Genomic DNA, 231685 nt, shown 5'->3' with positions numbered 1-231685 from the left:
GGTCTACTTTAAGCCTAAGTCTGGTTCTATTTACTAGCTATGTGGCTTTGAGAAATTGAATTATCCTTGATGAGCCTCAATCTCCTCATATTTAATTTGAGGATGAGAATATTGACCTAACACAATTATTATGAAGAATAAATGAGATCAGGATGTAATGCTCCAATTGTAGCAATTATAACAGGTACTTAGATACTGCTTTTGCTAAAAACAAACAAACAAACAAACAAACAAAAAAACACCAACTCCTTATTTGGGCACACAAATTAAAAGCCAGAGAAAAGCTTGGCATCTTTGCCTCCATTTTGTATCTGTCTTTGGTCTGAGTCATTCCCTCTGCAACCACCTTGGAATGCAGGAAAGACAAGACAGCACCTTTACAAAGAGAGTCAAACTACCTCCAAGGAAAGGATCAGCAAAACCTAACCAGACAGACCATCCTCACCCCAAATAAGGACAATTACCTGTAATGATGAGGCTGTACCCTGGAGCAGGAGTAATCATCTCAGAAGCCAGATTGTTCCCTGAGTGATAATAATGATACCTTCTCCAGAACCCCTTAGAGAACTACATCTGAGATAATGATCAACCAGGCCACACTTTGCATGGGATTGTTTAATTATGTCCAAATTATGCCCCTGCTCAAATTCTTCCTCTATTGAAACCTAAAGCTCACGTCTGTACCCCAAATATGGGCTTACTTTGCTTTCTTCCCACTGCATGCCTATGCTGCATAATGTCTCCTCTTTCACCTTCTACCATCACTTGTCTCTGTATTTGATATGTTGAGATAAGTGGCCGGATCTGACACATGGAAACTTAAAGAGTTAGGCCTCTGACCTAGAACTCTGGTTACATACTCAATAAATTCATTGATGTAATTAAAGTCCAAATAGTTAGCATTGTCTTATACATCTTTCAAAGTCCAGCAAATAGGTATCACATCCCCTACTTCACAGACCAAAGATAAATTTCTCCTCTCAACTCCTCTCAAGACATCTGTTCCTCTCAAGACACAATACTTACAGGGCTGGAGATATAGCCCAGGGATAGTGCTCGCCTAGCATGCATGAGGCACTGGGTTCAAGTCCCAGCACCACAAAAAACAAAGAGAAAAAAAAAGACATACCATTTTCTACCTTTAAAAAAAAAAAATCTTGTCAGCCAAGGAGAGGGCATGACTCACACCTATAATCCTAGCTATTTGGGAGACTGAGATCTGGAGAATTGCATTTCTAGGCCAGCCAGGACAAATAGTTTGTGAGACCCTATCTTCAAAGAAAATAACCAGAGCAAAATGGATTGGAGGCATGGGAGATGTGGCGAAAGCAGTCTAGCACCTGCTTTGCAAGTTTGAAGCCCTGAGTTCAAATCCCAGTCCCATCAAAAAAAAAAAATCTTTTGGGGCTGGGTGTCAGTTGCTCATGCCTTATAATCCTAGATACTCAGGAGACAGAGATCAGCAGGATCCAGGTAGGAGGCCAGCCAAGGCAAAACAAATGTGAAATCATATCTCAAAAGTACTTAACATGAAAAAGAGCTAGCAGAGTGGCTCAATTGGTACAGTGTCTGCCTAGTAAGTGTGAGGTCCTGAGTTCAAACCCCAATTCCCTATATACAAAAATAGTAATAATCTATTTGGTCATGCTTCAAATTTACCTGCTCTTTTCTGTAATGACATGGTCTTGCAGAACACTGAATACAATTAGAACATAGTGAATATAAATATTTTAACCTTTCTTTACAATGCCCTACCACGTGAAGTTTTCCGTATGTGATTTTTTTCCATTGGGGGCATTTGCTGAGTGTCTTTTGTGACAGTTGATTTTTCTCATGGTAACATTGTAGGTTCTAGATAGGAAATGACTTGAAGAGAACAAAAGTGGAAGCAGAGAGACCAGTTAGGTCCTGCCCAGTTGGAAATTAATTCTTGTAGCCTGTATGCAGTCTCAAGACTGTTCTGTAGAAATAATTAGAATGATCATTCCCATGTGAATAGACTATATATGTTAGAATATAGGTTCAGCTGCTATAATAGAAATCCAAAATAGCAACAGCTAAAATGAAATAGAAACTTGTCTCCCCATTGCAATCATCCATGAATAGGCAGTCTAGAACAAGTATGTGAGTCCCACCATGCCAGGGTTCCCAGGCTTCTTCTGTCTTATCCATGCAATCCAAGATCACTGTCACTACCATGTCCATGGTTACATTTGATAAAAGGGGAAGGCCAAAGGGGAGGATCACCTCTCTGCCCCTTGCTTTTAACAAAGAGAATTTTACTTACAGAATGTTTATAAAACTTCATAAACACAGATCTGTTAATAATAATTAGCAGACTCAAGAGCAGAATAATACATATTGTCACTTGGTATATGATGCATATTAAAATATGGTTTTCATGCTGGGCGCAGAGGCTCACTTCTATAATTCTGACTACTCAGGAAGTAGAGATTAGGGGAATCACCCGTTGAGGCCAGCCCAGGCAAAAAGTTAGTGAGATCCCATCTTAATCAATAAGGCAGGCATGGTAGTACATGCTTGTCATCCCAGCTACTCAGGAGGCTGTAGATAGAAGGATGGAAGTCTGAGGCCAGCCCTGGGCAAAAACGTGAGACCCTACCTAAAAAATAACCTGAAAGCAAAAAGGACTGGGGATGTGGCTCAAGTGGTAGAATGCCTGCTTAGCAAGTTCTAGGCCTTGCGTTCAAATACTGGTATTACAAAAATAAATAAATATGAAACCATTTAATGAATTAGAAAAGGATCATTTAAAAATGTATAGATGGCAGTATGTGTCCTCTAAGGATAAAAGGAAGATAAACTACTGTATGTGGTGGCTCATACCTGTAATCCCAGCACTTGGGAGGCAAGGGCAAGAGGATGGCAAGTTCTAGACCAAACTGGGCTATATAGTGAGACCCTCTAACATTTCATGTAGTGTTTTCAGCTGTGTGATTGATTCTTGAATTTTTTTTCTTTTTCTTTTTGATATTTACACTAGGCAGAGGAAAACAGTCCTCTAGAAACTCACTCAAGGTAATCATGAGTTTCTCCTTAAATTCTTTTACACTAAGCATTTTACTTTTACTCAGTAAAAATTCATGATTCAGAAAATGTCACAACCTGAGTTTTCAATTCACTGTGTAGAACACTAAAAGATTCCATTATTTCACTGGTGGTATGACTCAACTGGTAGAGTGCCTGCCTAGTAAATGCAAGGCCCTGACTTCCAACCCCAGTACCAACCACTGAGAGAGAGAGAGAGAGAGAGAGAGAGAGATTCCATTATTTGTTGTTTGATCCAACCACTATTTCTGCCTTTCTAAGTCTTCCCGTCTTCCTTTAACATCTCATTCTTTGACTGAATAGTAGATAGTACCATTTCAAGGTCTCATCTCAGTTTTTGGAACTCTTCCTAATACTATCAGAATATCTTTGGGCAGGAGAATTGTGCCACTGAGTTCAGCAGTAAACATTTCACTTGCATAATGAATAATGCTAACTGAGCATTTGAATTAATGATCATCTGTTCCGTATCTTTCCACATTTCTTTAGTTTTTTTTTTTTTGCAATTCTAGGGCTTGAACTCAGGACCTTCACCTTGAGCCATTCCACCAGCCCTGTTTTTGTGAAGGGTTTTTCAAGCTAGGGTCTTGCAGAACTGTTTGCCTGGGCTGGCTTCGAACCTCAGTCCTCCTGAGCTCTGCCTCCTGAGTAGTTAGGATTACAGGTGTGAACCACTGGCACCTGGCTACATTCTTTAATAAATTCTTCAATATCTGTCACAACTTCCACATCTGTAGTACTATCTCGATGTACATCTAGCTGATTGACATATCCTTTGTGATTATCTTGGCCTTATAAGAAAAAAAGCTGTGGGCAAGTCACTTAAACTTTCTGTACCTGTCAGTTTTCTTATTGTCACAGAGCCACAAGGTTCAAGTTGTCTCAGTCTTCAGGTCACCACAGTGCTAAATACTCAATGCTTCAGGACCCCAGGATCTGTGCCTCACCCTTCCCTTTAAAGGCATGACCCACTAATTTATATATATATATATATACACATATATATATATATATATATATATGTATAAATACCTTGAGGCACTCCACCAGCCCTCTTTTGTGAGTGTCTTTTGGAGATTAGGATTTATAGACTATTTGCCCAAGCTGGCTTTGTGCTGTGATCCTCCTGATCTCTGCCTCCTGAGTAGCTAGGCTTACAGGTGTGAGCCACCAGTGCCCATCTATAAAAATTTTTCAAATAAATATTTTTTTAAATCAGCAAAAAATAAATAAATAAATAAATAAATAAAGGCATGACCCAGAAGTTGTAAGCTTAGCTCTGTTCCCATGGTCTCTGCCCAAACACAATCACATGGCCAAGAGAGGCTGGGAAAATTTAGTTATTAATATGGACAACTATGTGCCTAGTTAAACACCAGGGATTCTATTATTATGAAAGAGAAATAAAGGAAAGATATTTAGAGGAAGTGGTCAGTTTCTGACATAAGTTTTGAACTTACAAAAGCCATTTCTTATTCGTCATGTAATTTGGTCATCACACTTTGTAAGCTAGATAAACCCTAAGTGTTCATTCAGTTTGAGAGGAAGTTAAACAGAGTGGGTATGAGTATGGGCTTCAGATCTGACCTCTGAGTTTCACATCTCATTTCTACCATTTGCTAGTGTGATATTGAAGGAAAATTATGTAACTTCTCAGAGCTTCAGTCTCTTCGATTACAAAAATGGACATAATGATAGTACCTAGCTCATGGGTTTTATGAGGATGAGATAATGTATATAGTTACACCTATTCTACATTAACTTATACTACGTGTCAAGTATTGTGAACCTATAGATCAGAAGAAAATCAATCCCAGTACACTGAAGATCATAGATAAAAGATCAGAGAATTATAAAATAATATGAAAAATACTGTTATAAAGAAGGTAATCCCAGGAACTAGGAGGGTATAGGGGAAGAGCTCCTAACCCAGGAATCTTTTTTTTTTTTTTTTCAGTGCTTGGAATTTAACTCAGGGCCTGGCTCATACTAATCAGGTGCTCTGCCACTGAGTTACATCCTCAGCTCGACCTAAGAGTCTTCTGTGAAAATAAGGCATTTGTGGCAAAGAAAGGAAAAAGGATATTTCTAGATGAAACTAAGATATCAAGGCAAGAGAAAGACTTGGTGCCTTCAGGAAAATGCAAGTTGTTTGGTATGGAAGGAATATAGGGGCTGGAAGTGTGGTTCAATTGGTAGAGTTCCTACCTAGCTAGCTCAAAGCCCTGAGTTCAAACCCCAGTACTGCTGGAAGGAAGGAAGGAAGGAAAGAAGAATCCCTTGCTTTGTCTTCCTGTCTTAGCTATCTCTAGACCTTTCACTTCCATGTTTTCAGTCATCCCACTTAAGAAAAAGTCACCATGTGACACTACAGACACTTTGATCTGTGTGTAAGCACCCTCTGAATTACCAAATTGAATGAAACAGAATTGAGGCTTTTAAGACTCTCTCCAAGTGGGCCACCTTCTGATATCCTCAAGAATGGAACCAGGGCTATAATCTCAGTACTCATGAGCCCTCATGACTTATGAGTTCAAGGCCAGCCTGGGCTACATAGTGAGACCCTGTCTCAAAAAAAAAGAAAGAAAGAAAAAGAGAATGGAGCAAGAGGCTAGGGGCTTAGCTAGATGATAAAGCACATGCTTAGCATGCATGAGCCCTTGGTTTGATCCCAGTAACCCCCATATCCCTAAAACAAAAAAGAATGTAGCAGTCTACATCCATTTCTTACGAAAGTAAATTCCGTACAGCTGCCTGCCCAGGAGTAGGTGGTATGGGATGGGGCATTTGTAAGTAGTTCTGTGGGGGCCTGGGGAACAGGGATGATTAAGGAGCCTTTTCAAGTGACACATAGTTAAGAAACTCTGAGCCAGCCCTTCCATCTGATGAAGAAGTTTGCAGCTGGGACCTTCCTGGGCAGAAAGGGTGCCTACGAAATGAAACAGTCATAGAAAACTTTGCAAGGAGAGGAAGTGAGTCGGCATTAGCAGAAACTGATGTTGGCTTTTCCCAAGCATCTCCCTGCGTCAATCTGTTTATGAAAAACCCAAATAAAGTTAATATTTCCAATCAACCCTGATGATTTAAACTTGCATAAGAGAAAAAGGTGGAGCCAAGCATCAGTGGCTCATGCCTGTAACCCTAGCTACCCAGGAGGAAGGGATGAGGAGGATCATGGTTCAAAGCCAGCCCAGGCAAATAGTTCACGAGACTCTATCTCGAAAAATCCTTCACATAAAAAGGACTGACAGAATGGCTCAAGGTGAAGGCTCTGAGTTCAAACCCCAGTAGCACAAAGAAAAAAGTTGAAAACAGAGCATAACAAAGCCTGGGTTGTTTATTCCATTGCTCAGCAAGAGTGTGGGGTCTGTTAGAGGTTAGAGCCACGAACATAGAGTGTCCAAGAGTTGTAAAGGAATAAAATCAGGGAAACTAAAAGCATAGTGGAGAATCTATGTCTCTATCACCCCAGCTCACCAAGGAGAAAGTTTATGGTCCTTTAGAACAGGAAGTGGAGTACAATAGGACTGGGTTGAAATCTGGACAAACTTCACATACACTATAAATAGGCACTGAAGATACCATCGCAGAGGAATGTTTTTCCATTCTTGGAATCATGATTAAGGCTTTCCCCAAGGACACACACTTTAGCAGCTTCAAGTTTTTTACTATTGTTGTTCTTTATTTTTTGCAGTGCTGGGGATCAAACCCAGAGCCCTGTGCACACTAAGCAAACTCTCTACAATTGAGCTACATCCCCAGCCCTGGCTCTAAATGTTTAAATAAAGGGTTTTAAAATTGCAATAAGTTAAAAAGGTTAATGTTGTTCCTTTTTTTTTTCCTCTGCAAATTGGAACAGGAGTGACTGTAACACATAGTAAGGACTGGGGCATGGCTAAGTGGTAGTGGGCCTGCCTACCAAGCACGAGGCCCTGAGTTCAAACCCCAGTGCCACACATACCTCACCTTGTAGTATGTAGTAAGCAAGGAACTTACTTAACATAGGAAGTCCCAGATTCATCTACCTTTTTATTAACTGTTATCTGTAACCACTAGCATCTAGGCTTATGTTGAACCAGTTTAGCCTTCGCAGTAGAAAAAGACAATGCCTGTTTCCCTTATGGTTCCAGAAAGAGTCTCAGGATTGGATCTCCTGGACTATCTTGGATCACATACACATAATTGCATCAAACACAATGGCCAGAGGCACAGAATACTCTGATTGACCAGTTACAGGTCAGATAGCCATTCCTAGGAAGGTTAGGGGTGTCATTTCCCACCCAAAAAGCACTTGACTGAGGGTAAAAGAGAGTTGGCTTCTTCCAAAAAGAGTAAAGTAAACCTATCAAAAGAATAGAGCCAGGCACTGGTGGCTCACACCTGTAATCCTAGCTAGTCAGGAGGCAGAGATCAGGAGGACTGCGATTCAAAGCCAGCCCCAAGCAAATAGTTGGCAAGACCCTATCTCAAAAATATGCAGCACAAAAAAGGGCTAACAGAGTGGCTCAAATAGTACAGCACCTGCCTAGCAAGCATGCGGCCCTGAATTCAAACCTTATGAAACCTGGCACTGAAGGAAAAAAAAAAAAAAGGAAAAGGGAATAGGTACTACATGTCACAAAGGAGAAAAAAATATATATCCACGACAAGTTAGCTGCCAAAACATCAACGTTTTTATTGAATAGATCAATTCCATTTCAATATGTTCATAAACTTTATGGTAGCACTTGTTCCCCAGAAAGCAATGGTCAGAGACCCAGGGGAAACAGCCTTGCTTTGCAAAGGAGTCCTTGGATCATTAGACATGACAAGTCCCATTCAAAGGGGTTTAATGTTACTGGCTTTTCTAGCTCAAAGACCCTAAATACTGTCTCTGTGCTTTATTAAAGATAAATGGTAGCAGCCACTGTGGAGGGGAGGTAGAAGTTTCCACTTCCTTTTGTCCCCTCCACTAAAGGGCCTATGCATGCATTTGAGGAAATGACAAACTCGGCTGGCTGTGGGAGAGTACCATCCATGACCTCATAAGACCTGTCTGTCTAACCACAGAGATTAGTAAAGAATGTAAGAGATCAGAGAATCTGAGAGCTGAAGGCTATGTAGAATTGAGGGGCAAATTCTCTATGAGACCCTGTTAGACCATGTATTTACCACATATCCCTATTGTGTCCTGCTGTCTGAAGTATCCAGTCCTGCATAAAATTTCCAGAAAAGAATTCTGGACTCAAAGAACTAGAAGGAATCTTTGTGTTCTTCTAGTCTATCCCATCCCTTTATAGTTGAGGAAAATGAAGCTCATAAAACAGAAGTGGTTTGCCATGATCATAGCAAAGACTAAAACCCAAGAGTCTTAGATTCTCCTCCAGAGTTCCTTCCATTCTACTCTCTCTAGGGCAATGCTGAGTGTCAAACAGGAGAAAAGGTTAGAGTCAGAAGTCTTGTTTTAGAATTATGGGTCTTCTTTTTGTAGCCACTTATCCTTGATTACACTTGAACATGTAGATCTTGAAAAGGGCCTCAAGCTCAGAACACCAAGAGAAGATGAGTTAGATGAAGCTCTGGGGCTCAGCTCCCCAAAAGAAGATAAACTTGCTCTTTCCTCAGAATGGGCCTATACATCAGGAATTCTGGGTATCCACAGATACACCAGGATTTCTAGGATATCCTTGGCAATGTATGTTAAATGTGTGTCTATAGATTTTTTTTTTTTGGTAGTACTGGGGTTTGAACTCAGGATCTACACCTTGAGTCACTCCACCAGCCCTTTGTATTGTGGTAGGTTTTTTTGAGATAGACTCTCATGAACTATTTGTTCAGGCTGGCTTTCAATTGAGATCCTCCTGATCTCTGTCTCCTGAGTAGCTAGGATTACAGGCGTGAGCCATTGGTACCTGGCTCTGCAGGTATTTTTGCTGGAGCTGGATGAGCTCAGCATCTAAAAGGATCCCACAACCTTTGAAAGTTGAAGAACCACCACCCTAAAGTGGTGTTCCCAACATGGCTTGTCAACAAATTACCACAGGAGTTTGAGAACCCAGTTTCTCCTGGAGGGGTACATTGAGTGGATTTGTGTTGGGGCCCAAAAACTTTTGCATTTTTTAAAAAATAAGCTCCATCAGACTTAGAAGCTGCAGCTCTAAAAAAAATAGTAATAGAAGTGCTTTCCTAGAAAGAAGAAGGAAAAATTACCTCAAGGATTGGCACTTTAAAGTCATTCTTACAGGGGCTGGAGGTGTGGCTCAAGTGGTAGAGCACCTGCCCAGCATATGCGAAGTCCTGAGTTCAAACTCCAAATATTGCCAAAAAAAACCCAAAACCCTGTGCTAAAGTCATTCATTCTGATATAAATACTTCAGGTGTTTATGACAAGAAGAAAATGAGAATTCCAGAACTGGTGGAATGACTCAGGTGGAAGAGCACCTGCCTACCAAGTATGAGGCCCTGAGTTCAAACCCCAGTGCCACCAAAAACTGAAACAAACAAAAAAAAGTAAGTATTTTGGACTGGAGGAATGCCTCAAGTTGTAGAGTGCCTGCCTAGCAAACTTGAGGCCTTAAGTTCAAACCCCAGTGCCACCAAAAAAAAAAAGAGAATTCCTGAAAGAGAGAGAAAGCTGAAACCCAACAAAACATAGAGAAAAACAACAGAATTCTAACAGTTCTGTGAACTTGCATTGTGACCACAGCTTACTCCAGGGCAAATCAGCTCTTTCACCTACATGCTTAACCCGCCTTGGTTTCTCTGCCCTCCAGGCAAGGCCGGATTCTGTGAGTCCTCAACCCTCAGGACAGTACAGCATTAGTATAAATCTATTATTTCTTGGTATTTTTTAGTTTCTGAATAGAAAAAAAAAGACACTGAATTTGTTCATTTGCTCATTTATTCATGTAGCAAGAATTTGTGTCTACAAGATGCTAGGTACTGTACCTCTCTAGCAGTGAGCAAAGTAGATTCTCTCTGTGTTATCTTTACAGTCTGTCATAGGTACTAGGTTCACACACAGACTAAGAATTGGGGTAACAGAGATCCTTTCCTTCTTGTAAGTGACTCCATCAGATGTTTTCCCTTAGATTATTAGAAACTCCCAAGCATTCTCTTCCCTCCAGCATTCTGTATGCTGGGTCTTCCTCTAGGACACTCTTCCCTACATGACGCCTGGTCACCTACAACTTAACCCATAGGTCTCAGCTTTAGGGGTTTGTTTTGTTTTTGTTTTCTTTTGTTTTTCTGTTTGTCATTTTTTCCCCCGAATGGCCATTTCATGAAGAGACTCTCAATTCCTCCTGTTATCCTCTCTCAGAACACCTTATACTTCTTAATGACATTTGTCACCATTTTTAATAGTTTATTTGTGGATTATTTTTAAGGCTTGTTTTGGCCTATCCATTATAGGCTTTTTTTTCCCCACCAATTGCACTGTATGATTTATTAACCATTCAAGTATAGTAGCTTCTGATAAGATTGAGACAGAATTGGTATTGAAAAGTGAATAGATATTCAGCATCTAACAGTTTTAAAGAAGTCACTACACCCTATTTTCACAAAGCCTATACTAGCCATTAACCCAGTACACCAAGGGCACTAAAGTAGAGAACATACAACAGGAAAAATAGTTACAGGTCTTAGCCCAGTGTGAGGTAGTTATGTTAACCACAGAGCATCTTCTGAGACAGAGATGACCTCTTTGTTCTAAATTCACCGCAGGTCTGCTTATCCAGCCAGAAACACAAGTTTACCAGGTAGAGCTCATGGGCACAGCCCTGTACTCCAAGAGCTGATCAAGAGACCAAGCAGTTGTACCCAGTGTCTCAGGTTATCTGAATATCTCATGAAAGATTTTGCTTTGCTTCCCAAGAATTCCAGATAACAGCCAGGTGCTGGTGGCTCACACCTATAATCCTAGCTACTCAGGAGGCAGAGATCAGGAGGATAATGGTTTGAAGCCAGTCCCAGCAAATAGTTCGGGAGACTCTATCTTGAAAATAATCAACAAAAAAAGGGATTGGCAGAGTGGTTCAAGTGCTAGAGTGCCTGCCTGGCAAGTTTAAGGAGCTGAGTTCAAGCCCTAGTACTGCAAAAAAAAAGTAAAAAACTTGGTCTCTCCCTTTTAGCACCTTAAACTTTGTTTTCAACTATCCATTACAGTCTTTTTGTAAGAAAAAAAAGGAAAAAAGAAAAGGAAAGGAAGGAAGGAAGAGGAGAGAGGAAAGAAGGAAGGAAGAAAGGAAAGAGGAAGGAAGGAAGGAAAGAAGGAAGGATGGAAGGAAGTTATACAATACCTAAGTATAAATGCAAACAGTAAAATTGGTATGTTAGGAAAAGAAAATTGGCCTCCTATTCTGGGCCTTCAGATTCCTATTTCTACTTTCCAAAAGCAAATGTTATTATCACTCATGTATATTTTTATGGATCTGTGTGATTTTTTTTTTGGCGTTACGAGGGTTTAAACTCAGGGCCTCTATCTTGAGCCACTCCTCCAGCCCATTTTTTGTTTTGTTTTTTTGTGATGGGTTTTTTCAAGGTAAGGTCTTGCGAACTATTTCCCTGGGCTGTTTTCAAACTGTGATCCTCCTGATCTCTGCCTTCCTAGTAGCTAGGATTACAAGCGTGAGCCACCAGCGCCTGGCAAAGGTGATTATTTATTAAGTGACTATCTCCTCCACTAGACTGAGTCTATTTTTTCCTGGTCTTATCCCTAGTACTTGGTACATATTCAGCGACTTATATATAGGTGTTGATGGAATGAATGAAAGAACAAAGAGATCAATCAAGTGAATACCCAGATTGCTAGTTCTTGGGGATCTTGCATGCTGCATGCAGTCAGCTTTACTGATGTTCCTGTGTTCCCCCAAGTCACAGTCCCTACTGCTGTGAGAACTTCTCACCCTGCCATGAAAGTACACTTCTCTCATATGTGTGTCTTCCCCAGGAGACTGTGAACTCCTTAAAGGCAGGGACCATGTTTTGCTCTTCAGGAATGCTGCACCTAGCATCCCAGAAATCCCCAGTGAATACTTCCTGACTGGCTATTCATCTCACCTGATCCATCTGAGTGTTGACTGCAATTTGGTTTCAAGATCCGCCAGTTTGCAGCCTACCAGAACAACTCAGAGTTGTTATTTTTTCATAGAGACTCGCATTTCCCTCAAAACCCCTAGTGTAGAGGGATGCTCTTCACTTGAGCCTCACTGTGGATTCTCATTTCTTTTAGCTCTCAGTTTCTTCATCTATACAATGGGGATAATAGTGCCTATCTTCCAGAGTTGTGGTTAAATTGAGTCAGATGTTTATTTTCCCACCCCGTTCAGCAAGAAGGAGACTTGCTACCTGTTTTGCTAGAGAAAAAGAGGAAGAAAAGAAAAAGAAGTCTCTGCATAGGAAGTACAGTCTGGCAGACAGGACCTTTAATTCTGACTCCAGCTCAAATATTATTGAGACAATGAGATGAGAATCACTAATAAAGTAAAAAATTATCCTCTTTGTATAATAACCATGGCTGCATGTCAAAGAAGCTATTGGGAAATACAGATTTAGGACAAAGTATAGAAGCTTAGGAGGTCAATAAACAAATTAATTAATCCAGGGACCATTGCTGCATTTCCAGAACAGGGCATTGTACCAACACACAGCAGATACTCAATAAATGGTTGCTGAAGAGAAGGAAAGTGAAGTGACAGTGAATTGTAGTTAGTCTCAGGGAAGAGCAGAGGTGACCAGTGTCACAAGCCAACATGACTAATTACTGCGGAATTGTGTCAGGATAGATCAGGAAAAATGAGGCATGGGAGACAGTAGCCAGAAATTCACAGATAAGCATTGTTCTAACGAATAGCTTGGTTAAAAGCATACAAATACTGCTTTCTTTGCTTTGAACTTCACAAGTTGCAACACTTAGTAAAAAGAAAAAAGAAAAGAAAAGAAAAAAGAATTGTTTTCTCCCTCTGATCTCGCCTGCTTGCCCAAATAATTAGTGTGCTCTAGGAACTAAGCAAAGATATCTTGAAGAAAGACACTTACCCTGGGAAAGACCACCTGGGAAAATGATTCCTCTGACCACAAGAAGTATTTACAAAGATGGACATCTGTCTTGAGGGGACCATCCATCAGTCTCTGGGTCCAATTGATAAAACAATGTAACAGGAGGAGAAGCAACATGCTGGTGGTGGGAGCTGGTGACCCTCTCCATGCGAAAAATACCTTGTTTGTTCAGGGCAATGACCCGATGTGGGAGAAACTGACTCCCACGCAACTGCATTTCATGTGGCAGATGCAACTTGCCCAGTGGCAGAAAACACTGCCACAGCAGTGGACTCAGATCATCATGACCATCTTGGACATCGGTGTTAGCTATTTATGGTTACACTTTCTACTCGGTGTCCTAGGAGTGTTTCCTTGATGAGCTGAAAGACAAACCCAAACCCACCAGAGCCTGAGCTCTAGCAAGGGCGTCAGGGACCCTGAACTGGATGGGCATTGAATATCTTCATCCATGGTGGATGATACCCCATGACCCTGTAGAAATTGACGCGTGCTCACAGCATCACTGGCCTACTTACTAACTTTAGACCATAACTGAGCATCAGAAGCCAGACTCTGTATTTGGCCACTGTCCACAGAATATTGCCCATTTCACATGCAGCTTGAGCCCTTCTTGCTTGTTTCCTTGTTTGAGAGGTATGCAACCTTGACTTTTCCCAAACTTTCTTTTTTTCTCCAAGTTGTTATTATTTTAAAAAGTTAGAATATATTCATCATACAGGGGGATTCATAGTGACAATTCCAAATAAGCTTATATTGTACCTTTGTTGCATCACCCCACCTTCTCTCTCTCTCAACCCCCCTCCCCACCCCAAATTTTCTGACTTTGTGATTTACCCCCTTTACTTCCCAGGGGCCCAGCTGTAATAGGGTTGGGAGTGATAGCTCTGTGAAGTGCTGGAACATAAAGTGGGAAAGTTAGGGTCAAGTTAAAAATAATAAACTGAGTCATCTCTCATGAAAAAAAAAAAAGCTTAACAGCGAAAATGATAAACTATACCAAATATCAAAACAAAGGGGAAAACTTATGCTAAGGTAAACTTAAGCCAAACCCCCAACCTACTTTTTCACCATAGACAGACTTGATGTTAAAACACTCATTGCACCTGTTATCAGATGTTCCTTCATCCATGTCTGGGTTGTGTACTTTATTTCTGTCTTTGCTTTGCTTTACTAGTAAAATTTCTAGGTCTCTATCTCAATGTGTTCTAAAATGCTTTTTTGCGACATCATGAACTTGGTACCCAAGGGCCAGGCCAAGGCCTCCTCCCTTTCGGAGATCTCCTCCCTGGAGCCTCACCTATTCCATTAACAGAATCATTTCCCATTGAAGATCTGCTCATTTACAGAAGGCACTAAAATGGGTTGCGGCCTTTACTCTCTTTCTTGGTCTCTAAGAAGGGAGGAGAAGAAGGAAGAGAAAGAAGTGGCTTATCTTTACTTCTGTTTGCCCTGTTTATAGGCATCTAAAAATGGGACTAAATGAATGGGGGCAAGCCCTAGCTCTTATCCACTCCTGTGCCTTCCTGTACCATAGAAAGGCTAGCTCTTTGGCAAACTCATTTCTACTTTCCCATGGCCCCCAACAAGACTACTACATTTTCCTATGCCTCTAGTGCTTAGGTATGACTGCATGATGACATTTTTCAGTGGAATATAGATGAAAGTGACAGAAGCTCCCATATGCATGGATTCTTCATGCTCTTTCCCCATTATGGCAAATTTGCAATCCCTGGATTAAAGATGGCAGAGACACGAGGTGGATAGACAAAAAGTGGTCCCTGAGCCACTTTTTAGAGAAGAACCTCCTACTTACTAGGAACACCCTTTTTGGACATTATGTAAGTGAGAAGTAAACTACTGTAATAGGCCACTAGGGCTGGGAATTTTCTGTGAAAGCAGCAAGGATTAGCTCAACTATTCACTTCCCTACTTCCTAGAAGCCAATGACACCTCTCTAGCCCAGACCACCCCCAACCCCCACTCCGGACTCTCACCTCCCCCTCCCCCGCCAGGCTCCAGACTTAGCTCTCACAATTGTGCACTGGACATCCCTACTGACATGGTGGTCACACTTCAGATTTAATGTGGCCAAAACTTAGTTTGCTATCTTCAGCCCCCTGAAGCTCTGAAGCTTCTCCTTCTCAACTGCGGCCCCTCTCTGTGGGATGTCACCACTCTCCACCCAGGCATACAAGCCTAAAACTCAGGGCTATCCTTGGTGCCTTTCCTCTTTCTCTCATCCTCCACATCTCTCTCTCTCTCTTTTTTTTGTGTATGTATGTGTGGTACTGGGGTTTGTACTCAGGGCCTATACCTTGAGCCATTCCACCAGCCCTTTTTTTTTTGCTTTTCTTTTTGACACCAGCCTTTTTTTGTGGTGGGTGTTTTTGAGATAGGGTCTCATGAACTATTTGCCCAAGCTGGTTTCGAACAGTGATCCTCCTGATCTCTGCCTTCTGAGTAGCTAGGATTACAGGCGTGAGCCACTGGTGCCTGGCTCCACATATTTTCTTGAATTAGTTTCTCTTCTCCCTTGCTGCAGCTACCCCATCAGCCTGAGTCATGAACCCAAAAGTAATGTGCCCATGCCACCCTTCCCCATGCTCACTTTAACACCCTAGGTTGGCTGCCTATCACGCAGATGATCCATCTAAACTCCTTGGCATAGCCATAAAGGCACTGCATGATCTGACCCTGACTCCCTCTCAGTCTCTTCTGCTGATCCCAGCCCAGTCATCTGCACCTGATGCAACCAGAGTCCTTTCGGTTCCTCACTCACATGTCTTTCCTCTGTACTCTGAGGTTCCCTCTGCCTAGGAGACTCTCTTCCTCCCACTTCACTTGGCCCACAGCTGATCATCCTTCAAGTCTCAGCTTGAATTTCACTTCCTCAGAGAAGTGACCTCCCTGACCTCTGGATCTGGCACCTCCTATTGCCCTTCATAACTCTCTTGACACTTAATTGTTGTGACTCGTTTAATTGTCTGTCTTTCCTGTTAGAGGGCAGGACCTGGCTTCTGTTCACGCTTGTGTCCTTAGTCTGTAGAATAAAGCAAGAATCAATGGCTGCCTGTTAAATGACTACATGTGAGCAACAAACAAGTTTGGCAACTGACAGTTTAAAGTTGCAATGTGGCATCTCTTGGAGCCTCTTGTGGATATCAGTGTTCTCAGTGACAGCAAATAGTTAATTCTCAGAGTTTCTCCTCCATCTGAGTCATGCTGATTTCCCCTTACTTATTAATGAAGAAACAGTCCCAAGAGAACAGGTGATCTGCTCCAGGGAGGCAGGAGGTGAGCCAGTCACAGGGCTCTGGCTATGACCTGCCCTCTCCCCCCACACCTCTCTTGTTTCTGAGGACCAGGTGGAAATGTAATAACATGACACACTGGGGGATTTCTTTCTTCCCCTGCATTCTTCTGATGTGACTCCAGCCTGGGGGCTGGGGGAACATAGGCCCTGGGAGAGGGAGGCGGGAAGTGGGGAGGTTAGTTGCCGCATTCCTCAGCAGCCTCCGTTTGCATAGCTCCGAGAGAAAAGAAAGAAGTTAGCAAGCTTTGGCGGATGCACTGGGTATTCTGCTCCTGTTCTGGCAGCTGCAGAGGCCACGCTGAACACACGCTCTGTTCTGCCAAGGCCCGGGAGGCAGGCACTCTCTCCCCGTCCAGGCTGCCAAGATGAGGTAGAAGGGATCAGGGCCTCTGCCTAATATGGGAGAGCACAAAAAGAGGCCCCTTCTTTCTGCCTAGCCTCATAGGCAGTTGGCTGTGAGCCATTCAGTGTGTGTATAACTGAACAGGGGTTGGGGCGATAGTGTCAGGGCCTCAGTGCAAATCCTTCCCAGTTGGAAAGCTAGTGTGAGTCTCAGATAGTTTAGGGGGCTATCTCAGCCCCTCCTCCATCCTGGAAATGTTGGAGGGGACAGCTCCTGGGTAGATGTCCCCACCCGGCTGCTGGGGCCACTGCCATCACATTCCAGGGCAGGCTGAGAGCGACAGAGCATGGCTCGAGAGAGTGAGGCCTTGTTCACCATGGAAACCAAACTTCCTAGGAAAAGGTCACATATTTGATGTGGCTGTCATCCAGGCACCTTAAATGCAGCACTGTTCCTGTTTTCCTGAGGACACTGCCAGCAAAGAAGGCCTGAGACAATGGAGGTGGCAGCTGACCTGTTTGCCTGGCTTTGGGCAGGCTCCTGTCAGTTTCCTTTTTTCAGCAAAGCCCATGCTCTACCCACTTACATAGCCTGACCTCAGTTTGTACCCAGTGGGGCAACCCTGCAGGCCAAATCTTGAGCCTGGAAAAGACTCAGCAGGACCAAGAATGTAGAAAAGGACATGCAAACAAGACCCCATGATGGTAAAAATGGCAGAGGAGAGTAATAGCTATCAGCTATTGAGTACTTGTTCCATCCAGGCACTGTGATAAATGCTTTATATACACTGTAATCCTCACAAAAACCCTAATTTTAAAAACCTGAGAATTGGAGAGATTAAATAACTTGCCATGGTCAGAATTTGAACCCAGGTTTATCTGATCCAGAACCTGAAAAAAAATTTTTTTCAGTACTGGGACTTGAACTCAGTGCCTTCACCTTAAGCCATTCCACCAGCCCTATTTTTGTAAAGGGTTTTTTGAGATAGGGTCTCATGAACTATTTCCACAGGCTGGCTTTGAACCTCGATCCTCCTGATATCTGCCTCCTGAGTAGCTAGGATTACAGGCATGAGCCACTGACGCCTGCCAAGACCTGAACTCTTGTCCTCTACTCTAGTTTCACTCATTTATCTATTCATGCATTCATTCAGTTACTCAATTGTCCCTTCCTTCATGCATGCATCAAACATTTAATGAGAACCTATGATGTGCTATAGACTGCACTGTGTACAGGAATGCATAGCTACATAAGGACATATTCTATGACCTCCAAGAGTTCACAATGGGAGAGTTGGATGAACAAATAGATGATGCACAGTAGGATGAACACCGATGGGAGAGGAACACCAAAGCTGTTGTGGGAAGACGATCATTTTTTCTTACCTTGTCCAAGGCCAGGTGAAGTGGGAGCAAGAGGAGAAGTGACCAATTCAGTTAGGGCTAGAGGTGGGTGGTGGACTTTCTCCAGGTGTCCTAGAGAAAGGATATCTGTGTCTATAGGGTTGAACTTGGGTCAGACTTCTGAGGCCAGGACTTACTCCTAGACAAACTTAATCAGGCCCCCTTACTAAGCAAAGTGTTTCTCGGGGCCTAAGGACCACCAGGAAAATGGAAAGAAGTCAGGTCTTCCTAGAGAGGCTTGGTTGTGTGCCTAGGTTACATGGCCATCCTCAGTTCACTTACTAGAGGCATGAAGGAATAATGAGCTGATAGCTTCTTCCTTCTGTCATATTCCCATTAAAACCTGCCTAATGACAAAGCTGGGAGACAGTAGAAATAAAACCAGTTCCTTATTATGGGGAAAACAACCAAGTGACTTTTAGGTTGGACAAGGAAATAAGGGTTGGGGAAAAGGGTGACTTAATTCCTCCCATCTGTCTGGTTCATACACCCACATCATATGTCTTTGGAAAGCCTCCTACACAGGCTCTGACCCACCAACTATGGCACTGCAGCCCTGAAAGGAGCCCTTTTCCTGAGATGCCCTGCTGGTTAGTAATAGGAAAGATGCTGGGAGGGGGAGAAGACAAGGAAGGAGAGGGGCATGGAGGGAAGGAGAAAGGAAGGGATGTTCTCAGAAGAGTATGAGAGCAGCTGGCTTCCTTCACAGCTGTGTGGGTGGCAATGAGCTAAGAGGTCCATGCTCTCTTCTCCATCAATCAAGGGGGCAATCAAGAAAAAAATGTGCAATTTCAAAACTTTCAAAGAGAGAAACCAAACCACAACAACCTCTAAATTATATTAATTTGGTGGTGGCCTGACACTCCGGAAACCAATCATGGGAAGGGGCAGTTGGACTTCCTTCTCTCTCTTGGATTAGGTTGGCCTCCATGCATTTACACTGTTTGGTGCTCCATTTTCTGAAGGTCTGGCCTGGCCTGGGCACCTTAGCACAGTAAGGAGGAAATTACACAACCTTTTCCTCTCCTCTGGAGAGTGGTGGCCAGGATGAATTCACCGTCATTGAGGAACCTGGGCCTTCCTAGGCAAGGTTGGCATTAAAGCAAAATTATCTGAACAAATAGTAGCCTAGTGCAAGTTACTTCACCCTTCTGAGCCTCAGGGCCCTTAATAATTAATTTGGGACATATAATACCAGCACCTCCTGGGAGGATTAAATAAAATCCCACAAGAGAAATACACTTTAGAACTGTGAAACACAGTTCTAATAATAAGAACAGGTGTCTTTATTTTTTTCCTGTCTTCAGGGGAAAAAAAAAAAAAAGTACCTCTTTTGCCCCCTTTTTCTCCTTCTTGCATCCCTTTCTTTCCACTGCCCTCTCTGTAGTGACGTCCTTCACTCCACATGGATTTAGCATGTGAGCAAAAGAATTCTTGATTTCCATGGCCCCTTCAACTTGCCCCATCTTTCTGTATTGATTAAAAGAACCATCATTTACCCAGTTGCTCAGGCTAAATTCCAAGAAGTCATCCTTGATTATTCTTTTTCCCCCACACACCCAGACCCAGTCTATCAGCATGTCTCAGAAGTGATTCCTCCAAAATAGTTCCTGAATCTGACCATTTCTCACTGTCTGTTCTACAACCCCCTAATCCCAGCCATCATTACCTCTTGTCTAGACCAGTACAGAGGTCTCCTCACTGGTCTTCTTCCAGTTGTGCCCCTAGAGCCACTTCTCTGCACAATAGTCATATTTTTGAAACATAAATCAAATCACATCACTCCCTTTCTCAAAATACTCCATTGGCTTCTAAATTACTTACCATGACCTATGAGACTCCACGTGATCTGACCTTGCCCCCAACTCAGGTTCTGATGCCCATGCTGCAGCTCCTTCCTGTCCCTCATACTTACTAAGGTTATTTTTGTCTTAGGGTCTTCATATGCCTGATCCCTGCTTATCTCAGGTCAGATGTTACCTCTTCAGAAAGACCTTCCTCGAGCCCCCTATGTAAATGAATTTTGTCTCAACTAATGCCAGCATATCGCTTATTCTGAAATTATTTATTTCTGAAATTATTCTATTTCATTATCATGCATGCATTGTTGGTCCACGTTTTAGTGTTGTTCACTGACAAATGACTGATTCTCCAGTGACAAGAATAGTCCTTGGCGGCACTTTTTAAGTACCCAGTCAGTTTTTTGAATGAATAAATGCTCCAAAATGACTTACTGTTGCCCCCCTCCCCCCAATGCTGTATCAAAATGCCTCTCCTCCAGACAGGGATCTCATTTGAAAGGTGATAGGGAGGCTTCCACAAATATTTGCTGAGTGAATGGAGCTAAAATGAATTACACCAGCAAAGAATGCCAGTCTCCTAACGGCATAGCTATTCCCAGGAGTACTAGCGTCCTCTAACAGGAGGCTTGAATTTCAGGCATTGTTGACAAAGGGACGAATTTCAGGCCAGTGGAATCGAAGTGATATATTTGGACAGAGTTGTTGTTCCATGCCTGCTTAAATCCACAAATACTTACTCAGACACTTTAGGGCTCCTTTGAAATCAAAGTGAACATTAAAATGTGAAACAGTGATCAAAAAGCATTGATTGTTTCTAAGGAAAGAACTGTGGCCTAGCAGAGGCCTGGGTTTCAATGCTAGATGTGCCACTAATTCACTCCTTAGAGAGTCATTTAAGATAACTGACATTTACTAAGTATCTAGCCTATGTCTGGTTCTGATCTAGGTACTTTACTCAATGGACAATTTTTGCAACTCTGTGATCTATACGTATACACACACACACACACACACACACATACATATAAAACTTTATTTAAAATTTTTTTGCAGTGCAGGAAATTGGATTCAAGATCTTATGCATGCTACAAAAATGCTCTACCACTGAGATATGTACCAAGATAGATATTTTTAGTGTCTTTATTTTACAGATAGGGAGACAGGCTCAAAGAAGTTAGGTATCACACATGAGGTGGTTTCCTAATAAACAGTGGTGCCTGACTCAAACTCAAGTTTGGGTCAGCCTGAGTTCTTGTTATTTCTACTGCACTCTGATAAGGCAGATTGGACTACTTTTCATGAATCTGTGAACTGGGGCAGAGGAAACTCTTGAGCTCTAAGCAGTGACTCTCACTGCTTAGATTCCTTCACTATGTTATCTCTGGATATGGGAAGAAAAGAAAATGAGTCTTGCTTGGAGAACTCAGGAGTGTAGCTTGGTGGTGAGAGTGTAGGCTTGGGAGTCAGTTTTCCCTAGTTCACATCCTGCCTTTACCACTTAACCATAAACCTATCATCACTTATTATCTCTTGGCCTCAATTTTCTCATCTAAATAAAAGCACTAACCTTCCAGATTGTCATGAGTTATAAATGAGATAATTATAGTGCCTATATAGTGTGAAGCCAGTGCCTGTATATAATGAGGACTCCATGAAGTGTTTATTAACCTATTAATGATTGTTATGACCATCATAAAAGTAGCCCAAAGGAGGCTAAAAGGGAGTTTACCAAGAAAAGGTAGATGTTTCTCAGAGTTCGGGGAGCTAGTTTCTTCTGATGGTCAATCTTGAGAAGTGGTTGCAGGTTCAGAGGCTCCCAGGGCCACTGTATCAACTGAGAAGAAGCCCAGAGGACCTCCAAAGGAAACTACAACAGCAGGAGAGAGCAGCTGAAAGGCAGGAAGCCCTGAGCCTGCAGGAAACGTCAGCTGGAGAAACAAAGTGTGCTCAGAAAAGCCCAGCCCAGCATAAAGGTTCAATCTGGAAGCTTGGAAGCAGGAAAGGGAACCAACTCATGGAGAGTTCAAAGAAATTCATTATACCAATTATTTCTGACACTTTTTGATTATTGAAGTCAGACATTTATCCTTTACAAAACTATGGAACACAATAGCAAAAGAATCCCCCCCAAGTTTTAAACAATCTTTATATTTATGTAAAAAACATACAGAAAAATTTACAAATTATGCTCAGCGAATTTTCTCGTAGCAAATACACCTGAGTATCCAGATTTCTGACCCCAGCCAGGCTCTCTTTCCTGATTTCTTTCACCATAGACTAATTTTGCCTGTGTTTAAGTTTTATAGAAATGGAATCACACAAAATATACTAATTTTTGTTTGGCTTCTTTCACTCAGCAATGTTGTAAGATTCACCTATATGGCTATTTAGTACTTCATTGTCTAGACACACCAGTTGATTTATTCATTTTATCATCATATACAGATAGATATTTGAGTAGTTTCCAGGTTTTGTTTTGTGTGTGTGTGTGTGTGTGTGTGTGTGTGGTACTGGGGATCAAACCCAAGACCTTGTGAGTGGTAAGCAACCACTTAACGTACATCCCCAGCCATTGGTTTTTTGTTTTTTTGGTGTTTTTTTAAAGTTTATTTTTGTTTGTCTTTTTGTTTTTGCTTTTTAAGACAGGATCTTGTTATGTAGGCTAGGCTGGCCTGGAACTTGAGATCCTTCTGCCTTTACCTCCAAGTGCTGCAATTACAGTATGAACAACCACACCTACTAGTTCCCAGTTTTTAGTGATTGTAATGCTAAGATCACTTTTGTACATGCCTTTTGGTGAACATAGGTACTATTTCTCTTGTACATATGCCTGGTAGTGGAATGCCTGCAACTGGAATTTCTGGGTTAAAGAGTATTCTTATAGCTTTAGTAGTTAGTATTATCCAAAGTTTTAAAAGGATATTCAAAGTACATATAAGATCTCCATGTGAAATGGGTGTGGTATTACATGCCTGTAATCTCAGCACTTGGAAAGCTGAGACAGGAGGATCTTGAGTTCAAGGCCAATCTGGGCTATGAAGCAAGACCCTGTCTCAGAAAATCTCTTGTGGGTCCATAGAAAAACTTCAGAATGTCACAACTTTCTAAGAAAAGAAGATGAGGAAGAGGAAGGGGTAATCTAGTTGTACTTATCCAATGGCTTTCCCTGTCTCCAACCCATCTAGGACAACATACCACATGATAGGCCCCAAATTCCACTTTCGTTCTCTTGTCTGACCCTCTTGATCCCATCCATTTTCAGGGCCATATAGGATTACATTCTGCCTAGATGCTGGGCTTAAACTTGATTTTAATTCTTTTTCTTTTTGCTTGGAAATGTATTTTTTTATATTTTATTTTATTATTGTGCTGGGTGGGGGTGGCCTTTGTAAAGGTTCTTACAATATATCAAATATATCATACTTGAATTCAACCCCTCCACCATTCTTTATGTGCCCCATTCCTGGAATAGTTTTAACAGGTATCATTTTTTTCTATTAACATACATGTGGGGCAGGTGGAGTGGCTCAGAGGTGAGAGTACCTGGCTTTTTACACCCATATGTACACCGTATTTGCACTATATTCATCCTCCCATGCCCTTTCCTCACTCCTCCCCCTTTGTTTCTTATATTTATTTATCCGTGTAACCTGTATTGAATGCCTGCAATTCTATTGTATTGTTTTAGAAACTGGGATTGGAACAATGTACACACCCCTACCCTCATGGGGCTAATATTCTAGTAGGAATAGATGCATGATAAACAAATAGAAATATGTTAGTGGTAATTAGAGCTATAGAGAAATATGAAGTGCTGTAAGGAGAATAAGAGTGGGGTGGGATGGAATGTGCTATGTATAATAGGGTGGTAAAAGAAGGCAAACAGAATAGCCAAGAACTGGGTTGTTTTTCTGAGTATTTGTGAAATTCTAGAGATCGAACCCAGGGCCTCTTGTATGCTAAGCATGTACTCTACCAATGAGTTATGCCCCCAGCTCTGAATTGTTTTAAATACTTCTAACTGATGTTGGAAATAGGCTACATGGAAGCAAGGTGGAACTAGAAAGAGAGGAGGCCATCCCAAGAGTCCAGGCAAAAGAAGATGATGCATTGGACTGGATGATGACCATAGCAGTGATAAGAAGTGGTTGCCTATAGCATGTCCTAAAGGTACAGATGACAAGATTTGCTGATGGATTTGGCTGTGGAACATGAAAGAGGAGGCAGTAATGTCTTGCTCATTGCTTGCTTGCATGTACAGCACAAGACTAGGTCCTCAGTCTAGGGCCTGTTGATTGAATGTGTTCATGTCTTTCCTGGTTACAAACAGTCAAACTTCCTATGCCAAAGTCTTTTCCTAATCTGGATATGGTGGTGCATGTCTGTAATTCCAGCACATTGGAAGCAGAGGCAGGTGAATAGGGAGTTTGAAGCCAGCCTGGACTACGTAGGAAGCTGTCTCTCAAAAATAAATAAATAAAAATTAAAAAAAGCAATGCAACTAAAAATAAACAAACAAAAGCTCTATTCTTTCTTGCAGTTAGTACTAAGAAAAAATTATTGGAGTCAGACTACTAGTCCCAGTTCTGTCACTTACTGGGTACCCTCAGGTCAGTTATATAACCTGAGATTCAGTTTCCTCTTTTGGGAAAATAGGAGAGTAATAGCACCTCCATTATGGAGTTGTTGGGGATACTGAGATAATGTTCATAAATATGCCTGGTATAGAACCTAACGCCAGGGCAGGGTTTAGAAAATACCTATGTTGTGCTCAGGGTGTGGCTCAAGTGGTAGAGCACAAGCATAATGCTGCGAGTTCAAACCCCAGTACTGCCAAAAAAAAAGAAAGAAAGAAAATAGCTATGTTAAGCCAATTCCCAGTTAAAACAAACAGACTATGGAGTAAGGGTTATCTTTATTTGGATTGCAAAGTATAAATATGAAGCAGGTTTGGAAATACAGATTGTAACAGTTCAGATATGGCACCAGAAACTTCCAGAAGGGACCATGACAGCATGGATATAGTTTTGGTGAGATAGGTCAGGTTACCCAAAACCTTCCCCATCTCCAACCATCTCTGTAGCAATTGGTAGGTAATCAATTACCTAGAACAGTCAACCCCAATGCTTCCGGTTCCTTCTCAGCCTTTTTCTTTGCTAACATCTCCAGACTGTCCTCTGCTGCACTGACCCCTGCATGGAGTAGCACCAGAAGAATGGCAGGAGTAAGAGAAATGTCTTGACGCAAGGGAGAGTAGGTTCCCACTCTTTGGGCCCAGGGTTATGGGGGTAAAAGCCAGGAAAGCTGTGGGCATGGATGCCCAACCTCTTCTGAGGTTTGGCAGAGACAGGACACGGGGAACAGTGATATCTGTTACACTATGACATCAGCACCTTGAGCTTTCAAAACATAGACAGTAGACAAAATTGCCTAGGCAAGACTGCAGTCCAACTCATAGAGTGGCTCTGACCAAGTTAAACCTTGCATCCCCACCATATACAGCTATCCCCGGGGCACTCTGCTCCTGGGACATCTTCAGAAATGTACACAGACAATAAATTACCACAGACAGATTATAGAGCCATATCAGATTTGGGACAGGGGAGTGTGGTGATGCAAGGAGGAGAGTCAGGACATTGCCAAAGTAACAGTCTAGGCACTTGAAATATTATTGTTAGATTGTTAAAAACTAAATAAATTAAGATACATAGAATAAAATAAATATATAATTTAAAAGGCATTTTACGAACAAATGACAACAACAACAACAAAAAATAGTTGTTATTTTTTCCTCTGGGTAGAAGTCCCAAAATTCAGAGTTCTCAGCTTTGTGCTATTTCACAGTTAGTTCATCAAATCCAGCGCTAGAGGGTCCATATTGCAGATCCCTTGGTGGCTACTTGAGTGCATGGCTTCTCAACTTTGTTGCTCTCTTCCAGTCCACAAATCTTTCTTCTACCTCTCCTTCTTCTCAGTCAAAAATGCTGGAGCACATGGAATCTGGATAGCATTTTAATCCAGAAGATTGAGTACTTAAAAAAACTGATGGGAGAACTGGGTTTGGTGGAGGGGAAGCAGAAGGGACTGAAGGTCCCTTGTTTTTGCTTTCTTCTGATCCAGGTCCATTGGACAGATTCTGTTTGGCACTTGAAGGCTCTGGTATTTTGGCAGCGCAATTATGAGAGGTCCAATGAAGACAGCAACTGGGAACGAAGTCTTTGTGGTGAGTTGTGAAGTCCTTTCCCTCTGCAGAGCTTGCAATCAGCTGGGGTTTTCTCAGAGGTAGCCATCCCCGCAGATTCCTAAAGCACAAGAGGAGGGCATTTAAAGCTGGATTCAGGGCTGGAGTTGTAGTTCAAGTGGTAGAGCCCTAGCCTAGCAAGTGTGAGGCCCTGGGTTCAATTCCCAGTACTGGGAGGAAAAAAAAAAAAAAAAGACAGCTGGGTCCAATCTCAAGAAATGGAAAGAAGCAGCCAGGCACAGTGGCCCATTCTTGTAATCTCAAGTACATGGAGGTGTAAACAGGAGGACTGAGACCTGAGGCAGCCCTGGGCAAAAGCTGGAGAACCTATCTGAAAAGTAACTAAAGTAAAAAGTGGCTGGGGATGTGGCTCAAGTGGGTAGGATGCCTACCTCACAAGTGTGAGGCCCTGAGTTCAAACCACAGGACTGCACCTCCCCTAAAAGAAAAAAAAAAAGGCAAGAGCATCTAGGACAGTTAGGGAGAGACAGACAGAAGGGCTAAGGGACCAAGTAGGGGAGAAGCTAACCTCTCTTTTGGGTATCTCTCATAACTTCCACCCTAACTGGGGATGACTCATTAACAGTCTTTTTAAAAACAATCCTGCAAAGGGATCCTGACTCCACAGTAGCCTCCCTTCTCTCCTCACCCTCCAACCACTGGTCAAGAGAAAAATTCAGCACTCATTGAAATATACCCACGACCCACCGTGTCTTGGCCCCTTGATGCTGCCAGCAGGACAAAGGATTGACCATTACCTTGAGCACAGGTCTCTCTCAGTGGGAATTCGTCATGCCCAACTTCATTTTCTCTTCATTTTCCACATCATAACCTCCTCTCCTATGGTACCTGAGGAAGATAAGGTTTGTTAGCAAGTGCCACCTGCTATGACAAAGTCAGGTTCCAGAGATGGTCCTTCCAAAGAATTCCACCATAATGGCTTTCTCTGTTACTTAGAAAAGTCCAGAAGGTATAGCAGCCCCATTAAGACGAGCTGCCCTAAGGGATGTCAGCTCTACAAGAAGGCTATATTCTATCAAGAGCTTTCACCTCATCAATTTGATCCTCATAATATCCTTATGAGGAAGGTGGACAGATCACTGAAAGATTACAGTTCTCAGAAAGACAGGTAACTTGTTCCAGTTCTCACAATGGATGAGTTGCCTTGCTTAAAAATGCATACAGTATTTAAGGTCTTCCCCATCCTACAATATACCTGTGCTGGAGGATTAGCCCGATTCAGATGTCTCAGAATTGGAAGGATATGTCAATAGCACCACTCAGGCCTTCACTACCAAATCACACACTAATGCCATTGAAGAACAGACCCAAGAGAAAGAAATATGTGAAGAGGTGGCTCCATGGGTGAGTTACTGGCCAGAGAGGTAGAAAACAAACTCTTGTGAGAAATAGAACCTGCTGTGGTCTGGGCTCTAGACACTGGCTTCATGCCATGCCAGACAAACTAGGTTTTTGGAGAATCTGTACCCAGGAACTTGCCCAGAAGTTAGGGGCACTAGAATGGATTCATGTGATCATCAGGTGTTAAGTCCCAGGAGGAGGAAGAAGGAGGGTGACCAGCCTGTTGGGGCCCCCAATACTCACCTAAACATGAGAAGCCCCACAATGACGAGCAAACAGACAGATGACAGCACCACAGCCACCACAGCCAGGATAGTAGTATGGTCATATGTATACAAGCGATTCTCCACTGGGAGGCTCAGCCCATGGCACCTCTCTCCGTGGTAACCTGGATGGCAGCTAGTTTAAGAGTGAACAAGGAGGAGACAGGGTGAGTGGTTTGGCACCTTGGTCTCTCTCTCTCTCTCTTAAATTCTGCGATGGCCTATGTACATGAGCAAAACCCTATTTCTCACACCCTCAGTCTGTGGATCCCTGCCCATAATTTTTACCCTTCCTCTATCCTCCTCCTTTAGCAGGAGACTGTGGAAAAGCCCTCTGGATGCTCTGTAGCACTCCTCTCTCTCGGTACCCATCCCTTCACCATTCCCTCTGGTCCTCTGGCCTGAGTACTGCTCCAGGCAGGGAAAAAGCGAGGGAGGACTTGAAAATCGGTTTAGATCTATTCCACGTGTGGTTGACTTATTACATGTGTGTTAAGACGTTCTGTTTAAGCCACTTAAGAGGACTTGGGCACAGGGCTAGTGGGTTGAGTTGAGGGGATTCAGTATCACTCCCTCAGAGAGGCCCCTCAACATTCTGACCCAGAAATAAACCCAGCCTTGCCTGTCAATGCTTCCAGCATCCAGTCCCTCCCCACCGCTGCTCAGCCTATTAATAGGCCCTGTTCCTTTGCCAGGAGTCCTTTTTCTCAAGTTTCCTTTATTTAACTCCGAGTTCCCCCTGAGTGCAGGGCCTAACCTGGGAGATTCACTACAGCCTTTGGCCTCTGAACACCTCCTTCATCACAGGACAAAGCAACAAGATAACATCTTCCTGCCCAGCTGCCCTGTCAGAGCATAAAAGAATGTCAGAAACAATCCCTTGGCTCTTCTCACTCAAGAAATAAATCATGTGGCAACTGCCTCTTCTAATACAAAGCATTTCCTTAAAGTTCTTTGGAAAACTGCTAAAGAAACACATTCACATCCCTTCCTTTATCTGAGGACCCCAGAGAACCTTTGATGTAGGTGGGAGCCCCATTCTACAGAAAGGTAGAGTGGCTTCCCAAGGTCACACAATAGGGCAACCAAGCCTTGTATGCACATATGAATAATAAAAGAAAAAGGAAAAAAAAAGTACATAAAACATAGTATCTAATAAATTATGATGGAGCTTAAAAAAAAACCAAACAACAGGGCAGAAATATGGGCGTGGATTGTCCAACCCTCAGCATGCTGCCTGCCCTCCACAACTGCTCACTCACTCACCAGGGTGGTCAGTCTGTCAGTCGAGGACGCTAGACCACTAAGCTGCTCAAGGAAGCCCTGAGAGCCTGGTGGCCTTCTATTCTGAGTTGTGCCTTCTCTGGAAAGGAAGTTGTGCACCTTGTGCCTCAGAGCAAGGAATCCCTTCTTCTTGCTGACGGTGTACCAGGGACACTCTAAGGAGCAAACCTGTCCAGACTCCGCAGTGGCAGAGGGGTCAGGCTGGATGGCACTGCCCCCACCTAGCACTACCCTGCACCTCTCCCTGCCCCAGCTTCTTCTGGGTGCTCTGAGGACCCATGTCACTTCAGGATAATTGTAGGTAGGCCCACTGACACATGGTATATAGTTCTTTCCCCAGCCCCTTTCATGCATCTGGCTCATCAGCCCAAGTGGACAAAAAAAAAAAAAAAGACTCCCAACTTGTAAGGACATGGTGGAAGCTCCCAGAAGTGTCTCTGGAAAAATCACCTGTGCACACAGATTAGGGGTCAGAGAGGTTCAGTAACTTGCCAAGTTTTATAACTAGGAAGCAGAAGGACTGAGACCAGAAACCACTCTTAGCAGATTCTAAATTTTCAATTCTGTCCACTCTGCTCTGTATAGGTAACCCTAAGGAAATATATCTGGTGGGTACCTGGGGCTGTCTGACCTTGCTCTCTGACTGTATTGTTATTAGTATTATTTATTATTCATAACCTTAATAATAAGTAATAATAAATAACAAACATTAAAGGCTTATCATGAGCCTAACACTCAGTGTTAGCTACTTTACAAAGACTATTTCATTTAATCTTGTTTAGTGCTAGGGATTGAACCTGGGCGCCTTTTGATTTCATTTAACCTTTAAGGTTAAACAATATCTGTGAAGGACAAGTTACTATCCCCATTTTGAAGATGAAGAAACTGAGGCTTCACTTCCACGAAATAACTTGCCCAGGTTACAAAGCTAGTAAGTGGTAGAGCCAGGAATCAATCCAGCAGTCTGAATGACTTCAGAGACTATGCTGTCCTAGGGGACAGGAGTTGAAGTTGGATCTGTTTAGTACTTCTAGCCCATCATTCAAACCCCACAGGTAGTTACTCAGATGATAGAAATAAAGCTTGCCCTCAGAGTCCCGCAATTCAGTTACATAACGCCTCCACATCCAGCCTGAGTCAAAAGGATAATAATGTAAACATCCTAATATTACCCACCTCTCCCTCCCTTTGCAGCCGACTCCTGGCCTCCCCAGGGAAGGAGGAGGGTTGAGTACATTCTGAGCATCCTGGGGCAAGGGGGGAGTGGAGGGGTGGGGGGGAGCAAGATCATGTGTCTTGCCCAGAGCCAGCACCCATGTCCATCAAACTAGGACATGTTCCTCTTCCACATGTCTGTGACCCATTTCAGAACATGGATTACAACAGAAGCAAGAACTCTCTAGGGTGCAGAGACATCTTCCACACTGGATTTCTTCACCTCTATCCCGGGAGGGGAGGGGCACCATATGATGGAGGATACCCAGAATACATGAGTTCCAGACTGTTTCTACTGCTATTTCTAGCCAGGTGATCTTGTGCAAGTCAATTACCTTTCCAGGCTTTGGTTTCCTTGTGTAAAACACAGAGATAATAAATGCCTACCTCACTGGAGCACCATGAAAAAAATCAAAGGAGATAATATGGATGAAAGCACTTAATAAAAGGCCAGATCCTGCAGAGGGTACTGCTGCTATCTTCAATGGGGCACCCAAGTCAGCTGGATCCAAGAGAAGGAGGCTCACCAATGCTTCTGGGCATCTGGGTAGTGTGGTCAAGTTCAGTCCCCAGGTCTGTTTTTCTTCTAATACTGAGTCCTCCCCAGACCAACTGTTCCCAGCTTTCCTCTAGCCACAGAAAACTTTGCAGCAAATTTCTGGGTCAGCAGCAAGGCAGAAGCCCTAGAAAACTACTCTTTGAGGGCAAATTTTGGCTGGTGAGACAGAGGGTTTTCCTGTTCATGGTGGCTACATTGGGCTGGTTTAGGAAGCCAACTAGCCTCAAGTTTACCACGGCAGCCTGGACACACCCTGGCTGTTGGTTTCTCAGTCTGGAAGCAAGGAGGAACCACAAAGGATGTAGGTGCACAGATGTCACACTGCCCCAACTAGAAGCTTTGTGTCTTTTTGCCGCTTTCTGCCCTGAGTACCAAGGGATGGAGACAGGAGGCAGCCAGAACAGACACAGAATTCACCCCATAAAAAATCTTCCTAGGAATCTGGCATGAATCTTAAAGTCAGATTGCTATGCTCTTAGGCTAGTTAAAGTCTAAGAGTGCTCTAAGACAACAGCTGCCCTCTATAAAATCTTCCTCAAACTCTGTAAGGACAGGGATAGAGAAGAAGGCTGAAAGCCAACACCCAGTATGGCCTGGGGGCATGAAAAGCATGCTGGCCTGGGGGCATGAAAAGCATGCTGGACTGGGAATGAGGCACCTGAGACCTATCCTGTTCCATCCACTTATTTAGCTGTTGATCTAATACAAATGATTTCTTACTTGCTAGCTATAGTTTCCTCATTTTTTAAGTAGCCAGAGCAAGTTCTGCCTACCCAGCAGAGGACTTTTGGAAATCCCAGGAGACTATCTCTCCCCATCCCCCAGAATATTGTCTAACACCAAGTAGATGCTCAACATGCCTATTGGGCTGAATTCACATTAAGCATAGACACTAAGCTCTGGGATAAAGGAGAGATGTTATGGTTATGATTACCATCACTTTCCCTAGGGCCACTGGGAAAGTGACCCTGGGCATACTTAATCAGGTTCTCCGAGCTTAGGTGGTCCGTTGAACCCTGCTCTTCAGGACAATGGCCTTATAAGGCTTCTCAACAGAGTGGTGGAGGCCCATATCCACCACCAAAATGCCCTGGGACAGTATGGCCCAGGCAGATTTCTGGCCTCAGTCCACCCTGACTACCCTCAGAGTCACTTTCTCCACCCTGTGCTAATGATGCCAATTTACAAATTTAAGACAAACATTTCCTGCCTGTCCCAAGACCAAGACGTTGGAAAAGAGACCACCCTATTCTTAAAACAACCCCTCCAACACCAAGCTCCTGACAGGACGTTACAGGAAAGGACACAGTGACTGTGGAGATGGTGGGGAGTGATGGGACTGTCTGCCAACTGACAAATATGGGGCAGCTCTGATACATGTGATCAAACAGGACAAGGAAGCTTTTAAAAGGCAAGGAATCTGCACCAATCAGAGTAGAAGAGATATCATGCAGCCAGCCTTCTTGACAGGATGGGAAGTGGCATGCACACAATAGTGTTTTGGCTTGTCCAGAGTCTTCAGGTCACAAGGCCCCCAGAGTCTGCCTCCATCCACAGGAAAGAGAGTGGATGTTTGTAGCCTGACGTGGGGGTTGGCTTCAGGCACAGTGGCGACATTATGCTTGCCAGAGAGCATGGCAGTTCAGTCATCCCTGAGGGGTTGCCAAGGCAGCCGTTTGCTGGACTTGGCTTAGGAGAGGCTAAGGAACCCATGCCCCTCCGCCTACACTCCTGCCAGGGAAGGAATGATGCTGCTTTCAGGGTTGGGTTCCATTTTCTGTTAATCCTACACAAAGGAAGTTTCTCTCATCTCCTCTAACCCCCACCCCCAGCCAAAGGCCAATGCTCTCCATCCTCCATGTCCCCTAACTCTGGCCCTGCAGGGGCCTACTGGAAGGAGGGCCTTCAACTTGCTCCCATGATGATCTTCACCATTCAGCCCTGCCATGCCTCCGAATCATCCCACATTTGCTTACTCACATGCATATATACCTGAGTACACACATACCTGCACAACATGTGACCAAATGTGCTACATACCTGCCTGTGGAAACTCCACTCCACCCAGGAACCTGCTCTGCCATGTCTCCTACTAGTTTTTCTCTTCCAGAGAAGGGCATGAAGTAGGAATGAAGAGCCTGCCACTAGGTGCCGGCTCTCCTAGCCACATGCTCAATTTTGGGCAAGCAGGAAATGTCCCCAAGGATTAAAGAGCATCACAAACCCACGCCACAGGAAATTGCATCCTTTTTTGGGGGGGAGGGAGAGGGTTTCCGTTGACTAAAAATATTTCCCTTCTTCTGAACTTCCGCCCAGAAGTTGAAAAGAAACTGGGTAAAATTAAGAATTCAAGGAACAGTGACAACGAGGAACAGACATGTGGTTGACAGAGTGTGCTGATAAGATTCCACATGAGGAAGAGGCACTTACTTGCATGATGGAGCCCGCAACTCCTTCAGATATTTGCATTCTCCATGGATACAGAAATCCTTGTATCTACGAAGACATGGGTCTCTCTTCTTCCCTAATCCCTTTCCTTTCTTCTTTCTTTTCCCAGTCTCCTCTTTGCCTGGTGTGGCTAGAGCTTGTGGCTTGGAGGAGAAACCAACTGTAGAAAAAGGGAAGCCTGTTAAGCTTTTGACCCTTTGGGGAGATCAGAAAAGCATGGCTGTTTTGAAAGTTTGCACACACATCCACCCTTTTATCGTGAGTGTCTCTCGATGTAGCCCAGGCTGGCCACAAACTTTTGCTCCTCCCACCTCAGCCTCCTGAGTGCTGGAATACAGGCGTATACCACCACACCTGGCAAGTATATACTCTTTGATCCAATCCAATCTGAAGTCAGAGGCCTGGGAAGGGCTCTTGGTTCAGTGCCACCCAAGGGTTAAAGGAAGACTAGGCAGAACAACTAGAAAGCGGAAACCTCAGGAGGAAGTAGAGGCTAGGATGTGTCCCAAGAAAGGTACTTCACAGTTTAAGACTCCCATTCTGAGAATGTTAGCTAATTCCTGAGTAACTGCAACTCACTGGGCATGCTACTAACCTCACCCTCAGCCCACTGTCCACTTTCCACCCCCATCTCCAACTCCTCCACATCTACTTCATTCTATTTTGGCCTTCAATCAGCCTCATTTCCTGTTACTGAACTCATTGACCCACTTACAGGAAGATAATGTCACAGACAAAAATTGCTTTTGAAGAAGGGACTTGAATGTTTTGGGGTAGAAGGCTTCTAAAATAAGAAGAGTGTCTGTGTCTTCGGGGTACTCCCTCTAGGATTCCCATTCGTATCAGGGAACCACAAGCTCAGGACAGAGCCTGGCTTAGAAACAGCAAGTTGTCAATCTCTGCTTAAAGGGCCTTGTTTTTCCTACTTTAGCAAGATATTAACTTGCACAATGTCCTTTTCAGCTTCCCACTTTCCTAAAGATTCATTTACATTTATACCTACATGTCCTGTTTATAGCCCTTTGGTTTGGTGGGGTTACAATGCATACAAAAGATAGAGGGATGAAAAGTAAGGAACTGTCCGGAAGGAACTGGAACAACTGATGACTCCTCCCCTTCTTTACAGGCTTCAGAGACTGGGGGAAAAACAATCTCACCCAGATATCCAGCTGGGACTGACCATAGTCTACACCCATTGGTCCAAGGGTCTGATGCTAGCCTCTTTCCCACTCCCTCACCAATAGTAAAAGGGTGGCCCTGTCCATAGCTACAGCTTGTGCCTGGAAGGGTGAACATGATTCATTAGACTGGAGACTTAGAATCCTCAAGCTGGAAATGACTTGAATGAATATCATGGCCTTCCATTTTCAAGATGAAAACCTTAACATCTTGAAAGGCAGTGACTTGCCCAAGGTCATGCGGGATTGGGATTAGAAAGGGACAATCCCAGGCCCTTTCAGAGGTCAGAAGGTAAGGCAGGTGGCCAGAGGAACCCAGTGACCAAGACAAGAGGGCAAAGCTAATCATAAAGGGGAGTGAGAGAATGGCAGAGTGACAGCCAGGCTCCTGCCCAGGACAGGGAGCAGTGAGTCAGGTCTGCAGAGGTATGAGGAGCAGCCATGTGGGTGGCTGTGAGTCATAGCCCAGCCCAGCCCTGCCCAGGCTAGAAGGAGGGAGTGAGGAGAATCCAGGCTGTTCAGGGCATGAGTGACCCCAAAGGGCCACTGAAAAAGGATGAAAAGATGAAGTGTGAGAACACAGGCTCAGCTTTGGAGCAGTGTCTTAATTTATGTATAGCAGAGAGAGCTCCAAAGAGAAACTCTGGGTGAGGAAGAAGAAGGGCAACTGAGCAGTAGGAGGGGTGGAACAGGTAGTATCTTTCCATCCAAATACAGTCCTTCTGGGGCCACAGAGCTTAGTCCATCCCTGATCCACCCCTGAGAATCACTGCAGGTGGCCAGAGGCAGGGAGGCCAGCAGTATCTGGTCTCTGCCAATCAATGCCTGTTCTCAGCCACAGACACAGGTTGGAAGGAAGGAACCCACATGGCCCTTTCCACCTGGAGTCTCATTGGGGATTCAAGTGATCTGGAAGTCTCTAAGCTTCAGGTACACTCATAGACATCGGGCATTTCAAAACGGCCCCCTAGGTGGGTTCACCATTCGTAACCTCCCCCAAAGGTGCTGGTCTCACTTAGGGAGACCAAGAGTTCCCCTCTGTTTCCCCAACCTGGAGACAGGTGAGTGGAGGAGACTAACACAGCACACTGGCTATGTGCTTGTATGTGCCACATCTGTTATCTTTCCGCACAATAGTCACTGGTGTAGAAGTAGGACTTGTGCCCATTTTCACATAAGAACTCTACGGAAAGCATCTCAACAGTGGTCCTACCATCCAGCTTACCTCAGAGGACAGCTTACCTGTTTCAGTTTGCTTCAAAGTACCCAGAAGGCAGCACCCACCACTTGAGACCCAAAGACAAGAAAGACCGTGGGACCTACATTCCAGGATCCCCCAGCTACCTATCAGGCCATAAGCTTTTCCTTGAAGTCCTCCATGAATACCCCCCCAGCCCACAGGAGTGACCAACAGCATTAATCTTAAATCTGATTATTCTTCAACTGTCCACCAGAGTCCAAGGTTGGGCGGCCCCCACACCCACCTCTGAAAAGGTCCGTGTCTGCATCTTTGAGGTCCAGGACTTCCCAGGCTCTGCCACCCCCCGTGGGTAGCAACTGGTCCGTAGATCCAGTGGGAGGGTCCGGGTTGCTGGTTCCAGCCGCCAGTCCTCTCCGAAGCCGCTCCAGGCTCTCGCCAGTCACCAGCGTGGAGAACACTGCAAGCAAGGGGCGAGGCTGCATCAGACCTCCAGCCTAGACCCCGCGCCACGAAGCACTGATGTCAACGCCTGCCCGCCAGTGCGCACGGGCCCCACCAAGTGGCCCACGCCGGGGGCGCTGCAGCGACGTTCCCTTGTGCCCCACGCACGGCGCCCCCATCCCCCCCCGACTCGGGGGCGTTAGCAGCCCTCTTACCTGCGGCCAGAAAAAGCTTCAGCACCACCGACGGCAGCAGCCTCATGGTCCCAGACCCGGGGGAGACAGAGAGGCAGCAATCACTTTGGAGGCGGCGGCGGCCACTGAGCGCCCGCACGGGAGTCAGGCTGTGGAGCGGAGGAGATTCCGCTGGCCACGGTTGCTGCCCGCTCCTGGATGCAAGCCTAGCTGGGACCTGCGCGCAGCTCGCTGCCACCGTGCGTCTGTCAGCTCACTGGCGGTCCGCGCGTCCGCCCGAGCCCCTGCACCTCAGTCAGGCCGACTAGCCGCGTGCCGCGTGCCGCGTGCAGCTACACTGGCAGACTGAGCGCTCCCGGCGCGCCGCCGGGAATAAGGCTCCGGGAGGAGCCAGAGCTCCGCCCCGCCCGGCGCCGCCCCCTCCTTCCCCCTCCCCCTCCCGCTCCGGGAAGCGCGCCCGGCTTGCGGCGCCTGCTGCGCAGCCCCGGACCCCGCGGGTGCGGCGGAAGGACCTAGCGGCGCTCACATTTTTTGGGAGCTGGCCCGGGCAGCCGAGGCCTGGCTGTGGGAAAGGCTGCTGACCGGCAGGTGGCGGGGACCAGTTCCTACCTTTCCCAAAACGCCCAGAGTGCTCCAGCCTTGAGACTGCTTAAGCTGAGAGCTCTGTTCAGGGCCTACTTCCTACGAATGTTCCTGCTCCATATCTCTGAGTTTCGGACGCCCACTTTTTTGCTTGCCAACGCAGCAAGTAGTAAATAATAACTCGTTTGTCATTTAAATATTAGACCCGTGAATGCCAGTAGATCTCATGAGCCGGAGATAACCAGCATAGGAGTTGCAGGCTCCTGGTGCCAACAGCAAAAGAAGGCAGGAATAGATTCCCCCAGCTTTAACTCAGGGGACATGGACTACTTCAGGATTTTTGAACTATGGATATAATTCCTAAGCTGCTGTGATCAGAGAGGCACAAATTACAAAACAAACCTTATATTTTTCCTTGCCTTCGCACCCCCCACCCCACAAGGGGGCTCATTTCCTTGCCTTTGAGCACCATCTTCTTCCTCAACATAAAAAGAAAGACACATCCAGCTGGCTAACCTAGACTGCTATGGCCAACAGGTGCCAGGAGATTGATGTGTTTTTCCTCCAACTCTTGTATTTTTACAGGGGTCTTGTGGAGTCAAAGTCCTGACCCAAAGAAATGATTCTCTCAGTAGGTATTTCAGCTCCCAGGGATGTGCTAAGGAGGGAGTTGTTTGACCTAAGGCTGGGTTGGCATTCAGAGCCCTCAACTGTGCTAGATAGAGCACTTGCCTGATTCAGCCATGTGTAGGGATAAAAACAGGCCTGCTATTTATACACAGTCCATCCCACTGTCTCCCCCTCAACCCTATCTTTACCAGGGTCGATCTGGCTCCACTCTCAACCTGCTGGAGCAGCCTGCCCTAGGCCTATGTTTCTATAGTGCACTGAGATCACTAACAGACTTGGGTTTGAATTTGCCTTTTACTATTTACCATGTGACTTGGGACAAAAATACTTAATCTTAATGAGCCTCAATTTCCACATCTCAAATGGGAATAACAGCAGTGCTAAAAATAATACCTGCTTTGTAGAGAACTTTTCAAGGATTGCTCTTAGTAAATATGATGTATTGTTGTTATCACTAAGCATTCAACCTTGACTGCTCTTTTTTCCTTAGAAAGCCCTTTTCTCTTCCTTTCACAGACCCTTTGCCTGCTCCTAGGCAAGGTCCCCATGTTGCAGTCAGGACGGTTTTAGACGGAAGCTCACCTGTCACCTATTTGGCCAAGAGCCACCATGGGATTACTCCTACAGTGAACAATATCGAGCCTAGGACCTCAGAATGTGGTCACCACCCAGACCACACCTTCTTCCTCTCTACCCAAAACCAAAGCCACAGAGGGGTCAGGGTTCTCCCCAGGGGAAGGTGGAGATCCTGACACATGGCCAAATCACCCCCACTTTCCCCCACCCTCTGTTCACACCCTGTGCTCCTGTTCCAGCCTGCCTCTTGCTTCCCATGCTCTTCCTCTGCCTTCTCACTTCACATCAGCCTCAGCCCCCATTCATGGGGCAATTCCAAACTTTCATCACACCTGGGAGCCTCACCCCAGCTAGGTCTGTGTGTCACCAAGGTTTTACAGGAAGGGCCTGGAAAAAAGAAGATGAAAAGACCTGAATCGATTTGGAATAATCATTTTCCTTCTCAGAGCCTTAAATGTCCTCTGACCAAAAGGCCAAACAAAATAAACAAGAAAAAAATGAAATCATAACTCATTTATTCCACAAACATTCTCTGAACACGGTAAAGGTGCTAGGGATAACACAGCTACAAAAAAAAAAAGGAGCCAAGAACCTGTTTCACTGAACTCACAGTCTATGCTAGGGGGTGACAGACACATTAAGAAAGAAAAAACATCCTAGGCTGGGCACTGGTGGCTCACACCTGTAATCCTAGCTGCTCAGGAGGCAGAGATCAGGAGGATTGTGGTTTGAAACCATCCTGGGCAAATAGTTCGTGAGTCCCTATCTCAAAAAAAAACCATCCCACACAAAAAAAGGACTAGTGAAGTGGCACAAGATGTAGGCCCAAAGTTCAAGCCCAGTACCACAAAAAAAAAAAAAAGAAAGAAAGAAAGAAAAAAATAAGTCCTATAGTGATAAGTGCTAAGATGAAAGTTAAAATGATGTGCTAGATGGTAAGGTGTCCCAGTGCCCAGAATGACACTTTAGATATGACAGTGGATTAGTAAAGCCTTCTCTGAGCAGGTGACAGAGAAGCTAACACCTAAGTGAAAAGGACCAGACTTGTGATCATCGTTGGCAAAAGCATTCCAAGTTGTGCAAAGACTCTGAGGCAGACACAAGCTTAGAGCATTCAAGGAAAAGTAGGGTCAGAAAGAGAGGGATATGAGATAACATTGCAACAAAGACTAGGACAGAGAATAGAAGACCTTATATGCCAGGGTGACACTGGATTTTATTCCCCATCATGAGAATCAAATAAGATGTCAATGGGAAAGCAGAGTTATGCAAGATCTTCCCCTCTCCCAGGTCTCCCCACCCACTGTAGCTGTCACAGGGACATAATCCTAAGAAAGCAGAGTTCGAATGGGCAACTCTGCTTTCCTTGACTACCTATTGACCAAGAACAAGCTGAGGCTTGGAGATTGACTGGCCTTTGGCCACCAGTGATTCAAAAGGGGGAGAATCCATAGCAGAGCCCTGAATCCAGTTTCCAACTCATGTTGGGTTCCCAGGCTGTAGAAAGCAGGTTTCGTAGGACTGGGCATGCTGTTGACTCACTGCTGGGCCACAGGGCCCTTGATTTGGGGAGAGCTCTTGCAAGACAGTGCACAGGACCTGGGAGAAAAGGGTGCTGCTGGTGGTGATAAGAAACCAGCCATAGTTCCTTTCCTACTGTGGTTGAGACTTCTAACCTGGTAGATTGCTTTCCCTAAATCTGGCTGTGAATCACAATTACCTGGGAATAGAATAAAGATGAAAAAGGCTAGGTTCTACCCCAGTCCTCCTAAATCAAAATCTCTTAGGTGGGGTCAGAGCACTTACATGTTTAGGCAGGTAATTCTTTTTTTTTTTTTTTTTTTCAGTACTAGGGCTTGAACTCAGTGCCTACACTTTGAGTCATTCCACCAGCCGTTTATTGTTTTGGGCTTTTTTGAGATAGGGTCTCGAAAACTATTTGCCTGAACTGGCTTCGAACCTCAATCCTCCTGATCTCTGCCTTCTGAGTAGCAAGGATTATAGGTGTGGGTGCCCAGCTAATTCTGGTGCCAGCCATGTTCAGAAGCACTGATCTACATCATTAATCAGGATAACATGTCAAACGTCTGGATGAAATCTGAACTTCTGAGGTAGAGGCAGAGGGAGCTCTGAGTAATGACAGCTTCCATATGCTTACTACTTCACATGCATCACCTTGCTTGATCCGCACAACAACCTAAGACTAGACAAGATTATTATTATCACCCCTATTTTAAAGGATTCAAGCTAGAAGAGTTATGTAACAGCCTGGGGTCACTCAGCTAGTGAGTATCTCAGCCTCCATTTGCATCTCTCTTTTTACCTGGGCTTCTGTTTTTCAGTTCAACACTATCTGAGCAAGATGAATAGATGGCAGCCTCCTCTCTGCCTCAGCAGACAGTAACATCATCAACTTTACTGAGGTGCCGCCCTTCATCTGTCCTGGGGCATGATGATAAGAATCTTTGCCACACACTGGAGGAAAGATTGGGTAAGGGCTGCAGGGCAGCTAGTAAAATGGGTACTTTTGGGTTCAATTTTTTTTTACACTGAATTTTTACTAGGTAGCCCAGTTTGGCCTCAAACTTGAGATCCTCCCACCTCAGCCTCCCAAGTGTGCACCACCATGCCCAGACTTCTTTTCTCTTTCTTTCTTTCTTTTTTTAGCTTTCTAACTTTGAACGTGTTATTTAGTTTCTCTTATCTACTGTTTACTCATTTGAAAAATGAGGATAATGATAGTAGTTATTATTTTAGAGCTCTTGTGATGATTAAGTCAATCATGGATGTAAAGTACAATATGATGCCTGACACATAGTAGGCACTTATTCAATGACGACTGTTATTTTTATTTTTTGGTGGCATGGAGTTTTGAACTGAGGACTTTGCCCTTGCAAAGCAGAAACTCTACCTCTTGAGCCACATCTCCATTCCCCACAGCTGTTATTCTGAACAAATTGCTTCCTTCCTTCCTCCCTCCCTCCTCTTTCTCTTTCTCTTTCCTTCCTTCTTTCCTTTTTTCTTTTCAAGTGGTAACTTGAATAAAATGCTTCTTTATCATGGACCAGCCATTCTCAGAGATGAAGTGGTCTCTGCTGGGTGATGGCCATGCTTATCACCTACTAATGAGATGGTAATCGAGAGTTTTGGAAACCTCAACCCAAGAATGCAATCCTGGTTCAGAGCTCAGAGAGAAGCATGTGCCCTGGGGAGAGGATTCAGCTGCCTTCCTCCACTCTGGCCATTTAGCGAGTCTTAAGCAGCCCCAGAGCTGTGCTGGGTTGGGGAGAAGGCTAATGGAGGGATCTTCCACTGGGAGTACATCTAGCATTGGGTAGCCAAACTTGGTAGGTTAGGATGAGCAGGCCTTCCTTCCTGTCCCAAGATGGCTTCTCTCACCCTATCTGAGCTAATCAGGCAGTTTTGGGGTACATCTGGGTTAGAACTCAGGCCTGCTATTTGGAGTCCTCTTGTACCTCCTTAGTTGGCCAGGGGCATCTGAGCATGTGTGGTCCATATGCACCTGGGGACAGACAGGCTCTGATGCCTGATTGTTTGGAGCCAGGATCCATTTGAATAAGATCAAGCATAGGAATGAATGAGATAAGGAGAGGCTGGATTTTTGGGGGAGAGGTGTCCAGAAATCCTCTTTATCCCCAGAATGTTGAGTAAGGGACATCTATAATGTGCTGAATTCCCTACCAAACTTTTCCTATTTTCAGGTCTAGTTCTGTGACTTTGAGTGATTAACATTTCCAGACATAGGACTTTGCCTTTTGGCCATCCCCTAAGAGGACAGGGTGGGTGGGGTGGGGTGGGGGTGGTGGTGGTAGAAGGAGCCATTCCTTCCTCATCACACAGCCCATCTTCTTCAAGTTTAAGATTCCTCACACGAAAACATAAAGGGTTAAAGCAATTGTGGTGTATTCAGGCACTGGCCAGCGATGTCCATCATGAATTTTTTTCTGTTATGCTGCTGTCAAAAGTCTTGCTGGGACAGTTCTGTGACAATATACAGTGCCTGATATACAAGGCTTGATAACCTTTCTTCCTGTGACTCAGCTTCTTCTCCAATAAGTGGGAAGAGTAGCCATCTACTTAGGGGGTTCTTATGACAATTGAAGGAGAACATTCCTGAATACATAAATAGGTCAGTACTCTTTTTAATTTTTCCAGTGCTTAACCTTGGAATGCGATCACACCAGACATACTCTCCCAGGAATGTGTTCTTCATAGAGGTGCAGTCAAAAGAAGAGATACTGCCCCCTGGTGGACATTCTAGGAATTTATAGTACAGTTTTTGATTGTCACTGGGGAGTTCTGAGGCATTTGGGAGAAAAGGGAGTCAGGCCCACATAATTAAGATTCATCCCACATTCCATACTACTTTTGAGTGTCCCGCTGAACACACATCCTAGTGAAAAACTTTGTTTTAATTATTTGAGCCTAGACCCATCTCTAATTTACACACAAAAAAAGAAAAAAGTTTTTGTGCTGACTTTTCTAGGAAGGAAATTAGCATGATTGTTCATTTTAGCAATATCAGACTTGCCAATACACCTATATCAGTCAGTATTTATAGTTGTCACATTCCAGGTAAGTCTATGTAACTGACTGCATTGAGGTTTCTAGAGTACTTATGACCAAGAATTTATGAATTGAAAATAATATGTACATGTACATATATTTTGAAACCGTCTGATTACACAGCCCTGGCTGGTCTCAAACTCATGCTCATCCTGCCTCATCTTCCTAAGTGAGTGTTTTAAAAATCATTTTGTTGATGGGTACAGTGGCTCATGGCTGTAATCCCAGATACACAGGAGGCAGAGATCATGGTTCAAGGTTGGCCCAGACAAAAAGTTAACCAGACCTCATCTTAACAAAAGAAAGCAGGGTGGCATTATGGTGCCTATCAGTCCAGCTACATAGGAGTCATAAGAAGGAGGAATCTCCAAACAGGTCGTCAGCCCACACAAAAGTGTGATCTTATCTGAAAAATAACTAAAGCAAAAAGGGCTGGGGGTTGGCTTAGCAAGTGTGAGGTCCTGACTTCAAATCCTAGTACCACCAAAAAATAATTTCTTTTTCTCTTTCATATTAATTAGGATATTAGTTGTTGTCATTGTTTGAGATGGGGGGGGGTCTTGCTATGTAGCCCAGGCTAGCTTTGAACTCCTGGGCTAAAACAGTCCTTCCACCTCAGCCTCCTGAGTATCTGAGACTGCAGGGCTTCATAGTTCCAGGCTCCAGGGTATTAATTTTTTGAAAAGTAAATGTGAGCCGGCTGCCGGTGGCTCATGCCTGTAATCCCAGCTATTCAGGAGGTAGAGATGAGGAGGATCACGGTTCAAAGCCAGCCTAGGCAAATAGTTTGCAAGACCCTATCTTGAAAAAAAAAATCACAAAAAAATGGAGGAGTGGCTCAAGGTTTAGCCTTGAATTCAAACCCCAGCACCACAAAAGAAAAAAAAAAAAAGTAGATAGACATTATCTTTGAACTTCATTTCAGGGTAGTAAAAGAGTGTTAAGATATTTGCTATAAAAAGGAAATACTGATTTTTAGAGTTGAGAACTATTGACACAAGGGACACACAAGAAAAGCCCTCCTATATAGCCTTTGTAAAAATGCTGTTCTAAATACTACTATGTATAAATTCTCATGCATAAATTCTTCTTGTAGCATATTGTTGGCTGACATGACTATCTGGTATAGGTAATTCCTTTTATTAGATAGTGACAAGTGTGAAATTCATGTGTTCCCTTTTTTCCTCCACAGCCAGGAAGCTCACTAAGACTTGGTGTTCAGTTGCTGTGTTATCCCTAACCCAGCATTTTGAGGACAATTTCTTTTATCCCAGTTTGATTTCATTATAGGGCTCTTTAACCATTCTTTAAACATTTACCTGTGTCTATGTTTTGTTTTTTTGAGATACTGGAATTTGAACTCCAGGCTTCACACTTGCTAGGTAGGCTCTTTACCACTTGAGCCATGCCACCAGTCCTTTTTTGTGTTGGGTATTTTTGAGATAGGGGCTCCCAAACTATTTACCTGGGCTGGCTTTGAACCTCCATCCTCCTGATCTCTGTTTCCTGAGTAGCTAGGATTACAGGCATGAGCCACCAGCACCCAACATATCTATGTTTTTTGTTATAAGCCACCTTTAAACCTTTTCTGGAAGTGGGGAGAGCATAAAAAAATGAATGTGAAATTCAAATATCATGTATCTTCAGTTTACTTTCCAACACTTGAGTCTGTCCAGAGACCAGTGGCTCATATCTACAATCCTAGCTAGTTGGGAGGATTGTGGTTCAAGGCCAGCCTGGGCAAGTAGTTCTTGAGATCCCATCTCCAAAATAACCCAAGAAAAATGGACTGGAGGTGTGACTCAAGTAGTAGAGTGCCTGCTTTGCAATCACAAAGCCCTGAGTTCAAACCCCAGGCCAACCAAACGAACAAACAAAAAATGTTTGCATCTGGAAATCTAAGCCTAGAAAGTCTGAGTTTGCACAGGTTATGGCAGGCCCAGATGATCTTGTCACACACACTCCATCTCTCTGGTACTTCATCCTCTTTCTCTTCAACAGCCTTCAGCTTCACCTTTGTGAGAGACTGTGGATGCTGTGAAGAGGAGAAGCAAGTTCCAGTTGTCAGAGCTTATTCCCTCTTTTTTCTGTGGCACTGGGGTTTGAACTCAGGGCCCCACACTTGCTAGGCAGATGCTCTACCACTTGAGCCATTCTACATTCTACCAGTCTAATGTGTTTCTTTTCTTTTCTTTTCCTTCTGCCATCCAAGTACTAACCAGGCCTGACCCTTCTTAGCTTTAGGGTGTGTTTGGGTGGTATGGCCATAGACTTTCTTTCTTTCTTTCTTCTTTCTTCCTTTCTTTCTTTCTTTTCTTTTTCTTTCTTTCTTTTTCTTTCTTTCTTTCTTTCTTTCTTTCTCTCTCTCTCTTTCTTTCTTTCTTCTTTCCTTCCTTCTTTCATTCTTTCCTTCCTTTCCTTCCTTCCTTCTTTCCTTTCTTTCCTTCTTTCCTTTTCTCTCTCTCTCTCTCTCTCTCTCTCTCTCTCTCTCTCTCTCTCTCTCTCTCTTCTTCTTCTTCTTCTTCTTTTGTTCGTTCTCTGTGGGACTGAGGCATGAATGCAGGGCTTCATGCTTGCAAAGCAGGTGCTCTACTGTTTGAGTCACACCTCCAGTCCTACTTTAGATTTTTGATATGAGACAGGGTTTCAAATTCCCAACCCTCTTGCCCTCCAGAGTGCTGGGGGTCTGGTGTGTATCACCTTGTCTGGCTTCAGTGCTTATTTTTTAGTAAGGACATTATGAAAAAAAATTTATTTTATTTTGTATTATTTTTATCATATGGATTGTTTTTCTGCAAAAATATGAATTACTTATGTATTTTATGTCATTTTCTTTTTTTTATAAAAGCTAAAATTTAGTGCTCACTACATTTCAGGCAGGCAGTGCTCTCAGTTATTTTACATATTATTATTATTATTATTTTGAAATAGCGCTTTGCTTTGTAGCTCAGGCTGGCCTTGAACTCGAGATCCTCCTTCCTCAACTTCCTGATTGCTGGGATTACTGGTCCCCACACCCAGGTTACATACATTCTTTCTAATTCTCACAACAGTCCTATTAGGAAGGTAGTATTATCATCCCCATGATACAGATGAAATGACAAGTAAGATTTAAGGAAATGGAACAATCTGTCTAGCATATTGTAAGTGAATCTTTACATGTGATAAAATTTCATGAAACTAGATATACATAATACACACATTACAACTGGTGAAATCTGAAGAAAGCCTGTGGTCTAGTTTACAGTCTGTTATCTTATGTTGTTTTCTGGCTTTGATACTGTATTTTTTGTTATGAAAGATGTCACCACAGAGGGAAGCTGGATAAAAGGTACAAGATGAAGACGTCTCTGTAAAGTTTTGCAATTGTTCTTGGCCATTTTGGGGTTTGAACTCATGGCCTCATGCTTGCTAGGCAGGCGCTCTACCACTTGAGTCATACCACCGCCCAGGTTCACAAGGGCCTACAGCTTGAGCTGCTCCACCAGATCTTTTTTCTTTTTTCTTTGTAATGGGGTTTTTTGAGATAGGGTCTCATGAACTATTTGCCCAGGCTGGCTTTGAACCGTGATCCTCCTGATCTCTGCCTCTTGAGTAGCTAGGACTATAGGCGTGAGCTACCAGCACCTGGCTGGTTTTGCAATTTGTCAATCTACTGTTAGAGTCACATAAATAATTTTTAAATTAAGTTAAATAAAATCTTAGGGACTGGGGGTATAGCTCAGTGGTAAAGTGCCTGGCTAACACATCTGAGGCCACGGTTTTGATCCCTAGAAATATATGCATCATGAAGTTTTTTTTTGTGATATTGAAGTTTGAACTCAGGGTCTTCTGCTAAGCAGGTGCTCTACCACTTAAGCCACTGCACCAGCTCAAACGTTTTTTAGAAAGTTTCTAAAAAAAAATGCTAAACACTAATTAGAAAGATTAACATGAGTTAATGTGCCTAGGACAGGGGTTGGACACACTTGGCATTTTAATACCTGGGAGTTCTTTTCCAATCCACGCTCTAGTGATTTTTCTCATAGTTACATAATAACAGTCTCCCTTTTGTGTTTAATGAGTCCTAGGCCTATTTTATATGCACTGTTGCATTTAAGAAAGCCTAAAAGTGGGGACTTTATTTTCAGTACTAGGCAAACGCTCTACCACTCTAGCTCACAAGGGTTTTTGTTTGTTTTTTGTGGTACTAGGGGTTGAACTCAGGGCCTTCTGCACTCTACTACTTGAATCACTGCACCAGCCCTTTTAGTGTTAGTTATTTTTGAGATAAGGTCTTGTTTTATGCCCTTGGAGGGCCTTGGGCATGATCTTCCTATTTGTTTTTCCCTATCTAGCTGGGATGACACCACACCCAGCCATTGATTGAGAAAGGGTCTTGGTTTTTGCCTGGGCTTGCCTCAAACCTTGATCCTCCTGATTTCAGTCTCCTGAGTAGCTAGGATTATAATCTTTAGCCACTGTACCTGGCTCCATGAGTGTTTTTACTATTTACTTTTCATTTAATAATAAGAAAGTTCAAATTCAGCAAAGATAAATCTCCACCTGTTAGAAAGTAAACCACCAGGATTCACACAGGGAGCCTGTTGGTGAGTCTGTGCCTACCTCTGCAGGGTCCAGCCCAGGGCACTGCATGAAGGTTTGAAATTGGAAATCATCTACACAACAGCCTCCATTACATGCAGGGAAACTGGGGCTCAGAGAGAAGGCCTTGCTGAGGAGCACTCAATAGGTCTGTGACCCACCCACAGTGAGATTCTGGTCTCTGAACTCTGGTAAAGTACATGTGGGCTGCTCGCCAACTGGTACCACATTCACTGGGCCTTGTCTGGGAAGCCACTGCTGCCCACAGGCACCACCCAAGCTGCCCAGATCAGAGAACGAAGGCTCAGAGGTAAAAGGGAGGTCTGTAGAGGAGGCATGGTGGCCAGGCTACTGCATGCAGCCCTGAGGGGCAAGGACAGACCCTCTGAAGTGGCAGGAATGAGGACCAGAAGAGAGGGGGTGTGTGTTTTGAGTGGGGGTGGGTGTGTGCATGCCAAATACATGAGCCCATCTCCCTCAAGCTTCTTTCATCCCCTGCCTCTCTGAGGGGCACATTCTTAAAGGGAATAGTCACAGGTGTTCCCTAGCCTTTTCAGGCCCTTGGCCAGTTTCTATTCCTCCTGGGACTGAAACCAACTGCCCCTTCAGATTCAGTACCCCTCCTCAATTGTTGAGTTGGGATCTCTAGGACTACACCTGAGTTAGAGGAGAGGGCCAGCTGGGTCCCATTCAGGGAATGGGTTCCCTGTGTGTGTGTGTGTGTGTGTGTGTGTGTGTGTGTGTTCCTGATATGCAGTGTGTGTGTGTATTGTGGGGAGAGGTCTGACCCACATTTAGATGAGCCTGATTTTCTCGATTTTCTCTCCTTTCCCCATCCTGTTGTGCTCCCCCCACCCCTCACATACCCTATCCCTTCAGGGCAACTCGTGGTGGGCCAGGGCAAGGCGGAGGATGTTATCTCGCCATCTCTGTGCCCTGGCAGACAAACAAAAGCAAAGCCACTTGACCTAAGGGAGAGGCTCTAGTGATTTGGGCCATGGGGAGCAGCGCCCTCTTGTGGTCTGAAGGAGAAGCGAGGCTCCTTGCCCAGCCCCTTCCTTTCTATGCGCTCATTAAACAAATATTTATTGAGTCACCGTGTGCTAGGCTGCTTTAGGCGTAGGGGTCAAGGCAAATAAGATACCGGCTCCATGGACGGTACATCTCAGTGTGTGTGTGGACAGGCAGGCAATAAAAGATAAACATATAAATAAATGAGGCAGTTACTAATAGTGATAACTGCTAGGAAGAAAATAAAACAGAAATGTCATGGAGCATGACATTCCCCAAGGGGAAACAGGACAGAATGGAAAAGGAAGGCTTCCTTGAGTAGGTCGTATTTAACATGAGACCTAGGTGACAAGGGTCCAGGCATGTAAATATCTGGGGAAAAATGTTCCTTGCCAAGAACAGCTATAGCAAAGCCTGTCTGGTAGAAACAAGCTTTGCATTACATTCAAGACTAGAAAGAAGGGAGCAAGGGAAGGATGGTGGAGATGTGGTCAGTGATGTGGGGGCTGGGGCCAGACATGGATCTACTAGACAACGAGTCTCATTTCTTTCTTTTGGGAGAAGTGAGCTTGCAGTGGTAGTTTTCAGCAGGAGAGAATGTGGCTGGAATACTTTCTTAGTGGTTTGCCTTTTTTTTTTTTGTGGTACGGGGGTTTGAACTCTGGGCCTCACAATTGCTAGGCAGGCACTCTACCACTTAAGCCACTCCACCAGTCCCTTCTCTGGCTATTTTGGAGATGGGGGTCTCACAAGCTATTACCTGGGCTGGCCTTGAACCTCAATCCTCTCCATCTCAGCCTCTCAAGTAGCTAGGATTATAGGCATGAACCACCAGTGCTCGGTTGGTTTTTCATTTGTTTGTTTTTTGAGGCAAAATCTCGCTATAAAGCCCAAGCTGGCCAAACTCCCAAACTGGGAGTTTCCTGCCTTAAACTCCCAAGTGCTGGGATTACAGGTATGTGCCACCTTATCTATCTGGAAAGCCCTTTAAAGGAATCTTTATCACTGTTGTGTAGAGGATGGACTTTGGGTAAGGGAGGAAGAGCAGAAGAAGGGAAAATATTGCAAAAGGATAGAAGACTATTGAAATAATTCAGGTAAGAAATGGTAACTTAGATTAGGGTAGTAGTGCTGGAGGTGGTATTGGATTCTGGATATATTTGGGAGGTAAAGTCAATAGGACTTGACAAGGGACAACATTCTCCTTTGCTATCTCTCTCTCTCTCTCTCTCTCTCTCTCTCTCTCTCACACACACACACACACACACACACACACACACACTGTAGTTGTCTCAGTGGGAGGCTTAATTAAAGGGGAAGACCCTAGGCACATTGGCATTATTTTCTTCATAACCCACCACCACTTCCCATCATTAGCCCATTTAATAGGCAGGGCTCTGCATGCTGTCTCCCTTACCTTGTCTGGCTACCATAGGCCTAGTTAGGCCTAGTTCCCAGTTTGGCCGAGTGTGTGTGTGTGTGTGTGTGTGTGTGTGTGTGTGTGGTATGTGTGTATCCCAGGTTATGTTGTTGACACCCCAAATAGTCCTGTATGTTTAGTGTTTCAATTTGATACAGGCTAGGGGCAGCGTAATCTGGGGGTGTCAGCATGCAGGCCTAGACCAACCATCTACTCCTGTTTATTTACACAAAACAGTGTGATCAGACCTGATCCCATAGGCAATGCACACATACACTTGGCCCCCAGGTTGGGCATTTCTGGAGAGCCTGAGAAAGGCCAGTCTAGTCTTACAAACACTCTCAGGTCAGCAGGGGTGGGTCAGTAGGGGAGGCAGAACCTGTATACTCTGGAGCCAGCAGGCCTTGCTCTGTTTGTGTTGGGCTGTGGTGACCAGTGCATTATAAATGCAGCCAGTCAGAGGGCCCTAGGACTGCACTGCTCCTGTGATTTTTGTGCAAGCCTCACCAAGATGAAGCTGCCAGGCCAGGAGGAATTTGAAGCCTCCAGTGCTTGTGAAAATATTCCTACAGGGGAGATGGACAGCAGCCTTGTCCCTGACCCCAACCCTGGTGGCCCCTCAGACACAGACAGCACGGAAGTGGGGGTATTCAAGGACCCTATGCTCTTCATTCAGCTGAATGAGCTGCTGGGCTGGCCCCAAGCACTGGAGTGGCGAGAGACAGGCAGGTGAGTGGGATCTGGCTAGTTCTGTGCAGCCCTTCCCACCCCAAATCAGGATTTTCCTCTCTGTGTTCCACTCTCTATGATACTCAGCCTCCTCTGCAATCTAGTTTTGAGTTTTCTGAGAGCCAATCAGGGGTGGCTGCTGGGATGGGGGCATACTCTGCACCAGTGAGCCAGCACCCCCACTGCCCTACCTTTCCTGACTCTCCTATATCCCTGCTCCTGGACATGGGGGAGATTCTCCCCATAACAATGTTCATCCCATCATCACAGGTGGGTGCTGTTTGAGGAGAAGCTGGAAGTGGGTGCAGGCCGGTGGAGTGCCCCCCATGTGCCTACCCTGGCACTGCCCAGTCTCCAGAAGCTCCGCAGTCTGCTGGCTGAGGGCCTTGTACTGCTAGACTGTCCAGCTCAGAGCTTCCTAGAACTTGTGGGTAGGCTGGGAAACTTTGCAGGGATTTTCCCCATTTCCCATTGGATTTTCCCCAAAGTCTTAGAACTTTCCAGAGCCCACCCCATCCCATCCCATCCTAGGGATTGTCCATTTCTGTTGCAGGATAGAGATGGAAAAAGCAGAGTGAAGGAGAAAGTTCATTGCCCCCTGCATTTCCTCAGACTCCCAGAACGGAAAAAGGGATGAGTGGTGGGGCAGGGAGCTCTCAGGATGGAATTTGAGCCCCACATCTGTTCTCCAGAGCAGGTGGTCAGGGTGGAGTCATTGAGCCCAGAGCTGAGAGGGCAACTTCAGGCCTTGCTGCTGCAGAGACCACAGCACAACATCCGGACTACAGGCATCAGGCCCTGCTGGGGTGAGAGTTTCCTCCTAGGGCCCAGGATCAAGACACTGGGGCAGAAGCATCCCAGATGTTCTCTGTACCTTTCTGAGCCAGGAATGGCCTAGGTTTGGCTCAGACCTCAGCCCAGGATTGATGGGCAAGAGGAACCTGGTGGTAATGGTGAGAGAAGAAAAATGGCAGGGTTAAGAGTATAACAGACAGAACCTTGTGAAGGGTGAAGGTATGTATTTGGTGGGCACTGTGTGAGGAGCTTTACATGCAGTATCTCATTTAATCTTCATAGTCACTGTGGAAGATTATACAATTATCTCCAATTTACTGGTGAGGTAATGGAGGCTCAGAGAGGGAGAAAGGGTGCTTCAGTTCTCATAGCTTGTCAGTAGCAAAGCTGGTCTGGGTGGCCCTGCTAGATCTTCCCCCAAAACCTGTGCTTTTTTTTTTTTCCCTGGTGATACTGGAGTTTGAACTCATGCTTGCTAAGCAGATGCTCTGCCACTGAGTCATGCCCCAGCCCTTTTTAAGTTATTTTTCAGATAGGGGTCTCCCATTTTTCCCTGGAGCCAATCTTGAACTGGAATCCTCCTACCTATGCCTACCTAGCTGGAATCACAGGTGTAGGCCAACACCTGGCTTATGGGAGTCTTAACTTTTTACCTGGGCTGGTCTCAAACTTTGCTCCTCCTGATCCCCACTTCCCAAATAGCTAGGATTGTAGATGTGAGCCACAGAGCCTGGCCTTCAAAACCTTGTGCTTTTAACCACTGCACACTTCTGTTTTGCAGGATTCACCGATTTAAGAAAGGCATCTCATGATGAGGACACTCCCCTGAAGGAACAGGTTTGTGGCCCTTCCTTGGGGACAGCTGGGAGAGGGGTTAGGAACTTATAAAGGCCTACCTTACACTGGGCTAATCAGTTGAGATCTTGCCAACGTCACCTTCCCCAAATAATCTCTCACACTCTGGTCACCCAGCATCAGAACGCCCTGAGACTGAAGTTGCCTCCTGGGGTAGAGGCAGCAGCCGTGCTGGCAGGAGAGCTGGGCTTCCTGGCACAGCCTCTGGGGGCTTTTGTGAGACTTCGGAATCCGGTGGTGTTGGGACCCCTTACTGAGGTGCCCCTCCCCAGCAGGTGAAGCTACTGAGTGGGAGTGAGGGCCCTGGCTGAGGAGGGATCTGGGGAGGGGAGAAGGCCCAGTTCCCTGAGCAGGTGTGGGGGATGGTGCCCAGGGGCCTTTGAGGTGGGAGGGGTCAGGTTTGCAGAGAAAGTGTGCACCTGAGTGTATGTACAGGGCAGGTAGAGAGGTCAGAGCTGAGTGTCCGCAGGTCAGAGGCTGCCCATCAGTGGGCAGGGCTACATTATAGGGAGGCAGCTTCTGATCTTCTCTGAGGCCTGGTTCCCTCTTCAGGTTTTTCTGCCTCCTCCTGGGCCCCCCCACTAGGGGAAGGGGCTACCATGAGATGGGTCGAGCAGTAGCTGTCCTCCTCAGTGACCCGGTGAGTTTGGCAGGTGTTTGTGGACATGTGCACAAAGGCTCATGTGAATGTGTGTATGGACTCTGTGTGACCAAGTACAACAAGACAGAGAATAGTTTTGTGTTCATAACATGGGGACTGAAATTTCCATGGCTACCAATGTAACCCCATTAGTGGCCTAGTGCAGGCACACTGTAGGCACTTAATATTCATGGGATGAATGAATACAGGTATGCATGAAAGAATGCATTAAAGCCAGGCGCCGGTGGCTCACGCCTGTAATCCTAGCTACTCAGGAGGCAGAGATCAGGAGGATCTTGATTCGAAGCCAAGCCCGGGCAAAATGTTCTGCAAGACCCTATCTCGAAAAACCCTTCACAATAATAGGGCTGGTGGAGTAGATCAAAGTGAAGCCCTGAGTTTAAGCCCCAGTACCGCAAAAAAAAAAAAAAAAAAAGAATGCATCGACTTGTCTGCCTGTGACCTGTGTGTGTCCAGTTTTGATAAACATACAAATGACAATGAATGTTAGAGTCTAAATTTGCATTTACTGTCCACTTTGTGCCCCTAAACCCAGCAATTCCAGTGGTCAGTTCGACGGGCCAGCAACCTTCATGACCTTCTGGCAGCTCTGGATACCTTCCTAGAGGAGGTGACGGTGCTCCCTCCAGGTCGGTGGGACCCGACAGTCCGGATTCCCCCGCCCAAATGCCTGCCCTCTCAGCACAAAAGGTACCTGGGGGCCATCATCCCATACAGATCTTTCCCCACCGGCAGTGGGTCTGGAGCCACTATTGAGGAGGAACTTGGTTCTATCATCAGCCGGATTTGGAGTTCTACTCTACTGCTCTCACTCTGAGACCTCAATAAGTACCTTCTCTGGCAGAGTCTGGCATTCACAAAGAGCGAATGTGACCCTGGCCTTCTTGCAGCCGCTAGGGGGCAGGGCGCTACGAGCTCTAGGATCACTTAGACTTGTTGAGATCCTCAGCCAACCTGGGATTCCTCTTCTCCTCAGGCTCCCCTCACAAATGCGGGAGATCAAGGGCCTCTCTCGCCCGCGTGGGGCCCCTGCAGAGGATAGGCACGACCATGGGCCACACGCGACCTGCCCGGAGTTGCAGCGGACAGGCAGGTGAGGCGAGCTAGTGGGAACAAAGGTTGGGGTCCTGTGAAGCGTAGGAGTCATAGGGGTTCCGAAGTGGGCGCTCACTGCGGGAGAGGCTGGCCCAGCCACAGGAAGGTAGCTGGGGTGCGGCTTGAGGTATGGGAATCGAGATCACTGACGACCCACGGGTGGGAGGCTGTTTGGAGGCCTTGTCCAGGACGTACGCCGGAAGGCCACGTGGTACCCCAGCGATTTCTTGGACGCCCTGCACCCCCAGTGTCTCTCAGCTGTGCTCTACATTTACCTGGCCACCGTCACGAATGCCATCACCTTTGGGGGTCTGCTGGGAGATGCCACTGATGGGGCCCAGGTGGGTGGGGCCGGGGGAGGTAGGGTTGAGGGAGGTGAGCCATTACAAGTTTGTTATCCTGCCAGCTGTCTCCTTCTCCTGGGAGTATGGGTGGACTGAGGAGGCTTAGGGGAAGCTTGGGCTCCTGTGATGAGGAAGCCAGAGTCCTGTGATGAGCCCTTCTACTTATAGGGAGTGCTGGAAAGTTTCCTGGGCACAGCTGTGGCTGGAGCCATTTTCTGCCTGATGGCAGGCCAGCCCCTCACCATCCTCAGCAGCACAGGGCCAGTGCTAGTCTTTGAGCGCCTGCTTTTCTCTTTCAGCAGGTAGGAGACATCCCCCATCTACCTAGCCCCTGACTAGTCTCATCCTCAGCCTGGTCCTGGCTGGGTGAAGATGAGAGGGTGGGAGCTATCTCTTTGGCTTGAGGGGTACCTGGTGTGGCTTAGAGGGGGAGGAGACAGCTCTGTATGTCTTTCACCCCCACAGAGATCACAACATGGACTACCTGCCCTTCCGTCTGTGGATAGGCATCTGGGTGGCCACATTTTGCCTGGTGCTGGTGGCCACAGAGGCCAGCGTGCTGGTGCGCTACTTCACCCGCTTCACAGAGGAAGGGTTCTGTGCCCTCATCAGCCTCATCTTCATCTATGATGCTCTGTGCAAAATGCTGAACTTAACCCGTGCCTATCCCATCCAAAGGCCAGGGGCCCCTGCCTATGGCTGCTTCTGCCAATACCCAGGCCCAGGAGGTAGGTGAGGGAAACAAGGACCTTGGCCAAGTGAGGAAGGCTGTGGGAGGACGAAAGGACCCCTCGTTTTCAGGAAAATGCTTATCCAATAAACAGCAGAATCTTTTTCTTCTCTGGTTCTGACTTAGTTGAGAAATAAAACAACAGAAAGTCAACTATTGTCTTTATTTCTGACAACCCTGATAGAAGAACACAGTTATACATATGGATGAATGGGCTTCCTAATGATGAAGCCAAATGTAGACTTACCCACCCAGTCATGGCCACACTGGCCAGGTACTATTTTACTTATCCCAGAGGAGCAGAGCTAAATGCATGCACCAAGTAGGTAGCTTGTTCCTTAAGAGGAAAGGGCAGGGCCAGGTATGCCTAGCTTCATCTCCTAAACTTACCAATCAGATAAATCACAGATCTTCCCCTGGGTGAGAGCAACTCTCCAGGTGGGGAGAGGCTTGGGGTGTTCCACTTGCACATATCTCTCCATGCGGAAGGCAGCACCAGTTTATAACCCATGCCAGACTCTGTGCTAGGCCTCTTCTTGCTCTGGTAGAAACAGATCTGTGAGCCTAGGCATTCAGCTAATGTTTGCTGAGCAACTGCTGTGGCCCGTCCTGTGCTCAGCACCAGGGTCACAGACGGGTAGAGGATTTGAGAGGTGAAGGTGTGGGCAGTGTCCTGAGGAGTGCACACTTGGTTGTAATGGAGTTAGCAGACAGAGAAGTCAGCACTAAGAACTCTCTGCTTCAGATGGACCCATCAGATTACAATCTTGTGAAGCTGCAGACAGCTCTCAGGGAGGGGGCATGCACCTGAATTCTTCTTTGCTTCCCAGAAAATGAATCTCAATGGACAAGGACAAACCTAAAAAACAGAGATGACATCTTAATCATGGTGAGAACCTGCTCCTGGGAAGGCTTGGGAAAGAAGGGTGGCAACCCAAACAGTCGGTGGTTCTCAGCTCTTCCTACCCACTGCTAGGGAAACCTTCATAGGTCACTGAGGCTCAGCTATTTCCTATGGTCAAAGATCTCTCATCCTGGGTCCTTGGGACCTCTGAGGGTCTCCTTTCCCTTGAGGTGGGTTCAAGAGAAGAAGGACACTTACTTTGCTATCCATAGCCCCAGTAGCTTGACCACTCCTCCATATAGGACCTAGGTCTGGTCAATGCATCCTTGCTGCCACCATCTGAGTGCACCCGACAGGGAGGTCGCCCTCGTGGTCCTGGCTGTCATACAGTACCAGACATCGCCTTCTTCTCCCTTCTCCTCTTCCTTACTTCCTTCCTCTTTGCCACCGCCCTCAAGCATGTAAAGAATAGCCGCCTCTTCCCCTCCATGGTGAGTGTGGCCTTTCTGTGGGAGAGATCTGCTCTTGGCCTTGAGTCCTGTCTGTGAATTGGAAAGGATGTGGAAGGAGGGGGATGGCAGGTCTAGACCCGACTAAGTGTCCACTGTGTGGCCAGGTGCGAAAGGTGTTCAGCGACTTTTCCTCAGTCCTGGCTATTCTGCTGGGCTGTGGCCTTGATGCCTTCCTGGGTCTAGCTACACCGAAGCTCCTGGTGCCCAGAGAGTTCAAGGTGAGAGCTGGGGGTTGGGAGATGGGGGACAGGGGGAGAAGGTGCATAAATCCTATACTTACCTTTCTCTGAGTTTCTTTCCTCACTCATAAAATAGAAATAATAATAATAATGGCCTCACGGAGTTACTGAGATTAAATGAGGTATTGCAACAGACACAGAAGTGAATACAGAATACTGTACACAGTGACTATTATTATAGGGTAAGGGTTAGGAGAATGTGTTCTGGATAGTCAGCCTTGGGTTGAATTCCAGTCCTGCCACTTCCTACCTGTGCATTAGGCAACTTATCGAATATTTCTGAGCCTCAATTTCTTAATCTATAGTAAATAGCAATAGTTCCTACCATATAGGTTGTTTTGAGGTTTACAGGATATCATAGTGTATAACACTTATCACAGTGCCTGGCACAAACCAAATCCTCAGTAAACGTTAGTCACTGTTGTTATGGGTTTTCCCTACTCGTGCCACAGCTCTGCCCACTTCATTATTCTCCACTCTCTTTTTCCCACTCCTTATTACCTGCTCTGCTCCAGTAAAGCTGGAGCTCCCTCCCAAGGGTGTGACAAGGCTTTGCACTGATTACTAGGTTTATCTGCTAGCTTCCCTCAGGACAGAAGAGGAGGGGTCTCCATCTGGAGTGGCCTCAGGTGCTCAAAATCCTATGCAGCAACCCAGGGGCTCCCCTCCCTCCAACAGACGCTTATAATCAAAGCAGACGCAGACACACCTAGCCCTGCCCCACCCCTGCCCCAGATCAAGGCAGGCCTGAACCTGAGCTGCCCCACCCTGGATGGGGGGTATGCCGAAGTAGGAAGACTTTATAAGCTACCAAGAAGTGTGGGCAGGCCACATCTGCCAGCTCTTCTTCTAGGGAGGTAGGGACCCTGAGAACCACTGTCCAGAACCTTTGGCTCCAGCCAGGCTGGGACACCTCCTTCTGCTCTCTTTTAAGGCACTGGGATGCTTTGTAGCAGTACAACACACACACACACACACACAGAGAAAGAGAGAGAGAGAGAGAGAGAGAGAGAGAGAGAGAGAGAGAGCGCTTCCACCAAGCATTCAGGGCCTTGGGGAGGGAGGTGGGTTGTGGAAGAGTGCCAAGGATGGGGCGTGCAGATGAGGTGCTCTTGCGAGACCCTCTCCAACCTGCCCATGGAATGCCTCCCCAGCCTACACTGCCTGGGCGTGACTGGTTGGTGTCACCTTTTGGAGCTAACCCCTGGTGGTTAAGTGTGGCAGCTGCCCTGCCTGCCCTGCTGCTATCTATTCTCATCTTCATGGACCAGCAGATAACAGCAGTCATCCTCAACCGTGCAGAATATAGACTGCAGGTAAGGTCTTAGACCAAGGGATGGAAACTCTAGGGTGGGGTCTAGGCTGTCCCTTGTCCATCCAAGAGGAGAAGAGGAGAGAGGGCCCAGGCCTGGGATAGCTGCATCTTCAGCCTTCACCCGTTCCCTGCAGAAAGGAGGTGGCTTCCACCTGGACCTGTTCTGTGTGGCTGTGTTGATGCTGCTCACATCAGTACTTGGGCTGCCCTGGTATGTCTCAGCCACTGTCATTTCCCTGGCCCACATGGACAGTCTTCGGAGAGAGAGCAGAGCCTGTGTCCCTGGGGAAGCCCCCAGTTTCCTCGGCATTAGGTAAGGCTGGAGTGAAAAGTGGGCAGCAAGGTGGTTATGGGATATATGACAGAGTTGTTTGGGCACCTTGAATTCAAAGCTTGTGCCTCATAAGCATTGCAGTGGGATACGTGGGTGGGTTCTGAGCTCTGAGGTGGGCAAGTCAGATCTCCTCTCCTCCTTCAGCCATGGGGGCAGGGCGGGGCCTCAAGAGGAGTATCATTGATTCAAGGTGGAGGCAGTTAGGGCTGGAGCTGAGAGTGAGATGCCACCTAATAGTTCCCACTCAGGCTGGGCACTGGTGGCTCATGCCTGTAATCCTAGCTACTCAGAAGGCAAGAGATGAGGAGGATTGCAGTTCAAAGCCAGCCAGGACAAATAGCTCGTGAAAACCTATCTTGAAAAAATCCACTACAAAAAGAAGGGCTGGTGGAGTAGCTCAAGGTGCAGGTCATGAGTTCAAACCCCAGTACTACACATATACACACAAAAGTCCCCATTGCAAAAACAATTCTGTAATGGTTAGAAACATAATCTAAAATATAAGGAATTAAAATGATAAATTGTGAAATGTAAATGCTTATGGCAGCATAAAAAACACTAATTTTCCATCAAAAAACATCAAAGAACAAATATGAACTTAAACCAATGGAGAGGCCTGGGGCCCTCATGTCCAAGGGTTCTGCCCTTACCTTTCCATTAGTTTTTCACACCAAGCTGAGGCCTCCTTCCTATCTTGTAACCTATTGGGGGGATCCATCTGGCTTTCTGATTTTCTCTGACTGCCAGTGTCTGTATTTCTGTACTGGTGCCTGAGTGCCCCAGGAGCTATCCCAGATCCCAGCTAATTCCTCCTTTTCCCCACAGGGAACAGAGGGTGACGGGCCTGATGGTGTTCATCCTTACAGGCATCTCTATATTCTTGGCACCTGTACTCAAGGTACCTCTGTTAGACAGGCTGGGATCAGGATCAGTGCAGTAATAATAATAATACATACAGCAAAAACTGGCACCAGTTTAACCCTTACTGTGTGCCAGACTCTGTATTTTCTTTATACATGGTCTTCTTTAATCCTCATATTAACCCTGAGAGGCATACATACTTTGCAAATGAGAAATCTTAAGTCTAAAGAGGTAAAGTAACTGCAAGAACCCACCAAGGAAGCTAGTTTCTCAGATCTAAAGACCCAAACTTTTATCCAGTAGGCTTTCTGTTCAGTGGAGTAGGGTGTGGGTGTACCACCAATTCCTTAGGCTCCAAGTGCTACCCTTGCTCCAGCCTCCCAACAAGCCTGAGATTGAGAGTATGATAAACATACCACAGAAAAACATTGAGGTGAAAACCCTTTACTTCTCTTTCACTAGAGCTTTATAGACCATCTCTTGTGTATCACACTCTGTGAGGTACCAGGGAGAAGTGGGCACAGTGGAATACTGAAAAGGAACATGAGACCAAGATCCTACCAGCAACACACACACAAGCAAAACTTTAGTAACAAATGATAGCAGAGTCAACAAGCCAAGACAGCAAAGAAGTCAAGGAGGGTGTGGAGAATGTCAGACAAGAGTCACTGGCAGGAGGACAAGAGACATGAGGTTAGGCAAGGGAAAGGTCATGGAGTCTGGGTAAGAGTGATGCCATAGAGAACCAGATGGACTGGATCAGCTACTTACTAATTAGGTGACTCTCATAAACCATATAACGAGCACTGTTCCAGGTACTGGGAATATAATAGTGATCAAAAGAGATCATGTCTCTATCCTTGAGTCTGGTGACAGATTTTTTAAAAAAGCAACAAGGTAACTTCAGATAGTGATAACTTCTATGAAAAATAAAAGAGGATAAGGTGATTAAGAGTGCCAGAGGATACATTAGATTAGGTGGCCACTAAAGGCCCTTCTAGAAAGGGTGTCATGTAGCATGAGTGATTAGAACAAACTAACCATGTGGAAATTTGGGAAAGGGCATTTTAGGTGGGGAGAATAGAAAAATAAAAGGCTCTGCAAAGGGTAGAAACAAACTTGGGCATATTAATGAAGGAAAGGGGGACAGTAAACTAGAAACATACAGAACCAAGGGGAATGTGATAGGCAACATTGGGCATGGTGGATCATGCTTGTAATCCCAGCACTTGAGAGGCTAAGGGAGGAGGATCTTGAGTTTGAGGTCAGCCTGGGCTACATAGTGAGACTGTCTAAAAAAAAAAAAAAATTAGAGAGGTATACCAAGCAACTTAGTCTCTCAATTTTCCATCTGTAAAATGTAGACAATAATAGCTTTTATTTCATTTCATGTGATTGATGGGAGAATTCAATGTGATCAGGCATGCAAAATGGGAAAGGAAAGGCCAGGGCAGGCTCGGACACTAGAGGCTGGGGTTGGAGCCTAAGGTGGTGTATCTGGGCAGCTAAAGATAAGCTCTTTGCTCCTCTCCACTTCTACCAGTTCATCCCAATGCCTGTGCTCTATGGCATCTTCCTGTACATGGGGGTGGCAGCACTTAGCAGCATCCAGGTGAGCCCATTAAAATCACCTAGCCACCTCTTTCTTCCTGCCCATTTGCCAAATCCCCTCCTATCCCATCTTCTTGCCTTTCCTGAGTACAGAGACCCTGCTGCCACACTCTGGACGGGGAGGCCAAGGGAGCCTTCTCTTCCCCCTTCCCATGCTAGGCAGGCATAACTACAGTGACACCCTCTAGACTACCTAAATGCCCTGCCCTGTTTTCCATTTCCTCTCATCCTCCAAGTTCATGAAGAGAGTGCAGCTATTATTGATGCCAGCAAAACACCAGCCAGACTTGCTGCTCTTGCGGCATGTGTCCCTGAACAGAGTCCACATCTTCACAGCCATCCAGCTTGCCTGCCTAGGTCTGCTTTGGATAATCAAGTCTACCCCTGCAGCCATCATCTTTCCTCTCATGGTGACTTGGGGGCAAGGTTGGGTGGTCCTGGGAGGTTCTGGGAGACTCTGAGCCCTCTCTCCTGGGAAGGTGGACACAGCCTCCTCAAGAGTAACTCTTTCCTCTCACTTGCCCTGGCTCTTCCTGGTTAAAAATTCTAACACACAGAAAGATGGCTGAGGAATTCTTACTGATGGGCTAGTCCTGTGATACTTGATTTACCTCCTTGGGCTTATCTATAAACCCAGAAAGAAAACTGAGGTTCTCGGTAGGGCAGTGCTGACACTTCTGTTACTCAGTGAGGGATAACAGAGAGGAGAAAGTTAAGAGCCATTGGCTTTGCAGTAGGACCAATCTGGTTACCACATCCCAGGTGTGACCTTTGGGAAGTTAGTAATCTTTTGGGGCCTCCATATTCTTCCATGTACAATGGGAATAATTATTGTATCCATTTTGTAGGAATGTGTTAGCATTCAGTAATGATTCTCAATGCCTGCCACAAAGGAAGTACTAGATAAAAATTACAATGTTCAGCTGCTGTGGCTGACAGTTCTGGACTTGTTTCTATTTCTGCAGTTGCTGGGCCTGGTGGGGGTCCGAAAGGCACTGGAATGGGTCTTTTCACCACAGGAACTCCTCTGGTTGGATGAGCTCATGCCAGAGGAGGAAAGGAATATCACTGAAAAGGGGCAGGAGCCAGAACACTCGTTCAGTGGAAGTGACAGTGAAGATGTGAGCTCCAGGCTGGGTCCTCCCAGGGGAGTGGGGCAGGAGTTGGGAGAGTGCCTTTGTCCAGGATCTGTCCCTAAAGTCTAATGTCTCCACTAAACCTGAAGATCTGATCACTTCCCTTAGCTCTACATTGACATAGGCAGAATGGAGGGGTAAGGGAGATGTTTGTTCATAGGCAAGGGTCCTGCTTTATGAGCCTATGGTGGTAGAGAAGACTAGGGACACAGCTCTGTCAGATGTCCTTCTCAACCCCGATCTTTGTTTTGTTTTGCTGTGGGTTTATATCCTGTTTCTGGGTCTCTTCCTTTAGACTTCTCAAATCTCTGTGTGCCTATTCCCAACCCATCTTGTGATCTCTTTTCTATAGTCTGAGCTGATGTATCAGCCAAAGGCTCCAGAAATCAACATCTCTGTGAATTAGCTGGAGTAGCAGTGTATGAGTGGAGACCCCAGAAAACAGCATGAGGTGAGGATGTGAGACAAATTAAATGTTCCTGGTGTTGAGGATGGTGAGATGTGGATCAGACTTTGGAAACCTCCCATTTACTGACCAGTCCCTCATCAACCCTAGAGTTGGAGAAGCAAAAAGATTCCCTCCCTCCCCCAAGGCTTACACCTATAATATTAGCTACTTTGGGAGGCTGAGATCGGAAGGATCTCAGTTTGAAGCCACTCCAGGCAAATGATTTGTGAGACCCCCATCTCTAGAATAACCAGAGCAAAATGGACTGGAAGTATAACTCAAGCAGTAGTGCACCTGCTTTTGCAAGCACCAAGTCCTCAGTTCAATCCCCAGTCACACCAAAAAAACAAAAAACAAAAACCAAAAAACCAAAAAAAATCCCGAGGGGTTTTGAAACAGAACAGGGTACCCTGCTTGACTCTCTGCAATTCTGAAGTCTGGCAGTGGAGGGAGCTCAAGTTCACACCAAAAAAGATGGGAGAGGCAGAGAATGGGAGGAAGGGGTGAGATGATGACAAAAGAAGGACAAAAGGGAGGATAAAGCCCATGCTCCTTTTCCTTGCCCAGGTGGCTTCTCCCTTAGGCTGGTACGAACCACACTTCAGACAAGTGGCGGAATTCTCTTATCCCTTGCCCTCTCCTCCTTTCATTTTATTCATCCATCTATATTTTCTGAGGCATATCAAACATCTCTATCAGAGGATCTAGGTGCTAGAGATAGAGTGCTGAGTAAGGCAGCCATTGTCCCTTACCTCAAGAAGCTTAAACTTGGGCTGGTGGAGTGATCAAGTGGTAAGAACACCTGCCGAGCAAGCATGAGGCCCTGAGTTCAAACCCCAGTGCCACAAAAAAAAAAAAAAAAAAAAAAAAAAGAAGCAGCTTAAATTCCAGTGGGAGAATAGGCAGCTGTTAGTGGGCCAGTGCTTGATAAGGGAAGCCCAGGTTGAGGAAACTAAAAAACCTCTAACTCCTTGGAGGGTGGTAAAGGTGGGTGGTGGGAGTAGGGAAGGCTTCTAACAAAAATCTGAAGAATGAATACAAGCTGGCCAGGACAAGATGGATGGGAGATGTTCTATGGAGAAGCCACAGCATGTGCAAGAACCTGGAACCATGTGCCCTTGATTATGACCTCTTGTTTGTAACACAGAACACCTTTCTTTCCATACCTCCACAAACCCAAGAGCACCCACCACTAGCAATGGAATTTTAAAATTTGAGACAGGGTCTCAGTCTGCAGCCTAGGTGGGACTTGAAATTGTGATCCTCCTGCTTCAGCCTTCTGAACACTAGGATTTTAGGCATGTACCATTACACTTGGCTCTGCAATGAAAAACTGGGGGGGGGGTGTAAGAGAGAAAGGGCAAGAAGAAGATCTGGACTTTCCATACTCTCTAGCACTTCTTTTATCCTGTTCTTTGCCTATTGTGTCCCTGAGCACTTGCTCTGGCCTCACCGTGTCTTCTCTTATTCACAGGTTTTCTACTCAGGAAGTCAGGACATCGTAGGCTCTTAACTGCCTGATGCTGTCGGCTGGGGACCTGGAAAAATGGAACATGTCTGAAGGCTGGTCAAGACCTTAGTCACCTCCTGAGCTAGGGGTGGAAAGTGGCAGGGAGCAAGCAGGTGTTTAGGAAAGGCAAGTGAGCCAAAGGGATTGACCAGGCTCCATTCACTTATTCTCTATACATTAAAGGGACCTGAGGCAAGGAGCCCATCCCATTTTTAACTGTCTGTCTTCACAAATTCCCTTTTATAGAATCATCTTTTCTACTTGCAAAAGGGAGAAAAAGTCCCTCTCAGAATAAGTGTTTCTTTATTTGAAACAGTTTTTTACATATATAAAAATAATCTCTATTACTGCTTTATTGATCATAAAAGTAAATGAAGTTACTGGAAAATACTGAAATGTTACAGAAATGTATAATTTTAAATGGAATCATATTAGAAATAACCACTGTTCACATTTTAGTGTATGTTTTTCAGATTTATTTCAATGGATACATTAATATTTTTATTAAAATGGAAATTGTGCATGTAGGTTTGCAACATATTTGTCACTCAGTGTTCATTGGATACTTTCCATCAGTACACATGTATCTATTTCATTCTTTTTATCCTCTGCATAGAATAAATAATCTTATAAATTGAAAAAATATCACATATACAAAAGAATTAGAATGTCTTCTGCAAGTACAAGAATTTCTACAGAGTATATAGCTAGGAGTGCATTTAAAGATAACATAAAAGGATTGGCAATATAGCTAAGTGGTAGAGCACTTGCCTAGCATGCTCAAAGCTTTGGGCCCATCCCAGGACTGAAAAAAAACCAAAACCAAAACCAAAAACAAAAAACCTCAGACTCTGGAAACTGAAACAGAAAAATCTTGAGTTCAAGGCCAGCCTGTCTCAAACAAACAAAAACAATAATCTAATCCAGAGAAAGAAATAGGATATTCCTAATACCTTAGAAGCTTCTGTACATGTCCTTCCCAGATTGCATGAATCCCCCTTCCAGGTAAACACTATCCTAAATTTTATGTTAGTTTTTCCTCTTGACTTTTTTTTTTCCAGTGCCTGGGGATCAAACCCAGTGATTTGTAACCTCCCCAACACTTCCTTTTTGGTCTTTTGGGATAGGATCTTGCTATGTAGTCTAGGCTGGCCTGCAAATCAATGGTTCTCCTGTCTCTGCCTTCCTAGTGCTAGCAGTACAGGCATGTACCATGATGTCTGGCTTTAACTCCTCTTTGTGTATACTTACATATTCATTGTTTTATCTACTTCTAATGTTATATAAATGAAAGTATAATATAGGAATTCTTCTGTGACTTTCTTCATTCAACATTGTTTTGAGAATCAATCATGTTGGTACATGTAGTATAGTTTATTTTCATTACTGCATAGAGATTTCTACATATTTTTATTAAGTCAGCCTATTGTGTGCTTCAAAATATTTTATATAGTTCATGACTGGTTTTGGTCTGTTTGAAGTATCAAATACCAGAGGAGATATGTTGATACACCTATGATAATAAATTTTTCAAGGTCTCCTTGAAGATTTATCAATTTTTACTTTTATGTATTTTTTTTAAGGCAGGGTCTTACTATGTAGCCCATGATCTTTCTGCTTCCACCCCTGGAATGCTGGGATTACAGGCATATACCACCATATCCAGCACTTTTATGTATTTTTTAAAATATATGTTATTGCTAGGAGTGATATGTTATTAAATGCAGTAGTTATTATACTCCTTCCTAAGATCTAGGAAATAACATGTGGAATTAATACAAAAATCCTCTCTTAAGGGAAAACAAGACTGAAAAACAAACAACACCCCCTCTCAAAGAAAAGAAGTGAAGAAGAAGCAAAAAGCACAGTGCTAAGATGTCCCAGATTACTGTCTAAAATGGAGACATGGAGCAGCTTCAACAATTCAAATTAGTCTGTTAGAGTCATTGAATCATCACAAGCATGATTTGTTTTTAAACAAGCAAGCAAAAAAAAAAAAAAGGTATTTTAAACAAAAATATACTGACCACTTTATTTTTGGTGGTACTGAGGTTTGAACTTCAGGCCTCATGCTTGCTAGGCAGGTGGTCTATCACTTGGGCCTTGTCCCAGCCCTTTTATGCTTTAGCTATTTTTCAGGTAGGATCTCACATTTTTGCCCCGGGTGACCTCAGACTTCCATCCCCCTACCTAGGGCTTCCTGTGTAGTAGCTTGGATGACAGGCATGTACCACCACAATGGTTTTATTGGTTGAGATGGGATCTCCCCAACTTTTTGCCCAGACTGACCTTGAACCTTGATCCTCCCTATCTCTGCCTCCAGAGTGGGTGGGACTATAGTTGTGACCCATTACCCTACCCCAATCACTTTTCTGACAATACATAATTATCAAAATTAATTACTTACTGGGAAGGTGAAGTGGGGCATACCTATGGGCTTTGTCTCACTTGAGTACATGTGGGTAGGTATAGGGCATTTGTTATTATTGGAGGAACATGTTTAATTTTTTTGTAGTGGACCCAGGCTTGAATTCAGGGCTTTGCATTTGCAAACCAGGCACTCTACTGCTTGAGCTACAACTCCAGTCCATTTTGTTCTGGTTATTTTGGAGATGGAGTCTCTTAAACTATTTGCCCAGGCTGGCTTCGAAATCAGATCTTCCCAATTTCAGCCTCCCAAGAAGCTAGGATTATAGGCATGAGCCATCAGTGCCTGGGCCAATTTTTAATCTTTAGTTTGACTTGAACACTGCTTCTAGTAATCCTTTTTTTTTTTTGTGGTACTAGAGTTTGAACTCAGGGCCTTGTGCATGCTAGGCAGGCACTTTACCATGTGAGCCACATGTGCCACCACACCTGTGATAAAATATTTCAAGAGTGTTTCTACTCCTTACTTTTGGGTTCTCTCGTTATGAATTTTAGGGTTAAAATTATATTTACTATAGCATTTTAGTTTTTTTAGTTAGGAAGGTTGATCATAATTCTAATCCATATTAATGCCAGAAATAGAAATCCTGCTGGCCTTTAAAAAAAAGTTATAAAGAAAAACTAGGCTGGGTGTTTGGTATATGCTTGTAGTCTCAGTACTTGGGAGGCTGAGGCGGAGGATCTCAAGTTTGAGGTAAGCCTGGGCTAAATAACAAGACCTTGTCTCAAAAAAAAGGAAAATAAAAAAAGAAAGAAGAAAAACTAACAGTCTAAGTATCATTCATTGAGAGACATTTATACCAAAAGTATCATTTAAGTTTAGACCTTAAAAAAAATGTATAGGGCACCTGTCAGCATGAGGCCGAGTTCAAATCCCTGTACCACCAAATAAACCAAATGTAGATTTTATTTAATAGCATCTACATATTATTTACTTATGACCTTATCTAGACTTATTTGAATACTCAAAAAAATCCTTATTGAGCTGGGTGCCAGTTGCTCAAGCCTGTAATTTTAGCTATTCAGGGGGCAGAGATCAGGAGGATCGTGGTTGGACACCAGCCCCAGCAAAACAGTTTGCGAGTGGCTCCAGGTGAAGGCCTGGATCCTTCTGATCTCTTCCTCAAGTAGCTAGGATTATACATGTGAGTCACCATCACCTGGCTTCTTTTGGTTTTTTGAGATTGGGTCTCATCCTATAGCATTGGCTGGTCTGGAACTCAGGATCTTTGTGCCTCAGCCACCCAATGCTGGGATTATGGGCATGACCCATCATGCCCAATTTAAAACAGGGTAATATGATAGAGACTAGGAGGAGGAATTACTTAAGGTACATGTTCAGCCAGGCATTTGTGGCTCACGCCTGTAATCCTAGCTACTCAGGAGGCAGAGATTAGGAGGATCACAGCCAGCGTGGGCAAGTATTTTGCAAAACCCTATCCCTCAAAAAAAAAACCTCATCACAAAAAAGGGGTGGTGGAGTGGCTCAAGGTGTAGGCCCTTAGTTCAAACCCCAGTACCACCAAAAAAAAAAAAAAAAGCATAATAGTCTGGGAAGGCATCTCTGAGGAGGTTACCTTTACACCTTTAGACCTGAAAGACAAGGGGACAGTCAAATTATCATCTGCCTACAAAGTGTAGTAAACATTTAGGTGCTCTAAAGTTCCCAGATTAAAGATCAGTTGTCACAGGGGAAAGATTTTGAAGTCAGTATTGGCTTCACACTTAGCCATTGGTTTGCTCAGACTAGGCAATGAGAAATTGCTTTATTGGGTCTAACCTATAAGTTACAATTTTCTGTCAGTAAAATGGGGCCAAGAGCCTGGCTTTTCAGTCTCAGGTGCTGCAAAGGTTAATTGATGCCTATAATATTCTTTAAGATCTTTAGATGAAAGACCTAATAAGGTTATTAGAGCCTCCTAAGCCCCAGGGAAAATCTCTTCATATCAGTATTAAGCCTCTCTAATATGTAGCTGTGGGACAATGGTTCTCAAAACTTTTGTGGGCTTTAGAAGCAAAGGTTATATTAATTCCTGAGCTCTCTGAGGTTACAAGTCTCCCCGAGGTTCTTCTGAGTTCTTATATTCTTGTTCTGTTTTTCTGTCCCCTTGACCTATGCCCCATACTTCCCAATATTTTAGATTTTTGTCTTTCCAAATGGACCTGAGCGTATACTTGCACATATACACCACTGTCAGATATATCTCTGGTCCTTCTGCTACTGAGAACAATCCAGAGCAGAGATTGGGGAAGGCAGGAATGTGTCTGAATCTACTTCTCAAATGTAGGCAGATATTAGGAGGAGAGTTTGGCAGTAAAGACTTTGGAACATTTGAGAAATTGAATGAAGGCCCATGTAATTAGATGGAGGAGGGAATGAGCAAATACTGCAAGATGAGGTTGGACAGGATGAGGATTAGGGTTGTAGGCTACCATAATGGATACCTTGAAAAAGGCAGTACAGGTAAGGCCTAAAACCTTGGGGTAAAAATAGTAGGGGTCAACCCAGACTATCCAAAACATTGTGCAAGTGAAGAACCAAGCTGGAAGATTTGTACTTTCTGATTTCAAAATGTATTAAAATGACATAGTAATCAAGACAGTGTGTGATACTGGTATAAGGACAGACATATAAATTAATAGAATGGAATAGACAGTCCAGAAACAAATCCTCAAACTTTACAGGTGATTATTATTTTTTGTGGTACTGGGGTTTGAACTCAGGGCCTACACCTTGAGCCACTCCACCAGCCCTTCTTTTGTGATGGATATTTTTGAGATAGGGTCTTGTGAACTATTTGCCCAGGCTGGCTTCCAACTGAGATCCTCCTGATCTCTGCCTCCTGAGTTGCTAGGATTACAGGCATAAGCCACTGACGCCTGGGTTGAACTTCATTTTAAATGACTCTATAGAACTAAATTTTACTCTGTAATTGAGCCAACCATTCTGTAACTTGATATTTAAGTTGTATTGATTTTCTTTCTTTCTTTTTTTTTGGTGGTACTGAGGATTTATCTCAAGGTCTCCCGCTTGCCTTGCTAGGCAGGCACTGTATCACTTAAGCCATGCCTCCAGCCCTGATTTATATATTATGTATGTATACATACTGTATATATAGTGTATACATGTGTATAGCTTCTAGGTATTTTTTGCGCCCATGTCTCATTAACTCTTTTTTTGTTGTTGAGACTGGGTCTCTCTATGTAGCCTAGGCTGTCTTCAAACACTTGATCCTCCTGCCTCCACCTTTTTTTTTTTTGTGGTTCTGGGGTTTGAACTCAGGGCCTACACCCTGAGCCATTCCACTAGCCCTTTTTTGTGTTGGGTATTTTTGAGGAAGTGTCTCAGAAACTATTTGCCTGGGTTGGTTTTGAACCGTGATCCTCCTGATCTCTGCCTCCTGAGTAGCTAGGATTACCGTATTACATTAGGTATTTACCACCATACCCAGCTTCATTAATTCCACCCCACCCACTTCTTCCACTGGTGATTGAAAGTAGGACCTTGAGAAAGTGCTTTAACACTTGAGTCACACCCCCAGGTCTTTTGCTTTCAGTTTGTTTTTCAGATAGTGTCTCTCACTAACTGACCAGTATGGCCTCCAGTTATGATCTTCACAAGTAGCTGGAATTACAGACATGGGCTACCATACCCAGCTTCATTAACTCTCCCCCCACTCCAATCCTCAGCCAGTACTGGGGATTGAACCCAGGGCCTTATGCCTACCACTTGAGCTATGCCCCCTTGTCCAGTGTCTTGCTAACTGTCCAGACTGGCCTCAAAACTCTCAATCCTTCTGTCTCTGCCTCCCTACTAGCTGAGATTACAGGCAAGAGAAATTAACTTTAGAGTAGCATTAGATTTGTAAAAAAACCTACAAATATAGTACAGAGAGGTCTCATGGATCCCATACTCAGTTTCCTCTATTAACATGTTATATTAGTATGGCATATTTGTTAGAAGTATTGAAAATAATTATTAGCTAATTGATACATTATTATTAACTAAAATCTATACTTTATTCAGATTTACTTGGTTTTTTTTTTCTATTTTTTCCTTTTTTTTTTTTTCGGTGCTGGGGACTGAACTCAGGGCCTTACACTTGCCAGGCAAGCGCTCTTCCACTGAGCTAAATCCCCAACCCCTCAGATTTACTTGGGTTCTTACCTCATGTTCTTTTTTTTTTTTTGGCATTAGTGAGGTTTTGAACTCAGGGCATTGTGCTTGTTAGAGGCACTTTAACACTTGATCCAGAACTCCAGCCATAATATCCTTTAAAAAATTAGTATGTATTCATTGTACAAAGGAGTTTCACTATGATAACCTCATGTCCTTTTTCTGTTCCAGGATCTCATTCAGGATACCATATTACATTTAGTTATCTATCACTGAGCCATATTCATAGCCCTGTTCTCTGTTATTTCATGTACATTTTGTCTATCTCATCATTAGTCAATAAATATATTCATCAGGAGAATTGGAAGGAAGTATATTATCTTTTGCTTCATGTGTATTTTTTCTAAAATTACTTGGCACATAGCAAGAATTGAATAAATGTTACTTTCATGAAAAGATGAAAAAATTATGGCATTATTTTAAATGATAATTGAAATTATACAAAAGGATATGTTCACTGTAGAGATTTAAAAAGACTCAGAAAATATAAATACACAAAAAAGAATTTTTAAAAAAGAATCTGCATAATTCTACTACCCAAATATAATTACTATTAATATCTTTGTTTTACATGTGACCTGCTATAATTTTTTTTTTTTTTTGGTGGTACAGGAGTTTGAACTCAGGGCTTCACACACTTGCTAGGCAAGAAGATCTACCACTTGAGTCACTATGCCAGCCCAGTGCTCTAATTTTTCTATGGATGTATGGTATTTGATTTGAAGTGATGACTATACTTTGTGATGTAATGCTTCTGAAGTTATGTAACTTTTTTTTTTGGCAGTACTGGAGCTTGAAATCAGGGCCTTGTGCTTGGTGGGCAGGTGCTCCACTACTTTGGGCTACCCACCCCCCTCCACCCCCAAGTCCTTTTTCTTCAGGTACTTTTTGAATAGGATCTCACATTTATGGCCTGGCAGGCCTGGACCAAGGTCCTCCTCCTGCACTTCCCACAATAGCTGAAGATGACAGGTGTGTTCCACCATGCCCAACTTTTTGTTGGTTGAGTTGGGGTCTTGAGAACTTTTTACCCTGGCTGACCTTAAACAGCCAGCCTCTGGATCGCCACCTCCTGTGTAGGTAGGAATACATATGTGAGCCACCCCACCCAGCCTGACGTTATATACCTTTAACATATACCTTTAAAGGCCAAATGTACGCATGAACTTTTTAGGTCACACAGAGACCTAAACATCAGCCAACTACAGCAGAGTTGGTATTTCTGATTCCCAGCTCAGAGATCCATTCACTAAATCTTACATCCTCAATAACCTTAAGGCTTATTCTCCTTGATATGCTCTTTGTCCAAAAATCAAATCCCAAGAAGGATGGTGTTCCCTCCTGTCTACTTTGTTGCGAACCTTACTAATTCCACAAGAGTATTCATGTGCTTATTACTTTCAGAAATTAAAATAAGAGCTGGGAAATGTGGCTCACACAATCCTAGCCATTTCACAGGAGGCAGAGATTGGGATGATGGCTGTTCCATGCCAGCCAGTGTAAAAAGTTAGCAAGATCCCATCTTGACCAGTAAAAATTGGGTATACTGGTACACGCCTGTCATTCCAGCTAACCTGGAAGATTGAGGTCTAGGTCTGCCCAGGTGTAAATGTGAGACCCTACTTCAAAGAGGCCCCAAATTCAAACCCCAGTGCTGCCAAAAAAAAAAAAAAAAAAAAGGGCTGGGACATGGCTCAAGTGGTAGCACCCCTGCCTAGCAAGCATGAGGATATGAGTTCAAACCCAGTACTGCAAAACAAAACAAAACAAAACCCTCCCCTAAAACCAAAACAACAATAGCAAAAATTGAAAATCCCTCAAACTCCCACTGTTCCTGCCATTAAAAGTATATACTCAAAAGAGGCAGCAGCATTCTTGCCTCATTCTCCTCCCTCTCTCTCTTGTAGTGCTAGGGATTAAACCAAGGATCTTACACATGCTGGGCAAGTGCTCTACCACTGAACCACAGTCACAGTTCCCTTACCTTATTTTTATTAGGTGGGTAGCAAGGCTGGAACTTCTAGTGGGTAAGCAGGTACTGTGTACATACATATATTTCCTCCCCTCCACCCCATCTTTTGGTGGCACTTGGGTTTGAACTTAGGTTGCTAGGCAGGCGCTTTACCACTCAAGCCACTCCAACAGACCTTTTTATGTTGGGTATTTTTGAGATATAGTCTCTATTTTTTTGCCTGGGCTGGCCTCGAATGGTGATCATCCAGATCTCTGCCTCCCAAATATCTAGGATTATAGGTATGAGTCACAGATAGTCACCTTTATTTTGCCCCTTTTTAGGAAGGGTGGGTCTTGATAGCAGACTTTCAAATTCTAGGAAACTTTATATAAATAATTTAGTAGAATTTTCGTAGGCTTCAGTGGTAGAGGCAGTCCAAATGTGGGCATGACTCCTCATTTTTTATATGCCAGCTTCCTACATGTTGTTACATAACTTGTAGGTATAAGCAACTGTATCCTTAAACAAGTGGTAGCCCTAAGTCTGGCTTTTCAATTAAACTAACCTGTGCCTAGTATTTCCTGGAGGGTTAAAATGTTATAATATTATAGCACTGTTACTGTTTTTAATTACCACCCCCATCAGAGTACACTTAATCAATGGAATACTATAAAATAGTTAAAAGAATAAGAAAGCTCTTTTTGGCTTTTTTTTTTTTGGCGGCACTGGGGTTTGAACTCAGGGCCTCATGCTTGCTAAGCAGGCACTCTAACCACTTGAGCCACTCTGCCAGCCCAAGAAAGCTCTTTTTACACTGACAGGAATATATCTAGAATAAACTAAGTGAAAAAAGCAAGGTATAGCATGCTGTCATTTGGGTTTGAACTTGGGGCTTCATACTTCCGGAGCAGGTGCTTTAATGCTTGAGTCACACTTCCAGCACCCCATGCTGCCATTTGTGTTTAAAAAAAGACAAAATAAATTGCCATGTATGAAATTGCTCACATATGTATAAAAATCTGTAGAAGATACTGAAAAGCCTAATAATGTGGTTTGCTTATGAGGGAAGATCTGGGTATTTAGTAAGCAAAGTAAAAGGACTCTGTCACTGTGTATTTTTTTATTCTTTTTGAAATTTGAACCACATGAATTGAATATATTAACTTAGATTTTTAAGTGTGAAATTACATAGCCTAAGAAACTTAAGAATATGGTCGGAAAAACCAGGAAACAGCTTTTAAATTAAATGTTTCCAATTGCTGTAGAAGAGGAAGATATTAGGGTTTAAAAGCTTTTTTTCTTTTTTTTGGTGGTACTGAGGTATGAACTTAGGGGCTCATGCTTGCTAGGTAGGCACTCTGCCACTTGCGCCACCCCACCAGCACCCTTTTTGTGTGTGTGTGTGTGTGTGTATGTTGGTTATTTTTTGAGATAGGGTCTCAACTATTTGCCCAGGCTGGTTTCTATCCTTGATCTTTCTGATCTCTGCCTCCTTACACAGCTAGGATTACAAGTATGAGTCAGCCACTGGTGCCCGGCATTGCTTTTTGTTATTTTGAGACAGGGTCTTGCTAAGTATATCAGGTTGGCCTCCAACTGACAATCCTCTCATCTCAGCCTCCCTTGTGCTGGGATTATAGATGTGCATCACCATGCTTGGCTTCATTAGTAGGTTTATAAGATGGATATGATGTGGACTGTTTTTACCTGATTGATGAAGTTTCTCTACCTTTGAAGATACCATGAAATCAGTGTGATAAGAGTGGGAAAGTCACAGGTTTTGGGATCAGGCAGAAATAAATTCAAATCTTTCCATACTCCAGTCTTATAACCTGAAGCAAGTTATTCAACATTTTTGAAATTTCAACCTTTTAAAAAAAATCTTTAAAATGGTTGAAATCAGAATAGAATTATTAAAAGGCTTAATGACATAAGATTCAAGTACAATATATTTGCTGATTTATTTCTTTCCTTATATAGATGGGATGAACTATGAAAGACTGGCATGCAGAAATTAAATGTCTTAAGAAAGTGCAAGTTGCATGTGAAAGAACTACATGCAGTGAAGGTCCCCCAATATCTATGATTTAGTATGTCAATCTCACATTATGAGGAATGAAGCCTCTTATTACCTAAGCAGTTTTAAAAATCCTTAAGCTTTTTATTTTCCTTCCCTGTCTAAACCATGGTCAAAAGGGAATATATGCTTTGAAACATGTTACAAATATACTATAACTGGGCTGGGGATGTAGCTCAGTTGTGGACCAGCTGCCTAGCATGCCCTGGCTGGATCCTGAGCACTGTTTTTTTGTTTTTTTTTTAAAGACAAATGCTGTAACAAATATTCCAGTTAGTTTTCTTTGGGAAGATGTATTTAATGCTTTTTTTCTAAAAATATGTTTTTTATGGATGATTCTGCAGCAACTGATGGTTCAGTCTTTGAAGAAAATCAGTGTTTGCTGGGTGCCGGTCACTCATGCCTGTAATCCTAGCAGTAGGCAGAGATCAGGAGGATCATGGTTTGAGGCCAGCCCAGTCAAATAGTTCACAAGCCCCATCTTGAAAAAATCCTTCACAAAAATGGGCTGGTGGAGTGGCTCAAGATGTAGGCCCTAAGTTCAAGCCCCAGTGCCAGCAAAAAAAGAAAAAAGAAAATTAGTGTTACTACTTTAAAAAAGTAAGTAAAAGTAGTAAATAATATTTTAAGATATATCAAAACCAAGGTCACACAATAAATCACATGAATATTTACTGATATTTTACACTGAATACATCAGTGTGATTTTATGCATTTACCAATTTGATATGGTATGATTTCTTAATAGAATAGTGTCACATTTGTAAAACCACAGGACTGGACTGTAGTATATCTGAAATATTAAATCATTCTTAACATAGACTCTACATAGTAGTCATCAAAATCTAGGAGACTGAGAGTTCCTAACTCTTGTACTGACTATTGACAAGTATTTCAGGAAAAGATTCAGATGAAAGAAAAATTATTGCTCAATCATATTTCTCTAACTATACTCAGGGATAGTTGGTAGGCACTGTACCTAGAGTTCCTTTCTCTGTCCTTGAGAGTCAGTACATGTGTTTAAAGAATTTAATGAGTTTGTTCAGGGAGTTGCATCAGAAATCATTTTTGTATTGGGGTAGGAAGGGCAAGTAGTTTCTTTGTAATGTTGCACCATACCTGTTTTTGCTTTAGGATGTATCCATACCAATTCTGGATAATCCAGCTTTGAAGTAGGTTGGGCAGTGCAAGGTTTCTTTTGTTGCTGCATAGTTTGGGTTGTGAGCTAGTCACACATGACTTGAAAAGGTAAACAACACTGAGGATACAGGCTAATTAAGTTCTACAAAAACTAAAGGCAATATACATGGCATACACACCAAAATAGTTCTGTAGAGTACGACTTTTCCCCATTTTCTACAACTTATTGTTTATCTAGAAAGAACACGTAGTATGTTTTGATCACAGAATACACTGTCCTTTGCATGTGAAATGTCAAAATGACTGATTACCAAACAAAGGAATTTTAACACTCTTCAAAAATATCTGGCAGAATCAACTTTTTAAAAAGACATTTAAAAATCATTATTTTTATAGGCTATTCACATCCCAGTTTTAAGGGAGGTGAAATATTAAATATTATACCAAAATAGAGAAAGGTCTTTGTTAAAACTGTAAGAGAGGAGAAAATGACACATCTTTTGTTTTTAGCCAACTTCTGTTATTACATGGACATTATTTGGGTCAAACTCATTTTTCTGTGATTATGGATTAGTTGGAACCTGAACACTTTTAACATCTTGTTTATCAATAAGTGGGAGGGAAGGGAGGCTGAAAGAAGGGGGAGAAGGAAAGGGGAGGGAGAGAAGAAAGTGGAGAAGAGAGATCTCTTGTTGAGCCTTGTTTTTGCTGCGGATCTAGAGATCTAGCTAGAATTGGTTTGGCTGACAGAACCAAGGACAGGCAGAGAACTCCTAGAAGGAAGAGGAGGCAGTAACTAACAAAAACGAGCTTTCCTGTAAATTTAGCACTTTGCTAAGCCCTACATGTTGTCCACTTAATTTGTTGATAACCACTACCCACTGAGGAAGGTGCTATTACTCCCATTTTACAGGGAGTAACATCAAACTCGCCGAGGTCACCCATCAAAATAGGCAGCGGCACCAGAACTCGGAATTGCCCCTGAGCACGTCCTCGCGGCCGCGTTCAGCCCTGAGGCTGGATTCCAGGCGCTGTGCGACCTTCCTTCGAGGGACAGTTCCCGGTACTGAGAAATGGCGCTGTCCAGCCCGCGGGCTCGCCGCCTTCCACAACCGATAGAACGCGGCCCCGCGGGGCCATCCCGCCCGAAGGCTGTAGAACTGCTGCGCGCAGCACGTCCAGGCACGCGAGCCGGTCGAGGAGCCGATCCGGAGCTGCTTCCCCGACTGCCGCAGCTCGCACGCTAGGCTCACCTTAGAAAGCTGGGAGGCGCCAAGCAGGACCGGCCCGGACTCTCTAAAGTCCCCTTGCCCCTCCTAGTCCCTTATTCCCGCCCAAACAGCCAGGGGCAGAACGGCTAAAGCAGCCTCACCTGTCCTAGAGGCGGTGACTGCTTTAATGACTGACGCTGTCGTCCTCCAACCAGGCAATGGCAGGAAGGTGGAGCCTCGCTGAGACTGATTGCTTCATTCCTCCAATCCCCGTGCAGCCACTTCCGGCCATAGTCGCGTCGCCTGGCAGAGAGCTACAGGTGGGAACTGCATTACACCAGCGCCTCTTGCATCCTTGATGTGCAAGACTTACCGAGCGCAGGGTCAGGTCTACCCCAGATTTTATTAATCTTGCGGGTCGTCACTTCAGCCTTCATTTTAATCAGAAGTGGAAATTCCCCAGCCCTTTCCCGTCACCTCAGATGGGGGCGGGATGAATAGTACCCCAGTGGCCAATTGTACCACGCGACGTCCTATGACAATGTGACCGACACTTTTTGGCGCCAATGGAATTTCGCATTGTCACGGGTCACTATGACTGACCACAAGGCCAACTAATCCACTTTAAGGTCGTGACGCGCTAGTCAGAGAGGCTGACCAATAGACATAGAAAAAGACCGGAAGTCGGCTCGTGGTGAGTAGGAGGCGGGTGTTCGCAACCGCCCAGGCCTGCGCGGGTCAACGCAGCTTGGGGGCAGCGAGCCAGCGAGCGGCGCGTGACGGAGAACCTGAGCGACAGGTTTCTTTAGCCAATGAGCTGCAGCCGCCGGAGAGTTGCAGCCAGTGGCGAGTCGAGGGGGCGGGAGGCAGCAGGTTAGGCAGTGAGAAGTTAGTGGCGCTGCTGGGACGGGGGAAAGGAGACGCTTCTTCCTCCTGCTGCTCCTCTCCTCAGGATCAGCAGCGGCGGTGGCCGCGAGTGACTCCGCAGCGTCTCCGGCTCCGCGTGCGAACCATGCTGACCGACGGCGGAGGCGGCGGAACCTCCTTTGAGGAGGACCTGGACTCGGTGGCTCCCCGATCCGCCCCAGCCGGGGCCTCAGAGCCGCCTCCGCCGGGAGGGGTCGGGCTGGGGATCCGCACTGTGAGGCTCTTTGGGGAGGCCGGGCCCGCGCCGGGAATCGGTGGCGGCGGCAGCGGTGCGGGCGGAGGGGACACGGCGCTAGATTTCAAGTTGGCGGCTGCCGTGCTGAGGACCGGAGGTGGAGGTGGTGCCTCTGGGAGTGACGAGGACGAGGTGTCTGAGGTACGACTCCAAGACCCACGACTCCCGCACAGTGTGAGGGGTGAATCCTCTCTGGGCCAGCACAGGGCTGGGGCCATCCTGCAGCTTCCCGGGCGTAGTCGTTCTTTGACAGCACTCGCCTCCTTGGCGGGCACTGGCAGCCGGGCGGGCCTAGCGAGCGCTCGTCTTGTTTCTTCAGTCGGCGCCCGCAGACCCACAATAGGGAGTCCTTTGGTCTCTGAGCTTCGCGCGGGAACGAGGACTCGGCAGCCTCTCCCGCCCACCCCGCTCTGGAGCAGGGGGAGGGCGGGGTCTTGCCGGAGTCCCTGCCCTTGGTACTGAGGGAGACAGACCGAGACCCGGGCTCGCTCTCCCGCTCGCTCAAAAAGCGCTTCCGTGTGTGCCTGTTCCCAGAGCTGAAGGGTACATTTATTTGCCTTGCGTGTGTACTTAAGTAGAGCTTTCCTTTTTCCTCTGTAGTGTGAGGCAGGTGAGTATTAAGGAGCTCTCAGCTTTTGCCCTGAAAAATCACGTGACTCTAGCTCCTGGGACGGTTTGTGAAGTTAGACAGGAAAAGGAAGTTCCAGTGCATCTTTGAGCTGCGGAAAGCTGGAGAGCTGAACTCTGAGGTTTTGAAAGTGGGAGGTGAGGCACCTACGGACACCTTTTGTTTTACAGGGAGGAAAATGAGTTATCAGTACCTTCATTTCTTTTAACTCTTATTATGTGTATTGTCATGTATACACCTTTTTAGGTATGAGCAACCTAGGATGGTAGGCATCATTCTCTTCTGATCTCTAGGGAAAAAAAGGATATATATATATATATATATATATATATATATCCTATGATCATTGTTTTAAGTGCTCAGAGTATTTCTTCTGTTTTGGTTCTAAGGTGCTTGGTTTATCCCTTGTGACCAATTACTTTAACCTCTGGTCTTGGTGTTAAAGTACAGGAATTCTTTGTGTACTAACAATCTTGGCTCTTGCCTTTGAGAGGAATAAGGACACATTATTTCTAGGTTACCTAATACAGTTAGAGCACTGTCTTATCTTCCTAAGTCTGAAGTTTTAGATTTAAAACTTTGGTATATTCTGACTCCAACATTTTGCTTTGAAAAAAAAAAAAAAAGCGTGTAGATTTTAAAGGGGGATAATCCCATGAGTGTCGGTATCTTTGAATTTCACTAGAAGAGAAATAACTTCTAATCCAAGGTGAGAAAGGATTTTATTTGAAAAGGTAGTTAAGGGGAGGGTCTGGAGTTCCCCTAATCTTCCGCTTGTGAAAGACTTATCCTTTCAGTGAAACTTGGTGAGAGATGAACCTAGAACACACGGGCTTTTAGCTAGGAAATGAATTATCATGGGTGAGATAAAAGGTCACTCATTTGTTTTTAAATAAGTACTACTTAAAATTTCTTCCGAGGTAGAGTGCTAGTGAATTTCCAAAGTCAAATATCTCTCTCTTTCTCCATATTTCATTTGTAGCTTTACCATGTAAGTAAAGCTATGGAACTATGGGTACAATCCACACCTTTTATGAGGCTTTTGAAATTTATTGTAGAAGCCATGTATTCATGATACCTACACACATTTAGTAATGGCTAATGGTAGAAGAACTCGTATTTTCCTGTTTACTTACATTTTCTGTGCCAAAAAAAGATTTAGGTATTAAGTGTATATGTAGACATATATATATATACATATATTTTTGAAGAGTACTTGAGGTTTAAATCTTAGTACTTGTAAAGCAGGTGCTCTACTTGAGCCACACCTCTAATCCCAAAAGTCCCCCCCCCACCCCCGTATTGGGCTTTGAAGTTGGTCTCATGCTTGCTAGGCAGGCATTCTACCAATTGAGCCACTCCTCCAGTCCTAATTTTTATTTTTTTAAAGACTTCCTTGTTGAAATGAAGAGTTCTAAGATACCCAGACTTTTTCCCCTTCAGTGTGTGCATGTAGATTCTTTTGTCTTTCTTTTCTTTTTTGGTGGTATTGAGGCTTGAACTCAGGCCTTTGGCTTGCTAGGCAGGTGCTCTACCATTTGGAGCCACTCACCAGCACTTTTTTGTGTTGGGTGTTTTTGAGATAGGGTCTTGCAAAGTATTTGCGCAGGCTGACCTTGAACCGAGATCCTCCTGATCCCTGCCTCCTGAGTAACTAGGATTATAGGAGTGAGCCACTGGTACCTGGCTTCATGTGGGCTCTTTCTTAACCTGTGGAGAAACTTTTGTTTTTGTATTCTTTTTCTTCCATGTTATATAGAGAAGAAATTCCTGAAATATTTAGTCTCTGTTATATAGTGCATGTGGTAGGGTATAGTCTGCCTTTGTTAATGGAATGGTCTATTTTTCCTAACTAAATTCCTTGCCTTTTCTCTTTTTTCTCTGATGAGCTGTTTCCCTGCATCATATTGCTTTTCAATTTCCAGTGTGAAAGAATCATAAATAGTTTTCTTCAAAAAATACTCACCTAACTGCCATTTGATAAATAATACTAAAATCTTCATTTTTGTCTTTTCTAAATATTTTAGAACCAAGTACCTAGACACCCAGAAAGATGAGTTGGTGTGAAGTTTGAGAGTGAAGATTGTCTTTTTCCCCAAAGAGGGCAGGACAAGTTGAAAAATGAGTAAAGAAATGTAAAAGTCCAATATTTTCCCTTGTTGGTCAAGTCAAAAGACCTTTAGGAAGGGACTTAGGTCTATTAGTAGATTTGAAAATACTAGAACTGTGCTCTCTTAGGGATTGTCATCATTTGGTTGCCATCATTTTAAACATTGGGAGTTAAATACCTGTTTTGTATTTCTTCAGCCATGCTAAGCATATTCCTTAACTGTCTTAAGTCCTTGTACAGAAGATTTAGAACTTGCATTGGATCCTGTTGAAATGTACCCGTTATTCAGAATAGAGATTAGTTTAAAGATTCCTTTCAGACCAGTTTTTAAATGTTTAGAGTAACTTTTTTTAGCAAGACAGAAGGAAAAATTCCTTAGGGATTTTGTGGCTTTGTGAGATTTATGATTTTAATTTATACTCTATGTACGTGTGACATTTTTTTTCCTCTCTTCGGTACTGGGGCTTGAGCTCAGGACCTACACTGTGAGCCGTTCCACCAGTCCTTTTTTGTGATGGGTTTTTTCAAGATAGGTCTCTTGAACTGTTTTGTGTGGGCTGGCTTCCAATGGTGATCCTCCTGATCTCTGCCTCCTGAGTACCTAGGATTATAGGCATGAGCCACCGGCACCCAACAAAATTCTTTTGGTTTTGATTTTGTTTTTGTGGGTTTTTTTTTTTTTTTTTTTCCTGCTCTGGGGTTTGAACTCAGGGCCTCATGCTTATAGGGCAGGTGCTCTTACACATTGGCTGCTCTGCAGCCTGTGACATCTTTTAAAATCATATAAAACTAATAGTAAATTCAATAGTAGAGATAGGGTAGAAAGTAAAAGTCCTACAAATCTAAAATTAAATAAACTATTGAAAACACACACAAAAATAAAAAGAAAAAAAAAAGAAAGTAAAAGTCCTTCTTACGCCAACCAACCTTTTAACTTCTACTCCTCAAAGTAGCCAATGTTAAAATTTTTGGCTAGATATGGTGACTAACATCTATAATTCCACCTACTCAGGAGGCATAGATTGGGAGGATTGAGGTTCAAAGCCAGCCCAGAAAAAAAGTTAGTGAGACCCCATCTTAATAAGCCTGGTGTGGTGGCACACTTAATCCCATTCCATGCGGGGTTGGCCCTGGGCAAAACTGCAAGAGCCTACCTGAAACTCAAAATAGCTAAGACAAAAAAAAAAAAAAAAGGCTGGGGCGTGGCTCAAGTGGTAGAGCACCTGCCTAGCAAGCTTGAGATCCTGAGTTGAAACCACCAAAAAATAAAAAATTACTTTCAGTGCATTTTGCAGGCCTATGTTCATGAATGTGTGTGTGCACATTCATATGCATACACTTTAAAGACAGATTAAATTATCATACTGAGTTTTTTTTTCTTGAGGAATGTGCCATATTTACAATTATGTAAAAGCACCCAGAAATTGAATACAGCCCTGAAATTGTGCCACAAGATTTGTAAGGATTTTTTTTCCCCTTGAAAATATTTTTGTAGACAAAAGAATAGGCCATATAGAAATCTCATGTTTTTCTCCAGTAACAAAGGAGCTAGATAATTTCCTTTAGATTTATTTATGATCTATAATGTATAGCAGGGTTTCTGAATGGCAGCATATTAACATTTTGGGCGAGATAATTTTTTGTTATGAGGGACTCTCCTATGCCTTAGCAGCATCTCTGGCTTCTATCTACTAGATGCCAGTAGGATCCACCTGATTGTGATTGCCCCAAATTCTTCAGACATTGACATCTCAGGAGCAAAATGACCCTTAGTTGAGAACCACTGGTCTAGAGGTCACTCTTGTCAGGGTGACAATTTTGTCATGAATACTCTGTATTCAAACTTCAGGTGAACAAGGTGAGTCACTGTTCTTAATAGTATCTCAGGGCTTACACTCATAACCCAAACTGAAAGGTTTAATGTAAAATCAGCATGTATTGTTTTACATTTTTTATGGTCACTTTATCATTTTAGGAAATTTTCACTTAAAATACTATTTTAAAAAATTGAGTTACTTTTCATGAAAGTGAACTTAAAAAAAAATTATGGGGACTTTCAGTTAGTTCCAGGTAGAAAGTGTTTTATGCCACAAATTATCATAAGTAGACAAAATAGGAAATGAAGCTTTGTATTGTAGTTGGCAGACTTTGGAGATAGTGGAAAAGTTTATAGAAGAAAAATGTTACATGCTATTACTGTAACAATTTATTTCATATTGCAAGAGTATTAACCTTACACAAGTTTCATTATGTAAAGCTTTGACTTTACATATTAACTGATGGGTTGATGATTGTGGTTATATAAATTAAGAGTTGTGGGTCAATGCAGAATTGATTAGTGTAGGTGGAGGAAAACCTTATTGTGAAACTTGAAGAATGAGGTTTTTGGGTTTTTTTTTATTGTGAAACTTGAAGAATGAGGTTTTTGGGTTTTTTTTTTCCTAGTGGTAGTGGAGGTTGAACTCAAGGCCTCATGGCTTCTCATGCTTCCCAGTCAGATGCTGCTCTACCACATGAGCCATGACCCCAGCTCTTTTTTGCTCATTACTTGTGAGACTATCTTGCTATCTCTCTTCTGATGCATTGTACAAAGTAATTTAATTAGTGCTAATCTCAGACTAGTTTATAATCTACAGTTGGCCTTGTTGGAAAAGTTTTATATTATTTAATGAAATTGATGATAGTAAGAAGTTGTACCTTTGAGTACCATGGAGTTTTTGATTCTAAGGTAATTTTGCAATGAACTTACTTGGAAATTCAGGCCTTTTATTCATTTTAAAAGGATTAAGAAATAATTAAGTGCTGGCAGAGTACCCTAGTAACTGCCAAAAATAAAAAGAAAGAAATAACTAAAACCACTGATACAGAAAGACATATACGTCTTAGTCAATATAGGAAACATTGGCTTTGCACTATTGTTGTACTCTAATTATTTTGTAAAAGTTAAAATCTGTGTACTATTTTATTGGTGGTTACTGACAATAGATACTGTTTTTAATATATAAAGGATTTCTTAAAAATGTAGATAGTCCACTGTATCCCAATGATTTTTGACGTACCTGCATTAGCATACAATTTTGAAATGAGAAAGGCAAGAATACTCATATGGGCAAAGCCCTAAGAACCAGTGAATTGAATAAGAGAATAGTTTATTTAATTTCCAAGGTAAGTTTGAAATGTTTAATAGTTTGTAATGGAGACAAGTAGAGAACAAAACAAATTTTTTTGTTGCAAAATATATTAAAATTTTAAAGCCATGTGTAATTTGGCCCACAGCTGTAATCCTAGCTACTTGGAAGAGTGAGATTTGGGGGATTTCAGTACGAGGCCATCTGGGGCAAGTAGTTTTAGAGACCCCCCCCTCCCCCCCATTTCCAAAATAACCAGGGCAAAATGGACTAGAGGTGTGGCTTAAGTGGTAGGGTGCCTGCTTTGCAACCAAGCCCTGAGTTCAAACCCCAGTCCTGCCAAAACAAAACAAAACAAAACAAAAAACCCCAAAACATTTTAACCTTTTTGTTTTGTTTGTATTTTAATTTTGATTAATTTGTGAATTCTGGGCCTCACACTTGCTAGGCAGGTGCTCTACCACTTGAGCTAATATCCAAAGCTTTTTTTTACTTTAGTTATTTTTCAGATGTTTTCTTACGTTTTTTGGGCCAGCCTCAGATTGTAATCCTTTGGTTTAGCTGGCATGTGCCACTATTCTGGCTTATTGGATGAGATGGGGTCTTGTTTTTTTGTATGCTGGTCTCAAACCTTGATCCCTTCAATATCTCCCGAGTATATTGTAGGTATGAGCCACTGTTCCTGTCCCTTGTTTATTTGTTTGTTTTGGCTTCACACTTGCTAGACAGACACTGTAACCACCTGAGCTACTCCTCCAGCCGTGTGTGTGTGTGTGTGTGTGTGTGTGTGTGTGTGTGTGTGTGTGTGTAATTTGAGATAGGGTCTCAATTTTTGCCAGGCTGGCCTCAAACCAAAATCCTCCTGTCTTTGCCAGGTGTGAGCCACCAGCACCTGGCTTTTTTTTTTTTTTTTTTTTGGTGAGACTAAAGTTTGAATTTAGGGTTTTGCTCTTGCAAAACAGGTGCTCTACTTCTTTAGGCATACCTGCAGTCCATTTTGTTCTGGTTATTTTAGAGATGGGGTCTTGAGAACTTGCCCAGGCTGGCCTCAAACTGGGATCCTCTTGATCTCAGCCTCCCAAGTAGCTAGGATTACAGAGCCACAGTAATTTTAGCCATTTTTAAATGTACAGTTCGGTGATATTAAATTCTCATTGTTGTACAACTATCACAGCAGACATCTCCAGAAGTTTTTCAACTTCCTAAACTGAAACTTTTACCCATTAAACAATATTCCCCATTCTTCTGTTGCCCTGCCCAGTTCTTGCCAACTACCATTTTGCTTTTTCTATGAATTTGACTACCCTGCCTACCTACCTTTTGTAATTGGAATAATGTAGTGTTTGTCTTTCTGTGATTGTCTTTGTTTACACTTAGCATAATGTCTTCAAGGTTCATCCATTTGTAGCATGTGTCAGAATGGGGCTTGCCATACTCAGGGCCTATACCTTGAACCACTCCAACAGCCCTTTTTTGTGATGGGTTTTTTGGAAATAGGGTCTTACAAACTTAATTGCCCAGGCTGGCTTCGAATCTCGATCCTCCTGATCTCTGCCTCCTGAGTAACTAGGATTACAGGTGTGAGCCACCCACCGGTGCCCAACAGAATTATATTTCTTTTTAAGCTAAACAGTATCCCATTGTGCATCTGTGTGTGTGTCCACGTGTGTGTGTTATATTTTATCTGTTCATCCATTGATGGACACTTGGATGACTTCCTCCTTCTGTTTTTTTTTCTTTTCCTGTCCTTTTTTTGAGCCCAGTTAGCCTCGAACTCACAATTTCTCCTATTTCAACTTCCCAAGTGCTTCCACACTTGACTTCTTTCAACTATTGTGAATAATACTGCTATGAACATAAAGTGTATAAATAAATCTTTGAGACCCTGCAGTCTGTTCTTTGGGTATATAACCAGAAGTGGATTTTTTTTTGAGTAATTATTATACTGTCTTCTATGGCATCTATACCCATTTGCGTTCTACCAGCAATGTACCAGGGTTCCAATTTCTTGACATTCTAGGCACTCTACCACTTGAGCCACTCTTCCAACTCTTTTTTGTGTTGAGTATTTTCAAGATAGGATCTCTCAAATTACTTGCTTGGGCTGACTTCAAATCTCTATCCTTTTGATCTCTGCATCCTGAGTAGATAGGATTATAGGTGTGAGCCACTGCTGCCAGGCTGTTTTCTTTTTAGACATGGTCTTACTCTGTTGTTCAGGGTGTTCTTGAATAAAAGTTTTAAAAAAATTATTTTTGTTTGTACTGGGATTTGAATTTAGGGCCTTGAACTTGCTAGGGAGTCACTTTACCACTTGAGCCACACCTCTAGCCCTTTTTGTTATTTTCTTCTTCTTTTTGGCAGTACTTGGGCTTGAGCTCAGGGCCTGTACCTTGAGCCACTTCACCAGCCCTTTTTTGAGATAGGGTCTTGAGAACTTTTTGCCCAGGCTGGCTTCATACCTCACTCCTCCTGATCTCTGCCCCCTGAGTAGCTAGGATTACAGGTGTGAGCCACTGGCACCCAGCTGTTGTTTCTTTTTAGACATGGTGTCTCTCTGTTCAACATGTTCTTGAGCTCCTGAGCTCAAGCAGTCTTTCTGCCTCAGCCTCCCAAGTGCCCCACTGCATCTGGCAAAAGGAATTAAATTTGATGAAGTCTAGTTTGTCTGCTTTTTCTTTTGTTTGTTCTTTTGGTATCATATCCATGAAGTTGGTACCAAATTCATTGTCATGAAGATTTTTTTCTAATGTATTCTTCTAAGAGTTTTATAGTTTTAGTTCTTAAATTTATACCTTAGATTCATTTTTAGTTAATTTTTGTATGTATAAGGTAGGAGTCCGGTTTCATGCTTTTACATGTGAATATCCACTTATTCCATCACCATTTATTGAAGAGTATCATTTAGCTATTGTCAAAACCAATTGACCAAATATAGGGGCATTTATTTCTGTACTCTCTGATCTATTTCATTGGTATTATCTCTGTGTTTATGATAGTACCACACTGTTTTATTTCAGTTTTGTAGTAAGTTTTGAAATTAGAAAATGTTAGTTCTTCAACTTTGTTCTTTTTCAAGATTGTTTTGAACTCAGGAGTCTGAGGGAGGAGGATTATGAGTTTGAGGCTAGACTGAGCTCCATAGTTATATCCTGTCCTGAAAAAATTTTTTTTCTTGTGTTCCTGGGTTTTGAACTCAGGGCTTTGTTTGCTAGACAGATACTCCACTGCTTGAGCCATGCTTCCAGCCCAAGAAAATAATTTTTTTTAATAGAAAACTTATAAAATAAGGACATAAACAAAAAATATTTTCGTACAGCTATAGAATATGTATTTTGAGCTAAATGTTTATGAGTCAAAAATTTACAAAGTAAGCTATGTTAATTTATTATTGCAGAAAAAAAAATTTTTTTTACCAACTTAGTGTAGCCTAAGTGTACCATGTTTATAAAGTCTACAGTAGCACATTTCCCTTACTCGCTCACTGACTTACCCAGAGCAACTTCCAGTCCTATAAGCTCCATTCATGGTAGGCATGGTACCCTTTACAGGTGTATCATTTTTGTCTTTCATTCAATATTTTTGCTGTACCTTTTCTGTGTTTAATACACAAATACCTTCTGGGTATAACTGCCTGTAGTATTCAGTACAGTAACATGTTGTGCAGGTTTGTAGTCTAGAAGTAATAGGCTGTGCCCTATAGCTTACATGTGTAATAGGCTATAGTATCTAGGCTTATGTATATGCCTTCTATCATGTTCCCAGAAAAGAAAATTGCTTATGACATATTTCTTAGAATATATCTTCATTCTTATGTGGTACATGAATATATGTACTTATGAAATATGTGTATATGAAAAATGAATTTAAAATATTAGGAAAAAAAGACAGTTTAGGCTCTTTAGGGTCTCTTAAAGTCTTTCTGAATTTTTGGATGGTTTGCTTTTATTTCTGTAAGAAAATGCCTTTGAAATTTGTTAGGCATTGCATTGAATTTGTAGATTGTTCAATTTAGGTGAGACAGGTTTTTTTGTTGTTGTTGTACATGGGTTTGAACTCAGGGCCTCACAACTTGCTATACAGGTGCTCTACCATTTGAATCATGCCCTTGCCCTGAGAACAAGTTTTAATACAAATCCTGTGTAATTTTTTCATCACAATAGATGTTAACACTAAAAACTTGGGCTTGACAAAATATTAAAAAGTATTTTTAACAGAGACTGCTTGAACCCTGCTGATGTGATGCTTGCTTTGAATAGATGTTTAGGGAATATAATCCTTATTTTTTCCTGATCTGTCCTCATATTGACTCATTTGTGGTTGATCAGAATTCTTTTTGTTTCATTTTTACAGCTTTGGGGCTGGAACCTAGGGTCTTGTGCATGCTAGGTAGGCACTTTGCCACTAAGTTACATCCTTAACCCTCAGGATTCTTTTTTTTTTTTTTATTTTTAAATAAATTTTTAATTAGGATATATTCATCACAGGGGGGGAATTCATAGGGACAAGGGTTCTTAATATATTGATTGAATGCTAGGAAGAATACTTTTTATCCTTCAGATGATTGGAGAGGAGTTCAGTTTTAGAAATACTGTCTTAATGTGATACTAAACCTAGATAAGTGAACATGTAATATGTTCTTTTTTTTTTTTTTAAGTTGTGATCTTTCTGCTTAAAGCATCCCCAGGGCTGGGATTACAGGTGTGCATAGTATTTTCTTTAATGTTGCAGAATTCAGAAAATTTTAACACAGGCATTTAATAAAACCCTGAGCATTATGTTTTGAAAGGACTTTTAGCTCTTAACAGCCCCTTATTGTTTTTCCTTTAAGAGTTTTCTTATTCTGCTGTATCTCTATGGGTTCTTTTTTTTTTTTAATTTTGCCTTTTAAAAATTGTACAATTGCTAAACTTAGTAACATCTGAAACAAATGATTATCATCAGAGAACAAATCCCAAAAGGAACCATGGTCCAAATTATATTGGGTACTTTGTGTCTTTCTCTCTGAATCTCTGTCTCTTTGTTACTTGTTATTGTGATAAATTTCACACTTACTGAAAAATTGTAATGATAGTATAAGGAGCTTTTCACATTTATCCTTTACTTAGATTCTCCAGTTGTGTTCACTTTGTTTCATATATTCTCATTCTTATTTTCTCTTCTTTTCTCTTCTCTTCCTCTTCCTCTTCCTCTTCTCTCTCTCAGTACTCCAGTACCTTGTACCTGCTTAGCAAGTGCTCTATCACTGAGCTATATCCCCAATGCTTCCTATTTTAATTTTTCTTTTTTTTGGCAGGAATGGGATTTGAACTTAGGGTCTCATACTTGCTAGGCAGGCACCCTACCACTTGAGCTGTAATTTTTTTTTTTTTAATTTGAACCCAGCACCTGTGGCTCATAGTTACTCGGAAGGCAGAGATCAGGAGGATTTCGGTTCAAAGCCAACCTGGACAGAGTTTGAGAGACCCTATCCCAAAAACATCCAACACACACGCACACGCACGCGCACGCACACACGCGCGTACACACACACACACACACACACACACACACACACACACACAAAAAAAAACTGGTGGTAGACTGCCTGCCTACCAAGAGTGAGACTCTGAGTTCAAACCCCAGTACTGTAAAAAAGATTAAAAAAAAAAAAAAAGGAAAGAAATTGGAGACAGCCTTGCTGAGTTGCCCAGGCTGGCCTTGAATTTATGTTATGAATTTTCATGTACTAGTTTTAGCATTAGCATATTAGGTCTTCAATCTGTTTTGAGTTAATTTTTATGTAAGTTGTGAGGTAGAGATTCAACTTCTTTTGAATATTCAATTGTTCCTGCACCATGTATTAAAAAAAACTATATATTTCTTTTCCTATTGAATTCTCTTAGCATCCTGTCAAAAGTCAATTGACTGTTCTATCCCATTGTTCTATATGTCTTCTTATGCCAGTTCTCAATTGTAGCTTTTTGGCCGTATTGGGAGTTGAACTCAGGGCCTCAGGATTGCTAGGTAGGCACTCTACCACTTCAGCCACTCTGCTACTCCGTAGCTTTTTGTAGTAAGTTTTGATATTGGAAAGTTTAAGCTCTCTGACTTTGCTCTTTTTCAAGATTGTTTTGGCTATTCTGGGCTATTAGATATGCTCTCTTTCTCTTGAATCTGGTCTTTATTTATTTATTTATTTTTTGGTACTGGGGCTTGAACTCAGGGCCTTCACCTTGAGCCACTCCACCAGCCAGTAGGGTCTCAAATATTTGCTTGGGCTAGCTTTGAACGGCCATCCTCCTGATCTCTGCCTCCTCAGTAGCTAGGATTAAAGATGTGAGCCACCAACACCTGGCTTGATCTGGTCTTTAGGAGAGATATAATGGGGAGTATTTACAATGCTGCTGAATTTGTAGTCACATACAAAATAGCCTGTCCTTTTGCCTCCACCAATAACATTTTAGCTCTGAAGTTTCTGCTTATCTGTATATGCTAAAGGTTGATGGGGGAAATTCATGTAATGATTTGAACCTGTAGTATGCCAGGCTGCTGGAAGAGCAAGTTGTCAGAGTATTAGCTTTTTGGTTGTTGTTGTTTTCTTTCTTTCTTTCTTCTTTTTTTTTAATCTCCAAGGCAAAGTCTAAGTATACATGTTTGAGAGGAAATAAAAAGAGGAGGAGATGGTTGTTTCGGGTAGGTATAGTCTGAGTACATCTGATGTGTATATAATATTGTCTCTAGTAAGATTATAGATGGAATTTTTTTTTTCAGGAAAATAAAAGGGTAAATGGAATAAAAAAGTGTTTGCATTCGCTGTCTTCTAACAACTGCTTACAGGATATAAATTCAAATTTTAAGTAACATATAATTTGCCTGACACCCAAGTTATCATTTGTGTGACTAAATAACAAAAATAAATCTTGAGTGTCACTGCTAAAATTATCCTGTATGTTATATTCCTAGGTATTTTGACTATGAACAAACAGTGAATGTTTAAAATACAGTGAAAGTCTCCACCTGTATTTTACTAGGGAATGGACAGGTTAACAAAGAAAAGCTTATTTATTTACTTTTTAGTTTAAAAAACAGTTATTTAAGGTTAATTCAGCTAAGGGATTTGACCTATTACCATTCCCCCCAACAGAATTTAGAATAATTTGATAATACAGTGTCATAGGTACTTACTGTTGTACATTATCTCATTGTTACTGATCTGTTGAAATTGTTGATGCATTCTGGACAGAAGAATGTAGTTTGGGGTAGGACCTCTTTATGAACTCACATTTTACATAATAATATTACACAGTGCATGCCTGTAATCTCAGCACTTGGAGGGCTGAGGCAGGAAGATCAGTTCCAGGACAAGCCTGGGTTACATAGTGAGACTCTATTTAAAAAAAAAAAAAAAATCTTTCAGAGGTTAGAATCCTTGGTAGTTTAAGAATTCAGAGTGGGGATAAAAATTCTGATTGGTATTTTATTGTTAAACAGCATCATTAAGTTCTTGCGCTTTTTTTTTGGTGCTGGGATTGAACCCAGGGCCTTGCACAAGCTAGGCAAGCGCTGTACCACCGAGCTACATCCCAGCCCTCTGATTGGTATTATAGAGTAGATTTATTTATTCACAATTATTTATTTGAAGCTTACTATTTGTTAAGCTTTGTGCTAGGTTTTAGAATTATGAAGACGGGAAAAATATGTTCCTTACTCCTAAAGACAATTAGTCTTTTCAGGAATATGGACATTTCGAGGAATGAGAAAATAGGATAAACTATTCAAATTGTATTTGCCCCTCTAAACTCCTTTTAGACATTAATAAATTACATTTGAGTGTCCCAAGCACTTTATACATTAATTGCATCACCTCATTTAATTTTCTCATGATTCTGTGACTGACCAAATTCTACATATGGATCAATGCCCTATGTTAGTAGGATGATCTCTACAAAGGTTGATGTTTAAGTGTGTTACTTCAGGTGATGGATGGACTTTAAGAGGAAGGCTTATAAGGACAGTGATTTAATATAAAAGTATAGCAGTCTATCAGCATATGGATTGCCGTCCTGTGCTCATAGTTCTATAAACTGTAAGCATATCCTGCTTCAGGCCCTTGACACTTGTAGTTGCCTCTGTCAGGAGCACTCCTTTCTTAGATATCCACATGGTTTCTTTCTCTCCCTCTCTCTGTCCATCCCCCTCTTCTTCCCTCTATTTCTCCTTCTCCCTCCCTCACCACCCCTCTTTTGTAGAATTGAAGATCAAACCCATGGCCTCACACATACTATTGACTAGCTCATCAATAGTACATGGGCACTTATACTGACTGCTTTAACACTCTGCTGGATCCTGAGCCCCACTCCCCCTTACTGAATTCATCATTTCCCCCTCCAGCTTTTTTCCACATTTGATTTTCCTTTTTTTTTTTTTTTTTGAGGTGGAGATTGAACCCAGGAACCCAGGGCATGCTAGCAAGCCCTTGATCAATGAACTACATCCCCAGCCCCCTGCCCTTACTTTTGTAAATATCATTGTTCTGATTCTAGTAGTTACTCTAGTCGGAGACTTCAGAGATCACATCTACTGCTTTTTTTCACTACACACATATATAATCCTTTTCTCTACTTTTCACTGCTTCTGCTATAAAGTAAACCATCTTTCACCCACACTATTGCTGTAATACCTGTTTGTGTCTGTCTACCTTTAAGGTTATACCTGTCTAGTTCTTTTCTCTACCCTGTTATCAGAGTAAATTCATTCTCTCTCTCTCCCCCCCCCTCCCTTTTGTGTCTCTCTTGGCAGTACCATTGTTGGAACTCAGGGCCTTGTGTTTGCTAGGCAGGCATTGTACCATTTGAGTCATGTCCCTAGCTCTTATTGGAGTAAATTCTCTAATACCATTTTAATCAAGTCACTCCTTTGGCTAGAATCCTTCCCATTCCTTAGTTAAAGGGTCTAAATTCCTTGGTATAGCATACCAACTTTATCCTTACTGTCTTCTGCTTTTTTCTGATGGGGCTTCACACCTGCAAAGCTCTGGTTATTTGGAAATGGGGGTTCTTGAGAATTACTTGCCCGAGCTGTCCTTGAGCTGTGATGCTCCTGATCTCACCCTTCCAAGTAGCTAGGATTACAGGTGTGAACTATTGGTGCATGGCTTCTAATATTCTAGCCATACCAAATTGCTGTAGTTCTCTGAACATATTGTACTATACCCTGGCATGTGTACTTCAATTGTTTAGGATTATACAATCACAGTAACAGCTACTATATGTTGAGTGCTCATTGTCCAGTGAACTAAGTGCTTGCCTACATGTTTTTAAGTAAACCTTATAAATGTCGTATCAGGAAAGTGATGTTATTTCAATTTATAGTGAGGAAACTGAAGCTTAGAGATACTATGTAACTTACACAGAGTGGAATCTAATAATGATGGAGCCAGGATTTTTGTTTTGTTTTGTTTTGATACTGGGTGTTGCCATATAGCCCAGCCTCATGAATGCTGGGATTATAGAATGTACCAACATGCTTAGTTTATTTAGAACGTTCTTTTTTACTAACCTGTTTTCTCTGGTAGCAATTGGTATTTCTAGCATAATAGACTAAGAGAAGGTAACAATCAGTTACTGATCATCATGTGAGATTTGTCATTTTATTATTTTAATGTTAAACCATGTTAGTACTATTGAAAGTTTTATACTGTACGCATGTATGGAATCATCACAATGAAATCCCCTCATTATTAATGTATGCTAATTCAAAAAATAAAAAAATCAAGTTTTTGGAGGTACTGGGATATGAACTCAGGGCTTTGAGTTTTCTAAGCAGGAATTGTGCCACTTGAACCACTTTTCCAGCCCTCTCCTCGCCCTACCCCTCCAAAAGGGAAAGTTTTAATTATAGCACTGCTTGCTTGTATGTAATAGAAATTGTTTCCATGCAGAAAGTAAGTTTTGGTCAAATCATAGATAGATTAATAAGTTTTTTTTTTTAGCTTGGATTTTGGGCTGGGTGACTGATTCAGTTCTTTTAGGTGATAATAAATGAGTCTGGTTAATTCTTTGGTAACTGTTGCACTTCTGAAATGTCAAAATGTGGAAAAATGAAAAAAAAGTCCATTCTCCCTTTCACCTTTTCCCCCTTATTTTTGTTGATGCTCAAAACCATACTCCTTTTTTGTAAAAGGAGGAGGAGGTAAAAAAGGCTTTTGAGAAGGAAGACATAAAGTTTTTAACCTTTAGCATTTCAGGAGAGATTACATACAAGAAATAAACAGGTAGCTTTTGGTGAGCCATATTCCTACCCACTGTTTTTCCTTCATATTTTATTCTTGTACCTAATCAGAGGTAGAAAAAAAAAGATTCTTTAATGTTTAGAACTTGAAATGATCTTTCTTGCCTTTGGCCAAAAGAATATTGTTACAGGTACACATCTTTATTTACTGCTGAATTTAACTGCTAGAGATGAGCTATGCAATGTTATCATTATGCAGTAAGGAAGTTGCTTTGATCCTTTAGAAATTGAGGCTTTCATATTCATTTGCATGGTGAAGGCTAATTATTTTGGGTTTATCTATTACATAGAAATTTTTTATTTTAACTATATCACCAAACCTTTTATGTGAAATAGACATTATTTTATATTGATGCAGAATTTGTCATATTTAATATCTGTATGTAGCTATAGCTAGTTTTTCTATCTTGGTTAGGGAGACTTTTTTTTGGTGGGACTGGGATTTGAACTTGGCTTCATGCTTGCAAAGCAGGTGTTCTACCACTTGAGCCACACTTCCAGTCTATTTTGCTCTGGTTATTTTGGAGATGGAGTCTTGAGAACTATTTTCCTGGGCTGCTCTTGAACAACGATGGATGGATGAGTAATGTTGTACTATGTTTATATGTTATATTTTGTTTATCCACTTCTCTGCTCAGATGGACATTTGGGTTTCCACTTTGGACTATTGTGAATAATTCATTTATGAACATGTGTGTGTATAAGTTTTCATATTAATTTGCTGTGCTTTCAGTTCCTTTAAGTATCTAAGAGTGGAATTACTTTAACTGAAAATGCTTTCCATAGTGACTGTACCATTTATATTTCTACTAGCAATGCATGAAGAAAATTATATTCTTTAAGTGTAGACCATCTGTTACTTCTCATGCATCTCCAAGCCCATTTTTAAAAATTTCATTCCCTTCTTCTACCTGAAATACTTGTACTGTTCTGACCTCTTCCACTTATATGTCTTGACCGTCTATTGAAATTCTGTGCATCTTTTAATCTGTAGTTCAGATACTGCTGCTGCTGCTACTACTACTACTATTACTTCTCCTCCTCCTTTTCCTTCTTCCTCCTCTTCTCCTTTTTCTTCCTTCCTCTTCTTGTTTTCTGGAGACGGTCTTTCCGAGTATTCTGGATTTCAGCCTCAAGGTTGAAATTCTCCTGCTTCAGCTAGAATTACGGGCTGCAACTACCACATGTGACTTTCATGTTTTTTTTTTTTTTTTTTTTTTTTATAATGGGCCTTTTGGAAATATGGGGGAAATAAATGGAAGAAAACTGGAGTTCTGGTGAAGTGGCTCAAGCGGTTAGAGTACCTGCCTAGCAAGCATGACCCTGAATTCAAACCCCAGTGCTGCCAAAAAAAAAACAAATCCAAAAAACTGGAAATCAATTTGGATTTTCAAAATGTTGTATGGATATATTTATAAAATAGAAATGTTAACATCTAAATACTATTATTAATAAAAAATTTTTCTATAATTTTTCCACTGGAATTTTTTTATTTATCCTTCTAATTGGCAAATATGTCTATCTGCCAATATCTCAGTTTTTTTGCCTTGCAACAAGCTCTTCATTGTACTTTTCAAGGTCATTTGACAACTGCATATACCTATTAACATAGGTATAGCATGTCATCTTTGTATATATTTACATGTTAAAAGTGTGGTGCAGTATAGTACATGACTCAGTGTTATTAGGTCTGAAGTTAAAAGTTTTTTTAGTATTGTTGTACTGGGAGTACATTGTGATATTTACAGAAGTTCTTATAGTATATCATACTTGAATTCACCCCCTCCACCATTTGCCTTTATCCCCCCAAAGATGTATTTTATAAAATTATAGTATATCACTAAAATAGAATATATCTAAATCATTTTGACTTTACTATCTGTATTAGGATGTCTTTATTTGATGACCATTATGAAAATCAGTTATCAGTGAGCCAAATAATAATAGCCCACATCGTTTTGGCCTTTGTTTACAAAGTGTGTGATGTTGTATATCCTCGTGTTTAAGAGCATGGACTCTACTGTCACTTAGCTATTTACTAGCTGCGTGCCCTCGGAAAAATTCTTTTCAGATCTGTCTACAAAAATGTAAAAACTTCCCTATCTATGCATATTTACATATTGCAACCTATATAGATAGATAAATACGTACTCATAAGTATACACATAATTACCCATGTTCATATTTACATACATGCACATACATACATTTAACAAAATAAGGATCATTCTGTTTTGAATTTTGGGTATCTTACTTAATTTTATTAGTATTTTCTCATGCCATTAAATATACTTCAAAACATTTTTAATAATTACATAGTCATGTATACGTGAATGCACAAAATGTATTTACTAAATTCTCTATTGTGGCTATTTTTCCCATTTTTGGAATTTTAATGAATGTTACATTGAATATCCCTGTTCATTAATATTTGTTTGGCTTTTAGATAATTTTTTAAGGAGATTACTTAAAATGAAATTGGTGGGTTGAAGGCATTAGCTTTTAAAAGTTTTGAAATACATTTCCAAGCTGCTCCTCAGTAAGGTGATACGTCTTAAATTTTTAAGAATTCACTTAAAATTGCTATTCTTGGTGATGCAAGCCTGAAATCCCAGCTACTCTGGAGGTTGATTCAAGGCCAGCTTGGGCAAAAAGGTAGTGGAACACACTCCCACCCCATTTCAACAAATAAACTGGGCATGGTGATACACACCTATAAGTCCAGCTATATGGAGGTGCAGTTAGGAGGATCGTGGTCTGAAGCCATGAGACCCTATCTGAAAAATAACTAAAGCAAAAAAAAAAAAAAAAAGGGATGGAGGAGTAGCCTAAGTGGTAGAGCACCTTCCTTACAAGTGTGAGGCCCTGAGTTCAAATTCCAATACCAGAAAAAAATGGAAGTTGGAGGATTCCATGTTTATTTTTGTAAATTGATTTTACTTATACCATTCCTTTATTTCAACAAGTAGGCCTTCTAGGTACCAGCTATTCTTAGGTCCAGAGGTTAGAGCAGTGAACAAATAGGCGTGGTTTCTAACTTCATCAACTTTTCCTATGCATAGTACTCCAAATGTTTGGCAGTGGGTTAAATCTTATTTTTATTGATTGATTGGTAGTACTGGGATTTGAACTTAGGGCGTCACACTTGCTAGGAAGGCACTCTACCACCTGAGCCACTGTACCAGCCCTTTTTTGTGTTGGGTATTTTCAGGAGAGGGTCTTGTGAACTATTTGTTGGGGCCAGCCAAACCTCAGTCCTCCTGCTCTCTGCCTCCTGAGTAGTTAGGATTACAGGTGTAAGCCACTGGTGCTCAGCTTTATTTTTATTCTCAGAATTAAGTTATTTAGAAGAGAGGAAGAGCTTGCCTTAGTGGAGTAGCTATGCTTTGTGGAATTTTGTTTTGTTTTTTTGAGAACAAGGTCTTGTGTTCCTCCTGCCTCAGCCTCCCTGGTGCTGGGATTATAGGCATGTACCACTATGCCTGTTTTTTTTTTTTTTTTTTTTTTTGTGGTACTGGTGCTTAAACTCTCAGGGCCTTCTGCTTGCTAGGCAGGTGCTCTACCACTTAACCACTGTGCCAGCCCTGGCTTTTTTTTTTAAACCTATATAGTTTTGTATATACCTTCCTAGTGAATATGTTCATGTACTTGTTTCATGTTTTATTTTTTAAAAACATATGTAAATATTGCTTTTCATTCTCTGTGCTAGGGGCATAAAGATAAAATGCTCTCCGGGAAGCTTTAATCTAATGTGTTCGGGTTATGCCTGTCATCGTGTCTGAAGATTAGCAATGATAAAATGTTCCTCAAAGTCCTTTCCCAGGGCTGGAGGTGTGGGACTGCCTAGCAAGCACGAGGCCCTGAGTTTAAACCCCTACACTGCCAAAAAACCAAAAATAGGTCCTTTGCCAAAGCTTCATGTGACTATAATAATTTATCTGGTTGTATTTAAATTCCAAATATCAAGTAATAATACCTTAAATTGCAGGTAATCTACTCAAATTAATACCAGTTTCATCTTTAATTCATAAATAGGTTGAATCATTTATTTTGGACCAAGAGGATTTGGATAATCCAGTGCTTAAAACAACATCAGAGATATTCTTATCAAGTACTGCAGAAGGAGCAGACTTACGCACTGTGGATCCAGAGACACAGGCACGACTAGAAGCGTTGCTAGAAGCAGCAGGTACTTTTAATTTATCTATTTACTTGTTTATTTATTTTCATCTTTGTAAAGTCTGCATCTCTTTGTAGAGTTACAGAAGATTATCCCAAAATTATATAATGTTATACAAAACTTATAATCTATGTAAAACGTATCTTTAATTTTTTTAATTTAATTTTAATTTTTTGGTGGGACTTGAGGCTTGAACTCAGGGCACTTTCAAAGCAGGAGCTCTACTGTTTAAGCCACATCTCCAGTCCATTTTTGCTCTGATTATTTCTGGAGATGGGAGTCTCATGAACTATTTGCTGGGGCTGGCCTTCAATTTCAAGTCTCCCAGGTAGCTAGAATTACAGGTGTAAGCCACCCATGTAAAGAAATTGTTAATATTTTATATTTTAAAAGTTCTTGGTTAAAAGCAATGAATGAATTTTGGATTCTAATATTTTTAAGGTAAGATGATCTGCTAGTTATCAATGAAAATTTACCTATTATCAACTACATTATAGAATAAAAATGTAGGTAGATATGATGGGGCCTGGTGGTTCATTCCTATATCCCAGCTGTACAGGAGGTAGAGATTGGTAGGGTCATGGTTTGAGGTCATCCCAGCCAAAAAGTTAGCAAGAACCCATTCCAACAAACAAGTTGGACATGGCGACTTCCACCTGTAATCCTGGCTTCCTGAGAGGCTGTGTATGTAGGAGGATCAAAGTCTGAGAACAGCCCAGGGAGAAAAGGCAAAACCCTACCTGAAAAATAACTAAAGGACAAAAGGGCTGAAGGTTGGCAGAGTGTCTCCCTTGAACGCATTAGGCCCTGAGTTCAAATCCCAGAACTTCCAGAAAAAAGAACAGAAAAATCTGATAACATGCTTTTTCACAATAATGAGTATTTCCTAGTTTGTATTGTGCAATCTGCTCATTATTTTCTATACACAGTTTCCATTGCACTAAATTTATATTAAAGCTATTAAAATACAGAAAATTAAAAAGTCTGAAAACAGAAAATTTAATTAATCTTTTAAGTACTTTAATAAACAATGTATTGGCCAGGTGTGGTGGGCACATGTCAATAATCTTAGCACTTGAGAGGCCAAGCCAGGAAGATTGAGAGTTCGAGTTCAGCCTGTACTACTTAGTGAGAGCCTGTCTGAAAAATAAAAAAACAGAGTATTAAAGAAGAGACATTCAGAAAGATTATAGCAGCTTTTTAACATATTTCATATTGAGAGAAGAAAAACTTGTATTTCACTAATTAATGACCAGGGGAAGAGGAAGATATAAAAGAAATTGAGCATTTTTATATTGTTCTTGGAAAGATGTAGATGCTATGTTAGGAATATGTCTACTTGATCTCATCTTGTAACTCCTTTGACTTTGTCCCATTTTGAAAAAGCACAGAATTTGTGGCAGATTGATTTTTAGTCCATCTGTATCTTTGGAACTGATAGAAACTTAAAATTAGATTGTATAAAACATTTAAATATCCAGCAGAAGATTTTCTAACTTAGGACAGGACTAGTAATTAAAAAACAGTGCAAAGATGAATTACAAAGGGCGTCCCTTCCTTTTTATGTGACTTTCTTATGAGTCTTCTAGTTGTGATTTTTGCATATATTATAAAAAGAGTTCCATGCCACCCTCTGGGTTTTCATTTTTTTGTTTTTCCTGTGCTTTAAAACTTTACTCTTATTTTGCTTACAGCAGAGAGAAATGTGCAGAAAGATGTTTCTCTTCTCAAAGTGCTTTCTGTGTTAATTTCTATTTTTTTGCCGAAGTCCCCTCCCTCTCCCTCTTTTTTGGTGAGACTGGGGCTTGAACATAGCCTTTCACACTTGCAAAGCAAGTGCTCTACCACTTGAGCCATGCCTCTAGTCCTTTCTGCTCTGTTTTTGAAGATGGAGTCTAATGAACTGTTTGCCTGGTCTGGCCTCAAACTTTGATCCTCCCAATCTCAGCCTCCCAAGCAGCTAGAATTACAGGCATGACTCACTGGTGGCCTGGTGCCAAATTCAAATATGTTTACTCCTTTTAGTGTATCTTTTTACTCTCTGGTTTAGGCTGGTACTCACTCATGTTCTGAGTACTACTTCATGACTCCTAATTAAGAATTTTTGTTTGATTTAGTGGGACTGCAGTTTTAAATTGAGGGCTTCATACTTACAAAGCAGGTGCTCTACTGCTTGAGCCACACCTCCAGTCCATTTTCCTCTTATGTTTTTGGCAGTACTAGGGTTTCAACTCAGGGCCTCATGCTTGCTAGGCAGGTGCTTTACCACTTGAACCACTTCACCAGCCCTTTTTTGTGTTGGGTATTTTCTAGATAGGGTCTTATGAACTATCTGCCTGGGCTGGCCTCAAACCATGATCCTCTTGATCACAGCCTCTCAAATGGCTAGGATTACTTATGTGAGCCAACATGCCCAGCCAGAGTAAGGGTTTTAAACTCTTCTCTATTCTGGGGACCCCGTGATTCTTATTAAGGGCTTACTCTTTTGTGATACATTAAGCATTCTTTCCCCCTCTTCTTTTTAGTTAATCTGATATGAATAGTAAGATATCTTTTAATCATTTGTTTTTGTGCCTATTATGTTAGAGAGAAAATGAATCTTGAAAATAATGACTTTATTATTCAGTCCAAAGCATTGATTTTTAAACCTTTGTGGATATTGGCAGTTTAAACTGTGAACATTGCTGGATGTGATATTGTATCTGAAGAAATTGTCACATATTTTAGAAAAATGTGCCCCTTTCTAAGACCTGTGCAAGCTAGTTGTTTACCAAATACTTTTTTTCTGTGGTTCAATATTTTAATTTGTTTTTTGGACATTGTGTTGAGCCTATAACATTTTAGAGGAATTTTAGATTTAAGTTTGTGTTTTTTAATGTTTTTAGTTATGAGATTGTATCAGATGTTACTGTTTCTTCTAAAGGAAGGTAAAATTCTTGGCACTCTTAATTTAAATTGAAATTAAGCCTGTAATCCCACCCTTGAGGCAGGAGGATTGTGAGGCCAGACTGGGCTATATAGTGAGACTCTGTTTCAAAAAACAAAAAGGAAGAAAAAAAAGTTGAATATTTTTTCCTTTAAGATTCTTGGAAAAAATTAAGAATTAAGGCCAGATTAAGAACTTTAAAACTTTTTTTCTAGCCAGGCATGGTGGTGCATGCCTATAATCCCAGAGCTCGGGAGACAGAGGCAGAACAATCAAAAGTTCGAGGCCAGTCTCAGCTACATAGTGAGACCTTGTCTCAAGTACAGAACAACAACAACAAACCTCCTTCTTTTCAAAATCATAAATGTAATACATATTATAAAATTGCTTAAGTAGTGTATGGTATGAAGTAAGTAGGTAATAAAGCCTTTTCATTATCTGTCAATGTTTACACATACTTCCAGACTTTTCCCTTTGTGGTAATATAAATACATGTGTATGTTTGAAAATACATAATTTAAAAAATGATGTAGGATCATGCTATACAAAATACAACTTTCCTTTTTTTGTGTGTGTTCACTATATTTATTGTGACTGTCCTTCCATGGCAGGTTGTGTTAATCTTTCTCCTTTTAAAGGTTCATGTAATAGTTTGTTTACCAATAATAGTTGATTTGCCAATTCCTTATTGAGGGATACTTAGCTTATTTTACAATTTTTCAGTGTTACGAATATGCTTTAGTTAACATCTGTACCTTTTTGTGTTAATATCTCTGTAGGACAGATTTCTAGAAACACACTAGGACATCACTGAATCAAGGGTTATTTGCATTTAAAGTTTTGATGTCTAGTGTCAAATTGGTCTCCCAAATTTATAGCAGTAAAAATCTCCATGAACAGTTTTGAGAGGACCTCATACACCAGACAACTTTTTTTTTGTCAATTTAATAGCTCAGAAATGATATATTACTATTTTAGGTTGCGTTCATTTTATATTATTAGTAAATTATGTGGTACTTTTTTTTTGGTGGTGCTGGGGATCAAGAAACCTAGGGCTTATTGCATGCCAAGCTAGTACTCTATCACTGAGCTACATCCCTGGTGCTGTGTGATACCTCTTTGCAAATTATGATATAAATTCACTGGATGTTGCATGTATTATTTTTTCATTTTTATTTTGCCTTAAGTTGTGGTGCCTACAAGAGTGAGCTTAATTCAAAATGTTGCCCCAGAAAATATAAGCAGATATTTGACTAAAGGAAGACAATTTTGGATTGCTTATTTAATACATTACAGAGTGTCTCCTTCATTACTACTGAAAGTAATATAGACAAATACCTGTACTAGAGATTTTACGGTATTTGAGTGAAATCTGATTTAGTCGATACAATAAGCATTATATTAAGTCACTTTTGAATTAGGTAGATGATAAATTAATATGTGCATTGTAAATATGGAAACACTAAAACATGGGTGATTATGCCAGGGTTTTGATGTTAGTGGCAAAATAGAAATTATTAACCTTAACTTCTGACTGTTGGTCTCATCCATAGAAACTGTGCCATTTCTTTGTGATAGATAATAGTATTTAGAAACGTAATTTCAATTTGCACTTTCATGGTTTTTTCCTCTGCACTACCTGACTGATGCACACTGAAGGAATTGGAAAATTGTCAACTGCAGATGGTAAAGCGTTTGCAGATCCTGAGGTACTCCGGAGACTGACATCCTCAGTTAGTTGTGCACTGGATGAAGCTGCTGCCGCACTGACACGGATGAGAGCAGAAAGTAGCCACAGTGCAGGACAAGTGGACACGTATGTGTTTAATCACTTTTACTGGGTATTAGACATTTTCTTGAGTAGATTTTTGGGAAATAGCCAATTTTGGTTAAATACATCTTTTGGAAGAGCTTATAAAAATTGATCAAATGGATATTGCATTTTAAATGAATATGTAAATATATACCTATTAAATAGATTTAAAAAACTGACTTATTTTTGTGGTACTGGGGATTGAATTCAGGACCTCATATTTACTAGACAGGCACTCAAGTACTTGAGCCACATCCCCAGTCTTATATTTTTATTTTTACATTCAGTGCTCATTAAATAATTTTGTGAAATGTTCTATATAGGATATATGGGAAATCCAAACTGAGTAAGACCTGGTTTCTGTTCTTTTCTTTTTTCTTTTTTCTCTGTCCTGGAGTTTGAACTCAGGGCCTGTACCCCTCCTGATCTCTGCTTCTTGAGTAGCTAGGATTACATGCATGAGCCACCGGCACCTGGCTTGCTTTTTATTTTTTGAAGGTTCTGGGGTTTGAACACAAGGCAGGCATTTTACAGCTTCAGTCACGCCGAACCCTAGTTATTTTTCAGATAGGATTTTGTGCTGTAATGCCCAGGACTGGCTTTGGACAGAGCTACTCTACCTATACCTCTTGTGTAGCTGGGATTACTGGTGTATACCACAATGCCTGGCTTGTTTTATGGAGATGAAGTTTCACTAACTTTTTGCCTGGGCTGGCCTTGAGCCATGATGCTCCCAATCTCTACCTCCCTAATGGCTGGAATTACAGGAACATGCCACCATGCCTGGCCCTGGTTTCTGCTTATAAAGTTTATAGTTGTAAACTCTAAAATGACTGATCGATTAGTAATAAATGAAATAGTCACTAATGCAGTAATATAGTTGCATGCTATTCAGATATGGTTGATGAACTAAGAGTATCAGCATCACATCAGAGCTTGTTAGAAATGCAGAATCCTGGACCCTGCCGCAGATGTACTGAAGTTAGAATCTGCATTTTATCAAGAAATGTGCATGATTTATATACACATTAAATTTCAAGATTTACTGTTCTAGTTAGTCATTTTATAGTGGAATTGTTTACTTAGATTTTCACCTTCAATGTTTCCAAATAAGATTATAAAAGCCATAGGATCATATCCTAAAATGTCTTTGGGAATTAAAAAAACTTGTGTATCTAGGGCTGAAGGTGTGGCTCAAGTAGTAGATCACCTCCCTAGCAAGTGCAAGGTCCTGAGTTCAAACCCCTATATGACTGACACAAAAACAAAAGCTAAGGGTCCAATGCACAGTATTTGTTACAATATGTTAAAAGATTTTTAAGTCACCTTCAGATAAAAAAGCACTTAGTTTACCAGTCAAAATCTGGACACTTTAAAAGCAGAAAATACATAGTGCTTTAATTCTGAACTCCATAATTAAACACTGTCTTTATTAGTTGCCTGAGAAAGTATAAATTTGCTTTTTTCTTTTTTTTCTTTTGGCGGTATGGGGTTTGAACTCAGGACCTCATGCTTGCGAGATAGGTGCTTTACCAACTCTACACCCCAAGTGTCTGTTTTGAAGACTGCTTATTGTCTTTTAGAAATCAACTTCAAATATAAAAGTACTTAGTTTACCGGGAAGATTTTGAAAGATAAAAGTGACAGCTATTTTCAAATTCACATTTTGGCTTAATTGAAGTACATGAATAATTAGAGCTGCAAATAGCATGCTCAGCAAATAAGATGTTCATTCAATTTTATCTTAAACATTTTTCTGTGTATGACTATATTTTATGTAATTTCTTATCATAGGATCCTGAGTCTTTCTCTTAGTTAATTGTTCAATGGTTTTGTTTTCAGTCGCAGTCTGGCAGAAGCTTGCTCAGATGGAGATGTGAATGCTGTTCGTAAATTGCTAGATGAAGGCAGAAGTGTAAATGAACATACTGAAGAAGGAGAAAGCCTGCTCTGTTTGGCTTGTTCAGCAGGGTATTATGAATTAGCACAAGTAAGCACAAATCATTTTTAGTAATTAAAATTGCAGAAGAGTTTTGATGTTTTATTTATTTTCATTACTTTAAAGGAAATTATAATTAGAGGCTAGGGTCTCCCCTTCCCCTTTTTCTTTTTGGGATTACGTAAAATAGAAGTAGACAGTTCAATTTTTTTGCCTGTACATGTAATGGGCATGTTTCATTTTTCCGCCACTTACTTAAAGTTAATCCTAATGAGTAAGAAAGAGAAATAATAATCATATTTTAAACTTGTTTTTAAAAATAATACATAACTAAGGTAGGTGTGGTGATACATGCCTATAATCCCAGCACTTGGGAGTCTGAGGGAGGAGGATCAAAAGTTTGAGATTAGCCTAGGCTGTATAGTGAGTTCCAGGCCAGGCTGGTCTAGATAGGGAGACCCTGTCTCAAAAAAATCTAAAACAAAACAACAAAATCAAATTATAATGGAAAGTAGAGGTTTGTTTTCATTGTATTCAGATTACCCTAATTCTTTCAAATTTTTTTCTCGTGTGTTAGATCAATATTGGGATATAGCCATTTTTGCTGCTCTTGCCAGACAACCTTAAGCATAACATAAATTCTTTGACAAGAGCAGTCACGTTTTATAATAAGATAGGTAATGAGAGCTTACTTTATTTCAAGATTAATATGTAACGGCATTGTAAAACATGGCATCTGATCAGGCATTGTGGCCAGTGAAAATTGATATGTTTTCCCAAAGTGTGATTACTTTTGATTTATTTCCATCACTACTGTAAAAGATTATTTTCCCAGATTCAGGATTTTCTCTAGTAATACTATTAATAATAAAAACTAACAATTTCTTTCTCTGTGTGTGTGTGTGTGTGTGTGTGTGCGCGCGCGTGTGTGTGCGTGTGTGTGTATGTGTTTTAAAGGTATTGCTAGCTATGCATGCTAATGTTGAAGATCGAGGGAATAAAGGAGACATAACTCCTTTGATGGCAGCTTCCAGTGGAGGTTATTTAGATATTGTAAAATTATTACTTCTTCATGATGCAGATGTCAACTCCCAGTCTGCAACAGGTATGTAAAGAATGATATTTAAATAAGAGAAAAATTAATGTGATTAATTGTAATGGGTAAAAATTTATTACTGAGAAAAACTAATGTAACCTATGGAAAAAAAAATCTAAACTTTTTGTATAGAATCTCTAAGTAAAATGCAATTTAATTTGGTATATGTAAAAGTCTTTTTTGGTGGTGGGGGGGCGGGGGGGGCAAAGTCTCACCTGGTATCAGTTCACAGTCTTCTTGCCTTACTCTCTGTAGTGCTAGGATTATAAGTGTGCATCATTCCAGGTTTCAAAAGTCTCTACAACAATTTGGTACATGGCACACCTGTAACTGCAGCACATGGGAAACTGAGGAAGGAGGATTATGAGTACAAATCTGGCCTGGCTACATAATGAGACCCTGTCTTTAAAAAAATCAATCTTTAAAACAAATTTAGGGTCAGGGTGCCTGGTGCCACAGGCCTGTAATCCCAGCACTTGAAGGCACAGCTAGGAGAATCTAAAGTTAACTATGTAGCTTGAGCTACATAGTTCTGGGTCATTCTGGGTTACAAAGCAAGATCCTGTGACAAAAAAAAAAAAAAAAAAAACAAACCCAAACCTATCAAGATTATGCTGGGCATGGTGGCTCATGCCTATAATCCTAGCTGTTACGAAGATGGAATTCAGGAGGATGTGGACCAGCCTGGGCAAACAGTTAGTGAGATCCTATCTCAAACAGTAAAAATAGGTGGGCATGGTGACATCTCTTAGTCTGTTATCCCAGCTACTCAAGAAGTATAAATAGGGGGATCATGGTTCAACCCATTGTGGACATAAATGTAAGACTTTATTCATAAATATCTAAAGGGTTGGAGGTGTGGCTCAAGTGGTAGAGCACCATCTTTGCAAGCATGAAGCCCTGAGTTCAAGCTTCAGTACCACCAAAAAATAAACAAAAGAAAACAACTAAAGTAAAAAGGGTTGTGTATGTGGTTCAAGTGATAGCGTACCTGCCTACCAAGTACAAGGCCTTCAGTTCAAATCCCAGTACCGAAAAGAAAAAAGTTTTTCTGTTACAGTTTTTTCCCCTATGATATATGATGCATAATGAGGCAAAGTTATGAACTATATTTCTTATAATTCTTTATTTGATTTAAATATAACCCCCTGACTTTAGATTATAGAGTAATTTGAGAGTGTTTATCCCCACAGGAATTTTTATGTGAAGTATGCTGAATATTTTTATTATAAGATATTCTTGTATAGCATAAAAGCTAAACTACCCTAGTACTAATACTCTTTTAGTTGTTTATGTATTGCATATGGTCATCTGTCTTGAGTTATATATATATATATATATATTTGATAATGGGTTTCCTTGGGTTTAATTTATGTGCTAGTGAAGTAACCACATAGCTTTTTAAAAAATTAAGTAATGAAAGCGTATCAGTTTTCCATTCCACTAAATAAATGTTAAATGCAGCTTAATTTATTTTTTAAATGAATAAGACTCCTTAGAACGGATTGCAGGTTGTTTTGCTGACTACTTTCTTTTTTGTAGTAACATTAACTTGTATAACTTCTGAGAGGGCTAAAAAATTGAATTCTATATAGATGGGGTTCTGAAATAGTCTTTTTGCTGAACCTTTAAAATAATCTTTAGTTTCTTGTGGTTAGATGGTTAAAGCATTTCCCCACCCACAAAACAAAATAGGAAAGAAATAAGTGGCAGACCAAAAGGTCTTTTAAAGAAGTATTTCTTTTGAAAGAGTTACATTGAGGAGAATATGTACCTGTCGTATTGGGTCATGTTGTAAATGTAGATGAAAAATATGTGTCAGAAGGAAACTGTACCTAAGTCAATAAATTGTCTTATGAGTAAATCTGTAGTGATAAAGGAGAAGTTAAAAAACATTTAAAAAATGAATGTGTATAAAAAGAAAATGTTAATGGGGCGAAGTGTGTGGCTTACCTCTCTAATCCTCCCATAGAGATTGGGAGGATCATGATTCCAGGTCAGTTGGGACAGGAGTTAGCAAGAACCCATCTTGACCAATAAACTGGACATGGTTTATATGAGCATGCACACCTGTCATCCCAGGTATGCCGGAGGCTGTATGAGACTGGCCGTGGGCAAAAATACAAGACCCTATCAGAAAAATAACTATAGCAAAAAAGGACTAAAGGTATCAAGTGATAGAATGCCTACCTAGTAAGCAGAAGGCCCTGAGTTCAAACCCAGTACTGGCAAAAAACAAAAATTAAATGTTTCTAAGTTATATCATATTGAAAGAAAGGAGTAATTTTGAGTAATACATTTTTTTTTTTTGGTGGTACCAGGGTTTGAACTCAGAACCTCACATTTGCTAGGCAGGCGCTTAACACTTGAACCATTCTGCCAGCCTTTCATTAGATTTTTAGATAAATATTAAAAGTGTTTTGATAAGCTGAGGAAGTGTTTGAAAAGAATAAAATGGCCTATTTATAATAAACCCTTGCCAGAATTTTTTCAGCAAATATTTATTATATTACAAAAGTTCATAGTTTTAGAGGCCTCAAGTATAATCTCTATCCTTAAGTAGGTTGTCAGTTAGTCAAAGAGACAATATAAAGTAACACATATACAACTGGACAGTTTCAACATAATACTAATATTAATATTAATGTTATTATTATTACTGCTTCTGCTATCACCACCATTACTGCCACCTCCCACCAAGCTAATTTTTTTCTGTTTTTATATGAAATTTCAATATAAAAATGATAAAACTTATCTTAGAAAGGCTTGCCACTCTGCCTGTCATTTATTTAACACAGAAAATATCTTATGTTTATGTAAAAGAAAGTTGGTATGAGCCATTAGACTTAATTTTTTATCTAATTATAAAAGTAATATGTAGACATTGTAAGAACACTTGAGAAATGTGGAAAAGCAGAAAAGAATCAAAGATTACTCTCCTGTAATTTCTGTGGCACAGAATATACCATCATTACCATGTTAATATATTTAATTTCTTCCAACATTTTTGAGGTATAAAGGTGCATACCTATGTGCAATTTTGCTTGATTTTACTTATTTTCTATTTGATTAACTATTCTTTATTAACATTTTTCAAGGAAGTATAATATTACATTGCATTCCTACAATGCCATACCATTTTGGTGTGGGAGGGGAACAGCAAAAGATTTACAATTAAGTTAATTAAATTACTTGGTCTTACTAATAATGAACAAACTGAGAAAGAATATATGAAAACAATTCCACTTACAATAGCCTGAAAAAAAATCAAATACCTAGGTGTAAACCTAACAAAGGATGTGAACGACCTCTACAAGGAATACCATAAATTTCTGAAGAAAGAGATTGAGGAAGACTATAGAAAGTGGAGAGATCTCCCATGCTCATGGATTGGTAGAATCAACATAGTAAAAATGTCTATACTCCCAAAGGTAATCTACATGTTTAATGCAATTCCCATCAAAATTCCAATGACATTCATTAAAGAGATTGAAAAATCTACCATTAAATTTATATGGAAACACAAGAGGCCACGAATAGCCAAGGTAATACTCAGTCAAAAGAGCAATGCTGGAGGTATCACGATACCTGACTTCAAACTGTATTACAAAGCAATAACAATAAAAACAGCATGGTACTGGCACAAAAACAGACACGAAGACCAGTGGAACAGAATAGAGGACCCAGATATGAAGCCACACAACTATAACCAACTTGTCTTTGACAAAGGAGCTAAAAATATACGATGGAGAAAAGACAGCCTCTTCAACAAAAACTGCTGGGAAAACTGGTTAGCAGTCTTCAAAAAACTGAAACTAGATCCATGTATATCACCCTATACCAATATTAACTCAAAATGGATCAAGGATCTTAATATCAGACCCCAAACTCTAAAGTTGATACAGGAAAGAGTAGGAAATACTCTGGAATTAGTAGGTATAGGTAAGAACTTTCTGAATGGAACCCCAGCAGCACAGCAACTAAGAGATAGCATAGATAAATGGGACTTCATAAAACTAAAAAGCTTCTGCTCAACAAAAGAAATGGTCTCTAAACTGAAGAGAATACCCACAGAGTGGGAGAAAATATTTGCCAACTATACATCAGACAAAGGACTGATAACCAGAATATATAGGGAACTTAAAAAACTAAATTCTCCCAAAATTAATGAACCAATAAAGAAACGGGCAAGTGAACTAAACAGAACTTTCTCAAAAGAAGAAATTCAAATGGCCAAAAAACACATGAAAAAATGCTCACCATCTCTAGCAATAAAGGAGATGCAAATTAAAACCACACTAAGATTCCACCTCACCCCTGTTAGAATAGCCCTCATTAGCAACACCACCACCAACAGGTGTTGGCGAGGATGTGGGGGATAAAGGAACCCTCTTACACTGTTGGTGGGAATGTAAACTAGTACAACCACTCCCTGTATAGCTATCCTTATCTTAACCAGCAAAAACCCTTGTTCCTTCCTATTATTGCTTACTCTCTCTACAACAAAATTAGAAATAAGGGCAAAATAGTTTCTGCTGGGTATTGAGGGGGTGGGGAGGAGAGAGAGGGGACAGAGTGGGTGGTAAGGGAGGGGGTGGGGGCAGGGGGGAGAAATGACCCAAGCCTTGTATACACATATGAATAAAAAAAAAAAAGTTCAAATCCTAGTACTGGGGGAAAAAAAGCATAAGTCTTCCAAAAAATTAACTTGGTCTAGTTAACAGCATCATGCAGTGTATATACTCTTTGGATGAGTACTTCCATCAAAGAAATTTTTAAATTTCTCCTTGAGGATTCTTGGAGATTGGAGATTATTGAATTCATTGGGCTTTAAAGTAATTTTCAGGGCTAATAGAGCAGCTCAAGAGGTATAACGGCTGCCTAGTAATGGTGAGGCCCTGGTCCCTAGGTTACCTATCTCATTCTGTAGGTTTTTAGGAATCTATAGTAAGGGGAATGGAGTGGGGGATTTTGAGGTTTTTGGAACAGTTTGAAACTTCTCCACTTCCAAACAGTTTGGAACTTCTCCACTGATGGCTTTTTTTGTTTGTTTTTAAATTTTTATTGTTTTTACATTTACTTGTGTATACATTACACTAATGGCTTTAACTCATACGTCATTGGGAAAATTTTGAGAAGGAAATTACTTCATCTTCTCACCAGATATTCCTAGTCAAGTTCATTTAAGTGCAGGATAACATTTAATGATGAAGATTATGTGTATTACTGGGGATTGAACCCAGGGCCTTGTACATGCCACAGACAAGTGCTCTTACCATTGAACCATATCCCTAGTTCCCTACTCACCTTTTGTGGTCTAATCCAAATGTAGCTGCTGGGCTGGTGGAGTATCTCAAGTGGTAGTACCTGCCAACCAAGCATGAGACTCCTGAGTTCAAACCCCAATACTACCAAAAACAAACAACAAACACCTAAATGTAGCTGGTTCCTTTTTTTTTAATTTTTTTTTTTTTTCTGAGACTGGGGTTTGAACTCAGGGCTTTGTGTTTGCAAAGCACATGCTCTACCATTTGAGCCATACCTCCAGTCCATTTTGCTTTGGTTCTTTTGGAATTGGGGGAGGTCTCATAAATACTTGCCTGGACTGACTTTGAACCATGATTCTCCCGATGCCAACCTCCCAAGTAGCTAGGATTATAGGTGTGAGCCACTAGTGCCAGGCTGCTTCCTTTTTTAAAAAAAAGAAGAAAAAACTAACAACCCTCCCACCACACATACTTTATCAAGATATATTTTTCGTGTTTTAAGTGTACAGTAATTTTCTAGTAGATTTCTAAAGTTGTGCAGTCATCACTACAATCTAATTCTAAAACATTTCCATCACCACAAAAAGATCACTGTCTATTTGTAGTCTTTTCAGTTTCAGACAAGCACTGGTCGATTTTCTGTCTCTATAGATTTGCCTTTCCCAGACATACTATATTTTTAGACATTTATAATATGTCATCTTCTGTATTGAGTTTTTTTTTTTCATTTTTCTTTTATTATTCATATGTGCATACAAGGATTGGTTCATTTCTCCCCACTGCCCCCACCCCCTCCCTTACCACCCACTCCGCCCCCTCCCTCCCCCCCCCAATACCCAGCAGAAACTATTTTGCCCTTATTTCTAATCTTGTTGTAGAGAGAGTATAAGCAATAATAGGAAGGAACAAGAGTTTTTGCTGGTTGAGATAAGGATAGCTATACAGGGCATTGACTCACATTGATTTCCTGTGCGTGGGTGTTACCTTCTAGGTTAATTCTTTTTGATCTAACCTTTTCTCTAGTACCTGTTCCCCTTTTCCTATTGGCCTCAGTTGCTTTGAGGTATCTGCTTTAGTTTCTCTGCGTTAAGGGCAACAAATGCTAGCTAGTTTTTTAGGTGTCTTACCTATCCTCACCCCTCCCTGTGTGCTCTTGCTTTTATCATGTGCTCATTCTGAGTGAGGTTAGCCTGGCTCAAAAAAAACCAAAAATCGTATGTTCTCCCTCATATGTGGACATTAGATCAAGGGCAAACACAACAAGGGGATTGGACTATGTATTGAGTTTTTAAGGAAATCATTTAGTCAGTGAGAAAATTAAGATCATGCTTCTAGCTAATGACAAAAAAAATTGAGATTGTAGTTGTAGTAGTTTATGTAAAGTAATTGAAGAGGTATAACTAGAGCAGTAGCATAATTGTACTTGTATCTCTTGTGTCATAATTTTGTGTTTCCTTTTATTTTTTGTTAGGAAACACTGCACTAACTTATGCCTGTGCTGGAGGATTTGTTGACATTGTGAAAGTGCTACTTAATGAAGGTGCAAATATAGAAGATCATAATGAAAATGGGCATACCCCCTTAATGGAAGCAGCCAGTGCAGGTCATGTGGAAGTTGCACGAGTTCTGCTAGAGCATGGTGCAGGCATCAATACTCATTCTAATGAATTCAAAGAAAGTGCTCTTACACTTGCATGCTACAAAGGTACTCTATATGTGTATTAATATTTATAATTTTTCATAAAAACTTTGAATATTTGAGTATTAAGTATTTGAGTTAACTTTATGTTGTTTTCCCTGTTATATAAAATTAAGAGATTATATAGAAAGCCCATTTTCGTTTGTATTTTCAATAGTATAGATTCCCAGTGTATGTTTCTTTATTATTTTCAAATTTATTCAATTAGCCATGAAGTCAACCCAACCATGTAGTACAGATGGAGTTTCCATTATTTTATTTTACATGATTCTTTCCAGCCTTTATTTAAAAATAATAATACACACATAAAAATACTAATACACACAATATAGAAAACCTGAAAAATATGGGATAGTACAAAGAAAGTTTGAAATGACATGTAATCCTGCTGTATAAATATTATAGTGTATGTACTTTCACTGTATTTTTAAGTGTTTCTAAACAAATACATATATATGAAATCATACTCAACACTTTTTTAATAGTCTGCTTATTTTTTTAGCAGTATATCACGAACATTTTCCCATCTCAGTAAATGTTCTCGATCACATAGTATTTCAGTTTAGCTTATATTTGGGTGCATATATCATAAAGCCCAAATCAATAATGATTTGAAAAAAGAAGACCAAGAGTAGCAGTCTGGGGCTAGAATGTAGTTCAATTGTCATTAAGATCTCAGAATTCTGTTTTTCTTTTCTACCATTCAAGTATGTGATTTCTTTCTACAAGGTTACCTATAAGCCAAGAGGGTAGCTAGAGCTCCAGCAGTTCATATTCTAGGAAGGAGGAAGACGATAAGAGCAAAATAGGGAGTGCCCTTCAAAGAGTCCTCCTAGAAGTTTTGCCTTGTAGCTCCCACTTAAATTTGGAAGTGTAGTTATTTTAGTCAGGTATGTTGCCACCCAGATAAAATTGGAATTTGGTTAGAATAGGCATGGGTATTTTATAGGGAGCTAGCTGTCTCTGCCAAAGAGATCAAATGGATACACCATAATTGCCTTTGGTTGGACACTTGAATTGTTCCCAGTTTTTCACTATTATTGAAAACACTGTGATAACATCCTTGTGCAGACATTTTTGCCTAATCTCTGATTATTTCCTTAGGATAAATTCCTGGAAGTGGAATTGCTTGGTCAAAGGGTATGGACATTTTTAAGGCTTTTGATACATATTGCCAAATTGCCTTCTAGAAAGGTTGAGCCAATTTACACTCCCACCTGCAGTGTTTGAGAGTGTCCTTTATCCCACCTTACACCCTCACCAACACTGGGTATTATCATTCTTTTTAATATTTGCCATTTTGATAGTTAAGAAATGGTGTTTCGTTTTAATTTGTATTTCTTTAATAGGAAGATTTTATATCTTTTCATCAGTTTAATATTCATTTGTATTTCTTTTTTGAATTACCATTTCATATCCTTCACCCATTTTTCTACTAGAGTGTTTATTTTTTTCCTTATTGACTGTTAAGGCCTTTTATATATTAAATGTGTCTGTTAAGAGGCTTGGGATTATTTTAAACGGAGTTTTCTATGCCTACTCATTGCCACAGTGAGTTTATGGTTATTTTTAAGTGTTTTTCTAGAAAATATCTAAAGATACTTTACTTGGCTTTCTATTTGATTTCAGTGTTTTGATTTGATAAGTAGTTTATATAGATTAAATGAAAGAATATGCATTATTGCTTTACTTAAGTAAAGAATTATGTTCTGTTGGATCAATTCAATTTTTAAAATGTAGATAATAATACCTTGATGAGAGCTGGCTATTGTTTTGGGTTGGCTTTGTAGAATTGTCATTGAATTCAAAATAAGTACTAAAAAATTGTATATAGGTACCTGAGAGAAAAAGATTTTCCATTTTAACACTTGCATATTTAATTGATAGTCACTTTTAAAACTATTTTTTTTTAAGGTCATTTGGATATGGTTCGATTCCTACTTGAAGCTGGTGCAGATCAAGAGCACAAAACAGATGAGATGCACACTGCCTTAATGGAGGCTTGCATGGTAAGTTTAATTGCACTCACTTTAATCTGCTGAGAATTATTAATTTGTATTTGGTTCATATAATTTCTTAAGATAATTCTAAATTAAACACAGTCAATGCTTTAAAATATGTGCTTTTGGAAGAGGATAGTAGCTTGTAATCTTGGTTTTTGTATGGTACTGGGGTTTGATCTTAGGGCCTCACATTTGCTAGGCAGGCATTCTACTCCTTGAGCCACTCCACCAGCCCACAACATGTAATCTTAAAGTAATGTGTTTGGCTTTAAAGATATTAACAGAACCTTAATTTTGTAGATAGTAGGTATATTTCTTATATTTTTATAGCTTCATAGTAAAATCTTATCAAGAAAACTGACCTTAAAATATGCCTTAGATATTTTGAGAGCATATCCTCTTAATAACCTATTAGTGTTTAGTTGTTTCTTATAAACATGCCAATCTAGAATTATATATACATATGTAGTTTTTTTTTTTCTTTAAACTCAGGGCCTGTGCAAAAAAGGGCTAGTGGAGTGGCTCAAATCACATTTTTTGAACTCTTGTTTGGCATATGCATAGTTTTGAGATTGGTTTGACCTTTTTTATTATTATATGAAGTCTTTGTCTCTGGTGATTTTTTTTTCCCCCCCCTGAGGTTTCCTTTATTTGCTATTATAGCTATTCCTTCTTTCTTCTAATTAATGTTTGCTTTATGTGTTTTTTGGTGGGACAGGGGTTTGAACTTAGTGCTTCATGTTCGCAAAACAGATATTCTGCCACTTGAGCCATGTCTGTAGTCCTTTTGCACTGGTTCTTTTAGAAGTGGTTCTTGCAAACTATATTCTTTTCTTTTAACCTGTAATTCATAACACTGCAGTCTGAATTACAGATAATATTATATTTGGATCATACTTTGTAACTCACTGTCATTCTATTTTTTAATTGGTTTATTTAGCTCTTTTACATTTTATATAATTATTGGTATGTTATGTTCTGATTCTGTCAATTTGTTCATCCATTTTTTTGTTTATTTTCTTTAACACATTAGTGAGATTGCTTTCATTGATTATTTCATATTTGGATTATAAGTCACGTGTTTTCTGTCTCTTAATTTGTCTAGTTAATTTTTCAGTAAGTCATACCTTATGGATGATACCTTTAGAAGCTCTTGATTATTCTGTCCTTCATTAAGACCATTAAGTTTTGTTCTGGTGCGCCTGTATAAGTGGATCACTTTGATCCTATTGAGACTCAATTTTGCCTTACTTCTACTTAGTCCTTGTGCTTTGTCCATGAGGATGACCTATCATCTAAACTGAAAGCCTGTGGTATTCACCATTGTCTATCCATTTGGGCTAATCCTGAGCTCTCAACATCTCCAGCCTTTTAGCATCTATTCTCTGCTGGGCATCCTGGAGTTTCAGCCTTGGTGTTTTCAGCTCAGGAGTTGCCCAAGTATCTGAAGAGACTTTTATAGAGAGTTTTGGGATCCTTCTCTGTGTTTTCCTTTTCTCTGGAGCCTTAAAATCCATTCTTTAATTTCTAACTATCTTAGCTGCCTTGTATTCTGATGTTTGTTTCATTTTCCAGCAAAATAGTCATTCTCTATTTAGGGTCTGTTTCCCTTGGCCAGTTTGGAAGGAACACAGGGAGAAAGCTGGAATGAATGGAGGATATCTCATGTGTTCCTTTCTTTTGGTGATTGTTGCCCAACTTTTCTGTCCCATTTCTTCACTTACTAGAAACACACACACACACTTTTTTCCCCAGCTTTTAAAGTTGTTTGTGGTAGGAGAGTAATCCCAATTACGGCTACTAAGACCAAAGTCTTAGTTTTTTAAAAAGTAAAATTATAATGCTGATATTAGACCTTTAAGATTCTAATTTTTTTTAGTTCTTAATTTTTAATTTTTTTTCCTTTGGCAGAAATAATATTGTTTCTTAATATCAGAAAGTGCCTAGTACAGTTACTCTTCTAATTCATGAACTCAATAGGTTAGCAGAATCTATAGAGTTTGAAAAATCTAAATAAATTCAAATCAAATAATTCAAGTGACGCCTAGGGCCTAGGTACCTAGCCAATTGTATCTATCTGTAGGTTACAATAGCAATTTCTTGATCTGAAGACATTTATAAATCCTAATTTTCTTTTCAATTCAAAATGTATTTCAAATACCAATAACTCAGTATATCAGATGATTTAGTAATTTGGTTAAAAATATCTTTGTAAAATTCTTTGTCTTGATACAGCAAGCTACTGTGATGAGGAATATATAGGGCAGGCTCAATCCACAGAGGTTTATTCTGGGGACATATTCCTCAAGTGATAATGACTTCACAGTTTATTGTGCTTTTTGTTTGTTTGTTGTTGTTGCCAAGCCTTTGTTTATAAAATAGTTCTAATACAGTTTCTACACTTGAACTTAACACCCTCTCACTGTGAAGGTATGGCTGTATTTCACCTGGCAGTTGTATAAATAGTAGGTACTGTTAACAATGGGTTTAATAGTTTTTAAAACTTCAAAGTATATGGAAATTTAAAATTGTTTAGAATTGTAACTGTAAGTCACCAAGTCTAATTGTGTTAGAACACTTTAGGCTTGGTCAAAATTAAGGTAAAATTATTTTAAACATTATTTTAAAAATAATACCAGTGAAGTTTTGAAAAGGCTCAGATGGGCATCTAAGCTAAGTCCTCTAATATTCCTTTATGTCTTTAATCTTTTGCTTATCTTCTCTTGCTTAAACAAAAATCTCAAAACAAAAAACATTCTCTCTTTGCTTTACCTCCGAAAATCTCCAGGATGGACATGTAGAAGTGGCACGTTTGCTTTTGGATAGTGGTGCTCAAGTGAACATGCCTGCAGATTCATTTGAGTCTCCCTTGACACTAGCTGCCTGTGGAGGACACGTTGAGTTGGCAGCTCTGCTAATTGAAAGGGGAGCGAATCTTGAAGAAGTTAATGATGAAGGATACACTCCCTTGATGGAAGCTGCTCGAGAAGGACATGAAGAGATGGTGGCACTGCTATTAGCACAAGGTAAAACAGTTGTACCTCTCTTAAAAGAAAATTAGTTTTCATTGAGTGTTTTAGGTCATTATCAGTCAAGTTTACTACACTAGAATACTGGGGTTTTTTGCACTGATAACAAAAATAAATTCTTAACACCGGGGAAGGAAGACCAGGAGAAGACAGAAATGATAATCACAAATCATATTATCTTTATTATAATTCTCTTACAACTAATTTTCTCATTTTATGTTTTTTTAGGAGCAAATATAAATGCCCAGACAGAAGAAACCCAAGAAACTGCTCTTACTTTGGCTTGCTGTGGAGGATTTTCTGAAGTTGCAGACTTCCTGATTAAGGCAGGGGCTGATATAGAACTTGGCTGCTCCACACCTCTGATGGAGGCTTCTCAGGAGGGACATCTGGAGTTGGTTAAATATTTGCTGGCTGCTGGTATGTAGCTTTAAAAATAAAATGCCTGTAGCACAGAAAGAAAAATACAATAATGCTTCACTTATATGTGGAATCTAAAAAAAACTGAACTTACACAAATAGAGAGTAGAATGGTATTTACTGGAGTCTTGGGGTAGAGGGAGGGGTGAAGAGTACACAGGGAAAGGGGAGAGATCTATTGGCACAGCATGGTAGCTATAGTTAAAAATCATGTAGTATATATTTCAAAATTTCAGAAAGAGTAGATCTAGATGTTCTCACCATAAGCAAATAAGTATGTGAAGTGATAGACATGTTAATTGCTTGATTTAATTATAGTGTACACATTTTTAAGTATTATTTGTCAATTAGACATAAAATTGGGCTGGTGATGTACCTCAGAGGTAGAGTGCTTGCCTAGTATATATGAAGTCCTGGGCTTCTTAGGCTCATGCCTGTAATCTTAGCTACTCAAATAAATAAATAAATAAATGTATAAAAAGTGGGACAATGTGAATCGTTTGTCGATAAGATTAGCTCAAGTTCTTTGATATGATTTCATTATAGTCTATTACAGTTTCCTTGCCTTCTGATGTGGTAAAGTTTTCTAGACTCCTTTTACGCATTTCCTGCTTAGTCTTAGAATCAGTCATTTCTCTAAGAAGCTCTAATCCTATTTAGTAGAAATTGGTATTTAGAGACTACAGTGACAACCTACAAATGCATTTTCTGCTTGGTCTGTCATTGTCTCTAGGCCTTTTCAGTTGGTTAGGAAATATGTATTTTTCTTACAGATTAAAAAATACATTATGAATTTATGTGAATACTTCCAACTCAGAACCGTAGGATTTTTATTTAACCTCATTAATCTTGTGTTTTCTCTTAACCACGCCAAAAATTTTGGTTCTTACTGAATATTTACTCATATTTGATTTGTAAAATAAATACCTTAGAGCTATCTCAGAATACAAACCAATAACAATAGCATCAGTATGATTTCCAAAACCATTAATTGTTTAAAACATTTTTATTTCTTTGGTTTGTTTTTGTAGCTCTTCTATTCTTAGGGTATTTTTATTAGGGTATACTGGCAAATTTCTGTGTTTTAAGGTCACTTGGCTTACTACTTTTTTTGTGAGACTAAAAGTATTTTTATGGAGTGTATTTAAAGGAAGATAAGGAAGCCTAAAACATATTCTGGCTGGGCACCGGTGGCTCATTCCTATAATCCTGGCTACTCAGCAGGCACAGATCTGGAGGATCACTGTTTACAGCCAACCCAGGCAAATAGTTCATGAGACCCAATCTCAAAAAAACCCATAGAAGAAATTGGTAAGAATGCCTGCCTAGACAGTGTGAGACCCTGAGTTCAAGTCCCAGTGCTCCTCCACCCCCCAAAAAATGAATTCTGATGATGCTTTCACATTTTGAATTCTTCAGTTTTACCAGATTGCAAATTTGGACCATCTAATATAATTCTACAGTTCACAAAGTAAACTTGTGATATTTTTGTTTGTTTGTTTGCTAGGAGCTAATGTACATGCTACAACAGCAACAGGAGACACAGCCCTAACCTATGCTTGTGAAAATGGACATACGGACGTTGCCGATGTATTGCTTCAAGCAGGGGCTGATTTAGTAAGATATTTTTAATTTCAAATATTTTTGCATGAATGTTAATATTTACTCATTCATATTTAACATTTAGAAAATACTGATAAAGATCAGTAGTTTACATGCTTTATATAAAATGACTTGAAAAAGCTTGGCCACTTGCAGTTGATGCATGTATTAAGTGTACTTGAAAACAATGTTTAATAGGGCATACTGATTTCCTATAAAACTGTTAGTTTTTTTTCTCACCCCACCCCTATTTGATGTTCCTTTACTTTTTAAACTGCCATTCATTAGACATACTATGAATTCAGTGATGTGTTCACACAACAGAATATGTCAAATTACTTTGAGTAATTTTTTTTGGTTTTCTAATTAGTAATTTTTTTAAAAAGCTGCTTTTGTTAAACATCCTCCTAATAACATTATAATGTTCTTTTTCTGTTTTGTATTTTCTGTTTGGGCTTTTCAGAATTTCAAATTAGATGACAGGTTCATATTATCATCTTTATAACTATGGAATATTTCAAATAATACAACTGACACTATAACTATTAAAAGGTTCATGCTTCTTTTATTTTTTGAGGCTGCTTAAACTGCCTTATGAGTTTCTTGGCTAGGCTCAGTGGCTTAAGCCTGTAATCCTGGCTACTTGGGAGGTAGAGATTGAGGAGAGGATTATGATTGAAGGCCAACATGGCACAAAGCTCATGAGACCCCATTTCAATGGCTGGGTACAGTGGCATGCACCTGTCTTCCCTAGCTATGCAAGGTAACAAAAATAGGAGGAGGATTGCTGTCCAGGCTGGCAAAGGTATAAATAGAGATCATACCTCTAAAATAAGCAACACAAGCCAGGCACCAGTGGCTCATACCTATAAACCTAGCTACTTGGAAGACTGAGATCAGGAGGATCATGGTTTGAGGCCAGCCTGGGCAAATAGTTTGTGAAGCCCCATCTCCAAAATAACCAGAGCAAGGGCTGGTGCAGTGGCTCAAGTAGTACGGTGCCTGCCTAGCAAATATGAGGCCTCGAGTTTAAACCCCAGCACCACCAAAAGGAAAAAAAAAAAGAAGTAGTAATATTAACAAAATAACCAGAGCAAAATGGATTGAAAGTGTAGCTCAAGCCATAGAGTGCCTGCTTTGCAAGTGGCAGAATTTTCTTATCTATTTCTTAAAATCTGTGTGAGACATACATAGCTATGTATGTAGAGAATTGACCTTACTGGTTTCAGTTACTTTGAATAAGCTGCAAATATTGCCTTTTAAATTATTTCCAATAACAGACATTCCCAAATAGATACTTGAGAACATTGTTGGGAAGTAATTGCCTAAAGTTATTTAATATGATTATGCTATTAACTTTTCTACTGTATACTTAGAATTATAATGCTCACTAGCATTCATTCTTATTAATCAGGATCTGTTCTATCGTTTAAAATTTCTGAGAGGTACTTTTTTTTTTTTAGTGAGAATTATCCCAGATAAGTAGATCTCAGTCTTCTGCATTCTTTTATGTCTTTTCCCCTTTTTTAAGAGTTGCTTTGGATCATCTATAAGAATTAGGAATTGAAGTATTTCATCACTTGAAATAAATAGGATTGATTATAAAACCTTAGATACTATAGCCAAAGGTAGATTGTCTCTCCTTCTTCCACCTTTTTGTAACAAAGTCATTCTCTTAACCTGTTTGTTCAGAGTTCTTTTGAAAATCTTATATGGAAAGAGGGAAACTATTGGGTAAATGTGCTCTACTGTACAGTAAAACCTTACTCTCATTTTGACTGAGTTAAAAATTTATTATGAAATATTTTTATTTTTTCTTTTTGGTAGGACTGTGGTTTGAATTCAATCTGTTTTCACATTCATAGTTGTATGTAATTATAGTCATAGTGCAATATAGTTGTTTTCTATTTTTTATAAACATATTCTATAATAATGTTTCTATATTGATAGTCTTGATATCATTACCCTTCCAAAATACTTCCATCAAATTGGTGAGCCATAATCATTCACTTATTCAGTTTTTGACTTGCTTTTGAAAATACTGTTCGATTTAATAATGTCATGTGCATAGTAATTTTTTTCTTTTGCATTATTTCATAATTGATTTTAACTTTAAAAAACATTGATATTGCCTGTTTCATGATTTTGCTATCTGTGGGGAGATATCTCAGTTTTTAATATTGAACTTTCTCTGGTAAGGAAAAGCAATAATGGTTCTTCAGTATGAAAAAGTACGATAGTTTTGATATTTAAGACCTGGAAATGAATCTTTCGGGCTTTATTATGGACCAAAGAAAAGAAAATTTCTTTGTGTTTTTTTTTTTTCTCTGCATTGTCAAAAACAGGAAGTGTTTAGCTCAGGAGTAGAGTACTTGTCTAGTATGCTCAAGGCCCTGGGTTCGATTCCGAGCACTGTAGAAATAAAATTGACCTGTTGGCCTATTCTTTAAAATATTCTGTATCAGAATGAGTTAAGATATTAATCAAGGTTTGAAAATATTTTAATGTGAATTTGTGGCATGGCTTAAGTGGTAGGCTCTCTACTTAGCAAGTCCGAGGCCCTAAGTTCAAACTCCAGTCTTGCCTCAAAAAAAAGAAAAAAAGAAAGAAAATATTTTAATGCAACAATTTGGCTTTTTGTATTGTTTCCTGAGATGAAACAGAAGATTCTGGACTTTTCATTATAAACATGTAGTAGGCATAATGTAGAACTTAGTTTTAAAAGAAGTCCTGAAATTTTCTTAATACTTATTAAAAATTCATAGTCAGAACTGATGACATACTTGAACATTTTCAGGTAGATCTTCACAATATGTGCATGTTCTAATTGTATTTTAAGATTGTTATTTGAAACTTCATTTTTCTCTAGACCTATAATGTTTTAAATTAAAATTTTAATACATATTTCTAGTTGGAAGCACATTAAATATCTATTATATTTAGGAATATAGATTATATTTTGGCTCATTGATAATTTAATCTTGTCCTATTAATAGTTGCAGAAATTTCAATAATAGCCCATTATTTAAAACTTTTGGACTAGTTTACTATACTTATATAGGCTACTTTGAATATCCTTTTTGAAATTAAAAATATTAAATGAAATAAAAAGCTGTATTAATTTTAGAATTTTTTAAGTCTCTCCCTTTATCATGCAGAATCATTTTTACTACTCTGTAAGCATAGAATTTACCTTGTAAGTAGAGATCCCTGAATAAATGACAAAATCCCTATCTTCCTTCTAAGTTTATCTTTTATTAGTGGAAATAGAATTATTTTATATTAAAATGAAAATTATTCCTTTATGTTTTTTTTTTTTTCTGCATGGATTCTTTGTTTATTCGGCTCAGGTTTATTTTTAGTATTTGTTGTGATTACAGTTATCATATAGCGTAAACCCCATTATAAGAAAAGTTTTATTAAAACACATTAGTATCCTGAATTGTAAAAATATATTTTTGAAAAGCCTTTGGAAATCACTTAATCTTGTTTCTCTGTAAAGGATTTTTCATATTACCTTTGTCCTTACAAAACTTACTGAATTACTTGGCTATTTACCAACAAACACCCTTTCAAAACTAAAGTTGGCTAATTCCCATAGTCTTCAAGCCACTGCTCTGGTGTCCTGTGTTACTTCAGACAATTTTCTACAATTACTGATCTTTAGAGTAGAAAATAGAATTTTAATATTTCATGTTATTCTCATCTTTATAGCTTTCTTCATCCAAAGCACATATGACTTAACTTCTTTTACCATAGACCTCTAGCTATCCTTCAGTATTAATTCTCAAGTTCAAGGTGAAGAACTAACATAGTTAACTGTCTAACAGTATAATTTGGGCTTTAAAGCACTACTGTCTGCTTCTCTTCGTCTTGCTTGCTTTAATTTTGGCCTACTTCAATGTCAATTTTTCCAGGTTTCTGTGCCGAACCATTTCATTGTTAATTCTTTTTAATAAAAGATGATTGTATCAAGTCAGGGTTTCTAAAGGCTCTAATGGCTAGTCACTTAATATCTAGGTGGTATTAATATCTCATTATTACATTGTTATATAATATATATTATAATATATAATTTTATATATTAACTATATATAACATATTATTACATTATTATTGGATCATGGGTATATTAATATCTTAATGTTAATATCTTAATATCTTACCTTAGGAGATACAAAAATGGTTTCTTTATTTGATTCTTCCAAGTGCCCTTGGGCAAATCACTTAAATTCTTGAGGCTTCTTTTCTTCTTCTTTCTCGTATTCTTTTTATTTTTTATTTTTTTAATCTGAGTCTTGCTATGTAGCCCAGGTTAGCCTTGAACTCCTGATCCTCATGTCTTAGCCTCCTGAATGCTGGAATTGCAGGGGTGTACCAGCACACCTGAACTCCCTTTTTCTTTTTTATAAGGAGCTTAGACCAGATAGATGATCTTTAGTGACCTGGCTGAAGAAATCTAATTTTATGATTTCTAAATGACATGTTAATCTATCTGTCTAGAAGAATATACGGATTAGGTGACCTTGAGTACTTCCTTAGCCCATGGATACATAAAGTGCCATTGAAATTTTTGAAGAAAATGAAATTTGAATGTGTAGATCATTACTAATCGTGGTGATAAGTAATAGGTATTACATAAATTATTTTCTTAAAATATTTATATATACTAACTGGACTCCTGTGGTTCACGCCTGTAATCCTAGCTAGTTGGGAGGTTGAAAATGAGGGGTGAGGTGTGTGGGGAATCGCAGTTCAAAGCCAGTCCGGGCAAATAGTTTGCAAGACCCCACCTCCAAAATAACCAGAGCAAAATGGGTTGGAGGTGTGGCTCAAGTGTTAGAGCTCCTGCTTTGCAGAGGTGAGGACCTGAGTTCAAGCCCCAGTCCCACCCCAAAAAAGAAAGTATTTATGTGTACTAGGTGTATTATAAATTACCCTAAATACATTGTTTTGTGAGTCATTTGTAATGAAGAGTTAGGATATTTAGATTATTCTAAAATATTTTATGGATTATTCTAATGGATAAAAGTTATTAATCCCTAAAACATAATTAATTTACTAAATCTATTCCAGTGAAGAGTAATCTGACATTATAATGCTAAATCGTGGGCTGGGGATGTAGCTCAGTAGTAGAGTACTTGCCTAGCATGCATGAAGCCCTGCATTCAATCCCTAGCATCCCTCTTTCCCTGCCACGCAAACAAAAGAAAAAGCTAATCACTATTTTTCTAAGTCTTTTTTCTCTTAATATTTTAACTTCTTTATGTAGACTCAGTGAATCGAGATTTTTCCTTGACATCAGTCTTTAATTAGAAATATAATCTGTCCAGCCACTTTTGCCATTTATTTAGTTTAAAAAATACTCTTTTCCTTTTTTAACTTACTTTTAAATCTTCTCTTGTTGTATCACTTTATTCAGCTACTTATTTCAGCTCTTTATTTAAAGAGTCCGTTTCTCTTTAACTTATTTGGAAGAATGTGGAATTTTAAAATTTTATTCTATTTCTGTTTTTGTAGGGAATTTTTGATAGGTTTCATGTTGGATACTTTGTGTTTATTATTTATATTTGAATGGGGTTTGCTTTAGTTGAGAGGAAGTGAGCCTTGATAGCTTCTTCAAGTCACATAACTGCCTCATAATACTTTCTTACTAAATCTGTATCATAGGAGCATGCGTACCCTTAGTGTAAACACATCACACAGGTAGGAGATTGGAGTTATTCTAAGTAAAGCCTTTTCTAGTCCACATTTCTTTTATTTGGAGACTTCATTGACTCTAGTTGATGACTGAAGAACACTAATTTTATTTATAGTGGAGGAAAAAGCTGCATAACTGTTTAGTTATCTTACTATATTTTCTCCCAACTTTTGACATTCCCAAATCTCTTTATTATTCTTGGTTAAATAGTTTAAAATGTTGCCCTTGCTTTTGTGGCATTAGTTGTATTTTGAGACCAAAGCATGAGTGCAAATAATTCAGCAGAATCACTTCTTTATATAAGAAGTCCTATATTGAAGTTTTATTAGAAGAAAACCACATTATCATTACTCCTTAAGAAAAAAATTATACTCTGCTCCTGAGATAATAGTATCTACAGATGAGGATCTTTTTAGTTGAAGATCCTGAATTAACAAAACCCAGCACCTGAAGTACCATTCACAAGGTCTTCATGGCCAAATGTGGTTTTCGTTTTTGGAATAAGTTCCGTGAGTTCTTCTTTTTCCTTTCACAGGACAAGCAGGAGGACATGAAGACTATTTTGGAGGGCATAGATCCGGCCAAGCATCAGGTGAGGGTAGCCTTTGATGCTTGTAAGCTTCTATATAGAATAGAAGTTATAGGTAACCAGAATTTTGGATATCTGAATTCCAGCCAAGAAGTTCTAGAACTTATTGGGTGACAAAGGAAACCCTCTTCAATTATAAAGATTATGAAGCCCAATAAAAAGTGATTTAACTTAGTAGAAGTTCATTTTCTTGGTATTGTTTGTATGTGGTATTCCTTAAAAAATTTCTTAGGCAAAAATAGGTCTTCCTATTCAGATAGTTCTTTTGCATGCTCCTTTACTAGAACAGTTAAGATACCCCAAAAGAAAGTCTCAGTTATAAATTGTGCTTCATTCATCAACATCTGAAATTTTTGTTATTGAGCTTGAGGATGATCTATTGGGTTATTTTTATATAATCCTCAAGCAAATATACAAAAAGCCTAATTAATTAGTTTAGTGAAATTTGCTATATTGTTCATGCCCTAATTTCTGTAAACTAACATTTAAAATTTTTCTCTTCCAATTGTTTCAGTCAGGCTTGGTGGCTGAGGCAGGAGGATCATGAGTTCAAGGACAGCCTAGGATACATAGAAAGACCCTGTCTCAAAAAAAGCAATGTGTTCTATTATCTCATTTTGAAGTTGACTTTTGAGAAATTAATATACTTACTCATGAAAAATATTACTTTTCTCTTAAAAATGTATGAAATTTATACTTGATAGTTCTAAAAGTGAAACATTTAATATCCATTGTAATCCAGAAACACTTGTTTAAATTCAGGAACAGTTCTTAGTTTTTGCAATTAAGGGTAAAATGTGATTGGATCACAATTAATTTAGGCCAAAGTAAAATAAATTTTTTAGTACCAATCCACACTTAATCACAATGCCTATTAATATCACCATTATTGGCTTGTTGAATAAGTGCTATATTCATTCTATTTTGAACTGAGTAAATAAATTTATTTCATAAAATAAGTGTGAATTTTCACTCAGTTTAACTAATATTGCAGACTCCTATCAAGAATGTATAAGTTGGGGCTGGGGGATGTAGCTTAGTGGTAGAGTACTTGCCTAGCATTAATTGAACCCCTGGGTTCTAGCACCAAGGGAGGATTGGGGAGGAAGTGTAAAGCTGAGTGTTATTTCAGATAACGTTCTTCCTTCCTGAATTTGTTAAAGGAAATATGATTATAAATCTCTTTGTAGCTGCAACTTTCGAAATTTGATATGCTCTTTTTAAACAATGAGGTTTGTGGCCTCACTTTTAGAGGTTCAGATTTAGTAGATCTGAAATAGGCAGTCTGCATTTGAATTGGTAGTTCAGGAGATTATAATGACAAGTTCCCTGTATTCCACACTTTGAGACATTATTGCAGCCTGTAAAGATTTTTACTGCATCGTTGTTGAGTTCTGTTCCTTTTTCATATAACCAATCATTCTTTAAGTCAAAACTGCAATAAACTGGATGCTGGTGACTCACACCCATTATCCTAGCTACTCAGGAGATAGAGATCAGGAGGCTCTGGCAAATAGTTCCTAAGACTCTGACTTGAAAGTACCTAACCCAAAACTGGGCTGGTGGAGTGGCTTAAGTGGTAGAGCGCGTGCCTACCATGTGTGAGGCCCTGATTTCAAACCCCATTGCCACCAAAAAAAAAAAGGGAAAAAAAAAAAACCTGAACTGAACTTGGATTTTCCTTTTGTTTTGATTTTTTAGAGAAACTGCTACTTATATACAGTGCTTTACGGAGAGTGCCTCTTAATCTTTTTTGCCATCTCAGTTCTCCTGAGGAATGTGAATATAATCAGGAAGAGTAGATCACAAAGATAGTGATTGATATACAGTAGTGGGTTGGAAGAATATAACCCCATGAGAACGTATCAGAACCTTCTAGTACATACATAGCATAAAACAATCTCTCCCTTCTCCTTGATTCTGGTTGTTCTCCCTAGCCAATGGCCTCTCTCCAACTCTAAAACAAACTGCCTCTGTGTTATAGCTACAGTCCTTAAATATGTATCTTGGGTGTTCTGTGGCTGTAATTTTAAGGGAATCAACTTATTTTAAAGAAAATAAAGTTTAAAATTAAATTTTGTTGTTTGAAGCAAAGTAGTAAGAAATTCTATCTTTTTCATAATGCTCATTCATCAGAACCAGAACTTTGTATTTTTCATGAATATGCTTTCAGGGAACTTAACACCAGTTATACACTTGTCATTATATTTCAGCCATTAGTGATTAGCTTACCTTAATTAACTTTAAATACGACCTCTCACTTTTTAAATGTTAACTTTTTATTAAGGAGTAATATAGCTTATTGGGGAGGCTGATGCAGAAGGATTGTGAATTTTTTTTTCTTTTGTTTATATGTGCATACAATGTTTGGGTCATTTCTCCCCCTTTCCCCCCACCCCCCTCTCTTACTCCCCTGCCCCCAGGATTGTGAGTTTAAAGCCAACCTTATACATAGCAAGACCTTGGCTCAAAAATAAAATTAGAAAAAAAGGTGATGGGAGTGGGAGAGATTACTATATAATTATTTTTAAATTTTACAATTCAAAGGTGCAGAAAACTATTTTTTCTTCATCTAAACTATCTGTAAAATGAAAAAATAAATTTAAAAACCTCCACACCTTTTTTTTTTAAAGGCTAGGTTCTCTGTAATTATTTTATATTGAATGAATTCTTTTCAGCTATCTCAAATTTGTTTAAATATAAGTAAAAATGACTTCCACTCAAGAAGGTAAGTTAGTGTTAGTATATTTAGAAATCTGTCTGCTCTCTGTACATAGAAACCTTTCAGGTACGTGGAAGTTAAAAATAAAATATGGGAGAAAAATGGATCTAAAAATATATAGCTATTCCCAGAAAAAAGATAAAAGATTTCTGTGTACTAGAAATGAAGCATAGATCCACATCTGAAGCTATAGTCCCAAGGAGAATTAAGGTTTTAAAAATGGGCAGTGGGGCTAGGATTTCAACTTTCACAGGGAAATAGGAACCACTGAATGCATCTCACATGTAGGAGACCAATAGATCTAGTCTACTTGAATGAATCAAGAAACTGGGATCTTTTTGCTCTACCAGTAAACCAATATTAAAGAAAAAAAACAAAAACAAAAATTCCAAGCACCTGTACAAGGGTGCAGTTAGAAATTACCTAATTTGTTTTCCTGATACTGGGACTTGAACTCAGAGCCTTCACTTTGAGCCATTCCACTAGCCCTATTTTTGTGAAGAGTTTGTCAAGATGGGGTCTCACGGAACTGTTTGCCTGGGCTGGCTTTGAACTGTGATCCTCCTGATCTCTGCCTCCTGAGAAGCTAGGATTACAGGCATGAGTTGCTGGCACCTGGCCAAATTTACTGGGTTGTCTTTTTTTTTTTGTGGTATTGGGGTTTGAACTCTGGGCCTCACGCTTGCTAGGCAGGCACTCTACCATTCCGCCAGCCCAAGAAATTACCTAATTTTTGTTAATAGAGGGAAGAGCCAAGACAGTAGTGTAACCAAAACCTTGGAAGACACCATTTTTTTGATTAGGAAGTAGAACTGAAAATAACCTCCAGGGAACAAGAACCTCAAGATGCCAACAAAAAAATCTACTTCTGAACAAACTCTAAGAGCTGGCTGATACAACTTCAGAACTATCTGATGACTAAGGATGTTCGTGGATCAAAACAAAATAAAACAAAGTACCTCCTTTATAAAATGAACTTTCTCAAATTAAAAATACTATAATGGTTAAGAACAAATCTATGTCAAGAGAAATAGTCAAAATACAAGCATATAGACAAAAAGCAAAACAATACACACCCGAAGGAACTACAATCTGACTTTAATCTTGCTGGGTATGGTGACACATGCCTGTATTCCCAATAATTGGGAGGCTGAGGCTGAGGAGGATCGTGAGTTCCAAGCCAGCCTGGGCTACATGTTGAGCCCCTGTCTCTAAATAAATAAATAAATAAAACTTGAGACTTGAGAATTTTAAACATGCTATTTTAAACTGTGACCAATAGCCATAAAATCATGCAAGATAATAAAAAGCCAGTAAGGACTTAAGAACAGGTGTATATGCAGTAAAATAGTGATAGGAATAAGTATATATGATAAAGTATATTAAATACAGTTTAACAAATTAGTGAATTACTTAGTGAATCAGATGATAAAACTAGAAATAACACAGTATGGCACAAAGTGATGGAACATATGAAAAGGAAAATTATGAAATATGTAAACGAACAAGAGGGAAAGAGGATGGAATTGAAGCGCTACATGCATTTAATAGCAGTTCCTAAAGGAGAAGATAGAAATGGGAGAAAGAGGCATTCTCTCTTTGAAGAGCGAATGAAGGAAAATTTTCCAAAATTGAAGGCACACATGAATCCTTGATTAAAAAGTATCAATTGCTAAAGAGAACAAATGAGCCTGTAGAATTTTAATGATAAAGAAAACTATCTAGCCTGATGTGATGGTACATGCCTGTAATATCTGCACTTTGGAGGCCAGGTTGGACTATACATTGGGACCCTGTCTGAAACTAAAGAAGAGGGAAGAAGGAAGGAATCTTAAAAACTAATGGGGAGGGTATATTATCTACAAAGGAATAACCATCAAATCACATAAGACAATTTAATATTCTCAGTATACCAAGACAAAATAATATATTATAGAATTCTATACTTAATTGCTATTCCACAAAAGGAAAAATAAGCAAACTAAGCCAGGTGCAGTCACTCAAGTCTGTAATTCTATCTACTTGGGAGTCAAAGATTAAGAGAATTTCTGTTCTAGGCCAGCCCAAGCAGACCTCATCTCAACCCACTGCTGGGCCCACTGGCACTTTCCTGTCATCCTAGTTATCTGGAAGCACATATGGGATCATAGGCTAAACCGACTTGGTCATAAAGTGAGATCCAAAGACCTGATGGAATGGCTCAAGTGGTAGAGTGCTTGCCTCGCCAATGTAACCCCCCAGCCCCCAGAATGCCCCCCCCTTCCTAAAGACAGTGTTAAAATTCTAGGTAACAATAATACATAATTTAGAAGAACATATTAAGCTGGGTGCCAGTGGCTCCCACCTGTAATCCTAACTACTCAGGAGGCAGAGATCAGGAGAATCATGGTTTGAAGCCACCTGGGCGAGACCCTAGCCCAAAAAACCCACCACAAAAAAGGGGCTGGTGAAGTGGCTCAAGGTGTAGGTCCTGCGTTCAAACCCCAGCACTAAAAAAAAAAAGTGTATTTGAAAGTTATGTTAGAGTCTTTATGTTTAAGATAAGGATAAAGTAATAATTTTTAGAAAAGCATGTAAGTAATCACAACAAATATAAAGCTATTGAACTCCACTGGTAAAGGTCAGAAACTTGAATTAGATTCAGATTCAAAATCTAAATGCTGTTTGCAGAGAAAAAAAACCTTAAGCAAAATAAGGGAAACATTGAGAAAGTGATGCAAAAGGTTAGGTAATATTAAGATTAGAGAAAATGGAATTTTAAATTAAAAGCATTCTGGGGGTAAAAACCCTACTGATATAATAATAATCAGTTACTAATCAGTAACTAACAGTCTACCTCCAATTAAAATAGAAAACTGTATGCTAATAAAAATAGTAAAAATGTTTTAAAACTGCAAAATTACAAGGGAAATTACATCTGCAGTGGTAGAATTATTTTCACATACTTCTCTATGAAACTAATAAGGTAAATTAAACAAGTGAAAACAAATGTTGAAAATATAAAAATTAGGTTTGTTATAGAGAGCTAACATTGTTTCCAGCAAATGTGCTATATATTCTTTTCTCTAATACATGGAACATTTATAAAAATTATACATGTTTTAGTGCATAAAATCTTAAAAGCTGGGACATGGTGGCACAGGCTTACTATCCCAGCATTTGGGAGGTGGAGGCAAAAGGATCACAAACTCAAGAACAGACTGGACTACATAGCAAGACCCTGTCTGAAAATGCAAACAACAAAACAAAAAATAAGACTACCAAAATTACAAAGCAAGCCAGACTAATTGTTTTTTTTTTTTTTTTAAAAGAGGAAAGGCACAGATGAACAGTAGAAACCTAAAGTGAGTTTTAACTATTTGATATGATAGAAATCTTAAAAATTCATAAGACAGTCATGAACAGTCAATAAACTTGAACAGTGATTTTTCTTTTTTTTTCTTTTTTGGTGCGTGATATTGAGTATAGGGCTTTGCATATGCTAAGCATGTGCTGTACCCCCCCACTGCATTATTAATTTTGGAATATAAAATACTATAATTACATTATAAAGTTGTGAGATTATTTTATCAACCATGATTGTATTCTTGAAAACCAAAGGAATGAATGCATATTTATAGGGAGGAAAATGAAATAGCTTTTCATGACCTTTTACTTCCAGAATTTTATTAGTATCTTAAATTTTAAAACATGACTTGGGATGAGTTGACTATACTTTCTGATATTTTTCTTTTCCTTTTTTTTTTTTTTTTTTTTTTTGGCCATACTGGGGATTGAGCACAGGGCCTTATGCTTGCCAGGCGATGATTTTAAATATTTTGACATATATGACAATTTTGTAAATATATAAAATTAACAGTTACTTTTAAAACTTTGTTTAGTTTTTGCCATTACTTATGGGACCTAGTTATGCTGAAGAGTTTTACTGCCAGACTTAAAAGACAAAAAGGAGAAAAATTGGAAAAGAAAAGTGACTTTAATATTTCCTCACCATGTTCTAGTAATAATGCATTTTCAAATGCAGATAACCAATGTCTTACATTCAAGTTTAATACATGAGTTTTTAAACTTTCTACCCTCTTACTTATCTAGTAGAAAGTAAAACCCTCAGACCTCTGTACTATGAGAAGGAAAATTTGAAATGTGAGTTATGCAATTCCTGCTTTGTGAACATTTTCATTCACTAATGTTTTAGGCATTAGATGTACAATGGTGAGCAAAAAATGGGCATGATTGTTACTATCATAGTTTATAATTTAGTGGAGGAGACATTAGCTAACTAGTATGTGATTACAATTTATAAATGAAAGGTTCATAAAGTTGCAAGTCAACACTAGGAAGAGTTATCTAGTCAAGAAGGTTAGAGAGGTCTTCCTTGACAAAATAACTCATGGTTTGGTGTGGGATGAAAAGGAGTTAGTGGTTAAGTGTTTTAAAGAAAAGACCAGCAAGCATGTGCATAAACGCTCTGAGGCAGGAAGGGTAAATAACTTGGTAAAAGAGCAGTATGTTTCTAGGTTGTGGTTGATTGTAGTGACAGTTCAGAAATAAGTTGAATAGAAAAAAAATGGATAAACAACTCTTTTGGTACTTTTTGTGTAAGGTCTTCATGGTGTATATTCCTTTTTGTTTGAAATAAATTGCCAGGATGTTAGATTTACGAATGTACATTCAAAATCCATTCTAAAGCCAAATTATTTTGACATTATCCATAGTGTTACTCATTCTCTTATATTGTATCATTAATGAAGATTGTTTTCTCTTTATTTTTTTTGGCAGCACTAGTGTTTGAACTCAGGCACTCTACCACTTGAGCCACTCTGCCAGCCCTAAAGATTATTTTCTAATCAACTTGTTTAATAACCAAAAAGTGAAAGCATAAACCAATTTTTATAGGAAGTTGAGTAACACTTTCCAGGTTTTTTTTAAAAACCACCTCTTCAGCCCAGTATGGTGGTATATGTCTGTATACTAGCATTCCAGAGGCTGAGGCAGGGGGATCTCCAGTACGAGGCCACCCTGAACTACATAGAACCAAAAAAACAAAGAACTCCTTATAGAGTGGAATTCCTGTGGCTCCACTCTAGCAATCCAGTTTAAAGTTTCCATTGAGTTGATTATCTACCTTTATTTCTTACTGTTATTTTGCCTGAGTTATAATGTTTTATTAATATATTAAATTATACTATATTGGCATAGCACCTTTTTAAGTTGTGTGGTAGCTAAGTGATTTTCTGAGTTAATTTATGAAATCACTTTATCAAGTTTTTCTTAGTAATAAACCAGAACAACAGATATTCATGTTTATACACATAGTGAAATAGGGGATAGATGAGAAAACTTTTCATAGAAACAAAGTATCAGCTATATTTTAATACTTAGGTGAATATAATAGGGTTCATGGGCCAGAGGTGTGGTTCAAGCTGTAGTGTGCCTGCCTAGCAAGCATGAAGTCCTGAGTTCAAAGCCCAGTTTCTCCCAATTAAAAAAAAAAAAATGTTTACAATTCTCTCAGTAGAGAATACCCACCATATACTCAAGGTGGTTTTAATACCATTTGATACAAAACCTGGTTAGAAGCTGTTTTATCATTTATTCTTCTTGTTTGCAAACTTCCTAGAAAGAGTAATCATCTTTCTGCTATTATAAGACTTTATCTTTTGCCTTTGACTGTTTTTTATGTATTTAATTTCTGCTCGTTGGTATATTTTTCTTTTTCTGTTTTCCTTTACTCCTAAAATACCATAATGTTTTTCTTTTAGGAGTTTGTTGTCATCTTTTCTTATTGGCTTCTGATAAAACATCAGGATCCTTCTAATCACCTTACAGGACTAAGGTTCTTTTTTTACAGTTCAGATGAATAGTTGGGAAAATTTATCTTCTTAATCTTAGAATCAGAAAAATACTGTTAATTCTTATGGGGGGGGCCAAACTAAACATTAGTGTTATCTTTAATGATTATTGTTTGGTATGCAAAATTGAACTTGCCCATAAAACGTTACAACATCTAGCATAGACTGAAATCAATCCTCTATTTTGGAAGAATTGAAGTAGGTAGTATAAGTGGCTATATTGATTTTTAAATCCTCATTGTTTCTCACAGTATTAGTACTAAATGCCTAAAATAGTTTTGTAGTCTATTGGTACTTATGCATTATTTTTTATTAATAGGAACATGAATCCGAAGGTGGAAGAACTCCTTTGATGAAAGCTGCAAGAGCTGGTCATTTGTGCACTGTGCAGTTTCTTATTAGTAAAGGTAAAGAAAGGGCAAGTGATCATTTCCAAAAGTGTACAATCTGACAAAAAATTCCTGAATCCTTGCAATTTATGTTAAGGCTACTTAAAGTTATAAGTATTCTAGTTTCTGTGGGTTTTCTGGTATATTTTATTTAGTAACCATAGATTTTTGAAGTGCTTAGAATTTCATTAGTTCTGAATTTTAAGTTTTTATCAACCGAACAGCTTATGGTTGTGCCCCAGAATTGGAAAAGTCAAATGTAATTGCCCAGCTACACTTAGGTAAATGTTCAACACTTAAGGATGAGGCAGTTCTACTGGTGATGAGTAGAGGATAGAGAGGATCTGTTGTATTTTTTTGTGGTACAGTTGAATTAACAGTGAATAAAAGGGTCTTTTTTTTTCAATACTCCTGAACATTCTATTGTTAGAAGACTATATTTAGGCAAAGAAATTCAGCTGATGGACGGAAGAATTAGTTGACGACTGTTTTCGGTAGAAAAGTGAAATGCTGATGAACCCATGTTAGATTGAGCCATACTGTATTATAATTTATAGATTAAAGCACTGATGTCAGCAATTTCCTTTGTTTTATCTTAACTCTTTGAATGTGTCAGAGGTATTCTGGCATTTCATGTAAGGTCCTAGGGTACAATACTAAAATGCAAAGAAGATCCACTCAGGTGGTGTCATGAAAATAAAACAATTATATCTAAATTTCAATAGAACTCTAGGATTTTGTGACATTGAAACATTTTTTGCTTCTTTAATTGGATAAATCTAGTTTGTTTGTTTATTTTTGGCAGAGCTGGGGTTTGAACTCAGGGCTTTGTGCTTGTGAGAGAGATGCTCTACTGCTTGAGCTGCACCTCTGGCCTGTGAAACTGGTTTACTTTCTTCATACCACATTTTTACTGCTAAATAAGGCATATCTTTACAGAATGTTCAATAGCATAGTCTGTAAAAATTATCTCTGCCACACAGAATAAATAGGTGGATAAAATTTGGAGTTCTCTTATGCTTTTCTAAAGAGAATACCTAGTCATACAACAATCCTAAGAACATAAGCATGCTTTCTTAGAATAGGAACACATTGATTTATATTCTTTCTAGGGTCTATTGATTTATATTTGTATAGGAACTGTTGGATAATCCCAGCAGCTAAATTTATTATTAACAATTGTAAAATTAATTTTATGTTGCTAACGTAAGGGTATTCATTCTTACCTTATCTTTCCCAGAAAATTACTTTTATACAATTAGAGATTATGTTCAGTTAGATATTTTCTCAAAATTAAATAAATTAAAAGTAGTTTTATTTTTCTCTTACATAAATGTGGAATTAAAGAAGAAAAGCAGCTGGGCACAGGTGGCTCATATCTATAATTCTAGCTACTTGGGAGGCTGAGATTGGGAGGATCACAGCTTGTGGCCAGCCAACAAATTGTTTGCAAGACCCCATCTCCAAAATAACCAGAGCAAAATGAACTGGAGGCATGGCTAAAGTGGTAGAACACTTGCTTTGGAAGCGCAAAGCTGAGGTCAAGTCCCAGTTCCTCCAACAAAAAGAACAGGAACAGAGAAATCTACACAGAATCTCTGGACAGGTGGCAACTGCCAACAAGAAGCATTACAACAAATGATGTAAATTGCTTGGTTAGCAATTTACATCATTCATAACTAAAAAAAAAATATTTGTATAGTCTTGACACCTTTTGGAATGATAAAAATAGGTGAACTGAAAACTAGTTCCTTTTTCCAGGTCAAATTTATCATATGGGCGGGGGGCAGGCATGGCTCAAGTGGTAGAGTGTTTGCTTGGCAAGCAGGAAGCCCTGAGCTCAAACCCCAGTACCACATCCCAAACAAACAGATAAACAAAAAAACCAAATATTATCAAAAAAGAGAGGCTAAGAGGGCTGGAGGTGTGGCTCAAGTGATATAGAGTGCCTGCCTAGGAAGAGTGAAGTCCTGAGTTCAAACTCCAGTAACATCTGAAAAAAAAAAATTTACAAGGAAACCAGGTGTGGTGGTGCATAGCTATAATCCTAGCACTCTAGAGGCTGAGGCAGGAGGATTGTGAGTTTGAAGTCAGCCAGGGCGATTTCATTTAATTTTTTTTTTTTTTTTTTTTTTTTTTTTGGTGGTACTGGGGTTTGAACTTGGGGTCTTACACTTGCTAGGCAGGCGCTCTACTACTTGAGCCACTCCACAAGCAAGGGCGATTTCATTTAAACTTTCTTCAGGTCATATTATACAGAGGTATTGAACAGCTTACTAAATAGTCTTTCAGATAACATATTTAGATAATCTTATGTTTTCTCTTCATATTTAGGTCCCTCTGACTTTTAAAATGCTTCTCTTAAATATTGCTTTGATACCTATTTTCTCTACTTTGAAGCCTTATTGTCAATTAAAGAGATCAAAACTATCTTTGAAACATTTTGAGAGTTGCATACAATGGTATTATTTGATGCTTAATCTGCATATATTTATAAATCTTAGTCTTCTAAGATTTTGCATTTTAAAAGTGATATTTAATTAATGAACACAGCTACACACTAAAATATGGATGAATCTGACCAATATAATAACTGAGTGAAAGAAGCCAGACACAAAAGAGTACACTGTATGATTCCATTTGTATAAAATTCAAAGACTAAAACCAGTTTGGAAGACAGGGTAATAGTTTCTGTTGGGAGGAAATGGGTAGTGACTGAAAGGGAACCCGAGATGGGGCTTTCTGGTATGTGGATAATGTTTCGATCAAGTGCTGGTTACACCACTGTGTGTTCACTTCATGAGTATTTTTTGAGCTTCACTTCTACATCTATATTAAACTTCAAAAAAAAAATCTTTAAAATGATAACTGCCTGTGAACTGGCTGATTTCACCTTTTGCTAAGATTGCTGTTTTTATTTGAAGGTGCCAATGTGAACAGGGCTACAGCCAATAATGACCATACAGTAGTGTCACTGGCATGTGCAGGAGGCCATCTGGCAGTTGTTGAGCTACTTTTGGCTCATGGGGCTGACCCTACTCATCGACTCAAGGTATTCTACTTTAAAATAAAAAGATGAATAATATATATTACACTGTACTCAGGTATGGAATTATTACAGTGAAATCCCTTTTTGTTACTAGTGCATAATAATTCTAAAATAGAATAAAAATTGTAAAAATACGTGTTGAATGCTTGGTGCTTAATATTACTGTTTAAGTGGGATTTGATTTTATATGACCTACTAAGAAACTTACTGTATATATCAAGCACAGTATAAGAAGAAACTTTTAAAAAATTAATTATGGTCTCAATTCTTTCTCAGGATGGCTCAACAATGCTTATTGAAGCTGCAAAGGGTGGCCATACTAATGTTGTTTCTTATCTGTTGGATTATCCAAATAATGTTCTGTCAGTTCCTACTACAGATATGTCTCAGCTTACCCCTCCTTCTCAAGATCAATCTCAGGTAAAGTATAATGGATTTCATTTGTTAATATAAATATTCTTCAAAGTGATTGAAAATTTTTATTGAAAATCAGTTTTAAGCAAAATGGGATTGTTTCTGTTTTTTATTACTTATTGAGATAATCGTGATCTTAAATTTTTTAAGATCTGTTTTCTTAAATGAATCTTAGGTACTTGTAAACTTTCGCCAAAGGTGCATAGACATGTTTTTATTGTCTTATTTAATGAAAATAATGATTCTAAAAAATTAGTTAGTATGAAACACAAGTATTCCATGTTAAGTTACCACAATTAAGTTTTTAGAAGTTCCCTCGCTGCACCCCACACCCCATACTTAGGATTGAACCCAGGGCCTCATGCATCCTAGGCTAACACTCTTGAACTCTAGTCCTTGTCCCCTACCCTTTTATTTTTTATATTTTGTTTCTGAAATAGGATCTCTGTAATATAGCCTGGGTTGGCCTCAAATCAAAATCCTGTCTGCCTCTTGAGTAGCTGGGACAAAAGAAAGATTTTCTTTTTGTTTTTGAAGGTACTGGCATTAGAACTCAGGGCTTTGTACTTGCTAATCTCTACCACTTGAACCATGTCTCCAGCCATTTTTTTCTCTGGTTATTTTGGAGATAGGGTCTTGCTTTTTGCTCAGGCTGGCCTGGACCTCAACTCTTCTATTTTATGGTTCCTGCCATAGCTAGGATGGCAGGTGTGCACAGCTGTGCCCAGTTTTTTTCTGTTGAGTTGGCAATCTCATGAACTTTTTTTGCCCAGGCTAAACTTGGAACTGTGATCTTCCTTATCTCAGCCTCCTGCATAGCTGGGATGACAGGTGTGCGTCACTAGCACCCAGCTTTGCTTTTTAATGAGTACATTGAGCCTGAACTTGAATCATGATGAAACTTTTCTCTTAATACCTCCCAAGACAGCATTAATTATCATAGGGATAGCTTTTTTTTTTTTTTAAATCAAGGAAGTATAGTTAACCAGAATATGTGCACCAGAAATTCATTAAAGGACCTTTTAAACCTGCCTAAAATTAACATATACTAAGCATACACACATCATTAGAGAATATGGTACTGATTACAGCTTAAAAAATCAGGTGATATAAAAGCACATACTGGATAGATATGAAAGCCCATTAAAATTGAAGCTACAAGTTTGTGAAATCCTTAATTCTTTTCTACAAAATGACCCTGGAAACTGCCAGCATACCACAATCAGTAAATACATTATATTGACAAGGGTAAATTGGCTAATGAAAAGTGAGTATGTGACTTGTATTCCTAACTGTAGTTGGAACTAGGAAGCCTTATTCTAAACGAGAATAATTAATTTCATTCAGCTTGAGTCATTAACTACTTACAGATTATCTTAGTTTTCCTAGTCAGTATTTTCAAAAATTATCCTTTGGTGAAGGCTTTGTTGATTTTTTTTAAGCTTTAGGAAATAAAGTAAATTTGATGGTATCTGAAGAAAACTTTAAAACAGCATCATTTATTTATGGGCCTTTTGTTTTATTCTTTGATCTGAGATGATGTTTTTCTGAGTTGACTTTTTAGGTTCCACGTGTACCAATGCATACACTTCCCATGGTTGTACCTCCCCAGGAACCTGATAGAACTTTGCAAGAGACCACTTCTGCCCTTTTAGGAGTGCAAAAAGGTTAGTTGTTGAATTGTTTTTCTTAAAATCAGTGTTTTTTGCCTAATTAATTTAAAAATGCACCTTAAACTTAATGGTACAAAAAAAGTTTAATGGTACACAATTATAATGTACATGTGATTAACTTGGTGTATAATTCTGACAAATGCTAATACTATTACAGGCTGTTTAAAATAGAAAAGACATAAGTATTGGAAAAAAATGACTTAACTGTTTTCCTAATAACATACGCTAGTTACAGTTTTCAACTGACATAAATGAAAGTACTGAAGAAGCAAACTAAGTTTATTGTATTAAAGTAGAAAAATGTATTCAATATTCATTTTCTATTTGATAGTTCTTTAAACACTAGTATAATAAGAATGAAAATGTTTGCTATCTAGTTAAATCTTTGTAGTATTAATTGAATGCATGAGAGAGGTTTAAGAATTACATTTAGTTTCATTTATGGATTGCTGGAATTATACTCCCTATGGAGGTGAACCTGGATGATGATTAACTATCAAAATGTGTATAAATACTCTCCAAATGAGTATTAAGAGAGACTGTATGCTATTTAAAGTCTGCAAGTTTATGAGCTCTCTTATTTTTCTCTTGTCTTTTCACTTGTATATATAAATTACTTTCCCTTGATAATTATGTTTTGCAATATCTGAGTTCTTTGGAATAAAGAAAATAGGTAATTTGTAGAATTTTAAAAACTACATAAGGGTTTGCAATATAACTCAGTGGTGAAGTGCTTGGCTAGCATTCTTGAAGCCCTTGGGCCAATCTCAAGTACCACCCCCCAAAAAAACCTAACATTAGAGAATTTATAACCCTAGTTCCTTTGCTGTATGATAATCAAATTCTAGACTGTTGAAATAACAACAAGATGTGTAAGTATATGTTAATATCTTTAATACTATGATTTTAAAAAACTTGGTTAGGAGCAATTATTATAGAGCAAACAGAAGTTTTTGGGTTTGTGTTTTGAAATTATTACAGTTTAAATTATTTAAAGTTTTAAGGGCATTCTTAATTTCTAAATTAAGAAGTACTTTCTAAAGTGTTAAGGATCTACTTAATTTCCAAACTATTAATTTCAGAGATGAAATATGTGTGGTCTCTCTGACCTATTTCAAGCAGTTTTCTTCTGACACTAGCTATTCACATTTCCCTGCTTTGTGTGTGTGTGTGTGTGTGTGTGTGTGGTTTTTGTTGTGTGTTTTTGTTTTGTTTGTTGTCCTTTATTTGTTTTGAGAAAAGGTCTTGCTGTGTTGTGTAGCCTGGGGTAAAGCCATATTCTTCCCTCAGCATCCTGAATGCTTGGACCACAGATGTGTACCCCCATACCTGACTTTTTCCTGCTATTTTTAATCCTAACAACCTTTGGTAAAATATTTAAGCTAAATTCTTCTTTTTTGTCGCTTTTGTCTTTTTTTTGCTTAAACCTTATGGAGAACTGTAGGACCTTGGGTGTGGGAAATTCAGAACTTAATAAGAAATCATTTTTTAAAAAATTACACAGAACCATAAAATAAGCTAGACAGAATATGTGTAGAGAAGAAATAAAACATTTTAAACTTAGTTTAATATGTAAATAACAGAAGTGTTTGGGTAGTGATTTTTAAGTTGATACTCAAGTGAATAATCATATTTTTGCTTATGTACTATCTTATACTATATATCTACTTCTTTTCATCATTTTGATGTTTTATTATTTTCAGACTAGTACAAAACTGGACTTTTTGAGGCATTTTTCATTTTACTGAATTAAAGAAGGGGGAAGAAATCAATCAATGTTCGTATCTAGAAACTTGAGCACTTCCTGTTAACTGCCTAACATTTATACAGAATCAAACTGTAATAATGCATTGTGTTGAGATGTTGTGTCAATAAAATCATGCATATAGAATATTTGGTGCTATGAATTATTTTAAAAATCAGTTAATGATGTAAAAGCACATACATACTGGATTATCAGAATAGATATAAAAGCCTATCTTAAATAATTAAAGGAACTATTTTTTCTCCTTTAAGTCTCTTTATGTCTTTAGAAAAGTTCCTTTGAGTGATGAAATTGCTGTTTTTTAATCCTTTTGTTTCTTATAGGGCTATATATTAGTTCTGTGTAGCATATGTGATTAGGGATAGATGAAGGGTTCTTAATTCTCTAGCACTGTCTTCTAGTAATCATCTTTTCAAGTTCTTATAACATTTTATTCCTGTCTGTTTAATAAATCTTTTCATTCATATTCCCATCCTTTTAAAATATATCCATGGCTGTTTGATATATATCCTATTCAAATATTCTTTTCTTTCATGTCCCATGTGTACCATTTGTCCAAGTTTCATGAACTTTAATTCATATCCTCCTGATTTGGGTAACTAATCCCACTGGTCTATTGTTGGTTTTCAGTGATTCTAGATAGCATCTGACAAAGTCGTCAGACTCATCTCTTTCAACAAAAGGTAGACTAAGTGAGAGTAGTATTTTCACTTTTCTAGCATTATTTAACTTTATTAACTATAGTTATAAATATTCAAATGGAAAATGATATATAACTAATGTAGACCCTTTGCTTATTCAAAATCAGCTTTCTAAATAAATTCTGTTGCAGACTACGTTTTGCATCTAACTTATTTGTTGTAATTGGTTCCTCAGACATTATAAAAGAGAAGACTCATCTTCTAAAAGTTGTATCACCAAGCTAACCTGTTACAAAGCACTTAAAATGATGTCAAAGGGTTGGGGATGTAGCTCTTTCTCTCTCTCGGCCTCATGCTTGGGAGGCAGGCACTCTACCTCATGAGCCACTCCACCAGCCCAGTTTGTAGCTCATTAATAGAGTACTTAGTATGCAAGAGGCCCTGGGTTCAATCCCCAGCACCACAAATAAAGTAAAATGTACTTGCTTCAGCAGCACATACACTAAAATTGGAACAATGCAGAGAAGATTAACATGGTTCGTGCACAAAGCTTGACATACAAATTTGTGAAGTGTTCCATATTTTAAAAAATAAAGTAAAATAAAATAAAATTATGCTAGAATAAGTGAAATTACTTTTTGTGTGCACTTCAAGCCTTTTGATCTTCAACAGTATTTCAGATCTTCCTTTTGACTCTTACCACTTCTGCTCCACCCCTCTGTGCCTTAGATCTCCAATATAGAGGGTTGAGTTAATCACATTAATTTCTAGTGCTTTCTCATCATGGCTTCTCTCTCGTTTTATTTATTCTCTTTCTTCCTGTTCTCCTACTTTCCCAGAGGGAAAGATTCTGATGTGTATGATGTGCATATTCTTTATTATAAATTCTTAAGAAAATACTTTTTATCTTGTGTGTATTTTTAATTTATATTATCATATTGTGCTGTAGCTCCCATTTTGTGTTTATTTTGTTTTTTTTACTTTTTTCAGTCAACACTTTTTAAGTTCTATTCATGTCTTCCTCTAGATTGTTTATACTTGCATCATCATGTTTATCTTCCCTGTTTTATCTGTTCTTTTTTCCCAGTGATAGATACCAGACTACCTATAATTCCTCACCACCACAGACAATGCTATGATGAAAATCTGTACTGTTTCCTTATGAGTCTGTGCGAGAATTTCTTTAGGATATTATTCCGCCTTTTAGACTGTAAGCTCCTCAAAGGCTGGGTTTATGTTGTTCATCTTTTTATTGTCCACCATGTCTTGCTTGTAGTTATTCATGTATTTGATGAGTGCCAGGATAAGAATATAGGTCATTCTGAAGGCAGAAAAAAATTAAGATTTCTTTTTTAAGAAAAAGACACATGGTGATTAAAGAGGATCATTAAAAATAAGAAATAGTATTACAGAACCTAAGAAAGAGATTTAAAATAGAAGTATAAATATAAATTAAGAGTTAATTTATCCCAGAGTTATTTACTGTAATAGGTAACAGGCAGTTCTTATGTTTTTATAGCAAATCATTGAAATTATTTAGAAAAACTATATACAGGCAATGAAATTGAGTGTTCCCTGTAAATTTATTGCTAATCTCTGATTTAGTTATTTTTTTCTTACGTAATTATTCTTATATGACTTTCCATAGCCAAAATTTAACAATGTATTTTCATATGTAACTACTTTTTAATAAAAGGAGAAAGAAGGAATTAATCTGTTATAATATAACACAGATGGTCTATTTTTGCACACCCTTGGTTAAGAGATTTCTATGTTAAAAGATGTATTATACCCTATTATGTTGGGAAATTTTGAGACAGTATTTATACATTAAATAGTTCCAGGCTGGTGGCTTTAAAAATTTTGACTGTGACCAAAATAAGAAATATTTCACATTGAAATACAGGACACAGCATACATCTATTTATCAAAAACCAAATTCTATTAGGAAATATATACTCTACTGCATTTAATGCATTTATGTTATTTTCGACTCTACTTCATCAACCTTATTTTCTATTTAAGAAATAGGATGGTACTTAAAAGTCATCCTAGTTGGGTGTGTGTGATGATAAAAGAAAGCAAGGGAATTACAGAATAACTTTTAAATTTAATTAGATAAAAACCAAGTAAGGAAATACAAAGGCAGATCTAGATCTCTGTAGATACGGTATTTTTGTTTGGTCATTATTTTTCTATTGCACAGTATACTAATTGTTTTAGACTCAAAATGATAATATTAATCTCATTTTAGTAGTAAACTAAATATTTAGCAAATACATGTCTACTTCATTTCCTTACTTGCTCATAACAAAAAATAAATAAAAATGAAAGTCATGTTTAAGCTGTTTCTGTATAATGGTTCCTACTGCATACTTTTTCTAGTTTTATTATTAGGGTAAAAAAAGAATCAAAAGAAAGTAGGATATAAACCAAGCCAAAAGAGATGAAATTGTGACTTTACTTCTATTTCTAAATTGTAGTTTTTGGTGTCACTCTATGATGTTAATGAAAATATACTTAGGTCTGACAGTGGGAGATGTTTGAAGGAGATGGAACTCTTCTGGTATAATACTACCTCCTACCTATTGAAAAATTTGGTTTTAGGCATTATTAGGTGATACTGTCTGATTGCACAAACCTAGTTTTTTCTTGAGATGTTGCTATAACTTGTATTAGTGCTTTGATATGTATTTAGACAATTCTAACTCCTTCCTTATGGACACTCATTGACTGGGAAAGAACTGCTTATTATGCATTAATTTTACCATCTTACATTTTTTTAATGCTACATATTATCTGGGTTTATAGCCTGTTTCAGTAAATAATTTATTCTTAGTAATTTTGTGCCTCAAGCTTCTTGCATCTATTTGTTAACAAGGTAGACAATGCTATTCCTATCTGTATCTGTCCTCAAAATTCTAGTTTTGTTTTGGGTCATCTTACTCTATATAAAGATTTTTAAACATGTGCATGTCCAGTGTGATCATAATTACCAGTCTGATTAGTAGTGATTTTAGGTGCAAAAATTGTATAGCACCTATTCAAGAGTACACTGAAATTTAAGCCGGGCGTGGTGGTACACATTTGTAATTCCAGTACTTGGAAGGCTAAGACAGGAGGATCAAAAGTTGGAAGCCAGCCTGGGCTACATAGTGAGGCCCTGTCTTCAAAAAACAAAGAAAGAAAAAAACCAAGGGTACTCTGAAATTTAAGAACATTTAAGGGGAATTCAGTCTTTGCAGAACTTCTGAGTCTACTCTGCTGATGTCATTGCATTTATTAGTTTATTATGAAAGTGAAATTGTTCTTGCTGTGCTAATGGATTTATACATTGTTATTTGTGACATTTTTACTTTCCTTTTCTTACTTGTTAATTGTTATTTAGCACTTAAAACAAGTAAATCAAGACTTGAGCTCTTGTAAGGTCTTATGGAAGTAGTAATAAAATTATCTCACAAATTATTGGTTTTGCTCTAAAAAAAATTGTCCTCAACACTTTGCTCAGATAGGAATATAAAATTAAATATACACAATACAGTTTGCTAAAGGAATAAAATAAGCCTCTGAAAGTGATTGCAGTGATATTAAGATTGTGGTCTCCTTACCATAGTTATGGGAAACCACAGTTTGTTTTAGTGAGTTATAACATGTTTCATATATTTGCACTACCTGTCGTTATTTTAATTTTGCCTCTTTTGAGTTGTGGTCTCACCATGTTGCTTATGCTGGCTTTGAATTTGTGATCCTCCTGTCTCAGCTTCCTAAATTGCTGGGATTACCAATACATGCAGCTACACCCAGCTTGCTTTCTGAAAGAGATCTGATCTTTTTTTTCTTTACTACTTTTGTTATCCTCTTGCAACTTAGAACATTTTAACATCTAATGGGTAACTTTACTCCCTTTGGTCTTGAATCATTTTAATACATTAAATGATTAAAATTTTTAATTTTTTATTGGGATATGGTGGCACATGCTTGTAATCCCAGTAATTTGGAGGCTGAAATAGGATTGAGTGTTCAAGGCCAGCCTGGGCTATACAGACCCTGTCTCAAAAAGCAAAACAAAATTTTAAATTATCTCTGGCATTCATATATGTTAACTATAATTCAAAAGAATAGTCAAACATTTTCCCAGTCCTTTTTAAAACAGCTTTATTGTTTTTTAATTTATATTCCATAAAATTCATTCATTTTAAATGTTCAATACATTGAGTTTTATAAATTTACCAAGTTCTGCGACCATCACTACTGTCTAATTTTAGAAAAGTTCCACGCCCCATAAAGATCTCTCATGCCTGTATGGAAATTTTTTTTTGGCAGTATTGGGTTTTAAACTCTGGCCCTCACGCTTGCTAGGCAGGTGCTCAGCCACTTGTGCCACTCTGCCAGGTCTCATGTTTGTTGATATCAAACCTCATTCTCATTGCAATATCCCCAGGCAACTACTCTTCTCATTGTATATTTGCTTTTTCTGTATAAATTTGATATAAATGAAATTGTACAATGTGTAGTCTTTTGTACTTGTCTTCTTTCACTTAGTGTGATGTTTTTGAAGTTTATACAATAGTTTCTTCCTTTTTGTTGCTGAATAATCCTGGTGGCTATAATGTAAAATTAAGTCCTAAATTTAATTCAGAATAATGAACCAAAAAGTATATTTCTCTCCAGCCCATGCAAAAAGTTTGCAAGATTCAAGATCCCATTTCAACCATAGCCTAGCATTGTGACATGTGCCTAAATAGGAAGATCTCAGTCCTGGCTGGCCTGGGCAAAACACAAGACCCTATCCCCAAAATAACTAAAAAAGCAAAAAGGACTGGAGATGTGGCTCCAATACTACAAAACAAACAAAACTCCCCCATATTTCTCTCAAAACATGTCCATATATTAGAATTATTAATATTGATAATCATTCTTCTGACTTGTTAATCGAATGAGTTAACTTAATACCTTAAAATAATGTATATATTTCCTTTGTTTTTAAAATACACTGTCAGTATGAGTAATCCTATATGAGAAGTCTGATTTTTAGTAGCATTCATTGTTTTTCTCATAGATGATCTTTACTTGAATAATTTGTTTAAACTCAGGATAATTATCCTTTTTGATATAAGTTTAACATAGTGTTTAGGTACAGAGTGTTGAAGACTTAATAGAGAATTTTAGAAAAGAGTGTCTTCGGAAAACTGATTTCACATTATATTTTTAATTTAAGAAAAATATTTTGACAACTTGAAAAATACGTTTCTCTACTTTCTCTAAATTTTGGTCTCTTTTAACCTTTACTTGCATAGTTATTGTTAAAAGAACAGTTGTTCTAAAGAGTAATTAAGGTAATATCAGCATTAATGTTATCCTCAACATATTTTGATTCTGCTTTAGTTTTGACATTTTTTTAAAAGTCCATCCTAATTTGCAAAAATTTGAGATTCTTTCCTTTTTCTTTATTCTCCTTGCCCCATCTTAACTCCCAAAATCTTCCTATCCTAAAGAGTAGAAAATTTTCAGTTTTTTAAAAAATTCTGGTTTTGGGCTGGCAGAGTGGCTCAAGCAGTAGAGCCCCTGCCTAGCAAGCATGAGGCCCTGAGTTCAAACCCAGTACTGACTGCAAAAAAAAAAAAAATCCAGTTTTTGAATTGGCAACTTCTGAGTTTATGGTGTGTGAAATGGATGAAATAGTATAGGCTTTAGTCTACATAACACTAGTGTGACTCTTTGAACATTCATTTTATAGCATTTGTAGTATAATGGTTTGGGGAGGGAAGTTCGTGTGTGGGAGGAAGGGAGATGGGTTTGTGTGTGTGTGTGTGTGTGTGTGTGTGTGTGTGTGTGTGTGTGTGTTGGGTCTTTTGGTTTTGTTTTTTGTATTTTTTAGCATGGCACTTTTTCAAACATTTTTCGTGTGCTTAGGTACATCCAAGCAGAAGTCCAGTTCCCTCCAGGTAGCAGATCAGGACCTACTGCCACCTTTTCACCCATACCAGCCTTTGGAGTGCATAGTAGAGGAGACTGAAGGCAAGCTGAATGAACTGGGACAAAGAATTAGTGCTATTGAAAAAGCACAGCTTAAGTCGTTGGAGTTAATTCAAGGTGAACCTCTGAACAAAGATAAGATAGAAGAACTTAAAAAGAACAGAGAAGAGCAAGTCCAGAAGAAGAAGAAAATCCTGAAAGAACTACAGAAAGTAGAAAGGCAGTTACAGATGAAAACACAGCAGCAATTTACCAAAGAGTACTTGGAAACCAAAGGTCAGAAAGACACATTGTCTCTACACCAGCAGTGTTCTCATAGAGGAGTCTCCCCAGAAGGGGAAGGAGATGGTAGTCTCCCAGATGATCACTTTTCAGAATTACCTCAGGTTGACACAATCTTATTTAAAGGTAATGATGTTAATGAAGATCAGCCGTCTCCAACATCGGCAGAACAAATTGATTTTGTCTCAGTCCAGCCTTCACCACCTCCACAGTGTAACTTTTCCAGTGACTTAGGTTCTAATGGGACAAATTCTCTTGAACTTCAGAAAGTATCAGGTAATCAGCAGATTGTAGGACAGCCTCAGATTGCTATTACTGGACATGATCAGGGGCTATTAGTTCAAGAACCAGATGGACTAATGGTTGCAACTCCAGCCCAGACGCTTACCGACACTCTTGATGACCTGATAGCAGGTGGGTTGAGAAATATATCTGAAATAATTTCTCCTTAATCCATGTGCTCAACTTCTTTAAATGCCCCTCCAAAAACACAGATATACTTTTCCAGTTTAGAACTATCTTTGTAAAATTACTCATCTCTTGAGGCATTTTGGAAGTGAATTTAAGTTCAACAATACCACCTTTTTGGGTCACATTTCAAAGGCAAAAAAAATAAAGTTGCCAAAATCCTCTATTTTAGATGTTTGATATTAAAGTCACCCTGTGTTATGTCTTGGGTAGGACCTCTCAGAGTATTGTAGGCTTTAGAGGTATTCACATAAGATTATACACTAAATTTTGTACTGATGATTTTCATGTTTGGAAATCATAATTTTACATCATTCTGCTTTCTTTATGAGATCAATTTAATTGTTTCAATTAAATAGGATGTTCAGAGAAAGTAAGCATTCCATGTTAAAGTATTTGTGGCTAGAAGATTAAAGTACACTTACATTATTGACACTTGGTGGTTTGGAAATAACGAATGTTTGCGTTAACTCTTGATGAAAGCTTATAGGCACACCATACACACATACGCACACGCACGCACGTACGTAGGAAAAAATGAAAGGCCTGATAAAAAAATCTTAAAGTTTATGTTTCTGTTTATATTTGTGTGGAAAATTACAACTAGATATGAAATGAGGTGCACAAGTTTACTGTCCCTTTCGTTGTCCTTGCAGCAGTGGGAAAACAGTGCAATTAATCATTTACCTTCCTAAAGATGGCTGGTGAAATGTATCACCTCCATGAGAGTCCAGTTCAGAAATGCAGCCAGAATGGCTGTTGACAGTGGATGAAGACCAAGAACTAAGATGTAGCTGGAGTGATATCAAAGGCAGGCCAGTCCTCTGTCTCTTGATTGCAACATTTTTTCCTTACTGTTGTCTGTTTCCTATTGTCATATTCTCTCCCCCTTCCCCAATTATGCTATCCTAGTTTTCTTTCTTCTTTTGTGATCTTTTAGTCTTTCTAATCTTTACTGAATCTTTAAAAATGTGGAGTACGATTACTTAAATCAGGAATTTATTGGGCATGTGTATGACTTCCATTGCTTATGAGTGTGCTATTTCCTTTGAGGCTCCTCTGACATATAATAGATATCATTGTGCAGAGGAGGAATGTCTTAATTTTCTTAAGATTAACATGCTGGGAAAAGATTTTAAGTAATTAGGCTCTTTGTTCTTTTGAGCTTTTACATTTTTTTGCTTTGTAGCCACTTAAGTCAGATTAATTTTCCATCATTAACGTTGAAAGTTGTTACAAATTGTGAGTAAACTCTTATAGTTTATTTATAGTTCTAATTTATAATTTGGATGAAAATAACTATTAGAGTATAATAGTTATAATAATGATAAAAGTGGTGACCTGGGAATGATTTTTTTAAGATTCAGGGTTCTATAACTAGCATTATAATGTTCCTAATCAAGTACTCAGTTGGTAGGTATGAAACCCATACTATTGATCAGTATAATTAGAGCACATACACACCCCTTTTTAAATAAAGAATGTAGAAATAGCTCTAAGGGGAACTTTTAGGTGTTAACTTTATAGAAGTTATTGCAAATGGTTCTTTAAAAAAAAGTTTATTTCACTAAAGTATTTGTTAACTTGAAATGGTTTTTTACAAAACTCATAAATTAAAAAAATAAACTTAGAAAACCTTTTAATTATATATGTTAATGTGAACTAATAAAATTTATGTTACACATTAATACCACATTTTATGATACTCCTTTATTAATAAGTTTCAACTTTAAATTGGCTAGTAAGTTAAAAAATTATCTTCATCTAAAAATTTCCACTCTATGAAGGCTGCTTGTTTTGAAATACATGGCAATAATTATATTTTGTTTGTCCAATGTGATGACCTGTCTCACTTAAAATTTTAAATTATTTTTTCCAACTTGTAAGTTTCTCTTAATTTTCTTAATTGAAGGTGAAAGAAATTAGACAAGGTTAATTCTACAGTTGTAAAATAAATTAATGTATTAGTAGGATTATAGAGCAGGCTGCAGATACAACTTTGGTTAAATTCAATTTAGTTCTCATTTTTCAAAGTTTTACTTTAGAGAATAGGGTTATATGTATATGTATTGGTTATATACATAACTTATTAATGTCATGACTTGATTAGCTGACTCACCTAGCCTTTTAACATGTAGTCTTACATATGACATACTTGATACAGCCCTACGCAGAGTATTTAAACTCATGATTGGGAACATGATTCCTCAAGTCCAATTCTAAAAGTGTTGATCTTTTAGCACCACAATAGCAGGTGATTGTCCAAAGCTCAAATGTCTAGAAATTTAAAGCAATTTAAAGAAATTCAAAATAGCTTTGACATTGAACAGTTCTAGAAATCATTCAGTAAAAATGAATGATATATAAATTTATATATAAAATATATAAAGAAGATTGGTCAGAAATCCTGCCAATTTATTGAGCACTTATGCATCAAGCTGATTGTTTTATATTGTATTATCTCAGGAGGCTGTTATAAATACTCCATAAAGTGGGTTCTTCTCCTACCTCTGATAAAAACCTGAAGCTTAGGGAATTAAGTTGCTAGTAAGTGTAAATGTTCAAACTGAGTTCACCCAAGTTTAAGAATATTAGCTCTAACATGCATGCATCTGATTTAACTTAATGTTCTCAATTTATCTTAACTTTTATTCCTTAGGCTTCTATATTCTATTGAATAATAATTTCCTTTATTTTTATATAAGATTCCATGTACATGTAAGTTTTAATATATTTTTGTTCTCTCTTAAACTGCAGTTTCAATGAATTTTGCTTTAAGTAACCCTGCAGAAGTCAATGAAGTTTAAGAATTAAAAAAAAAAAATAGGAAATCCTCTTATTTTGAGGGAATTTATAATAAAATTATTTATTTCCTCTAATTTCCTCTAATGGATGTTAGCATTTTATTTTGGGGGTTTTATTTAATGGAAGTGTTTAATAATTACTATTACATGTAACAGTATAGCAATTATATTTCTTAAAAACTCCCAGTATATTTTAAATACATTTTATGTTTATCTAGTATCCATGAGGGGTTTTTTTTGTTGTCTTTTTGTTTTGTCTTTTGAGCTGTACTAGGGTTTGAACTCAGGGCCTTGCACTTGCTAGGCAAGCACTCTGCCACTTGAGCCACATCTCCAGCCTTCCATGAGATGTTTTTATTGTAAGATCTATTATTATCTTCACTACCACCTATAAAACTATCTTTCTTTAACATAAAGAGGTTAAAATGTTACACCTAGTTCTTCTACACTCCATTTTAGAATAGTGTATAAACTTAATTTGAATTATATAATCTTTGTGATAATAGTCTGCTTTTGTCATTTTTAGTGATATTTTATTGAGAGGTAGAGAATGTCTTAGAATTTATGAAAATGTCATAGCCCTTTTATGTTTTCATGATGCACCCTTTATTCCTTATGTACCTTTTAAATTTCTTGCTACTTTCTTATTTTTGTAACATTTCATTTGTAACTAATTCTATTAAACTCATTTTCTGTGGAGTGGTTCTGATTGTCTACGGAAAGAGAAAAAAATGCTTCTAAGATAATGTAGTGAAAAAATGTACAATAATTGTAACAACACATTTTTGTTAACAGATCTGTTAAATACAGAAAAGTATTTTTTTTAAGTCAGCTCTGTAAAGAAGTTTTTTGTAGCATCACATTCTTGCTTAGTGCCCTAATCAACTAATTTAATTTTTTAATATCTGCTTTTCATAATAAAAAAGAAATAGCACGAATAAGCAAAATAATGATAGAAAAGTAGTTCTTTACTAAGGTACGTTAATTATAAAATCATCCACTGTTAAAGTCTATTAATAAGGTGGTATACATTAATCTAGTATGTTGGGTTTTTTGAGCCATTTTCCAAACATAACAGATATTTTGAGGTGTAAGAGAATACTATCTGCTTTTACTTCCTTGAGTAATAAAAATTTTTAAAGAGTTGGTTATAGTTGAAACATATAATAATCATTCCTATTTGTAACTAGAGAGTTGGATTATGTTATTTAGATTGTGGCTGAAGTTGCCAAAATTTGTATTGCCGAGATTGGTTTTATATATTAATGGGGAAGAGAGGAAGACGGCTCATGTAGAAACATATCCAGGTATCTTAAACTTTGCTGAGTTATTTAAACTAGTAACTGACCAAACTGAGTCATTCAGATTTGTTGTGAACAGTGTCCTTGATTAAAATCCAGTCATATCAAAACTCTAGAGAGATTATTTTCTAAGAGTTGGAATTCTTACATTTTTGTGTTTATTGTCCTTTAATAAACCTATGTGTTTTTGATTTGACTTTTAGTCTGAGTGCAAATGTAAAGTTTATTGCCATCACAGGAGCTTTGTTTTTCTGTATTATTAATAATTATATGTTTTTCCAAGGATTCTTTTGAGTAAATAATAATATTTTATTTTTTAATCCAATGAAAATAGTATTGAAAGTCTTGTAAAATGTCTAGTAATTACATTTATTGAGCACTCACTGTGTGCCACTGTGTTAAATGTTTTAACTATACATTATCTCACTGATTACTCATAACATCCTTTTGAGATAAGTCCGTTTCTCTCTCTGTGTGTAAACTCCATTCCCTAGAAAGCATAAGAAATATTCAGAGATAAGCCAAGCACCAGTAGTTCACACTTATAATCCTAACTACTTGGGAGGCTGAGATAGGAAGATTGCAGTTCGAGGCCAGCCAGGGCAAATACTTTTCAACACCCCATATCCAAAATAACCAAAGAAAAATGGACTGGAGGTGTGGTTCAAGTGGTAAAGTGCCTGCTTTGTAAGCAGGAAGCCCTGAGTTCAAACCCCAGCCCTACCTAAAAGAAAAAGAATTGACAAAGTGGCTCAAGTGGTAGAGAGCCTTTCTAGCAAGCATAAGGCTCAGTACCACAAAAAAAAAAATCGGAGACAAATATGATATAATTGTTCAATTAACTCAATTTTGGGTTTGGTATGGTTTGGTTTTGCTTTGGTTTTTTGAGACAGGATCTCACTATATAGCCCAGGCTGGCTGTGAACTTGCAAACCTCCTACCTCCATCTCCCAAATATTGGAATTACAGGCATGCACCACCACACCTGTCAATTAACTCAGTTTTCTATTTTTTAGATTTTTTTTGAGGGGTGGGGGGTTTGTGCTTGCAAAGAAAGTGCTGTACTGGTTGAGCTACACCTCCAGCCCAGTTTTCTTTTTAAAAATTAAAAAGAAAAAAAAATTTTTTTTTTTTTTTTGAAACAATCTCATTGTGTAGCCAAGACTGGCCTGAGACTCACAGGCTAGCCTTGAACTGTCCCTCCTGCCTCACCCTCCCAAGTGCTGGGATTACAGGTCAGTGCCACTATACCTGATCCGGGTTTTTTTTAATGGTACTAGAGTTTGAACTTGTACTTGGTAGGTAGGCATTCTACTACTTGAGCCACTCCACCAACCCTGTTTTGTGTTGGGTATTTTTGAGATAGGGTCTTCTGAACTATTTACCCAGGCTGGCCTCATCCATGATCCTCCTGATCTCTGCCTCCTGAGTAACTAGGATTATAAGCATGAACTACCAGTGCCTGGCCATACGTGACTCTTAACTCAGTTTTCAAGCACCAGATTTTGAATTCTGAAATATAAAATCTAGTGTTCATTTTTAAGATGGGTTCACTTTCAGAAATTGATTTATTTTAGCAAATTTTTAGCATTAGTAATTGAATTTTTAAAATACATATTCTCTGCTAGTTATGTGAAAAATAATCTTACTTGTTCCACTTTTCCTTTTCTTACTCCCATTTGTTTTACATTGTTCACAGGATTTGTTTTGTCGAATTGCCTTTACAAACTTAAGATATGAAACTCCTTTTTTTAAATATTGGAAACTGTTTTCTCCCTATTGACAATGTAAAAAGCTGTCATTTGTTGTATGTGCACTAAATTACTGGACACTCTGTTAAGTATGTTACATGCATTATCTCAAATGGTCTTTCCAACAACCTTTTAGGCAGGTACTGTTATCCTCATTCTACAGACAAGGAAAATTGAGGCCAAGGCAAGTTAAATTACTTGCTCAGGTTCACAAAGACAGTGCAACAACTGGGATTCAAATATAGGTCCTTCAATTTCAAAGTTTTTTTTAAAACTACTACACTATATTAATACTATAGAAATTCTGGGGGTTTTGTGTTTGTTTTTCTATGTACAAATAACCTTACTCTTTTAAATGGAATTTAGCAATATGAGTTTTGTTTTTTTTTTTTTCAGCTGTGAGTAGCAGAGTGCCCAGTGGTTCAAACAGTTCCTCCCAGACTACAGAATGTCTTACACCTGAATCCTGTTCACAGACTCCGAGCAATATTGTTTCCCAACCTTTGCCCCCTGTTTATCCTTCAGTTGACATTGATGCGCATGTGAGTAGATTGCTTTATTTAATGTAAACTTTGCAAATTCTGATTTACTTTGGAAAAGAAAATTACCATTATATGTTTGTGGTAATAAGTAATTTGAATTGAGAACCATTTTATAAAAGCAAAGTAACTTATCTTTTTTCTCCTCTAGACTGAGAGCAATCATGACACAGCATTAACACTAGCTTGTGCAGGTGGTCATGAAGAACTTGTATCTGTACTCATTGCACGAGATGCTAAAATTGAGCACAGAGACAAAAAAGGTAGGAAATGTCAGTCACCAGTAAAATTTGTTTATTTATATCAGAAAACAGTTGTACCTTTAAAAGTAAGATACAGTAGACTTTGGTATCTGTGGGTATATGGTTCCAAAAAACCACTGGAACCATATACCCACATGAACCTCAAATGCTTGTGATGCATAGAGTTCAGTACTGTACTATAGATGCTTGATTCATTTTTCCTATAATACCACCAAACTTCTGCTAAAGACAAACTGCCTTTCATGAAACCTGAAATTTTCACTTTTCCTAAATTAAGCACATTCTGTGCCTTTTTTGGCTTCGGAGAATTATTGTAACTTTTATTAACCATACCTTGCCTTTTGGGTACCATTTGCTTTTTTTTGTTTTTTTACACTTTTTTACTAGTTTACATTAGTTGCTGGGGGTTCATTGTGACATTTACATATGTGTTTACAATATATCTTAATTAGGATGACCCCCTCCTTTCCCACCTTCTTAGAACAATTTCAGCAGATTTCATTGTTCTGTTGTCATGCGTGTATACAAAGAACATTGACCATATTCACCCTTTTTCACTTTCTCTGTTTGAGGCCAGCCTGGGCAGATAGCTCATGACACGTTATTCCCCGCCCCACCCCCAATCTCCAAAATAAACAGCAAAATGGATTGGAGGTGTGGCTCAAGTAGTAGAGTACCTGCTTTGCAAGTACCAAGTCCTGAGTTCAAACTCCAGTCCCACCTAATAATAGTAATAATAATAATAACAAATTTAGTTAGAGATTTTTATTTTCTGATTTAGGTTTTACCCCACTGATTCTGGCTGCAACTGCAGGGCATGTTGGAGTTGTTGAAATCCTTTTAGATAAAGGTGGAGATATAGAAGCACAATCTGAACGAACTAAGGATACTCCACTTTCACTGGCATGTTCTGGTGGACGTCAGGAGGTATGTTAATTTTCACTTTGTAAATATTTTGCTTGTTTTGAACGGTACATAACTATTATTTTAGCTGCGTGAATGAAATGTATGTATGTTTTGACATGTTCCATGTACTTCCTGAACTAAGTAAGTAATGGGACTAGTAAATTACAAATAAAAATTAAGGGTAAATAAAAACTATTGTTGAGGTTGAACCAACTGCAGTTCTAAGACATAAAATTGCAAATTCATTGCTCAGTAATTGGAAAATTGAAATATCTTATTGTTTCAATATAATTGAGATTTCAAAGGTCTAAATTCCTGAGTATGAAATTGAATATTTGTCTAGTGCTGATATTTTAATATTTAGGATCTAATAAACAATAATTAAAATATCGGAAATTATAGGTCCTCTTTGTTTATGCTTCCTTCATTATAAATGTAAACTGAGTTTCACTATCCATATTTTACTTTGTAGGTGGTAGATTTGCTCCTGGCTCGAGGTGCAAATAAAGAACACAGGAATGTGTCTGATTATACACCATTAAGTCTAGCTGCATCTGGAGGATATGTTAATATCATTAAGATTCTGCTTAATGCTGGGGCAGAAATTAATTCAAGGTATCACTGTTCATTTTATTATTATTATTATTACTCATGAGTTAAGTGTCTTATCCTAAATATTTGGACAGATAGCATTTTTCACCTTTTTATTTTTTTTTCCTGGTGGTAGTGAGGTTTGAATTCAGGACTTCCTCTTGCCTAGCAGGTTCTACAACTTGAGCCATATCCTCAGCCCTTGAATGGATAGAATTTTAAATTAAGATAGTACTTAAGTTGCAAAGTCAAAAATTATTCCTGTAATGCATAAGTAATCCCATCTTACTTCAGTAATGTGGTTTCTTTTAAAGAGGTCTTACTTCAAAAAGTACTTTGCTATGTATAGTTGAAAATTTATAACCCTTAAGTAGGAATTGTTTTAAATTGTGAGAATTTTCCTAGTCTTTATTATTGTTCTAAACAAACAAAATGTATTCATCAGTGTTAGAAATATTTTTTACTGAAATATTTTCATCCTTAATGCTTTTTAAAAACACAAGCAATATATTATTTTAATTTTCTGAGCACATTTTCCCCCATAGGACTGGGAGTAAATTAGGTATTTCTCCCCTGATGTTGGCTGCAATGAATGGACACGTTCCTGCAGTGAAACTGCTGCTTGACATGGGTTCAGATATTAATGCTCAGATAGAGACCAATCGGAACACAGCTCTCACCCTGGCCTGTTTCCAGGGCCGAGCAGAAGTAGTGAGTTTGCTTCTGGATCGCAAAGCCAATGTGGAACACAGGGCAAAAGTAAGTACTTTATAATTTGTAAACTATTTCACATATGCAGAAAGACCTTGGCATTTAACTCCTTCCCAATGCAGGATTGGAAAATTATATTATACACTAGTCAGTGACACACACTATCATCATTTGAAGAATTCCTTTTAATGAAGCATGAGCTTACCATGTGTAAAAACTCCAAACAAAAATTTAGCTCATAGATTTTGAAATTAGGACAGCTAAAATCTAGTTTAATCATGACAGATTCTGACGGTTTCAGGACTATAGCATTTTTTTCTTGGTTTTATTTTTCTTTTATTCATATGTGCATACAGTGTTTGGGTCATTTCTCCCCTCCTTTCCCCCCGCACCCTTCTTTTCCCCCACTGCCTCCCTCTCCCCTGTACCTCCTCGCTACCAGGCAGAAACTATTTTGCCCTTATCTCTCATTTTGTTGAAGAGAGTATAAGCAATAATAGGAAGGACCAAGGGTTTTTGCTTGTTGAGATAAGGATAGCTGTACAGGGAGTTTACATGCATTGCTTTCCTGTACATATGTTACATTCTAAATTAATTCTTCTCGAACTAACCTTTTCTCTAGTTCCTTGTCCCCTTCTCGTATTGGCCTCTGTCACTTTAGAGTTTCTGCATTAGTTCCTTTGCATTGAGGACATCAGATGCTATCTTGGTTTTTTTTTTTTTTTGGGGGGGGGTTCTTGCCTATCCTCATACCTCCCTTGTGTGCTCTCACTTCATTATGTGATCAGAGTCCAATCCCCTTGTTGTGTTTGCCCTTGATCTAAAGTCCACATATGAGGGACAACGTATGATTTTTGGTCTTCTGGGCCTGGCTAACCTTGCTCAGGATGATGTTCTCCAGTTCCATCCATTTACCTGCAAATGATAAGATTTCATTCTTCTTCATGGCTAAGTAGTATTCAATTGTGTATTAATACCACATTTTCTTAATCTGTTCATCGATAGTGGGGCATCTTGGCTGTTTCCATAACTTGGCTATTGTTAATAGTGCTTCTATAAACATGGGTGTGCAGGTGTGTTTGGAGTAACCTTTGTCACATTCCTTTGGGTATATCCCCAAGAGTGGTATTGCTGGATCATATGGCAGATCTATGTTTAGATTTTTAAGAAGCCTCCAAATTATTTTCCAGAGTGGTTGTACTAGTTTGCATTCCCACCAGCAGTGTATAAGGGTTCCTTTTTCCCCACATCCTCGCCAACACCTGTTGGTGGTGGTATTTCTAATGACGGCTATTCTAATAGGGGTGAGGTGGAATTTTAGTGTGGTTTTGATTTGCATTTCCTTAATGGCTAGAGATGGTGAACATTTTTTCTTGTGTGTTTTGGCCATTTGAATTTCTTCTTTTGAGAAAGTTCTGTTTAGTTCACTTGCCCATTTCTTTCTTTATTGGTTCATTAATTTTGGGAGACTTTAGTTTTTTGAGTTTCCTATATATTCTGATTATCAGTCCTTTGTCTGATGTGTAGCTAGCAAATATTTTCTCCCACTCTGTTGGGGGTCTCTTCAGTTTAGAGACCATTTCTTTTGTTGAGCAGAAGCTTTTTAGTTTTATGAAGTCCCATTTATCTATGCTGTCTCTTAGTTGCTGAGCTGCTAGGGTTCCATTGAGAAAGTCCTTGCCTATACCTTTTAGTTCCAAAGTATTTCCTACTCTTTCCTCTACCACCTTTACAATTTGGTGTCTGATATTAAGGTCCTTGATCCATTTTGAGTTAATACTGGTATAGGGTGATAAACATGGATCTAGTTTCAGTTTTTTGCAGACTGCTAATCAGTTTTCCCAGCAGTTTTTGTTGAAGAGGCTGTCTGTTCTCCATCGTATATTTTTTTGCACCTTTGTCAAAGATAAGTTGGTTATAGTTGTGTGGCTTGATATCCAGGTCCTCTATTCTGTTCCACTGGTCTTCATGTCTGTTTTTGTGCCAGTACCACAAAATATAATATATATATAATATAATATAATATATATAGCAATATAATATGTATTATATGTAATATAATATTATATATATGTGTGTGTGTGTGTGTGTGTGTGTGTGTGTGTGTGTGTATATTGTAATATAGTTTGAAGTCAGGTATTGTGATACCTCCAGCATTGTTCTTTTTCCTGAGTATTACCTTGGCTGTTCATGGTCTCTTGTGTTTCCAAATAAATTTAACGGTAGATTTTTCTGTCTCTTTGATGAATGTCATTGGGATCATGACTACAGCATTTATAGAATAGGTGTTAGTATGTCAGTGTTTTGAATTCCTTTGCTTCAAACTTGTTAGGTACCTAGAACTCTAGAATAATGTAGCTTAAGTGGAATTGTTTGTACTTAGATGACAGCCAATCTGATAAGTCATTTCAAATTGGAGAGGTTTGAATGGAAAGTTCATCTTATTTTCCTAGACTTCTTTATTTATATTTCCAAAAATTTAATGCCACATTTACATTCTTCTAATCTAAGAAATGAGAAGATGCATTTTTCTCTTAGCCTTTTTATTATACAAAGAGAAATGAGCCTTTCTTGCCATCTAGTTTGTCTTTTTCTATTATAAGTATTTGCTGTGGCTCACTTAATCTGTTAAAAGTCCTAGAGAACTCCATATTGCTTTGGGAATGGTATCAGTAGGAACTGTCTTTTGACAATAATGTCAACTTCGATGTGATTATGTGTGCCTATAATTCCAACACTCCAGAGACTGGGGGAAGGGGATGGAGAGTTCAAGATGAGCCTGAGCTACATAATGAGATCCTGTCTCAAAAAAAAAAAGAGAGATTAATGTTCAAAAGGTACATATATAAAAATTATGAAGTGATATTTTAATTGTTAGTATCTCTTCATTTTGAAAAGAAGTTACGTAATGAGTAAATTTATAACAGTATAGAAATTATGAAATATTTCTCTTACATTTTGTTTGAGGCAGGGTCTTACTATGTAGACTGGACTGGTCTCAAACTGGAAATCCTTCTGCCTGAGAAACCTGAGTGCTGGAATTAAAGGTGCACCCCACCACACCCAGTTTTGGTTTTTTTTTGCTGCATAACATAATAGGTTTCCAGTGAATTCATTCTGGCATGTCTACTGAATCTAACAATTTTCAGTTGTTATTTAGTAAAATTTAAGACAGAATATTGCTAAATTTCTTTATGAGAGGAAATCAGAAATAGAATCTAGTTAAAAGTTAATTGCTAGTACAACAATCATTTTAAACAAAATCAATTACTATAGCCTTTTTAAGAAATTATGTCATTTCATTGCATAATTGGTTGGTTTAAACAGACTGGTCTTACCCCCCTGATGGAAGCTGCTTCTGGAGGATATGCAGAGGTTGGAAGAGTTCTCCTTGATAAAGGAGCAGATGTCAATGCACCCCCTGTGCCTTCCTCAAGAGATACTGCATTAACAATAGCAGCAGACAAAGGTCACTACAAATTTTGTGAGCTCCTGATTAACAGGTAACTTTTTCTTTTTAAAACTATTTTTATTAGCATAAATTAATTATACAATTAATTGTGATATTTATTTATATGCATATATGTGCTTTGATCAAATTCACACCATCTATCTTATTCTTTCTTAACTCCAATTTTCTCATATATAAAATTGTGGACCCTTTCACTTTTCAGAGACTTTAAAGTTGTTTTACTTTATTGACATTTTAAAATATAGATTATTACATGTTTTTTTTAGAAGATAACAAAGATGCTAGAGAAAATGAAAAAAATGCCAGCTTCTTATAGGTAACAAACTGTTAACATTCTCTGTTTATAGGGGAGCTCATATTGATGTTCGTAACAAGAAGGGAAACACACCACTTTGGCTGGCATCTAATGGCGGTCATTTTGATGTAGTACAACTGCTAGTGCAAGCAGGTGCTGATGTGGATGCAGCAGATAACCGGAAAATCACACCTCTTATGTCAGCATTTCGCAAGGTAATTTATGTAAGAAGAAAAGGATAAAATTTAATGATTTTAAGCCATTTATAAGTTGAAACAATGTGAGAAAAATTTACTGATCTTGGAGAATTCTGCTGTCTTTCCACTCTTCTGTGGCCAAACCTGAGAGCTATGTGGTAGTTCACTATATGCAACTTTGTTTTTAATTCACTTGGTATCTTGACAATTTTTATTATGTTGTTGTATAGAAAACATGAGATTTAAAGAACTAGTATATGTAGATGGATGTTTTCTCTACCTGAATAGGAATAAAAAAAGAGTGAACCTCCATAAAAATTTATCCTATAGATAGATAGACAGACACATAGATAGAGATACAATTTTATGTGTAGATAAATATATAGATATGTGGGTTTTTTGTTTTGTTTTGTTTTGTTTTGTTTTTGGTTTGGTTTGGTTTGGTTTTTACAGTAATGGGGATTGAATACAGGGCCTTGCACATGGAAGGCAAATGCTGTACCACTTGAGCTATTACTGCAGCCCGCCTCTTACATATACTAAGGCTCATTTTTCTGCTACAGTTTTAAAAGCCTGCCCATGGTAATTAATGAGAAACCATAAGATACTTAACATGGTCTACAAAGTCCCACATAATTTGAATGCTAAACCTCTCCAGCCTAATCATTCATGTTACCCTCCCACTTTTCTTCACTGTACTATATGGTCACTAGCCTAGAATGTACTAATTTTTTATTAGCATATATTAATTGTACAAGGCATTTTTATTGTGATATTTTCATACATGCATATACTGAACTTTGATCAGACTCACTCCCTGTATTAGTCTCTCTTAATCCCCTTCCTCTTCACCCCTTTTTTTCATATTACAATTTTCATTGTGTTTCATTATGCTATTTTCATACATTGATATAATGTACTCCCTCTGTCCTTCTGGAGCCTATAAATATGGTCTAGAGAAAAAAATGCAATAGTTGTCTTTCTGAACCTAGTTTATTTCCCCTAACATGATCTCCAGTTCCATGTATTTTCCTGAAAATGACATTATTTTAGTCTTTTTTTTTTAATGACTGAATAATTCTTCATTGTCTATATGCATCACATTTTCTGTATTTGTTCATTTGTTGATGGGCACCTATACTGATTCCACAACTTGACTGTTGAGAATAGTGGTGCAATTAACATTAAGGGTACAGGGATCTCCAATGTATCCTGATTTATACCCTTTCAGACATATGCTCAAGAGTGGTATAGCAGGATTATACGGTAGCTCTAGTTTTAGTTTTTTGAGGAATTTCCATAGAGGCTGCGGTAATTTACCTTGCCACCTATAGTATATAAATGTTCCTTCTTCCTCTGCATCCTCACCAGCATTTGATGTTGCTTTTTTTTTTTTTCTCTCTTTTCTTTTTTTGAAGTACTGGGGTTTGAACTCAGGGCTTCATGCTTGCTAAGTAAGTACTCTGCCATATGAACCACTCCTACAGCCTCTACTGTTTTGATGATAACCATTCTGACTTGAGAGATGGAATCTTAATTTAGTTGTTTGCCAGTACTGGGATTTGAACTCACGGTATTCTTCCACCTGCACCACACCTCCAGCCTGAAGTGTAGCTGTAATTTGTATTTCCTTTTGGCTAGAAATGTTGAACATTTATTCATGTATTTATTGCCTCTTTGTACTTCTTTTAAGAATTGTCTGTTCAATTCATTTTTCCATTTATTAATTGGATTATTAGTTATTTTAGTGTTTTAGTTTTTGAGCTTTTTATACTTTCTAGTTATTAATCCCTTTTAGGCAAAGATTTTCTTCCATTGTGTAGGCTATCTCTTTATTTTGGTAATTATTTCCTTTGATATAGAGTGCACTAAATTTTTAACTGCCTTTCAGGCTTTTCTTATTGATTTTCTTTTCCCGGAATGTTCTCCTTTGCTGTTTACTTCTTCATTCTTTAACTCACATTTTAAATTCAGAGACTTTCCCTAAAACTCAATTTGAGAAAGGTTCCTCTGGTTCTGATTTATAGTTGAGTTTTTTATTTTCTTTATCCCAATTTGTAATTGTATATTGTAACATAACATTTTCCCTTTTAATGCCTGTTTTGCTAAATGGAAGGTCCATGAGTGCTGAGAGCTCTGTCTTTTTCACCCTAGTTCACTGTAGTACCTGACAAACTTAAGTAGTTGGGCACTGGTGGCTTATGCCTGAAATTCTATTCAGGATGCAGAGATTAGGAGGCTCACAATTCGAGGCTAGCCCCAGGCAAAAAAACAAGACCCTATTTCAAAACTGTCCAAAACATTTCCCTTCTCCCTCCTTGTTGTTCCCCTCTTCCTCTATTTCTCCTCTTCCTCCCCTTGTCTTCTCCTCCTTCTGGCAAGAGTTCCCATCATCTAACTTGCTATATTTGCCCCCAAAAAGAAAGAAAAGAAAATCTTAGAATATTTTTTAGACTTAATTCTTTCTTAAACTTTTTGTCTTTTAACAAGTATAATTTACATATACTATAATGCATGATTTTATTTTATTTTTATTTTTGGCAGTAGTAAGGTTTGAAATCAGGGTGTCATACTTACTAGCAGCAGCTCTCCCACTTGAGCCACTCTGCCAGTCCTTTTTTTGTGTTGGGTATTCTCAAGATAGGGTTGCTAAACTATTTGCTTGGGCTGGCCTTGAACCAAGATCCTCCTGATCTCTACCTTTCCAGTAGCTAGGATTATAGGTGTGAGCCCTGGCACCCGGGCAAAATGTATGAATTTTAAGGCAGATAGTTTAGTGCATTTTAATAAATGTATGAACCTCATAAAGATACAAAATAATTCTATAACCATATAATACTTCCTCATTCCTGTACTAAATCAAATCCCTATCATACAGCCAACAGCTACTTTCTTTTCTTTCCTTTTCTTTTTGTCTCCAGTAGACTTTTTGAAGATGTTTTAATTTTTTTTTCTGGTACTCGGGTTTGAAGGAGGCAGACACTCTATCACTTTAATCACACTCCTCTTGAAGATGTTTTAGAATGATAGTTGGAGCAGAAATTAATATTAAAACAGATGTGCTTAGAATTTATTGCATTCAGTTCCTGATGATGGTATTTAGAAAGCGTTTTGTCTAAATTCAAGTCATGGGACTCAGAAAAAATGTGGCTGTCTACCTTGTTCAATTTAGTAATGTGGAGCCCAAATAATACTTTGAAATGTAGAAAATCAACTTTGTTTTAGGATTAATTTCCCTTTTATACTAATGTTCATTTCACATTGCCCATTTTAATTTATTAATGGATTTCTTCAGGAGATACTGTTTTCAACAACAATATTTTTTTTTTGCTTTTTATGGGAAGTAAGCTAATTAAATCTGCCTTTTTTCTCTTTATAAACTGAGAACTGCCCTTTTCCTTTTTTTAATTTTTGAAATGGTTTTATTAGTACATGATAGTTATCCTTGTTTCCATAATTTTAGTAATAAATTCAGCAAACTAGAAGCTCTTTTTTAAAACTTTATATTGTTAAATACATGGGCAAAATTTTAAGGAATTCTTTTGTATGTTTTCTGTTGTGCTTATATAGGGTCATGTAAAAGTTGTTCAGTATTTGGTGAAGGAAGTCAATCAGTTCCCTTCAGATATAGAATGCATGAGATACATAGCAACAATTACAGATAAGGTAAGTTTACTGTTTTTTTTCTTAAGACTTCAAGTAGTAAGAAGTGGGGAAATTGTAGAACAAGGAGTTCAATTTATAACTGACTGTGAACAATCAGTTAAGATAGCTCACTGCCTTTGGACCAGCAGTTTACTATGTTTTTGAAGTGCATTTTTCTTCTTGAGGAGTTATATGCCAAGATGTGCAATTAAGAATTTGTTCTTGGACTGGTGGTATATCTCAAGTTGTAGAGTACCTGCCTAGCAAGTGCAAGGCTCTAAGTTCAAACGCCAGTACAAAAACAACGGAAAAAGAATTTGTTCTTTTTTGTTCTCTAAAGGTCCAAAAGCACATATTGTTTAGCTTCTCCATTTGCAAAGTAGATGGTTATAATATTTGGTATTTTGAGATTTCCTTCCTCCTAAGGATCATAGTGGTGTGGCAGTGACTACAGCTAAGGTTTATTATTAAAGCTTAGTCTGATTAGAAGATTTTTCTTAATACACACATTTTTAAAGAAAGATGCTTTATTCTTATGAAAAATTGATGAAAGCCTGGAGTTAAAGGATAGCTGAATTTGATTAAGTGAATTTTCAGTTGTTTAAGCTTTAACTCCTGGACTTTGGTGTACTCATTGGCTCCAGTTTTATTTGGATTCTATATGTTAACATGTTTCTATTGTTTCTATTGATATTATTCCATTTTCCACTATAGGAACTCTTGAAAAAGTGTCACCAATGTGTTGAGACGATTGTGAAGGCTAAAGACCAGCAGGCTGCAGAAGCAAATAAGAATGCAAGTATTCTCCTAAAGGAACTTGACCTGGAAAAGGTGAGAGGCAAGGATAATTTTCTTTATTAGAAATTATCAGAATATAATTGATTTTTGCCTAACTCTTACATCCACAATTAACCTACAGTGTACTTCAGTTATAAATGGTAATTAGTTGGTATTTTTATTTATTCTTAAATCTGTGAGTTATCTGATATTGTAATTTTGAGTTATACATTGTTTATATCAGTAAAATTGGTAATAAAATTACCAATTTTAAAAAATTACACAATTTTAAAATTACACAAAAGAAAGAAATTGTCAGAATAACTTGTCACCTATATTACTATTTTTTTGGAACTCAGGGTCTTGTGTTTGTAGGCAGGCATTGTACCATTTGAGCCACACCCCAGCCCAATAATCTTAATGAAATATTATTCAAAAGCTATGGCTATAGATTCTTAAATCACCACGAATTCTACTGATTCATAACTATCGTTCTAAATAAAATATTTTGAGACCACATTAAGTGAGGGACTAGGTATTGAGTAAGATCCCAAATAGACTTAACATTAGTGTAAGAAGAAATTTAGTGCTGGGCACTGGTAGCTCACATCTGTAATCCTAGCTACTCAGGAGGCAGAGGTCAGGAGGATCATGGTTTGAAGCCAGCCTGGGCAAATAGTTCTGCGAGACCCTATCGCAAAAAACTCTTCACAAAAATAGGGCTGGTGGAGTGGCTCAAGGTGAAGGCCCCGAGTTCAAGCCCCAGTACTGCAGGAAAAAAAGAAAAGAAATTTAGTAAAGCATTAGAAATTTGTTTTTTATAAGATGTGGTCTAAAAATGGTTTATTAGATTTCCTATTAAAGCGTGTTTAGGGGGTTGGAGGTATGGCTCAGGTGGTAGAGAACCTGCCTATCAAGTGCAAAGCCCTGAGTTCAAACTCCAGTACTGCCAAATAAATAAATAAAAAGTGTGTCTAGAGACTGGTGTGTGATTCAGTGGTAGAGCACTTGACTAAGATTTTCTAGGCCTGAGTGTTCAATTCTCAAGTACCACCAAAAAAAAAAAAAAAAAAAATCAAAAAACAAAACAAAAAATGAGATTGCTTTTCTGAGACCGTTTTCTGGAAAATGAGGATGTTATATAAGTATTATAGTGAATACAGAAATTATGTTAAGAGAACAAAGACGATGATTTAGATGTGTATAGTTATTCTGTAAATGTAAGAGTTAGCTAAACATAAGATAAATCAAAAATAAAGGAAGAACAAAGTATGATCATTTTGAAAGTGGCTAAAGTTTTGATAACAATTCTTTTTAAAAAAAAAAAAAAGGAAAAGGTTGCTTACATATCAATGAGATTAAAATAATGACCTAGAATAAAAAATGATCCAGTGATCCTAGCATTTTGGAGACTAAATTGGGAAGACTGAATAAGCTTAGGAGTTCAAGACCAGACTGACTAACATAGCAAGACCCCCCCATCTCAAACAGACACAAAAGAAAAGAGATCACATGGATAGGCAATTCACCAAAGTACAAATGTCCAGTAAATCGGTGAATAATGCTCACCTTCACTAATAAACAAAGTAAAAGAAAGGCTTAAATATTTTCACCAGATTGGTAAAGCTTAAAATCCGAAAGTTTTGGGCTGGCAGGGTGACTCGAGGTATAGCGCCTGCCTAGCAAGCATGAAGGTTAAATCCCAGTACCAACCAAACAAACAAAAAAAATCCAAAAGTTTGTAATATCTATTGATTTGATGGCAAGGATATAGAGAAATTAGTACTTTTTATGATTTTTGATGTATAAGTTATAACTGTTAATGATGGTGCTTTGACAGATCAGTTAACAAAAAAGCTTATATACTCTTTTTCTAGCTATTCCATTTTTAGAAATAAGGTAAATAGGCAAATTCTCAAAAGACTTCAGTATATGAAGGCATTCAATTCATTATCATGTTACTTACATTGGGGGAAAGTATAAACCTTTAAGTCTTATTATTAGGAAATTAACTTTAGTATTTCCATGATAAACTTGATTTCAGTTTAAAAACTGCTATATTCATTTTGTTTTGTTTTGTTTTTATGGTACTTGGGATCTCTCCAAGGGCCTTATACATGCCAGGCAAGCACTCTATCCCCAACTCACATATTCACTTTACAATGAAGTAGAAGCCAGGCTCTAGTGCCTCACATCTGTAATCCCAGCTACTTGGGAGACAGAGATCAGGAGAATTTTGTTTCAAAGCCAGCCCAGGCAAATAGTTCACGAGTCACTATCTTGAAAATACCCAACACAGAACAGAGCTGGTAGAGTAGCTCAAGTATAGAGCACATGCCTAGCAAGCATAAGGTCCTGTGTACCATAAAAAAGAGAGGAGAGAGAGAGAGAAGAGAAAGAAAGGACAGAGAGAGAGAGAGAGAGAGAGAGAGAGAGAGAGAGAGAGAGGAGAGAGAGAGAGAAAGGAAGGAAAGAAAGAAAAATGGAGTTTTAAATTAGATGACTACTAAGGGCCCATTCTTGTCTATAATTTTTATTTTTGTAATCTCTTCATTCTGTCTTCAGGATCTTACTTACATTTGAGGTTAGTAAACTTTTTCTAAAAAGTAAATGTTTTAGGGTATGCATGTCATATGGTCTCTGTCATAGATAACTATGACATGAAGTCAACCATAAACAATGGGTATATAAATGTGACTGTTCAAATAGAACATTAGCTATGAACACTGAAATGTGAATTTCATATAATTTTCACATTAGATTTTGTTTCATGAAATAGTCTTTATTTTTTTCATACATTTAAAATGTGAAAAGCACTTTCAGCTTTTAAAGGCATACAAAATAAAATAGACAGAAGGGCTGGTTGAATGGCTCAAATGGTAGAATGCTTGCCTAGCAAGCCTAGCAAGCATGAAGCCCTGAGTTCAAGCCCCAGTACCACAAAAAAAAAAAAAAAAAAAAAAAAAAAAACACCAGGCAGAAGACTGGATTTGGCAATAAGATCATAGTTTGCCCACTATGATTTAGACAAAGAAAAATTTCAAAGAATAATCAATTTGTGCCTCAAAGCGATAAATTACAACTTTGAGGGAAATACTTTTCTTAATTACCAGGAGAAGAACTGAGCTCCATGGACAAGTTCTTCTGGTGAGCCTTTTTGCATAATTTTGTAGAAATAAGAGTAATTTGGTGTGTTTTCTGCTTGTTTCAGACTTTTCTTTATGGTGTTAGGTAACCATTTTTGTGTGCTCTTTTCTGAGGAAAATTTTTTTCTCATGCTAACCAACATAGATGTTAGCAAAACTTGAAGGTTGTGAGATTTCTGGATGTGGCTTTACTTGTCAACATTTTTGTAGTGAAATTTGTTAGTCTTTTATAAAGATTCTTTTGTCTGCATTTTAGGCTATTTGCCAAATAATTTTATTCAATTTTACAGAAATTTTATTCACATACCATACTATTCTCACCCATTTAACATTTTACAATTCGGTGGCTTTTAGTGTAGTCACAGAATTGTGCATTCATCACCACAATCACTATTTTAGAACATTTACTTTTCTTTAATTTTCCTTTTCTTTTTCTCTTGAGGTGCATTGTACATGCTAGGCAGGCCTCTACCACTAAACAGTACTCTCAGTTCAAAACATTTTCATTATTCTAAAAAGAAATCCTGCACCCTTAGCTAGCAGTACCCTCCCTAGCCTTATGATCCTTCTATGTAGGTAACTACTAACCTATTTTGTGTCTGTGTAGATTTACTTTTTCTGGACATTGCATATAATTGGAATCATACAATATATGATCTTTTGTGACTGGGTTCTTTCACTTAGCAAAATGTTTTCAAAAGTTATCCATGTTATAGCATGAATATGTTCCTCACTTGTTCTTATTGTCAAATTTTTAAAAAATTCTAGCCAGGCATGGTAGTGTACACTTGGGATTCTAGCACTAGGGAAGCTGAGGCAGGAGGATCATGAGTACCAGAAATATGGATAACAAATTGTGTGTCATCCTTGTGTAGGAGCTGTGCTGATCTGTTTGGTATCATTCCAATTTTAGCATATGTGCTGACAAAGCGAGTACTGTTTCCACTTTTTGTCTATTGTGAATAATGCTGCTGTGACTATTAAGTATTCAAGTGTTTTAACATGTTTTCGTTTCTTTTGATTGTATACCTAGGAATAGAATGCAGTGTCATGGTAATTCTATGTTTAACCATTTAAGGAATTGCCATATTGTTTTCCAAAGTGGGTGTACCATTTTACATTCTTCACCACAGTGTATGAAGGTTTCAGTTTCTTCACATCTTCACTATACTGGTTATTATCTGTCTTTTTTATTATAGCCATCCTAGTGTATGTGAACTGTTACCTCATTGTGAGTTTAATTTGCTTTTCTCTGATGGCTAATGATAATGAACATGTATCTTTACATGTGCTTATTGGCCATTTATGTATTTTCCTCAGAGAAATGTCTATTAGGATCCTTTTCTCATTTTTTTTAAAAACAGTTTTGTTAAGGAAAACTTACATATATTTAAGGTGTATGACTTGACATTTTTATTACCTGGCTTTTAGTTGATTATTAATTTGTAATTTGTGGGATTGGGGTTTGAACTCAGGGCTTTGCACTTGCTAGGTAAGTGGTCTACCACTTGAACCATGCCTTCAGCCCATCCTTTTACTTTCTTGATGGTTCCTTTGAAGTAGAAAAATTATTTTGTTCATTTGTTTTTAAGACAAGATTTTGTTATGTAGCCCAGGCTGGCCTAAATTCACGATCCTCCTGCCTCAGCCTCCTGAGTGCTCAGATCACAGGCATGCATCAACATGTCCAGCACTTGAAGTAAGTCTTTCATTTTGATAATGTCCAGTTTAGTTTTCCTTTGGTTTTATAAATGTATTTTGGGACTGTAATCCATGGGAAGTCATGTATAAAAATGTTACTTCATTCTTAATTTTAAATTATTGCATTATTGGTAAAATTATATACTTTATTTACAGTTAAGAGAAGAGAGCAGAAAACAGGCTCTTGCAGCTAAAAGAGAAAAAAGAAAAGAAAAGAGAAAAAAGAAAAAAGAGGAGCAGAAAAGAAAACAGGAAGAAGATGAGGAAAACAAACCTAAAGAGAATTCAGAACTCCCAGAGGATGAGGATGAAGAGGAGAATGATGAAGATGGTAAGAAATGACACACCTGAATTAGAGATAAAATTCTCCTGTGTTTATTAACCTGATTATGAGTGTTTTTTGCTCTCATTAACTAAGGCTAAATATTTGATTAATGTAATCTGAAATTGATAGCCTACTTTTATTGTTGCTTGGCAGTACTGGAGTTTTAACTAAGGGCTTTGTGCTTGCTAGGTAGGTACTCTACTGCTTGAGCCACATCTCTGACCCCATAGTCTACTTTACTAGTAAATAAAGCTGGGTGCCAGTAGCTCATACCTATAATCCTCATTACTTGGGAGGCAGTTGTACTTGGAGCAGTACAACTAGAGACTTGTCAGCTTTTCTTCAAGTTCTTTTCTATCTCTCATTCCCCTGATTAGGAAATAGGAAGAAGTACAGTTCCTCAATAAATTCTTAGCTAAGGTTCAGCCTTGAAGTCATAGAGAGTCTGAGAGTTCATTACTCTCAGAGTTGTTGACTGTCAGTTCTTGTAGAAGGCAAATAATTTTGCTTTACTTGAATTCTAGTTCTAAAATACTATTTGAAAAACTCCCTAAATTCAAACTGTATTGTAGTTTTTGATTAATTCATGAAATTTGCATTTCCATTCTTAAGAATGTTAATGGTGTCTATATTCTACACTATCTTAGACATCAGATGTTCTAAGAACAGTAAAGGGTTTTTTTGTTGTTGTTTATTAATGAAAGTAAAGTGTAACCTAAAAGATTGAATTATGAATCATTAGGTATATTTTGTTAAAAATTGTTTAGAGATCTGTGGCTCTCAATGTGATTTTTATCCTTGTTTTTTATAATTTCAGTGGAGCAAGAAGTTCCCATAGAACCTCCTAGTGCAACAACCACCACCACAATTGGAATCTCTGCAACATCTGCCACATTCACAAATGTGTTTGGAAAAAAAAGGGCCAATGTGGTAACAACCCCCAGCACCAATCGGAAAAATAAAAAGAATAAAACAAAAGAGACCCCTCCCACAGCACATTTAATTTTACCAGAACAACATATATCTTTAGCACAACAAAAGGCAGATAAAAATAAAGTAAATGGCGAACCTAGAGGTGGTGGTGCCAGTGGAAATAGTGATTCGGATAACTTGGATAGCACTGACTGTAACAGTGAGAGTAGTAGTGGTGGTAAAAGCCAAGAGTTAAATTTCACTATGGATGTGAATTCCACTAGTGATAGGAGGTGCCCCACACTACTCCTCAATTCCCAAGAAGAAAAGATAATGAATGCCGCTTCCAAAACTCAAACACGGTAATTTTTTTTTTTGACTTGTTAACTCCACATTCAGCTTTCATTTTTCATGTTTGGTACAAAATTTAAAGTATATTTTCTAATCACAAGTTGTTTTAAACAATTTTAAGTCTTCAAATTTTCAAAACTGAAATTCACCTGTGTCCTGTTTCATGTAATAGATAAGATTATAAGATTCATAGTTTAAAGTTGAAAATATTAGCATGCCTTGATTTTATTGAACTGTCATTTTTATTGACTGTGGTCTAACTTTAGGCTTCTTAATCCATTTTAATACTAAAACAGGTGATGGACTCATTGTTCTATTTCTTTTTTCCTGTCTTATTTGATGTGCCAAACTTTAATTGAAATATTTCAATATCACTTTGTCTATTTTGTCTCTTGAATTTCGACCTTAAAAAGTGTCTCTTGTTGGACTTGATATTTTCTCTTCTCAGACTTGAAGGTGAAGTGAATCCTAATTCTTTGTCAGCAAGCTATAAGTCAGTGTCCTTGCCATTAAGCTCTCCAAACATAAAGCTGAATCTTACTAGCCCTAAAAGGGGTCAAAAAAGAGAAGAAGGGTGGAAAGAAGTTGTCCGAAGGTAAGTAGAATTAGTTCCATGTTTTTAACTTTCATAAATCATAAAGGTTCTCCATATCTTGCAAGATGGTTACCTGCACATATTGAATAATTTTCAATGTGACCATTATTGTAAACTGCAGTGCCACATTAAATCCAGAATATGCTAACACAAAATTGGAAGCAATATATTTGCATGCATATTTAATTGATATAACAAATGTTGGCTCTTTTAGATAACCTATCAGTTGCCTTTTATATAGATCACAAAATATTTGAGACTGTTTGTTACTTTGTTGATGTTGTTTAAAATAAGATAGAATATATTATTTAATATGGAGTTTAACCTATTGTATGCATCTTTTTAATTTAGAAAGTGACAATACGTGGTGCTAATAGGGTAATTGACTTACAATGTTTTGGGCAGATTTGAATGCTTAAATTATGAGTAAGTTAAATGTAATTTTTGTTTTAAACAGCAATATAATTTTTAACTTTCCTCAATTAAGTTCACTATGTTAAAAGAGATCAGTTTCTAAAATAAAAGTTTAATAATATGGGATGGTGGAATGACTCAAGTGATACAGTGCCTACCTCGTAAGCACTGTGCCCCCACTACTGGGGAAAATAGTTGGTAATTTCTTCTTTAAGGTTTGAGGATATTACAAATGTCCATCAACATACTTAACTGAGACATCTTTTTAAATAAAGATATTTTCTATTCACAGACATTTGATTTCATAAGCTCACATGTAGCCTTCATTTTATAGGTCAAAGAAATTATCTGTCCCAGCTTCAGTGGTGTCCAGAATAATGGGAAGAGGAGGATGCAACATCACTGCAATACAAGATGTTACTGGTGCCCATATTGATGTGGATAAACAAAAGGATAAGAATGGCGAGAGAATGATCACAATCAGGTAATTGTTTAAAAATTTATATAATTAGTTCAGAATTGAAATCTTATAAGAAACATGTTTTTATTATGGTACAATTTAGAATTTTAGGACTGGGTTGTGGCTCAAGTGATTGCCTAGCAAGTGTAAAATCCTGAGTTCAGTTTTTTAAAGAAATAATTTTATTTAATGGTTAATATTACCTGTTTTTTATGTTTCTTGTCTTGTTTTTATTTATTTGTTCCCCAGGGGTGGTACAGAATCAACAAGGTATGCAGTTCAACTTATCAATGCGCTTATTCAAGATCCTGCTAAGGAATTGGAAGACTTGATTCCTAAAAATCATATCAGAACACCTGCCAGCACCAAATCCATTCATGCAAACTTCTCATCTGGAGTAGGCACCACAGCAGCTTCTAGCAAAAATGCATTTCCTTTGGGTGCTCAAAGTCTTGTAACTTCACAGGCAACAACGTTATCTACCTTCCAGCCCACTAATAAACTTAATAAGAACGTGCCAACAAATGTACGTTCTTCTTTCCCAGTTTCTCTTCCCTTAGCTTATCCCCACCCTCATTTTGCCCTGCTGGCTGCTCAAACTATGCAACAGATTCGGCATCCTCGCTTACCCATGGCCCAGTTTGGAGGAACCTTCTCACCTTCTCCTAACACTTGGGGACCATTCCCAGTGAGACCTGTGAATCCTGGCAATACAAATAGCTCTCCAAAGCATAATAATACAACCCGTCTACCTAGCCAGAATGGAACTGTTATACAATCAGAATCTTCTGGACTAGCTACTGCCAGTTGTCCTATCACTGTCTCTTCCGTAGTTGCTGCCAGTCAGCAACTGTGTGTGACTAATACCCGGACTTCTTCATCAGTCAGAAAGCAGTTGTTTGCCTGTGTGCCTAAGACAAGTCCTCCAGCAACGGTGATTTCTTCTGTGTCAAGCACTTGTAGTTCCTTACCTTCTGTCTCCTCTGCACCTACCACTAGTGGGCAAGTCCCCACCACATTTCAACCTCCAACTGCTCCTCATACACAACTTTCTTCACAAAAGATGGAGTCTTTCTCTGTCATGCCACCTCCCAAAGAGAAAGTGTCCACACAAGACCAACCCATGGCAAACCTATGTACACCATCTCCAACAGCAAATAGTTGTAGTAGCTCTACCAGCAACACCCCAGGAGCTCCAGAAACTCATCCAACCAGTAGTCCCACTCCTCCCTCCAATAACACACAGGAGGAGGGACAGCCATCTAATGTGTCTGATTTAAGTCCTATGTCAATGCCTTTTGCCTCCAACTCAGAACCTGCTCCATTGACTTTGTCATCACCCAGATTGGTTACTGCTGATAATCAGGACACCAGTAATTTACCTCAGTTAGCTGTACCAGCACCTCGAGTTTCTCATCGAATGCAGCCCAGAGGTTCCTTTTACTCAGTGGTGCCAAATGCAACTATACACCAAGATCCCCAGTCTATTTTTGTTACAAATCCTGTTCCTTTAACACCAGCTCAAGGCCCACCAGCTGCAGTGCAGCTTTCTTCAGCTGTGAACATTATGAATGGTTCTCAGATGCACATGAACCCAGCAAATAAATCTTTACAACCTACATTTGGTCCAGCTACACTCTTCAATCACTTCAGTAGTCTTTTTGATAGCAGTCAGGTACCAGCCAATCAGGGGTGGGGAGATGGTCCCCTGTCCTCACGAGTTGCTGCAGATGCCTCTTTCACTGTTCAGTCAGCATTCCTGGGTAACTCTGTACTGGGACACTTGGAAAATGTGCACTCTGACAACTCCAAGGCACCTGGCTTCAGACCACCTTCCCAGAGAGTTTCTACAAGTCCAGTGGGTAAGTTATTAAGTATTACTGTAACTCAGTTTGGGGCTATCACAGCCTAACTTCATCTTCTAATATGACAATAAAACATTTATTTTGTACCTAGTATTGCATAACCTTAAAGAAATGAGAGTGCATTATAAATAGTAAAGAACATTTAAGCTGGGCATTGTGAGTCATATCTATAATCTCAGCTATGTGGAGATGAAGATAGGAGGATCACAGTCTGAGGCCAGCCTGGGCAAAACCACAAGACTACCTGAAAAGCAAACTGAAAACAAAAGTGCTCAGGGTACTGCTCAAGTGGTATAAGGTTTGCCTGTCAAGCTCAAGCTGAGTTACCCCAGCACTGCCAAAAAAAATAACTAAATAAAGATCCTTTAGTGATTGTTTAAATGGACAGAAAAGTAGCTCTAGGTAATCACTCAAATACAAAAAGCTGCTTTCTGTTTTCTCTGTTATCTTTCTGTCACTCGTAGTAAGGAGATAATAACTTGAATTTGTCTAGTTTCTTGGAATTGGTGTCAGATTCTATTAGTAAAAAAAACTTGGGATACTTTAAGGATTCCAAATTTATTGAGTTTTTAAAAATCATAGTAATTGTTTGCATTTCAGATTTTAAAAATTATAATTGCACAAGTTGTTTAGGTACTAGTCCAAATTTTACATTATTTAATTATACTCTATTATTTATATTAGGTGCAGCTATTTGAAGAGATCAAGTTTTTTATGAGCTCTAATTTAAAAAAAACTGGATTCAGCTATCAATCTCTTGAAATTAGACTCTTGCTGATGAGGCATTATAAGAAAGATACAGATTTGAAGGCGATGTTGACTTATAGATATTTGGAAAACAAAAATCTATTTTGCAGATTTTAAGAAACAAGGTTTAGTTCAATCTGTTCTATTCTGAAAAACAAATTGGAATTGTAGCTGACCAGCCTGGCATGGTGGTGCACACCTGTAATTTTAGCATTTGGAAGAAAGACTGAGGCAAGAGATTTTGAGTTCAGGGCCAGCTCAGGCTACATAGCAAGACTATACCTCTGTAAAAGAAAATTGGGGAGGGAGAAATGAGAGAAAGAAGAAAAGAGAGGAAGGAAAGGAGGGAGGAAAAGTGGCTGACCACCATGGTGATGAGACATAGTTAATGACTATAGTTCTGTAGGTAAAATGCTATGCTTTTGAAATTTTCTAAAAAATGAATTGCAGATATTTTTGATGGGTCCCACTTAGTTACAATATGTTCTCATTTTATGTCCCCTTATGTTAAATTCTTGGAGATTTATCTAAAATATTACTTCAGGTAACTTCTGTTCTTAACATTGGGGTCACTTTCCTATATTCATTCATTCATTCATTCATTCATTCGTTCATTTATTTATTTATTTGCAGTGCTGGGGTTTGAACTCAGGGCCTACACCTTGAGCCACTTTACCAGCCCTTTTTTGTGATGGGTTTTTTCAAGATAGGATCTCGAACTATTTGCCCAAGGTTGGCTGATCTCCTGATCTCTGCCTCCAGACTAGACAGGATTATAGGTGTGAGCCACCAGTCGGTGCCCAGTCTCTACTATATTCTTATTGTAAGAAAAGAATGGTTTGGGAAATACCATATAAATTAGTTGATTTTTGCTATGATCTCCAAAAATAAACCAGTGCTTGATTATTTAAAAAAATTATTTTTAAGTAAACCTTGGAGTTTCCATTTTAAAGCCTTGGCTAATTGGATGTCTTGGACCTATTTTATTTCAGGGTTACCATCCATTGACCCATCAGGCAACTCCCCATCTTCTTCTTCTGCTACTTTGACAAGTTTTTCCGGCATACCAGGAACAAGAGTTTTCCTGCAAGGGCCAGCTCCTGTTGGAACTCCTAGTTTCAACAGACAACATTTCTCTCCCCATCCTTGGACAAGCGCCTCAAACTCATGTAGGAATCCTAGAGGAACTCTTTCCAAAAAGTTTTGAAAGTTATTCAGGCATTTGTTTCAGGGGACACTATATTGTGATTTTAGTAAATAAACAGTATACAAGAAAAACAGTATGCAGATATCCAAGATTTATCTTATAGTTATGTCAAAAAAGTACTGGGAATTTATAGGACTGACAGCTTGAGAAGGGTCAAGCTATTCTTCCAAGCCAGAAATGTTTCCATTGGGACTTACATTCGGAAGAGGTAGTATAATACTCACTTCTGCAGCACATATACTAAAATTGGAACAATACAGAGATTAGCGTGAGCCCTGCACAATGATACACAAATTTGTAAAGTGTTCCATATTTTCTTTTCATGTACAAAAAAAGAGGCAATACAAGTAGTAGTTTTACAAAAGGACCCTCTGGGGGCAATATTGTGAAATAATATCTCAAACCGAAGCTGATTTATTTATATGGTTAGTATAGTGTGTTTTTTCATTTATTTTTACATTTATGAAGGTATTATTGCCCTTTTATAAATGTTCCTTTGCTCTGTCCTACTTATTTCAATATTTAGAACAGATAAAGATTTGGAATTTAATAGTATTTGATTTTTCTTCTTTAATGAGCATTGTGAAAGAAAACTGCCTGAATACAATTGAGAAACAAAGCTTTCATTTGAATCCTACAATGCTTTGCTAAATTTAACCTTTCTTCCTTATAGACGAAAAGGGCTTTAGAAAGGGAAAGAATTACCAAATACAGAGGTGTTTTTCCAAATAATAAGCTAGGTTCAGAAAAAATATTTTCATATTTCACATGTTAAATAACTGTTTTCAGAAGATTATTTAGAACTAAAATAAGAGTAAATGGGGCCCTCTTTTCTAGCCTTGTTCAGTTAATGGGGGAAGAATTTTTAAACTATTTGTTTATACATACTGTAGGCAGAATTAGTCTAGGTTAATTTTTATAAGCATTTTTTTCATTTGAATGATCTTTTAAAATGAAATTTTTCTTTACACAATCTCTGTTGTGGACTAGATCTTTATGACAAGGTTTCTCATGTTCCTATAATTTTTATATGTAATAAAACAATAGAGAAATATTTTGCCACCAGGTGACTCTCCTATTCCATCTGTTTCTTCGGGATCATCTTCACCTCTTTCAGCCACTTCTGCCCCACCAACATTGGGCCAACCAAAAGGAGGCAGTGCCAGTCAGGATCGAAAGATACCTCCCCCCATTGGAACTGAGAGACTGGCCCGGATTCGGCAAGGAGGATCTGTTGCACAAGCACCTGTTGGGACCAGTTTTGTCGCTCCTGTTGGACACAGTGGAATCTGGTCATTTGGTGTCAATGCCGTGTCAGGTAGAGTTACCTGCCCTCTCTGCAGCAATATTTTAAGAAAGTTGTGGAAGCTGTGCTGGGATCCCACCCGTAATCCTAGCTACTTGGGAGAGATTGGGAGGATGCAGTTCTAGGCCAGCCCAGGAAAATAGTCCATGAGACCTCATTTCCAAAATAACCAGAACAAAATGAATGGACTGACAGTGTGGCTTAAGTGGTAGAGTACCTGCTTTGCAAGCTCAAAGCCCTGAGTTCAACCCCAGTCCCACACACAAAAAAAAAAGTTGTTGGAGTTTGCAACTAAAACTTAGTTTCTTAAGCCAGGTATGGTGGAGCACACCTGTAATTTCAGCACTCAGGAGGCTGAGGCATGAGTTCATGGCCAGTCTGGGTTACATAATAGTGTTCCGTTCAAGGCCAGTATGAACTACATAGTGATATCCTCCTATCTCGAAAAACCAAGGACTAGGAATGTAGCTCAGTGGTACATGTGCAAGGCCCTGGATTTGATTCCCAGCCTTACAGCAATACTTAGCTCCTTAAAAATCAAACAAAAGAACTTAATTCCTATGCTTAACAATCAGGGACCAGTGTTAAACCTTTGAGGAATTCAGTCCAGTCTCAGTCTAGAATGTTAGTTGGGGTGATATGTAGAGCTGATCAGAAGTAAACTTTTCAAAGCATGATTCCTTTCCCTCTTAAGGTTTTCAGTGTAGAATAGGACAGTCATTTGAGTTCTTTCAGAAAAATAAGTTATTTGGTAGTATTTAGAGAACTTCATAGAATTTTATAAGACCTTGTTTTTTTTTGTTGTTGTTTGTTTCACTTCTTCTTTTTTTTTTTTTTGCTTGCCAGACTATGATCAATGTTCCCAGAGCTCTTGAGAAATTATTTTTGATAAAAGTTGATAAGAATAAAGTGATAGTTTTATTCTTTTGTCCAAATAAATACCAAACCCTGTTTTCTGTTCTTCTTTCCAGAAGGCTTATCAGGTTGGTCACAGTCTGTGATAGGGAATCATCCATTGCATCAACAATTATCAGACCCAAGCACATTCTCCCAGCATCAACCAATGGAGAGAGATGATTCTGGAATGATAGCCCCTTCTAACATTTTTCACCAGCCTATGGCAAGCGGTTTTGTGGATTTTTCTAAAGTGAGTTGACAAACATCATTGTAACTTGTTTGACACTTTGCCAGCCAGTATAGTCACATGTGAAGGAATAGTTTGTATTGAAATAATTCTTCCTTTTGTTTCCATGACCACCAGATCTTTTGCTCAATTTCAAGAGTGGGTAGTGTTGTCTGTGGTAGTTTGCCCTCAGACCGTCCCCATCCTCTTAAAACACCTGAGGGATTTGAATTTTGTTGGTTTATGTTCTGCTGTCACAGCTTTGAGTGAGGCCTCTGCCCCTCTAAAAAGCTAGCTTTGACCTCTCCAGTGCCATCTTGTCTCCTCTGACAGCTTCCTGCTGCCATAAAACAGATTATAACTGTAAGCATTCAGATAAAGTAGTTTCCCTTTTTTTCTTACTACAACCTTATTAAAGGTGAAATCAAAGATATTAGAAAGTTGAAGATACTATGTTTTTACCAAATACAAATTTCCTTATGATTTCATATTAGATTTAGTTTTTACTTCTCTTGTTGAAAATTGTTGCAGCTGGGGAACAGGGAGGAGGGAGAAAGGCTAAAGGAAGATAATAGAGAGGTGAGCTTGTTCAAAATATACTGTATGCATATATGAAATTTTCACAGTGCAACTCCCTTGTACTGTTAATGATAAATATTTTAAAAGATAAATTTTTTAAAAAAGAAAGATGTTGCAATTGTATATCAAACACTTCTGATTTCTCAATACTGTACCATTCTGTACGTACAGGATCCTCTTACTTGAATGAAGGAAATTAGAGAAGGTCTAAGTTCTCTAATTATAATCATTTCATGATTAAGTCTCTTTTTTTTTTTTGATGTTTTAGGGTTTGCCAATTTCCATGTATGGAGGCACCATAATACCCTCTCATCCTCAGCTTGCTGATGTTCCAGGAGGCCCACTGTTTAATGGACTTCATAACCCAGATCCTGCTTGGAATCCTATGATAAAAGTTATCCAAAATTCAGCTGAATGCACTGAGGCCCAGCAGGTAAAATGGGCTTACTGCTCTTTCATTTTTCAGATTTGTCATTTTACTCTTTAATCTGTGGTTAGTGCAAGTTCTGAGTCATGACTGACCACCTTGATCTAAATTAAGTTTTTCAATATCAAAATGATGCTACTAAACATTTTATTTCATGTATGTGTATTCTTCCTAGGCAGAAACAGTGAATTGCCATTGCACTTATATATTCATTTTGTAAATGTCTAAAGATTCCTAATTAGAAATTCCAATTTTTCCTCCCCCTTTTCAGATTTGGCCGGGCACGTGGGCACCTCATATTGGAAACATGCATCTCAAATATGTCAACTAAGTTAGAAGGTCTTTACTCTTTAGCCTTGTTTGAGAACCTATGACCTTGGAAGAACTCTGGGGATTTAAAAAAAAAAAAAATGTGCCTAAGAAATTTTCTCTAAGGCTTTAGCAATGGAAATTTGATTGCCCATTGTATAAGAACAAATTGATTTCCTAACCACCTGATTATGTTCTCTGGTTAGTTTAGCCATTTTCAGCAAAGATCAGATGAACTTAGTGCTTTTGGCTAAACATACTGAATGCTACTTGTATGCAGAAGAGAATTAGATGATTACATGTTTCAACCTTTTAGGGTGGTAAATACATGTATAATTGTTTACATACTGAAAAGGAAAAAGTTGAATAAATTTCTTGTCAAATAGCGGCTCTACTTAATGTAGCCTGTATTAATGTGAAATATTTACCAGAATATTCAATAAAAAGATGAACAGTGTTTAGATGTGGGGTGTGATCCTTTCAGTGTTTATGCAGGTACCACCCAATCCACAATCATATTGAACCAGATTGTTAACACTGTATTTGTGACATGCTTCTCACATTTGCCCTTTAGGGTCCACTCTTAGACTACCTTGAAAAGGACTGTTAAGACTTACTATTTATTCTGCATTAAATATTCTTTGTTCCCTGTTGTCTTCCATATCATTTTACATATGAAAAAGTTCAGGCCCTGGCAGTGTGTTCTTATCTGACTTTAGCAGATAGACCACTGTTTGGCTTTGCTCTTTATGGATCATGAGAATGGTAATGGGAACTTTTGGATTTAAATCAGTTGATACTGAACAAATTTAGGGACACCTGAATTACCAACTTCAGTTTCCTTTTGTGCTTCCTGACCTTTATTAGAGTTGGAACATAAGAGAAGGGAGATGCTTGTTATTCCATTGTATTGTTGAACCAACTGAGTAATGTTTTTAAAAATGTGACTAATTCTGTGCTTAGTTCCATGGCTCCAATATGAAGAGCCAATATGTGTAACAAGCTAAAATACCAGAACACTGGAATGGGTCAGCCAAACCATACACTATGCCAAGCATCTGATGCATAGAAAAGGAAAAATTATCCTATTAAAAGTATATTCATTGACTTGTTTGTATTTTAATCTCCTGGTCTTATGTGTAGGCAATATAAAAAAAGAAAATGTTTTGGGGATAATAGAAAAGGCAAAGGAGGAGGATGCACAGAATAAAAGGAGTAACTAGGGGCAGAACCATGTAGCACTTTTCAATTCATTAACAGTAGGATTTTTTTTTTTTTTTTTGCAGTACTGGGGTTTGAGTTCAGGGCCTACACCTTGAGCCACTTCACCAGCCCTTTTTTGTGTTGTGTATTTTCAAGGTAGGGTCTCAAGAACTATTTGCCCAGGCTGGCTTCAAACCACAATCCTCCTGATTTCTGCCTCCTGAGTAGCTAGGATTATAGGTGTGAGTCACAGCCACCCAGCTAACAGTAAGAATTCTTAATTTTCTCTGCCCAGGTCCTAGAGCTGGCATCAGATCAGACATACAATGTTTGTTACATATTAGACATAACCTGTTTCTTTGGTCTTCTACTATCTTACATATGAGAAAACTTCCTTAAGTTCATTTTTTATTTTCCATTTTTAATGGATTTGAAAATTACCACTGGTGTGAAGTTACTGCCCTTTTTTAGCAAGGGTCTGTCTAGTCCAGTTTGGGCTGGCCTTGAACTTACTTCGTAACTAAGACTGACCTCAAACTCATGATCCTCCTACCTCAGCCTCCTGAGTGCTCAGATTATAGGTATGCATCACCATGCCCAGCTTCAGTTACTGCCTTTCTATTGGTTGATAATCACTTTAAGCTCCTTACACTGGGGAAGATAAAAGACCCCTACATATCTTACTGTTTCGACTTACCACTAGCAATTACCTAAAATTAATTAGATGAATGAAAGTACTGAAATATACACTAGAGAGAGGTAGTATTAAATTAATTATTCAGTGGGACCAAAAAAAGAGATGAGTTTTGTTGTTCTGTCTTAACTATCTGATATATTTGAATTATCTGAAGAAACCCTTAAATCTCTGTTCTACACCTTGAAGACAAGAAGTTTTATCTCAGATCAAGAATTAGAACCCATAAAGAAAAAGGCAGGAGAAACTTCTAGGAGAAAAGGAAGAAATAGGAGCTGTGCAGAAATAATTCTGGAAGTAGTTCTTTAGGATATCCTCCTCCCTTCCCTCTTATCAGCACTGCCTTCCTTTCTTTCTATTTGGATCCTCTTCTCTGCCTGCCGCTTCCTGGCTTTCTTTACTGCTATTTTACCAACTTGAACATTGGATAAATTCTAGCTCAGGTAAGAATGGATTACTTTAAAATATACAAGGGATGGAGGGAGGCAATCTGGGTACAAAGAGTCAGAAGCCTAAATTCTGTTGTCATTTCTACCACTTGAAGCTGTATGACTTTAGGCAAGTTATTTCACACTTCTGGGCTTCACTTTCCTTATTTAAAATGAAGTTGAACTTACATGACCTCAAAGGAGTCTTCTAGTTCTAATGCAGATTTTCTTCTCTTTCATTTGTGAATGAAAATATTTGGTATGGGAATACTGGAAACCATTACTCTGGTTTGGTTTGGTTCTAATACGGAATCAAAAGGCTATTCTGGGGACCAGTATTGATTTTGAGATTTTAGTTAGAGGCAGAAGAAAATCTTCCACATCCATGGTGAGCACTCAAGTCATTAAGAAACATCCTGCTAAGGCATGGGTCAAATCCCATGAGAATAATAGCTCTCTCAAGAAATAAAACTGTATCATCAAGGTTTCCTGACCCACTTATTTCAAGCAGTATTCAATATAATAAAATTCTACCAACAATAAATTTATTAATGTTTTAAGAACCCTTTAAACTTATTATGGCTACAGTGTGGTGACTTACCCTTTTATAGGCCACTCTGCTTTCTTCAGTCCCTGCTCTCAAAGGGGAAATCCTATCACCTCAGCTAACCAGACCAAAGAAGAGAGTTGGACAGCCAGTGGTGGCCTCTCCTAACCAGAGGTAAGAAATCTCAGGACTTGGAATTTTGGTTTCCATCTGTTTGTGTAGATTCTGGCCAAATTCCCCTCCCCACCTCAAAACTAGTAAGAAGACTATCATCAGTTTGAGTTAGCTTGTAGAAGTGGAAAAGCTACTCATATGATAGTTTCAAGCCAAACAGAGAGGAGGACTTGGTATACAGGTTTTTTTGTTCCACTGTTGAAGACCTTTGGACCACATTGTAAACCCAGGAAATGGCAAACAAGCCTGTAGAAAACAGCTTATGAACACTTTGTTCTCTGACTAGCAAGAAACACTTCTACCAAGAAGTGTGGCTGGTCATGACGTCTTCTCAGTTGACCCTGTCCTAGTATGAGGAGCTGTGATAACACTGCATTTTCTATTTACTTTAAGTTATTTGCTGGATTGACAACAGGCAGGTTCCTTCTTCTCTGTGTCCTTTAGGAAATGAGTGAGAAAACGTGGTTTTAAGTATACAAATCTTGAGTATGTTAAGACCACCTCCAATAAAGGACATGAAGCCAGATTCATGCTATTACCTTCTGAGGCAAAAGGATCACGTTAGCCCAAGAGTGTTTTGTTTTGTTTTGTTTTTTGCAGTACTAGGATTTGAACTCATGGCCTCAGAAGGCTGATGCTCCACCAGCCCTACCCCAGGGGTTGAGACCAGCCTGGGCAACATATATACTGAGACCCTAGTCTCAAAACAATAATAATAAGGCATGAGCTTGGGCTTCAAGACATAATTTAGAAAACAAGATCATGAATCAAATTACCTGATTTAAAACTTATCCTGTGATTAACTTTTCACTGCTTATTTTATCTTAATGGCATTGGTGTGAATCCAAAGCATTTTGCCTGATGGCAAAGACCTGGTGTTTCCTTATAGGTTTAATTGGATCTCTAGAGGTGGGCCTGGGCATAGGTGTCTTTTGTTTCTTTTAAAACCTTCCATTTCTAATGGATAATTACTGTTAACCCCCTAATTTAAATTCCTGTTCCTTCATCCAAGTTGCATGGATGTTGAACCTGGTTTTCTCTCTAAAGCCAACTATCTATCTTCTATTTCCCCAGCCCTTAGCATACAGTGTCTCCAGAGAAGTTAGCTACAAGTAATAGTCACTGTAGTAGTAATAGCTGCTTTTGTAGTAAAGATTCATAGAAGGAAGACCTCACTTGACCCTTCTTGAAAGCCTTCTCTTCTAGTTTTATGTCTGACTACTTTTTCTGGGTCTGTTTTGGTGAATCTTCTTCCTTAAATAAAACTTGATGTGCCTAGGCCTCTAACACTCTGTCTTCTTCCCAGGTGATCTCATCCCATACTCTTGGATTTCATTCCACTCAAATCTGGAACACTAGCCCTGGGTTCTATCCTTGAACTTCAGAGCAGTTATATTGAGCTCCTTACTGTACTCTTTCTGGGCATCACATACACTATTCATTCCCCAATATAAAATATCTCCCTCTTCTTATTCTCACTGTTATTAGTGTTCTTGGTACCAAGACTCAAGATAGAAGATTGGAAATTGTCCTAGCTTATCTCATTTCCCTCACCCTACCTTTAATCAGTCACCTTGTCCTTCCTCCTCTGTTTATCTAAATCTCAATCCACTTTTCTCTTTTCCTGGTAGCCAACAGCCCTTTTACCCACCCACTTTCACTATAATGGACTCCTGACCTTCAATCTCACCATCCTCTACCCCTTAACTTCTCCCTCCTGAGAGGCTGTCAAATGACTCCCCACAGTCTGCTCCCAAGCCTTATCCTCCAGAACTGTTAGGATATTTCATTTTTAGGCATGTACCATTTTGTAAGAGGCTCAAAAAACTTTTTTGGAACAATCAATATGTATACCCTTGCTACCTGAAATAGGATTCTTAGGACCTGCAGCATTTGTATTACCTACAATTGTATTAAAAATTCATACTCTCAGTACAGAATTACTATATCATAATTCTCATTTTAACAAAATCTTCAGGTGATATATATATATATGCACACACTGAAGTTTGAGATGCATAGAATATATAATAATGATAATAAGTGAAAAAATCAGAGCTAAGATTAAATCTAATGCCAAAATTGAAGTAATATTGCTCAATGCATGCAATCAGTGGCCTATACTTAATTTGAGGAGTTGGCATGAGGATAGTGCTGATTTAAAAGAAGCCAAACAGGAAAACTGGATGAAGTCAAGATTTTTAGTCAAGATTTATAGTTATTAGACTTAGTACCCCTCACCTCTCTGACCTATAGTTATCACTGTGCCTACATAAAAAATAAATTTTTTTGGTAGTACTAAAGTTTAAACCCAGAGCTTCGCACTTGCTAGGCATGTGCTCTATTACTTGACCCACACTTTCAAGCCTTTTTTTTGCTTTAGTGATTTTTCGGGTATGACCTGAGCCACGATCCTCCTAGTTAAGCTTCCTGCCTAGCTAGGATAGGTGTGGATGACAGGTGTGTTCTGTGTCCAGCTTTTCCTTTAATATGGGTCTTGCTTTTTACCCTAAGTGGCTTCGAACTGATCTCCTCCTCACCTACACCTCCCCAGTAGCTGGGATTACAGAGGTAAACCACCTTACTTGGGTCTACATTTAAAAAAAAACAACTGAGGCTGGGTGTGTAGCTCAAGTGATGCTTGCTTAGCCCCCAGTACTGCCCCAAAACTTCAAGGTGAGACTCCAACTTTCCTTTCCAGAGAGCTAACAGGCCAAGCCCTTCCTTAGTTACCTATGGCATATCAAAGGGTGGACCATCAAACTTCCTGTCCCCCAGCTTTTACTCTTTCAGCCTGCAGTTGGTTGTTTATGGAAGGCAGTAGCCAGATTTTCTGAAGGGCTGAGGCTCTATGGTCAGAGATTCTCCTCTTGGCTTATTTGTATCATCATCTTTGTAAAGTGTGGGTACTTTGTATGTCATTGTCCAAAACTTGAAAGGAATAGGTGAGAGAATACAGGGCAGTAAGTCCTGCTGTACCTCACCTGCTCGCAGTAAATAGCTGAGCTGCTGTAGTTAGAGGCAAGCTAGCCAGTGTTAACTCAGGAAAATCTGCAGGTCATTGCAGAGCCTGGAACCCTTTTCCAGCTGTAGCTTCCTGGATTTGCTCCCTAGCGGGTAGGCGGGAACGTCGGATTGAGTAATGGCAAGTGGCCCGCCCCGGGCGTGACGTAGTCTTAGTGTTGTTGCCTGTGGCCGCACGTGGTCAACTAAGTCCACCTCTTACTCAGAGCTGAGCTCCGCGTCCACAGCACCAGGCGGTTGCCTTCCTGCTGCTCCTGCTCGCTATGTCTACGTCCACGAGTTGCCCGATTCCCAGGGGCCGGGACCGGCTGCCCCACTGCTACAGCACTACGCCTGGGGGCACTCCATACGCCACTACCCCGGGAGGTCAGCGGGCCGGGCCGGGGTCTGCACAGTGCGAGCAAACCAGCGCGTGTGTGCTGTTGTACGGCAGGGGTGGGGAGGTATGGGCTTTGTACTAGTTTGTAGCCTCTTCTGCAGGTTGTAACTTTGGGGGAGAATGTTTGGAACACAAACTCAGTTCCCAAATGCCTTAAGATGATGCAACAATGCCTTGAGCCCAGCTTCCAATTTGCCCTGGGCTGTAATTCTTAACAGTGGCCTGAGTTCTGGGCGTCATACTTATGCTACTGCCCCTAGAGATTTAGCTGCCTGCGAGCAGTTTAGGTTCCAACAGAACGTGGCCTCAGCAGGAAGCCACAGGTCTTGAGAAGCAATTTAGAGCAGTTGTGCGCCTGGCTGGTAGCTGTTTGGCTGGGCAAGCAGCTTGGTTGGGTTCATGAACTGCTGGGCTGGCGACCCAAGGCTTCCTGCCACGTGAAGAGGATACTATGTTGGCCTAGTTCCTCTGGGCTAGGCTGAGCTATAAAGGACTTGGGAGGGGCCAGGTTAAGAACAGTATGTTCCTATGCTTCACAGGAAAAGCAGTTGCCCAAGGAACACAGCTCTCTACTGGAAATAAAAGCCAGGTGGCAGTACTGAGTGAAACCCTTCACTACTACTCAGCCTTTTGATCTGTTGGACTACTAGGTCCCACCTGTGAACCAAAGCAAGGAAGTTTCTAAGCAGTAGAGGAGCAACATGAAATATCCAAGTTCACCGGTTGATGCTTCTCGTAGAGCCAAGACCTGAAGCTCCCCCGGACCTAAAGCCCCTGCTTGGACCAGCTAGAATGCCCCACTCACTGTATGCTGTTTAGATACATATTAGTTAGGCCTATAAATCTTTCGGTGATATAAAGGCTTGCCAGATACAATCCTAGTTGGTCTGCAGAGCAGATGTCTCTGAAACAGGAAAATGTGACCCTTCCCTTCCCCCAAGAGGCCCATATCTGGAGCCCAAGTTATCTGTGTACCCGATTTCCCAACTCTTAACTCAGCCCCTACCCCTTAACAGGCACCAGGATCATCTACGACCGAAAGTTCCTGCTGGAATGCAAGAACTCACCCATTGCCCGGACACCCCCCTGCTGCCTCCCTCAGATTCCCGGGGTCACAACTCCTCTAACAGCCCCAACCCCCAAGCTGGAGTTGCTGAAGGAGAAGGAGACAGAGGAAGAGATACCTGGTAAGTAAAACCTAAAATTAAATACCGCAGCCTTTGAGTTCAAATGCCTCTGTGGAGAGGGATTTTCTACTCTGACATGGGACCTACAGACACCCAGACCAGCAACCAGTCCTCTCTTGCCTTCTCTTTCCAGATGATGCACAGTTTGAAATGGACATCTAATCCAGTGCAGATGACCCCACATCTGGAGTTATAGAGGGATCCCTCATGCTGCCGCTGCTGACACCACCTCTTTTTGGGGTATCCCAAGGCCAATTGGCCTCATTTAATCTGGAAGAGTGACTTGATGGTTCTGGGTTTCCTTTAGTTCTGAGGCCACTAGACCAAAGATAGGAGTGGGCAACTTGTCAAGCCCTTAACTCTATTTTCTCCTTGGTCTGTAGGTACTCCTTCTAACCTCCAGCCCTCTGCTTAGGGCTGGCACTGGGGGATGCAGCATGTCAACTTTTGGCTGCTTAGTAAACATTCAAAGAAATGTCTTGGCTCTAGTTGTTCTCAATGCTTATCTTCTCACCTCAGCCACACAGCTGGCCTGGTTAAAAGACCCCAGGTCTTTTTATGGCTCCCACTGGGCCTGCTTCCAACAGCAATTAGAGCTTAAGGCAAGCTATAGGAGTTGCCAAACCATAATCCGCAATAGCCTGGTCCTTGCCAAGGGCTGTTCCTTTCTTTCCAGGAAGCATTTTCTTGGAACTAGGCCTCCCTAGCAGTGCCTCTGTCCATTCCTAAGAAGAACTCCCAAAAGAGAGTTACTATCCCAGCTTATAGCCATCTCTAGTCTCCCCTTGCCTTTTTTCCTACCTGTGAATATCAATCCCCATTCCAATACTCAAACCTACTATCCTACCAACTCTGTTTATTGAGGGTTAAAAGAGACTTTAGGTTTCACAGTGAAATCAAAAAATGTGGCACCAACTTGCTTGGTGAGTCATGATCATAAATCTTAGTAATATGGTCTTTTTTTTTCTTCAACTTACACAGGAGAAACTCCCTGGTTCTAATTTCTGTAAAGTAAGTGTGTGTGTGTGTGTGTGTACACACACACATATGTATATCTCAAAGCTGATATAGTGCAAAAAGAAGAGTCTTTCCTTTTCTTGAGGGAAAAATGTCCCCATGCTATTTGAATCTGTTCTCCACATAGCAGGTGATAGTGCTTTTCAGTCTAATTTTGAGAAAAGTGGCAGGCAGCAATCTGGCCTTTCATGATAAAGGACAGCAGAGGTTTGCAGGGTATTGGGACAGTCAACACCAGAAGGGATGAGTTTGGCACAGGAAGGGCTCATCTCTCCTACGCAGTGCCTACCACTGATATGTTTTTATTGAAATGCTTATAAGTAACCTCCCTGTAGCCCAGGTAGGATCTTGGGTCAGGCCCAACAGGACAAAATCTCCCTGGTGATAAAAGGGAGTCAAGTAAGAGAAAGCCCTCCCACACCAAGACACAGAGATGGTGTGAGGTGAGTCTAGAGAGCCCCAAGGATTATGGAGCCTGTTGGAAGCCTGGTATAGCCTGGTCCTCCTTAGTTGTAGCTGCAGATTTCTCTTCCTTGGTCTCTTCCTCAGAAGACAGACTTCTCTTTTCTGCAATTAATCTTTTAACTCCTACCATCCACTGACTGACCTCAGTCACATGGTCAACCATGAGTGAGCGGTGGATGTCATCTGCTGCATCCCACTGGTGGCTTGAAAGTTCTAAAAAGAGAAAGAGCTTGAGCAAGCATACAGGTGTAAAAAGGACAGCTTCCATGATTCCCCTCCCAGTCAGTCAAAGTCTCAGAACCTGTTCCAGCTTAGCCAACCATGGTAGGAAAAAGGATTTAAACTGTACCAAGGAACCCACCCATACCTTGAACCAGTAGTGCCATCCTCTTCTTTACAGGCATTGACAACTTCCCTCCAGCCCACTGTTCCTGAAGCAGTGCCAGGCGCCGGCTGATGTCATCACATACCTGCTTCTACGAGACAAAACCCCCTTCCAACTCAGTGCTGCCAGCCCAGCAGAGAGGAAGGCAGCACCTCATAGGAAGCACTTGCTTTCTCTGGCCCAGCACCTTTACACTTAGTACTTAGAGTTCTGTTTCTTTTCCAAAGGTTAGAGTCCCCCCCACCCCCCACTGAAAACCTGAAGAAGCCTATGGATACTTCCCAAGAAAAAGTACTTGTATGGCTACAATTTTTAAATTTCAGGGCCTGCTCATACCTAAGAAGCTCACTTGTTACTTTGCAAATAAGGAAACTAAGAGCCAAAGGTAAAATTACCATGCTGCTTCCCTTTTCCTTGATCCCTTGCCTCCAGAGAATTTAGAAAATACTATCAATAGAAGGGGATTTCTCTCTCTCCCACTGAGTACAACATAAATTCACTGAGCACACAGAGCACCAGTGTAATCCTAGCTATTTGGGTGGCTGAGATCAGAAGGACTGCAAGGCCAGCCCAGGCACATAGTTCACAAAACTCCCACCTACAAAATAACCAGAGCAAAATGGACTGGAGGTGTGGCTCAAGTGGTAGAGCCCCTGCTTTGCAAACACCAAGTCCCAGTCGAACAACAACAACAAAATTCCCTTAGCACAAAATCAGCAGGACATGCTTTGCATGGCCTGGAGGTACAGAAAGTCAAGCTGCTATTTTTCACTGCTGAGTTGAATTCAACTCTTACTCCCCCCTCCTAAAGTCATATGTTCATTTTCCTGGGAAGGCTTCAGCAAATTTCTATGGTGTTAGAACCATAGCTCTAAAAGGATTAAGAACCATTGCCCAAAGGGTCAGAGTCTGCCTTTGGGAGCCATACCTGCATTTGGCTGTGGATAGAAGTCCTCTCCACCCACATGGAGTGCCATCGCTTACCCTTGTATGGCCCCGGCAGTCCTCCAATGCCTGTTCCAGAGGTCTCAGCACATCCTCCATCACAGCCTCAGACTCTATGATTGGGACACTTGTGGGCTCCACATCGGAGGCAGGACAACTCCCCACAAGTGGAGGCCTGGAAACCTTACTTGAAGGAGGTGGAGGCCCCATTGGAGAAAGCCCAGAAGAAGTCTCTGAAGAAGGGACTGAAAAGGAAAAGGAGAATCAAGCAATATAGTTTAAATAGGTAAGAAGCTTAACTCTAAATTAACCCTTTCTAAGCAGGGATACTCTGGACAACTCATTCATTCAAAAATGTGTGTGAAATCCCTATTATATTCAGGCAGTATGCCAGGCACCAAAGAGAAAAGTAAACCAGACAGACTAGGTTCCTAAACTCCCGAGAGTTTAAATTCTAGAGGAAAGAAAGAAAAGCACAAGAAGATTACCAAATTATGTTATGTGCTACAAAGAAACAAATGGATTATGTGATACAGAGCAATAAGGGGACCTATCTAAAGTATTCAAAGAAGATACTCTGAGTTTATCCCAGCTCATCTGATATGTGACCTTCCACAAGTTACTTATAACCTCTGGGCTTGAGTTCCTCTTATATAAAATTGGGGTATTATAGTAACACTTACTCACACAGTTGAGGATTATGAATATAGGTACAGCTGCTAGATTAGTATGTAGAAAAAAGTATTCACAATGTTAGCAATTTTAATAAATTAAGAACTAATGCATGTGACAAATGTAGCTATGAAGAGTTGAAGGAACAAGTATTAGGTGAAGGTAAACACAGTGCTGAAGGGACAGAAACAAGGCCTGTGAGGACAGAAATGACTAGTACTGAAGAAAGTATGAGCCATCACTGTTGAGTTTAAGGGGTCCAGATCCTGCAGGGTCTTGGAGGAATTTGGTCTTAAGCCAAATAATCCTGTGAAGCCAATTCAGGTATATAAAAGCAAGGGATGGTATGAACAAACTTATTTTTTAAAATATACTCTGTGAAAAACTGATAGACCAGATCAAGAATGGAGGCAGGCAGCTGGTTAATAGTGTAATCCAAGAAACAGAATACTGGCATGGACTAGGGTGAAAGATTAGATGAGGGAAAATAGTGGTATAAGATTTATTTGGGAGAAAGTAACAACAGGATTTGATGGTTGGAGGTAAGAAAGAAGACTCAAGATGACCGACTGATGTCAGTGACTGAGAAGAGATGTAGGAGGAAAGTTAACTTACTTTTAGGCCTCAACACCCACAAGGATTTATGTATCTAATAATCTGGCCTGTCAATTATTTGACCTTAGCAACTCCAATGAGCATTTTGTTCCACCCTCTTATTCCTCCTTCCTTTTCCAGGTCAACTCATAAACATTCTTACCTCCTCTATTTTTTCCTCCTATCCTACTTACCTGGTTGAACCAAAATGCCTGCACTTGGGAGGAAAGAACTATGTTGACAAGTTACACTTTTTTTTTTTCAAGTTACACTTTATAATTTAACAATTTTTAAACTTATTTTAATATGGTTCTGGGTTTTGAGCCTAGGGCCTCACGCTTGCCCTGATGCTGCCACTTGAGCCACATCCGCTCCCCCCTTCCTAATTTAATACTTTCCATTGTCACAGATTCTAAAAGGTACCAAATGCTGGATGCTTTGCCACATTTTCCACACTTCAGATCAACTATTTTTACATCTTATTTCTTCTAAACTTTTCTTCCTTTCCCTACTGTTTTACTACTTCTGACCCTGCCTCATATTCACTGAGAAAATATAGGTCATTAAACGGGGACTCCTACTAACCCATATTTATCAGTGGCCACTGTCCTTTCCTCCTATAACAGATGAAAGGTTCCTGCTCCTATAAAAAGCCATCTCTGTAGCTGTCCTCCCCATCTCAGCATCTCTTCTTTAGGCCACCTTCCTATAATTATCCCCTTTCTCTTCCATCATCAGTTCTTGCTTTCTACTGAATCATTCCATCAGCGTACAAATGTACTGTACTGTTTACTATCAAATACTTAGGCTAGGCACCAGTGGCTCATGCCTATAATCCTAGCTACTCAGGATGCAGAGATCAGGAGAATCAAGGTTCAAAGCCAACCCAGGCACATAGTTCAAGAGACCCTATCTTGAAAAAACCCAACACAAAAAAAGGGCTTGTGGAGTTAAAGTGTAGGCCCTGAGTTCAAACCCCACTACCACAAAAAAATAAAATGTTTCACATTATTCCATTTTCAGATGTTGCCCTGTTTCTCTGCTTCAAAGAATTTCTTGAATACACTGTCTACAGTTACTCTGTTTTTCATATTGTCTCATCTTTAGTCTTTTCAGCTGAGTTTCTATTTTCATCACTCCAGAGATGGCTCTTGTTAAAGTCACCAGTGATTGCAATGTTTGTCAAGTCTAGTGATCCCCTCTCTAACTTATTTGACCTATCAGCATTTTTCACTGTCTATTCATGATTTTACTCGCTTATTCTTCTTCTTTGGCCATTTCTCAATCTCCTCCTTTGATGATCCCCTCCATATGCAACCTTGAAATGCTGAAGCATCCTAGGCCATGTTTTGAGTCTTCCTTAGTCCTCTATCCCCACTCTCTCCCTATGTGACATTAATTAAGCACATGACATCAAAATACCAGCCATATATAAAAAAATCAGCCATATAATAGTGACTATTTCTATAATTCTGGCCTAGACCTCTCCCAAAGAGAGCAGCCTAAACTAAATATGGCCCAAAGGAAAGCTTGTTCTTCCCCTCACCACAAAACCCCTATCTTCCAATATTTCCATAATAATTTTTAAGTTTTATTGATTTCTCCCCTACTTATTCCTACTTTGTACACAATGTATTCCGTATTCAATTTTTACCATCCCTCCACTACTCCCATTCTTGTCCAGATCCATTAGATCTTGATTGTATTATTGTAATAGCCTCGTTCTTTATTTCTTCCCTAAAATTTTGTTTTCCACACAAGACCCAGTGATCTTTCCAAAATGTAAAGTCAGTGTTTCTCAAGCTGAGGAGAGCTGGAAAGACTTTGCCCCCAGGGCAAATGTCAGCCCATAACTAAGTGGTGCTACTAGCGTCTACTAAGTAGATATCAGGGATGTCGCTAAAGAATCTATGATACAGCCAGGCAATAGCAACTCATTCCTATAATCCTAGCTGATTGGGAGGATTGAAGTTTGAGGCCTGCCTTGGCAAATAGTTCATGAGATCCCATCTCCAAAATAACCAAAGCAAAATGGACTAGAAGTGTAGCTCAAGCAGTAGAGCACCTGGTTTGCAAGCAGGAAGCCCTGCATTCAAACCCTAGTTCCACCAAAAGAACTTATACAAGACAGTCACTCTAACAAAGAATAATCTGACTCCGATTATCAGTAGTGCCCAGGTTAAGAAACTCTGCCTTATATCATTCCTTGGCAATGAAAAGGATATTGTGGATGAAGGGATGATGAAAGAACTGAACCTCAGCTCCGTGTGAGATGCTTCAGTCAACTTACTGACCTGAGAAATTCTGAGAAAAGGTAGTTATCCTTGACTTTAAAGTTTTCAATGGCTTCCACGTTTGAAGGTTGAACCAGGACTTCACACATGCTAGGCAAGCACTCTACCACTGAGCTTGCCACATCCCAGCCTGCTTCCAACTTTAAATAGATTGAAATACAAACTCTTTATCTTGTTAAAACACTGTTTTAGCCACTCCATTCCTTCAGTCTCTGAACTAGCCAAACTTAACACTCGAGATGCTTTTGTGCCTGATCTTTATGCAGCTGGCTCTTAATCACATTTCAACTTAAATGTCAGCCCCTCAGACACATAACTTATTTGCCCAGTTAACTATCACATTACTCGCAGCCTCTCCCACTATCTCATCTTTCGGTCTATCTCTAACGCTAGTGTGGACTTGGACTCCGTGAAAGCATACACATACCTCAGATTTAACGTGTTTATTATAGACTCAAGTGAAGACGCAGAACAGACAAATGGTTATACCACTCTGTGGTTCTGGGAAGAGGTCTAGGTTGGAAACAAAATTTGAGAATAATCTGCATGAGACCACCCAGGGTGAAAGTCCTTTTTAACACAACACACCGTTTATTGCCCTGAACTCCAAAAGGGAGTTGGGGGGTCGGAAAAGCGCCTGCTTTGAGCCCTTCTGTCCCAACTCTCCTAAGAAGACCTTCTAGAGGGAAAACAGGCTTCCCCGGCACCGCCCACTCTGCGGATCTCCACACGTCGCGCCCTCACGCACCTCTGGGGAATCCATCCTGGGGCGCGGCGACCCTCTTGGTTAGCGGCGTGCGCTTCGGTCCACCAGTCTGGGTCTGCAGCCCGTATGAGAACTGCGGCGGGTCGTTCCAGCCGCGCTCCTTGTTGCCTGCGGAGGCGAGGGGATGTGTGAAGCTACACTGAGACTTCACCGGAGGACTATACTGAGGCTGGGGGAAGACACTCCGTACCCAGCGCCCCCAGCCCGCCGGCCGCGCTCACCCGGCTTCACGTATAGCTCCGCCATCACCACTTCCGCACCGCCAGCAGGGCAGTGCGTCATTTCCGGCAGCTTACACACGCGGACTCGGGTCCGCCCCGACCCAGGCTTGCTGCCTTGGAGCTGGTGGTCCACCGCGCCTCACAACCACCGGGAGCCGTCGTGGGGACCCCGCGCCAACTCCCTTAAAGGGCTCAAAATCACCAGCTAATCATCTGTAGGGGTCCTGGTCATAAGGCATCCGATGGGTCTGGTTTTATAAGAAGCAGGCGGCGCTCCAGGAGCCCTCGTTCTCTCTGGGTACAGAGACACTTGGTCCAGTGTCTTCAATTGCTCTCAGGTACAAGTTCAAACATTAGAAGCTCGAGCCCCTCTGTGATCTAGCCAGGTTGATCTCTGGAGCCTCACCTGTGTCAGTGGGCTTCCCTGTACAATCTCTACATTAATTTTCTCTAGGCTCCCTAAACAGTAACTTACCTTCTTTCAGTACTCAACTTAGATGTCAGCTCCTCAGGATGTCTTCTGAAATGCCTTAGACCAGGTTAAGTGTCTCACCTGAGCTTCTACAATTCTGAGATTTCCCGGTTGTATCAGGCAGTATCTTCTATCTTGTTTGACTCTTGTTCATTTCCCTTCTGAGTGTCAGAATGTAGGACCCTGACTAGTCCATCCGCAGTGCCTAGTTTAGTGCCTGGTACAGAGAAGACCTTCAAAAATGTTTGTTAAATGAATGGAGTCATATTTCCATCACATCCATGCCCTCAGGATTACAAGTAGTCACCAACACCTAGCACAGACACACCTCATGTTGTGTTGGCCCCCAACCCTATCCCAGGTCCAATATACTCACACCTAGTGAGGTCACTGAGGGATTTTTATTTGCACTGATTTTGCTATAAAGTGTTACTGAGGTAGAGCCAATTGTCCAGGGCTGGACAGGGCAAGGAACAGAAGTACCCAAGGAAAGGGGAGCCAGGGGCCTAAGTTGTAGTGCAAGGCCTCTTAGTTATCCATATAAACAATAAGTTGGGTAATAAATAGAGTGTAGGCAAGGATTGGGGCAGGCAAATAAGAGGGAGAGGCTCCAAGCCCCTGGGAAAGAGTTGGGCATAGATCCAGGGCTTCCTTTCCCAGCCCTCTTAAGATCATTTTAGGGCATATGGAGCAGAGAGGGTTTCAGCCGGAAGGCATCAAGAAAAGAGAAGACACCCCGCTTTCTAGGGGTGGCTCCTGCACCCCCAATCCCTCCTTTGAGTAGGGGAAGAGGCAGGGGACCTCCTGGGGAGTCCATGGAGCTGGTCCGCTTGAGGCGCAGGCGGGCACGGGCCTGGGCACCCCAGGCCTTGCCTCGAGCTGCAGAGGCCACAAGACACTTCTGGTACTGAACCTAGGGAGAAGGGGAATGTGAAGATCCAGCTACTTCCTGCCCCTGCACTTACTTAAACCTTCTACAAGTCAGGGAAATGGCTAGGTCTTCTAATAGGAGGCTAGTAGCTATTATCTGCAGTCTCTATAGCGTTCCCAGGTAGCTCAATAACAAAATCATAAAACTGACATTTACTGAGCACTTAAGGAGACCTGAACACTGTGCTAAATGCTTTGTATAATAACCTAATTTAATCCAGTTGTTTATGAGATACTGACCCCATTTTGCAAATGAGGATAATGAGATTCAGAAAGTAAATGACTTATCCAAGGTTACACAGACAGAAAATGGTGTAAATGACACTCAAACCTAGTTCTAACTGCAAGGCCTGTATTCTTAACTGCACCTACCACTACTGCCTCTCCTCCATCTCACTCTTCTGGGCCAGCCTCTGGCAAAGCAGATTCTCAAGTCAAGAGGAAGTTCTACAACTCACCTTTTTCTAATACAATTGCCCCACTCATTTCTCATTTGAACTACTCAAAGAGGGTCCTAATTCCTTCCAAACTCCTCTCTCTTCCAATCTTTTTCTTGGTGGTACTGGAGTTTGAACTAGGCGGGAACTCTAACACTTGAGCCATGCCTCCAGCCCTTCTTTTGCTCCAGTTATTTTGGAAATATGGTCTCGCTTTTGGACCTCGACCCACCTATTTTACACTTCCTGCCATCACTGGGATGACCACCATACCCAGCCCTTTCTGTTGAGGTGGGGTCTTGCAAACTTTTTTGCCCAGGCTGGCTTGGAATTACAATCCTCCCATCTAAGTCTCCCACTTAGTTTGGAATGACAGGCATCTAACACTGTGCCCAGCTAACATTTTTGCATGGCTTGGCCTCAAACCACAATCCTTCCGATCTCTCTCTCTTAAACTTATACTGTAGTTTAAGTGGTCATCCTAATGCACACATCTGACTTCACTCCCCTGCTCAAAACTCTTCTGTGGTTCCTAGTGCCTTGGGATAAAATAAACTCTATCCTATAAGGTCTTCCATGACCTGTTTCTGTCATTCCTTCTCCCCTCATCTATCACTGCATCCTCCCTTGCATGCCACATACACCATATTCTTTCAGATGCTTTAAACCACTAACCTCTCATTTTCACAGCTGAGGTTCTTTGTGTTTGACATACCCATCACCTAATCTGGATCATTTCCTCTTTCAGCCTATTTTCTATCACCTCTTATAGATGACCTTCCTGACATATGAAGGAGCATCTCTTCCATCGTCCTGTGATGTATAACTTCTTCTTGGTTTGTTTCTACTCTATCCTAAATGTTTTGTTTTGGGGAGGGGGGAGTAATGGGACTTGAACTCAGAGCCTACACGTTGAGCCTCTCCACCAGCCATTTTTTTGTGGTGGGTTTTTTGAGATAGGGTCTCACAAGCTATTTGCCCAGGCTGGCTTTGAACTGTGATTCTCCTGATCTCTGCCTCCTGAGTAGGTAGGATTATAGTTGTGAGTCACCAACGCCTGGTCCTAAATAGTTTATGAAGGCAAAATCTGTGCCTTCTACAATGCTGAATTCCTAGGATTAAGTATGGTATCCGACCCCTGTAGGCACTCATACTTGTTGAATGAGTAAGTGAACTGAACTAATGTAGCTTAAGCATCCCACTTTTGAACGCCCACATATGACAGGAAATAACCTGAATAAGATAAACAGGAAAAACAATGCCCACTCTATAGAGCACAGACCCTACCCAAGTCTAGCTGCATGCTGAAATTTATGTGTGAACCCTGGGTCACAGCTCCTTATACTTTAAAGAAAAGCAGGAATAGCAATTATTATGTAAAATGCCTTGCTTTTAAATACTGGCAACTAACCAACACTTGCCCAAAACAGTTTAAGAGCCAAAGTACTTGTGAACCAGAGTTGGCTCTGGGATGACTGGATTGTGATGTGTGGAGAGGTGCTAATCTTGGGCCTAACCCACAGTGCATAGCAGCTTACAGGGCAACACCCCACCCTCATTTCCACCCCTAACTCACCATACAGGCAGCTTGCACAGCTTCAGAGAGTCCCCCAGCATGGGGCTGGCACCAGAAGGCCGCACACTGGAAGCTCTGACGGCCAAGATCGACGATGAGGCCGAAGGTGTGTGGGTCATGGCCAACACCAATAAAGGTCACAAGGCGCACAGGGCATTGCCACAATGGTTCCTCCTCTGCACCAGCCTCTGCCTGACCACACCAGGCCTAATCACTAAAAAGCCAAGTACTAGCCAAACCCTCTAAACTCTTCCAGCAGCAAGCATGGATCCCCTCCCCAAAATCCCTCCTCACATTCCACAGCCCCCAGTTTCACCCTTTTCCAGTACCTGAATGGGATGTGCAGTCATGAGAGAGTCAGACACGCTGAGCATGGTGGGGACCCAGGTGTTCTGGTCCTCCCGGGTGGTGAGTGTACCAATGGCCTCATTCAGCACATCCATGCCTGGGGGGACATGCCCACTGTGGTGTCTAACTTGGAAAGAAAGGGTCTGCAGGGAGTATCTAGGCCCCTTTCACTGAGTTGGGATACAGAGAGATGTGAAGAGGATAGCTGGGACTGGGCTTAAAATTCTGAGTTGGGAAATCTGGTAAGTCTCAGGCTATGCAAGGCAAAGAGAGGACTCTGAGACATGGTGGTAGATCCTGCCCTGCCTACCTTCCCCTTGCTTTATGCAGCCTAGCCCATCCAGCCCCCTTCAGTCCTCACCCATAGCTTTGGTGACTGGCAGGGTCCCCATGTACAGCGCCTCATACTTCTGAGCAGCCTGGCTCACTGCATCCAGCAACTCCACTGAAATATACACACCAAGCTGGCAAGGGAACTCTCTCAAAAACCCCTTTTCCCACCCTTCTGAATGAGATAGAACCCAGGGCAGAGCTGTTGCTAATAGAAGAAAATCCATGGATGCTCTTCAGTTCAGGGCTTGTGGTCCCTAGGATCAGACACCTCAGAAATCTCACATCTCCAGAGAAGTGCTAAATACCCAGGAACTCCACCCCCTCCATGCTCCCATCTTTCATCAAAGCAGCCTAATGCTGCAATGCAGCAAGCCCCTCCCCATACCTTGCCTAGGAAGGTCTTCAGGAGAAATAGGGTCTGGGGAGCAGCAAGTGGCATCAGCACTGACCCCTACTCGCTCTGACAAGATCTAAAATACAACGCAGCCAGAATAAGCCACAGAGAAAGAAAGGTATTAGGGTAAGGGGCCAATACCAACCTACTCCAGCTACCTTGTAAGCTTCAGCTCCAGCTCCATACCCACATTTCCCTGCCCAACCCCTGGCCCTTACCTGGGCACAAAGCTCATGTAGGGCACTTGCAATTGCCTTGGCAGGAACATCACAGCGAAACACATGGCACTTGAGCATACAGCTGTCTTTGTCACCCGCCACAAAAGCAAAGTCCCTGGCAGAGGCAGAGAAGGAGCTAGGATATAGGCAGGGGCAGGGGCCTATAGTGCTTGCAAGAGGCTTTTAAAAATCAGGTTAGGGGTATGGCAGAGATGGAGTGGGGAGGTCAAAGCCAAGGCTCAGGGCACATAATTGTCACGTACCTGTCACTGTTCCAGAAGCATGTAGAAGCACAGGAGAGAATCAGCCCAGCCTCTCAGACTCTCCCCTATCTGTCCCTGCTGAGCTGGACCCACCCTCCCCAACCAGGGCTCAACCAGGGCTCAACCAGGCAGGGGAGGCAGTGCTGGGTCCATGTCAGAGGATCTGTGTCCAAGGGTTCAAGTACCAGGGATCAGCATCAGTGGGGATCATAGCCTGCGGGGGGAAGGAGAAGCAGCTCTCGCTTGGGGGGATGCAGAAGTCCTCACCGGCCCTTGGAGCTGCCCACGCCCCATACACGAATGTGCACCAGAGGTTGACAGTGGATCAGACTGTGGTCCAAGGGATTCACCAGGCTCATCGCATCCTTCTTCAGGATCATCAGCATGTTCTGGCCCTGCCAAGGATAGAAGTTAGCCTAGACATCAGATAAAGGTGGTTGCCATGGCAAATAGGCATTCAGGGAGAACTACTTCTGCTGAGCCATAGGCTAAACTCCTTGGGAAGCCAGTCAGCTCACCTCACCCCAAGCACTGTCTGGAGGCTGGTTCCGGTTGTGGGTCCGAGCCAGCTGCTGGATACAGTTATTGACTGCGATACTGCTTTTCCCTGGTGCCAGGTCCTCTTCAGGCACCTCTACCCAGCCCAGAGAGTGGACTGCAAAGCACTGAAAAGTTGGGGGAAGGGAAGGGAATGAGTAAGCGTGGAATACAGTGGCAAGGGGTCACAGGCTCCCCACATATAAACCCTCTGGTAGTCATACCCTTCATCCTTGGTCACCGCTACTAAGTCCAGTTCCACCCTGATCCCTTGGGATCTCCCAATGCCCTAGGCTGGCCCTCAGGTTCAAGTAATACCTTAGCCCCTGGCTCCAAATTCTGGATGTAGGATTCCTCACCATACCAGGTCAGAGAGTTACTAGAACAGAGCAGAGATGATAAAGACCAGTTGGGGGAGGGCGGAGGAGGGAGGTGACCAAACAATGCATACACATGTAAAACGATAAAATAATTAAAAAAAAAAAAAAAAGACTATACTCCCTATATTAGTTGCAGCAGTGATCAAGGCCAGTTGATTAGCTCATGGTGTAACACAAGACCCAGAATACAGCAACACAAATATAAAACCAGAACGGAGGACCCAGGATACATTAACATACAATGTGGTTTAAAATTTGAAGGGAAATTCAGAACACAAGATGAACACAGCACAGAATAAAAGTCATAAATATGGAGCAGCGTCCAAAATGTGGAGCAAAGCCCCAAACTGGAACAAGAGACCCTAGAACACAGCACGGAAGCTTCCATAGAACCTAAGGCAATGCACAAAATCTACATGATAGGTCAGAACAGAGAATGTGGAGAACACGTAGCTAATGACAAGAGCTTAGAACAAGGGACAAAATTCAAAACACTAAAAGTCAAGAACAAGAGAAAGAGCCAAGCACACAGAACAGAGCCCAAAAAAAAGGACAAGAGTCCAGAACCTGAGTTGGAAAACAGATTGTGGGTCCAGTACATTTTTTGACTGCCAGGGAAATCCCAAATCTTTCACTTTGCTTTAAAGGGCCATCCCTGTTACCTCCGGTCCAGTGAGCTCTCCAGGCTGGAAAAGGATCTTCCCTTTGGGGGCCGCAGTTCCCAAATCCCCTCCATCCCCTGTGTGTGAGGAGGGAAGGAGGTGTTGGTCATTGTAGCAGTAGGTCTAGGTCCACACCTGAATTGGGCCCCCTCCTCACATTCCACCTACCGTGCCTGTATCTTCTGCATCTCCTAGTTCCCAGGTTGGGCGCTGCCACTGGGTGCTACCGCTGGGTACATGCCAATAGTATGTACCTGCAGCATCGCGGATCTTCCTCCAGCCAGGGGGTAGGCCTGGCTCCCCCTCCAGACTTTGGTCCCCCCACAAGTCATCTATAGGAACAAGAGATTGAAGAGGGGGAGCATACTATTCGTGAGTTCAGAATAGCACCCTGTCCCCTGATCTTCATACCGAGACGTACTCCCACCCTGTCTTTGAGCCTCGGGGTAGCCTTCCCTCACTCCCTTGTTTCCCTTCAAGCTTGTGGTCCTCCCACCGGGAACCTCTGTGCACACCGTCGCAGTTGACCAGTATGATGGCCAGCATGTAATCCTTGCCCAGCATAGCCCGGCTGCGTCCCTGCCGGCCTCTGTCGGCCAGCACTCTCAGCCCAGCGCGACCTCTGGAGCTACAGCACCTACAAGCCCAGCTTCTGCGCCCTAGAACGCCAGGCCAACTGGCGCCGCACACAGGGCGGGACAGGGGCCGGCACGGGGGCGGGAAGAGGTGGGCCTGAGCAGCACCGCCCGCTGGGGGAGGGGGAGGTGTCGATCCCAGAGTTGGTGCGTATTTCCGTGCGTGGGTTCCAGGGAGTCGCAACAATACCAGCAGACTCACAAACCCAACCCCACAACTATGAGTTCATCACACCGCGGAAGACCGGCTAGACGAACAGCAGCCGCGCGCACGCGCACGCAGATTAGCTCATCGCGACCGGGTCATAATCGCGCACACATGCAGCCTGGGACCTGACCGGAGAGGTCACGTGGCAGTATCTATACTAATTGGGCTAGGACTAGGCGAACAGGAAAACGCCCCACCTTTTCCCGAAATGCCCCGGAAGTGCCTCTGCCCTCAATAAAGATGGCTGCAGCACTTGGCATGAGGCGCGCGGAGCTGCGCCTGCGCAACAGGTTCAGCGGGGAAGATGGCGGATGACAAGGTGAGTGAATGTGATGGTGATTCTTAGTCGGGATGGTCTTCACACTCCTTGGCCTTTCTGGTTCTGGGGGAAGCTACACTGGAATATCTCAGGGGTTGGGAATGCCCCTTGTTTCCGCTGGGACCCCTGTGGATTACCTCAACAGTGAGAGATGGCATGAGGGGAGCTTTAGGCGAGGCGGGTGGAGCCAGGGATTCTCCAGATGTACCCTCTCGGGGATCAACCATCACGACGTCCAGTTCCTAGCACACATTCAAATACATCCACTCTGAAATTCTCGTCATTCTGGTCCTTTCCCTAACCCCCGAAATTTCCCTTTCAAAGACAGCGTTTCCAATTCACCCGCATACCAACATTACCCTCATTCAAACACTTCCTTGCTCTCCCGTACTGAATTTCATACTTACTGCGTTCAGAATCAGTCACTTTTTCGCACTCTTGCCTACAGTCATTCCCTCATACATCTAGGCATTCCCATTCGGTTTGGGATGGCCTCGGGCATAAAGGGGACAAGCCAGCCCAGGCAGAAGTCAGGTTCACCCTCAAATTGTCCAAGGAGCCGCCTCAATCCATTACTGTTAGTCTGGAAGCCCAGCATCAACCCGCAACATTTACCAAGTACCTCCTGGTCCCTGGCACGGGGACACAAGCGTCAAGACAGACTGATGATTATTTTCATGGAGCGCATAGTTCTTCCCGCATAGAACTAATTGAAGGTTTCTCCCCTACACGCTGCTTGCCATATAAGATTGCTATAGCGGTTGTTAAAAGTAATTGATGCAGTTTACATCTGTCTCCTCCTCCCTGGCCCCCATATGAATTCTGTGCTTTTCAATGTGTTTCTTACTTTACTACTGCCATCTCAGGAAGGTTTTCTAGGAAGAGATTCCTCTGGCTCACTCCATTCCCCCCAACTCCAAGCCTCTGATAGAATTGAGTAGGGGATGGGACTAGGTCAAGTCTGCTGGAGCCAGCCTCTCCCTTGTCCTAGGATTCTCTGCCCAAGCTTAAGGACTTGGCATTTCTCAAGAACCAGTTGGAGCGTCTACAGCAGCGCGTGGAAGACGAAGTCAACAGTGGTGTGAGCCAGGTAGGGACTGCCCTCCTACCCTTTGCCTTAGGTTTCACTGCCAACTTGTCCTTGAGAATGTTGGCTAGGTGGTAGAGATTTATTTAGCAAATGGACATTGAGGGCCTGTTCTTAGTCACTCCAAGGGAAGTTTCCCTGAGAAAATAGCACTTGAACTGAGATTTTAAGTAGGTGTTAACTAGGTGAAGTGGGGAGGAGTGAACATTCCAGGCAGATGGAACAGCATGCACAAAGCCTTTGTGATGAGAAATAGTGTTAGGAAATTGAGGGGAGAGAGGAAGTCAATTTGTCTGCAGCTAGAAAATGAGATTGGAGAAGAAGGCAGGGCTCAGGTTCCTCAGGGCCTCTCAGGCCTCTGATAGTAGGATTCTGTGGTTGGAGCCTTCTGAACTCAGGATTCTAATATTGTATGATCAGAACTCCTAAGCTTTCACTAGCTCCAGACCCTTGAGAAAATCTTTGGAGAAAATACCACAGTTGTCCACAGTGAGGAAGTGGTGGTAGAGGCTCCAAGACCAGCTTGAGTAGTTCCTGGGCAGAGAAGGAGAGCCTACCTGAGTTTCCTTCTGCATTTTTCTTTGCAGGATGGCTCACTCTTGTCCTCCCCATTCCTCAAGGGATTCCTGGCAGGCTATGTGGTAGCCAAACTGAGGGCATCAGCAGTACTGGGTTTTGCAGTGGGCACCTGCACCGGCATCTATGCAGCTCAGGCATATGCTGTGCCCAATGTGGAGAAGACACTGAGAGACTACTTTCGGTCACTACGAAAGGGGCCTGACTAGCTCTGGATCCCATGAGGGAAGCACGATGAACAGCAGGGGCCTGCAAGTGGAGGCCTTTCAATCACATTCTACCTGGTTCCCCCTGCTGTCATCCATTTGCTGTCTCCACCTGTTCTGCCACCTTCATCTTTGCTTTTCTTCCTGCAGAGGGTGGACAGTAGTGCCTCAGCTTGCATTGTGGACTCCTTTCCATTCTTTGCTCCATGGGACTGGCCCCAAGACTGTGGGTTACCAGCTCCTTCTTCCAACCTTAACTGGAGTGTGCAGCTAACTCTGATTCTCAATATTCTCTCTGGTGATGCACCACAGCTCCTCCCTTCTGGGAGCTGGCTCTATAACTTGATTTCCCTCAAATGTGTCCCAATCCCTCTGCCCCTTGCTAACTACACAGGCCACCCAGGTTCTGGGGTGGGCCATGAGTGTTGAGGATGGGGGTATGCCAGGCCTGGGCCGTTCTAGGCAGGCCCGTTGGACACTGATGCTACTCCTGTCCACTGCCATGTATGGTGCCCATGCTCCATTGCTGGCACTGTGTCATGTGGACGGCCGAGTGCCCTTCCGTCCCTCCTCAGCTGTATTGCTCACTGAGCTGACCAAGCTACTGTTGTGCGCCTTCTCCCTCCTGGTAGGGTGGCAAGCATGGCCCCAGGGGTCCCCACCTTGGCGCCAGGCTGCTCCTTTTGCATTATCAGCTCTGCTCTATGGAGCCAACAACAACCTGGTGATCTATCTACAACGTTACATGGACCCTAGCACCTACCAGGTGCTGAGCAATCTCAAGATTGGAAGCACAGCCCTGTTCTACTGCCTCTTCCTCCGGCACCACCTCTCTGCACGTCAGGGGTTGGCATTACTGCTGCTGATGGTTGCCGGGGCCTGCTATGCAGCTGGTGGCCTTCAGGACCCTGGAAACACCCTTTCTGGGACCCATCCAGCAGCTGCTGCCAGCCCCATGCCCCTGCATATCACTCCACTGGGACTGCTGCTCCTCATCCTATACTGCCTCATCTCAGGCTTGTCATCTGTGTACACAGAGCTGCTTATGAAGCGACAGCGGCTGCCCCTGGCAATTCAGAACCTCTTCCTCTACACTTTTGGTGTCCTCCTGAACCTTGGTTTGCATGCAGGCAGTGGCCCAGGCCCAGGCTTCCTAGAGGGTTTCTCAGGATGGGCAGCACTTGTGGTACTGAGCCAGGCACTAAATGGACTGCTTATGTCAGCTGTCATGAAGCATGGCAGTAGCATCACACGTCTTTTCGTTGTGTCCTGTTCATTGGTGGTCAATGCTGTGCTTTCAGCAGCCCTACTACGGCTGCAGCTCACAGCCACCTTCTTCCTGGCCACACTGCTCATTGGTCTAGCTGTGCGCCTATACTATGGCAGCCATTAGCCCCTGACCACCTCCACTCCCGCTCCTGACCCTGTAGATTAGGTGCCGCCACCAGAGCCACCTCCTAGACCTTTTTCCCCTTTGGCCCAGCAGCCCTTTAACAAGTGCCTTGTGAGAAAAGCTGGGGAAGTGAGAACAGTCAGGTTGGACTCTGGAAGTGGATAGATGAAGGAGTAACTCTAGGAGACATGAAAAGTGGGTATGGTTAAGGAAACACCACCACCTACCCGACCCTTGTGTTCTTCCACACTAAGGAACTGGGAGCATCAATACCCATCCCTGATGGGGACAGCTCCCTGCCTCATCCTACATAAATATAGTTGTTTCAAGTGGGGTGTGGGTGACAGGTGGCTTTACTTCTCTGCTGTGGTCCCCACCCACCCAACCTACTGCCCCCAGGCCTGGTGCTGGCTGCTCCAGCCCAGCCTCCATGCATGACTTTCCTAAGTCATGCAGGAAGGCCCAATTACCACAAATCATATAACTACCCAAATGTCTGCCAAGCTCCCCCAGCTTTAGCAGTGCCTGGAAACATGTCCCCCGCCCCCTCCACAGCACTGCTTCCCATTCCCAGCCCTTGTTCTGGAAACCCCAGAGAGGACTGGGGGTTGACTTATCTCAGGGATTGTTGCCCCTGGGCCCTGGCTTAAGTCTATGCTCCTGATCCCTCTGCTTACCCAAGGGCCCTCTTGAAGTCTGATGCCACCTAAGGCTCTTAGGCGGTACCATCCTTCTCATTCTGGGTCCTGCCTGACCAGTAGTGTCCTAACTCCCAACAGCCTGGGGAAGCTCTGCACAGAGTGACCTAGAACCAGGTACAGAAAATGTCTATAGTTTAATCAGTGTCTTTAACTGTGGAAGCAATAAGGTCTTAATAAAGTGTTTAGGTGTAGGGTGCTTCCTACAACCAGTCACAATTGTCCTGTGTCTTATGTGTTGCACAGCTCACCTGTAAGTTTTATTTCCTAGTTTCCTGAGTATCTCATTCCAGAGTAACTTCTAGACCAAGAGAAAGAGTTGTTTCCTCCCAGCTGCTGGAAATGACATTACTTCCTTTGGGAGCTCCATGGAGCCGAGACTTTACTGTCAGCTTTTGAAATTTTTCTGAAGCATAAAACTTGAACCCTGGGGAAGCCAGAAAGTCTTGGGACTAGAAGGTACTTTGCAAACTAGACTAGGCTAGAAAATGCTTAAGACCACTAATGTGGTTTTGATTTCTCATTTCCTCTGGTTCCCTCACTGATAATTCCTGTGGTCATCTGTCCTTTTAAACCTATTGAAGCAGAATCTTAGTGGGGTTTTTAAAATCCCTAGGGAAGAGCTGCCCATGTCGACTAGAACATGTGAGAAGTTGTCTACGCCTGCCCTGACCGCCTGGCAGCTTGCAGGGCCGAGGCAATGGCGTTCAGCAGGTGCGCGAAGGTCTCCACTGCGGCCACCTAAGCAAGAATCTCTGTGCACGGGAGTTGGAGGCCCTGCGGAGAGGCTTTACCTCCTTGGCCAAAAAGACCCTGATGGGAGGATCCTAGGAAGGACCTTGAGCTCTGGTCCTCACATCAACACTGCACATGGGCACAAACACCTCATATTGAGGGGACACATGAAGTGCTCTTGAGTGGGGAAGTTCTCGGATGTTTTAGTATGTCTCTTTCCAGCAGGGTGAACTTGGGCAGAGCAGGGACTTATTTCCCAGCATTTTATATGTAAGGATCTGGGTTAGAGTAAGATGTAACTGAGCCATCAATGAAGACTATTAAACATTTAAAAAAAAAAAAAGCTCCCTAAGTAATTTTGATGCACACTAAAGTTTGTGACCCACTTCTTTGTGTGGTATTACCTGTGGCCAGGGTCAAATTTGAATTCTGCCTCTGCTACTTAGCTGTCTTTGGACACTTACTTAACCTCTCCTGCCTTCAGTTGCCTTATCTCTGAAATGAGGATCAGATGGTACCTACAGTATAGAGCAGCTGAAAATGCAACATGAAATGAAAGCTGTTAGGCATTTATCAGGGACTGGCACAATGAGACATGATTATTTGGTTAGTGGTGGTGGTAATTATCTAGAATGAGGGTCTGCATCTTCCTCTCCCTTCAAGGGCCTTCAAGAGTGAGGAAGAAGGAAACCACCCCGTAAGGTTCCTGATCAGGGTTCTCCCCAGGATGGGAATGCAACTTGACTGCCTCAGCCTCATGTGCATCCTGCTGAAGCTGCTGAGTCTGGGCTTGGAGCTCCTGGTTCTTCAAAGCCAGATCAATAGTATCTTGCAGGACAGCTGCCAGCAAGCTGCGATGACAGTGCTCTGTGGTCATGGCCTGCTCCTCCCATAATCCCTGCCAAGCTCGGAATACCTGTGCCCAGATTCAGAGATGGCTTTTGGTTATACAGCCTTGGCTGCAGCCCAAGGCCTGCCCTCTGTCCCCACTGACCTGCAGTATATGGCATGTCCGAGCTTGGGTGGCCTGCACATGCAGGTCATAGAGGGCTGCTAGGTCCTGTTCTGCAATGTCCCACTCTGCCTGCAGGGCCTCCACCTGGAGTCTCAGCACTGTTTGCTCCCAGTGCCATCTCTTGTTCTCAGAGGCCTTTAGAGAAAATTAGTGCCCTTTGGTGAGTGCTGCTGCATACCAGGCTCTGTGCTAAACACTAAGTATATTAATCTCGTTTTATTCAGTAACAAATTTACAGGAAAGTCACCATTTTACAGTTTTGAAAACTAGGATCAGTGAATGATCTAACTTGCCCCAATTCCCATGGCTAGGGAGAGTCAGAGACAAGCTGCAGTGCTTTTCAACAGTTCCTTATCCTTGAAGTGAATCCAAACCCTGAGATGTGGCACACTGTCTCTTTAGCCTTGCTTCTCATTACATACTTGCCAAGCTCCAGGCAAAAAGGACAATTTGTGGTTCTGAAAGCCCATTTTGCCATTCCTTTCCTTAGAACTTTGCTCACACACTTCTCTGAGAACTTGCCCTCAACCCATCTCCTCCGCCTACCCCCGCCACCCATATACAAATTTTTACACTTATACAATTAGGTTTTCTGAGTGCCCCAGTGATGAGCACGGCTGTCCTAGTGGAGCCGAGTCTAGTGAATTCCCCTGGCTGATTTCTGTTTGTCCTCTGAGCCTCAGCTTAGATGCCATTTCCTTTTACCCACTCCATCCTGGGTGAAGTGTACCTCTTTGGTCCACCAGCCCCTACCTCCCCCATCACAGCACTCAGCTCCATGTATTGCCTTCTTTATCCCCACAGGGTTAAGAGGGCCATGCAAGAGTAAGAACCAGTCAGTTATGATTGGTGTTGGACCCTGGCCCTCAGCACAATGCCTGGCCCAATTACAAGGAGCCTCAAGCACCCCTACTTGACCCTCCTCACCTTCTCTTCAGCCATCAGGCCATTGACCTGTTCACCTCCCACCTCCTGTTCCAAACGCTTCAGCTCCTCTTGAATCCAAATTTGGTGCTGGTCTTGCAGTCTCTGCCTCTGGGCATGGGCCAGAAAGAACTGCAGGGCCACATCTGGGACCTGCTGGGCCTAGATGATGTCAATGGAGGCTTAGCCATGTGTGCACACAGTTTTGGAGTACAGTGCCCAACCTCTCCAACAAAACTTTATTTCCAGTCTGCTCTCAGGACCTAAGTGGCCTAGAAGAGCCTGTATCCTGGGCAAAGACTCAGGAGGCTGTGGGTGGAGGAAGAAAGCTCTGGCTCTGCCAATAGGTTCCATAGTAGCCCTAAGGAACCCACACTCCCATCCAAGCCAATAGGAAAACAGCACCTCCCTATGCTCCTCCCCTAAGGAATCCAGTAACCCTTCAGGTCATAAACTACATAATCTGACCTCCTGACAGAGCAGGGTAAGCAGGAGGCAGATTATCTACACTCTGGGACCACTCACTTCTCCCACAGTTTCTGGTAGTTCCTGAGGTGCATGAGGTATTACCTGTCCTTAGAGTCTCTGAGACAATGCTTTTGGTGGAGCCCAGGCCCTAGAGATGCTGCTCTTCCTGTTACTAGAGGAAAATGTGATTAATCACACCAAAAGTGGGGACACACGCATGCACACACACACACACCCCCTAGCTAACCCTCAAGTCCCAGATGCACCTTGGGACTCCCCTTTGAGGCTTGGGCTGTGGCTTACTGCTGAATCTATCACCTGCTGAGAAAATATTAGGAGTGACAATTCACATCCACCATTCCTGCCAGGACAGTGTAAGTTTAGTTCAGAACTTTGAAATCAAACTGGTCAGGGGCCCAGTCTCTCTTAGGTGTATGAGTGACGAGCTTTTTGAGGCTCCACATTCTTCATAAAATAGAGCTGATAAAAGTTGGAGAGAGAATGAATGACATAGTGCACCTGAAGCACTTGGCATTCAGGTAGTTGCTCAGTAACTCAGAACTAATATGACTAGCTCCCCAGGCCCATGGCTGTAAATACAGGTCCTATGTATGCAATTATGAAGAGGGAACCGAAGGACCAGGAAACACCCTGCAGCAAGTCATGGAAGACAGCGCCCCCTTCTGCACAAGAAAGGGCCATGCATAAGGAGATGAAAGAGCATTACACTTCAGATTAGGAGTGCAAGGATTTGAGTGTGATTGCACCTCTGTGACCTCTGATTGTGCTGGCAACTCTGGGCTACTCACATCTCTTCTCTGAGTCTTAGTTTTCTCACCTGACAATTGGGAGCCATGTTGTCTTCCTTGCTTACAATACTTCTGTGGGTTGCAAAGTTTGACCTTCAAGAGAGTCCAAGCATTTCAATAGATGTATAAGGCTCTGTGTGATTTGGCCCCTGCTTCCCTCTCTAGTCTTCTTCTGACTCTCTTCCTCAGCCTCTGTTCAGCAGGCTGGGCTGCTTGCAGTTCCTCAGAGACATCAAGCACTTGCTTATCTCTGAGTCTCTTCCATGAAGTCTTCATTCCCTCTCTTGCCAAACTAACTTGGATGCCCCATAGCACTGCAAATTTATAAGCCTTTCAGAGCACGGATCATGGTGTAGTTCTTCCCAGTAGATCATAAACTCAAACATGGAGAATTCCCAGGGCTGACATGGCTGTGCCCAACACATAGTAAATGGTAAATAAATGCTTGGGGGTCAATAAATCAATAGAGTGCTCTGTAAACAAGAGGAAGGCAGAAATAAGACAATACCTGTGGTTTTGGGAGCCCCATGGTCTCAGCTTTAGTCCCTTTGGGTATCTGGCTTCTTGGGCACTGTTTCCAGACTTTTATCACCTAGGGAGAAAAGGTTCAGAGTGGGTACTGGACATTGCTTGCCCAGGCTCCCAGGCCTCACCTTGCTCACCTGTAGCTCCCGAAGTGCCCTGCCTAGTTGGTTAAGCCCACTATCTGTCAAGGTGTCTCCAAGGAGGCCTAAATGCAGGATCTTCAGGCTAGCCCTCCGAGCTTGAGCCTCTTCTATTGCATCCCAGAGGGTAGGCCTCACTTGTTTCACCTGCATTCTCCTTCCTGAGGCCCCCATCAGAGCAGCCTGGAGCAAACTCAGGGAGCTACCTGGTAAGGGGAGACTCAGAGTAATTATTCCTTCCTGAGAACTCCAGATCACAGTACTTGTAGTGTGTGTGTGTGTGTGTGTGTGTGTGTGTGTGTGTGTGTGTATTGAACTCAGGGCCTCATGCTTGCTAGGCAGGCATTCTACCACTTGAGCCACTCCACCAGCCCCTTTTTGTAATGGGTATTTTCAAGATAGAGTCTCACAAACTATTTGCCTGGACTGGCTTTGAGCTGCGATCGTCCTAATCTCTGCCTCCTGAGTGGCTATGACTCCAGACATGAGCCACTGGTACCCAGCCCCCACAGCACCTGTAATACTTTAAATTTCTATCAATAGTACTACTTACCAAAAAGATCTAACCCCCATTAGACTTTCACATGTGCTTGATGGCACTATGCTAAGACTATTCCTGGGTTACCTCTTTTTATCCACAGCAACTCTACTGGGTCCTGCCTCCCCACATTTCCCAGATGAGGCAACTGAAGCACAGAGAAGTCAAGCAACTTCCTGATGAGTGGCAGAGCTGAAACTCAAACCCAGCTCTGTCTGACACTTAATCATGATACCAAACTGGTCCATAGATAAACACATCTACCCTTCACTGCTTTATCCTTGATGGTATGAACTACCTTCAATTTCTCTTCCTAATCCCACAGAGCCTGCCACACAAGGAGGTATGAAATCCTATTAGCCAAATGAATGTGTCTGTAGATTTTGGAGATAATCAGAGAGCCAAACTGTTTTTTTAACTTTTTTTTTTTTTTGGTGGGACTGGGATTTGAACTCTGGGCTTCACACTTGCAAAGCAGGCACTCTACCACTTGATCCATACCTCCAGTCCATTTTGTTCTGTTTATTTTGGAGATGGTTCTCCAGAACTATTGGCATGGTCTGGCCTTGAATTACAGTCCTCCTGACCTCAGTCTCCAAAGTAGCTGGATTACAGGTATGAGTCATCAGTGCCAAGCTAAAAATCCTTTTTAAGGAAAATTTCAAACATATATGAAGTAGAGGAAGTCCATTTACTTAATACCCAGCTTCAACTCTGTCAACTCATGGCTGGTTTTTTTTTCCTTATTTGTTTTGTTGTTGTTGTTTGTTTTAGGTGCTGGGGATCAAACCAGTGGCCTTGTACATGCTAAGCAAGTGCTCTGCCACTGAACTACAGACAAGTCCTTGTTTTTTCTGAGTCCCCTGGCCCACATCCCTTGATTTTTTGGAGACCATGGTCTTGTTCTATACTCCAGCCTGACCTAAAACATGCAATCCTCCTGCTTCAGCCTCCCCAGTGCAGGAATTACAGGTATGTGCCATCACACCTGGCTTCATAGCCATTCTTCTTAGGTCTGTAAACCCCACTCTGACCTTCCCCCAAAAACCTGACATCATGTCATTTCAGAGGCCAGATTTTTAGTAAGTATGTGAAAATTGCTAAGTCCTTTTTCCTCTCCAATCCTCTTTCCTTATTTATGAATTATGCCTGCCTCTCTTTCCTCATTTGTAAATTAGGTCTGCCTCATATTAACAGGCAAAAGATAAGAATTGAAGGTATGAAAATGCTTTGTAAGAAGCTGAGTGTGGTGGTACATGCCTGTAATCTCACCCATGTGGAGGCTAAAGGAGGAGGATCATGAGTTCAAGGGCAACCTGGACTACATAGTGAGACCCTATCTTTAAAAAAGGAAAAAAAAAAAAAAGAAGAAGAAGAAGAAGAAGAAGAAAAAGTCTTAGTAAACTTGTTGAAGACCTTGAAGAGTAAGGCATTGGGGTTGCTTTTACTATTGACTTTGCCCTTACCCCTCCAGACTGACATCATAAGCACAAAGGAATTTTGCTGTGCTGAATGCTAGCCTTTTCTCTCTCTCTCTCTCTCTCTCTCTCTCTCTCTCCTAGGGTTGGGGATGGGCTGGTTGGGTGACAGGATAGGGCAAGCCTAAACCAGATCCCAGAACTTTCCAAAGAACTTCACACCCACCCCCAGTTACCTTGGGGATTCAGGCGAAGAAGTAGTCTACTGTAGTTGTTTCCATCCAAGAGCCAGGAGACAATCCAGTGTAGTGAGCCCTCCAGCTCCTTACCAGCAACCTCACCAGCCAATGCCCGCAGCAGGGGGCAGTCCCTGCAAGAGGGAGGGAAGAGAAAGAAGTTATCCACTGGTGGATGGGCAAAGAAACCAGACAGAATCACATTCTGATGAAAAATTTAACTATTTCTAGCAACTTTCATGTACCACCAGACAGATTGGCACTCTTTTTTCATTTTTGTTTTTGTTTTGGCAGTACTGGAGTTTGAACTCATGCTTTGTGCTTGCTATGCAGCTGTTCTACCTCTTGAGCCACACCTCTAGCTGTTTTTTTGTTTTGTTTTGGTTTTGGTTTTTTTGTCTTTCCCTTTTGGTACTGGCAATCCAAAGAGCCTTGCACATGCTGGGCAAACACATGAACACTTTACCACTGAGCTACATCCCCAGTCCCAGATTTGCAATTTTTTTATAGATCTTTATTTTATTTTTAATTACAGAAGACATTCTATGATACAAAACTATATACCTCACAGTGGACTTGCAACTCTTACAAGTCAACAATAAAAAGACAAATGATTTAATTTAAAAATAGGCAGAGAAATGTTAAGGCTGGCTAGAAGAAGGAAAAGTTTGGGACTCATGCATATGTGGGCTACCCACGTCTGGCTCACGGAAGGCTCAGACCACTGTCACCTGGCTGGGAACCACCCATGCCCCTCCCCACGCAATGATTATTGATGGGAATCACCTGGTTTCTCCCTTCCCATAGATTAGTGTAACTTTTAAAAGTACCTAAGAAAGAGAAGCTTGCTCTCTTGGCCTCCAGATTCCACTGGTGCCCCACTATGCTCTCCTTTGTATTTTCCTTTCCTAACTTTTAATAAACTCCGTTTACACCCATGTGTCCTGCCACAGATTCTTCCCAAGGGACACAAAGAATTTGCTAGTCTAGTCGTGGACTGAACCGGCGCCGTTAACAAGATGACATCAGTGAAAATGATAGAGTAGAGAACTCTGTGTCCACCCAACTCCAGAGACACCTGGCAAAAAACTGTAAGAGTCAACTTTACTGGAATCCTGAGACTAGTCAAAGGTTTACAGCAAAAAAGTGAATGCTTAACCAAGAGAAAAGCAACTTGAATTTGGTAAGAGAACTTACTCCTCCCTAACACAGAGGTAGTATTGGAGATGGCAACCCACATTTCTGATGGGGGTTCCAGATTCTGGAGAGAGCAAAGTAGATTTTGTTATCAAGGAATTATGTTCATCTTTTTTGATTGTCTAAGGTTCCCCCAATGAATGATTAAAGGTGCTTCTTTTGCTTCACCTATCTCAAAACTGTCTCAGAGCAGACTGGCTACCGATAGGATGTTCCCTGAAAGACAAAAGCACAAGACACAGCTGCCTGGAACAAAAATAACAGTTGAGGCAAATAATGAACACACAGAAAGACTAGAAGGAAAAGGTGAGGAGTGAGGTTTTGGGGGAATAAAGTCTTTGCAAAGTTACTATGTTCACTGAATAACCAAGAAAACACACTCAGGGCAGTACACGTTTCAGAAAAGCCCCAGGAAGACCATAAGCTTTCACAAATGATTGAGTTTTAGGATCAGCACAAACAGGAAGTGAAAGATAGGAAGAACTGTAAATGGCCTGGCTAAGCATAAAGGGGGTGTCTTAATACACAGCAAATTTTCAGAGACACAGAGAATTAATTTTTTCTTTTTCTTCTTCCTTTCATACTATTATTGTTGTTGCTGTTGTTTTCTTCTTACTGCTTTTTTTTTTTTTTTTTTTTAATGTTTTTGTCCCCAGTATTTAAGGAATTCTGTGTCAGGTTACAGGCTAACCAATAAGGTAACAGAATAGAGTCTTCAGTGGTCACAAAGAATACAGACTTTTTGGCTGGGCGTGGTGGAACAAGCCCAGTTGTTTTGGTTGGTTGGTTGTGGTTTTTGAATAGGATTTCATTACATTGTCCACGCTGTGTTCAACTTTAAGGTCAAGTGATCCTCTTGCCTCAGCCTCCTGAGTAGCTTGCAAAATCGATCCGTAAAGAAGCAACAAGCACTTCTTACAGACTGTCCTCCTATCCCAAGACTGCCTGCTTGTCATTGCCATCCTTATCTATAGCCAATGTAGATTCAATTAAGTGATTTATTCTTTCTTCTTCCCAAAGTGAACATTTTTCCATCTGCTATCGCCCCATGCTGTTGGTGGCTTAGGGAATTTGTCCTAGGACTGGTCCTTCTATTTTTAGCTAGCATCTCTGACAGCCCCACAAACCCTTTTAGGTTCAGAGATCTCTTGATCTCTAAGTTTTTATTTAACATTAGATGTGGTGACCAATGCTCAACTTTGTAAATATACTAAAAGCCACTGAATTATACATTTTAAGAGAGTGAGATTTTTTTATTTTGTTGGGGTTTTTTTAGGGAGTGGTACTTGGGTTTGAAGGCTTTTTTTTTTTTTAAGAGACTTACACAGAGTGGCTCAAGCTGTAAGAGCACCTGCTTAGCAAGTGTGAGGCCCTGAGTTCAAACCCCAGTGCTACCAAAATAAATAAATAAATACAAAGAACCTCATACACATGCTCATTTTGGAACATCTATACTAAAATTGTGACTATAAGAAAAGAGTCTTACACAATAAAAGGAAGACTTTAGAATAGTCTGGAATTTAGTGTACTTTTCCCCTTCTATTTTTTTTTAGGCATTTCATGAATGTTTCTATAACATTCAAAATTTTGCCATGTCACTTGAAATGATTATTTCCCTATTACCACTTGATGTTTTCATTATCTTTGAGCAGTAAGGGAAAAGTATAAGATAGAGCATGAAGACATGATTATTTGAGAATTTTCCAGTCTTCCTTTTGGACATTTAGGTGCTTTCCAAGTTTACAGTCTCGTAGATCAAAAGAAATATACATGGCTGAAAATGGGTTAGAAATGTGAAAAATAGTAGTAGAAAAATAAAAATTCTGAAAAATCAGACCAAAAATGCTTGAAGACACTGTTTGCAAAACTTTCTTCTGGTACCCTTATGAACACATGAATAAACAGTGGCTGGAAAGATCTACATTTATTTAAAGATTCCACAGATTCTCTACCCATTTGCCTTTGTCCCCATTATTTGCTAACAAAGAGCCTGGGTTCTCTTACTGTCAGAGCTGAGGGAAGGAGGAGAGACTTTGATACCTTCCTAGGCCTCACATCCATATTTTGGTCCCTGCATTACCTTCCAATGCAATCAGAATGCCCCTAAAGACTTACTGGTCTCCTGGGAGCTGCAAGATCCTCAGGGTACCTCGCCACATGTGCTGGGTCCCAGGCCTCTCAGGAGGGTCAGGCCCAGGCCAGGTCACTGTGAGAGTAAGCAGAGAGCAGGCCCTGCAGAGGAGAGGAAAGACTCAGGCCAAAAGTGTAGAGGGTGAAGGGAGATCGGTGCCCTCCTGTCCTCACCTGCCTTCACCCCCTGCAGCCTGCAAGTACAGCTCTGAGGCAGCTCTTGAGTCAGACACCTCAACTGCACTGGCACCTCCCACCACCCTAGAGGAAGAGGAAGTTGAGCTCAGCTCCTAAGCACCAGGGCTGTCTACACAGACCCCCAGCACTTCTGCGTAGAAAGCCTATAAAAACATCTATAGGCTCCAGGCTCAGTACACCTCCCTAAACAATTCTCATCTCCATGATCTCATTTTTCCTCCTGAGGTCTGCCCAGCCAGAGAAACAGGATAGTCAGAATAGCCTCCATTTCACAGATGGGCAAACTAAAGTCCTGCTTAGTCAATGTGATACTGGACTAAATTGGGACCTAAAGGTGGGAATAGAATTGAAAAGGAATAATTGGGGTAAAGGAAGAAAGAGGTATGGGATATGGGATGAAGGGAGGTGGATGGGAAGGATCCGGGAAGAAGATCCAGCCCTGAAAGCATGATTTCAAGCTCAGAGCTTCCTCCTCCTGGAGTGGCAGTGATTAGAAGTCTCCAAGGAGTTGGCTTGAAGATGTCAGCCCTGCCTTAAGGCAAGCATTCTCATACCCCATTGGGCCCTGAACACTCACAAGCCCAGAGGGGCTACATCCAGTACTGACAGATCCTCCAGTTCTGGGGAGAGCAGGTCCTGGCTCTTCCCAGTAGGCTTGACCTGGGATTACAGAAGCACATTTGTTACAAGCTGACCTTCCCCTCCTGTGGGGCCTGTGGACTAAGTAGCGTGCAGGAATTTAGCCATTCACAGTCAGGGTAAAGGAGACCTCAGAGAAGCAAGCCCAAGCTCTTCCAGCTCCCCCACAAGCCTGAGGCTCTTTCTGCAGTGTCAGTTGGCCCTGAATCCCCAGGTGTCCCACCTCCAAGAGTCTTACCTGCACCAAGCTAAGAGTACTAAGTACATGCTCAGAGTGGCAGAGGGGCAGAGCTTTCTCGAACAGCATCTGCAGCAGCTATGTAGACAAAGGAGTTCAGTGGGAACTGAGAAACTATCAGTCTGCCCTTCAGCATTTCCTGAGGGCCAAGTCTGGGCCAGATCCTGTGCTGGGTGCTGGGGACATGGTGTTCAGAACAGTAGTGCCAGCTCTCATGTTCACAACAAACCAGAAAAACAAGCAGACATTTTCAGTGGGACCTGCTGTTGGCTGGGCAGCAGCCATGACAAGGTTCTTTTTTTTTTTTTTTCCTGTTTCTTTTATTATTCATATGTGCATACAAGGCTTGGTTCATTTCTCCCCCCTGCCCCCACCCCCTCCCTTACCACCCACTCCGCCCCCTCCCTCCCCCCCCCCCAATACCCAGCAGAAACTATTTTGCCCTTATCTCTAATTTTGTTGTAGAGAGAGTATAAGCAATAATAGGAAGGAACAAGGGGTTTTGCTGGTTGAGATAAGGATAGCTATACAGGGCATTGACTCACATTGATTTCCTATGCGTGGGTGTTACCTTCTAGGTTAATTCTTTTTGATCTAACCTTTTCTCTAGTACCTGTTCCCCTTTTCCTATTGGCCTCAGTTGCTTTTAAGGTATCTGCTTTAGTTTCTCTGCGTTGAGGGCAACAAATGCTAGCTAATTTTTTAGGTGTCTTACCTATCCTCACCCCTCCCTTGTGTGCTCTCACTTTTATCATGTGCTCATAGTCCAATTCCCTTGTTGTGTTTACCCTTGATCTAATGTCCACATATGAGGGAGAACATATGATTTTTGGTCTTTTGGGCCAGGCTAACCTCACTCAGAATGATGTTCTCCAATTCCATCCATTTACCAGCGAATGATAACATTTCGTTCTTCTTCATGGCTGCATAGAATTCCATTGTGTATAGATACCACATTTTCTTAATCCATTTGTCAGTGGTGGGGCATCTTGGCTGTTTCCATAACTTGGCTATTGTGAATAGTGCCACAATAAACATGGGTGTGCAGGTGCCTCTGGAGTAACAGTCTTTTGGGTATATCCCCAAGAGTGATATTACTGGATCAAATGGTAGATTGATGTCTAGCTTTTTAAGTAGCCTCCAAATTTTTTTCCAGAGTGGTTGTACTAGTCTACATTCCCACTAACAGTGTAAGAGGGTTCCTTTTTCCCCACATCCTCGCCAACACCTGTTGTTGGTGGTGTTGCTGATGATGGCTATTCTAACGGGTGAGGTGGAATCTTAGTGTGGTTTTAATTTGCATTTCCTTTATTGCTAGAGATGGTGAGCATTTTTTCATGTGTTTTCTGGCCATTTGAATTTCTTCTTTTGAGAAAGTTCTGTTTAGTTCACTTGCATGGCAAGGTTCTGAGGCACCTATTTTGATTTTGGGGGTATTGATGAAGCCCCTACAGCAAAGCCTTCAAGTTAAGTATCATTATTAGTATCACCAAGAAGTGTGAAAACTAGACCTCCTGGATAATTGATCTTTGCATGCCACCCCTTCCAGACTCATCCCATCAGCCCAGCCTCCATCCTCTCCTGACCTCTCAACAGCTGCATGAACTGACCCTAGAAGTGTCTTGAATGGAAGGACACCTAGTCTAGCTGGGGTGGGCAGAGATTCCCCAAAGTATCCTGGAGGAAGTGATGCCCTAGCCTCATGAGGCCTGTACCCTGGTGGCTCCTTACCTGAGACACAGCCGAGGTGCCTCTGTTTCCCGACCCTGGAGCAACAGGGCTACACTGTACCCTCAGCCCACAGAGGCCAGTGTGGACTGGACTCTAGCCAAAAGCTCCTGCTCGGCCTCCTACAGGGAGACACAGGCACATTTCTCTGTTTCAGGTGACCTATTAAGGCCTTCCCTGAGCAAAAGGGTTAGGGACAAGGACCCTGGGATCTAGGAGCCCAAGGGCTCCCATCCTCCTCCCGTCACCTTCTCAGACACCCCTACCTGAGCAGTGTCTGGGCCCAGGACTCTGTCAAAGGTGAAACGTTGTTCCTGTGGGTAGGGCTGGGGTCAGTATTGTCATTCCCACCTTCTCCGTTCCTGCCTACCCTACTCCATCTACCTGAGTCTCCAGAGTCTCCTGAGTCCCCGGCGGAAGCAGACGAAGGCTCTTGGGTCCTTCTACAAGAAGTGTAGGGCTCTGGGTCTCCTGGGAGCCTGAGAAAGGTAGACTTCATGTCAACTCTCATGAGGGAAACTGAGCTCCAGGATTCCTAAGTCCTGTCCTAAGCCTGTGCCTCAGTTTCTCAACCTGAAGTGGTTTAGCCTTACCTCTCCCGCAAGGCAATCCTGGCCACCCTCCCTTGGGGCTTCTTACCTGATCCCCTCCTCTGCTGCACTTCTACCACCACGGTCAGCATGGCAAGTGGGTTGAGAGATACAGTGTGTGAAGAGATCTCGGGGAGACAGAGCTGCCTGGCCTGCACCAGCCTCTCTAGACTCTGTGGATTCTAAGCCTCTCAGATTCCTCTCAATAATTCATGTCCTTCATCTGAGAGCATAGGGGTAAGGTTCAGGTGATGCTGGACAGGTAGTCATCAAAGGAAGTGACACTCCCCTTCTGAGAAAACATTTCCTGAGTTTTTTTTTTTTTTTTAGTTTAGTTTGTGTGTGTGTGTGTGTGTGTGTGTGTGTGTGTGTGTGTGTGTGTGGTTGTAGGACTGGAGTTTGAAACAGGGCTTCACACTTGCCAAAGCAGGTGCTGTACTGCTTGACCCACACCTCCAGTCCATTTTGCTCTGGTTATTTTGGACATGGGATCTCATGAACTATTAGCCCAGGCTGTCCTCAAACCGTGATCGTACTGATCTCAGCCTCCAAAGTAGCTAGGATTACAGGCTTGAGCCACCAGTGCCCAGTGTTCGAGTTTCCTTTCTTTAGTTTTTCTTTTATGAAAACTTTCAAATGTGTATAACAACAGAGAAAATAGTATAATGAATCTCCAGGTGCCTATCTTCTGTAGTTACCAACTTCTGGGTAGTCTTAAATCTTCTGTTCCCCTATTATTTTGAAGCAATTCCCAAACCTCATAAACCTCATATAGTTTCAAAACTATTTCAGTATGTGTTTGTAAAAAGTAACCATTACTTATTTTAATAACAGCTTTTTGAGATATAATTCATATACCATCCAATTTGCCCTTTTTTTTTTTTGTACCTTAAGGTCAAGCCTAATATGTGCTTGCTAGGCTGGTGCTCTACCACTTAAGTCCTTTTAACTTTTATTATTTATAAGATAGGGTTTCATGTTTTTGCCAGGCAGACCTGGACTATGATCATTCTATTTACACTTTCCGTGTAGCTAGGATGACAGGCATCTGCCAACACGCCCAGCTGGCTTGAGCTGTGATCCTCCTGATCACTGCTGCTGGAGTAGCTAGGATAACAGCTGTGATCCACTGCACTTGAACTACCTTTTTTTTTTTTGAGATAGGCTCTTGATGTGTACCCCAGGCCAGCTTCAAACTCATGATCGTTCCTCGGCCTCCAGGGTGTTGGGAACTGGTGGTAGTCTTAACCTCTATGCAGACTGAAAGCACACACTGCCAACTCAAATGGGCTGAAGGCACAATCTACCCTATCACACCCTAAGGAATTCTGATACAAAAGTTTAAAGATAGACTTACAGTTTCTTGTTTAGGAATTATCCCTGCTTCTCACAACTTCAGATTCATCTCTGGTCCTGGATCCTCTTCATCAGGTGGGAAAAAAGGAAAGTTGGGGTGATATAGGGTAAAATCATATCATCATCCAACATTCTCTTTCACCCCATCAGAAAAGTGGAAGAATCTATCCAGTGTGAACTCTCCCTTGGCCACCCCGCCCCCATGTTGAGTGTGGATACCCTCATGAAAGCATGTAATCAAGATACCTCCAAAAAGGAGAACTATAGGCCAATCTCCTTAATGAACATTGATGCAAAAATCCTCAACAAAATAATGGCAAACCGAATTCAATAACACATCAAAAAGATTATTCACCACGACCAAGTAGGCTTCATCCCAGGGATGCAGGGGTGGTTCAACATACGAAAATCAATAAACGTAGTAAACCACATTAACAGAATCAAAGACAAAAACCACTTGATCATCTCAATAGATGCAGAAAAAGCCTTTGATAAGATCCAACATCATTTCATGATAAAAGCTCTAAGAAAACTAGGAATAGAAGGAAAGTTCCTCAACATTATAAAAGCTATATATGACAAACCTACAGCCAGCATTATACTTAATGGAGAAAAATTAAAACCATTCCCTCTAAAATCAGGAATGAGACAAGGATGCCCACTATCTCCACTCCTATTCAACATAGTACTGGAATTCCTAGCCAGAGCAATTAGGCAAGAAGAAGGAATAAAAGGAATACAAATAGGTAAAGAAACTGTCAAAATATCCCTATTTGCAGACAACATGATTCTATACCTTAAAGACCCAAAAAACTCTACTCAGAAGCTTCTAGACATCATCAATAGCTATAGCAAGGTAGCAGGATATAAAATCAACATAGAAAAATCATTAGCATTTCTATACACTAACAATGAGCAAACGGAAAAAGAATGTATGAAAACAATTCCATTTACAATAGCCTCAAAAAAAATCAAATACCTAGGTGTAAACCTAACAAAAGATGTGAAAGACCTCTACAAGGAAAACTATACACTTCTGAAGAAAGAGATTGAGGAAGACTATAGAAAGTGGAGAGATCTCCCATGCTCATGGATTGGTAGAATCAACATAGTAAAAATGTCGATACTCCCCAAAGTAATCTACATGTTTAATGCAATTCCCATCAAAATTCCAATGACATTCATTAAAGAGATTGAAAAATCTACTGTTAAATTTATATGGAAACACAAGAGGCCACGAATAGCCAAGGCAATACTCAGTCAAAAGAACAATGCAGGAGGTATCACAATACCTGACTTCAAACTATATTACAAAGCAATAACAATAAAAACAGCATGGTACTGGCACAAAAACAGACATGAAGACCAGTGGAACAGAATAGAGGATCCAGATATGAAGCCACACAACTATGAGCAACTTATCTTTGACAAAGGAGCTAAAAATATACGATGGAGAAATAGCAGCCTCTTCGACAAAAACTTCTGGGAAAACTGGTTAGCAGTCTGCAAAAAACTGAAACTAGATCCATGTATATCACCCTATACCAAGATTAACTCAAAATGGATCAAGGATCTTAATATCAGACCCCAAACTCTTAAGTTGATACAAGAAAGAGTAGGAAATACTCTGGAGTTAGTAGGTATAGGTAAGAACTTTCTCAATGAAACCCCAGCAGCACAGCAACTAAGAGATAGCATAGATAAATGGGACCTCATAAAACTAAAAAGCTTCTGTTCATCAAAAGAAATGGTCTCTAAACTGAAGAGAACACCCACAGAGTGGGAGAAAATATTTGCCAATTATACATCAGACAAAGGACTGATAACCGGAATATACAGGGAACTTAAAAAACTAAATTCTCCCAAAACTAATGAACCAATAAAGAAATGGGCATGTGAACTAAACAGAACTTTCTCAAAAGAAGAAATTCAAATGGCCAGAAAACACATGAAAAAATGCTCACCATCTCTAGCAATAAAGGAAATGCAAATTAAAACCACACTAAGATTCCACCTCACCCCTGTTAGAATAGCCATCATCAACAACACCACCAACAACAGGTGTTGGCGAGGATGCGGGGAAAAAGGAACCCTCTTACACTGTTGGTGGGAATGTAGACTAGTACAACCACTCTGGAAAAAAATCTGGAGGCTACTTAAAAAGCTGGACATCGATCTACCATTTGATCCAGCAATACCACTCTTGGGGATATACCCAAAAGACTGTTACTCCAGAGGCACCTGCACATCCATGTTTATTGTGGCACTATTCACAATAGCCAAGTTATGGAAACAGCCAAGATGCCCCAGCACTGACAAATGGATTAAGAAAATGTGGTATCTATACACAATGGAATTTTATGCAGCCATGAAGAAGAACGAAATGTTATCATTCGCTGGTAAATGGATGGAATTGGAGAACATCATTCTGAGTGAGGTTAGCCTGGCCCAAAAGACCAAAAATCGTATGTTCTCCCTCATATGTGGACATTAGATCAAGGGCAAACACAACAAGGGGATTGGACTATGAGCCCATGATAAAAGCGAGAGCACACAAGGGAGGGGTGAGGATAGGTAAGACACCTAAAAAACTAGCTAGCATTTGTTGCCCTTAATGCAGAAAAACTAAAGCAGATACCTTAAAGCAACTGAGGCCAATAGGAAAAGGGGACCAGGAACTAGAGAAAAGGTTAGATCAAAAAGAATTAACCTAGAAGGTAACACCCACGCACAGGAAATCAATGTGAGTCAATGCCCTGTATAGCTATCCTTATCTCAACCAGCAAAACCCCTTGTTCCTTCCTATTATTGCTTATACTCTCTCTACAACAAAATTAGAGATAAGGGCAAAATAGTTTCTGCTGGGTATTGGGGGGGGAGCGGGAGGGGGTGGAGTGGGTGGTAAGGGAGGGGGTGGGGGCAGGGGGAAGAAATGAACTAAGCCTTGTATGCACATATGAATAATAAAAGAAAAATGAAAAAAAAAAAGTACTTAATGACTTTATCTCCCTCCCCTGATTTTAGACAACAAACATTCCTTCTTCCAATTCTCTATTAAATCATGACTCTAAAGATAAGATGCACCATAATATGTCCATTTGATATGGTATATCTTAATATGTTTTTTGCTCAGTACTGGAATTTGAACTCAGGGCCTTGTACTTGCAAGGCAGGTGCCCTACCACTTGAGCCACGACCCTAGCCCATTGCTTGACACTATGTATTATAATGTTTAATTCTCAGGCTGAGAAAATTTAAGTTGGTGGAGCAAATTAGTACAGCACCTTTGGTTTCAATAATTTAATAATATTTTGAGTATTTTGCATCTACCACTGAACATGCCAAGCCAAGCCAGAATAAGTGTCTAGTCCTGTCACCACCCATTTGTAGACCCCAAGGGCTATCAGAAAAGGTTTCTTTTTTTTTTTTTTTTGAGACAGTATCTTGCTACATAGTCTAGACTGGCCTTGAACTTGCAAGCAAGTTCATCACTGCATCACTCCCTGATGACAGTTTTACTCACTCGTGTGCATAAGGCCATGAGTCTGCAGAGGTGAGTAGAGGAAAATTTGAACTGAGAGAATCTGGTCTTTTGGTCATCAATCCTTATATTGATTTGGTTGTAGGACTATTGCCCCAAGTGATTCAAGGTCAGGTTTCTTGAAACATCCAAACAAGGGTGAATAAATTATGTTTGGGGATCAGCAGAGGCTGCCATTGATCCACCTAACTTCTCAGCCATGCTGTACCATATTACAATGGTTTTAGTCATCTTTTTTTTTTTTTATGGGCATGAACTCAGGACCTACACCATGAGTCACTCCACCAGCCCTTTTTGTGAAGGGTCTCGTGAACTATTTGCCTGGGCTGGCTTCAAACTGTGAGCTTCCTGATCTCTAGGATCACAGAGTAGCTAGGATTACAGATGTGAGCCACCAGCACCTGGATCATCCTTTTTTTTAAAGTGATACTGAGAATTGAACTCAGGGCATCATAATGCTGGGCAGGCACTCTGCCACTTGAACCACACTCCCAGCAAAACTGTTCTTAAAGCCACTTAGGAAGTAAAATTGTTATCAATACTTCTTTTTTGGCAGTATGGGATTTGAATTCAGGGTCTTGTGTGTGCTAGATAGGCGCTCTACCACTTGAGTTGCACCTCTAGTCCCATTTTCTTAAATAACTGTTCAAAGGTTGGGCACCAGTGGCTCACCCTTGTAATCCTAGCTCCCTGGAAGGCTAAAACCAGGAGGATCAAGTTTGAGGCCAGCCCAAGGAAAAGTTTTCAAGATCCCATATCAATAGGATAAAAGCGGGCATGTTGGTATGCACCTGTCATCCCAGCTGTCAGGAAGCATAAAATAGGAAGATCAAAGTCCAGAACAGTCTGGGCAAAAAGCAAGACCCCCATCTCCAAAATAAGCAGAGCAAAAATTACTGAGGCATGGCTCAAGCAGTAGAGTGCTGCCTAGCAAGTTCAAAACCCTGAGTTTAAACCCCTGTACAGCAAAAAATAAACACAAAGAACAAAACAAAACAACTTCCCTGCTAGGATGAATCCGTTCACTACTCCTCCTCTCAATTCTTACCCAATTCTCTTGAAAGTCAGTCTAGTGTTCTTTCTTACATGCTGTTTCAGCATAACTTTTTCCTTTGGAAATGAGGCCATACCTCAGGTCAGACAGATTCCTAACAGCTGAGAATTAGAAGCTTCCTCCAACTCAGTCCTTTAATAGACCCCTGAGACTATAGGCTGTAGCTCACACTGGCCAGAATGTCACTTTGGCTCATCTTTGACTGTTATTTTAGCTATTACAAATAACAGTAACCAAAAAGGATTGTACCAAAATCCTTGTTAGTTTACATTTTCTTACTCATCCACTGATCCTACTCCTCATGAGTTCCATTAGTAAATTCTAGATTCCACTAATAACTTATACCTCCATAACTAACTGATCACCGCACAGCTGCTCTTCCATTCTGTGGTTAACACTGTGACAATCCACCCAGAAATCAAAGTTCCTCATTCTCCTTCCTTTCAGTCTCTCTCTTCACAAATCACAGACAGTTCAGTTTCACCGTCCTTACTTTGTTACTAGAGGTCAAGTATAGTCAAAAAACAGCACATGGAAAATTCATACGTTTTAAATTGCACACTGTTCTGGGTTGTGTGGTAAAACCTAGTGCCACCCCATTCTGTCCTGTCCAGGATGTGAATCATGCCTTCGTGAAGGATTGATGTTGTATGTACTTCTGTCTGTGAGTCACTTAGCTGTCTTGATCATCAGATCTGCTATAATGGTATCACAGTGGTTCTGTGTAAGCTCTGTATACAGTTTTTGTTATTCTATTTTATTACTAGTTATTATTGTTAATCTCTTACTATGTCTAATTTATAAGTTAAATTTTATCATAGGTATGTACAGGAAAAAACACAGTGTAAGTAGAGTTCAATACTATCTTCGGTTACAGGCAGCTTTTGGAGGTCTTGGAACACATACTCTGAAGGTAAAAGGGGACTGCAATATTTCAGTGGGTCAGGTTGTCATCACAAATTCCACTTCTTCTGGTGCTAACTATCCCGAGTTGGACCAAATTTCACAGGATAAGGGCGCCGCCCACACAAGACCACCTTCACTTCAGACATCAGCCAAAAACTTGGCAGTTCCCAGAGCACCCTTACTTCTAACTAAAGGGTAGAAACTTGGAAGTTTTCAGTACTCTAGCAAGTCACTAGCACAACTCAGGAATGTGCTGTATTTACAAATTTAAATAAGTCAAAGGGAAGAAATACAACCTCTTGGTGACTAGGGAAAGGCAGAACTGGTCAAATTCTTTCTTTTTTCCAGTCCAGGCTAGCCTGAAACTGTGATCCTTCTGCCTCAGTTTCTTACGTGCAGAGTTTACAGGTACACCCCATTATGTCCAGCTTGTTCAAATTCTTTGTGTGTGTGTGTGTGTGTGTGTGTGTGTGTGTGTGGTGCTGGGGTTTGAATTCAGAGCCTACACCTTGAACCACTCCACCAGCCCTATTTTTGTGAAGCCCTATTTTTCGAGATAGGGGCTCACAAACTATTTCCACGGGCTGGCTTTGAACTTCGATTCTCCTGACCTCTGCCTTGTGAGTAGCCAGGATTAAAGGCATGAAACACCGGCATCCAACTTGTTCAAATTCTTTATTTCACATGTCTAGTTGTACATTCTGTTTATCTGTTCTTCACCTGATGGACATTTGGGTTGACACTGCCTTTTGGCTATTATGAATAATGCTGCTATAAGCTTTGGGTGCAAGTTTTTGTGTGGACGTTGTTTCATTTCTCTTAGACTTAGGTGTAGAATTACTGGATTCTATGTATTGATACTGGATTGTTGATCCTGAGTTTGTGTTGTGTCCTGGCGTAGTCGATGATTGAAGGCATTGGACCAGGAGTTAAGAGTAAAGCAAGCACAAAGTTAATTGAAAGAATAGCAAAGCACCCTGATGAGTGGAACTTAGTGAAAGAGCTAAGCCAAACAATGGCTGATGTCTAGGACATGGCATAGGGCACTAACTGGCTTAGGTCCAACTATTCTACCTTGAAACTATATTTGGAATTGGTTGATGCTGGGTCAACTTTTTGCTGAACTTGGATACCTGCTTGTCCCTCTCTTTATTGAACTGAGCATTCCAAGAAGGTCTGGCCAGCTTGTCCTGGCCCACATCTTGCAGCTGCATTTTGTTATCTTGGTCAGAAGCTTGTTATTTTTGTAAGAAAATAGTTGTTTCCCACATCTCTTTAGATGTCTGCTTTTAAAGTGCCTCCCTTATCCAAAATGGAATCACCTCTGTCATTGCCCCCCTTACATTATGGTAAGTTTGTGTTCAACTTTTTCTTTTTTCAAAGAAATAGTTTATTGGAAAGAAACCAGGGAGATGCTACAAATTAAATTAAGATGTGAAAGGCCTTCACCTTGAGCCACTCCACCAGCCCTATTTTTATGAAGGGTTTTTCGAGATAGGGTCTCTCGAACTATTTGCCCGGGCTGGCTTCGAACCACAATCCTCCTGATCTCTGCCTCCTGAGTAGGTAGGATTACAGGTGTGAGCCACTGGCTCCCAGATTAAATGCTTATGTTTTTAAGGATAAGTGTGAAGGTGCTTTAAAGCTTAGTTTTTATTGTAACAGATAAGAACTTTTTTTTTGAAGTACTAGATTTGAACTCAGGGCCTCATGCTTGCTAGGCAGGTGCTCTACCATTTGAGTCACTCCACCAATCCTTTTGTGTTGGGTATTTTTGAGATAGGGTCTCATAAACTATTTGCCCATGCTGGCCTCAAACTGCAGTCCTCCTGATCTCTGCCTCTGAAGTAGCTAAGATTACAGGTGTGAACCAGCAGTGCCCAGCTAAGAACCAATTTTTTATCTTTGGAAAAGTCAGAGCTTTTGAAGCAAAAGCAAACCTTTGTTAACTAGAGCACCTTAAGTATAAGCTAGTAAATGAATTTGGTTCCACAAGGGCAAAGCAACACATTTTAAAAATCCTTTATTTATTGTAGAGTATTAGTATACTTTGATGTCCTAAAAATTGCAATATGTAGAGCTGGGTGTGGAGGCTCATACCTGTAATCCTAGTTAGTTGGGAGACAGAAATTGGGAGGATCACAGTTTGAAGCCAGCCTACGAAAAAACTTCTTGAGATTACCTTTCAATCATGAAAAACTGGGCATGGTGGTGCCTGCCTATCAGCCCAGCTGTGTGGGAAGCTTAAGTAGGAGTATCAAAGTAGCTGGTGGAATGGCTCAAGGGGTAGAGCCTAGCAAGCATAGCAAGCTTGTGGCCCTGAGTTCAAACCTCAGTGCCACCAAAAAAATGGAGGATCACAGTCCA

The 231685-nt window shown here is 40.3% G+C and overlaps 8 protein-coding genes, 1 non-coding gene and 3 pseudogenes across 37 annotated transcripts; 6 read left to right on the top strand and 6 right to left on the bottom strand.

The window, feature by feature from the left end:
• Positions 1–2908: 2908 nt before the first annotated feature.
• Positions 2909–3550, bottom strand: LOC109682174 (centromere protein K pseudogene; annotated as a pseudogene).
• Positions 3551–24867: 21317 nt separating this feature from the next.
• Hbegf (heparin binding EGF like growth factor) lies at positions 24868–36711 on the bottom strand. Its single transcript, XM_020157065.2, has 6 exons — positions 36379–36711; positions 36006–36179; positions 33326–33503; positions 27818–27973; positions 26971–27061; positions 24868–26273 (listed from the first exon to the last, which is right to left on the bottom strand). The coding sequence occupies exons 1-5, from the start codon at positions 36422–36424 to the stop codon at positions 26989–26991; spliced, it is 627 nt and encodes a 208-aa protein (XP_020012654.2). The 5' UTR covers positions 36425–36711; the 3' UTR covers positions 24868–26273; positions 26971–26988.
• Positions 36712–50170: 13459 nt separating this feature from the next.
• Slc4a9 (solute carrier family 4 member 9) lies at positions 50171–64293 on the top strand. Of its 13 annotated transcripts, none has more exons than XM_074076864.1 (22): positions 50171–50476; positions 50747–50903; positions 51174–51282; positions 52053–52108; positions 52244–52401; positions 52679–52766; positions 53323–53477; positions 53764–53880; positions 54049–54223; positions 54395–54528; positions 54692–54954; positions 55787–55845; positions 56103–56291; positions 56417–56530; positions 57706–57867; positions 58001–58179; positions 59026–59098; positions 60605–60673; positions 60909–61082; positions 61638–61793; positions 62161–62259; positions 63731–64293. In XM_074076864.1, exons 1-21 carry the CDS (start codon positions 50259–50261, stop codon positions 62212–62214), a joined length of 2859 nt encoding a protein of 952 aa, XP_073932965.1. In that variant the 5' UTR covers positions 50171–50258; the 3' UTR covers positions 62215–62259; positions 63731–64293. The 13 variants fall into 13 exon arrangements, 12 of the variants coding, with proteins under 12 accessions (XP_073932965.1, XP_073932966.1, XP_073932969.1 ...); XM_074076865.1 differs by having other exon boundaries at positions 50747–50907; positions 51169–51282; positions 61692–61793; XM_074076867.1 differs by having other exon boundaries at positions 50173–50476; positions 50747–50907; positions 51169–51282; positions 56259–56291.
• Positions 64294–77608: 13315 nt separating this feature from the next.
• Ankhd1 (ankyrin repeat and KH domain containing 1) lies at positions 77609–190377 on the top strand. Of its 14 annotated transcripts, none has more exons than XM_074076855.1 (37): positions 77609–78055; positions 98088–98241; positions 102818–102974; positions 104814–104961; positions 105868–106015; positions 112745–112978; positions 114887–114981; positions 117764–118001; positions 118233–118424; positions 119932–120041; positions 126263–126319; positions 135210–135297; positions 138204–138331; positions 138605–138748; positions 140355–140409; positions 148735–149493; positions 155800–155945; positions 156094–156205; positions 156987–157132; positions 157584–157726; positions 158248–158461; positions 161741–161916; positions 162233–162395; positions 165948–166043; positions 166737–166853; positions 171803–171977; positions 172789–173245; positions 173683–173829; positions 174578–174727; positions 174953–176565; positions 178308–178484; positions 179589–179840; positions 180800–180975; positions 181799–181963; positions 185203–185312; positions 189732–189902; positions 190036–190377. In XM_074076855.1, coding segments are annotated over exons 1-37 (7905 nt in total). In that variant the 5' UTR covers positions 77609–77764; the 3' UTR covers positions 190037–190377. The 14 variants fall into 14 exon arrangements, with proteins under 14 accessions (XP_073932956.1, XP_073932957.1, XP_073932955.1 ...); XM_074076856.1 differs by having other exon boundaries at positions 140307–140409; positions 179640–179840; XM_074076854.1 differs by having other exon boundaries at positions 140307–140409; positions 180803–180975.
• LOC141424424 (U6 spliceosomal RNA) lies at positions 143300–143407 on the top strand. The gene has a single exon (XR_012449358.1). It is a non-coding gene; the product is annotated as a U6 spliceosomal RNA (small nuclear RNA).
• On the bottom strand, positions 170782–170882 carry LOC141424453 (U6 spliceosomal RNA; annotated as a pseudogene).
• Positions 178739–178839, top strand: LOC141424450 (U6 spliceosomal RNA; annotated as a pseudogene).
• A 786-nt stretch (positions 190378–191163) lies between the features above and the next one.
• Positions 191164–198385, bottom strand: Sra1 (steroid receptor RNA activator 1). 2 transcript variants are annotated; one of them, XM_020157131.2, is made up of 5 exons: positions 197262–198385; positions 197023–197148; positions 192754–192959; positions 191752–191860; positions 191164–191597 (listed from the first exon to the last, which is right to left on the bottom strand). In XM_020157131.2, the coding sequence occupies exons 1-5, from the start codon at positions 197320–197322 to the stop codon at positions 191386–191388; spliced, it is 714 nt and encodes a 237-aa protein (XP_020012720.1). In that variant the 5' UTR covers positions 197323–198385; the 3' UTR covers positions 191164–191385. The 2 variants fall into 2 exon arrangements, with proteins under 2 accessions (XP_020012720.1, XP_020012721.1); XM_020157132.2 differs by having other exon boundaries at positions 191855–191860; positions 197262–197842.
• On the bottom strand, positions 198116–204672 carry Apbb3 (amyloid beta precursor protein binding family B member 3). Of its 3 annotated transcripts, XM_074076887.1 has the most exons (13): positions 204327–204514; positions 203980–204143; positions 203812–203888; positions 203088–203148; positions 202751–202897; positions 202500–202627; positions 202233–202238; positions 201970–202105; positions 201743–201827; positions 201386–201469; positions 201006–201121; positions 200677–200868; positions 198116–198646 (listed from the first exon to the last, which is right to left on the bottom strand). In XM_074076887.1, the coding sequence occupies exons 1-13, from the start codon at positions 204373–204375 to the stop codon at positions 198410–198412; spliced, it is 1482 nt and encodes a 493-aa protein (XP_073932988.1). In that variant the 5' UTR covers positions 204376–204514; the 3' UTR covers positions 198116–198409. The 3 variants fall into 3 exon arrangements, with proteins under 3 accessions (XP_073932988.1, XP_073932987.1, XP_020012716.1); XM_074076886.1 differs by lacking the exon at positions 202233–202238 and having other exon boundaries at positions 200677–200883; positions 201970–202084; positions 204327–204672; XM_020157127.2 differs by lacking the exon at positions 202233–202238 and having other exon boundaries at positions 201970–202084.
• Positions 204673–204854: 182 nt separating this feature from the next.
• Positions 204855–206845, top strand: LOC141410510 (SLC35A4 upstream open reading frame protein). The gene is made up of 3 exons (XM_074076892.1): positions 204855–204973; positions 205965–206063; positions 206648–206845. The coding sequence occupies exons 1-3, from the start codon at positions 204959–204961 to the stop codon at positions 206843–206845; spliced, it is 312 nt and encodes a 103-aa protein (XP_073932993.1). The 5' UTR covers positions 204855–204958.
• Positions 206846–207260: 415 nt separating this feature from the next.
• Slc35a4 (solute carrier family 35 member A4) lies at positions 207261–209152 on the top strand. The gene has a single exon (XM_074076890.1). The coding sequence runs from the start codon at positions 207261–207263 to the stop codon at positions 208233–208235; it is 975 nt and encodes a 324-aa protein (XP_073932991.1). The 3' UTR covers positions 208236–209152.
• A 1069-nt stretch (positions 209153–210221) lies between these two features.
• On the bottom strand, positions 210222–220268 carry LOC109682175 (uncharacterized). Its single transcript, XM_074076889.1, has 9 exons — positions 220144–220268; positions 219844–219926; positions 219054–219170; positions 215742–215875; positions 213547–213755; positions 213393–213476; positions 211611–211769; positions 210663–210818; positions 210222–210584 (listed from the first exon to the last, which is right to left on the bottom strand). Exons 1-9 carry the CDS (start codon positions 220210–220212, stop codon positions 210327–210329), a joined length of 1269 nt encoding a protein of 422 aa, XP_073932990.1. The 5' UTR covers positions 220213–220268; the 3' UTR covers positions 210222–210326.
• Between the last annotated feature and the right edge of the window lie 11417 nt (positions 220269–231685).

Source organism: Castor canadensis, chromosome 6 (assembly GCF_047511655.1).
Source record: "Castor canadensis chromosome 6, mCasCan1.hap1v2, whole genome shotgun sequence".
Lineage (NCBI taxonomy): Eukaryota > Metazoa > Chordata > Mammalia > Rodentia > Castoridae > Castor > Castor canadensis.
Note: the sequence above shows the minus strand (reverse complement) of the source record. Positions and strands in the feature narration are given on the sequence as shown.

What these genes read in the sequence shown, in the direction of transcription:
- Ankhd1 (XM_074076853.1), top strand. Translation starts at nt 77,765, where the DNA reads ATGCTGACCGACGGCGGAGGCGGCGGAACCTCCTTTGAGGAGGACCTG. An exon ending in ACGAGGACGAGGTGTCTGAG is followed by an intron (nt 78,056 to 98,087) that starts GTACGACTCCAA and finishes ATTCATAAATAG; the next exon opens with GTTGAATCATTTATTTTGGA. An exon ending in TAGATCCGGCCAAGCATCAG is followed by an intron (nt 126,320 to 135,209) that starts GTGAGGGTAGCC and finishes TTTTATTAATAG; the next exon opens with GAACATGAATCCGAAGGTGG.
- Hbegf (XM_020157065.2), bottom strand. Translation starts at nt 36,424, where the DNA reads ATGAGGCTGCTGCCGTCGGTGGTGCTGAAGCTTTTTCTGGCCGCAG. An exon ending in TTGCGGGCTCCATCATGCAA is followed by an intron (nt 27,974 to 33,325) that starts GTAAGTGCCTCT and finishes CTCTTAAACTAG; the next exon opens with CTGCCATCCAGGTTACCACG. An exon ending in GTGGGGCTTCTCATGTTTAG is followed by an intron (nt 27,062 to 27,817) that starts GTGAGTATTGGG and finishes TATCTTCCTCAG; the next exon opens with GTACCATAGGAGAGGAGGTT.
- LOC141410510 (XM_074076892.1), top strand. An exon ending in TCAACAGTGGTGTGAGCCAG is followed by an intron (nt 206,064 to 206,647) that starts GTAGGGACTGCC and finishes TTTTCTTTGCAG; the next exon opens with GATGGCTCACTCTTGTCCTC.
- Sra1 (XM_020157131.2), bottom strand. Translation starts at nt 197,322, where the DNA reads ATGACGCACTGCCCTGCTGGCGGTGCGGAAGTGGTGATGGCGGAGCTA. An exon ending in ACTGCCGGGGCCATACAAGG is followed by an intron (nt 191,861 to 192,753) that starts GTAAGCGATGGC and finishes TTTGTCTCGTAG; the next exon opens with AAGCAGGTATGTGATGACAT. An exon ending in GATGGCACTACTGGTTCAAG is followed by an intron (nt 191,598 to 191,751) that starts GTATGGGTGGGT and finishes TTCTCTTTTTAG; the next exon opens with AACTTTCAAGCCACCAGTGG.
- Slc4a9 (XM_020157066.2), top strand. Translation starts at nt 50,259, where the DNA reads ATGAAGCTGCCAGGCCAGGAGGAATTTGAAGCCTCCAGTGCTTGTGAA. An exon ending in ACACTCCCCTGAAGGAACAG is followed by an intron (nt 52,109 to 52,243) that starts GTTTGTGGCCCT and finishes CTGGTCACCCAG; the next exon opens with CATCAGAACGCCCTGAGACT. An exon ending in TGGTGCCCAGAGAGTTCAAG is followed by an intron (nt 56,531 to 57,705) that starts GTGAGAGCTGGG and finishes ATGCCTCCCCAG; the next exon opens with CCTACACTGCCTGGGCGTGA.
- LOC109682175 (XM_074076889.1), bottom strand. Translation starts at nt 220,212, where the DNA reads ATGCTGTTCGAGAAAGCTCTGCCCCTCTGCCACTCTGAGCATGTACTT. An exon ending in TGGGGCTCCCAAAACCACAG is followed by an intron (nt 211,770 to 213,392) that starts GTATTGTCTTAT and finishes GACATCATCTAG; the next exon opens with GCCCAGCAGGTCCCAGATGT. An exon ending in GGACATGCCATATACTGCAG is followed by an intron (nt 210,585 to 210,662) that starts GTCAGTGGGGAC and finishes ATCTGGGCACAG; the next exon opens with GTATTCCGAGCTTGGCAGGG.
- Slc35a4 (XM_074076890.1), top strand. Translation starts at nt 207,261, where the DNA reads ATGAGTGTTGAGGATGGGGGTATGCCAGGCCTGGGCCGTTCTAGGCAG.
- Apbb3 (XM_074076887.1), bottom strand. Translation starts at nt 204,375, where the DNA reads ATGCTGGGCAAGGATTACATGCTGGCCATCATACTGGTCAACTGCGAC. An exon ending in TACATGAGCTTTGTGCCCAG is followed by an intron (nt 201,828 to 201,969) that starts GTAAGGGCCAGG and finishes GTTGTATTTTAG; the next exon opens with ATCTTGTCAGAGCGAGTAGG. An exon ending in TGAAGACCTTCCTAGGCAAG is followed by an intron (nt 201,470 to 201,742) that starts GTATGGGGAGGG and finishes TGTATATTTCAG; the next exon opens with TGGAGTTGCTGGATGCAGTG.